Raw genomic sequence first — 249500 nt, forward strand, 5'->3', positions numbered from 1 at the left:
CTCACCCATGGGACAGCAGACAGAAGAAACAAACCTGATCTGGGCCTCTAAGGTAAAGAAAATTTAGCAAACATGGAAAAGACTCGAGTCCAAAGGGAACTTTACTTCCTCCTACCAACAGGAAGTAAAATGTATAGACAAAACACTCTTGAGTTGATGAAGGATGGATGGCCCGACGCTTGATGCCTGACTGCGAGTGGAACCCATGAGGGTGAGTGGCCGTGGCCACACCCACAGGACTCCTGGCAGGAGTTGTGTGTGTTCTGTGAGCTGTGTACGTTTGACCAGCTGTGTGAGACGGTTTAATAATGCAGTCTCTCCTCGCCTGCTTCCACTTCTGCAGCGTCCACCAGGGAAACCCCATATCCTATAATAAGCACCAGCACACTCTTTATCACTACTCAAATCAGACTTTGTGTCAGCAAGCTTCATCTGGTTAATTACCGATCATTTTGTCAAGTCCACACCCTGTCTGCCCCCCACACTGTAACTGGGCCTCATTTGCTTTTCAAAGGAATGTCTCACCAGACCATCTGAAACTGGTTATTCAGTCTGAAAAAAACCCGCTCAGGGAAGCTTCACTGTACTCAGCAACCAGCCAGCACAGGAGCCTGCTGAGCATTACCAACTTACACTCTCGTAGGGATCAAATCTTGGTCTTTAAAACATCATAACATTAAGCACATTTAGCGTCTTTAAATTTCAACAAATTATGTGTTTTAAATAAGCCAAAGAAAACACCATAGTACACACATGACACGTTCAGAAATGTGATCACCTCCCTCATACTCCTTGTTCTGCAATTTCTACTTGTGTTAATTGTTCTCCCACGGTTCCTGATCTCTTCCCCTCACCATCTCATAGAATAGGGAATCAACTCTGTCTGCTTCAACTCCCAGACAAAACTTCAAAGAACCCTGGCATTAGCTATGTGTAGACTACTTGGCAACCTTTCTAACACACACTAGCAATGTGATAACCTTGACTATTATAATTCATTGCATCACAAATATACTGTTTTCCTGACTATATGAACAAGAGAACTTGACTTCCTCCCCCACCGCCATCTCTTTTTAGATAGAGTTTTATTATGTAGACCTGGCTGGCCTCAAACTTGTGGAAATCCCCCTGCCTCTGCCTTGCCAGTGCAAGGATTATAAGTATGGGCCACCAAGCATAGCTGATTTTCTACTTTTTACTTTCTGTAAATATAAATAAGTTTTTTATGAAGAAAGAATTGCTCCATATCCACTGACAACTTCCTATCTTACAGCCTGCATCTAGAAATATGTAAATCACTGATGCTAACAACAATTGCCATGTCTCATAGACGATAAAATGAGATATGCATTTAAAGCAATCAGGCAAAGACTAAATCGATATACTTGCCATCCTCTTCAATAACTACAAAGTGAAAATAAGCATGTTGGATTACTTAATAGGTCTAAGATGAAACAATTAATTGTAAAGGGAAGATTCATCAATGTCCATGTCAAGAAAGATTCTGCAGAAAATGAAATGTTTGTTCTCCAGGAACAATTCTTTGCAGTGACAGTATGGCTGTGCACAGCCCAGACTGCATCTGCTTTCTGTGTTGAAGTGGCCCCTTTACAAAAGAAAATCCCAACTACATCCTAGCATTTCTTTTTTTGTGAAGATCCAACTAGAGCTATACCATTAGGCTAATAATTAAATCAAGATAAAGAAGCTTAATTAAACTTATTTAATAGAATGGCTTTATTTGGAAATAATTTTAGGTTTATAGAAGCAGGCTAGTGAGATGACTCAGTGAGCAAGGGTGCTTGCCACCGAGCCCGATGACTTGAGTTCAATTCTCAAAAGCCACATGGCAGAAAGAAAGTACCAATTCTCATGGATTGCCCAGAGAGAGAGAGAGAATTCAAAATTTTAGGCTTATAGAATCATTGGAAAAATAATGAATTAGGTTGCTACAAATTAACCAACCAGTTTCCCACAATATTAGAAACTTAAACAGCCACAGTACTAAGAAATGAACATTAGGGCTGGAGACATGACTCCCTGATTAAGAGCTCTTGCTGCTGTTGCAGAGGACCAGCATCCAAATCCCAGCACCCACATCAGGTGGCTCACAACTCCCTGTAACTCTAGCTTAGGGGTTCTAGATGCCCTCCTTTGGCCTTTACAGGCACCTGAAAGCATGTGTGCATGGATATACACTACAGATAATAAAATAACAGAATCTTTTAAAAGAAAGAAAGAAACTAATGTTAGCAACACATGATTAGCTAAGCTGCAGATTCTTTTTTCCAACATAATATTTTTATTGATTATTTGGGAATTTCACATCACACACCATGATCACACTCACTTCTCAGTCCTCTCAGGTCCACCCTCCCCCACTTTTGTGACCTCCCCCCGCCCAAAAAAAAAAAGCAGAAGAAAAAGTCCAATTAGTGTTGCCCATGTACTCACTGGAGCATGGTCAAACTCCCAGTGGCCAGCCCCTTAAAAAACAACTGAGTGCTTCCGCATCCCCACTTCCTCCAGAAGCCATCAGCTGCAGAGAGCTACATGTGAGCGTCTTTATCACAATTTCTAAGAGTTCTCTTCAGTGGCTTCCCATCTAAGCCGTTAGTTTTACCAGTTTCCTACCATTCTCTTACCTTGATTCTGTCTGGATCCCACATTTTATTTGGGTGCCACATTTTTTAAATCTCCTCTGGTTTGAAACCTTTTTCTTTTTCTTGTGTGTGTGTGTGTGTGTGTGTGTGTGTGTGTGTGTGTGTGTGTGTGTGTATGTGTGTGTGTGTGTGTGTTTAATATGTATGCTAGTATGTATGTGTTTATATGTACGCAAAGTGTGTGTGTGTTTATATGTATACATAGTGTGTGTTTATATGTATGCTAATGCGTGTGGGCCAAAGATCAATTTTGTGAATCATCTTCAACCATTTTCTACCTTATCTTTTTTTACTAATTACATTTTCGCTTTGAGGACCTTCTGAAGAGGACTCCATTTGCCCAGTAATTAAGTCCAACAATTGATAAATTGGGCCTCATCAAACTTAAAAGCTTTGGTCCAGCTAAGGAAATAGTCACTTGAGTGAAGGGGTGATGCATGGAGTGGGGGAGAGCCTCTGCCAGTTACGCATCTGACAGTAGATTAATATCCAGACTATTTAAAATATCAAAAAATAAAACTCTAAAGAAAAAAGGGGCTAGAGAAATGGCTCTGTTGTTAAGAGTACTCGCTCTTCCAGAGGACCCAGATCCAGTTCTCAGGACCCATATGGGAGTTCACAACCACACAACAGGAGGGAAATCTTGTCTGGTATTGGAAACCTAGCCAACTACCCAGGGCTAGTAAAGCCATGGATCTTAGAGGAGAACCTACTGCTGACGCTCTCCTAAACCAGTATAATCTCTAACTTCATTCTAAATACTTACCCTTATAACCACAGAAAAGTGTAGCCCTCGTACCTCATCAAAGATGTTACTTTATGTAGCAGATAGAAACCATTACAGAAAGCCACAACTGGTCAAAATGCAGAGAACTGACCATGAATGCCCAGCCCCAGTTGATACATCTGTAACACAATCCCAACACCTAAAGCTCAGGGGATGTCAGTGAAGGGGTGTGGGGGAGGACCAAAAAGTCTGCTTTGACATTGTGTCTTCTAGATATGACAAGGAAGCTACACCCATAAATCTCAACAATATAGCTGCCTAAACCAAACTCAAACACACCCAACAACAGCAACAGCTGACACACCATCCTGCATGGATGAAATATCATGAGGCCCCACACCTAGACGAAGAGCTACAGGGTATTCACAACAGCTGAGAGAAGAATAACTAGTCTTCCCCAAGAGATGAGCCCTCTAATTGGCTATCCAATAACATGTGGTCATTCCTAAAAGCATACATAAACAAGCAACACTAAATTGACTCAGTAAGTCACATTTATATATTTATTCATTCATAGGTATGTATAATTATATATGTATAGTTATCTATTTTAATATTAGATGATCAATAGATGATGATGAAGATAGATACATACAGAGATAGATACATAGATACATTGATACATAGATGACAGATAGATAGATCTGTGTGCATCCACCCCCTACTTCGTGGTTAGAGATGCATACAACCATACCTGCTATTTTTGTTGTAGTTTTGTTTTTTTCTTTATGTAGGTACTGAGGATGCAAAGTCAGGTTCTCACTCTCACATGGGAGGCACCTGACTGACTAAGCCATCTTCTCAGAGCCATTTTTTAATGACCTTCATAATTTGGAAGAGTATCGCCCAGGTCTTTTAAAAGCTACCCCTCGATAATTTCACTTGACTATACTATGGCTATAGATTTTGAGAAAGATAAACAGTAGTAATAAGCCTTGGAGTTCATTCAGGAGTAAATAGTGTCTATGTGTCTTATTGCTGATGATACTGATATGGTGTCTTCTGGGTTTCTCTTTCATATATTTGCTATTTTTCCTTTGGAATAAATATTTAAGTGATAATATTAAGCTATTCAAATATCCTAAGTGTATCCATTAAATTTTGACAACTAGTTTTGGCATTCAGCCATGGATCTTGGAAGTTTTAATATTCTAGTGATGAGTTCCTATTTTTTCCATCCACTCAACATTTATTGACTGAAATTCTTCTATGAGAAAAAAGCTGTCCCTTTTACCACAAAAAAAAAGAACCCTTGAATTGTCACCAATAGCAATCATTATTAATTCTTCTTATGGTCTATGACCCAAATATCCTAACTACCTTAAAAGTGATAAAAACATATCAACAGATAAGGGTTCTATTTCTTCTACTGTGCATTGTCTAATACTGAAATGGCCTTGTCTGAGTCACCAGTTAGCAGTCAATCAACTACAATCAATAAAACTTACATATAAATTGCAAGCCAAGACAGGCAGAAATTTTTCATAGCAGAATGAAAAATAGAAAATGCATCACATGAAAGGACACCTGAAAGTTAAGTATGACTATGAGAATAGACTAGATGTCCATCACTCTAAACAATGATCAGCCTAAATGTTCTCTCTTCATTCTGGATAGCTCTTCTCTCCAGTTTTGGTATCATTTCTAGAAAGCTTTAAATGTCCATGTGAATGCATCTCCATATCATAGCTCATTCATGTCCCATTCTAGGCCCCTCCTCTCATATCCTTCAACAGCTAAAATACTGCCTTGACCTTTAAATGAGCAAAGGATGGCAATGAACATTTTCAAAGAACTAGAAATGAGCAACAGATGTGAGTGAGGAGTGAAGTGAAAATAAAAATAAGATATGTAAGTGTGTCTCTGCCTTTAATGTGTGCTCACTTTGCCAGAGGGCCTTGTTAAAAGCTAGATCCTGGTTGAGAGAGAAAGAGCTTCTGAATTTTTCACACTCCCTAGTGATGACAGCGATGCTGAACCTGGACACTGAACCTGTATTCTGAACACTCAGACCAATTGTAACCACAGTGGTAAATATTGGTGAGAACAGCTGTATTGTGTGTAATGAGTTATGTTCTGAGTCAGTACAACCTTCTTGGGAGATAGTTTGGCGTCCAACTCAGAGCAGTGCTTCCTAGCCCTAGAAGCCTATTAAAAGATCCTAACAAACTTTGTAAACTATCAGTGTTTCATGGTGCCAAACTACGTTCTAAACATCTATGTTTAACATAGACAAATGTTTTGGGATATTTGTACATTGTGTGAAAAAGTGTTGCTGTAATTGGTATAATAAAAAGATGAATGGTCAATAGCTAGGCAGGAGAGTATAGGTGGGACTTCCAGACAGAGAACGAACTCTGGGAAGAAGAAAAGCAGAGTCACCAGCCAAATGGGAGGAAGCAGGATGGGCAGTATGGATATGAGGTAACACCATGCAGCAGAACATATATTAATATAAATGAGTTAATTTAAGTTATAAGAGTTAGTTGAAAACAAGCCTAAGCTAAGGCCAAGCTTTCATAATTAATAATAAGTTTCCATGTCATTATTTGTGGGTTGGCAGTCTAAGAAATTCCAATGACAAAGTACTACTATAGATGAATGATACCTGCAACCTTAAACAGAGGAGCTTCTTCTTACAAAGAACAGTCATGAATGCAAAGATTCTTGGCTGCTCATGGTGCTGAAAGGGAGATGGCTGAGTGACCAGTCCTAAACAACAGGACATATACCACCCCATCTGTGGCTCAGGAAATGTCACAGAAAGGATAAAAATAATTCAAAGGCTGAAAGGTAGGGAGAAGAGCAGCACAATGCACTGGGCCTGCCCAAGGGCCGACTGTCAACAGTCTGAAATGAATGGGGGGGGAAGGGGGAGGAGAGGTGGAAACCCTCCCTCTCCCCGTTGAAGGGCTGACTACTGATGGAGTCTAGGGCACGGGCAGTCAGGATCTTCGAATGTCTACCCACTGGCCAGCTCACCAGTCTTCACTGGATAGTTTCGTACCCATGGTCACACAGATGGTTAAACTGTTAAACTCAGCGGGTCACAAACAGAACAAAATGGCATTAATGTGGAAAAATGACTTGTAGGAAGAAGGGGGAACTGACAGGAGTGAGGGGGACAGGAAAGGTGGTGGGGGAAGAGTAATGAGAGTGGGTTACACACTTGTATGAAATTGTCAAAGAAAAAATTTGACTAGTAAAAAAATCTATGTCTAAATACCATTCCAGAGTAATCACATCAAAATCTTTAAGGGTGGAGTCCACTAATAACTACTTCCGACCAAAATATACGATGAATATTTTGTTGAATAAAGCTGACTGTATAACTAATGAACATGTAGATATTAAAAATATTACAAGAAAATATAATATAATACAAATCTTAAGTAATCATAAAGCTATTGGATTTAGTATAATTTTAATTATTGCATCATTATTTCAACAATTTAATTATTTATTGTAATATGTACTGGGTACTAGTCTAATAGATTCATGATATAATTCAGTAAATAATTTTTAATTACATTCTCTGAGAATCTTACATTACATATATTATGTATCTAAAAGTAAAATTAGATATATCCAAATTTGAGTCTAAGTTGGTTCTGGGTAATCTTTTCTTTTCTCGTTTAAACATTTCTGGGGTGTTTTTACTGCAACAACAAATAAAAATATGTATTTCCTTAATATATTACATGGTATAAAATTAGCACTATAAACATCAATTTTTTAAAAAAACATAAAGCAAGCCCTCTTGCCAAGTTCAAATTTGTTTCCTTTCTGACAGTTTGGATTTCTCTACCAATTGCTTTGATCCAAAGGTGGACCTTGGACTCCCCCTGCTGGCCAGAAATATCTACAACCAAAACCTCAACAGTGAGAATCCAGGGGAAAAAAATCAAGCATAGCAGCCACTTTATCTACACATTAATCTGTCCCTCGATCAATCAAAAGACAATTACCATATGCATGGCATATGACAGACAATAGGTGAATATTGTGTAAAAGAAAAAATGCGGTCCTTGAGATACCCTACAGTTTTCTACATGAAAAATAAATTTCTTGACACTATACATCAAGAAAAAGGGACAACTCTCTACCAAGAAAGGGCACATGGTATGTATTCATACTGGGTGATAAAAACAAAATATGTCTCCATGAACAACAAGGAACACTTTTCCACAACTATCTCTGGGAAGTACTGCAATAGCTAAACTTCAACTTTCCGTAAACTACTACAATCTGTATACAGTAAAAGACCTGGCACTAAAACAGAAGCCCGATCCAAGACTTGAGAAGTCACAGATGAAATGTGGTCAACTGGCCCAGGAAAAATCAGGCATGTCCATATTTTTATCTTAGACACGGCTACCAGGTGTCCCTAGACCGAAATCCTGGCAGAGTCTCTAGTCTTCCCTGTTTGTTCTGTTGCCTGACCATCAGTGACCGATCTGAGTCAAACAACAGGCTTGTGTTTCAGGAATGGCACCCCTAAACAGAACACTCACTGAAATGATGCTATAACTACAATCCATGGAGAGAGCTGGGCGCGAACTACACCTCTCTTGCAATCACTGGAAGACTGCCCTGGTTTTCCAGTCAGACTCTCCTGGGAGCTGCTCTCTGTTCTGAAAACAATGATAGGAAAGCATCACCAGGGCACCTGAGCAATAGTATACACTTCCATCACCACATTTGTACTCAGGGCACATATATTTTAGCAAAAATTGGAGACACTATTAATGTTCTTCGATATCCATAAAAATGCAGCATTCTAATCTTATTTTACTAATAATTCTATTGGCTTAAATTTGTGTCATAAGAAGTTAGTTGTCAAAATTAAATTTTGAAGCTATTTTTAATTGCTTATTGTTTTTCAGCCTCACATTTTCTACTTTTTTTGATTCTATAATTCCCACATCTAACATGAAATTTCTCTTTACTGCTCTTTCTTTTTCCCGTGGCTCTCCAACTTCCTGCTGACTGCCAAAGAGGATAGTCTCCGTGGCTCTCGTGGGTCAAAATAGTGCACCTCAACATGCGGTTTCAAGGTAAAAGCTGTTTTCTGGGCTACCCTGTCTCATCTCCCTCCCACAGAACACAGGGAATTATTTAAACACATGCTCACAAAACAAGACCCAGTTCTTTGCAAGCATTCCTTACTTCCTCATTCTCTCACTCCAACAATCTATAATTTGTCTAGACATGGTATCCTTGCAGGTAAGGTCATTCTCCTCTTTCATCATTCCGAGACTGCTCTAGCCTGCCATTATTTACTCTAGCAGCAGTTTGTTGGGTGGGTTTTTTTCCTAGTTTCTGCTGCACCTCTGATCTTCCAGCACAGATGGTAATTTTGCTTCTTGATTCTGTCTCCCTTGGTTCCAGGCAAACATCTCACTATAACTTAGGCCACCTGCTGCTCAAGCATTATGGATTGAAATATGCATTTTATCAAACCTTTCATTCTCTTCTAAACTGTACTGAGGACATTGTGTCTTTATGTAATATAATTTAGCTTTGCAATATATGTATAGGTATATTATCCCAGAATTTAGTTTCAGGAAAGAAAATAAATGTTATGAAAAGACTGACTTGGGGTCTAAAGGAACAATTTTTTTTTATTTTTTTCCCACCTTTCTTCTATATGAGACCTGTGGTCCAATCTTTGCCTCAAGGTTTATTCAAGATGCTTTGCAAATGGGTTTAACATTTAGTCCTGTCTATAAAGGCTTCCTCCCTAAAAGAACCTGAAAGGGTCTTTAAGAAACATGGCTCTGGGGTTGGGAATTTAGCTCAGTAGTAGAGTGCTTGCCTAGCAAGTGCAAGGCCCTGGGTTCGGTCCTCAGCTAAAGAAAGGAAGGAAGGAAGGAAGGAAGGAAGGAAGGAAGGAAGGAAGGAAAGGAAGGAAGGAAGGAAGGAAGGAAGGAAGGAAGGAAGGAAGGAAGAAAGAAAGAAAGAAAGAAAGAAAGAAAGAAAGAAAAAGAAACATGGCTCTACTTGCTGTAGTAATCGACACTTAATTTCACACTGCTTTGAACTACCACCTTTGATTATGGGTGAATGAGGGTGTGTGTGTGTGTGTGTGTGTGTGTGTGTGTGTGTGTGTGTGTGTGTGTGTACAAGTACGTGCATAATTATCTCACCAACTGTGCTGTATATTTCTGGAAGTAAAATTATTTGCCATGATCTTATGCTACATTTTACATAAAGTTAGTTCTCAATAGATTCTGGTTGAATGAATTAACTTTTAAGCTTCATATGGTGGTCTAGTTCTTGGCACATCTATCTACTATAATACCTAACAGACCAAACTTAAGATTTTTTACATGCATGATTCTCTCAAACACTGGTAGCTCCTTGAGGAAGGGACCATGCTTACTCACGTTTACAATGGCAGCATCTGAGCCAATGACTCGGCAGCAGAAATCATCCAGAGGGTGTTATAAATGACTAGGTGAATGCATCAAGTCCATGGAGGAGAGTCTGGTGTAACTATGATTGTTATGAATCAACTTAATGGAAATGATTGCAATTAAATTCACTGCAATATAAGAAATCACAGAATAGAAGGTTCCCAGAATTTTGCCATCAGAATCACGCCATTCTTTTATTCTGACCTTATGTCTGGCATTTAATCTTCTCTGTAGAAAAGTCGTCGACAGTGGAATTCTTTTAAAGAGGTCTAAAAGAAAATAGAGATTTTAAAAAAAAAAGATTGATTCCACTCTGAGATTAGCAGGATTTTATTTTTATTACATTTTAGTTATTTATTTTGTATGCATGTAGAAGGGTAGGTGGGTAGGTGGGTGTACCCATGCCACAAAGTGGGAGTGAAGGTCAGAGGACAACTTGGGGGAAATCATCCTCTCCTCTACCATGTGGGTCCTAGAAATTAAACTCAAGTTGCCATGGTTGGCCTCAGGCACCCCCCGCCCCCCGCCGCTGAGGCATCTCACAAGCATTTTATTCTTCTTTGAAATAGGAGGAATTATAGAGGCAAGGACTAGATAATATAAAATTGAAAACATTTCTAAATGTCTAAAGGAGTTTGTTCTAATTTATTTTACCATATAAACATTACCAAAACATCAGCATATATTATATATTTCAAGTCACATCTAATGTTTTCATTTTAAAAATAATTAAGTCCTTAAGAGATTTTTTGAAAAAAAAAACAAATATGGCATTAAATACATTGTACTAAATTATATATAATATATTCCATTCAAAACAAAAAAGCATAAAGAATGAAATACATAAGAAAGTGCTACAACTACTTCATATGTTAACTTTAAAATTAATAAATAACAAAATAAAATTTGGACAAAAAGCAAAAACAAATATGTTCAAATTATAAATCAATCATAATCCTGACAAAGATTAACACAGTTTCTGTATTTCTTTTCAATCATTTTGTATTCATCTATACATCTATGATTTTACAGAAGTAGGATGATATAACAGTAGAAGATATTTTCCCAGTTTTCAAGTTTTATCAGTGATAAAAATTGACTTTTTTAAAAGTCAATCATATAAGTTCACAAATGTTGGTCAAAAGACCCCTTTATAAAACTCTGAAAAAGTATCATGGGCTCCAAAAAGTTTGAGGATCAATACTAAGAAAAAATTTAACATTAAAATAACAACAAAAATCATCTTAACACAAAAAAATTCACATGAAAAGTAGTATTTCATAAAACAAAAATGTTTATCAACAATAGAGATCCTAGTTGTATGTGTTTATGAGCCCTAGACCCTCACATCTGTTTGTGCAGGCATTCTGTGATCTTGTACAATGTTTGTCCTCTGGACTATGGAATCATCAGAGAACGAGAAATAATATGGGAAATGACATCTAAATTATAAAAATAATATTGAATTCTACATCAAAAAGAGGATCAAGGACCCTCATATGTTCACAAGCCACACTGGAAGAACCACTGCCCCACAGTACAAGGTGTGGGTAAGAAAATGTCAGTGGCATCTACTTTCTGGACAGGTTCTACTAACCATTCCTAGAGTTCCATGTTGGTTTGGTTACTACAAGTCAACCCTCAAGTGCTGAGTGTACCTATGGTCACAACCCAGTCCCAGAGGACAGCAATGCACATATGGACCATCGCATCTCAGGCTCTTACAGCCACAATGGCAATAAAATAACCTCAGCCTTAGCTGGACTGGCTATTGTGCTAAGTATCAGCAAGAGATACTCTTCACAGGTCCAAAGAATATACTTATTTTTTTTAAAGAAATCAATAGATCTTTAGCTAGAAATAAAATGTTGCACGTTATCTACAATTGTTAATTTTATCTATAACTTGACTGGGTACTAGACCGCATAAACATTTGGTTAGGTGTGTCTTTAAGAGTGTTCCTGGATAGGATAATATTAACAGTTGAGTCAGACTACTGAGTAAACCCAAAATACCCTACCCTTCCTGCATGGGTCTTATCCAATCAATACAAGTCCTACATTGAACAAAACAGTCAGCCAACTGAAATTTCTCTTGCCTGCGCATGAGCTGTGGCATTGGGTTTGTCCCATTTTCAGATTACACTGAAACATTAGCTCTGCTAGGTTTCAAGTTTGCCTGCATAGGAATTAGAACTAACTACACCATTGATTCTCCAGGCCTACAGCAGACCAAATTCATATTTACAGACTTGTCAGCCTCCTTTAGGATATGAGCCAATTCCTTACCATAAATCTTGCTATGTATCTATCTATGCACCCTATTTGTTCTGAGTCTCTGGAAACCCTTAACTAAAAAGGCAAGTTATAGACACCAACATTGGTAGTGTCCAGACACATATGAACTCTTGAAGGAGCTTCTCCAAGTGTTCCAAACCATGGTTAAGGATATTTCCAATGCAAAAAAAAAATATGCAGGAGGTTGAAGTTGAAGAATCTTACATATTCCAGGCCTCGTCTCAAGTCCAACCCTATCATGAACTGGGCCTGACCCTATTGTCAGCTACATTCTGACCTTTGCAATCTAATCAATCTGTGTTCACAAGGAACTATGCAGTTATGATTTGGCATTTGATGTGGGTCTTTCTACAGGGAGGTACTAGAATAACTGAGCAGATGAGTAGTCTGGCTAGGAAGAAAACTATCAGAACATTACAAATTAACAAAATAATAGTCTGATTTACATTATTTTTAAGATACAGTTGTGTCAAGAAGCTTACCTGAGACAAATCAAGAAGAATGGCTAACAATTATAAACCCTACCTGGGAGCTTCAAAATGCCTGCAAGACCCATTTTCCTTGTAGAAGGTGTCATTATCATGTCTTTTACTATCTTACTCAGCCTCCTTGGCCATAATGGATTGGACTAGGGATAGTTGTTCTAACCAGGACTCTATGGGCTGCTCTAATTCAAAAGCTCTGCTCAAGAATGGCTTTTATGGAATGTGACTGGTTAAATGCTGAATTAGCCACATTCCCTCTCAGGAAATTCAAATTGGCATTTCAAAAAGAAATTGGTGCTATGTGACAAAACTTTTCCTGGGAAAATGCAACATAGGCATCTGCTCTCCCCAGATAGGGAGCCTAAGGCTGATGAGAGTTCAGATAACGCCAAAGGCCAATTTGGTAAACCAATGAGCTTTCCTGGCGTTATTTATGGGAGCACTGGTGAGGGTTTACTTAGAGGAGGAGAAATGACTCAAAGACAGTTGCATCACCAAAGCCCACCTCAGTATGGGTGACAGTTCATAAAGGCTAAAATTCTGGAGCATGCTGCACAACCTGTAAGTTGTACAACAGGTTGGAAAGTGTCCTTTCCAACTGACTCTGTTGGTCTAAACCTCTTCCAGGCAGCTTGACTGGCTTCGGCTTCTTCTGGGAAGCTTAGCTGCTCTGAGAGTGACTCTTCAGCAGTCTTCATTGCTTTCTCTGGGAGGGAGGGGCCTGGTAAATCTGGTCAGTTTCAGGGACTTCCTGGAGGTATTTTGATTTGTTTACCTTCTGTCTTGAATCCTTTCACTGCAGGGTAGAATGTTTCAATCTTAGAGGAAACTGCTACACAACAGTTGGTAACTGTTGGTAATAACCACGATAGGGTAGTCACCAGACCCGCCAAGTCTTGAAGCTAAAGGCAGACAACACAGCAACTGCAAGGTCTTGGGGGGCAGGCCTGAGAGTGCATTTGTTCCCATTTTGCTCTCGTCCACTAAGAATCTTAGTTTGTGCTTACGTTTTTCAGTAGTGTATACTATGTAATAGGGCATAGGGAGGAAGACGATCTAACCATAGCTATCCTGAACAAAAAATTCACTAATGATTTAAAGCAGATATGAAAGGGCAAAATATCCACCCAGATGAGGTAGATAACACACACTAGTGAAACCAAGCAGGCAGAGATAAATATGCACAACATTTGCCTTCTTAAAAAGAGCAATTGATCCCTAGCTTTGGTCATAGTTATCGTTCAGAAGGAAAAACACTGTTTAACAGAACTTTGCTATTAAAAAAGAGATAATGCATTCCATGTTTGTAAAATATGCCTATCACAGTGTGAGAGTTCATTATTTTGGAGACAGGGACGTAGCTCAGTAAGTAAAGTGTTTGCCTTCCAAGCCTGAAGAACTGAGTTCTATCCCCAGCACTCACACAAAAAGCCAGACATGTTGACACATGCTTGTAATCTCAGCACAACGGAGATGGAGCTAGAGCAGCTAGCCTGGCCAAATTAGTGAGCCCAGGACCCAGTAAGAGAGCTTATCTAAAAAAAATAAAAATAAATAATAAAATAAAATAAAAACATGATGAATAGCTCCTGAAGAATGATATGTGAGGTGGATGCCAGTAGGTAGGTAGGTAGGTGGGTGGGTGGGTGGATGGATGGATGGATAGGTGGGTAGGTGGATAGATGGAGGGATGGATAGATAACTAAATTTGAAAATACTTTATTTTATAATTTTTACAATCATTATTTATTGGAATCCATAGGAATTATGTGGAGATTAAACTACTCAGTCAGTTTACATTTCTAACTCCTTAGCACATTATTATCTCATAATATTAAAATGTTTCTCTATAACTAATTAGTCTCCTAGCTGACTCATGAAACCCCTAAAACTTATAGTGTGCTGACTCTTGTGGTTCGCTTTCTGCTAATGAGTCATTGAATTAAAGGAAACCATTTCTTGGTATTTCTGACATATATTTTCCCAGGATAATTGCCTCCCACAGACTCCTTCAGACATCGCCTATCAGACAAAAATGCATAGTGGGAAAAGTATGATTTTCTCCAACTTGATCCAGGTCTTTAATCAGAGATTGACAGTTCTGAGCAGCTCTTCAAAGTAAACTTTCCTATCTCTGAGGCACGACACACTGAACTAGAAAATGAACACAGGGACTATCCTCAGTAGACACACGTGGGAAGCACCATAACATGTTTAAAGCACATAAAAGTGCTTTAGTTTCAAAGTATGTGACGCTACATTAGTAGAACCTAATTCAACTCTCATTCCCTGCTCAGGGAAAATATGAGTAGGGTATGAATTTTGAAGCCAAACTAAACTGGATTCAAACTCTGACATGCTTCCTAGATATGTATCTCTAGCATGTACCTAACTTCTCTGAGTTTCTGTGACTCTCTCTAAAGACTGAGACAATAAGGCATTCTAAGGCTGGTATGAAAGTGAAATGTCTTGACAATAGAAGATTACTTTCTTGTTTCCATTCCATCATCTTGTGAAATATAAGTATTAACCAATTAATATGCTTAATTAATATACAGCATGTTTTATTGTATGAGATACTTGTTTAATTTATATGATTATATATATACATATAATGCATCTGAAAATGAAGAGAGACAACATGAATATCCTTCGATACAATACTGAATGATAGCATTCTTCCTCCTCACACCTCTGTGCTGCCCTTTCATCTCAAATAGATGTGTCTGGAATAGCTTGGGTAGAAATATCACACACTTGTTTATTTGTCATTTACTTAATAAATATTAATCCCTATTATATGGCAAGCACTGAAGATAACAAAAGTAAATGACTCCTCGGACTCTGAGGCATTCACACCTCAGGCTGTGATAGATTTACATTAAGCATAATTTCCTAATGGGCATTCTACAGAACACCAGTTCTGCAGCTTTTTAAGTGCTTTAAGAAAACTAAGTTTGGGGGAAAGTTTTCTAAATTTCATTGCTGTGAGGTTTTTAGAAACAGTAGCAGTCTTGGGGGCATAGAATATAATACTGGTATTTGATCATGAGCCTTTTCTCAGGGGGTCTCTTTGAGGCTTGTCAGAACAGACCCTACAGTGTAATGACAGAAACTCCGATGCTGCATTTCTGAAATCCCTTGTAGGAAGCAGATATTCTTCACCAAGCACATACTGGGGTAGTAGGACAGCCACAGTCATTGAGCCCAGTCTGGATTGGAGATTTGATTCTGCCTCTTTTATCCTCATTCCTCAATAAGAATCCTAATAATACCAGCCTCCTAGAATTCTTGTGAGGAATAAATATAATAAGAGGGATGTGCAAGGTATAGTCTGAAGGTAAAGCCTACTAGACATTCTCCCCCACCCTATTCTAGGCTAGATCTTATTACATCCTAAAAAGTAGAGTACAACCCGTCGAGATAAATACATCCTGCTTGCCTACAAAGCAAATGGATGTGCTTCTCCGTCTGTACTTCCTCTGTTATTTTGCTTGAAGTTTTGTGCTCTCTGCACTTCTATGTTTCAGCCATAAATGCTGAGAAGACAGAAGGCAGGCAACAGGGTCTAGATAAGAAATCCCGCCTGCCTTCTGAGAGTTCTCACCTCTGTACATCATCTCAGTCAGAGTGGGCACTTTGACAACGTCCACCGAGCGTTATTTCATAGTGCGTAAAATTCAGAAAAGCCCTCCAAACCTACCGGGGATTTTGATGTTCAAGAAATTCAAAGAAAAAGGGGGAGAGTTCTGATGGTGTTTAAACCAACATTCCATATACCCTATGATACATTGTCTGAGAGTCATAATATACTCTTCAGTCATTACTGTAATCCATGTCCATCAAGACATAGCTCAATATTTTTAAAAAAAAGTTCAACTTTGATAGTTAAACGCATACTGCCTCCTATGAGCTGTATGACTTTAAGCAAACTACTTAATCCTACTCAACTCACTTTCTTCATCTACAAAACTTGAACAATAACATTATCTGTCTCAAGAGTCAGTTGAAAGTAGGAATGATATGAAATAAGAACCAAGGCTAGGAACGTAAAAAGACAATAAATAAAATTTAATGACATTCCTATATACTTGAATATGAATATAAAATTTTATACTACAGCTAAAAAACTCTAAAAGTTAGAATAAACGCTTTTATTTTTTTGTTTTAATTATACAGGGTTATATTAGGTTATTTAAAGTTCTCAATTTCCATGATATTGTCCTTTGATTACAAGTACCTTAAATGAAACAAAAGGAGTTGGGGGTAGATGTAACTCTAATTTGCCTCATGTTATCCTGAACTATTAGTACATCCATCTTCCAAAAAGAATAACAAAAGTTTATTATATTTGGCATTATAGTCATATTCCATCTTCATAATTAAATATATTTTTCACTAGTAATAGTTTGCCTCAATTAATTTGCTTATCTCCATCATTATGCAATTAGCTTATTTACAATCACAGATTCTTCCCTCAATGGAGAAGTCTGACTGTCCTTCTATAGTCATCCTGGCAAGGCAGCATTTAAATTTTACCTTTTGCAAGAACACTTCTGTGATTAAGCCTACACCAAATCAGTATCCATTTGCATTAATTGTGTGTTTGTAATATGTCAGGCCCTTCTCTAAGAGTTCACTGTTTGCTCCTATGTGGATGCTTCAGTTACACTCTTTCACAGATAAGAAAGATGAAATATGAAATAATGAAGAGCCTTGCCTGAGACACACAGCAGACAAACAATGATCCCCTTTCCCAACTAAGTCATCAGATAGATCCCACATCCTTCACAGCAATTTATGTCCTGCTTCTTCTACATAGTTTTTCCCGAAATATTTCATGACAGTTCATGTATCAAAGTCATACATTGTTTCTTCAGTTAGACTGTAACATTTCGGGGAGGAGGTTTCCCTTCCCTTCATCAAATCTAATATGGTGGTGTATAAAGTATGAATATCCTTTGGCAAACTCGGCAGCTATCTGGATAGCACAGGTCATGTTGGTTAACTTCTTCTCCGATTTCTTATAACAGGGACTTCTGGACAGGGTAAAAATAAGCACCATCACTACTGTAAAGTTACTTTGTCAGCCCACATAGTTAGCATGGGGAAAGCAGAGGTCATTCCACATTGGTTTGTGAGTCAATGCTCGTTTTTTCGCTTTGAGGTCTACCATGCCAAGAAAGGCAAAGGAGGCAGATGAGATGAACCTGGCTAATAAACACATTTGAAATTAGTGTGGAATACAAAGCCTTTTCACAGAGGTGTTTTCACTTAAACTTGTTTAAGATGTCTGTCAACAAATTATAACAGAAGCTAGCAAGATTGCTCAGCAGGTAAAGGTACTTGCTGCCAAGTCTTACAACCTGAAGTTCAACACTCAAAACCCAAATAGTTGAAGAAGAGAATTGACTCCCACAAGTGTACCTCTCACCTATATTTGTGCACTATTAGAGTACATGCACATACACACAAATAAATAAATGTAAAAATAAATTCTTTAATTAAATAAAAGTGGCAAAGATGATAGTGGGGTCAATTTATTGTAGTTACTTTTAGGAGCACAGGTGAAGGGTTATTTGCCAGAGCATAGAGGAATCAAAGCAGTGGCATCTTGAAAAGCCCACCTCAGCATAGATAAGTCAGAACTCACAAAGTAGGACAGACCTAACAGAACCTCATGGCAATTAGTAGCAGCTGCCCAGCTTTTTTATGTAGACTTTCAACATAGTCTTTAGTTATGTTTCATTTTCTCTACAGTGACATCTCATTTTTTTATTTTTATTAGTTCTTGAGCATTCCATAGAATAAATTTTAATTGTCCTGACTCTCCTTCCCACAACTCTTCCCAGATTCAGTCTCCAGCCAAAAAGGCTGGTCATTTCTCAGCCTTTCTGAGCTATCAGGTTTTCACCACAATATCTGACTCCCAAGTCTTTATTGGTAAATAGAATGATGGAGACTTAGCTAAAAACTACAATTGGTGCTGAGCTCTGGAAGTCGTGCTGAAGAAAAGGAGGAGGGATTGTACAAGCCAGGGGGATCAAGGTCATGATGGGGAACACACAGAGAAACCTGACCTGAGCTCATGGGAGCTCATGGACTCTGGACCAACAGTTAGGGAACCTGCAAGGGACCAACCTAGGCCCTCTGCATGTGTGTGACAGTTGTGTAGTTTGATCTGTTTGTACGGCTCCTAGCAGTGAGATCAGGACCTGTCCCTGGTGCTCAACTGGCTTTTGGGAAGCTGTTCCCCATGCCAGATTACCTGGTCCAGCCTTGATGCAGGGGGAAGAACTCCACCTACCTCAACTTGATGTGCCATGCTTTGTTCAAGCCCATGGGAGGCCAGGCCCTTTCTGAATGGAGATGGAGGAGGAGTGGATGGGGAGGGGAGGTAAGTGGGAGTCAGGGAGAGGGAACAGGATGAGCGGAGGGAGGGGAAACTGTGGTCAGTATATAAAATAAATGAAAAAAATGTTAATTAAAGAAAAAAACTACAGTTGGCAGCAGAGCCAATGCCAGCAGGATCAGAAATCTCACTAGGCCATGGCCTGAGCAGCGTGGCATTGACTGTGGGACCAAGGGGCCACAGAAGGTAGTTAAAATATCAGATTCAGGTATAGCTGCTAAGCCAAAAGAAAAACAACACACACAAATTGAAAATTATATGAATTTCCCTGTGGCTTATAAGAAAAATATGAAGAAATCACCATTAAAGGGTAGAAAAATAGGGCTGGAGAGATGGCTTAGTTGTTAAGAGCACTTAAGGCTCTCTCAAAGGATCCAGGTTCAATTCTCAGCATCCACATGGCAGCTCACAATTGTCAGTAACTCTGGTTCCAGCAGACCTGATGCCCTTTTCTGACTTCTGCAGGCACTTGCATGCTTGTGGTACATACACATATACTCAGGTACACATATTTAAATAAATATTTTTAAAAGAAAATGTTGAGAAAATATAAGCATTGGTGATGACCAAAGAAATATAAATGATGACAATTAAATAATGTGTTGTGATTATTAAAATACAGAAAAAGAGGGAATCAGCTAGAATAAAATTCTGGCAAGGTTATAATAAAAAAAAATGACTACCCTTCACTACCTGACAGTAAGATCTTATTGATAAATATATCACATGATATACTTATATCATGAAACACGGAGAAATAAAGCTGTTGCATAAATAGAAGCTTCAACCCAACTGAATTGCATTCATTCTGCTCACAGGTACTATACATGCTTCTAGAGGAGAATAGTGGTCGTTAATCTCACCCTGCTACAAAACCTGTGAGATAGCATACTGACCTGTCTATAAGATATACTCCTGCAGTAGTGGTACAAATGTGTGGTAAAAGACCTACTCCATAGGAAGGAACCCATACCTGAAACTGTAAATGAGGAAATTGTTAAGACTAGAGAGGCCATAGGCCTAGCAATTCATCTACTAAATGAGCAAAACAATAAAATGATTCCCAATGACATAATATACCCATAGATCACTGCACCACTGAACCTTTGTCAAAGAAGCTTCTTGAAGTAGAAGGTAATTAATAACTAGACCCACAACAGGACAACATGCAGAAAGTGAGAGACCTTGAAGCACTCAGCCCTAAGTGGGATGTCAGTATCATATCCCTCCTCTCAAGGCTTATGGATCTAAGCAAAAGAGGACACAGAAAGATTGTAAGAGCCAGAGGTTGTGGATGACTCCAAGCAAACAGTATTTTCCAGGAACAAGAGGGCTGAAGCACATATAAACTCCATTTAGGTTGATGTTGGCTGTGGGCTTGCTGTAAATTGCCTTTATTATATTGAAGTATGTCCCTTGTATCCCTAGTCTCTCCAGGACTTTTAGCATGAAGGAGTGTTGGATTTTGTCAAAGGTCTTTTCTGCATATAAGGAGATGATTATTTAATTTTTATCTTGCAGTCTGTTTATATGGACCACATGTATTGATTTATCTATGTTGAACCATCCATCCATCTCTGAGATGAAGGCTACTTGATCATGGTTGATGATCTCTTTGATATGTTCTTCTATTTAGTTTGCAAGTATTTTATTGAGAATTTCTGCATCTATGCTTTTAAAGAAAATTGGTCTGTAATTTCTTTCTTTGTTGAGTCTTTATATGGTTTTGGAATCAGGGTAACTGTGGCCGCATAAAAGGAATTAGGCAATTTTCCTTCTGTTTCTATTTTTGCAGAATAATTTGACATTATTGGCATTAATTCTTCTTTGAAAGTCTAGTAGAATTCTGTACTGAATATATCTAGCCCTGGACTTTTTTGGCTGGGAGATTTTAATTACTTCTATTTCACTAGGGGCAAGAGGTCTATTTAAAGTGTTTGTCTGATCTGAATTTAACTTTGGTAGGTTGTATATCTCAAGAAACTTACCCGTTTCTTTTATGTTTTCCAATCTAGTGGAGAACAGACTTTTAACGTATGTCCTTATGATTCTCTGCTGGATCTCCTCAGTATCTGTTATTATGTCCCCTTTTCATCTCTAATTTTATTAATTTGGATATTCTTTGTGTCTTTCAAGTAATTTGGCTATGGGTTGGTCAATTTTATTGATTTTCCCAAGGAACCAACTCCTTGTTTCACTGATTCTTTGTATTTTTTGTTTGTTTGTATTTTATTGATTTCAGCCCTGAGTTTGATTGTTTCTTGCCATCAACTTCTTTTGGGTGCTATTTCTTGGTTTTAATTCTAGAGCATGTATGTGTGTCATTAAGTAATTAATATTAGATCTCTCCAGCTTTTTTTAATGTAGGTACTTAGTGCAATGAACCCACTCTTAGAAGGGAATGCATTATGTCCCACAGGTTTGTGTATGTTGTGTTTTCATTTTCATCTAATTCCAAAAAGGTTTTGATTTCCTTCTTGATTTCTGTCTTGACCCACTCTTCATTCATTAGTTGTTCATTTCCTATTTTTGGTAAACTTTCTGTTGTTTCTGTTGTTGATGATGTCCAGCTCTAATCCCTAGTGGCCAGATAGGATGCAGGGTATTATTTCAAGTTTCTTACATCCGTTGAGATTTTCTTTGTGTCCAAGTATCTGTTGAGATTTTCTTTCTGTCCAGGTATGTTGTCAATTTTGGAGAAAGGTTCCAGGAGGTGCAGAGAAGATGATGTATTCTTTTGTCTTTGGGTAAAATGTTCCATAAGTATCTGCTGGGTCCCTTTATGATGTCATTAACTCCAGCATTTCTCTGTTTAGTTTTTGCCTGGATAGCCTGGCCTGTCTATTGGTGAGAGTGGAATACTGAAGTCACATACTCTCATTGTGTGGGGTCAGCATATGACTTTAGCTGTAGTAGTGCTTCTTTGATAAATTTCTGTGCCCTTGTTTTTGTGCATAAATGTTTAGAGTTGCAACATCCTCTTTGTGGGTTTTTCCTTTGATGAGTATGTAGTGTCCTTCCCTATCTCTTCTGATTAGTTTTGGTTTGAAGTCTATTTTGTCAGATATTAAAATAGCTACTTTAGCTTGCTTCTTAAGTAGATTTTCTTGGACATCAAGAAAGCAAATAATCCAACTTAAAAGTGGAGTGCAGATCTAAACAAAATTCTCAACAGAGAAAACACAAATGACTGAGAAGCACTTTAATAATTTTCAACATTCTTAGTCATCAGGGAACATCAGTTCAAAACTATTTCATCTTACACCAGTCAGAATGGCCAAGATCCATAAAACAAATGACAGCTCATGCTGGCGAGGATGTGGAGCAAGGGGAACACTCATTCATTGCTGGTGGGAGTGTAAACTTGTATAGCCACTATTGAAGTCAGTGTGGCAGTTCCTCAGGAACCCGGAAATAGATTGACCTCAAAATCTACCTCTATCACTCTAGGGCATATACCCAAAGGACTCTACATCCTAATACAGAGATATTTTTCAACCATGTTCATTGAAGCAAGAAATTGGGAATGGCCTAGTTGTCTGTCAACAAATGAATGGATAAAGAAAATGTGGTACATTTACACAATGGCATATTACTCAGCTATTAAAAAAATCATGATATTCACAGGTATGAATTAAGCTAGAAAAAATCATGGTGAGTAAACCCAGACCCCAAAAGACAAATACAGTATGTATTCACATATTTATAGACAGATAGATAGATAGATAGATAGATAGATAGATAGATAGATAAATTATCTGTGAAAATATTCAAAAGCATGCTATATCAGTACAACCCCAGAGGTTAGGTATAGAATAAGGGACTAGGGAGGGATGGGTTTCCCTAGAAGAGGAAATAAAATACATAGTTATGGATAGATATGGGGGAGACTGGAATGGGAAGATTAAATAAAGAAGGGTGAGGGAGGGTATACAGGAAGAAACAGATAAAACTAAGGACTATTTGAGAGGGCATATGGAAATCTAATACAATAGAAGCTTCATAAAATATATACATTATATAAATGAAATACCAAATAACAGGAGAGAAAAAAGCCCCAGTTAGACATCTCTCACCACCAAATAAAGCCCCCAGTTCCAGGAATGGGTTACATATAATACAGTTCTTAGCTAAAGGGGCCCCGTGGAAAGCCCCAAACAGCCCAAGCTATTGCCGTGGCTATTGATTGCTCTCCACAAACTGATGGTAAGGCCTATCACTGAAGACAACACCTACATAACTCATTGAACTGGAGAAATCAAGCTAGTGGATACACAGAGCAGTCACCCTTCTGACTAGTGTTCATAGTACTTACTCTGCACACTACCAAAGGAAAAGGATGAACAGCAACCTAGCTACAATCCCGTCTGTATAAATGGCCTGCAAGAAACATTGATGGAATAGTGGCACCAATCTTGTGGGAGTAACCAACCAATATCTCATTTGATTTAAGGCCCGCTCCATGAGATCAAACCCATCTCCAACACTACTCAGGTGGCCAAGAACCTGAGACTAGTTAGGCCAGGGAACTAGGAAAAAACTCAAATACGACTCTTCTGCTAAAGGAACAGCAATAAAATGACTCCTGATGACATTCTGCTATACTCATAGATCAGTGCCTTGCTCAGCCATCATCACAGAGGCTTACTCCTACAGTAGATGGGAACAAATACAGAGACCCACAACTAGACAATGTACAGAGTCAAAGACCTTAAAACATTCAGTACTAAATGGGATATCTCCATCAAATCCTTACCCTCAGGGCTCAGGGAACTCTGCAAAAGATTGTAAGAGCCAGCAGGGATGGAAAGACACCAAGGAAAGACCTTTTAGACACAACAGAATTTGTTGAACAAATGAAATCACAGAGACTGTGGCAGCATGCACAGGGCCTGCATGGGTCTGGACCTGATGGTGTCCTAGTACTAAGAGCAGAAATGGACACAAGCCCCCATCCGTAACCCATAAGCTGTCTCCAACTGATACCTGCTCACAAAGGAAAAATTAGATTTCTCCAATGGAGGTTCACTGGGTATACAAACCACACTTAAAAGCAGGCCTTATGTCCAGTAGTAGATGGCCAACACAAAACAAACTCAGTGATATTTTTGGAGGTTTTTGTCTCATAACACTTTGGCTGGGCAGTTTTTTTTGCTTTTCTGCTTATATATTATGGTTTCAATGTTGTGTTTTATGGAATTTCTGTGTTTGTGCACACATATGCACGCGCACGTGTGTGTGTGTGTGTGTGTGTGTGTGTGTGTGTGTGTGTGTGTGTGTTATGTGTGTCTGCACCTGTGTGTATTTCTTATGCTTTTTCTTTGATTCTTTTTTCTGTTTGTTTGTTTGTTTGTTTGTTTTGTCCTATTCTGATTTGTTTTTATCTTATTTTATTTTTTTAGATGTCTGTTTGATGATGAGAGAGAGGAAAAAGTAATGATATGCATGGGTGGGGACGTGAGGAGGATCTGGGAGAAGTTAGGGAAGAGGAAACCATGGGCAGAATATATTGTAGGGGAAAAAAACATCTATTTTCAGTTAACTAAATGAAAGTGAAAGCAGAACACCAAAGCCTCTGGGACACATTAAAAGCAGTCCTAAAAGGTAAATTTATAGTTCTAAGTGCATACATTGAAAAATGAGAAACAGCACAAATAAATGACTTCATGATTCAACTCAAGATCTGGAAAAGCAAGGACAAAGTAAACCCAAATCCAGTGTACAGGAAGAAATTTTAAAAAACTGGCATAAATTAATTAAAATAGAAAGAAAATATAAAAAGATTCGGTGAATCTAAGAGCTTATTGTTTGAAAAAAATAAACAAGATTGACAGACTCTTAGCTGAATTAACTAAAAGAAATAAAAAAAGTAAACCCAAGTTAACACAATGAGAAATGAGCAAGGCAGCAGAAGAGCTGACACCAAAGGAACTCAGACAGTTGTAAGGGCATGTGCTAAAGCCATTCTCCACCTGAAAACACAAGCAGCATTGTATGTACTGGGCAGGACATATCTAGGAATATGTAAGTATGGACATATATGTGTGCATACATATGCTTGGAATAACCATTAGTGGGGGGAGAGGCCATGAATTTGAAGGAAAGCAGGGTGGGGTATATGGGAGGGCGTAAAGAGAGGAAGGGGAAGCAAGAAATGGAATTATATTACAATCTCAAAGATTAAAGAAACTATATTCAATTAAACTGTAAAACCTAAAATAAGTGGATAAATTTCTAGAAACATCTGCACAACCAAAATTAAACCAAGAAGAGACAAACAACCTAAATCAACATAATAAAGAGATTTTAAAAATAACAAAGTCTTCTGACCAAAAAAAAAAACCCAAGCCCAGATGGAGCCACAGCAAAATTTGCCCAGACTTTCAAAGAAAAACTACATCCACTGCTTCTCAAGTTATTCAAATATATATATATATATAAATGGAAGGAGCAATTCCAAACTCTCATGAAATCAGTATAACTCTGATTCTAAAATCAGTGAAAGACACAGCCAACAAAAGAGAGCAAAGGGCCACTGTCCCTGTGGACCACAGATTCAAAACCTTTCAGCTAAAAACTTGCAAACTGAATTTAGGCATATACCAAGATATCATTCAACAATAACAAATTGGCCTTACCCAGAGATACAGGGGTGGTTAATCATACATAAGTTGGTAAATATAATAAGTAATATAAATTGACTTGATCACATGATCATCCCAAGAGATGCAGAAAAGGCCTTTATAGAATCCAGCAAGACTTAATGATAAGAGTCCTAGAGAAAACAAGACTGGAGTGAGTATACCTAAACATAATCAAAGCCAACATAAGACAGAAAAATTGAAACAATCCTATTAGAATCAGAAATGAGACAGGAATGTCCATAATCCCCACTCCTTTTCAGTATAATGTTTGAGGTCTTTAGAGTAAAGAAACAAGAAAGAATTATGAATTTATCTCTATTTGCAGGTAATAGAATATTATATGTAAGAGAACATTGCTAGAAATGGTCAACACGTTTTGCAAAGTGGCAGCATACAAAATCAACTCACAAAATCAATAGCCTTTCTATATACCAATAGCAACAAGCTGAAAAAATATCATGGAAACACACTCATTTATAATAGACTAAAAAATACCTTGGAACAAACCTAACCAAGGGGATTAATGATCTCTAAAATAAAAACTGTAAACCCCTGGAGAAATAAACTGCAGAAGACACTAGAAGATGGAAAACCTCCCGTGCTCATGGACTGGTAGAATATTGTGGAAATGACCATAATACCAGAAGCAATTTACAGATCTAATGCAATCCCAATCAAAATCCCCATAACGTTCTTCACAGAAACAGAAAAATCATCCTAAATTTCATATGGAACCACAAAATACCCTGAATAGCCACAGCAAGCCTGAGAAAAAAAGAGTACCACTGAGGAGATTATAACTCAGATTTAAAGTTATTTATAGGGCTGGAGAGATGGCTCTGAGGTTAAGAGCACTGGCTGCTCTTCCAGAGGTCCTGAGTTCAATTCCCAGCAACCACAGGGTGACTCACAACCATCTATAATGAGATCTGGTGCCCTCTTCTGGCATTCAGGCATATGTGCAGGCAGAACACTATATATGTAATAAATAAATAAATCTTTAAATAAATAAATAAATAAAGTTATTTACAGAGCCATAGTAATGAAAAAAAGCATGGCAGTAACATCAAAATAAACATAGATCAATTGAACAGAAGACTCAGTCATAAGTAAGCACTTATGCGATAAGCACTTATGAGATAAGCATAAGTGGATAGGAAAGACTATTAGCAATAGTGGAGAGGGTGCCTGAACTGGCTAGTAGTCAGATCGGTAAATACCCTAACTGTCATCATAGAGCCTTCATCCAGTAACTGATGGAAGCAGATGCAGAGATCCACAGCCAAGAACCAGACTGAGCTCCAGGAGTCCAGTCGAAGACAGAGAGGAGGGATTCTATGACCAAGGGGCATCAAGATCATGATGGGGAAACCTATAGAGACAACCAAACCAAACTAGTGAAAACTCATAAAATTTAGACCAACAGCTGTGGAGCCTCCATGGGACTAGACTAGGCCCTCTGCATAAGCGAAACAGTTGTGTAGCTTGGTCTGCTTAAGGGGCCCTCTGGGAGTAGGATCAGGATCCATCCCTGGTGCATGAGCTGGCTTTTTGGAGCCCACTACCTATGGTGGGACACCTTGCACAGCCTTGATGCAGGGGGAGGGGCTTGGACCTGCCTCTACTGAATGTACCAGGCTCTGCTGACTCCCCATGGGAGGCCATACCTTGTTAGAGGAGGCAATGCAGGGTGAATTGTGGCAGGGAAGGCTGGAGTGGTGGGAGGAGGGAAGAGAGGGGAATCTGTGGTTGATATGAATGAATGAATAAAAAATGAATTAAAAATTCCTTGAAAATAAGTAAATAATAGATAGATAGATAGAGAGAGAGAGAGAGAGAGAGAGAGAGAGAGAGAGATAGATAGATAGATAGATAGATAGATAGATAGATAAAATACCTTTTAAAGTGTTCAAAGGCCATGCCTTTAATTCTGACTCACAGAGGCAGGTGGATCTCTGTGAGTTCCAGGACAGCCCTGTCTACTTAATAAGACCCTGTCTCAAAAGAAAAAAGTGTCCAACATCCTTAACAATCAGGAAAATGAAGATTAAAACTACTTTGAGATTCCATCTTACCTCAGTTGTAATGACTCAATTCAAAGCAATAACTGACAGCAAGTGCTGGCAGGATGTGGAGAAAAAGGAACCCTTAGTCACTGTTGGTGGTGTTGAAAACTGGTGCAGCCACTACAGAAATCAGTATGAAAATCCTCAAAATTCTCAAAATAGATCATAGGACCAGCACTACCACCCTTTGGAGTGTGCTCAGTGACTCAACACCCTACTACAAAGATGCTTGCCATATTCTTTGCCACTCTATTCACAAAAGCTAGGAAATAGAAGCGGCCTAGCTACCCATCAATGGTGAATGAAGAGTAAAAAGTGACACATTTACATAACTGAATTCTACTCCTTTGTGAAGAAACAAATTCACAGGTAAATGAATGGAACTTAAAATATTATACTGAGTGATGTAGCCAAGACCCAGAAGGACAAACAATCATGTTCTCTCATGTTTTTAGATCCTAGATCCAAATCTTTAAATTTAAGTGTATAGTTTGGAATAACCACAGAAGTTGGGAAAGCAGAAAGGGATCACTGGAGAAGGCAAGGAGAAGGAGGGATCTCTAGAGAAGATGAGAGCAGGACACAGGTGCTATGAAGGGAGCGAGGGTCAAAATAGAGAAGAGGGAACTAACTGGGAAGGAATGAGAGGATAGTGCAAAAAACATGGAGGGATGGAGAGGGACAAATAACAGTAAGTATGCTTGGAAAAAGCCACATAAAAGCCTGTTATTTTATAAACTTACAAGAGAGAATGAGCTGATAGAATTGATTCATTCAGTGTGATAATGCATCCCTTAGAAGCCAAAGACCAACAAAAACCCCAGGGCCAGGCATGGGATCCCACCCTTTGAGGTTGGCTGGGGAGAACAAGAGCCCACCAAAACAATATAGGCTATTGTCACGGGTCTTGGTTGCCTTCCAGAACTTGACGGTATGATATGATTACTGAATACACACACTTCTGTTGATCAAAGGACTTGGAGAAAATCCAGCTAGCACTGACATGGTCTCCTCCCTAAGGCCTAGCTGTCATCGTGTTGAAAGGCACCACACAAGCTGCCAAGAGAGAAGAGTATATCAACAGTCCTACCCAGTTGTAAATCCTGAGACGGGGGGGGGGGGGGGGGGGGGGGGGGGGGGGGGGGGGGGGGGGGGGAGGCGGGAGGGGGGGAGAAGACAGCATGACAGAGACAGAGAGACAGAGACATAGAATATTTTGAAAATGGGGGAGACAAGGATAAAACAATAATTTTGCTGTTTACAAAATACATTGACATTATTTACATACTGTGTCATAAAGATAATTGTTATCAATGGCAGAAATTTTTTAAGTACAGCTTTTTTCTCATTTACTCTTTGAGAATTTCATATATGTATATCATGTATTATGTTTTGTAACTGCCCCTCATTTCTCCGCTCCAGTTCCCCCAGCACACTCTTACCACATCCTTCTCCCCAACTCTCCTGGAAACTTTTTTTTTCTTTTTGGGTTTTTTAATTTTTTTTAGTCAAGACCTATCTGTTATGTAGCTCTGGATGTCCTAGAACTCACAGAGATCCACCTGTCTCTGCCTCCCAAGTTCTGGGATTAAAGGTGTGCACCTCTCCCAGCTCTCATATATATAAATATGCACATAGGGACGGGGCCATCCACTGAATCGTGGGCAACCTATCTGTGGCTACAACCCCAAAGAAAAATGACTATCCCTCCCCACAGCTTCCAGCACTCTCAATAGCTCCTGAGGGGTGTAGCATCCCCATGAGGTGCCACTCCCCATCCGTGGGAAAAATCTGACCACTTGATCTTGGGCAACAAACAAAAGCTGCTGTGAGCTCAGAAAACAGCATTCCTTCGTACTCCTCCACATCCTCTGGCTCTTCTATTCTTCCTACCCTTTCCTTCTTCCATGATATTCCCTGGGCCTTGACAGGGTGTGGAGGTTTAATATAAATGTCTCGTTTAGGGCTGAGCACTCACGGTTACTTATCCTTAGCACTTTGCCCAGTGTAAGACTCTGCATTCATGACTGCAGAAATAAACATCCCTGTCAACGGTTAGAAATAGCCCATATCTATAGGTGTATGCATAAATATTTCAAAGACAGTTTGACAGCAGGACAATATAGGAAAAAATAACAATTGTAGGAGCCCTTCTAGGGTCTGTGGCCTCCAGGGCCACAGACTTTTGACTAGGTTTCCAGACCTAGGCATGAACTGCCTCCTATTAACAAGGCCTTCAGATCCAGCCATAGAGGAGTTGGTTGTCCACTGGGGTCATGCCACTACTGCACCAGTGAGCACATCTTGCTTGGCAAGAAAGTTTCGTAGCATGTGGGGGTCCAGTGCTAGGTAAGATCATTCGTGTCTTTTTTTTTTTCCATTTCGGGGGTCTGAGTACCACTTTTTTAGCACCAGGGAAAACTAGACGACAGAGAGGAAAACTCCTGGTCAACTTGAAATTGACCTCTCTACGTCCTACAACCAAAATATGTGGTGGTCTTCAGCAATGGGATCTTACTATTTATTTATGATAGACAACTAAGAGTAATGGCAACAGCCTAGGATGTTTACAGCTCTCTGGAGCCTCCCTTACTAGTAATTCAAAGGGAGGTCGCTTATGCCAAGCACTGAAGCTTTCACTTAATAACCCATGTCTTCAGGGAGCAGTATTGACTTTCTTAAATAACATTATTTGAAGCTATTAGGTCTGTAGTTGGGTATGAAGGTGTCTTTCTCCCAAAATACCAGCTTCCTCAATGTTCCCTGTAATTGGCAGAATCTCTACTTTCCTAAAGTGTATACTGACTCATCCCTTCTTCGGAAACTAGTCTCAGATGGTGATTCCATGTATAAAATCATACCTTTGGAAAGACTAAGAGGGCAGAAAAAGTTTTAAGCAGCTGCTGTTCTGTCTATATCCATATCACTCTTATCTGCTCATGGAGAAAAACCTATGCATACTGATGTTTCCCTTTTAAGTGACCCAAAGATAACTTCCTAATCTTGTTTGATACTGATGTATCAAGTAACCGACTGCCTCAAGAGTAGGGCAGAGTTGACTTTAGACTTGTTTGCTTCCAGTAGAACATTCTAAATGTTCTTCCTCTTCCCACAGAGAATATGCACCAAAGATTTTCTGTAATTCTTGCACAGGAGCCAACTTAAATTTCTTTTTTAAAAACGGTTATCGCTAGTCAATTATCCTCAGATGAAAATACCTAAGAAACTCTGAGAGGAAAAAATTCATAAAATTTTCAGCATCTAGTTAACATTTTCATCTTCCCTTTCAAGTCCTAGATGGCTATTTTGGTGTTTCACTCTAGGGTATATGTGTTGGTGGGGTGGGGGTGGGAGATTACTTTTACCATAATAAACATGAGGGTCAAAATCTTGAGAATGTCGGCATTAGGTCACTAGCTTTATATACAGATAAGCACTTGTACAAAACAGATAATGGCTTGTTTTCTACCTATTTTACATATATTTCCCCAAGCTCACCGAAATGATTGTCTTCAAAGCCTGTGTCCATTATCCCCTTGCTGTCTTCCCTGCAATCGTGCCTCTGAATAAATACAGGGGCTGAGTTACAATTTAAAATAATGAGACCCTACAGGCCCAGTGTCCTCACATGCAATAAAAGGGTGTGGACTAATTGCAGGAGCACAATTTTTTTCCTACATTTGCTTCACTTTGATTGGTGGATTGGTGCTTTAAATAAAGGTTTCTGATCTTTCCAGAATGAGAGACACAGAGAAAGCCCCAGGCACAGTGCAGAAAAAAAAATTAATCTACTTCTCTTAGAACTATTTTGATTGGCATCATCAGGCCTGGGAGCACAGTGAATGTCAGCATCTAAGGTAAAAAGTGATTTATCATTTATCATTTCCATATGTTTGCTGTAAATTCTCTTTTCCTATCTCCAGATAACCTTTACAAAAAGACTATTTCAACCATTAGAATGTTCCAGAAAATATAATAATACCATTTGGCTAAGAAAATAAACTTATTTGTACAACTTTTAAAAAATGTTTGTGTCTATTAGTGATGGTGCCTAATGTATAAAAGTATGGAGGGTGAGCACAAGTTCTAATCAGATGTGCATTCAGGCCAAAGTAATGGGCCTTTTGAACTTACAAAATACATTTTAAGATTATTCAATTTTAGGAAGGAAAAATCACTAATATCAAAGGGGATAAATATAGTCAACACTAACTTGAAAGCTATGTGTTGAAATGATTCTGTATTATGATCCAATTATAGATTTATTTCAAATGCACTTCAAATTTTATCTGAACTTAAACAAAGAATAAAATTCTGTGACTTGTAATTGCTAGACCCATCTTATGAAGTGAAGCATAGCATTTAAAGAATATTCCTGGAGGTTGCTCTTAAATGTTCGTTTGGATTGTAGCTTCATAACAATAAGTGCTCAGATACATATTTTAACTGTTCGTCATTTTGTCCTGGGAACCACTTGTTCAGCGACACTTGGCTTTTGTTAATTTGTGGTTGTTAATGATGATTGCTTGCTTGCTTGCTTGCTTTTTACCTGATTCTCTTTGGAAGAACAGACACTCACTCTTAGAAATGTACTTTGACCATTATGAACGCAATTCTGCCTGATGTAATTTTCCAATCCAACTGTGTTTTAGATTCCACTTTTCAAAATGAAGGGCCTGATCCTGTTCCTGTCCCTAGTGAAAATGAGCCTGGCAGTGCCGGTAAGTCCATCCCAGGGGATCTGTGAGGATCCTGAGTCTGACTGAAGCAACCCTGGAGGGTTATCTGAGAGTCCAAGCACTGATTCCCTTGACTGAATACAGTGTGTAGCTCCTGGTGAATCAAGAGTTGCGGTGGCCAGACATCAGTTTTATCATCTAAAAGCAATAAGGCCAATACAATCTTCTACTCCAAAAAATATTTTAGAATATTTCAAAGACAACTTCTATGTCTCATTTCATTCTTTTAAAAGTTAACAGACTGAAGTGTCATGGTTCTCATTATGCTATTTTATTATCAATTCCTTGCTATCATCATGAAATTGAAGTGAAAAGAGAAAACATCTCCAAGGGGGAAAACTGTGTGTCTCTTTATATTAGCAACATTACATGGTTATAAAACTAAAGCACATAGTTCCAGTTAAAGCTAGTCATTAGCTGGCACATTTAGCTGTTCAACCACCCAACAGGAATTTTTAAATGAAAGAAAAATTGAGGCAGGCTACCTAACTTGCCGTTGTATGATAACTGAGACTGAGGTCCATTTCAGTCATCTATCATCGATCTAAAACATTGGCTCTCTTTGAATATATAGTGATCCATATCTGAGTACTTCAGAGTCACACTGAGGAATAGGGAAACCACTTGTCTGTCCATTGGATCAGATGTTTCTGCTTTTAATTCCCCACAGGAAATGCATCTCTGTGTATTTATATCCATGTAAATAATGTTCCTCTTTAATGCATGGCTTGGAGTAGGTATAAGCAAACTACTTAGACCTATAGTTAGAGCTCTCCAAAATTTGGAATTAGGACACTTACCAATAAGGGTGAAGGTGGCTCTGCTCTCACAATACCCCCAAATTCTGAACATCTCCTGGTACACACATGCACACAGGCGCACACAATCACTCTCCTTGTCTACACAGCTCATCCATTTCTCTACTAAAAGTGTTTACTACACATTTTTAATGGCTTTCCTTCAACATAAGGCCAAAATGAATTATTTGGAAAAATTTGGATTGTAACTCAGAAAGTGGGGTCATACTTGTATGAAAAAGTTAAGGATTAAAAAAAAGTACAGGGTGGAATTCCTTAGCCTCTTATTCCTAAAAGATAAGGATCCCACTGTTCCATACTTGTGGGGTGAATGGATGGACAGACAAAAAGGTGCTTGTAGTATAAATGAAAGAATTACAATCTCAACACTCGGTAAATGAAAATATCCATGAAATCAAAGACTCTCAAAATCCAATTTTTTGGTAGGTTAAGTAGCACAGAATTGATCCAGCACCCAGGAAGCTGAGAATATTGTGAATTAGTAGCCAGCCTTGGCTACATAAGTTCAAGGCCAGCCTGAGCTAAATCCCAAAGGCTGGTCTAAAACAAGTAAGTAAATATTTTTTTAAAAAACTTTAAATTTAAAAATCTAATTTCTCTTCCAGTCTCCACCCACCCTCAGACACTGGTATTTGTGCTTATTACCATACAAAAAAATTAAAAATGACTAGAAAGAGAAGTATTTTATATATTTAGAGAGCTACTTGTAAATATACTTATGCTTCACAATAGCACAGTACTTAGTGCTAGAATATTTTTTATTTGTGGAAAAATAATTCACTGTATGATTGAAAAATTAAAGCTATATTTTATTATTTTTATTTATGTGAATGTGTGTGTGTATCACACACACACACACACACACACACACACACACACGTGCGTGCACCCGAGTGTGTGTAGGTGCACATGAGTGCAGGCACCTGAGGAGGTCAGAGACATCAATCCTCCTGGAGCTAGCATTTCAGATGGTTATGAGCCACCTGACATGGATGCTGGAAACCAAACCCAGGTCTTCTGGAAGAACAACAGGTGCTCTTAATGCTGAGCCATATGTCCAGCCTGTGATCTAAAAATTTAAACACAGATCCATGAGCTTATACCCAGAATAATCTTAAATAATGGCACTGAGAAGCCATTTGAATGGGAGGCAAGATAGGGCTGCACATGTCTTTTCTCAATGCATAACCTCATCCATATCCCATAAGCAAAAAGCACAGATGTTTATAAAAAAGCACAAGAACATTTAGCTCACATGTATCTCTTTTGCTTTTACACATGATCATAATTAAGACTATGAAGTACTCTTGTGTTTTGTTCCCTTATTTTATTTCTCATTGTAAATCAGTTTTCTTTCAAAGAAACATATTATTAAAATGAACCAAAAAAATATGTGCGAGCAAAAGTACTAAGTATAACAATTCCTCCAAATGATTTGAATTCTTCATTCTGTCTGAAAAACCAAGTCATTTGAGTAATAAACCAATATGGTAGCCTCTTAGACATTCTATTCAGCAGTGACCTTCTACTCCAAACATACATTTACAGAAGTTTCTCAACAAAGAACTCAAGATCATTCATATTTCTATTTAGGCATTTCCTCAACAACCTGGGGCTCAAAACATGGCACCTCCGGGCATGGCTAGTTTGAGTCTTGAGGTATGTATCATCAGTCATTTATATATACATATGTGTGTGTGTGTGTGTGTGTGTGTGTGTGTGTGTGTGTGTGTGTGTGCAGTTTCTATACTAGCATGTCCCTGATTGTAGATAGATATGGTGTATTGTTTCTCCCTCTTCCTAGTCCAGAAATCTTTGGCTGTCATTCTGAGCAATTCTAAAATGTTAATGGTATTCATTACAATTTTATCTTATAAATTCTACTTCAGTTTTAAACTCTGAGGTATTTTAAGTTTTAGGTCATTTATATGTGAATCAAAGCAACACTAATAATTAATACTTAATATATGTACATTAATTAATTAACTATTGTACCTGCTGAAACATTATTCTGTAGCTGAAAACAGATTCCATTTATCTCTGATGCTTATATCTTAGATAATAAAGCTCTCATGACATAAACATATTTGCACAAAGTTTAGCTGTTAAAAAAAGATCCTATCAGTAGCATTAACATTAATATATATTGTTTAGAAAACCACAGTAAGATAGGAAGATTTTATAATGAAGAAGCTAACAGAAAGTACTATGAGGCTATAAATATACTGAGAGCAATCAGTACATATATGAGCCAGATAGTTATTTCACATGGAAAGCTAACTTCATTGAGGGTTTTCCCTCATCTTTCTGCTCAAACTCAATACAAGCAACATTATTCTTTTCCCATTTAAAAGGTGAATCTAGGCCAGGTATGGTAGAGCTCACCTGTAGTCTCAACATCCAGGGAGACTGAGGTGAGAAGGAGGATCATGAGTTGATCCTCCAGGGTCCCCATGGAGACCAACCTGGGCTCTACAGGGAGACCCAGTCTCAAAAAAAAAAAAAAAGAAAGAAAGAAAGAAATTTACTTTCCACAGAAACAATGGCATTCTTGGCAATCTACCTAGATACCACTTCTTACAATATTTAATATCTATTATATTAAGGTCCTTTTTGGCTGAGGGGAAAAGAAATGACAGTTTATTTGTATTGTCTCTTTTTCCAAATTCTTTTTCATGCTGATTTTGTAAAGTAAATAAATTAACATAATTTAATTGAGGGAAAGAGAGTTGATAAAGCAATAGTCTCATAAATGACCTTGTATTGAATGAGCTATTTTCCTATGTCTCCGTGTGACATCCAATTTACTAGTATTTTCCCATTTAATGAATGGCAAAAAAAAAAAAGCTCACTGTTTTCACAGACTGACCATGTCAACATCTCTTTCCTTCAGTGATAACTTGTGTCTATTTTAGCTTTATTCAAGTTGACCTACCCCAAGATTTGCATTGATGATGTTAAATGTCATAAGAAACCAACTGTGTCCAATGGGCAGCTAACCTATGTTAGCACACTAACCCACTTTTTTTTTTATAGACAATGAGACAGTTGGGAAGCTTGCAGGGACTCAACGCACTTTCTCAGGTAACTATTGGACATGAATGAGATCTTCCTAAAAACTTTATTTTTAAACAGTTATTATGAGCATTCATGGTTGGTGGCTATGACAGCAACAGCATGGTAACTGATGACATTTGTTTATTAATTGGCAATGCCCAAACATTAAGAGAAGAAATGAGTGATTAAGAAAGATTTAAACAAAAAAGAATGTGATAGTCAAGCATGGGCCTCACTCCTGTCACCCCAGGGGTTGGAAGACTATGGCAGGAAGAGTGCTGTGAGTTCAGAGTCAGCCTAGGCTACATAGTTGGTCTCAAAAAAAAGGTTATAGTAGTGATGATATGTGGTGGCAGAGGAAAGTAAAACAATATACCCAACACTCAGAAGACTGAAACAGCAAGATTGCAAAGTCAAGACCAACCTAGGGACATGGTGTCGTATAACCCTGTCTCAAAACACCAAAAAAATAAACCATCAAAACACATGCACTGAATTTCTTTAAGTAAGTAAGACAAAACCCTTTCTTATACTGATGATTTTGTTAAATGGCCCCAAACACAAATTCCCAATCGATAAGTCTCAACCAAGATTATGGTACATTGTGACTTGGCCCAGAACATAATTTAATTTTGTTGGAAAGAAAAATTGACTTATCCATTTTATATCAAGCGGCACCACTTTTTTTGTTCCTGTCTCCTAATACTGAAGTATATGTGTGTTTTCTTCCTCCTCATCAGTACTCTAGACTCGGCTTTGGGAAAGCACTTAATACTTTGTGGCTGCATGGTCTCCTCCCACCGCATAACTCTTTCCCATGGATAAGACCAAGGGAACATGAAACCCAACAGGTAAGCTAATTGCATCCATGTGTTCAAACTCCAAGCTTTAAGCTCTTTTCCTACTTTTCTTCTTGAAACTGACACCTACTAGCAGCAAATACAAATTAGCAATTAACAAAAAATTCCCCTAGTACCAAATAAATCAACTCCTATATCTGCTGTTACTTGGGAATTTTTCAACTTTAAAACAAATTTGCATTTTTATTTCAAACAGCTTCTGAAATAAGAGATCTACAGTAAAGATATCAGTAATAACAATAAACAACCTCAGAAATGAAAACAGGCTACACACTGGATAATTTTCATTTTAATGAAAATTTCCTAGATAATTACCTAAAGACTAATTTCAAATGACAATAAGCATCCTGACCAACAACACTATGAGAGAAACCAATAAATGTGTCAATCTATCAAGTGTTATTTATTAGGTTCCTAATGAGCATATTGTCTAAACTGTGGTTTGGGGGTGAAAATAGGGATATTTTAGAATGGCACAAAGGCTCATGAGACTTCCAATCTGATGGGACATATTCCAAGATGTTAGTTGAGAAGTAGAAGTAATGAATGCCATAGGAACTGACACATGGGCAATGGTTGAAGACAAAAAGCAGAGCCAAGTTAGCATAAGACTTCCAGACCAGATCTAGGAGTATGCTGTTAACCTACAAGTAACCTGTAGTCAATTACAAGCAGTTTCTACATACAAAAAAATCACATGGTAGTTCCACAGTTACTTTTAATTCTACATGGACTTCCACAACAGCATATCTACAAAGCCACGCTGACCATACAAATTACGTTATTAGTGGCCGTTTCTTCACTTGTTTCCAAAGTAGATTTATGATGAAAATATTTAAGTATTTCAATTACTCTTTTATTAGATCACAAAATATATTAATACTCGTTATACACTGAGCACTTATTAGTAGCAATATTAATACATTAAATACGGGGGGTCGGATAAAGGTCAATAAGATATTGTTCTCTGTCAGTTGACTTAGGGAGAAGTTTGTGACAAATTCTTGTAATCTAGTAAAAAAAAATGGTGAAATAAAGATATACAGGTAGTGGTGATTACCCAGAGGAGAGGAGTCATTCTACCACAAAATTCAGACACATAGATTTCCACGCCCCAAGAAACAGTGGTCCCAACCAAGTAGAGGGGTAAGTACATTTAAAACTTTCCCAAGTACACTGCCTCCGCCTCCTGCTTCAAGACTACTCCCTTCCAAACAGCAAGCATCCACACACTTGGCTGTAGAGATTCTAGGCACCGTGGTTCGATGAACCGTCTCTTCCTGACACTCTTTTCAAATTTCTCTACAGTATGAATATTCTTTGCCTGTGCATCCCCCACCTCTCCCATCACAGCCATCCCTGCAGCCTCACCAGCCAGGACTGAAACCCTTCCTCCAGCCCACTGCAGCCACTGGTGTCCAGGTCACACCCCAGAAGCCAGGGCCTCAGCCTGCAATGCACCCTGGACAGCTACCCTTGCAGGAAGGAGAACTGACGGCAGCAGATGAGCAGCCTCAGGTGGTGCCCTCAGAGACCACACCAACAGCCGAGGTAACTCTCCGATGTCAGAGCAGGATTGCCCGCTAACACAACGAAAGAAAAACTAAGTGGAGGGACATACTTAAATAATCATGTCTCTCGGGACTAATATACTAAAAAAAATGAATACTTTGTTAATATTCTTTCATGAGACATAAATACCCGTTTCTATTTTGCCATCTGAAATGGCACAGATTCCAAAAGATCTGCATCTCTAAACTTGTCTTGATGGACCCTTCCCTTGGGAATAAGACTATTCAAAGAAGGCCAGGCACACTACCTTGGGTTTTTCAGTGTTGGTAATACTTAGCACAGTGATTGCTTCCTCTGCATAACAAGTCAAATATTGGATTATTATCCCTGTGCAGATAAAATACAACTATGCAAAATTACCTTGTAATGATATAAAGAAAAGAACAATGGACAGAAAAAGAAAGGTGCCGTGCAACTCTCAATTCTACGTAGGAGACATTAATATTCACTCCTAGCATTCTGACTACAATCCTATAAAGAGAAACATTATGAACCTTTTTAAACCTAAGAAGATGCCAGGCTTGAAGTACGCCTTTAATCCCAGTACTCTAGAGGCAGAGGCAAGAGGATCTCTGAGTTCAAGACTAACCTGATCTACAGAGTAAGTTCCAGGATAGCCAGGGCTACACAGAGAAATGCTGCTTCAAAAATAAATAAATAAACAAACAAACCTAAAAAAACAAGCTTTGAGAGGCTATAAAATTCTCCAAGGATTACACTCAAACTAAGTGGCAATGCCCGAATTCAAACCACTCAAGCATGTGCCAATTCCAAAACTCATCGCCACTTACTCTGTAACGTACAGCAACTCCGTGATAGACATGTCTCATCTCCCTACGAGTTCACTTGAGCCATGTCAGTAAAAGAAATTGTAAAGGCATAGGTTATCCCAAGACTTAAAGAGGATAAAACAGAGAAACATTTAAACTGCTTTACCGTAATTATAGACAAGATAAGTGAGTACTCTATTTGCCTGTTTTGACTGATAGTTTCAATATTTCTTTATGATATAGGTCCCACTAATGGATTTTGCTGATCCACAGTTTCCAGCAGTAAGTACAGATCCCAATGAGATGCTTTCTTGGAGGAAAAAGAATCTCTATATTTTAAAAAGTTTGAATGAATTTTTTTCTATTTTCTTATTTAACCTATGGGTGTGGAGTATTTCTGAGTTTCTTTTTCTTAACCATTAAGTACTAATTTTTCACACTAATCAATCGAAAAATATGTTCCTGGAGCTCTTCAAAGTTGCTGCAGTGGCTATTTGCCTCTGGTGATTGACCCTTCTGCTTTCTACCTGCTAAAGGTGTTCCAGATAGCCCGTTCCATATCTCGGGGTCCAATGGCACACAGTAAAGCACCAGCTGTAAGTCTCTGTTTTCTATTTCCACTTCTGTGTTTGAAACTTACTTAAAAGATTTATCTTGGGAAGAGTCACGTTTTTTATAACTATTTTGTTCTGCTTAGTTTTACCCAGGAATGTTTTACATGTCTTATGGAGCAAACCAATTGGTAAGTCCATATTCTGTAAAAAGCATCAACTAGGTAATATCTTCAGGGTTAAAAGTCATAGAATCCATACCTAATATAAGATATTCCAAATAAATATTCCCTAAATACCTACAATTGAGATTGCAGTAGCAAGATGGCAAACTTCTCTATTTGCATAACTCTATGCAGGCACACACAATTGCATTAAAGAAGAAGTTTATTTTAAATCTGTCAAATTGGCTCTATTTACTCAATAATGACTCAGCTTTCTACTCTGCCTCTGGACACAGCACTACTAAGTCTTAAGGGAGTACTGAATGGTTTTTTTACTTTGTCTTGAGTAGATAAGGAAGTCACAGAGGCAGCCAGTTCATAAAGCGATGCACTGTTTCTCTTTTAACAGAACGCTCCTGCCCGAGTTGGCTTCATGAGTTCAGAAGAAATGCCCGTGAGTACTGCCTGCTAGCTCTTCTTAGAACCAGGGTCAGGGAGAACTGCTACAGACCTCTGCCCCCAAGAGGCAGTGACGGAAAAGTGCCTGGAGGGTCGTCAGACCTGACTGTACTGCTCCAAAACCGAAAGCTTGACTCTACACAGTATCAAAAGATTTAAAACAGTTCAGAGCGAAGCATGGTGATGATGCATAGAATCCCAACATGGAGGCAGGAGGATCAAGAGTTCAAAACCAGCCATGACTACATGAGACCCTGTCTCAAAACCAGTTGCTTTTCTCTACATTTTCTAACCATTTGTTCCTGGGCGACGGCCAGTCTTGAGCCCAGGGTTTTGTCCTTCTCCTTGTATGTGAGCAGAAGCGTCGCTGCCCCTCAAAGAGAGGGCAGTGCAATGAGCTGCAAATACTCCAAAGTAAAAGAGATGTGTGTGCGGTTTACACAGACGTCCCATGCCCTTTAGGACTGCTTAGTTTCCCAAAAGAAAAAAGTTCAAAAGTAACCCAAAGTAAATCTGCCCTTAAAAGTTAAAGAACAAAAAGGGAAAGTTGAGTTTAAGTTTTGGTTATTATAAAGCATATGAAGCCAATGAGAATATATTACTTTAAGTCAGCAAGAAACTACTGTTTTGTTATTGTTAGTACATGTTGAAATTTTCAGATTTGAAATCAATAAGCTCACATAATTTGACCTTTTCTCTCAGAAATGTCTGCTAGTTACATCTGTTAGGGTGCAAAATGAAACTAGAACTCTATCACGTTAATGAGCCATTGCCAATGGCACAGCCTACCAAATTAATAAATGTACATACATGTTACCACTAAAAGAAGACTGTCATCGCACCATCTGTTAGTGCCTTCTGTGTGCCAGATACTTAGAACATGCTAGGGAGCTTAATGATTCGATGAGTGGGGAGATAGGCACCATGCTAATAATGTCACATTCATGGGGTAAGAGTAAGGACCATGTTATTAGAAGGAAAGTAAGACCGCCCAGCCCAAGCGTTCACAGAGACAGCTCTAGATGAGATGAGATGAAAGCCAAGAAAAGTGGAAGGAAAGAATATTTGATTTACACACTACCAACACAATTGGCTAAAATTAAATATCCAAGACAAATGCTAATTACCATCTTATTAGTGATCTAATTATATTCTGTCTCATTCTCATAAGATTTTGTGATTGTTTATGAAAAACACAATAAGTATAATGGAAAAATTTAAAGGTGAGATTTAAAAATGAGTCAAAACAGTGAAGAAATCTCTCAGTTATGCTCTGATATAATTAGTCCTAGATTTTGGTTCCCACAGTCATGGCAGCAAAAGGAACATGTTAAGTTTTAGAATCCTGTATGTCCACAGAGGAAATGTTTCCTCCAGGGAAATCAATCTGTGTCTGATACTTCGTTTTTAAAAATCGAAGGAAAAGAGAAGGAAGGAACAGAACAGAAGGAAGGAGAGGGAGAGAGTGGGGAGGGGAGAGAGAGAAGACAGGAGGGAGGGGGAGAGGTGAGGAGGAGGGAAGTAGAGGGTAAGGGAAGGAAAGGGTCTGAGGGGGAGAAGAGAAGGGGAAGGAGGGGCAAAGGAGGAAGAGGAGGGAGGGAGGGAGAGAGAAGGTGAAGTGAAAGAGTTAAACTCACATAGAACCCTACTCCTCATGCTGGCCATCCTGCCCAGCCTTAACACACGGAGAGGGGCTCAGTCTTTCTCAACTTGATATGCCATGTTTTGTTGATATCCATGGGAGACCTGCCCTTTCCTGAACAGAAACGAGGAGGAGCGGATTGTTGGGAAGGGGTGGCGCTGGGAGGAGAAAATGTGGCCAGGACGTAAAATACATAAATAAATAAAATTATTTTAAAAAAAACCCTCACACATAGAGCTATATTTGAGAGATACTGAAAAATGCCATGGGCAAGATCCTCCAGAACTTTCCTCCTCAACCAAGGCAGTTATGGGCCTCACGCTTTGGTTTATGATAGTAGAACCCTTTTTAACTGCTTATTGTTTTCTTTTTATTATTCTTACTACTCTCTCATACATTACATCCCACCCAGTTTCCCCTCCTTACACTCCTTCCCACCTGCCCTCTCCCCCAATCCACTGCTCCTCCATTTCCCTTTTTAAAAAAAAAAAAAAAACCTGGTATCAGTGGAACAGTCGTAACAAGTTGCAGGAAGACTAGGCACAAACCCTCCCAGCAAAGGCTGCAGACGAAGGAAAAGGCAGGCTGTTGCTTACTGTTTTCTTAACATTAAGATGGCAGAGCCTCTACCTGCCCTTCCTGAAAGTGGCTTTCCCCGACCCAGATAAGTACAGAATCCTCTCCACTGTATTTCATAGCTGGTTCTGTATGAAGTGTGCTTTCACAAAGCAGTCAGCCAACTCTCTGTTCTGTTAGTGTTTGTAGCTTCTCAGGGAACATACCAGGTGTATATGCATGGGATTAGTAACACACAATAATTATGTCATCGATGGATATTTATTTTCTAGGGAGGAAGAGGAAGTCCTATGGCCTATGGAACTCTGTTCCCAGGATTTGGAGGCTTCAGGCAAACCCTTAGAGGACTGAATCCCAATTCACCCAAGGGCGGAGACTTCACTGTGGAAGTAGATCCGGTATCTGTAACCAAAGGCCCCGAGAAGGGAGAGGGTCCAGAAGGCTCTCCACTGCAAGAGGCCAACCCAGCCAAGCGGGAAAACCCAGCTCTCCTTTCACAAATGGCACCTGGTGCCCATGCAGGACTTCTTGCTTTCCCCAATGATCACATTCCCAGCATGGCAAGGGGTCCTGCAGGGCAAAGGCAGGGACTCCTCGGGGTTACCCCAGCAGCTGCCGACCCACTGATCACCCCGGAATTAGCAGAAGTTTATGAAACCTATGGTGCTGATGCTACCACACCCCTGAGTGATGGCGAAGCTACCGTGTCCCCTGATATCACCATGTCCCCTGACACTCAGCCACCACTGATGCCTGGGAACAAAATGCACCAGTCCCAGGTGCACAACGCCTGGCGTTTCCAGGAGCCCTGATGACCTTGAGATAGCCGCTACTTTGTGTATGCACAAGCTTTCCAGCTTCGTCCCCATAGCGTACCTTGTTGCTAAAACACTTACTACCCTTCCGCAGTGAAGGTATTAAGAGCACTAAGCATGTATTAATAAATACAAGTGGCTAGAAATAGTGTAGGTCCCTTCTTGCTTCCATTCTTATTGAAATAAAATGTATCAACTGTCTCTGTGATTTAGAAATACTATTAATGATATCAGAGCAAGTCTGAGTCTCAGCACTTGGGGGTCTAGCACTTAGCTGTCTTAGGCATTATAGAATTTCTCTTACTAGCAAGACATCATTATACCCAGGAAATGTGACACCGCTTCTTTCTCTAAGCAAAAGCACTTAGTTTCAGAATTCTAAAGTATTTCATTTAACCCTTATTAAATGGTGATTGGTGGGGAACCCTGACTGATATTACTGGGTTTCATATATTGGGTTTAAAATTCTTATTTGTAGAATATTTTATTTAATCTAGGAAAAGAAAAGGCAATTGGCCTGTTTTAAATAAAGGATTTTTCTCACTGAAAATGTCAGGAATTGTATGCTTATTATTTATATGTACTTAAAAAGTTAAGAAAAGCATACTCATCCCATGTTTGCTATTCATTAACTTATTTTATTTCATTTATTTTATCCAAAGTTCTGTGAAGATCTACATAAGCCCTAGGCACTGTGCAAGGCATCAGGTTTATGGTCCCATCCTTCAAAAATTAGAATGGACACAATTGACAGATAATCACAGTAATAACAAAACAGCCAGTCTAAGGCAAGCTCAATTACTATACATACATTATCTCACAATACTACAAAAATAAAAATAAAAATACGCTCAGGCCTACTATATATTGGCAAAGTTCCATGAAAAGACCAAGCCCTGGTACCATGGAGAAGATGCTTCTGAGGGCCCACCAGCTGTCTTAGCAGGTAAAGACAATTACCACCAGGCCTGAGAACCTGAGTTTGGTCCCCAGGGACTCACATAGTGGAAGAAGAAAAGTGACTCCCAAAAGTTGTCTTCTGACTTCCACAAGTATACCATGGCACATGTGAGGACATGTGCACCCACACAAATCCATGTTATTTTTTAAATTAGAAAGCACGAGGCTTCTAGTCCAATCCAAGTGGCATTAGAGAAGCAAAGAAGAACCAAACAAGTTTCCTTAGTAACATAAAGGTTTGCAGAATGAGACCTCTAAGAGGAATAAACAGAGTCATGTAGAAAAAAGCTGACATGGGAAAGTAAGATGGAGAAAACAACCCATGCTTACTACCAAGGCTGGGTGTGTATTCATCAGAGTAGTCTGGCCAAGTGAAGAAATTGTGAACCCAGTTATGACCATCACAGAAAATGACCCTCCTGCTCCTCTCCTCCTACTTCTAAGTTTCCCAGCCCAGGTTTTAGACTCTATAAACCCATACTCTGCCCCATCCCCTGATGAGTGGCTCAGAATATAATCAAAGAAGAAAGCACCTGAGATGTTCCCAGACCTACACCACTTCGGGAATGTTAAGAAGCAGGTTGCAACGACTTACTGCCACTCCCTCTCCAGGAAGGGCCCTGTTCTCTCAAGCTTTGCAGACTAGGGGTGGGGAAGAGGCATAAAACAAAATTAAGTTTGCCTTCTCATCAACTGGTATAGGTACAAGGGATGGAGAGCGACTTCCATGGTGGTTGGCAGCTACTCACTGAGACATAGCTTACCACTGTAGACACTGGCTCCAAAAGCAGCCTGAACAGACATGTAGTTACATCTGAATTCTATCCTTGACATCATCCCTTAAAATCTGTGAAACATTAGGTGTGAAATGTAATCTCTATGTCTGTGCTTGGTTCCTATAATGGTGCTCCTACCTGTATCACAGGGTTAAGTTCGGAAATGAGCTAAACACTCGAGTGAATTGCTGAATCACATCCTTTTCCTCTCTTCCAACTGGCCCATTTGATAGACAGAACTCAGCACAACAGCAGCAGTAACAGCAGATGGATGCAACTGTTCCCATTATCTGATGGATTTATGCTCTTCCTTCCACACAGGACACATAGCCCTTCTGCTCCTTCTTTGTAATTCATAGCACTTGGGAGACCATGTACACTGTCAACATCAGGTCCTGGGTTCAAAGTTGGCCTCTGTTGGGTGCTTAGTAGTGATAATATCTAAATCAACTTCGGTGAGAAATAAATGCGTGGTTGAGACCTTGAATGTGCTTTATCCCTTCCACCACATAGTCATTTCAAACACTGGTGTGGTACAAACAACAAAATATCCATGGGAAGAGGCTAAATGTCACCTGAAGAACAAGCCCTCTTAATTATTGAGTTTCCTCATTGTGTTTTCTCTCAACGGGGCATTTATAAGAGAAACAAATGTCTTCAAACTATATCCCATCCTGACAGGTCTACCCAAAGACCTTTCTTCTACACTCGCTTCACCTCTAATCTTTCAATTTTATTCTTTCCAAACTCCTGACCAGGAGACAAATCTAGAATTTCCTGCATCAGTACAATACTGAATCTCAGATCATCTCTCTTTACACACAAAATAGACAACCAGACACATCATTTAAATGAATACAGTTCCCTGTCTGTCAACTTCCAGCTGGCACCAAAACACCATACAGAAATCCACAAATACACTCTCCTCTCCATAAACAGCTCACAGGCAGAGTGGGCACATAATTGGTTCCTCTGAACGGGGATACATTTCACAGTGGAAAGGAGTGTCATTGATGATTACACTAGACCACAAGTGTAAACAAGTACTGCCTAAAGCAAACCTGAACATCTGGCTCCTCTGACATGGAACTCATTGTGACGTCAGACCTGTGGATGGAGGGAAAGTTCTCAAAGTTTAAAAAGAACAAGAATGTGGAAACCCAAGCTGGTTGATTCTGCAATTTACCTGTGTCCTCCAGACCTGCTGTCATATTTCTCACTGCTGTGGGATGTTCTGTATGGCAAATGTGTTGTTCTGATTTGTTAGTAAATAAAACACTGATTGGCCAGTAGTCAGGCAGGAGGAAGTATAGGCAGGACAAGGAGGAGAAGAATTCTGGGAAGTGGAAGGCTGAGTCAGAGACACTGCCAGCCGCCGCCATGACTAGCAGCATGTGAAGATGCCGGTAAGCCACGAGCCACGTGGCAAGATATAGATTTATAGAAATGGATTAATTTAAGATATAAGAACAGTTAGCAAGAAGCCTGCCACGGCCATACAGTTTGTAAGCAATATAAGTCTCTGTGTTTACTTGGTTGGGTCTGAGCGGCTGTGGGACTGGCAGGTGAGAGAGATTTGTCCTGACTGTGGGCCAGGCAGGAAAACTCTAGCTACATCTCACTTTCACTGTTATTGTGTCCTGCTTTATAATTCAATGAATACATATACCTCATAGCCCAGATAGGGAACTCTAATGACTCTAATCACTTACAGAAAAACAGCTTGTCTCTGTCAGTACCCAGCAGCAAGGTAGGAATTACTTTTCACAAAGAAACACCTAAGGTTATATGCTGTTATTTTTCTACTAGGACTAGCCACAGATCCCATATTGCTCTAGATACTTCTAATATATTGAGGTCTTCTGCATCCCAATATCCATGTGATAAGAGAACTTCCATTACAGAGACCCTTTTGCTCTCTATATGCTATCCCAAATGTTTAGCCTTTTGAGATACATAACATGTGGCTATGCTGTCTTCAACACCGAGGCCAGGGCCCCCAAGGCTTCTTTCTTCCTGTAGGTAGCATAAGAAACAACAGCTTGTTAACACCCTCAGCTATCCCAACATGCCTCAGAGCACTAGATTCTTGCAAAAATTATTCTAGGAACTTCTTCAGGGTTAAGTTCCACCTGAAGTTTACTATTTCATGTTAACTGGACCCTGAAGCACTGGCCTAAATGTCCTGAGCTGTCACAATGCCTTATAAGATATAAATAACCAAGAACTTTGAGGACGACATTATAACAGATTGCAGGGCAGTTTATCTAGTCCTAGTATTGCTCTTGCTTTCTGAAAGCAAATTGAGTCTAACTTTTGAACTGAACAGAATAGAAAGAAAGTGTCTGCCATATCAATAACAACATATCAAGTTCCACACTGGAAAGAAATATGAAACTATTAACACTACTTGAATGAGTTCACAATAACCCACTTTAACACCCAATGACACATAGTGCTCTTGCACAACCCAAGTAGGCAAATTGAGTGCAGAGATGATACAATACCCTGTCTGTCAGTAACTCTTTAATATTCTCTGCAAGACATCACAGTTTTGTTGGAAATGATGGAGTATGGTCCCAGAAGCTTCCTTCCAGCTGATAGTTCATTCCATCAGATTTCACAGGGCTGATGTAGGAAGTGCAAAAGAATCCTGCTCCCGAGTAAGTACAACTATTAATACTATATACTCTGAAGCTGAAGAAATCATCATATAGATCCATTGAACCTGTTATTAGAAAGCTGTGGAACAAGATCCCAACCGACTCATCTGACTTCTATAAGCATTGATTAGTAAACTACAAGTGATTTTCAGATGCTAAACCACAATATCCATCCCCCAGAAGCCTGAAGTTTAGATAGCTCTCTTCATTCACAACATCCAACATGGTCTCCCTAGTAGAATACCTCAAGTCCTTTCATTGAAAGTTTAAGGAAACTTGAAATGATATACACATGTGAACACATTGCAAGATCATGCCCCACAGGGTTCTGATATCACCCTAATGGGGGGCTCTAGGTATAGGAGCTAAATGAGAAATGATAAACCATGAATTCCACTATGATAACTTCAGTTAGGCTCAAGGATTCTAGAATTATTCAACGATATTTTATTTTTGAGATCATAATTTAATTACATCATTTCCTCTATCCCTTTCCTTTCTCCAACCCCTCCCATGTTCTCATGTACTACCCCCTTGCTCTCCTTCAAATCACGGCCTCTTTTTCTTTAATTGTTGTTACGTACGTGTGTGTGTGTGTGTGTGTGTGTGTGTGTGTGTGTGTGTGTGTATGCATGTGTGTGTGTGTTCTAAAATTCATAAATACAACCTGTTCCATCCACATAATGTTACTTGTATGTGTAAGTTTTCAGGCTGACCATTGGTTTCTGAATAACCAGTTGATGTGCTCTTCCCTGGGGAAGATTATTTTCCCCCTCTCGGCATTCCTTAGCTGCCTGCAGTTCGTTGTCTAAGGTTGAAGCCTCATGAGCATTTCCTCCAACCACTTTAGCTCGTCTGTTGATGCCATCATTCTTCAGATCATGTTTAGGCAGCCATCCTGGTAAGACTTCATGGATGTGGCTTCTGACTTTTCTAGCAGACACAATCTCACAGCAAACTCCCTGTTATCCTGGATCTTACAATTTGCCCCTCTTCTGCACTAATCCCTGAGCCTTAGGTGCAGAGGTTGTATTGTGGATATATTAGTTGGGACCATACTCCACAACTCTGAATTTTGATGAGGTGTGATTTTCTGTAATAGTCTGTCTGTTGCAAAGACAAGTTTCCTTGATGAGGGGTGAGAACTACACCAGCTGGGCCCTGGAAAGGGAAGTTGATCCCAGAATTTTTATGTGGAGCAACAACTTAATAAAAATGTCTATCTACTTTTTCCTTGGAGCCCTGTGATCATCTAGTAGATCATAGTATCATCACAAAACATTATTGGTCAAAACATCCTGATCTGCATTACAGCCTATAGTTTATTGTGGTCAGAGCATCTTCCATGTCTCTGTGAGACAAACTCTGCTGCCTATCTGCTGTTCCTAATGCTTATTTTTCCCAGTGAGTGTTCAAAGCAACAGCTTTTGTTACATTTGCTCTACCAAGAATAGAACCACAGAGCTCATTTCTAACACCTTCAAGAAAGAGCGTTTTCTGGGATTTTCTGGGCGAGAGGAAGGTAAATCCAGACTAATAAATATAGTATCTCATTATACCAGTGTCTGGTGTTTGCACACCACTGGCATAAAGACATTTTTATGTAACATATAAATAGCATTATTTAACTCACATCAGGTTGTATGACTTTTCCATTCACAGATGCAAAGGAGAGGTATCTGTTACATTTGTTTTTAAGTATTTAGACAAAAGAAAATATAGCAAGAAAGTAAGACTGGTTATCTCAAACATGAATAATCTTGGACTTAATTCCACCTTACCTTTCATGGGTGAGGAAATTAATGCTTGGAAGATGTCTTTTTTTACGTTCTTTTTTGGGGGTTGGTTTGGGAGGCAGAATTGTAGCCAATGCTAACCCACACAGGTTCCATACAGCACTGAAGCATCTATTCTCTAGTGATGCTAATGGAAGTTGTGAATGACTTTTCTCAAAAACTAAATGGAAAGAAGACAAGATTCTGTCTACAGTTTCATTGTTTGCCCTGATGACTCAAAACACTTTCTTGGATCTAAGGCTAAAAAAATCTTAATATAATTGTTTAAACATCCACCAGTGTATGATATAGATGAGATGAAACACTCAAATTGACCCAGATTAAGTGGTTAAATTTTATTAGAAGTTGGAATAGTCTCTCCACAAAAACAAGTCTGACAAACACAAGAACTATGAACCTCAAATGCGCTCCTCTTTGGGTCAAAACTGCTCAGCACTAAGCCCACACGGTGGCTGACACCTGTAATCCCGCGACTCAGAAGGCTGAGGAGAGAGGACTGCTCTGTACTCTATCCTACAGACAGTGTGGCAGCCAGTCAAATGACATCAACAGACAGACAGGGTTCCATTTGGTAACGAGGGAAACCAAACCAGAGTCTAGATGGTTGCTTTCTTCCATAAACATCAGAGACTGGGAAGACAGCAGAAGCAGCAGCCACAGTCCACAGAAGCCAGACATTAGAAACAAAAATTTCTAGTCTGAGAAATGATCATTATAAACCTGTTTGCTGTGATGCCTTTGCTGATGTCTTCATCTCGCTCTAACTCTCAACTTTCATCTTTTCCCCAGGCTCAGCAGCTTTCTACCCAGAGACTGGTCTAACAACCAGTTTGATAATGACATAAAGATACACTGTAGTGAGCACAGTGAAGGAGATAACTGTGGGCTTTCCATGGTGGATGGACATTTGCATTCTAATTTATTCACAAGCCAGAAATGGACAGTTGTTAAAGATACGTTTTGGAAAAACTAACATTAAAAAAGTCAACCCTGGAGTTACATGACTAGCATATTTTGAACATCATTTCTAATGGCTTTCTCCAGACATGTAACCTCCATGAAACAAGGATAGAGTCCCAAAGACAGAAACAGGAGAATGTCTGTGGATGATGAGGTACAGTTACTGCTTCTCACACAGGGGAAATGGAAGACAAAGGGGTAGGGGGAGAAGAAAAAGAGGAGGAGAGGGAGAGAGGGGAGGGGAGGGGAGGAAAAGAGAGGAGAGGAGAGGAGAGGAGACCTAGAATGACTATCTTAGCTTCCTCTCCAAGACTTGCCTACTTACTGCCTAAAAAAATGCCATTTGTTACTTTCAAGCCAAGTTAATGAAATATAGCTCTCCCTCTAAAAGCATACTTGGAAAGTTCTGTTCTCCTTTTCTTCTGTTTTGTATTGTCCGTGTCAAGCATGGTTTTTGTGGAGATGCCATGCTGTTCTAAGGGTTGTTGCCTATCTTGCTGTTCTGACAAATGTGTTTGTTCAATAAAGATTCGAGTGACCACCGTGTACCATGTACCACATACCATTAATCTAGGCACTAGGACACAGTAATAAACAGAATACCACATCTGTAATACAATACCAGGTCATGAGAAGCTTTATGGAAACACTAAAGTAGAATGAAAGAAGGAGAAGGGATGTTAGGATGATTGGAGAGAACTCTCTGAGGAAATGACATTTGAACTTAATGATATCAAAACAGAAATTCCTGAAATCACTAGCAAAAGTGCTGAACATTTACATTGTTAAAGAATGCTAAATAAGCTAAATAAAAACTTCCCCACAATTATAGTCAGAAGAACAATTAAATGCCAGGGCGGTATCTCTCCAACCTAAACATTTCCAGTCTGGCATCTGTCCCTAACTCCTGTCGCATCCTGAAGCACCTTCTTGGTCATGGTGTGGTGCCAGTGGGAGAAAAAAAAATTCAGGCAACTTAACCTTGACTCCAATTGGATTTCATTATAACTTGAAAATATTCCTTTAATGCAAACACTAAGCATGAATATATCAGAGTAGTTTAAACCCCAATGCTGCCCTTCTTGGCTGGTGCCAAACTTTCTGTGCCACAGCTTCCATATCTAAAAACAAAATAATATCATAATCCAGTGGGGATTCAGCTCAGTGGGGGAGTACTTGCCAAGCACACATAAGGCTCTAGGTGGAAAAGAAACTTTAAACTAAATTTTCTATTTAATATTATCCTGGTATGGTAGCTCATGCCTCTAAATCCCAGAATTGAGGAGCTGGAGGCAGGATCATGAAAAATTCAAGGTCAGTCTTGGATATATGTCGATATGCATCCAGCTACATAGGACTTCGTCTCAAAAAACAATAGTAATAGTAATAATAGAATCCAGTATCCAGAACTGAACAGTAAAAGTCACATTTAAAGGGCTTGCAACAGTGACTTATATATATGACAAACTCATCAAATAACAGGTATGACTATGGGTGTTTGTTGTTTTGAGACAGAGTCTCATTCTGTAGTTCTGTCTGTCCTGGAACTTGCTATGTAGACCAGACTGACCTTGAACTCAGAGAGATCCACCTGCCTCTACCTCCTAAGTGCTGGGATTAAAGATGTGCACCACCACACCTGGATATGACTGTGCTTTTTAAATCTACTTATACACACAATATCTTGTTATACTTGTAAAAATAATAATTCTTTATGCAATACCTGAGTTTAAAATTCATTCTCATAGGCACACACTCTTTGAAAGCAAAATTAGCATTTTTTATATTCATTTCATTCTCCCCCAGCCCTAGAACAGCTCAACAAAATAATTAATTAAACACACATTTCCCATAGTCATTGGGAAAAAAAGGCTAATAAAACCTGCCAATGGACACTGACTTAAGTAAGACTGTAATGTAGAACTCACAATCTGTTCTCAGAGAGATTGTATCACCACTAGCCTAACCATGTTTTGTAGGACCATCTAAGTGAACACAACCCCCTACTTCATGCTGCCATAACCCACCTACCATAGGAAGAAAATTCAGTTACACTGATTCAGTTAGCTTTGTTCAGCTAAGACATCTTTTACACCTACCAAGCTAGGCTCTCTGCAGCCACTAGAAAAAAATGGACACCTTGGTCAATGTTACCACCAATTTTAGGACATAGTGGCTGTGGACACACAGAGGACAGAAAGGCTGGCTCTGCCAGGAAAGAAGGGAAAAGTTTCACAGTGAAGAGAGTTTGTAGGCTGACCCTCAAAAGATGGGAAGAAATTTTCCAAGTAGAAGAATTAAGAGGGAAGTTATAAGTCCATAAGTGACACATACAGACAGATTGATACATAGAAAGATCTGGAGAACCCTGAAGGGGGTTCCATCATACATGTCAGGATATCAGGGGAAATTGCATGGTGGTGCGTTGATAAACAAGGAAGTGATAGATGTGTGCATTGTGCTCTATACCTCCCAGAGGAACACCAGGGAGATTATAGGATCATACCTGGACTGGAAGAAAGTAATCAGACACAAGGAACATGGGACGGGGATAGTGGAAACATGAATCCAATTAGGACCATCTCCTATGTCTGTGTCTTTTTTCTTGTCTTTTTTAGAAATATTTTTATGAATTTCATATTTTCGTATTTACATGATTTTCACCCTTTCTTCTCCCCCTCTAATTCCTCCCTTGTCCCCACTCTGCTCCCTCTAAAATTTATGACCTCTTCTTCTATAATTATTATTGTTACATACACACATACACCCAAACTCACCAAGTCCATTTAGTGTTGTTCCTGTGAATGTGTGTGTTTAAGGCTGACCACTTGGGATTGGAATTAGATAAACTACCAGAAGATTCGTTGCTGGAAAAAAAAAATAGATTCTTGCTCAGTAGACATTGCTTCATCTATTTTGCAACCTTGCAAAATGTCCCCTCCATGTTAGCACGTCAACTAGTGTGGTTATTGTGTAGGTCTTGTTTGGGCAGCCATATTGCTGAGATTTCATGGATCCATTTTCCTTGTCATGTCTAGAAGATATAACCTGGATGGGCATCCTGGTCCTCTGGCTGTTACAATCTTTCTAACCCCCTTTTCCATGATGTTCCCTGGGCCTTAAGTGTGGGGGTTGTGTTGTAAATGTACCAGTTGAGACTGGGTACCCTACAGTCATTGATTCTCTGCATTTAAAATGGTTGTGTATCTGCCTCCATCTGCTGCTGGAAAAAAATAAATAAAAAGTTTCTTTGATGAGAGATAAGAAACTACACTTATCTGTGAGTGTAAGCATAAATATTTAGAGTGAAGTAGGAACTGTACTAGTTTAGGAAAGTGGCAGTGCTCCTCTACTAGAGTCTGTGACCTCTCAAACCATGGGTGGTTGGCTAGGTCTACAATACTAAGTACGAATTCCTTCCTATTGAATGATCCTGAAGTCCAATTAGACATGTGTTTGCTACCCCCAAGATATAAGTGCCAATATTGAACCATAGGAGATACCTTGCATCTTGCCAGGCCATTGTGTTCTATAGACTTTATCTCCAAGTAGGACTATTGACTGTTCTTCTCCCTTGGCAGCTTACCTAGCACCTTCAGATACTATGAAAGCCAGTCATCAGGGAAGAGGCTTCCAGGTCTCTTCCAACCCAGTTCCTCCAAGCCCTGTGTCCAACAAGTTGAGAGTGTGTCTTCAACAATAGAGCCCACTATCTTCATAACTCCTATCTGTGTGTGTGTGTGTGTGTGTGTGTGTGTGTGTGTGTGAGAGAGAGAGAGAGAGAGAGAGAGAGAGAGAGAGAGAGAGAGAGAGAGATTCTCATTGTCGTTTGTTCTCTATTTCTTGTTCTCTTTTCTTCTCCCACTACAATTATCTGGTATTATGAGTTTCCAATGTGGAATATGAAATCAATTGTTAGGATTAGCTCAAAATCATGGGAGAACTATCCCCACTACTCATCTGTCATTTGGCAGCATGGGCAGGGGAGTGATGCCCTTCCCCCACACACACCCATCAATATCTGAGGCAGGTGGGAGAGCTGGCCCTGAGGTCATAAGAGCAGAGGAGCTATCCCTGTCCCTCATCTGCTGCAGCACTCGAAAGAGTGGCCTCTATACCACACCTAGGCAACACAGTAAAGCTGGCCCTGAAAGTGTAGATGTGGGAGATCTGACCTTGAGGACATGAAAGCAGGAGAACTCCCCCGCCCCCCACCCTTCCTCATTGCTACAAAGAGTGAACTTGCCAAGGAAATGCAGGAGAGCTCACCCTGGTGGTGAGGACAAGGGAGAGCTGGTGGGCTGGCCAACCATGCAACCACTCAGGCCCAAAAACAGGGTTATGTGTTGGTCCACCCCAACATCCACCCCATCTGTGATCTGCTGGAGCACATGAAGGGACCAGTCTTGCAGACCCAAAGCTGCAGGATTTCCATAACACAGGGCAACAGCAGGATATCCAAAAGGAGTCCCATTGAGGGCCCAGCATTGATAGTGTAGCAGAAACCAGAGGCCTTGAACCAGGTCAGTGACTTTGCAATGAACACTTGCGAGTAAAGATATATGGGCAAAAGGGTTTACTGCGTGACTCACTATGTCACACTATAGCTTCCATGATGAGATTTTTTTTTCCCTTTTTTCTTTTTTATTTTTTCTCTTAAATTTTATTGGGGGGGCGCTACAAGGGCAGAGGGCTGATATGTAGGGATGGGAAATGAATGGGATCGAGACGCATGATGTAAAAGACACAAAGAATAAATAAAAGGAAAGTTAAAAAATTAGCTCAAAACAAATGCTTTGTGTGGAAAATGCACAATACACTGAAAATCAACACCCTCAAATCTAACTCTAACCAATGGTAGATACCACAGGAAATCAACTCATCCAAGTGTGGTGGTGCATACCTTTAATGCCAGCACTCAGAAGGCAGAAACAGGCTGACCTCTGTGAATTTGAGACTAGCATGGTCTACATGTCAAGTTTCAAGCCACCCATAGCTATATCATGAGACTCTGTCTAAAAAAGTAAAAAGTACACCAATTCATCTTTCTAGACCTTTGTTCCTTTATCTATTCAATAAGAGAATTTGATCGCCATGTTTTACTTAATTGCACACATATTTCTTAATTACCTACTATGTTCCAGGTCCTAGAGATACAGTAATGGGCATGACAAGCAAAATGTCCTGCCTTTATATAGCTTACATTGTGGTAAAAAGACAACAAAATTTAAATTTGAAAATATTAGTGAGCTGTTGGCAAGTGAGATGGAGAAAAATAATGCAGGAAGGGAGAATCGGAGGGATGGGCAACAAGGGAGCAGTCGCAAGGAGGACTGAAAGTCCTAAGGCAGAAATGAGTCTAGTATGATCCATAAAGAGCAGTGAGGCCTACGTGGCTCGAGCAGAAAAGGAATCTAGTGTAAGGGCTGGAGACCAGAGGGATAGACTCAGATCACACAAGGCCCTATGGGAAATACAAGGGCTGACTTCAAGCCAGGCCATGATAAGGAGCCACTGGGAGAAAGCTATGACCCAACTTGTTAAAGTATCATTAGCTTCTGATTTGAGAAGATGCTGAAAAGGGGCAAAAAAGAGAGGTGACAAGAATGCAATTCTGTAGGGACACCAGGGATGGGGATATGTAAAGTGGTCTCATTCTGTGTCCGTCTTTATGACAAGGCTGACAGCATCACCTGAGAACAAAAAGAGGAGCTAAGGACAACCCCAAGACTTCAGATACATGGAACTGGAGGGACAAGGACATGACTCCACATGACTCCAAGTTTTGTCAACTTTTATCTTTCTTTATGGTAGAGTCTTCTACTTACTTAGAAACAAACTCCATAAAAAAACTAAAAGTATTCACTATCTTTTGAATCATTTCCTGTCTTCAGAAAGCTTTACAGTAAAGATTATGGGGGAAACCCTTTCTTTAAAATCTTACTAAACTATGCAGCTGCAGAGGAGATGGCTCCACAGTTAAGACAGTTGGCTGCTGCCAGAGGACCCCAGTTTGGCTCCAGCACTCACTCCAGGACCACCTGATCCCACACCCTCTTCTGGCTTCCTCCAGTACCCACATCCTCATGGCATATGCTCACACACATACACATAAACAAAAACAAATGAAAGAAACACACCAAAAGGAAAATGCTTGCTTTTCTAAAGTCTCGATCTTTTTCCTGTTACTGGTCCTCTGATCTTTCGATTGAATTGTGTTCCTTTGTGTCTCATAGGAGTTCAGATGTTGCATTGCTGGTGCACGCAGAACAATCTTGTCATCAGAGCAGGAATGAACCAAGATATGCCCAGAAAGGGAAAACCCTCACTGCTGACACTTGAGGTCCCCAATTCTAGGGCTGTCCCTTGTGTCTGTGTTTGCATAGGCCTGTGACGAAAGTTTCAGAGCAAGAAAGAAGTGGAGGCTGGCAGTTTTCAGAGAAAATCCACTCCTTGCATATCCTGACTTCTGCATATCGAAACATACAGAACCACAGCGTCTACTTACTGCTCAGCTATGAGGAAAGTACAGTCAGTGTGGTCCATAAAACCTTGAAGTCAAACATACTGAGGGAAGGTGGATTTATGATAGCCATTCTCTGTCAATGGATGGATAAATTTTGGTGGTCTTTGGTATAGTACAAAATCCATAAACAGGTTTGTAAGTAAATTGTCCTTGTATGTGAAAGGGAGTTTGGAATGTATGTGTCCTTTGAATGTAGACAGTCTGTAGAAATGCTAGCATTTCTGAAAAAAAAAGTGATTAGGTGTTGTCTAGGAAGAGATGACGTAAAAGACTAAATGAGATTTTACCTACTCAATCATCTAGTCTTCTCTAACTGTTCATTTAGAAGTTGATTCGTCTTGCCTGGCATACAACATAACCCCAATACTGAGAGTGTAGTCTTCTGTTGTCAAAAAAAAAAAAAAAAAACAAAGCTTTCACTTTTTCACTTGCCGTGACATTGAGTTTTGTAAACACTCTTAATTCATGTCAGTATTTGGAACTGAGATTTTACAAACTCATTTCATGTAAGTTCACAGCCCACTGTACTTCTATCTAGAAAATCTTTACATAATACTGGAGCTTGTATCCTGATGCCATTCATAAAAGCACACACACTGTCTATGTATATTTGAAACACACACACACACACACACACACACACACACACACACACACACACACACACTAATTGAAATGGTTAAGTGCAAGCAGCACTGCTTCAAATCCCTATTCCAGTGTTTAGCCTTGGGCAAGCTTTTTAACTTTATTATGATTGCATTTTTTTCAACAGTAACATGTTGGTGGTGGATCACAGTGCATATTTGGCAGTGTTTTTATGAATACTAAGTAAGTCATGTAAGGCACTAAACAGTGCCTAGCACACAGTATGGAAAGTTCACATTTTCATACATCCCAAGTTCCTTTTACTGTGAGAGGAGAGCATTTAGGGACATTTATGGTCATTACTTTCTTTTTCAATTAAAAGTTTTATATTTCTACTCTCAAAAAAGCTTATTATACAGTTCACAGCTAGCAATGGAAGGGAGCCTAATAGAATTAGAAGAAGACAGGCATAAAAAAATCTCATAAAATTTCTCCACAATTAGCTAAGATGGTTATTTTTTTCCACTTCCATGTTCCCTCATGATTCTTCTAGAGTCAAATGGTGCTGTAATGGCCATAGGCATTCTGAGGTAGCTGAGCTAGGGGACATGTAGGCTGGGTTTCATAAAACACTTTCAATATACAGTTCTAACACTGCTGGCCATCTTTTCATGGGAAAGGCTCCAGCAGAAACGCTCCTTCTGCCCAGCTTTCAATGCCTATTCACTTGGTATGTAACCCAAAGATGCAGCAAACTGACACTAGAAACATGTGAGTAAAGGAGAAATAAGATTGCAAGTGTCCAGATCACATGCCATTACAGGGGTGCCTCCAGACATTAGAAAAAATGTTTTTCTGCATTTTATAGCATTTGTACTACTTATCACCTCTTTAAATTTTGCTATAGCTTTTTATCAAAACATATATTCAAAATAAAAGTATATTACTAAAAACATATATTTAGTCTCTTACACGGTTTTCTGTTCTTTTTCTTAAGAGATATCTTAAAGTTTTACTAATTTAGAACTCACATGTCCTATATCCACTGTTCATTTAAGAATCAGACACAGTTCTGGTTTCCTAATAATTGGTGTGAATGGGAAACACACAATAGTACAGATTTTTGTAGCACATGAATAAACTACAATGTTTGGAAAAGTGATCAAGTATATTATTTCCATAATGAGATAGCATCATAACCACTCATATGAATTGTAAGAAGTAAAGAAACACCCGATCCATGAGGGATGCTCAATGAGTCAAGTGCTGCTTTCAACCCTCAGTACATTCCAATCCCAAATCCTGTGACCTTAGGCACTGGTTTACATTGCCTCCACAGATAGAGAATGTGGCAAACACACGGATCTTCTTAAAGCTGATGGTGAATATATATACATAAGAGAGTTGATTGCTCAGAGCTCCACAAAGTAACTACCACCTTTGAGGGCGGTCCAAATAAATAACCACCTTCCAGCAGTTAGCCCTTGGCCATGTTCCTCCTTGTGAGCCAAATGCTGAATATAAATAGGTCAAAATCTAAAATGCTGTACAGGCGCTTGGCTGTTCTTTTAAAGGTTTCTTGCTATGATGGTGGAAGTGGTAGTTTATTCTGTTTATTTGCTTTGTTTGTTTATTTGTTTGTTGGCTTGTTGAGACAGAATTTCACTATCTAGCCAAGTTTGGCTTCAAACTCATGATATTCCTCCTATATCCTCCACCTTAGTGCTGATATAAGAGCCATGCACTGTCATGCCCAGATGTTGTTTTTGCTTTGATAAATAAGTAATCATAGTAAGGAGAAATATTATTCAAAAATATTTAGAAATATGTCAGTGGTTGGTAATATAGCAACTACTGAAAAACCAATAACAATAATAATAAAGTAACATTTATTTACATATAATATTTAAAAACTAGATGTTAAAATTTTATCTCAAATTCTCAGGAAAACTATTAAAAATTCACTATCTCTTGTTTTGCAAATGAAGAAACTGAGGCTTAAAAAGATGAAATCATGGCCGGGCAGTGGTGGTGCATGTCTTTAATCCCAGCACTCAGGAGGCAGAGCCAGGCTGATCTCTGTGAGTTCAAGGCCAGCCTGGTCTACAGAGCGAAATCAGGACAGGCACCAAAACTACACAGAGAAACCGTCTCAGGAGAAAAAAAAATGAAATCACTTGACCAAGACTTTCAAACAAGTAAATCATAGAAGCCAGAACTTAAAACTAATACCAAGTAAATTTCACATCCTAATAACGTGTGAATAATTGTGGGCACCTAAGCCAGGACTCTCCACAAAGATATTCAAGATGGCTTGTGACACAGAGCACTACTCACCACTTGATCTGTGAGAGGTCTAAGAACTACCCTTCTTCCTCTTCTTCTTCTCCCTCTTCTTCTTCTTCTTCTCCTTCTCCTTCTCCTTCTCCTTCTCCTTCTCCTTCCTCTTCCTCTTCCTCTTCCTCTTCTTCTTCTTCTTCCTATTATAAGGGTGTTTTCACACTTAGGGAGATTTGTATAGCTTCAGAGAGAAACCAACATGGTGGATGCATAAACACCACTTGACACCATGATGGAGTACAACATGCTTCATTTAGTGATCCTACATACTCTTTTAAAAAAAGCCACAGAAGCTCAACTTGATAGCTGTACTCCCAAAAGAATCTGAAAACTATAACTTTATTACTCTTAAGTCATTAGTAAATCATTAAAAGTTAACATACATCCACAAAAGTGCCTTGATGTATCGCCAAGTCAGTCACTGAGTACTAACGGCATTGTATATTGTTTCATCTAGTCTTTAAAAGAAACTTTAGGGGCCATTTAATATTATCTGCATTTTACTCAACAGAAAAGCAGACAGTTGGCTAATTTGTAATAGTAAGTTTAAACTTCAGTCCAACGACTTAAAATCTAGTGTTTTTCACCATATCTAAGAGTAAGAAACCAAAAGACTTCTGTACCCAACAACTTAAAACCTAGATTAGTGGGGTGCGGTGATACACAACCTTAATGCCAGTACTTGGGAAGCAGAGGCAGGGAGATCTTTGTGAGTTTGAGGCCAGCCTGCTCTACATATTGAGTTCTAGAGATACAGAGTGAGACTATGTCTCAAACAAACAAACCTAGAGAATCTGAACAGAGGCAAAGAAAAAAATATGTGTTCTCTTCAATGCAGGGAGGAGTCTCACATTTAAATACAAATGCACAAATTCTGGTCCCAGACTGAGAAGCCTCATTTTTGAATGAGAATAGAATCCTGAATAACAGAAAGAGACAGATACACATAAATAATTTAAGCCATGTTATAAAACATGTTCACAGACAGTTATAATTGTTTGGAGAGAAAAAGAATTATAAAATAAGAAGTAATGAATGAGTAAACAGAGAAAAGTCACAGTCTGGTTCCAACATATTTTATAAAGTTAAGTATATCTTTAGGTTTTCTTTGCAGGGGTGGGGTGTTGAAGGAAAAAAAAGAGTTTAAGTTATTTTTCATAATCTAATCCAATCCTACTAAGGGCTCATTCTCCCAATAGAAGTATGGATTTCCATGATCAATACCCAACACTGTAACACAGAGAACTCATGTAAACAAAGCAAACAGTGTTAACTTGGTGGCAATACCTACTAACTAATACATCTATAAACCAAGACTTCACTCCCTGGGTTCAGAATCCATGCATTTATGTGTGAATAGCCTTTCCCCTCTTGAACTAGAACACATCTTCAAAGACTGGAAGGAAGGAAGGAAGGAAGGAAGGAAGGAAGGAAGGAAGGAAGGAAGGAAGGAAGGAAGGAAGGAAGGAAGGTAAACTGAGAAAGCAATCAAGACTTGAGTTTGGTACCAGCTCCCAGTAGCCTATCTGCTAAGGCTTCCCCAGACTCTGTGGGAAGCACAAACGTATCTCAGAGCTGTCAATACCATGCGTCACACTCCATCCTCACTGCCCCTAAGTGACCTACCTCTAGCAAATTCATGCCAATGTAAACACATTGTTATACTTGCGACTCAACTGCTACACAATCAGACAAAGGCAGCCTAACACTTGAATCAGATACCCGTTTGCAAATCTTGCATACATACAGATTGAAAAACATTTCTAATTTACTTAATGACTATTAGTCTAACGCCACCTTATTCTTTGTAGTAGTAAAATTTGGAAATAGGGTCTCTGAAAACGGCAGTGTTGTGTGGCCCAAGAAGAGACACTACACTTCCCATGCCTTAGAAGAAGAGCACATGTGCAATCACTGGGGGGACACAGAGTAAGAAGTAGGAGACAGCTTTACGCAGCAAATTCAGTCCTCCTCGGGTTTTAAATGCCAGCATTAAAGTAAGCTAGCACACCATGACAAACATGTTCTCTCAGGAAGACATAGAAGGACCCAAGTACCCCAGATCAACCAGGAATACAAAGCTTGCTCATGTTGGTAAGAAGCAGAATTGGATTTATTTAGAAGTGAAGTCTTTATTATGAAAAGTCGAGTTGCGGAAAAACCAACAAGCCAAACACATAACTCTAAGTGAATTTCTCAACTACAGTTTTTCCAAAGTTATATCATCATAAACATCTGCGAGCTACTTGACATTCTGGTCAGCTCCTCTAGAATCCTAAATCCCCAACAACTAAGTTACATCTGAGTTTTAAAAGGAACTATACTCTAGGCTTTTATAGAATATGCACCAAATAACTGAGTCAGTCATAGATATAACATTCCAGTTTAATTACATATTAACCATATATCAACTAGATCTATATTATTCCACCTTTTGATGGTGGCCAGTGGTTTATGTCAGTAGCATATAGTTAATAGTCACTTTTGTTCCCAAAATATATTTGTATAAATGAAGTTTCTACACTTCAAAGCCCAAATTCACAAGGAAAGCACCTTCTAAATCTTACTGCTGTAAGCTTGTTTTTCTGAGCTGTTATTACAGATAATAAGAGACTTCATTCCACAGCTCCTATAATAACACAGTATAAATTTTGCACTCAAATTTTTTTTACTTTAAACACTTGTGATGGCAAAATCATTTTCCTCAAAGCTGATTGGTTGTGCATGTCTACAACAGTACTTAAATGTGATCCTGCTATCAAGGCTCCTGACAAGGAGGGATCTTTTTATGTTAAGTCTTTTGGGTACTGAACATGACCTTCTTGAAGAATTTTTGTTTTATTATTAAGAAATAAATGTGTCTTGTTCCTTGGCTTTCTCTGGCTTCAGCAGTTTGTAGTCATTTCCAGCACAGACTAGTAAGAACATATTTCAAAGACAGGTTAACAAAGTTCAAGTTTACTTCTTATATAGTGCAGCTTCTCAGTGGCATTGGGTGAGTATCAAAAACATTATCAACATATTGTATAGTGCCAAATAATGACCTTACTTATGGATGTTTGTTAACTTTCCTACTGTACTCCGTGATGTTTCCAAGTCACTTTTGTAGACTAATCTTTTGATAAAAAGTTTCAGTTCCTTAGTTTATTTGGTGTTTGTTTCTCTTATAGGTTTCCTTCCTTTAACACTGTACCTTTGTACATTCTCCCATAAAGAAGTTTTGTCAACAATGCACTAGAAGTATCTCAAAATACGATGCCTATCTCATTTTCTCTCTGATTTAGCTCTCATCCTAATCTTAAGGCACCGAAGATTAAGCTCGATTTTGAGGACCCTCTAATAAGGGTATGGTTGGATAAAATGACTAATATGCCATGGGCTGCCCTAGAGGTGACGCTTTGCTATTCATTTAATTTATTTGCTCTGTTTCCAAACTGGAGTTTCTTCTCATGCAGAAATCCTTATTTTTCCCAAAAGGCTTATGAAAATTTTGGTGAGAACATGTTGCTGCTTCAGTGCAGAAATCCAGCCTCTCTTCCAAGGCCATGTAACTTGGTGAGTATTCCACTTACTTTTCTATTATCTGGTCTTTAGAACGATAAGGTTATTAAGTGCTCTTGAGAAGACAAAATCTCACTTAAATATGTAAGATGATGTGGACAACATAAAGACTTACAGTCATAGTACTTCAAAGCAGCCACTGAGTATTATTTTCAAGTCAAAAAATAAGGGTTAACTATTATTCAGTTATGTTTTTTAGAGGTAGAAAGGACATTAAAAGTCACCCAATATAATTTGATAGTTTTAAAAAAATAAGTGACATTATATGCACACAAAAGAAAATAAGATGTATCCATGCATGAGTGTACAAAATCTAGAGTTCCTGTGACTCTACTATAAAGACGAAATGGGTATCTGAATGAGATGAGCACCCAAAGCTTCCCAAATGCCTTGATCCGCAACCTCAGAGACATTTAGAACAGAGATCCTCTACCCATGCTCTCTTTTCACTTCCTTGTGGCTTTGTAACCTACACTAAACACACTGGCTTCAGCAGTTATTTCTCTAAAGGAAGAGACAAAATGCACATCTCTGTCTCTTCCTTCTTATTTTTTCCTGACAAGCCCTTGAACAAATGTGCATTATTAAAGGTCAAGTCATAACAATAATAGAAACACAAACAGATGAAAAATAACACTGTGAAATTCTATAATTTATTTAATCATAATGTTAATATTTCTATATAATGCTGGATACAGTGTCTTACAAAACTTCAAAGTCCTAATTTTTGAAGTGTACATTCATTGAAACCAAGGGTATGTACAGTGGATGTGGTTGGACCTTACTAAGCCCTTCTAAACCAACTTGGCAGGGAGACTCTCAGAATCACAAATACTATGGTTTTTTAGGTTATAAACTCTCTTAAGTCTCCTGTGATTCCTCTCTGTCTCCCTGTCCCCTTCTCTCCCTCTCCTCCTGCCTCCCCCCCCCCACACACACACATCTTTCCTCCTTAATCTGACTTTGGTAATTAATATCTACTAGTTAACATAAAACTAGGTAGAATCCCTTTATATTTCTGAACTCTCCTTGATAGACAAGTGAGGAAGCTAGCGTCTAACTAACTATAGAGTGCCCATAAGCTAGTCCCTAACAAACTGTAGAGTACCCAAAGCGTAATCATTTTGCTGTCCCCAAATGATATTCAGTTTTGTATTCTAGGTACCAAATGTAAAAATGGAGATTCTCCTGGTTTTGCTGGGTCTGCTCAGTAACTCTGCCGCCATGCCTGTAAGTGTTTCCTTTTGTGTTGGAAGTTTTCTTTGTATTCTCTAATTGCACTCCTTGGGGACAGCTGACAGGTTATTTCAGCTAAGGCTCTGCATTTCTCCCTCAGTTCCAGATGCCAATGCCCCGGATGCCTGGATTTAGCAGTAAAAGTGAAGAGGTATGTATTACAATCTGTACTGGAGGAGATGTGTGCCAGGGTCCTACCTAGAAGTTCATGAAAAGGAGATTACTGGTACTTTTTTTTTAGAATATAAAATGTCTTATGAAGAGACAAAGGGAGGGAAAGTTGAAAGTCTTCCACTCAAATCAAAGCAAAATTATTCTCCCCCAGGAGTCTACTCATGTGCTTCAGCATCCATTTAGGTTAAAATTTAGTTGTTAGCTTTGGGGTCGTTTTTGTTCACTAGTAAAGAGCCATGCACACCTGGGAGTGTTAGAAAGTAAATACTTACATATATCTTTAACATAATTCAAACTAGTTACCATTAGTCAAATTCCATGTACAATAGAAACAGGAATCTTAGTGTGTTTGTTTGTTTGGGTTTTTTGTTTTATTTAGTTTTTGAGACAGAGTCTCTACATTATGAAGCCCTGGCAGTCATGGAAATCACTATGTAGACCAGGTTGGGCTCTAATTCACATAGCTCCACCTGCCTCTGAAAGTGCTGGGATTAGAGGTGTGTGCCACCACACCCAGCAAAAAAGGTATCTTTACCACGAATTATCTTGTTCTCAAATCCTCAATTCCAAATAATCAGAACATTCAAAATCTTCAAAGTAAATTATGTTTATTTTCTGTTTTGTTTTCTATATTGATTCAGTATGAAGTCTGACTTCAAATTCAGAAACTCAGGGGCCGGGGAGATAGCTCAGTTGGTAAAGAGTTTGCTGTACAAGAATGAAAACCTGAGTTTGATTCCCCAGAACCCCATAAAAGCCGAGTTTGGTGACACTCACTTGCAATTCCAGCACCAAGGAGTGGAAACAGGAGGTTTCCTGGAGCTCACTCAGCCTACCCAAATCAGGAAGGCCCAGATACCAAATGAAGCTCTGTTTCAAAATAGAAGGTAGATAACTCCTAAGGAACATTATCTGAGGTGTTGGCTTCCATATGTGCACAGAAGAACACTTATACAAAACTGCATATGAGGCTGGAGAGATAGCTCGGTGGTTAAGAGCAGTGATGCTCTTCCAAAGAATAGAGAATAGAGATTCCCAGCACTTGCATTAATTGTCTGAAACCTGGAACCCCAGTGCCAGGGCATCTGGCACCATCTTCTGGCCTCTGTGGGCACCAGACACTCACTGTGATACACAGACATATACCCAGACATATTAAATGTTCGGTTTTTTTTTAAACTACACACATGCAAAAAATTTATATACTCTAGAATTTTTAATACAAGTTTTACATTCATAGAATTCGAAAAAGAGAGTATGACTATTGTGCCTTCAGATCCTAAACTCATTTCTCATGCTTTGTGAATTAAATGAATAAAAGCTTTTCAATTTGTGCCACATTCATGGATTCCTTTCATTTCAGATGATGCGATATAGTCAATTCAACTTTATGAATGCCCCGCCTGTAAGTTCTTCTTTATTTGACTCCTGAGACTTTCATGTTTATATCCAGAATCTGGGTCATGTTTGTCTTAGTTCATAGCAATGCTAATCACCAGCCATGTGTCTTAGTTACAAGCTAACCATTACAATAAACCCTTTCACTTGTCTGTCCCCTAGTGACAAACATTCTCCTTATTCATTTTTATTGTGTTTTTATTCTATAAATGAACATCATCTACTAATTACAAGCATTCCTTATGTCCTAGAACACTTGGTTCTGACTAAATTTCCAAGAGCTATTTCCACAAGCAATGACAACTAAAGTTGTATAGTAAATACTATTAGAAGAAAGGATTCTATCTGTGTTCTCTTAAAAAAATACTAAAATTGTGAAGTGTCTTTTTTTTTATCTTGTTGGAGTGAACATGGGTTATTCTTGTGGTGGTATCATATGCTGATTCTTTTGTTTGTTTGTTTGTTTGTTTGTTTGTTTGTTTTTTGGAGACAGGGTTTCTCTGTGTAGCCCCAGCTGTCCTGGAACTCAGAGATCTGGTACCTCTGCCTCCTGAGGGCTAGGATAAAGGCATATACCACCATCGCCCAGTTTATATGCCAAATTTTAGAACAAACTAAACCATGAGTGTCAGCTGGTCCTCTGACAAAATTGTGTAACAGCCTAAAAACACACATCACTTTTTACTTTTGTGGCATTATTAAAGACTTCATCAATTACGTCTAATCCTTTCCATTCAGTAATTTTTCTGTAAATTCTTCACCTAAAGTCATCATAATCAATGTTCTCCTCCTAAACTTCAGCTTTTCTTGCTGTTTTGATGTATATAGTCAACATTTTCACCAATGTGAAATCCTGCATGTTTTGAGGGTTTCGTGTGTTTGTTGCTTGGTTGGTTTTGGAACGTTATTTGCGTTTTGGTTGTTTTGTTTTATTTCCCTTTCTCTCTGTACCTGGCCTTATATATAGCAATTCACATGGGTTTTGGATTTGACATAATTTTCCATAAAAATCTGTACACTTAGAAAAACATAAAATGCTCATGCTTGGTGGGGGTGCTTGGTGGTACATCTCAAAAAATAATCTCTGCACTCTGGATTTCAAAAACAGGAAGATTGCTCTATGTGTACGTGTACACAATGTGTGTGTGCACGTGTATAAAGGTCAGAGAACAACTTAGGGCATCAGTTTTGCCCTCCACCTTTCTTGAGACAGTGTCTTTCTTTGTTGTTTGTACTGAATATACCAGACCAGTTTGCCCATGGGCTTCCAGGGATTCTCTTGTCTCCATCTCCCATCTTACCATAGGAGCACTGGGGTTATAGAATCATGCTACTGTGCCCAACTTTACATACAGGGTTTCGAGTGATCCAAACTCAGGTTCCCACATTTGTGTGGCAAGCACTTTGCCCACTCAGCCATTCTTCAGCCCGTCAAGCTGAAATTTCTTATTGAAGTCTGCTTTTTTGATAAGTTTGGCCAGCTTTCATTCAGTAAGACAAAATGTGATGAAGTTTTCACTAAAGATCTTAGCATCAAATTCCACTGGATTTGTAAGTTTCTTGACTTGGTTTTAGAAGTTTACATTTAGAAGGTGAGAAGAGTCTGGTCCTCAGCCCTCATTCAATGTTACTATTTTTGCTACTCTCTCAGATGATGCATATGGGCCCATATGGAAATGGTTTGCCAATGCCTCCACACATGCCTCCGCCATACCCTCCATACCAGATGCCCATGTGGCCTCAGCCAGTACCCAATGCATGGAATCCACCCCCAATGCCCAATTTCCCGAGCAAGACTGATCAAACCCAGGAGACTGCCAAACCCAACCAGACCAATCCGCAAGAGCCACAACCACAGAAGCAGCCTCCAAAGGAACCACCAAATGAAGCAGCACGGGCCAAAGAGGAAGCCCAGCCACCTCAGGTGAGGCTTGACTAGACAACTTCCATATCAGAGGCTTAAAAAATGCCTTGAAAGAGATTTGGAGGTCCATACCTTTCCAGCATCCATACTGCCTCCAAAATTCAGTGCAGGTATTATTGTGTAAGAATATGATAGTTAATTTTGACATTTATCAGAAGTTGCCTGACAGATCAATTCCAATCTTATTTAGTTCAAAATTACACAAATATTGTTGCCCTAAAGCTCCTTTTAAAACACAGCATCAAGCTGTGAATTGTGGGACATGCCTATGATTGCAGCAATATGAAGGCTGAGGTGGGATCAGGACTAGATGACCACCTTGGCCATGTGGTGAGAAAATCTTTAAAATATAATGCAGAGTCTCGTGACCACTAGAAGAAGAGTCAGGAGAGAAAGGTCAAGTTCTACACCAGCCTTCATTGGTCCTACAATGTTAAGGAAGTTTCCTCACATTTCTAGACTTCTTTCCCCAAGAATAAGTCAAATGGCTTCTAAAGCATTTCCAGACCCATGCTTTGATGACACGTAATATTCTTCTGAAACTGCCACTGCCTTCAGTACTTCCAGGTGACTCAAGTATAGTCAACACAAGACAAGAGGATGTACAAATGGTTTCTCAAGAGCTCCTGCTGTATAGAACTTCAGAAACAGCAGCTTTTGGTTATATGTTATCACAAGAAGTTAAATATATAGTGAATACAAAGTGAATAAAAAGACACTCCTGGATTTGAATCCTGGTTTCGGTCACACCTCTGCCATTTGGGGCCACTAACTTCTCTGAACCTCAGTTCAGCTTCTCAGTGGGAATAACAATAGTGCATGGTCATCTGAGGTCTAAGGGAGTTCCATAATCTACTACTGCTTGAATACAGTGTTTAATCGTACTATTACCGTCATCAACACCAAAAATATGCAGGGGGGGGGAACAAGGGAGGTAGAAGGGGAGAAAGAGAGAGTAGGAAAGAAAGAGAGATTTAATGCAAACAAAAATATAAGCAGTCTCCAGTTTTCAAATAATCATTATCAATTTCTTTCATTTCTCATTTTCAATCTCACTACCAAATAACTCTAACTTGCATTTCTTTCCAGCCATTTCCACCATTTGGCAATGGGCTTTACCCCTATCAACAACCACCATGGCCTATTCCACAGGTAAGAATTTTTTTATGTCCTGTAAATTAAATATTAGTATGTGACATATAAGACTAACACAAGCTCATATACTGTAATATACCAGTCAGTAGAGAGTATGAAACAAAATCAAGTTAGTAATTATTCAGAAAAATTATTTTAAAAATTAAGTAAATTTTTATCGGACCAGTTGTCAACATGAACAGGGCCTAAATCACGACTACTAATAACATAAATTTTTTTTAATAAATTTATTTATTTATTTGACATTCTAGCCACAGTTTCCCTTCCCACCTCTCCTCTGAGTAGCCCTCACCTTCCCTCTGTCCTCCATCCACTCCTCCTCCATTTATATTCAGAAAAGGACAGGCCTCCCATAAATATAATAACATATGTTAACAAATTAATTTTAAATGGTTGTACTATAAACCTCTCACATAAGAGATCATAATATCTTCAATGAATTTCATAATTTAATATAATAGTAAAACTGACCCAAGACAGGGTTTTAAACTAAGAAGCAAGTCATGATTACATTATGATCTCTCCATCACATCTTTTTTCTAACAATAGGTGTGTCCTTAAAAAGAATTTTGCAAAATAATATTGAATTCTCAGAGTTCTTAAAGTTTAAAATTAATAACATTAAATATAATATTTAGCTTTTTTAACTAAAATAATAGTAAAGGCAGTGTTTTTCAATCTTCCTAATGCTACAACCCTTTAATACAGCTCCTCATGTTGTGGTGACCCCAACCACAAAATCATTTTTGTTGCTACTTCATAACTGTAATTTCGCTACTGTTATGAGTTGTAATATAATAGCTGTGTTTTCTGATGGTCCTAGGTGATCTCTGTAAAAGGATCATTTGACCACCCTAAAGGGATCCTGACCCACAAGTTGAGAACTGCTGTGTAAAGGCAAGCTGTTAAAAACAGCTGCGCCTGGGCAAAGGGAGGGGGGAGAACAAGGGAATCCGTGGCTGATATGTAGAACTGAATTGTATTGCAAAATAAATTAAAATAAATTTAAAAAAAAAAGAAAAAAAAAAGAAAAACAGCTGCGCATCAGGAATTACTCAATAACTGTTCATTTGGCTATGAAATAGGTTTTTCTTGCTTATAACTCTCTGACCAAGGTTTGGAATGAACAATCCACTCCTTACTTTGTTTACTCCTTAAAAGGGTGGCTTTTTTTCACACTCAAGGAAGGAGAGAGAGGCAGTTCCAGGTGAATAGCAACATAATTTTCATATTAAATGACTATTAATCTCATCTACATTAACTTCTTGAAGAGAAACAAAAACTAACTACTTTTTAAAACATGGCTACTTTAACTATCCCTGAGCTTTCTTTTAATTTAATGTACTCTTTTTTTAACCTTTGATATTAGGATACAAAATAATGGTTTCCTGATAGCACTTTCTGTGTTTGTGTGTTTGTGTAGGGGTGTGCACATGTGTGTGGATGTATATGCCTATGAATGTATGTGGAGGACAGAGGCTGATGTCCATTGTCTTCCTCAATAACTCTCCACCTCATCTTAGAGGTAGAGTTTCTTATGGAATCTGGAGTTCCTGTCTTTGGCTAGGCTGGCTGGCAACCAGTTCCAGGGATCTGCCCATCTCTGCCTCTCCAACCCTAGAATTACATATGCACACCACCACACCCAGCTTTTTGGGCGGACTGGGCATCTGAACTTGGGTCCTCGGGCTTGCATGGAAAGCATCTCTTCAGTCCCTCATAATAGCCCTTCCACACATAAGTGTTTTCTTTCTTTCTTTCTTTCTTTTTTTTTTTTTTTTAGATTTTTCGAGATAGGGTTTCTCTGTGTAGCTTTGGTGCCTGTCCTGAATCTCGCTCTGTAGACCAGGCTGCCTCAAACTCACAGAGATCTGCCTGGCTCTGCCTCTCTAGTGCTGGGATTAAAGGCATGTGCCACCGCCACCCAGCTTCCTTTTTCTTATTTATCCTGCTCTCTCTCTTCCTTGGCTCCTCTCTTGATGGTCCACCACCTTGCTCCCAAAAGTTCCCACTTTTCTTTCATGACACACATGTTTCATTACTCTCTTCCCCATCCCTCTCACTTCCTGTAAGGTCTCTTCATTCCCTCTCAGGGTCCTCCTGATTTACTGAGCTGCACAAACACACATAAGCACACATACACAGACATACGGACAAACAATCTAGAGTCCACAATTAAGAGAAAAACGGGCAGTTTTCGTTAAGCCTGACTTACTTTGCTTAACACAAGGATCTCCAGTTGTAGCTAGAGTTTTCCTGCCTGGCCCACAGTCAGGGCAAATCTCTCTCACCTGCCAGTCCCACAGCCGCTCAGACCCGACCAAGTAAACACAGAGACTTATATTGGTTACAAACTGTATGGCCGTGGCAGGCTTCTTGCTAACTGTTCTTACAGCTTAAATTAATCCATTTCTATAAATCTATACCTTGCCACATGGCTCGTGGCTTACCGGCATCTTCACATGCTGTTTCTCATCATGGCGGCTGGCAGTGTCTCTCAGCCTTCCACTTGCCAGCTTTATTCTCCTCCTTGTCCCGCCTATACTTCCTGCCTGGCCATGGGCCAATCAGTGATTTATTTATTGACTAATCAGCAACACACTTGACATACAGACCATCCCACAGCACTCAGTTACATCCATTTCCTGAAAATGTCATTATGTCGTGTTTCTTCATGGCTGATTGAAATTCCTTGTGTAAATGTACATTTTATTTACCCATTCATCTGTTAATGGATAATTAGGCAGATTCCACTTGTTTAAGGCATTGTGGAGAATGCAGCTTACAAACACAAATATTCAAGTCTCGCTGTGGTATGCTGATGTTAAGAATCCTTCATGTATAACTGGCTGGGTCAAACAGACAGTTCTACTTTGAGTTTCGTGAGTAACTTCTACACTAACATCCATAGTGGCTGTGTCACTCTGCTTACCACCTGCAGTCTCCAGGAGTCCTCTTTCCACACGTCCTTGACTGCATCTCTTAACATTGGTTTGGTGGAATCATAACCATTCAGACTGTGTTGAGATAGAATCTTAAAGTTTAATTTGCCCTTCTTTGATAGCTAAAAGCACTGAATACTTTCTCAAATGTTTACTGGCCATTTGCATTTCCTCTTCTGATAACTGTTTCTCCACTTCATCAGAATATTTACATTATCCCTTAAGTATAGCTGGCAATGATTCCTTCACATTCTATAGACTGTCTCTTCACTCTGGTGATTGTATCCTTTGCAGAAACTCTTTAATGTTCTGTAATCTTACTTGTCAACTCTTGGGAGTCTTTTTTGTGCTAATGGTGCTATCAGAACATTCTTACCTATGCCTACATACATCTTGAAGTGTTTGATCTGTTTTCCTTTACTAGCTTCAAAGATACAGGTCTTGTATTCACGCTTTTGGTCCATCTTAAGTTAGTTTTGGTGTGAGGTGAGAGATGTGGGTTTAGTTTAAATCTTCTGCAGGTGGATGTATAGTTTTACCATGCTAAAGAAGCTGCATTTTTTCCAATGTTTTTGACACCTTTGTGGAAAATTAGGTGTTTGTAGCTGTGTGGGTTTATTTCTGGGTTTGGCTTTCTAGTCCACTAGCCTTTGTGTCTGTTTTTGTACAAATGCCATGCTAACTTTGTTACTATAGCTCTGTACTATACAAAGAAGTATCAGATATCATGCTATCACCAGAATTTCTCTGTTTAGAATTATTCTGGCTATTTAAATCTTTTGTGCTTTCCCATAAATTTTAGAATTTTTTTCCTATTTCTGCAAAAGATATAATTGAAATTTTGATGGAGGTTGAATTGGATATATAAATCTCTTTTAATAATGTGATCATTTTTATAATCTTGAGTTTGATAATCCACATACATGGGAAGCCTTTACTTTTCTTGTGTAAGCCTTCGAATTTTGTTTGGAAAATTAACTCTAATTGTAAATGAAGCATGCTAAATATCACAATTCGATCTCATACTGTTGTGTGATCTAATATGGATAGCTGGAACCCATTATCACTCAAATATTAATCTGTCTCTCTATATCTCTCTGTCTCTATCTCTCTGTCTCTGTTTCTCTCTCTCTCTTTCTGAGATAGTGGGGTAAGGTGATTGCTAAGGCATGTGGGTACTTTTAGTAAGATAACCTCGGATCCCGTAGAAGTCTTATAAAAATAGTACTCACTAAAGGATTATAAGTATCAATAGGTAGATAGCAAGTCTAATGTCTCGGGAGCACCAAGTTCACAGTACTAACACATGATTAGTCATGAACTAATTCAACGCCCCTCCAGTCTTATGAACAAATGTCATCACAGAAAGTGGGGGCCAAGGAGACACCAGTGGGTAAAGAGCTTGCTGTGCAAGCACGACGACGACAAGTTTAGATCCCCAGCGCTTACACTGGGAAAAAAAAAAGTGTGATGCACACCTATGAACCCCAGCACCAGGAAGAGGAAACAGGAGAACCCTAGGGCTTGCTGGCCCAGCTGCTCCAGCCAAGCAGTAAGCTCCAGGTTCAATGAGAGATCCTATCTCAGAAACTAAGGTGAAGGAGGAAAGATGAAGGCATCTGACATCAACCTCTGGCCTACACACACATACACACACACACACACACACACACACACACACACACACACACACACATTTCTAGCCAAGCCGAGTAGTGCACATCTGTAATCTCAGAACTCAGAAGGCTGCGGAAGGAGGATTGCCATGAACCCAAGGCCAGCCCAGCTGCATAATATATTATATAATGCAATGTATATGTTATAAAGCAAGACTTTAAAAAAAATAATGGAAAAGAAGAAAAGAAAGAAAAATGATTTCTTCCTGTGTTCATTGTGCTTTTCATCTTTCAGAGGGGACCACCACCAGCCTTTGGACGTCCAAAATTCAGCAATGAAGAAGGAGTAAGTAGGCATGATGCTATCACCTCAGTTAGGATTTATAATCTATCAGCTACTATCTTTTAATCCAATGTCACAAGAACTTAAAATCTATCATGAAAAACTCCTTTAACTCAAGTTCCTAAGATTTTTTTAAAGTGAAATAGAAATCAAGCTAGTAACCTAAATAAGTTTGACACATCATTGGACACAGGAGACAGATACACAGCCTCACTTCTAAACCCAGCACCACTTAAATGGTGCATCATTCCCTCTCCATGTATGAAGGATGGCTCACATATCTCCTATGAAAACTATTAGCCTCTTTGCGAAACTGATGGTGAACTCTAGACAGCGGAACACACAGGAAGAAGGTAAGATCATCTTAGAATACCCCCTCCCTTCACAGGAAATTGCTTATCATCTAAATATCCCATTGCATGAATACTGAAATCCAGAGAAGACAAATTACTATTCAATGTTTCCTCTTCAGTTACAGGATAAACTGGACCAAATATGATATCTTTTTTAGTATACTCCAAGAAAGTAATCAAGTATATCCAACCAATTCTTAATATGTCACTGAGACTATGTCATCAAATAAACTATCTTAGTGGTTGTGAGTCCATCCATGGACTTCCCTTACTCTTTTCCCTAAATATGTGATATGCACTCAGTGAAAGAAGAAATCAGTACCTTTGCTGAAGGAGAAAGGAACAAGGTGTTCTTAAAAATAATGATGGTGAAATTATTATCTCAATGATAGCACAGGATGGTTTTTTTAATCACTATAAAATACCCAAATAGAAGTGATGTAGATCATTGTATACAACTTCACCTAGGAACTAGAACTTCAGATTTTCATAAACAACATTAGCAAGTGAAACAGAATAATCCAAGCATTAACACAGGCACTAAATCTGTAGTCTACCTCTTGGGGACACTGTTCAATTTCCTGTGTGATACTAGAAATATTTTCTCACGTATCTATTTCATCATCTCTATCCCAAAGGAGAATAAAACTATTTTCCCCTCTATTTTATTTGTTTTCAAAGAAAAACTAGGGCTGAGGATACAGCTCAGTAGGAGAATACTCAACTACCATGCCTAAGGCCATGGGTTTAATCATCAGTACAGGGAGAAAAATTAAATACCCTAATTGATATGCAAATGTCTAAAGAATGCATATAGGTTATTCATTTAATTGAAAATTATTAAGCATTCCCCACCGTTCTAGAAAACTAGAATATCAAAAACAGTATTTTTACTCAAAAACTTCACATAGAGAAATCAAGTGGAAGGACCCCGAAGAATAACTAGAATTTTAGAAGCAACTAAAACTCACTGTAATGATGATTACAACAGAAGGCTGTGTTGCTGCAGACACACAGCAACAAATCCTAAGCCTAACTCTGCTAAGGGAAGTCAGGGCGCAACTGTGGCACTCGAGCTGAGGCTTGAAGGGTAAGTCAAGTGTGCTGGGAAAGATGAGTGTGTAGGTGAGAAAAGGTTAGATACAAAGAAATCATGTGCGAAGACTCAGAGAAGTAACAGTAGATGTCATTTGAAACCACATCCAGTTTGTTGTTGTTGTTGTTGTTGTGTTGTTTTTTCGAGACAGGGTTTCTCTGTGTAGCTTTGCGCCTTTCCTGGAACTCACTTGGTAGCCCAGGCTGGTCTCGAACTCACAGAGATCCGCCTGCCTCTGCCTCCCGAGTGCTGGGATTAAAGGCGTGCACCACCACCACCCGGCAGATAAATAGAATTTTTTTTTTTTTTTAGTTTTTTGAGACAGGGTTTCTCTGTGTAACTTTTTTTTTTTTAAAGATTTATTTATTTATTATGTATACAGTGTTCTGTCTGCATGTATGCCTGCAGGCCAGAAGAGGGCACCAGATCTCATTACAGATGGTTGTGAGCCACCACGTGGTTGCTGGGAATTGAACTCAGGACCTCTGGAAGAGCAGTCGGTGCTCTTAACCTCTGAGCCATCTCTCCAGCCCCTCTCTGTGTAACTTTGAGCCTTTCCTGGAACTTGCTTTGTAGACCAGGCTGGCCTCGAACTCACAGAGATCCACCTGCCTCTGCCTCCCAAGTGCTGGGATTAAAGGCGTGTGCCACCACTGCCCAGCTGAAACCACATCAAGTTTAAGGAAGACGAAATAAGGCTAACTGTCATGGTCATGGCTCAGATGATTGTTAAAAATCTTAACATTTTTATTATAATATGTAGCATCTATTAGACACAAAGTTCCAGCTATGAAGACATATATAACATATGCCTGTATTATCATTTGACTTTCATGACAAACTGTGTGGTTTCTACTATTCTATTATTATTATCTCCATCTTACAAGTGAACTTAGTCAATAGTCATGGTACTGAAAGTGGTAAAAAGAGTCTGCGATCCACATCTGTCTGGCAACAAGACATACAGCTTTCCATATTATGCTGAAGGATTTAGAGTTTATCCTTTAAGGTAAAGGCAACTTAAAACACATATTTTAAAACAAAAACGTTGTAATTCCCAGAAAGCCATGCCTGGTTTCTCCTACTCTGATGGTGCTAACAAATGAAAATCGGGGGTTGGGGGAATGAGTACAATTATACATGCAGTAGCCAGTGAGAAAGCTACAATATTTTGGGAGTAATGGGCATAAAAGAAGACAGGACAAGGATGAAAGTTTAGATACAATGTCTGGACTTGGTCATTAATTGTCTGGAGAAATTAGAGAGAAAGAAGAAACTGGGGGAACTGAGTTTGAGAGGAGTAAATGTTCCTTAGACGTGCAATATTGGAGAATGACCTCTGTGGGGAGGGGAACCCAGTTATGGGCGCATTCAGTGGGAAGATTCTGGAGCCTTACTGACTGGACCTTAGAGAACTGTGGGACAGGCTTTACCTTTGTGAGGTACAAGCATGTATCCATATTCAAAGTCTGGCATGTAACTGATTCCTCAGCAACATAGGTGTGTAAATGAGAACACAGAAATGAGGCTGAGAAGGGTGGAATCAAAAAGCAAAACTGCAAATCATGATGTCTTGCCTGTAATCCCAGCACTCAGAAGGCAAAAGGCAGGGGGATCACAGCAAGTTTAGAGCTAGACTGAGCTACACAGCAAGTTACAGGCCAGCCAGGGTTATATGACAAAACTCGGCCTCAAAAACAAAGAACTAGATACAATGTTAAGATTTATAAAAGTTAACCTGGACGTGGTGGCTCATGTCTGTAACAGCACTCAGGAGGCGCAAGCATGAGGGTTTTCACAAGTTCAAGGCCTGAGTGAAGAGTAAGACAGTGAGATTCTAGATCAAGAAAGTGTTTTAACCCTAAGGTTCAGGACCTGGACTTAAAGGCTAGAAGAATACTCAGCACCCAGAGGGTAGAATGGAGAATTCAAACTTCTAGAAGGAAAGTGTAGGCTGTAGTGGAAAGAGAAGCCTGTGTGCAAGATTTCCCTGTTTCACTAATTCCAAGCAACACCATAAGAGGAAACAAAGAATAATTCTCCTTTCCTGTCTTCGTTCCTACAGAATCCTTACTATGCATATTTTGGATATCACGGCTTTGGAGGTCGTCCTTATTATTCGGAAGAGATGTTTGAAGATTATGAAAAACCCAAAGAAAAAGATCCTCCTAAACCAGAGGACCCACCCCCAGACGACCCACCCCCAGAGGCCTCCACTAACTCAACTGTGCCAGAGGCTAATGCCACACAGTCAGTTCCTGGAGGAAGTCAAGGCGGAAATGATACTAGCCCAATAGGGAACAGGGGCCCTGGGCCGAATGCTGGCAACAACCCTACAGTTCAAAATGGTATCTTCCCTCTCCCGAAAGTAAATGTTTCAGGCCAAGGAGTATCGAAAAACCAAATTCCGTGGAGACCAAGTCAGCCAAATATTTATGAGAATTATCCTTATCCGAATATGCGAAATTATCCTTCAGGAAGACAATGGCAAACCACTGGTACCATGGAGCCCAGACAGAACAGACCTGGTTACCAAAACCCACAAATACAAAGGGGTCCTCAGTGGAATTCCTTTGATTGGGAAGGCAAACAAACTACTCGTCCAGGAAATCCAACTTACCGCAAACCTCTCCCTCCTACTTCAGGAGTCAATTATGCCAACTCTGCAGGAAATCCAGTAAATTTTGGAAGAAAATTGCCTGGGCCAAATAAACCCTTTCTGGGAGCCAATCCAGCCCCAAATAAACCCTTCGTGGGACCCAATCCGGCCTCAAATAAACCCTTCAGGGGAACCAATCCAGCCGCAAATAAACCCTTCATGGGAACCAATCCGGCTTCAAATAAACCCTTTCTGGGAACCAATCCGGCTTCAAATAAACCCTTTCTGGGAGCCAATCCAGCCTCAAATAAACCCTTTGTGGGAACCAATCCAGCCTCAAATAAACCCTTTCTAGGAGCCAATCCAGCCTCAAATAAACCCTTTGTAGGAACCAATCCAGTCCCAAATAAACCTTTTGTGGGAGCCAATCCAGCTGCAAATAAACCCTTTGTGGGAACCAATCCAGCTGCAAATAAACCATCTACAGGAGCCAATGCTGCCGCAAATAAACCATTTGTGAGAAACAATGCGGCCTCAAATAAACCATTTGTGGGCACCAATGCTGCCACAAATAAACCACTTGTGAGAAACAATGCGGCCTCAAATAAACCATTTGTGGGCGCCAATGCTGCCTCAAACAAACACCCTGTGGGAACCAATGTGGCCTCCATGGGTCCTAAACAGGTTACTGATAGCCACAATGTGAAAACCCAAAATCCAAAGGAAAAGTCACTAGGTCAAAAAGAAAGAACAGTCAGTTCCACAAAAGATACAGCCAGACCCTGGAGAAACTCTCAACAATATGGAATTAACACACCAAATTATAATTTGCCTCACCCTGAGGGTAGCAGGGTAGGCCCAAATTTTAATTCTTTTGATCAACAAGAAAACTCCTACTTCTCAAGAGGAGATTCCAGAAGAATGCCAAGTCCCAAAATACAAATCCAAAGCCAGAATCTGCCCAAAGGAATTGCTTTAGAGCCAAGAAGAACCCCATTTGAATCAGAAACTAAGAAACCTGAATTAAAGCATAGTACACAACAGCCTGCGTACCCTAAGAAAATCCCTTCTCCTACAAGAAGACATTTCCCTGCTGAAAGAAACTCCTGGAATCACCAAGAAATCCCTCCACCCTTAAAGGAAGATCATGGGAGGCAGGAAGAAATGTTACCTTATCCTTCCTATGGCTCTAGAGGAAATATTTTTTACCATGACTATAACAACCCTTACTATCCTAATGAGAACTCACCATACATTAGAAGCAATACATGGAATGAGAGGGTTAGCTCTCCCAGTACTATGAGGCAACCAGAAAATCCACAGTACCCCATGAATTCTCTAGACCAGAAGGAGACAGAGCAGTATAATGAAGAGGATCCAATTGATCCAAATGAAGATGAATCTTTTCCAGGACAAAGTAAATGGGGTGATGAAGAGCTCAACTTCAAAGGAAGCCCAACAATTAGGCATTATGAAGGTGAAAAATACGCCTCAACCCTACCACAAGAATATCTTCCCTATTCCTTAGGTAAGCCACCTAAGGAAACTTTTCCTTACAGTGAAATCTATCCCTGGAACCCACATGAAAATTTTCCAATCTATAATCCAGGTCCTACGATAGCACCACCTGTGGACCCCAGAAATTATTATATTAATAATGCCATAGGACAAGAAGAAAGCACTCTCTTTCCTTCATGGACCCCCTGGGACCATGGAAATCAAGCACAGAAGCAAAGAGAAAGTGAGCCATATTTCAGTGGAAATGTCTGGGGTCAGTCCACAAGTTTCCATAAGTCTAATCCACCAAACCAGAAGAGGAACCATCCTTATTCTACCAGCTCCCCTGCTGGACTTCCGAAAGACCCAACATGGCTTGAAGGTGAGAATTCGAACTATGATTTACAAATTACTAATTTAAATCCACCAGAGAGAGAACAGTTGGCTTTCCCTGATTTCATTCCTCAAAGTTACCCATCAGGCCAAAATGAAGCACACTTATTTCACCAGAGTCAGAGAGGTTCCTGCTGTATTGGTGGCTCCACGGCACATAAAGACAATGTGCTGGCTCTACAAGACTACACTTCATCCTATGGTCTTGCACCAAGGGAGATCAAAAAACCCAGCCCTGTGCATACAGAAAGTAGTTATACCAAGTATGCAAGACCTCATGTCTCCCCAACCAGCATCCTACCTAGTCAAAGAAACATCTCAGAGAATAAACTAACTGCAGAAAGCCCAAACCCAAGTCCTTTTGGAGATGGTGTGCCTGCTCTGAGGAGGAACACACCATATTCTGGAAAGAATCAACTGGACACCGGAATTATGGCCTTGCCTGAAGCCAGCTCTCCTCAGCCAAAAAATACACCCTGTCTTAAAAGTGACCTTGGAGGAGATCGGAGGGATATTCTGAAACAATTTTTTGAAGGCAGCCAGCTCAGTGAAAGAACTGCTGACCTTATTCCTGAACAGCTCGTTATTGACATCCCTGATAAAGGCTCTGGCCCAGACAGCATACAAAGTGAAGGCCAAGGAAATGGGGACGAGATGCAGCAGCAAAGACCACCTACCATCCTTAAGGTGCCATGTTTTAGCTCCAAATTAGCAAAGTTTCACTCTTCAAGCACTGGACCTCCAACTAATGATGGAAGACAAAGCCTGCTCAATGGAGCTCTCTCTACACCTACTGAAAATCCTAAGACATCAGTTGGGTTAGCTACTAGGGAACAATTTAAAAGTATAAATGTAGATCAAGCGAATGCAGATGAACACACTACATTTGAAGCTTTTCAAGGAACCAGTCAAGAGGACCAAGTACAAGGCTGCTTACTGCTTCAGGCTTAGGGATCACTTCAACCGAGCATTCTCGGGGCATGAAAACAACTAGCAATCCTACGTCAATGATTTTGTAACTCTGTCCCCTGAGACTTGATTATCTGATCTTCTTGCTGATCCCTGCGTCTTTCACCCTCCCAACAGTAGAAACAGTGTGGCCCAGGTAGAGTTAATGAGAGTGGGCCTTTGGGGCTGGCTGGATCCAGCACTGTAACAAATTAGTGCACACTTAAGAAAAAGCATGAAGGCTGTGGCCATTCCTGCCTTGAAACTTGGAAGCTATTTGTCTGATTGTCTGAGTTAGTTTCCTCTTTCTTGCTCAGTTATCCTTTTTCTCTCAAATTCCTTACAACGTTGTTTGGTTTTGCACATCTAGCAGGCTGTTGAGTCTTCCCAATTATATAGAGGCCTGCACACCAGTATAGTCCTGATGCACTGTATACTTTTTTCCTTTGTGTTGTTCTTGTTCATTCTGTTTCCTAGTTAATATGATCTCTGGCAATTTTCCTTCTACTGTCTTCTAACTTCATCATTTGCTTCCTTCTTCCTCCTTTGATCTTCTCTTTCTCCGTCCTTCTCTATAGAGCTCCTCCCCATTCTCTCCATCACTTCTCACATTCTGAAGTAGCTATCCTTGACCATCGTCTGTCTGTTCTGTCTCCTAGTGTGTAACTTTGACCTTTAACCAATTCATTTTTCCTCTGACTCTTTTTTCTCCTTAAATTTCTTGTTTTTCCTACTTTATATATATACATATATATGTATGCCATTTTTCATGCTTTTCACTCTCTTTTAATCTACTCTGTAAATTCTACTCTCTGATTTTTTTTCTCCACCAAACCATCACTGGAGATAACACATCTGAAGTAGCTACTTTCATTGTTAATTTTCTCCTGACCTCTCCAAGTAGACAGCCTTGTTAAAAGAGCATATTCTAGGAGAATGGAAGACAGGCTAATTATCAGATCACAGAGCTTAGGAAAGTGGGAAATGAAGAAGAGAAGAAATTGTCGCTCTGGGACTGAGTAAACAGAAAAAGAGACTAAGTAAGGCTTGCTACACCCTGTCACCAATTCACAATCTCCAGGATCTGCAGAGGCCGCTTGGGGAAGACTACCTTATGCAGATAAAATACTCAATGTTCAGTTGTCTTCACTAGTTCAGTATACATTATTGTACCACTATATATATTGTGACTATCATGCTTATGATTCATGTTCTTGTAGATTATTCACAGACATAACTTCCGGGTATCATAACTAAATAGTGTAAATTATTTTGTAAAGTAGATGTTTCTATATTGTCTTGCTTAGAATATATTTGAGTTTTATTGATATTATTTTTACTGCTATTAAAGGCATTTTGGCCTGTTATCTGGATATTGCCTGTTTTAAGTCTGGGGGTAAAAAAAAAAATCTCTAAATTAAATTATCTACAAAGTTACTTTCTATTCCTAAGGAGTTTCTTAGAGAAATTTTCCTGTGACAGATTTTTTATGACCTCAGAAATTTGGTGAAACCATCCCAAGAAAAGAAACTTGGCCCTTGAGTCTAGTATTATGTCTTACCAATAGGAGATTCCCAACAAGCGTTTCCTGGTTGGCTGGCTTCTGAATGCCTTTAAACATTCACACGGCTACTGGCTCCTCCTGTGGGAGATATGTGAGGATACTGGATAAGGCCCCATGTCTTCTAGCCTGGTGTTCAGCAGCATCGGCATTGCATCACTGCAGACCGTGCTACCCACTGATGGCTTACATTCCTCCCCAGCCCACCAGTTTTAGACTTTAACCATAGATCAAAAACCACTAGCTTGTTATTTTCTCCCAAACCTCAGTGTGAATACTTTCACTACAAAATGTTCACTTTGTATTTCACCATAATGAATAGGTGGCACAGTTGTTTTAGCAAATATTGTCATGCCAAGAGTGATGAGCCCAAGGCACAGGGGTAGAAGGATTAACCAAACATAAAAGTTTTAGTAAAGAACAGAGACTTCGGACAGAGACGCAGTGGGCAAGGTCTCATGGGCAGAGTCCCACCCGTGAAAGAGAGTGATGTGGTTCTTGTACGAGAGTTGAGAGAAGTCACCTGGGCAGCCCCCTGAGCCTTTCATGCACGTCAGGTCTGCTCTGAACAGAGTGGAAATGGCAGCTTACTATAACATGGTTAAGGGACACTGGGAATAGGGCTGGTATAAGGTGTGCAAGTCACTGGGCCTGGCTCTAAACAGTAATAACCTAGTGCCGCTGAGTGAGTAATTTTGTTTTTTAGGGGGCTTTGGTTTTGGCCCTTTTGTGGGCTTTTTAAATTTTATTTTATGTTTTATTGCTTTGTGGTGGTGGTAGTGGCATTTAATTTTTTCCCCTCTGGTTTTGGCCTTTTTAAAGTCTCTACAAATATGTTGACACAGCTACATCTTTGAGATATTACTACTGTCATCTGTAATGTAAAGTGTAAAAATCACAGTGTGACCAAAAACAAATCTACTAAACTTGAGAACATAATAAAAAGAATGAAAATGGTCCTGTAGATAATGATACTTCTTCCTATGAGCACAAGGATGCTTCTACAAGTCTGCCTAGTAGGCGTGAGTTCCTTGCATTAAATATATTGCTCACTCTGTGTTCTGCTTAATTGTTCATAAAGCTTTTGAAGTCTGCTCTAAAGTAAGGAGCACATAGTAAATGTTCTGATAACAACACACCCTTTACCTCTAGCATCTCCATCCTGCTACTCCTGCTCACTTCTATAGTGGACGACTATATCTAACAGTCATGTCTGCTGGTTCTAACATAGCTAGGCATAACCTAGGACATCCCTAGGAGATAAATTATCCAGAAGAAAACCATACCTAAAGGTTACAGAAACAAGAGCTGGCCCAGAGGCTCATACACACCTTCTGTCACAGCAGCTCTGGAGGCACGGTCTGTTTCTCTGGGGAAATCTGGGTGCTTTACTCCACAGAAGGTGAAGTAGAATAATGAGGTGCAGGGTCCAGCTGACCTTCTGCGAATTCACCTTGGCAGGCATTTTCATGGAGACACTTCCTCCATGTTTCTGGAGCATCTAAAGATGTAGACAACACATTTAAATTTGGCCACTCAAACCAGAGTCACAAATTTAATACATCTTTTTTGGTTTGGTTTTTCAAGTCAGGGTTTCTCTGGGTAACAGGCCTGGCTGTCCTGGAACTCAGTCTGTAGATTAGAAGACTAGGCTGGCCTTGAATTTAGATTAAAGGTGTGTGCCACCACACCCAGCCATTTAATACAGCTTTAAAGAAAATTCTGAGTTACTTTTATGGCTTATTTAGGCATTTCTATTTCTATTAGGCATATTCTATTTCTATTCTATTTCTATTTCTCTTGTCTCATTTAAGCCAGTTTCAGTTACCACCTTTAAAATATTATTCATCTTGTATTCATGAAGCCAAAAGTCATCTCTAAGAACCAAAAGGGGAACCAAAAATGTTGGACTTAAAAAGGACAGGTCTGTCTCTACTCCGTAAAACCTTAAAGGTTTCACTGTGACTCAGGCCAACAGCTAACTGCACCCCCAAAGGAAACTGCACTTGATAGGAAATAGTCACCATTTCACCAAAGGATATAATATTTGGTTTCCTCTACCTGCACCTCCTTGCCTCTCTGCCTCACCCTATTCAGTAACAACCTTTTGCTCTCTCTTTGAAGGTAGAGTCCATGCAATTTAGAAACACAAATCAGATGGTAACAAGCAAAAGATATGCTAGAGAACGGAAGCCCATATTGCTCTTGTACTGAACAAAAATTAATTGGGAATTTGTTTGCAAGTTCTCTGTTCTATATTAAACCCTCTGTCTTAGTGGTCATGACTTAGTCATCCTTAATGCTGGATAAAGTAGTGTTTCTTGTTTATTCTTTGTCAAGAGTGTTTTAGTTACTATAGGTGATGGAAATTTCCATATAAATTTTAGAATAAACTTACTTATACCTGCAAAAAAGAAAGAAAGAAAGGAAGGAAGGAAGGAAGGAAGGAAGGAAGGAAGGAAGGAAGGAAGGAAGGAAGGAAGGAAGGAAAGGAAAGAAAAGAGGGACAAGCTGAGCTGTAATCTGACAGAGAGTAATATGAAATGAATAAAGTTGTGCTCAATAACCCCCACCCCCACCCCTCCCCGGTCAAGACCTTCTGTTTGTGCCTTATTTCATCCCCAGCACCTGGTAACACGCACAAGGAGGGACAGGATTCTTTTTTTTTTTGAAGGGTTTTTTTTTATTATTCATTTTACATACCAACCACCGTTCACCCCTCCTACTGTTTCCCCCTCCTCAGCCTCCCCCCCAACCCAACCCCCATCCCCTCCTCCAAAGGGTAAGGCCTCCCATGGGAGTCAACAAAGCCTGGTACATTAAGTGGAGACAGAACCAAGCCCCTCTCCCCCTGCATCAAGGCTGAGCAAGGTATCCCGCAATAGGGAATGGGCTTCAAAAAGCCAGCTCATGCACCAGGAATAGATCCTGGTCCCACTGCCTGGGGCCCCTCAAACAGACCCTATTCAACTGTCTCCCACATGCAGAGGGCCTAGTTCGGTCCCATGCAGGCTCCGCAGATGTCGGTCTGGAGTTCACGAGCTCCCACAAGCTTGGTTCAGTTGTCTCTGTAGATTTCCCCATCATGATCTTGACTCCTCTTGCTCATATAATCCCTCCTCCCTCTCTTCGACTGGACTCCCTGAGCTCGGCCTGGTGCTTGACTGTGGATCTCTGCATCTGCTTCCATCAGTTACAAAATGAAGGCTCTATAATGGCAGTTAGGGTAGTCACCAATCTGATTACTGGGGAAGGCCAGTTCAAGCACCCTCTCCACTATTGCTAGTAGTTTTTGCTGGGGTCTTCCTTGTGGATTCCTGGGAATTTCCTAGCACCAGGTTTCTCCCTAACCCCATAATGGCTCCCTCTATCAAGACATCTCTTTCATTGCTCTCCCACTCCGTCCCTCCTCCAGCTCGACCATCCCATTCTCTCATATTCTCATCCTTCATCTACTCCCCTCTACTGCACCCCCTCCCTAGTTTACCAAGGAGATCTCATCTATTTCCCCTTCCCAGGGAAATCCATACATCCCTCTTAGGGTCCTCCTTGTTGTTACCTAGTTTCTCTGGAGCTGTGGGTTGTAGTCTGGTTATCCTTTGCTTTATATCTAGTATCCACTTATGAGTGAGTACATACCATGTTTGTCTTTCTGAGTCTGGGTTACCTCATTCAGGGTGATTTTTTTTTCTAGTTCTGTCTATTTGCCTGCAAATTTCATTATGTCATTGTTTTGTACAGCTGAGTAATACTCCATTGTGTAATTGTACCTCATTTTCTTTATCTTTTCTTTGGTTGAGGGGCATCTAGGTTGTTTCCAAGTTCTGGCTATTAAAAATAACTCTGCTGAGCAAGTGTCCTTGTGCTATGATTGAGCATCCCCTGGGTGTATGCCCAAGTGCCATCATTGGGTCTTAAGGCAAATTGAGTCCCAATTTTCTAAGTCACCATACTGATTTCCAAAGTGGCTGTACAAGTTTGCACTCCCACCAGCAGTGGAGGAGTGTTCCCCGTACTCTGCATCCTCTCCAACATAAGCTGTCATCAGTGTTTTTGATCTTAGCCATTCTGACAGGTGTAAGATGGTATCTCAGTTGTTTTGATTTGCATTCCCTTGATGACTAGGGATGTTGAGCAGTTCCTTAAATGTCTTTCAGCCATTTGAGATTCTTCTGTTGAGAATTCTCTGTTTAGATCTGTAACCCATTTTTTAATTGGATTATTTGGTATTTTGATGTCTAGTTTCTAGAGTTCTTTATATATTTTGGAGATCAGCCCTCTCTGTCAGATGTAGGGTTGGTGAAGATCTATTAAATGAAACTATGAGTGAAATAACCCTTTCCTCTCCAAGTTGCTTTTAGTCATGGTGTTTCATCACAGCAATAATAACCCTAATGTAGACGAATTTCTAAATGGTCTTATTAAGTAAAAAGCATCATCTGGGCTTCAGCAGTGTCCAGTACTACCCACTCCTACAGCTCTACCACCCACAGTATATACACTATTTCTCCAGCTGACTCCACTCTGTGCATTCAATTTCCCTTAGTGGACACCCCAAGATCCTGGCATCTTCAAACATCCTGAGGTCTCCATTCTGACTTAGGTGTCACCTTCACACATCTAGGTCAGACTCAAGGAAAAGGTTTCCAAGACTCTCCTTGCAGGGAATTCAACCATGTCACATATCAGCTTTACAAAACCTTGGTGCAAGTCGCCATAACTCTGTAGTTCATGCATTTTGTTTTTCCTGCAGATCCATATCCATATATACAATGCTGCCATGTTCTGTGGCCAGCTCAAGATGTAGTTTGGCTCCCTTCTCTTATAGTTGTAGTGGCTGAACCTAGGGCGTTGTTTTCAAGAAGAGACTTCAGCTGTATTCTAGATTGAAGCTGTCTCCTTTCAAATGAGTTTGTACTTCACAATGTGGAGTCTTTGAGGGATGCGGCCATGCTATCAAGATACCTTTCCTGCCGGGCGGTGGTGGCGCACGCCTTTAATCCCAGCACTCGGGAGGCAGAGGCAGGTGGATCTCTGTGAGTTCGAGGCCAGCCTGGTCTACAGAGCGAGATCCAGGAAAGGCGCAAAGCTACACAAAGAAACCCTGTCTCGAAAAACCAAAAGAAGAAGAAGAAGAAGAAGAAGAAGAAGAAGAAGAAGAAGAAGAAGAAGAAGAAGAAGAAGAAGACGACGAAGAAGAAGAAGCAGAAGCAGAAGCAGCCACAGCCTGGATGCTATGCTGTCTTGAAATTTGAAGTTCCCTCTGCTGAGCAACTTAGTCTATTAGTTTTTAATTCAGCCTCACCCAAACACTCAGGGCTCTGGCAGAACGCAGTCACATTCTATTCCAGAATGTAGCATGAAGAGCCCTATGCCAGTTCTCAACAGAGGCTTTCCCTTCTGAAATCTCATGACAGGCACACATGGTTCGCATTTCTCTTGGCAGTCTGTTCTCAACTCTCCTCAGAATAATCTATTAAGTTCAGTTTACAGCATTCAAGGCTTCTCTAGCCTGTAGCTCCAAACTCTTCCACATTTCTCCTGCATATCAGTTCCAAAGACCTCTGCTCATATGGTCAGGTTTATCACAGCCACACCCTCACTACTCAGTACCAATTTTCCTCTATCTGTTACTTTTTGGTGCTCTGGGGGAAAAAAACCGATTTCTTTGGTTCAGAGTTTGAAGGCACAGTCCCTCATGTCAGGGAAGGCCTGGTGTCAAGAGCGTAAGTCACACTGCACCTGTATTAGGGAAGCAGAGAGCCGTGAATGCTGGTGTTCAGCTTGCTTTCTTCTCTTTATTCAGTCTAGGATTCCGACCCATGGGATGATGCCGTCCACATAAGAAACTCCCTCAGAAACCTGCCTAGAGATCTGTCTCCCAGGTGAATCTAGGCCCTGTCAAGATGACAGTATTGAGAGTCATAGCCATTTAGAAAGGAAGCTGGTTCATGGTTTGGGGGTACAGTCCATAATGGTGGGGTGTTGGGGCAGTCATGGTGTTGTTCACTACAACAGCTATCCTAAGGGAAACATAAGCACACACACATGTATGTGGATATATCCTTGTTTTCATGGACCCAAACTAAATAAATAAATGTAATTGTCTGGGTTGGGGATTTAGCTCAGTGGTAGAGCACTTGCCTAGCAAGCGCAAGGCCCTGGGTTCGATCCTCAACTCAAAAAAAAAAGAAAAAAAGAAATGTAATTGTCAAAAATCTTTAGGTGTGCTACTTTGTAAAATGAAAACAGAACTCTTCATAATCCTATGAAAATTAAATGAGACAATGCATATTTAAAAATTTATAGTCATTGTACTCTGTAATTCAACCACTAGGGGGAAGTAGAGGCTCATAATCCTAATGCTATGGTTGCACTGTCCCCCTACAGCAGCAGAACTTAGGAATTTGTAAAAGCTGTAATTTCCCCAGCTTCCACACCCCAAAACCACTTAATCAGCATCTTTTGAGGGGAGGAGCTTAGTAACCTACTTTCCTGAGTCCTCCGGGTTATTCTCATGCACTCTGAAGTTAGGAAGCACAACACATACCTGTGTTATTCACTAGTCTGCTGCCTTGGCAGAAAGATGAGCAAAAGAAAATAGTAACAACTGTAATTTACTAACTATTGCTAATTACTATGACAGCTACACTAAATGACATATAAACACAGATACATATAGAGGATGTATCATCATTCTCACAAAAGTCTATGGGATAGTTATTTGAATTCCATTTTTAAAAGAAGAAATGATCTTAAATTGAATTACCTTGCCTGATGCTAATTCAGTCACTTAAGAGTTTGTATTTCCGTGCTAGAAACCCCATCCAATGACTGAGGGATCTAGATGCAGAGATCCACGGCTAGGCCCCGGGTGGAGCTCCGGGAGTCCAATTAGCGAGAAAGAGGAGGGTTTATATGAGCGAGAATTGTTGAGACCAAGGTTGGATAAAGCACAGGGACAAATAGCCAAATGAATGGAAACACATGAACTATGAACCAATGGCTGAGGGGTCACCAACTGGATCAGGCCCTCTGAATGGGTGAGACAGTTAATTGGCTTGATCTGTTTGGGAGGCATCCAGGCAGTGGAACCAGGTCCTGTGCTCATTGCATGAGTTGGCTGTTTGAAACCTGGAGCTTATGCAGGGTCGCTTGGCTCGGCCTGGGAGCAGGGGACTGGACCTGCCTGGACTGAGTCTACCAGGTTGATTTCAGTCCTCGGGGGGAGGCTTTGCCCTGGAGGAGGTGGGAATGGGGGGTGGGCTGGGGGGAAGGGGAGGGGGGGAGGGGGGAGAACAAGGGAATCCGTGGCTGATATGTAGAACTAAATTATATTGTAAAATAAAATAAAGAGTTTGTATTTCAACTTGGGTCACTAAAGTTACCTACTAGACTAATATACACAGCCAAGACCTGGAAAGTCCACCCACTGTTCCCAGTCAGAAGTACCTACATGTTTGGCTTCTGACTCAGCAGTTACTTTCCATAGTGCCCTTCGGTAAACACATCAATTGGCCATGGTTTCCTGCCGTAAGGTTTCTTTGTGTGTGACCAGTTATTATTCTGAAATTGCCCTACCATTTATGTGAGCGCTTTCTACTTGGACAAAGCTGTATAAAGTTTTTTGTTTTTTAGTTTTGTTTCGTCTTTTTGAGGGGGCATAATTTGTTTTCTTTTGTTTGCAATGCTGGACATCAAACTCGAGGCCTTAAACATGATACGCAAGCACTTAGTACACCTCCTGCTTCCATACATTGGGTGCTACATGCTATGGGCCTGACCTTTGTCCTAAATTTTAAATGTGAAATGACAAAGATTTCCCAAATATGTACTCATATAAACTTAGTGATGAATGCACCACTACATCATGCTTACAAACTGTTTGCCAATAATAAGTTATATTTAATTTACATATAAGAAGATTAAACACGGGCTGGAGAGATGGCTCAGAGGTTAAGAGCACTGGCTTCTTTTCCAGAGGTCCTGAGTTCAATTCCCAGCACCCACATGGTGGCTCACAACCATCTATAATGAGATCTGATACCCTCTTCTAGCCTGCAAGTCTATATGTAGACAGAACACTGTATACATAATAAATAAAACTCTAAAAAACATTTATAAAAAAAGATTAAACACAAGCAAAAATGTTCCAATAAATTATTTCACACAGGTGTATATATGCTTATGAATCTATTTAATTGTTCAAACTGTGCTAGAGAATACATATTTAGGAATACAAATTTCATTAGACTCAGCTGCAACACAGAAGACTCCTCTAAGAATTTCAGACAATAATCTGATTGTCAAAAAATTTATCAAAAAAAAAATCAAGTGCCAAGTCTGTGTTATATGAAAATACATTTTTTTCATTTGTGCATCAAATCATATCACTTTCAGCAAAATGGTTTTGTAAATAGTTCCAAAATGTGTCCTTTACAGCTTCTAGTAAAGATATATAATTGCCCTGTGTTTATGTGTATGTTTTCTCTACACAGTGAGACATTAAGAGAGAGAATAGTACAGAATGTGCAGAAGTTCCAGCTCTCCACGGCAAAGTAAGAAAGAAAAGGGATTTAATTTAATTACGTCTCTTGACTTTTACTCTTGGAATTTTACTTTCTCCCCTTGTTTACATTTTTAAACACTAGAAAATGAACTCTTGAAAATACCTCCTCAGGCAGACATGAGGATTTAATACTGAGACTCGAGAAGGAATTACATAATAATGACAGCAATGTTGATATTTTAACTATTTTAAGGGAATGTTAGTTTTATACCATCCAAAAGGAAAAAAAAATCCTGGTTTCAAATTCATTCGCAGTAAGGATAACTTCTGGGTTCAAATGGAGAGCCCCTAAAGACAGAGTTGCAGAGTGAGTAATGACTCAAACTAGTCGGGGTAGCAGGAGTCAGGGGTCAGAGCTGTGGTCACCATTTTAGTCTCACCACGGTACGTAAGTGGGACCATAGCTGTGTAACACCTATTTCTGTTGTACATGTAGCAGGTCTCGGGAACAGCACTGTCTTCGCTGCAGAGAGTGCTCTGGCTGGCAGTAACAACCTGATTATCCAGCTCCACTTCCACAGGATCGCATTTCTTACAGCTGGAAAAAAACATAGGCATTAGAAATCCCCCAGTCAATATTATCTTAATATACAAGTCACTATAAATGTTTATCTGACGTCTGTTAGTTCTTGTAGCTCTAATCTACAATAAATGATGAGTCTTTCCAGACCTAATCATCTGCAAAACAAAGAACACTTTATAAAATTCTTTAATCATCCCTGTACAAAAAGTATGTGAAAGTAAGCAATATCATTAATGATATGATGATACAATCATCTTACCTACACTATCCAGCAGCTTCCATTGTGTTAGTTTCTCCATAGCTGTAAGTTTGTTTCAATGAATTCAGTTTCAGTGACAAGAGGAATATATATATATATATTATATATGTAGATATACATATATCATAGATGCGGATCTACATGTACAGACAGATATATTTAGGGAACAGTGTTTCACTATATTGCTCATGCTGGCCTGGAACCATCACTCCTCCTAACCCTGCACCATCCTCTTGAGGGAATTTTCAGGAGGTGTTTTTTGGTGTGGTTTTTTGAGACAGGGTTTCTCTGTGTAGTTCTGGCTGTCCTGCAATTTATTCTGTAGACCAGGCTGCCCTTGAACTCAGAGATCTGCCTGGCTCTGCCTCCCGAGTGCCAGGATTAAAGGCATGTGCCACCATGCCCAGTGAGGGACCTTTTTTTTTTAACTGTTTAACATTGGATTCTATCATCTGCAAAGAAACACATGCATGCTAAAACCTAAAGCTACTTATTTAAATGTGGAGATAAATCAGCGCCTTCTGTATAAATAACAATAATTTCTTCTTTGGAATAAAGTTATTGCTACTATTTTCCTATGACCAAGTTTTATGAAGTTCTGGTACCTAGTCATTAACATAGGATCAGTGTATTCAAAAGGTCAGACATTTGTCAATGTCTTATATCCCAATGTATTTTCAGAAATATCATTATTAATAAAGTTAATTAAAAGTAATTAACTTCAACATATGTAAGTATGAAGGAAAATCTTACAGGTCCGACAAATGGTACACAAATTTCGTTCTCAGTGGAGAGGTGGGATCCGAGATATTCTCCCTGTTGTTCAGAGGGACGCTAAAAGGAGAGAGAGAAAACAGTAAAACAATAAATACAAATATTGTTGTTTCTGGTGGTAATGTCTTAAGGGATTAGTATTTACTATTTAACTTATTATGACTTCACTCAATTGTAAACTATTACTCAGGTTTCACAATAATTTGTTATACTTTATCAGTTTCTTGACTATAATCTAGTTGTTTTCCTAATTTATATAGGGCGATGTGTGGAGTGTAGAAGGTGTTCTTTGTAGAATGAACAGGCAAAAAATATATTATCTATATTTTTAAAGATACATAAATTATAAATTTATTTTTATTCATTTTTTTATGTGCATAGGTGTTTTGTTTGCATGCATGTCTGTGTGCACCTTATTCATGTAATACCTCTGGGGGCATGTTTTATTTTATGGGTTTTTTTTAGGAAGGAGTTTTCCACCTGGTTTTGTTTGGGAGTGGGTTTTATTGTGTTTTCATTTATTCTCTTATTTTGGAGGGATTGTTTGGTGTAGTTTTATTGTTTGAGTATTGAGATGGTATTTCATATAGCTCAGGTTTGCTTCAAACTCACTTTGTAGCAAAGGATGACCTTGAACTCCTGATTCTTTTGCCTCCATCTCCCAAAGGCTGAGACTACTCAAGTGTGTCACCATTCCCAGTTCAGCATGGACTACTTTATATACTTTATATTGTATTCCCAGTACTAACCCTCAACATTAGCTCTTCACTAAATAAAGATTTTTTTGAATTAATAAATCTATGATTTGATTTTATTATAAAGGCTCTTATGATATTAGAAAAGGCTTTTTAACGTTTGTTTATTTATTTATTATATGTATGTGTTGATGGTGAGTGTGCTCATGCCACAGCACCTGTGTGGAGGTCAGAGGGTAACTGTGGGAATCAGTCCTCTCCTTCCACCGTGCCGTGTCCTGGAGACCAAATCCAAGTCATCTGGCTTGGCAGCAAACACTTTAATGCAGTGAGCCACCTCATTAACTCAAAAAAAGATTTTAAATGATGGGAATGACAGGGAAATAAACATTGATAAGGGTCTACTGTGAGCCAAACACTGTTCTTGTATAAATTTATATTATGTAGTCTAAGCCCCAAATACATACATATCTATACATGATTACCCTTTTTCACAGCTCAGGAATAAGGTTCAAAGTAAGTACATAACTTCCATAAAGCCACGCCATTACAGTAAGTACTAGACTTGGGAAGGTGCCGTAACGGCCCAGCAGTGGCAATGTCCTTAAAAAACACACAAGAAACATCAGTACGCATCAGCTAAGTGTCTGAAGTAAGTAAATTATCTGATTTCAGTAAATGATACAAGTAAAAGATGAATTAGAAAAATCCTGGAAGCTACCTAAACAATTGTCCCCCTGGGGATTCAAACATAAGTGGTTCTTCAACATGGTTTATGTGTAATGTCATGGACTAATTCCCTTTCATTGCATGTCTGTGAGAATCTATAACTTTCAACGAGTTTTGTGGGCAAAATCTGAGCAAAAACGTCTGCCCTGGACTTCTGTAAAATTTCTTCAGCTTGTTAACAAAATTCAACTTCAGTTAAGTCATGATTCAATCTCATTAAAGGGGCTACACATCAAAAGCGGATTCAAGACACTGCATTTAAACCAGGCAGGCCCTTGACGACCCCTCCCTGCTAAAGAGAGCTGCTTCTGAAAATTCCCCTGGGAATCAACGCTAAATCAAGACACAGAGACTGGAGAAGGGTTAGCCAAGCTGAGAGGGCTGACAGAAATAACTTTTGCACAGAGAGGACCGACCCAGTAGAAGTAAAAACACAATAAAAAGATGTAAAAAACAGGTAGAAAACACTGTGAACGTAGGGAAATAAAGACACACTACAGGATTCCTGGGTGGGGTTGTTTGTTTGTTTGTTTTTAACACAAAGTAAAGTGCACAATCTTCAGAGTTAAGCTAAGCTTTGTAGAGAGGGAAGGTACATTTGTAACAATATTGATAACAATCCTGGGGACAGCACCAAATGCATTTTATCAGGACAGTGACACAATGTTAATAGACACATAGTTAAGTAAATAATAGTACTGCTTAAATATGTGACAGAAACTATACAATCTTTAAAAAGAATAGACATTCTCAGTTTTTAAACAATAATCCTATGAAGTAGGCTCATTTTTTCTTCTATTTAAAGGTAAGAAATTTTAGGTTTGGAGTGGACAAATAATTTGATTATTTGTGAGAGTACAGTTACAAACTGATGCAGCCAGACTTTGAAACAATTTTTAAACATTATACTTTCCCCATTGATAGCTAAAATTGATTGCTATGTTCTTTTCCTACAATAGGTATTTGATTGGATAAAACTATTAAGGTAGGAGCACTTAGCAAGGAAAATTAATCACTGGTTGGATGAAGTAGAAATCTTATTTCTCAAGTGTTATCAGTATCCTTGCTATTGATTAAGAGCTACCAAGTATGTAAGTCTGGGCTGTATGTGAAATGAAATGAATGGCTCTGAGTCCAGTCTGAGTGGAAAGTCAATCTGTCAGCTTTAGTCAGTCTGCTTTATGAAGACAGTGTAAAATACTCACTAGTCCACAATTATAGAACAAAGTCGAGGGTTTACCATTACCTGAAGGTGCAGCCTGAGCTGACTAAGAACGACTGAAGAGATTCAAACTGAAAGCGTGCATATACACCGGCACGTCGGTGACTAAGTAGAAACCTCTGGTTTCCTTCACTTCTGCCCTCAACTTCTGTAAAGTTCCCTCCAGCTTGTTAACAAAATTCAACTTCAGTTAAGTCATGATTCAATCTCATTAAAGGTGCTACACATCAAAAGTGGATCAAGACACTGCATTTAAACCAGGCAACCCCCTTGAAGACCCCTCCCTGCTCTAGGGAGCTCGAAAAGAACAGAAATGTGAATGTCACATACACAATTCGGATATTTCTCTCCACAATGTCCTCATTAGGATCCTCGGTGGACCGGATGATCCTGGAAGTAACTCGGGTACACATGCATTTGTTGTCAGCAAGCAGGATCTTTTCATCATCACCTTGGGTTTGAAAGGTGAAATGTATCATGAAAAAAGAAAACACAGACCTATGTTGTCCTGGGTGTCGTGGTGCAGGCCCATAAGCCCAGTGCTTAGAAAATTCAGGAGGAAGGATGGGGAATTCCAGGGCTACCTAGTAAATTCTAAGACAGTCTGTATTACATAAAGAGATATTGTCTCTCTCAAAAAAAAAGTGCATGTGTTTTAAGATGAGTTACTTTGCTTTTCTTGCCTGAATATATAAGAAGTCTCATGCAGCCCAGGCTGGCCTGAAACTCACTTTGCAGCTGTGGCTGGTTTTGAACTCTCCATCCCCTGCTTCTACCTCCTGAAGTCCTGAGGTTACAAGTGCATGCCACTACACCTGGATCAAAAACTTTCATTTTTATTATTCATCAGTTCCAGTCTATTTGTTTCCTTTTAAAATCTAAAAGAATAAAAGAAGACTAAATACAATCTAAAGAGAATTTTCTTTTTCTTCATTGCAAAAATTAATGAGAAGCTAAAGCTGGGCAGTGGTGGTGCACATCTTTAATCCCAGCACTCAGGAGGTAGAGCCAGGAGGATCTCTGCGAGTTCGAGGCCAGCCTGGTCTACAGAGTGAGATCCAGGACGGGCACCAAAACTACACAAAGAACCCTGTCTCGAAAAATCGAAAAACCAAAAAGAAGAAGAAGAAGCAGCAGCAGCAGCTAGGCTGAAAGAATTCTGATTTCTATCTAATGCTTCTAATTTTTTTAATGATGTCACCTAGTAAAAATCAATAATAAACACCAAGATGAAAGATAAAACAGAAACCTACACTATTCCTCAATCAAAGCAAATACTTGAAAGTAAACAATGTGAAGCATTTACAAATCCAACTGGAAACACTGAGTCATTCCAGAATTCTCATTTCTTTTTGTAAAAATTTTCCCTTAAATTGTATTGGAACAAGCATCTTTTCTCCCAAGACTAAGTTATTTTGTAATCTTTAATGTTCTCCACCCAAACTTTCCTAAACTATCTATATTGTTTTTCATAATAATAATCACAGTACACAGATCCAACCAAAAAGAGCAACAAGAGCTATATTAATATTTCTTAGAAGAATTTTTTTAAAGGAGAGAATGGATATCAATGAAAAACACTGTCTGCAAAGTTTTGCTGCAAAAACAATTTAGAAAATATTGTTAGGTATGAGTTCAGTTTAATATACAATATCATTATACAGAAAAATTAGTAAATATATCAGTACATATTAAAGCTTTAACTTTGAGAGTCAATATTCATTCTCTGATCCATGACTCAAAAAGATGTAAATATTGCAAAGAATAAACAAAGAAAAATTCTAATTATATGATGTTGAATCAATAACAGATCATCTAAGAGCCAGTAATGGTCTTATTTTAATAGTTCTAGTTAAATAATAATGATGCACAATATTCTTTTTTCTATAACTTCAGGTATGCAACCTTTAAAATCCACCCCCATTGAGTTTCAACTAAAAAACTTATGAAGAATTAGTACAGACAGTCAAACTATAAAGGTTAAAGGGTCAGGACAGAGACCATTCTACTTGGAGACCTAACTATTCCTGAAAGTTAGCTCCCAAAGCAGAGAGAACTTAATTGAGATTCAGTCTTAATGGTAATAACTACTTCACAATTTTAAGATTGCTGTTATTGCATTCTTAATTGTTTGAAGAACAATGTGCTAGTATGCTATTATTCATAAATTCTTAATAAACCATCAAAAACAAGTCTTATGGTGCTGGAGAAGAGATGTCAGGGGGCAATTTAAGATAATGATATAGCACTTATTAATTCTCTAAAAAGGGCAAAATAATTCAAATGGTGTTCTCTTCCTTACATCTGTGTCTATAACTCTTAAATGCTTCTCTTAATGAAAATATACATGAGTATGTAATGTCTGATCAGAGATATACATTAACAGCCAAGAAAATTACTTCATTAGTAAGTATTAAATAGAAAATAGCCACACTCAATAAGGCATACTTATTTCCTTTCCAGAAACATAAGAGACCATCATTACTACTCATATATTTTTTAAAAATTAGTCAGCTTAATATATCTACCAGAAAATGTACAAAAACTCTTTATTTACCAAGACCTAGACTGTAACATTTTCTCCCTAAAATTAAGCCCTTTTCCTAACAAGTTATTTTATTTAAAAGTATCTGAGACATGGTAGATGTGCAATAAAGTATTTGCTAAATTGAATTGCATTCAAACAAATAGAATTACACAGCACTGTGTTGTGGATATGACTTCAATGGGTTCACTAAAGGTGGCTCCATGTTGCCAACAAAACAAGATAGTAGTTAGGAATGGGGGCTATGCGGTCAAATTGCCCAAGTCTACCTGCCACTTGCTACTGCGAGCTTAGGTAAGGTATTTCACCTCAGTGCCAAGTGTTTCAACTTGCTAGAAATAATAGAAGGATGCATAAAAGGGTATTGTGAAAATTAAGTGGAATACTGCAGGTAAAGCTTTTAGCACAATACCAAAATATCATATTACACAGTTCAATAAGGTAGAGCTGGTATGCCAGGTATGATGGCACATGCCTGCAATCCCAGCAGAGGCAGAGGAATTTGGACTTTGAGACCATCCTGGTCTACATAGTGAGATCCTGTCTCAAAAAACAGGAGATGGAGAACAACTATTTTATATATAGCTACATCTGTTTTATATAGACATGCTTACAGATATATAAACTTGTTTGAAAACACAAGTGTATATATACTCATATGTTTTGTTACTAGTATTTTATATTTTAAATATTATTTTTGAAATGTATTATTCATGTTATTAATAAAATATAAAGTGATTATGCTTAATGACATTTCTGTCTTGAAATAAGGATACACTTCTCTATTCAGAACATGTCCCTTGATACAGTTGTCAGGGAGATGAAAAACAAAATATCAGAAGTTCACACATCCTGAACAACACTAAACATTTTTAAAGGTTATGATATAAGGAAGTTATTGAAACTGATTCCATTTCTCTGGAGAGATAAGATAAAAATATATTCTATATCATAATTACCAGTTATTACTTCACTTCTTTAGAATAGTAATTAAGGAGACTCATGGAGAGGACTATTGATTTTTAAAGTTAAACATTGAAATTTATGTGTGTCTACCTGTATGTACCCCAAAATATTTATTTTCTTATGCTATAGACCGAGGTAGCCAAACAGAAGAAAAAAGAACAAAGAATACAATGAGCATTGTCTGTGTAAGATTAATATATAAACGTAAATCTTTAGACCTAGGACCTGTCTGCTCTCTATGTCCCCTTATCCCTGGCTTTATTGTATAGGTACCACCTACCGGTTGCAAGGACAGCCTTGACAAAAACGGCCAGGACTCCCCAGAGAAGCAAGTGGGTCTTCTTCATCCTGTCTTCACTTTTGAAACACTAAAGCCAGAAAGCCAGGGCCAAGGTGTGTGTCTATAAGGAGTGTGCAAATGATGCTGCTTCTGCTTTCTTAAAATAACATCCCAGGCAACGGCGAGCTGCAAACAATCCCAACTGTGGTTCAGATTTGAGCTGTATGCTACCCTGGAAAGAAGCATGTAGTTCATATTTAGATGTTTCTTTCCAATCTAAAGCTTTCCTGCAAAGCCAGGATTTGATGAATCATTTCTGCTTTGCATTTATGCTACAGCAATGTATAAACCCCAAGCCTAATAAGAATGTGAAGTCAGAACTCTATTGAGAATGTTTAAATGTGTTCTCAACTTCATCATCTGTATACGCTCTTATTAGTCTTCAAATCAAACATTTGACATTTTTCATAGCTGGAACAATAAGCACAGGGAAAGAGAAAAAAAGGAATGAAGGAAGAAAAGTAACAAAGCTTTCCAGGTTCCTAATTGCATACTGTGTCAGTTTCTCTGCTAGCCTTGAATTAACCAAATTATCATAATTAAATATCCATGTGTTTACTCTTGCCACTTTCAGTTTATTTTATAAGTTCAGACACAGAAGTAGAGTTTGAAACTGATAAGTCCTAAACTGTTACATTTTACTTCCACAGGCTTGAGAATGACTTCCTGCTTCCCCTCTTAGTAATTCCTTCCAGACATTCACTACGACACTAGCCACGCTGTCTCAACAAAAAACTGAATCACTGGAGTATATGCCTCAAAATTTTTCACTTAATTATTGTCAAATTTTAAAAAGAAAAACAGAGCCAGGCGGTGGTGGCGCACGCCTTGAATCCCAGCACTCGAGAGGCAGAGCCAGGCGGATCTTTGTGAGTTCGAGGCCAGCCTGGTCTACAGAGTGAGATCCAGGAAAGGCACAAAGCTACACAGAGAAACCCTGTCTCAAAAAACCAAAAAAAAAAAAAAAAAGGAAAGAAAGAAAAAAAGAAACCTGAGTTTTTATTCCCATCTCCAACATCCTAGAATCTCCTATCTCAGAAACAGGATGGCTACATTTGTATGCAATAGCAACAAATGTGTGTTATTTTAGCTCTTATCTATAATTTTGTAAGAGTCTCCTAACATTTTAAGAGGTAATAAACAATATTTCAAGGTCATAAGCAGGCAGCCTAAATGCAGGAAGTGGCAAAGATATGAAACCCGAGCACATAATTGCATCCTTCAAAGACTCTGTAGTGAAGGCTGAGGAGATGACTCAGGAGGTAAGAGCACTGGCTGCTCCTCCAGAGGACACAGGTTCAATTCCCAGCTTCCACAAGACAGGTCTCAACTGTCTGTAACTCCAGTTCCAGAGGATCCAGCACCTTCTTGTGGTCTCTGCAGGTACCAGACACACAAGTGGTACACAGACATAATACAGGCAAAAACCTATACACACAAAATAAAATCAATTGTACCTTTTAAAAAAGAATCTTTAGCAAAAGTCTAGCAAAAGCAAAGTACCAGGCACTATAACAAATGATTCCACTATACCATCAAGTATATTCTCATTTTAATACTACTCTGAATAAGACTCAAAAATTGCCTCTCCTGGTTCTCAGTGTGGTAGCACATGCCTGTAACCAAGTGTTCAGAGGCTGAGGTAAAATGATCATGAGTTCAAGGCCAGCCTGCCTATGAAGCCAAACACTGACTCCAGAAAAAAAGGAAAAGGAGAGGAGAGAGGGGGCGAGAGGGCAGGACAGGACTCCCAGGAACAATTTTATCTACCAGAAAAGCAAACAGATCTAAGAGGATATTTATGGTAATTATGGAAATCAAAACAACTATCAACTTTTAAGTTCCTAACCCCAACTACAGTTTCTAAATGACTGACTTATTCTATAACAGAGAGAGAGAGAGAATACGAATGATAATGAATTCAGAGGTGAATATAGCTGAGCAATCAACCACCTATAATCCCAGCACTTGAGAAGTAGAAGCAAAAAGAGCTCATGAGTTCAGGCCAACCTTGACTACACAGCAAACCTACAGTCAGCCTGGGCTACATGACACCCTGACCCTCTCTCACCCCCAAAAGTTAACTGGGTAGTTTAAGTCACTGTTTCCTTGAAAATATACTCAAGTCTCAACTGCCTCCCTCAAACAACTTGGATACACCTGTGGAGAAAGCAAAGTTTCCTCAAAACCTTCTTCTGTATAAAAGCAAAGTATGGTACATTTGTGATTATTAACATAAAGGAAAGCCCCGTATTTGGCGTCTCTGTCCCTTTTTGTCACTTTCCTAACCCTGTGGTTTAGTGCGTCTATTGTGTAAGCTACATATCTAACTGTAAAGATGATGCTGTAGCGTACTTTTGTCACAGGACGGGAGTAGCTTAGGCTGGTAATACAGGGTCTGAAATCAGTGTATGCCTGTGCAGTCTAGGGATCATCCACCTACAATCACTTGAAATATTAGTTAACATAGGATTTCCTGTTTACACTGAGCCAATTTCTGGAGAGATGGCCTAAGAATATGTGTTTTCAAAGGGCACCCCATCTGATTCTGATGTACTTTGAAGTTTGAAAACTGGTGGATAAGAAGCCTATGGGCAGAGTGGGCACCAACATTAAGTATTTATGAAAGAGTATGGGATTAATAAAGATTAAACTTCTAAAACAAATAGCATCACACTGAAAACAGGTTAGCTGAGCTGTCATTTGGTTTGAGGGGAGAGGCTGTTGCTGTTTTAAAACAGGGTCTTCCCATGTTATTCTAGCTGGCCTGGTACTCACTATGTAGCCAGGGCTGGCCTTGAACTCTCAGGAATCCTCCTACTGCAGCCTCCTGAGTGCTGAGTTACGGGCCTAGGCCATCACAGTTGGCTTCTCCACAGTTAATACTTTAACAGTTTGGATCTGGGTGTGAGACTTGGCCATGGCCCTAAGTGTCAGACTAACATTTCAATCTTTTTGACTCAGTCTTTTGCAGGTGAGCATGTTAGTTATTTCTCTCAATTTCACAATATTTGAAAACATGACACATGTGCCATCAGACTTAAATTATTAAGAAACAAGCTCAATGGGGTAGTGCAGGGAGAGTTTTCTGCTATATACCCTTCAAGTCTTATCTACAACCAACAACAACCCATAAGTACATTTGTGTGTATCAATTCATCTCAAGCTATGTAGTACAGCCATACAATAACAAAGACTGAAACTTTGTGTTTTCTTGTTGTTGCTGCTTGAGACAGGGCATCATATTTCCTCCCAGACTGGACTAACACTTAACTGTGTGGCTCTGTCTGAGCTTGAACCCTAACCCTCCAAAGTGCTGGGATTACAGGCATGAGCCACTACAGGCAGCTCCAGACTGCAATGCCCCTTTTCACCGACAAAGAATAGTGAGTATTCAGCGGCATACTCCCTCCCTCCGTTAGCCTCTCTTCAGTACCATCTCTCCCTGTGGAAGCCTCTTCTCACGCAAAGGGACTTGTGACAGCAGCCTGGCCTTCTTCCAGGGAAACACTTGAAGTGGTGATATTTTAATAGCCTTCTTGGCTGGAAGTCTAAGACGGAACAGAAATCTCTTGATTTTCTTTTTAATGGATTACGGTCTACATTTAATGTCATGCTGCATATTTCCCATCTGTCCTAGAACTACAAGTGGAGAAAACAAGCTTTAATAATAAATAAAATTTCCCAACCAGCCACAACAAACATTAAAAACAAAGTACACATTAAATCTTGAACTAAATGTCAGTCTATAAATTTCAAGTAACCTAACAATCTTTTAGATTTTAAAAGTAACTTCTGGGGCTAGAGAAATGTTTCAATAGTTAAGAGTACTGACTGTTCTTGCAGAGGACCTAAGTTCAGTTCCCAGCATCCACATGGCAGCTAACAACCATCCGAAACTTTAGTACCAGGGAATTTGACCCTCTCCTGGCTTCCCTGGGTACCTGGCACACATATTACATACACATGCATGCAGACAAACACCTAAATACATAAAAATAATAATAAATCCCTTTTAAAAACTAACTCCTCAGTATTTCCAAAAATGCTACAGAAGGCACAATATAATGTGAACCCCTTCATACATCTGATAGTACGTTTAGTATTTTCATAAAGGATACACGAAGTAAAAGAGAATAATCACCCTTCAAGTTACCTTCTTTCACATTCTTAGCATTCATATAAACAGACTCTAAAATCCACTGATTCTAAAAAAGAGAAATTACTAATTTTAAAAGAAAACTAACGTGTATACTTGAGACACTGTATAACACATGCTGTCGGTTACAGGGAAACCCCACAGCTATGCTTATAATCAAGAACCCCTAACACCAGAAATCCACAATTAACTGACAGTCTCACGAGGGCACACATGAGGAGAGAACTGACATGGGAGATCTCTCTCCTCCAAAACACAGTCGCTGTGTGGATATGATGGTGAGCCATCAGAAACACAGCATTTACCATGTCTCCATACAAACTTTCTCTAACTTGGGTAACTTTGACACAAAAGGCAGAGCAGAAATAATTGTTGGACCAACTCGGACAAGTAAACTAAGGGAAGATTCTATTAGCACTAGAAGGAAAATCTTCAAAACGGAGAGAGATGCAGTGAGACGAAGCATTCTTAAGTGAAAACTCTGATGTCCCTATAAAACATGTGTGACAAGTATTCATTATCAGTGCAGCATCAAACACACTAAAACTTCCCAAATGTCCCTGGTTGCCACCCTCAGTCACACACCTGGTTACTAGTGGAGGATAAAGGAGTTTTTCAGCTGGGCATGATGGCTCACCCCTGCAATCTCAGCACTCATGTGGCCAATATAGGAGGACTGTCATGAGTTCAAAGCCAGCCCAGGCTACAAAGTGAGGCACTGTCTGGAAAGAGGAGGTGGTTTTTCCCTATTTCGAAACAGAGCTAAAACCTTTGTTCTTACTGAAAGTCTGTCCTCCCACTAAGATCCTTGCTGTGTTGTTTTCAATATTCTAAAAGGACTTGTCTTCCCAGACGTTATACTCTGGGAAGACAGACAAGAAAAAGAAAGCTCAATAAATACTCACCCATTGTGATAAATGCTCCAAAAGAAATCTGCACAGGAATAAACTGAGAGCATGTGGAGCAGGGCTGGAGTCATCTACTTCACACCGTGTACTTGGGAAAGGCTCTGAGGAGGAGGCATGTCTAGGCAGAAACATGAACAAATGAGATGATGCTCACCCTAGCATCACAAATAGCCATACAGAATGATTTAAAACACCATCATTGATATTTTCAGGATTCTGTTACATCCCTAGATAGGCTAGGCTAATGAGTCCACTCCAGGTTTACATTGTAGACTGAAGTGTCCATCAACCTAATCTGGGAATTTGGGAGTTTTCGTTATTTTTGCCATGATAGATACTGAACTGGAGAGCTATGTGCTGGACAGCAGTCTATCACCAAGCTACATCCCTTGTCCCCAGATTCTTATCTCAACACACTGAGAGATAATCCACTTTTAAGCTTATTCAAATTGTTGGCAGAATTCATGCCTCACCGTTGTTAAGACTCACTCCCCATTTCCTTGCTGGCTACAAGGTTTTCTGAGCTTCCAGAAGCTGAGTGCATGCCCTGACTTGTATGTAGTCCCTTTATCATCAGCAAGTGAGGTCAGAAGAGGGCATCAGGTCCCCTGGAACTAGAGTTATAGATGGTTGTGAGCCACGATGTGGGTGCTTGGAATGGAGCCTGGGTCCTTTGCAAGAACAAGTGCCCTTAACCATAAAGTCATCTCTCCTGCACAAGGGAAAGACATTTTGAAGGGGCCATTATTCTGCCTACTACAGAAACAAACAAACAAAAAAATGCTACAAGGGAAAAAAAGCAAATAAAAGACATTTGATGGGGGAAGGCATGGCCTGCACAGGTCAAGGAGCAAAGAAGAAACTCCCCCTAAATGCAGCAGAATAAGGAGGAAAATGGAAACGACACCATATGCTTCATGATGATAAGAATAATTGTCACAGGATATCTGATCGCACTGTGAAGCTCTAACACTGTGTTAACAAAATTAACTTTGAATCAGGAAAAAATTATTATTAAAAGATAATACTGGGGTTGGGGATTTAGCTCAGTGGTAGAGCACTTGCCTAGCAAGCACAAGGCCCTGGTTTCAATCCTCAGCTCAAAAAAAAAAAAAAAAAAAAAAAAAAAAAAAAAAAAAAGATAATACTTTTTCTGTTGCCAAAAAAACATTTTGCCTTAACAAAAATATAACTTGCCAAGAAGGGAATTCCAAAAATAGGGTTGGGGCAAGGTTTTGTTTTTGTCTTTCCAGGAGAATAAAAGCATCCAACGCTGGAATCTAAAGACCATTGGACAAATGAGACATCTGAAGAAAAAGAGCAAATCATCAAGAGAAAATGTCCCAAGAAAAAGAGCAAATTGGCCTAATGGTATAGCATGATTCCAATATGGTAGAATTTCATTAATCCTCCAAAATGCTTGTTTTTGCTGCTCTCTACAAACATAAAAGGCAAATGGCCTTTTTGTGGTCCAAGTCAATTAAAAATCAAAGCTGGGTTTGACGTTGGAGTGTGGCTCTCTCCTTCTCTAAACCCAAGCATGCTTGTTAAAGAAAATCCAAAAATCTCTGTCTCATATCAGAAGAGCTACTTGGCATAGGACAGAAGAAAAGCAAAATTAAGGGACTAGTCTATTGCCACTAATCTCATAATCCTTTGGTTTTATTTTGACTCTTTAAAACTTTTCTTAAGGTATAAATATTATCTCAAAATCTATAAAATTATATATATGCACATAGATATGTATATATGTGTGTGTATGTATGTATGTATGTATGTATATACTTTCTGTTGGGATTATAGTAGTCATACAGAGTACTAACTCATTTTAGAAATAAGCTTCATCTAGCTTCCTGTACGTATTTTTAGGTTTGAGTCTGAAGTAGGTAACTAGGAACTAAGTTTGTGTACTCCAAATGCACTTAATAGATTGTGGTCCTCTAATCTTTTGGGGATCTGCTGTATATGACATTTAAAATGTTTAAGTTTTCTGCAGTGAACCATGACCATTCCTAGCAGTGATCTTTGAGGTCTCCAAGATGATGGAGCCCAGCAATGACGGTTCTACCTGAAATGTGGTAACACCTCTAAGCTGACAAATACCACTCAAAGATCAGCTTTGGACTACAAACTGCTCAGGACAACTTCAAAGTTGTTAACTAAGGTAGTCCAGCCTCATAGACTACTCCAGCCAAGACTTCAGACAAGCCCTGCACTTTCCCATCACACAGAGACTGGACAACAAATGATACCACTAGCTCTCCTAGGATTTGACCATTATCCCAATTTTTTCAGGGTCCCCTAATGATGCTGTCACTCCCAGACAACAGGAACTAATTTTAAGAACACAACACCCACATCCCCAAGAGGTAGGGTGGGTGGTTTTTGTCATTCAGTGGGATATGGATTTTTGTCACTGTTTAGTGGGGTTAGTTGCAAGTTGTTATTGCTCATGGTCAGGGAGGAAATTAAGCAAAGGAGATTAGATTCATGGATCTCCTTCTGAAAAGAAAAAAGGGGAGGATACAGGAATGATAGGATAAAAGGGTAGATTATTGAATCTACTTTTAGACTAAAATGCAACTACTAGTCTCAAATATTTTACATTGGTATGGATTTTTGTATATTGATACAGATCTAAGGTTATTTTTGTTACAACAGACTATAAGGTATTATACCTATGCAATTCATTTAAAACTATAAAGTTCTAGTACCTGAAACTGTTTAGGATAATTAAGATAACAATCAAACTTGAGTAAGGGTTTAGACGTACACAGAAATCTTTATTTAGCTTCATGTGTTTTAGATAAGTGGTCTTCAAACACTTCAGAGATCTACATACAGAATATGGCATTTAAGATGTTTTAATAACTTAAGGTTTTTCATGACAGTGAGACACATCTGCTCCTAGCAACACCAATCTACATCAAAAAAGGATGATGGGCATCAAAGAACCTCCATATGGAGTTTGCTTTGAATGTGGCAAAGCTAGCCATTGGGCAAGAAACTGCCCTTGCCTCCACTGCTGACAGTTACTGTCCAAACTGGACAAGCAGGACACAAAGGAAAATGACTGCCTAATTTCACCAAGACAAGGTAGGCCAATACTTCAAAATGTCTGCTTCACAGAAAGTCTGTGAGATATTCTAAGCCTATAGGCCAAAGATGGATGCCCCAACATTGCAGAGGAACCTTGGGTGACTGTCCAGGCAGCCAGCTGTCTCTGAAGTTTCTGTAGTTTTGGAAGTTGCTTGCTCTGCACTTCTTGTTTACTCAGGTAATATTATATCCTTCTGGGGTCTCTGATGGGGGTTGAAGACTAGATACTTACATCGTTTTCTTTGATACCAAATTCAGAAAAGAAACTTACAAAAGAGATGTAAAGTTTATAAGGTTGAGGGACATAAAAGCTTAAGTTGTTGATCTAAGAAAATATTTTAAGATCTAAAAAGATTATTTTTAGGTTGGGAATACAAGTTATAATAGAAAGTACTTTAGGTATAAAACTTTGGACTCACCAAGATAGGATTGATAATAGAGTACTTTCTCCAAATTTGCCAATTACTAATGGACTGGACATTATGAATGTAATTCTTACCTGATAATTGTTCTCATTGTATATAGTTTTACTGTGCTAGAGTTAAAACCTTTCCTTTTTATTTAGACAATATCTGACAATATTTCTTACTGTATATAGTTTTACTGTGTTAGAGTTAAAAGGGGAAAATGTTGTGGGATATTTGATTGCACAAGTAATGTTACCAGTCATTTTATTTTATTATTACCATTATTGTGTATATATAATGTGTGTATGGGTGAGGCCTGGTGTGCCCCAGTGCGTATGTGGAAGTCAGAGGGCAACCTTTGGGAATCAATTCTGCCCTTCACTGAGGTTCTGGGGATCAACTCAGAGGTCAGTCTTGGGTTGTAAATTCTTCTATAAACTAAGCTAGCTCACTGGCCCAAGAGAAAGTTTTTTCCTATTTAAATTGTACACATTTTTCTAGGCACAGTGGCACATGCCTGGAGTCCCAGCACTTTTTCTAGGCACAGTAGCACATGCCTGGAGTCCAGCACCCTGGCAGATGGAAGATGATCCAGAGTTTGACGCCATTTTTCAGCTTCACAGTAACTTAAGTCACATGAGATCCTACCTCAAAAAAGAAAGAAACAAAACAAAAAGGAGGGAAAGAAAGAAAAATGTGATCTATTTTAAATTTTTGGTTTTTTGCTTCTTTGTTGAGCCATGTAACCAGGCCTGCCTCATGCATGCTATGGAGAAGAGGCTTGCTCTGAACTCCTGGTTTTCCCACCTCCAGCTCTGATGTCTTGAGATCACAGACATATGCCACACACTCAGCTCTAGTCTGGATTTTACAATCAGCCATGGTCACCTTAAAAATAAAATGAAAAGTGGAACCTGGACTAACTTCCAGTTCTCTGTACCTTCCAAAGTACCAAAGTCCAAGACACTCATTTTTCCACATTTGTATGGAAAAAATCTCTTCTAATTGGTATTTCTTATCCCTAAATATTTCAGCTTTTGCAAGCAGAAATTGCAATATTGGTGTTTAGTCACAGTATTTGTCAAATTTGTATTTAGATATCAGAAAACAAAATCTTAAATCTAAAAAAACTCAAAACATGAGGAATAAGTTTTATTATAAAATATTTCTAAAAATTAAAAATTAAGACAACCAAAAAAAAAAAAAAAAGTTTTCTCCAAAAGCTTTCCACACAGCCTCGTAGGGCAGGTTTGTGGTTAAATGTTTATAAGGAGAGTCGCACCTGGGCCGTGGTCTGGTTCTAAATAACCTGCACCTGCAGTGGCTTTTCACAGAACTGCCCTGGCATCTGCAAGTCAGTCGGTTGGCATCACCCTTCACTTACCCTCACCCACAGGTCCTAATCTACAAGTGGCCTACTTCCAAACTTCATTTGAAAAAAATACATTTAGAGCTCATGCCCATTTTTCTGGAGACACAATAATAAAGAGGGTCCCATGAGAACCCTCAAACAACAATACATTTCTTTAGTCATCAACCCCAGCAGTCGGGTCTAGCTGTGCTTTAAGGAAACGAACATATCATCTATTTGGGGAGGAGGCTGCTGCTATAGGCAAATATGGCTCCTTTCCTTTCCTGTAATATACAATTTGCTATTTCTTGTTATAGAGTCCTCTTTTACTGTGTCATTTCCTTACCAGAAATTTAACTGTTTCCCACACAACCCTTCTCAAAACTTCTAAATTATTTTAATTTAATCTGAGTAAGTCACTATTTAATTCAAGCCACCCTTTACTCTTAAATTGTAATACACTCCACTTGTGTCCCTAGATTACCTTTCATATAAATTAGCACACTACTTTACCTTTTAAAGTCATCTTCTTCAAATGTATGTAAGTTCTCTCATATCTAGATGAATGCTTCCTTGAAGCAGAGTGGAGTTCATAAAGAGCAGGATCAAATGGCACGTATTGAAAGAATAGGAAGGCCGGGCGGTGGTGGCGCACGCCTTTAATCCCAGCACTCGGGAGGCAGAGCCAGGCGGATGGATCTCTGTGAGTTCGAGGCCAGCCTGGTCTCCAAAGCGAGTTCCAGGAAAGGCGCAAAGCTACACAGAGAGACCCTGTCTCGAAAAACCAAAAAAAAAAAAAAAAAAAAAAGAATAGGAAGAGAAACCAAACGGGAAGCATAGGGAAGTTAGGAGTATGACTCTGTGAGTTCTACCCCCAACACACACACACACACACACACACACACACACACACACACTCATGCACACAACACACATATACACATGCACACACACATCACACACATGTATACATATTCGCACACATGCACACACACATACACACAAATATATCATACACACATACACACACACACACACACACACACACACACACTCACATACACATACACCACATACATGCACACATATATCACACACACATACACACACAGCAGGACTATTTGAGAAAAGAGACAGACTCGCTTCTACAATTCTGGTACTCAGGAGACTGAGTCAGGTATCTGAAGATTGTCAGGCTACATAGTAAATCCCAAGCCAGCTTCAGTTACATGTGAGACCCTACAGCAGGGGTTATCAACCTGTGGGTAGTGATTCCTCACAAGAAGTTACATATCAGATATTTATGTTACAATTCATAACAATAGCATAATACTTTATGGTTGGGGTCACCACAACGTTAGGAACTGTATTAATGGGTCTCAGCATTAGGAAGGTTGAGAACCACTGTACTAGAGAGAGGGGGAGAGAGAACAGGAAAGAAAATACATTTTTCTCGTTTCAACTCTTTTATCAGGTGTTTGCAATTGTGTCATTACCATACTAAATACATTTTTCTTAAGAACAAGGAAAAAGAATAATGTATTGAGGAAGAAGCCATACGTTATTTTAGAATATCAGCTGCAGGGCTGTGGTTGGCCCGGTCAGTAAAAGCACTTGCCCTGTAAGCACAAGGACCTGAATTTGATGTCCAGAACCCATGTAAAATTTCAGGTGTGCTGGCCAGTGCTTCTAATCTCAATGCTGAGGACACAGAAATGGCAGGATCGGTGGGTCTCACTGGCCCGTCCTCATTGGTGCACTCTGGACCAATGAGATACTCTATCTCAAAGGAAGTGGACTGCTCTCCTGAGGATGACACCCAAGGTTGTCTCTCCAGCCTCTGCAAACACATCCATGCATGCTATTGCACCACACACACTCATGTATCCCCCACCACATGAACATACATATACACATTACACATAAAAATATCTAACAGATGCAACTGTAAAGATGTATTGAGAAAAAAAAATCTCAATTTTCCTACTAATCCAAAGCAATAGCTCCATAATCAGATAATCAACCAGCCTTCAGATGATTCATCCTAAGTTGTCCCCATGGGTCCACGATAACCAACCACAGGATTCTTACTGCTGAGAGGCCACAGGAGAGTGAGTGAGAGACCCAGGATTCTGAATCACTGACTTTGAAATTAAAGAGTCATGGCAAGATAATGTGGCAGCACTGTCTAGAGCTAAGAAAGGTATAGAAACAGACTCTCCCCTAGAAAGTCCCGAAAGAATACAGTCCTCCCAACACCTGGGCTTTGACTCAAAGAGACCATATCAGGCCTCTAACCTACTGAAAGTAACAATAACTAATGTTTGGTCTTGAGCTTTGGTGTCCAGATGGTCTGCAGTTCCTTTCTCAAGCACAAACCTTGACCCAGATGGGGCCACATGACTTTGGAACACTGCAGGCTCTAAGGCCTAGGTGGAATGTCTTCTGAGGCAACACAAGACCACCAGGGCAGGGAAGTGCCCAAGTAGGGACTGGGATAAAGGGATCGAAGAGACTGCTCAAACTCTGCTTGCAATGCCCTCTCTAGGAGCTAGCTAAACAGTATACAAACAGCAGTGGGAAAAGTTAGTTATCTGTTCCTAAGTGAACACAGAGTCCTGGGTCTCTGTCTACTGCTGTCCTTCCTTCCAGGTCCTTGTGTTGTCCAAAACCCTTCTGGCTGCAGCATTGAGCCACAAGGTGTGTGGTAATTTTTTTTTTTTTTTTTTTTTTTTTTTGGTTTTTCGAGACAGGGTTTCTCTGTGTAGCTTTGCGCCTTTTCCTGGAACTCACTTGGTAGCCCAGGCTGGCCTCGAACTCACAGAGATCCGCCTGACTCTGCCTCCCGAGTGCTGGGATTAAAGGCGTGCGCCACCACCGCCCGGCCGTGTGTGGTAATTTTTATAGCACCAATGAGACTCATTATTTCCTTGTATAGTTGGAGCAACCATGTATTTTCATTTAAAATAATTTCTCTTTAAGGCAAACTAAAACAGAGTTGCTAGCAGGAAAGCCAAAGATGCTTTCTTGGTCTTTAAAGCAATGGTTTTTGGTCAGTCTTTCATTCATTAACTATATACTGGCATTTACTCCAAATGGCTGGCCTGCAAGGGAATGAAGTATGACCTTCAATCAGAGGCAAATGCAGCACAGGTTTGTAAGGTGGGGGGACTGTTCGGATTATAGAAGGTCTCCCAGAATAAGTGATATTCAGGCTAAGATTGAAAAGTAAGTAGAAATCAGCCATGAGAGGGATGAATACAGTTTAGATAAAGACTGTAACGGCATTGACAAATTGGGAGTTCAAAGAAACCATGACCATTCAAGGAGATAAATTTTAGTATGTCAGTAGGAGTTCAGAGACTCTACACTTCACATATATATATATATATATGTGTGTGTGTGTGTGTGTGTGTGTGTATGTGTATATATACACATACACATCTCCTTGAATATCTAACATAGTTCATAGAAAACTACAAGATTCTAGATGGGTATAAATTTGGACTTTATATAGATGAATGTAACATATTTGGTTACCTAGTTCAATTCATTATCAACATGAAGTACATTTTCAGACACAACATCAAAATATTTTAGGGATTTATTCATATCTGAAAGTAAAGACTTAGGGAATATATTGTTATTTAATTTTTTAGTAAATCTTTTTTTTTTAATTTCATGTGCATTGGTATTTTGCCTGCATGTATGTCTGTCTGTGTGAGGGTGCCAGATCCCCTGGAGCCAGAGTTACAGACAGTTGTGAGCTGCCATGTGGGTGCTGTCAATTGAACTTGAATCCTCTGGAAGAGCATCCAGTGCTTTAACCACTAAGCCATCTCTCCAGCCCCACACTGTTATTTTAAATGTGTACTGGGACACTAAGTACACTAGTTAGCAATCATAGTACAAAAGATGCTCTAATAGAGCAATCAGGATAGACAAAAGTATTGAAAGAAAATCAGTAAATAGACAATCTTTATTTTATTTTATTTTATTTATTGGTTCTTTCGAGACAGGGTTTCTCTGTGTAGCTTTGTGCCTTTCCTGGAACTCACTCTGTAGCCCAGGCTGGCCTCGAACTCACAGAGATTCACCTGCCTCTGCCTCCCGAGTGCTGGGATTAGAGGCGTATACCACCACCACCCAGCCAATCTTTATTTTTAAAAGTAGCTTTTTTCTTTATTCTGTGTGAGTGTGAGAGGAAAACCTCCAGAAGTCTGGTCTCCCCTTCCACTGTGTGAATCCTGAGGCCTGAACCCACGTTGACAGCTGGCATCTGCCTTGCAAGCCACCTCAATGGGCTCAAATAGACAACCCTGTCAGGGTGGGGATATAGCTTAGCATATGCAAGACCTGGATTCAATCCCCAGCACCACAAAAAACCAACAATGAAATAAATAAGTACACAATTTTATCTTATCACAGAACAAAAAGGATAAAACTTCCCAAAATTAACCAATGAGGGAACAACATGCCAATCTCTGAATAATAGCCTCAAATTACACTTTCTGGGTTTCACCTGTACTGCAAACATATCACCTACATTGCTAAACATGGTTTCCAAGGCTCCAAAACAAAATCAGAGAACAGCAACACCGCGATGCTCACATTTGTTCTCGTGTTTGTCATACACTGGGCACAGCTGATCTGTCTCTGAGCACTTTCAGTCTCTAACCCTGAGGGGAGGGCTGCAGTTTCCCAGGACAAACTGCCCTGGGAGTTTTTCACAGGTGATAAAATGTAAACGAAGAAACACTACAATAGATCAGAAAGCAGAGAAAAATAAGAGGCAGATAAAGGAAGGCCCTGTGTGTTAAGCTAAGGATTAAGGGTTTGGGGAGGGTTGTGTGTTTGTTAGTTCATTTTGTTTGTTTGTTTGTAAAGAATAAGAAAACAGGTCTGGAGATAGAGCATAGTTGATGGAGTGCTTGCCTGGCATGGATGCAATCCTGGGTTCAGTCCCCAGCACCCCATAAGACTGAGAATGGCGGCCCAAGCCTAGGAGTTCTTCCTAGTTATCTCCAGCTAAAAAGATGGCCTCACCATCTTAGGCTACATATGACCCTAACTCAAAAAAAAAAAAATCAAAACAACTCATTTTGTCATTCAGACAACCAAACCAAATACTTTTTAAGATATAAGCTTATAAACTTTCAATACTTATCACACATTGCCATGGAAGTTTCATATATCTCACTTCCAACTCACTTCTAGTTTTTTTGTGACTCAAAATAGATACAGACCTTATTTGCAAAAGGTTTCTATCAGTATTAGTCTCAAAATAAGTGGTTTCCAACGGAAACCAATGGAAACTATACTTCATCTCTTCCATTTTCTTTCTTACACCTAAAAATAATCCTTCTTTCTTTTTTGTACCAAAAATAGTGAACTGTGCCTCAATAAATTGGCAACTATTAACACCACCCATATATTTCCTATTATTCTCATATCAGATTATTATTATTATTATTATTATTATTATTATTACTATTACTACTTCATTGAAAGTGGAAAAAAACTACTTTTGACAATTTCAGTCATCTGAAACTACTCTACAGTTCTGGGGTATAAATAAATAGTCATTCAACTATTATCTTAATTCATAAAAACTGTATTTAATATTTTATCATTCAGATATTAATTACTACAAAAATTTAAAACTTACATTGCTGGGCATGACAGTAAATTTTTATTTTTATTTTTATTTTTATTTTTTCTTTCTTTATTTATTTATTTATTTGGTTTTTCAAGACAGGGTTTCTCTGTTTAGCTTTGTGCCTTCCCTGGAACTCACTCTGTAGACCAAGCTGGCCTTGAACTTACAGAGATCCACCTGGCTCTGCCTCCCAAGTGCTGGGATTAAAGGCATGTGCCACCACCGCCCGGCGACAGTAAATATTTTTAATCCCTACACCCAGTCTAGGCTACATAATGAGATAATCTCAAAAAAAAAAAAAAAAAAAAAGGATGTGTTCTCAGGCCCCTGTGGTCTCAGCACTCAGGAGGTAGAGTCAGAAGAGCCAGGAGGACAAAGTCAGCCAGTCAAGGATACACAGGAAGGTCAAGACCAGCCAGGCTGCTCAAGACTCTGTCTCGAAACACAGCAGCAAATAAGCAAAGAAAAAAGAGGTGATGGAGACATGACTCGTTGTTTTAGAGCAATGGTTGTTCTTCCAAAGGACCCAGGTTCGATTCCTAGTGCGCGCGCGCGCACACACACACACACACACACACACACACACACACACACACACACACACACAGGGTGGCTCACAAGCAGCCATAATTCCAGTTTCAGAGTTTCCAACACCCACTTCTGGCCTTCACAGGGCACCAGGCAAACATGTAAAGTAAGTTAATACATCGAAAAGAAGAAAAAAAGAAAAACAAAGTTATAACAGAATTTGGTACATACAATCACTTGTAATGTTATATATCATTAATTATTATTACTTCACTAGTTCAGTAAGTAACAGAGTCTGGGAGTGGACAGTCCTTTCAAACCTAGAACACATTCCTTGAAGGAAGTATCCTAGCATTATCTAGACTCTAGAATATCCCCTATGCTCTGCAAGAAACACTCTAAATTTCTCATAAAACAAAAAAGAGTTATTTGCTAACGCCTGAACCAAATGTCACATGAGGAAATAAACATTCAAGGCAATGATAAGCTGTAGTCACCACAAATACGAAGTGAGAAGTCACATGTCAGACTAGTAGGATGGCTCCGTGGGAAAGGCAACCCGACAACCTGAGTCAGACCCCAGGAACCCACACGCCATGGTGCACACACACACACACACACACACACATACACACACACACACACACACACACACACACACACACACACACGTAACACTTTTTTTCCATTCAAAGAAAAAGCCAAGTGTTTTTCAACATTTGGTCATTTTCTTGTGGACTCCTGTTTTTCCTTCTAGTGGATGTGGGCTTATGTTCCCTAGCATCACCAAAGTTAACCTATATTTTAAGGAATACCAAAAATTTTTGACATAGAGTCTGACCCTATAGGCCACGGTGGCCTAGAACTTAATAGTGTGGAACAGGATGTCCTTAAAAACCAAAATCCTCCTGCCTCAAAAAAAAAAAAAAGACAGAAAAATAAAAATATTGAAACTATTCCAAATAGACAGAAAATGTAATGTTTAGAATAAGCTAAATGATATTAATCTATTCATTCTCATTTAAAATATTTGAAATAGTTTTTAACCTATCTATAATATGTTCATTTTAATCAAAGTATGACGAAGTTTAAGTTTTCACATACTTTTTTTTTTTTTCGAGACAGGATTTCCCTGTGTAGTTTTGGTGCCTGTCCTGGATCTCACTCTGTAGACCAGGCTGGCCTCGAACTCACAGAGATCCGCCTGGCTCTGCCTCCTTTAGTGCTGGGATTAAAGGCGTGTGCCACCATCACCCGGTTCAAGTTTTCATATACTTTGAAATAAAATGAACAGAACACAAAACTATTCCATGATAAATGGAAATTTGAATACAGTATAATTTAATATGCTATAGCCCCAGTTTAGATGCAACAGTATTCAAAAATACTTTCAAAACAAACAAACAAAAAAAACTTGAAATACTCTCTCAGACCTTTAATCTGGTGTTGAGTATATTTTAGTGACCTGCCTGAGTGTCTTGCACTTGATGGTGAGCTCTGTGAGGCCATGTCTTTTCTATCTGATGACATATTTCTTGACTGATCAGTTTGCCTTTGAATCTACAGCAGTATAAACCATGTGTTACAGACCATTAGCCATTAACATTTGCTACTGGCATAAACCACAAGCAGTTAATATTGCTATCTACTAAAGCTTACACTCAAGTGTGCCACTCTGGGTTTTTTTTCTCATTTTTTCCTTAATAATTTATGGTCACTTTGACTTTAAAAAAAGAAGAAAGGATCCCAGCACTCGGGAGGCAGAGACAGGAGGATCTCTCTGAGTTCAAGGCCAGCCTGGTCTACAAATCAAGTTCCAGGGCAGCCAGGGCTACGTAGAAAAATCCTGTCTCAAAAAAAAAAAAACCAAAAAGAAAGAAAAGAAAGGAGGAGGAGGAGGAGGAGGAGGAGGAGGAGGAGGAGGAGGAGGAGGAAGAGGAAGAAAGAAAAACTTAAGATTAAAATAAGAGGTTTATGCTCATTGTCAGAACATGGGTTTCCAGCCACATCCTATTGGGTTAAATTGTATTTTCTAAAATTGTGTAAAGGCTTTTAAAGGTTTCAGACAACCTTGGACACTTAAAAAGTATTGTGTACTTTAAGATATCACTTGTCGGGCTGAAGAGATGGCTCGGTGGTTAAGAGCACTGGCTGCTCTTCCAGAGGTCCTGAGTTCAATTCCCAGCACCCACATGGGAAGGCTGTCTTTAACCTGTGTAACGCCCTGCTTCAGGGAGAGACGCCAGTGGAGCAGTGAGGAAGGAGACACGGGCCTAGACAGCCTGCTAAGTGGGATCAACGCTCTCAGTGACTGTAACTGGAGGATTACCTTAAATCCTTCTATGTGTATGTGTGTGTTTGGGTTGGGTTTGGTTAGGGTTGCGTTTGTTGTTGCCATTTTGTTTTCTAAGACAAGGCCCCATGTGGTGTGCATAATTACGCTGACTGCTATATCCTTTTAAAGCAGTGGTTCTCAACTTTCCTAATATTGCGACCCTTTAATACAGTTCATCATATGGTGACCCCCAACCATGAAATTATTTTCATTGCTACTTCGTAACTGTAATTTTGCTACTATCATGAGTTGTAACAATATAAATATATGTTTTCCAGTGGCCTTAGGCGACCCCTGTGAAAGGATCCTTCCACCAGCCCCTACGGGGGGGTCGCGACACACAGTTTGAGAACCACTGTCTTATAGCTTCGCAAGGAGGCTGGCATGTAAAAAGACAGATATTTGAAGATGGCTTAGTCGGTAAAAGCGCTTTCTGCTCAGACTGACGCGAGTTCAATCCCCTAGACCCACACGACGCCCGTACTCTCGGTTTAAAGACAGACAGATGTAAACCCCAGGCTGGTTTCCAGCACCGAACGCTGGCTAACACAGCTCTTCTCCCTGTAGCCGTGCCCCCACTAGACCACACGATCTCCAAGCTCGGGAAAATCACCTCTTTTGGCCACTATCACTCTCTCCGGGCCGCCCAGCATGTGTGGTGCGAGGCCAGTGTTGAAGAACACACCCTGAACAGTCATTAAATACTGTAAGTCGACCCTACACGTAAATCCTGTAACAGGTGAGCCCCTGAGCGCTTCCACGAGTCTTTCCCAGAACACCAAAAAAAAAAAAACAAAAAAACAAAGCTTTTCCAGCAGAAGGAACCCGCGGTGTCTTTTCCCCTTCCCGGGAGCATCGTCCCCCGAAACCCTCCTCCGTCCTCTCCGGGGCTCTCAGGCTCCGGTCGGGCGGGTGGTCCCCGAGCCGCGCGGGGCCCAGAAACGCCGCGTCTACGGTAGCAACCGCCCGGCAAAAACAAAACAACAAAAAAGAACCAAGCCGGTGTAGCCCCGGCGCTCGGGAGGCTGGGGCTAGCCTGGCTACCAGGGCGAGGCCCTGCTTCAAAAGTCAAGACGGAAGCGGGGGGTGAAAACAACCTGCCTAACTTCGTAAGACGAGCGGACGAGCGCAGAGAACAAACCAGGAGCGGGAAGACTCTCTAGCGCGGCCCACTGGGCGCCCGGCCGACACGGGGACGCAGAGGCTCGGCGCCCTCTGCCGGCCGGGAGCTGCCTCGCCGCGCTGACGGGATTCCGGCTCCACGCCCAGGCTCGCCCGAGACAGCACGGAAGTCGCCGCCAAAGGCTCGGCGGAACGGAATGTCCTCACCCGGAACCGTTTCTACCCGGAAGCGTTTTTAAATTCGCCGGAACCGACTGGCTTTAAGAGGGCACGGTGAGGCTCGGTTTACGGGGGCGAGCGGAAGTCCGGGCTCGCGCGCTGCGCGGAGAGCATCCTGGGAGCGGAAGGAAGCGGCCTTACCTGCCGCGGATCCGGTGCTCGGCGACTCGTGCGGCGCGGAGCGTGTTTGGTGTTGAAAGCCTCCGGTTGCTGGGACTGTCGTTTCTGCGCGGAGGTCGGAAGTGCCGGAAATCGCCGCGTCGCTGGGGGACACCGGACGGCGTGAGAGCCATGGTGAAGAGATCCCGGCGGCGTGGAGCGGCCCAGTGGGCAGCTGTGCGGGCCAAGGCAGGTCGCCCCGCCACGGACGAAAATGAGGACGATTTAGAGTCGCCGCCCTCTCCAGGGGACTCCAGCTACTACCAGGATCAGGTAGATGAGTTCCATGAAGCGCGGTCTCGGGCAGTCTTGGCTAAAGGCTGGAACGAAGTCGACAGTGCGGAGGAGGATGGTGATGAGGAGGAAGAGGTGCTAGCCCTAGATATTGATGATGAAAACGAGGAAGATGGAGAGAGTTCGGAGGACGAGGAGGATGGCGAGGACAATGATGATGATGACGATGATGTTGGGAGCTCTGTGCAGAGTGAGGCTGAGGCCTCTGTGGATCCTAGCTTGTCCTGGGGTCAGAGGAAAAAGCTTTATTATGATACAGACTATGGTTCCAAATCCCGACGCCGTCAGAGTCAGCACGAAGTAGAAGAGGAGGAAAGAGAGGAAGAGGAGGAGGCACAGGTCATTCAGCGGCGCATGGCCCAAGCCCTGCAAGAGGATGATTTTGGAGTCGCTTGGGTGGAGGCCTTTGCAAAACCAGTGCCCCAGGTAGATGAAGCTGAGACTCGGGTCGTGAAGGATTTGGCTAAAGTCTCGGTGAAAGAGAAGCTGAAAATGCTGAGAAAAGAATCACCAGAGCTCTTGGAGCTGATAGAAGACCTCAAAGTCAAGTTGACAGAGATGAAAGATGAGTTAGAGCCGTTGTTACAGTTGGTGGAGAAAGGAGTCATTCCCCCTGGAAAAGGAAGCCAGTACCTGAGGACCAAGTATAACCTCTACTTGAACTACTGCGCCAACATCAGCTTTTATTTGATCTTAAAAGCCAGGAGAGTTCCTGCACATGGACATCCTGTTATAGAAAGGCTCGTCACCTACAGAAATCTGATCAACGAGCTGTCAGTTGTGGATCAGAAACTGTCCTCCGAAATCCGTCACCTACTCACAGCCAAGGATGGTGCTGTAAAGAAAGAACTGAATCCAAAAGCAAAATTGACCAAAACCAAGCCGAAGCCTGTTTCACAGACGACTGCTGCTGATCTGCCTGATGACTCTGATCTTGATGGAGCGGCACTAAGATACTCTAAGGAAATGGAAGACCGGCAAAAGTTGAAAAGAAAGAAAGAAGAAAATAATGCTGAAGAACAGGCTCTCGAAGAGCAGAATGCAAAGAGAGCTATTACCTACCAGATTGCTAAAAACAGGGGACTTACGCCTAGGAGGAAGAAGATTGATAGGAACCCCCGAGTGAAACATAGGGAAAAGTTCAGAAGAGCCAAAATTCGAAGGCGAGGCCAGGTTCGTGAAGTTCGCAGAGAAGAACAGCGCTATAGTGGTGAACTGTCTGGCATTCGTGCCGGAGTTAAAAAGAGCATTAAGCTTAAGTAAAGTTACTCTTTGGCCTAGTTTTTGGCAATTATTTTAGCTCAATAAAAGTATTTTGAACTAAAGTGATTGTGTTAATATGTGATACCTAGTTTTCATTATAAGTTTAAAATTTGTTGTCAACAAGGAAATGGAGGGTGTTGCTTTGGGCTTCTTGGTTGGTCTTTTGTCCTGGGTGCTGCAAATTTGAACCTGGAGCCTGTGTGTAACTAACCAGGCACTCTTACCAGTGAGCCGTCTCCAGCCCTGGGCTACTGTTTTATTTGCCCATAAAAGTCCTAAGAATTGTGGAAATTATGGTCGGAAGGAAAAACAAAATACTGTGTTGAAGTATGCCAATATTTTAGCAAATATTAGCCTAGAAAACTTTCCCAGCTAGTTGAGTGTCAATGAAGGTTAAAGCACTTTTATGTAAGTTTACATATGGAAAGAATACATCTTTGACAGTCACGGTTTTTCTGTGATAGCCGGTAAAAGGACCTGACAGATTTCAATCACAATTGTAATTCTTGGGGCAGGATATATATGTGGGTCTGATGTTAAAATGGATTCCATACATTTGTGGTAAAAGTAACTGTGGTTGAATGGGACAAAATGGGAAAGATGCCTTAATTACACCAATTGTATTTTTTAATAATCTTTTTTTGTGGTGAATAAGGTAAAAATTCCATATCCCCTCTGCTGGTGATTTACTGTGGTTGCTATCTGCTTATGTAAACACAAGATTACACTTGTGTAAAACTGCCTATCATCCTTACAGTAACAAAGGTAGGTATGTTGTCTTAATATCAAAGATGAGGAAGCTGCAGTTCTTGGTTGAAGAGGTTATTCAGTGGGCTAGAACCTTTGTTCTGCAAGCATTCAGACCTGAGTTTGAACTCCCAGCAACAACAAAAACAAACATGGCTATCTGGCTCTGTATTCCCAATTTTGGGAAGTGGAGACAGGTGGATCCCTATAACTCACTGGCCAGCCAGCCTAGCCCAAAACAAGCTTCCAGCTCAGTAGGGGACCTACCAAGGCAATAAGGCAGAAAGGGATAGCGGAAGACACCAAGGTGCCCTGCTCTGGCTTCTACATGCATACATCACCCCACCCCCACACAGCTGAAATTATGTGAGGTTAACTTGCTAAGGACACCTGCTTGGGATCTGAACAAACCAACTTAATATTTATTATCTTAACCTCTGACGGCTATTTCCCCAGTGGAGCACACCTGCCAAATTATTTTTCTTAGAAATAAAAGGTACTTACTAAGATAATTTCCTGAGCACATTATTAGTACGTATTTCCTTATTCTTCAACAGCAGAAGTGCATGCCATTTTAGGTGCGTAGGATGCAAGGGATGACTTGTGAGAGTTGGTTCTCTTCCACCATGAGGGTTCCAAGAATTGAACCAAGGCTTGGGGACAAGTGCCTTTACCCAGTGACCCATTTCACTGGCCCTACTATTCACATTTTTTGAAGATGAGGAAATTGAGGTGAAGAGGATTATAATTTTTCAAAGTCACAAAGCTATTAGGCATCACAGGCATGATTTTAACCCAGTCTTGTTGGCTTCAGAGCATGATTCCATCCTTCCTGTTCAGATGAAGTAGAAAAAAATTTCAAAAATTTCCTGGGTGATTTTTGAGTTAGTTGACTTGAGTTTCACTTTCTTCATCTCTTAGGATAACCATGTTTAAGAGCAAACTGATTAGGCCGCTTGAATTCCAAACCAAATTCTTAGTAGCTTTAGACAAAGTACGTGATGTCTCTGCCTCAGTTTTGTTTTTGTTATTTTGTGTAAACCTCAGTAGTGGGGCCTGAGGATGTAGTTTAGTATAATGCTTGCCTAGATTGCAGGGAGGCCTTGGGTTCAGTCCTGCACACCTCATAACTGGACATGGTGGGCACACTATAATCCCAGCACTTGGGATGTAAGTGTCAATCAGAAGTTGTTCAAGGATACTCGGGTTCACAGCCAGCCTTTCTCAGAACAAAACACCACTGGCTAAGAGAATTGCCTACTTTGGAGGGCTGTTACGAGGATTAAGTGAACTAATACATGAATATTTAGAACATCTGTTGAAGACCATAGGCATTTCCTTGTGAGATCTGAGTTTGCCTGACACAGCAGAGCTGTATAAAGGGGTGGTGTGACCACAGGCATTTCCTTGTGAGATCTGAGTTTGCCTGACACAGCAGAGCTGTATAAAGGGGTGGTGTGACCACAGGCAAGGTTGCCAGGTGTCTGGGATGGTCTGCATTTGGCTGTACTGGGGGGAGGTCTTTTGCTCCACCCTTTGGCATTCCTTTAATGCCTTTTGGCAGAGACAGTCGGGCCAATGCATAAGGATCCAGGCCCTCCTTAGACTATTCTGTGTTTCTGTCTGTCTCTCTCTAGCTGTATTTCTTTCTAATATTTCCTGCTGCTCCTGCTCAAGAGTACCCTGGGGAAAAGTGGTGGGATGGCCCCCCCCCAAACATGTTACCTAATGGCGTTGGGTTAGCAGTAGCAAGTTAATATCCTACATGGAACCCTGTCAGAATAGTTTGAGGACAGCTAGGCTGTATGTTTTAAAATAAATTATACTTAGGCATATGGTCAAACACAATTATGAGTTTGGCCTTGGGTTAGCTGAGTTAATAGTCTCCACCTTTAACACTGAGCATGTGTCTGGTCTATTTCACCGTTTCCTCACATTGAACAGCAGGTGCTTGTTACAGCCATTTAAGTAGCCAAGTGACAGATCATGCTTAGGTACTGTTTTAAGGGTTTTTTTTGTCTGAGGAGTGGGGGCTTACGACGGTCTCATGCAGGCCAGGCTGGCCTTGAAGTTGAAAGTGTACCAACATCCCTGGCCAACAGTTTCTTAAACTAAAATGCCTAGGAGTCTATTGGCAAATGTATGTGTTATTATTCAGCCAGCTCCTGTGAGCCCCAGGCAGCTCTGGTTTTAACAGGCACTCCAGAGATCCTGGTTTCTGGTGTGCTATGGGACACTGCACTAAGTTTCTCCCAGCTTATAACATTAGGTATATGGATTAACTAGAAGAATGAGGCAAGAAACTACAACACAGGATAGTCCTACAGAATGTGTTCCGAACAATAGTTTTTCCCTCTAAAACTATAGGTCAGAACTGTTTATAAGTAAATTACATGGAGCCAGAAGCCCCATAGAGTTTGAGTTTGAGGGGAGGCGGGTGCTGAGATGTAGCTCAGTGGTAGAGTGCTTACTTAGAAATGCAATCAATCCAAGAACTGCAAGACAGCATCATAAAACCTGTAGGGCTGGGCATGGTAGCACTTGGGAGGCTGAAGCAGGAGGATTGCCATGAGTTCAAGTTCAAGACCAGAATTGGCCATGAAGACAAACCCTATGTTAAAAAGAAAAATTAGAGCTAGTTGTAATGGTACATGCCTTTAATCCCAGCACTCCAGAGGCAGTCAGATCTTTGAGTTCAAGTCCAGCTTGGTCTACGGAGGGAGTTCCAGGATGCCTAGGCTACATGCAGAAACCCAGATTTGAAAAGTCAAAAAAAGAAAAAGAAAAATTAGAAATACTATGGAGCTAGGTAGTGGCAGCACACGCCTTTAAATCCAGCACTCAGGAGAGGCAGGCAGATCTCTGTGAATTCAAGGCCAGCCTGGTCTACAGAGTTCCAGGACAGCCAAAGCTACAAAGAGAAACCCTGTCTCAAAAAAACAAAAATAAATAAATTAAATAAATAAATACTATGGAAATGTTCATTTTATCCTTAGGAATTGTTTCATTTGTCCTGGGTTAATAAGTAACTAAGATCATTTTAAACTTCGGTAGATGAGGTGATTACTCAAATTAATAATAAATGTATTAATATTCGTACCTAGAATTTTTTATATTTAGTGATCATTTGTAGACAGTTTATTTCTATTGTGCTGGGTATTCCTTAAAAATGGGAACAAATGCCAAATTATTCTTTTTTTTTTTTTTTCTGGTTTTCAAGACAGGATTTTCTCTGTGTAGTTCTGATGCCTGTTCTAGATCTCACTCTGTAGACCAGGCTGGCCTCGAACTCACAGAGATCCACCTGTCTCTGCCTCCCGAGTGTTGGAATTAAAGGTCTGCACCACCACCACCATGGCCCGGCCAAATTATTCTTTAAACCCCAAGAATTTTGATATACTTTTAGAAGGAACATCGTCTGAGAACTACTTAAATCTTTTGTGCATTACAAAATGAAAAAATTAATAAAGATGTCAACTTTGGGAACAAACTTATCTATAATAAAAGTAATTAACCTCTTGTGAAAGATTTTGTTGGACCTCAAAAGAGGGGCCATAAACCTTTCTAGGTTGAGGTGTGAGAAAAGGTGTGTATCTGTTGGAGCAAAACGCTGGCAGAAAGTTGGGAGTAATAGGGATAGCAACCTGAGGAATGCCAAGAATGCGGGGCCAAAAGCAAGAATGTGAAGCGAGGCAGGAGGTAAAACTGGAAAGGTAAGGAGCATTAAATCACACATACACACCTTTACTGGCTTCCTAAGGAGCTTAAGTGATATTCCTGATAGGGAGAAGGCAACCAAAGTCTCTGGAAAGGTAAGCTGGCCCTGTGGACCAAGAATTGGAATGGATTAAAGCCAGACAGAGGCAGGGAAACCAGCAATATGAGTCCTTCACAACAATGCTGGCATGTTGAGATTTAAACTAAGGCAAAGAACAGATGAAACCAGAGAGAAATTCAGAAAAGGCAGTGGAGAGCGTGAGAATTAAAACAAGATGTAGTTACCAACCAACCATACAGCCTCAGCAACATTAAGATGGGGGGTTGTCACGGGAGGGCTGCCATGAATTCCAGCCTGGCCTGGGTACACAGAGTAAGATGCTACCACCACCACTGCCGCCCAAAAGATACGAAACACTATGCACAAAATATGGAACGCTTATATAGGGCAGAGCTTTGAATTCTCCAGAATTCTGTTTCCACAGAATAACCAAGGAAGACAGTTTTACTGCTAATATGATCTTCATAAAAGAACATATGAGCCAGGTGGTGGTGATGGTGCACACCTTCAATTCTAGCACTCGGGAGGCGGAGGCAGGAGAATCTCTGAGTTTGAGGCCAGCCTGGCTTACAGAGTGAGTACCAGGACAGCCAGGGCTACACAGAGAAACCCTGTCTCAAAAAAAAAAAAAAATAGGAACATCAAACTTAATCAAAATAACAATTCAACATGTATTGACTGCTCATAGGCACATCTATAATTGCAGCATTTAGAGGCTGAGGAAGGAAGGTTGCCAGAAGTTTGGGGCTAGCTTGGGCTAAATAGTGAGTTCCAGGCTAGCCAGGGTTACATAATGAGGTCATTTCTCAAAGGGTTTTTAAAAAGCATTAAAAAGTAACATACCTTTTAAAAACTTTTAGACTGGCAAATAACAGAAAAATAGAAACATACAGCCATATTTCTGCCACCCAAAGAACACTACCATTAATATTTAAGAAAATGTACAATAAACAACAGAAGGCACAATTATCTAATATTGTAGTTAATATTTTAGAAGAATAAAGTTATTGAAAGCCATCAAAATCTAGTAATTCAGAAATCAAGTACTAGATTTACTTGTTATTTTCAGATAGGGCCTCATGTAGCTTTAGACAGTTTCAAACCCTATAAGAAGCGCAGCTGGCCTTGAGCTAACCTTCCTGTGTCTACCTCCTGAGTGCTGGGATTACAGGCATGTCCTACCACATTCCAGTAAGAACGGTGTTCTCCAGAGCTTTCAAAATTGAGGCATATTAACTGACACAAACTTATGCATTAAAGCAAGTTTAACATGAAGTATATTGACTATATTGTTTTCAAATAAGCCATTTTCAAATTACCACATAATGTCAAACAGGTGATTCAAGAAAATGATTGTTTTAGAATCACAAGTGCACACCTTTAATTCCTCAGGAAGCAGGGGCAGGTGGAGCTCTGTGAATTGAAGGCCAACCTGGTGTACAGAGCAAGTTCCAGGATATCCAGGACTACATAATAGAGGAGCCTTGTCTCAAAAAATAAATTAAAAAAAAATAATAATATGCAACACTATGCAGTACAGGGAGAAGTAAAATCATAATTTATACAGTTAATCCGAAAACGTTACTAACTTGAGGACTTGAATATGTTCTTTCAAGTACCTCCTCTTTGATTTTTAAACATAAAAATAGAATAATTTATGTATTATGCTAAAAAAGATCATCAACTCTCCTCAAGTGCTGGCTTTTCTGATTCACAGCAGTAAGAAGCTTATACTAAAAATATATTATCATCCATGGCATTAATCTCTAAAGGGCTTTATAGACTGTATTATAAATATCTATCCTTAAGATTACCAGAGTTTTTGAAATTCAAACATGGATGACTAAAGCTGCAGATAAAATTGAAAGGCACCCTCTGTTTTATTTCACAAGAAAACAGAGCTGGATTCGTAATTACAGCGACCGGACCGTGTGTCCCTTTTTTTTTTTTTTTTTTTTGAAAGTGCAGGGAGATGCTCTGTACACTTTCCAGAAGGAACGTGTTCAATCTTGTTTTTATAATCTTGGCCTCTGTCATTGTGTGTAGCAGCTGAATCAGCCCATTATGTGGATCACTAACGCTAATGCATAGCTGTGATTATATTATTGATCAAAAACCTAAAAGCATATGAAAACTGAGGACTTGGAGTACCATCCAACTTTTTTTTTTTTTTAGGCAAAAAGTTCATAAATAGCCTTGCCTATACATTTTAACAGACTCATATTTCAGCTGATTTCTTGTATTCATTATGCTGTCATTTAATTAGTGGTAGCAAAACATAAATAGAGTAGCTATTAAAAGCAGAGAAGCACGGAAACCAGTTCGCTGAAGGACTCCACGGCATGTCACCGTCTCCGTAGCCGTGACATCCTGGCTTAGCAAGGAGAAAGCTGGCGTTTAGACCAGACAGCATCTCTCTTCTTTCTTTATGGAGGGGGTTATGAACAACACACACAGGGGGCTGACACCTGCCATTCCCTCACTTAGTAGATGTATTTCATTCTTGAATTTGGTGACTGGTTACTTGTCTTCTTAACAATGATTTGTGAAATTTCTGTTCTTCCTCTACCCCATGCTTAAATCCCTGTTACATGCTGTCACATCTGGACCCATACTCTACTGAACATTGCCAGGCACCTGTAGGATGTGATCCGACAAGAGTATGATTCTTAAGAGTTTCTACATGAAAAAACAAGAGGCCCAATAAAGCACAGGACTCGGTTTTTCCTCTTTAATAGAATTTTGCAAATCCTCAAAGGCAAAAAATCTTTTTTTTTTTTATCAAGATTCCCATCCTCATCAAAAGATTCAAATGAGCTGGGTTACACTACTGTATGCTTGTAATCTCAACATTCAAAAGGGCCCGGATCAAGAGGATTATGAGTTCGTGACCAAACCTGTGCTCACTCCCAACCCAACCAAGTCTTTTTTTAAAAAAAAGAAAAAAACACTCAACAAGGGGCTGGGGAGGTGTATCATCAGTTAAAGGTGCTTACTGTGTCTGGCAGTGGTGGAGCACGCCTTTAATTCCTTGGGAGGCAGAGGCAGGCGAATCTATGTTCCAGGCCAGCCTGGTCCACAGTGACAATTCCGGGACAGCCAGGGTTACATGGAGAAACCCTGTCTGGAGGGGGAAAAAAAAGTGCTTACTGCTCTTGCCTAGGAACGGAGTTCCCCGCGCTCATGATGGGAAGCTCATAACCGCCTGTGACTCCAGCTCCAGGGAATCTGACACTGTCTTCTGGCCTCCTGGGCACACTGAATCTACATAAACACAGACACAGGTATGAACATAAATTAAGTAAATAAATAATACACCTTTAAGAAAAAAAACTCCCAGGATGGTCAAAGATGTGATGGAAACTCTCCTCCCAACTCAACTCGCTTTTGCTTGTTTTTAATTACACGTTGTTGCCTGCAGTGGCACAGGCCTTTAATCCCAGCACTCCCGCAGGCAAGTATCTCTGAGTTCGAGGCCAGCCTGGTCTAGGAAGTAAGTTCCAGGACAGTCAAGGCTACCCAGAGAAACTGTCTCAAAAAACCAAAAAATTACACGTTGTTAGCGAGGCTAGACTCACATCTGTAAACTGAGCACTCTGGAGGTAAGCAGATCGCTGTGAGTTCAAGGTCAGCCTGATCCTCCTAGTGAATGGCAGGTCAGCAGCCAAGGCTGCATCGTCTCAAAACAAACAGAAAGGAAATTAAAAGTAACACGCTTTTGTTTTGTCAAAATGATGACACATAGCTAGTAATTATTCAATCTTGTGTTAGACCATGTTATAAGGTTTTGTTTATACTACTTACTTAACCTTTAAAACATCTCTATGAATAATTTTACAGGACAAATAACTTAGTCAGAAAGACTAAGATCAACTAGTCAAGTAAACACCAGAAACTTAAAGCTACTAGTTAATTTTCCAAGGGTGTTTAGAGTTAACTTCTTGTGAACACTTTTTATAGTATTTTTTTATATTTTTCCTTTTTATAATATTTCTTTAAAAAAAACTTTAAGTCTGCCATTAGACATCCCATAATAATTTCTAGTGATAACTCATGAGAGATTTACAGAGAATAACAAAAAGATTTTCTTTCTGAAAGTTTAAGTTCCGCTGCGGGGCGGGCCGGGGGAGTGGGCAGATGTCGCTTAAAGTGAACAAAGCGTCAAGACAGTGATTTCTAATTGAGCCCACACAAATTCTATGCCTGCATTTTGCAACTCAAAGCTAATCAGCAAGCAGCCCATGATAAATAAGAGAGATAGTGCGTCCTGCCTGTAAATCCCACCCTTTGGAAGTTGAGGCAGGCACTTCAAAGCGAACCTAGCCTGCGCTTCAAGTGAGCCTCGATTCAAACAAACAAAAACAAAAAACTAGGAATTTTCTTTTGGGAGGAAAAATTTACTTTGGGCACTTACTGATTCAAATATTTGAAATAAAATAACAGCAGCCAATTGACTAACAAAACTCAAACACTGCGAAAGGGAAAACTACCACCCTGTAATAGTCAATTTTGAATTAGCTGGTTTAACCCACCCATGCGCCCCTGGAGTTCTGGAAAACCGAGGAACAATGTAAAAGCGAACACACGGCCTCTAAATCGCCCTCGTGAAATGCAAAGCCGGTGGGAAGAACATCGTCTCCTAGTTTATCATACACAAAGTTCCTGAATCAAAACCATAAATCAACGGTTGAGAGTTCCAGTGTGTGAACCATCAGCAAACTATAGTTGAGTACCCCTGGCGGTGGGGGTCCGGGGAGGGGGTTGTCATTAAAAAAAAAAAAAAAAAAAAAAACAAGCGTTGGCCTTTTCAGCCCAGATCTTGGTGCCTGTCACCACCCATGAAGTTGTGTGTGTGGGGGGGGTCACACATAGAAAACGCCGCGGGCTTCCAGCGCCGCACCCGACCTGCAGGGTCGAGCCGGGCGGCGGAGAAGCAGGCCCTGCACACCCTCGGGCCCCCGGGGTCCGGGGTCCGGGAGGGATCGGTGCGCGCGAGCGGAGCCGAAGGTGCGGAGCGGAGCGGAGCGGCGGCGGCGGCGGAGGAGGAGGAGGACGCTGCCCCCTAGGGGCGCCGAGCCGCGGCGGGGGGCGGCGAGAGGGGCGGAGGCCGGAGGCGGTGCTGGGCAGGCCGCGCCGTCGGGCGGGGCGGTCCTCAGCGGGCCGGGCCCCGGCGGGGCGGGCAGAACCCGGAGCCCAAGCGGCAAGCGGCGGCGAACGGCGAACGGCGAACGGCAGCGGCGGCGGCGGCGGCGGCGGCGCGGGCACGACGGGGGGCTCGGGAGCCTCGGCGGGAGCCTCGGGCTCGGGCCTGGCGAGGCGGCGACACCGCGCGCTCGGAGCCACCAGCGACCATGGCCGAGTCCCCGCCAGCGGGCGCGGCGGCCGAAAGTTGCGGCCAGGACCCGGAGAGGGGCGGGGAGCGGCGGGCGGAGGAGCCCGAGGAGGAGCCGCGCGGGGCTGCCGCCCGCGGCACGGAGCGGGAGGACGAGGCGGGGCCCTCGGAGCCGGACTCGCCGGTGGCCGCCCCCTTCTTCCTGCTCTACCCGGGCGATGGAGGCGCGGGCTTCGCGGCGCGCCCGCCGCCGCAGCGCGCCTGGAGGACCCCGCCGTCGCCCGGCTCCCCGCTGCCCTTCCTGCTGCTGAGCTACCCGAGCGGCGGCAGCGGCGGCGGCGGCGGCAAGCACCGTGAGTGTGGACGGGGACGGGGACGGGGACGCGGCTCAGCAGAGCCCCGCCTCTCGCCGGGCTTAGCAGCCAGCGCGGTTCGGGGGTGGGGGGGGGTGCGGTGGGTCCGCGCGCGCGGGGGGGGCGGGGGCGGCCGTGCCCCCCCCCCCTCGGTGGTCGCCAACCTCTCGGCTCGCCCAGGCCGAGGCTCGCGCCCCCCCGCCAGCTCGCTCCCCCTTTCCTCGGCCTCCACGTGCTGGGGACCGAGGCGTCCCCTGGCGCCGGCCCGCCGGCTGGCGGCGCCGCCGCGCACTTGGGCGCCCTTCCCGGAGGAACCGCGGAGCTGGCGTCCGACACCGGCTGACGCGCCCCCACCGGTTCCCAGCTGCGGCGGCCAAGTAGGTGTGGCTGCCGCGCCGCCGCCCTGCGGCCTCAGCCCGGCGGCGGGCCAGGGCAATGTCTAGGAGCGGTCCCCAAACCCAAAAGTGAGAGTCGTGACCCTCACCCCCCTCCTCCTCCCCTATCCACCCCGCAAGTGAGAAAAGAAATGGTCTCGGGGGTGCGCGAGAGGAAGGGGAGGGAAAGTGTGGCTTGGGAAGAAGGGCACCTCCCAGTGTTGTGTCTTTTGTCAGGAAGATGCTTCCACGCCTTAAAGCCATGGCCACACTCTAGCCCCCTAAATGCGGCGAACCCCCATCGATGCTGTTTCAGGCCAACCAATGTTTTTGTTGCTTCTGGCCTTTGAGCCGGTCTCTATAAGGATAGGTCATGTGAGGACTGGAGTGTCTTGTCGGGAGGGTTTAAAAAGACAAGACCTTTCGATAAGAAAATGTCGCGGACAACTCAGAGGATGCTATTGCCAAACACCTTACTCTAGGTAGGAGTTCTGAAAAAGGAGGGAAAGTTGCCTGGGGGAAGTGAGGCTCCCCTCCCTCCGTATTTTTATAGCTCTCCAGGGCAGATCTTGGTTTGACGGCTCTCTGCAGCCCAGAAACTGACTTGGCTTTTTCTGCCTCCCCATTCAGCCATGTGGAAAAGATAAACATTTGTTGAATGTCTCCTATGTACATGGACCGTGATTATCATGACTTTCAAGTCCCAGTGAGTGTAGAGTGCCCCTTTTCATAAGAGGAATCTGAAGATCAGACTAAATTACATTATTTGTCCCCAGTAAACCTACGAGAAGCGAACATGACCTAGATTCCTTGTCTTCCATGACGGTGCTCTTTAATCAAACATCAGAAGTCCAAAACGGAGATGGTGTATGTCAGGAAGTTAGCAGGAAGGAGCTACTGGATCCAGCTAGTGCGAGTCCAGTGTTACCTACCTCCCTGCTTGCCTAGAAAGTGGTTCTAGATTGACCTGGCTTACAAACAGCATTTTGTTTGAGTTGTGTGCTCTGATCTTCAGATGGGAGAGTTCAGATAGGAGTTGAGTCCTTTTGTGTGGCAGAAGAGGTAAAGATAATATTCTCCGTGCTGAATACTTTTCGTTTTCAAAGGAATAGGCTTGCTGTGTACAGTGTTTTTGTTCTTTTCTGTGTATTCTGCTTGTTAAAATCACATTACTGTAGAAGGAAGGAGGTTCTCTCAACAGTCCTCTGTGCAGCAACTGTACATGATTTGACGTAGATTTTTTTTCACCTGTTGGCTGGTACCACGTGTGGGGATAATTTGAATTGCACTTGATGTGTTTGACTCTTTCTGCTTAGTAAAGATTGACTTTATTTTTAAGTATTATTAGAAATTCAGAGCTAAGTATGATCACGATAGGAATTTAACTTCCTGGGTTTGAGTCTTGCACATGCCAGACAGGCACTCTGCCACCAAAGTCGTACGTGTGATGTTACACCGTGACCATACAGCACTAGCAAGTATATGGAGTGACTTGTTAGCACATAAACAGCTTAAAATTAACTTTTTTTTCCCTGAAATAGTTCAAGGTATAAAAGCTCAGAAGAATACTGAGAAAACATGACTCCCTCCTCCTCCAGTTTTAAAAGACTAATTATTGACAATGCATTCTAGCAACAGTATCCGGGACAGTGTCTCACTGTGTAGCTCTGGCTGTCCTGGAACTCTTTATGTAGACCAGGCTGGTCTCAGGCTCACAGAGATCCACCTGCTTCTGCCTCCCAAGTGCTAGGATTAAAGGAGTGCAGCACTATGCCCTGCTTCGTACTCTTGGAAAGATTTATTTTTTAATTACATGTGTGTATGTGTGTGTGTAGGTGGATGCCAGTGCCCACAGGCATTGGATCCCACTGGAGTTACAGTCAGCTGTGAGCTGACTGATGTGGGTGCTGGGATCCAAACCCGGGTCCTCTGGAAATTCAGTACACTCTTAACCACTCAGCTGTCTCTCTGGGCTATTGTTGAATACTTTATCCAAAATTCAAATTAAAGTACTTCTTTTGAGTTTTGTGTTTACATGGTTTTATTGGTACTTTAGACCCCATGCAGATGTCAGGAGGATAAAAGGCCTCTCTTTCTTACTACCAGGACAGCACATGAACTCAGACTCAACCCCAAGTGTCTGACTATACGTAGCTGCGCTCTGCTTAGAACCCTTCCTCCCCTCCCCCAACACCCTGCTTTTTTTTTTTTTTTTGAAAGATATTCTTTTTTTGATAGACAGTCCAGATTAGCCTTGAACTCGAGGCTGTCTTCTAGCCTTACCCGCTAAGATGATGGGATTTACAAGTGTGTGCCACCACACCCTCAGAACTCTACTTTAGCTTCCTGATCCCTGTACCAAACATTTGTAAAATGTACTAGCCTTAACACTAGTGTTAAGATACTATCGTTCTACTTTAGAAATTGTGGCTGTTCTTACATGCCTGTTTTCTTGAGGCAGACTCTCATTTAGCTAGGGGTGACCAAGGATGTTGTTGACCTCCTGATCCACTTACCTCTAGCTCCTCAGTGGGATTACAGGCATGTCCCACTACCGTTTTCTTGTGCTGATTTTTTTACAATAACCTGAGTTCAGAAGTGGAAATCTAGCCTAAAGTTTTTAGGGTTTATACATATGGCATAAAATTGTATATGCTATAATCATAAAATCAACGTGCAAGAAATCAAAAGAAGGCTTCTGATAGGTTATGATGGATTCTTGTTCCTTTCTGAATATTTCTTGCTAATTTGTTTGGTTGTTTTTATACTCAATCTCCCCACCCCCCAGAAGATCTCACTGTGTAGCACTGGCTAGCTTGGAACTTACTCTGTAGCCCAGGCTGGCCATGAACTCACAGACATCTACCTGCCTCTGCCTCCTGAGTGCTAGGATTCAAGGCATGTGCCTCCATGACTGGTTATGCTCTCATTCTTAAATTTTATATTCTCTACATACTTTTGAAAATTAGCCGTATAATAATTACAAATAGCACATAGATCTGATGACATTGATTAGATGTTTTATGGTACAAGTGTTCAACATGCAAAGTACCTTTCTGTTTTGTGGGCCCCAGTACCACCACCCCATCATGTTCAATGTCAGATGATACCACACTTTTGAACTGGATGAACTTCCAGGACTTTTCCCTCTTGGTATATGGGACCTGTGGTCTCTGATCAGCTATTCTGCAATTGACTTTTAATGTCTTCCTTTTTCTTTTTTTTTTTTTTTTTTTTTTTTTTTGGTTTTTCGAGACAGGGTTTCTCTGTGTAGCTTTGCGCCTTTCCTGGAACTCACTTGGTAGCCCAGGCTGGCCTCGAACTCATAGAGATCCATCCGCCTGGCTCTGCCTCCCGAGTGCTGGGATTAAAGGCATGCGCCACCACTGCCCGGCATCTTCCATTTTCTATTAAAACATTCCAAGCCTTCTTGTGAGTAGACAGCACAAAGTTGCAGACTTATTTTTAATTATTAGCTTTACACAATCTAGACTCACTTGGGAAAAGTGTCTCAGGGAAGGATTACGTAGATGAGGTTGGCATGTAGGCATGGATGTGAGGTATTATCTTTATTATATTATAGAAGCAAAAAAGACCTTCTTATTGTGGGGAACCCCATTCCCTGGGCAGGGGATCTTGGACTGTGTAAGCATGGAGAGGGTGCTGAACACAAGTAGCTCTTGGCTGTGAATGTGACTAATTGCTTCAGATTCCTTCTTTGACTTTCCCACAATGATAGAATATCATCACCTAGAGTTATAAGCCAAACAAACTCTTTCTTCCTGGAAGTTGCTTTTGTCATGGTATTTTACCGTAGCAACAGAAAACAGAGGTAGTACAGTGTGTGCAGTTTTGTGTGAGTGAGCATACATGTAAAGCTCAGAGGACAACCTTGGGGTATTGATTCTTTCCTTCCATTGCGGGTTGCAAGGATTGAACTCAGATCTTCAGGCTTGCGCAGCAAGTGTTTACCTGCCAGGCCATCTTGCTGGCCTAGTTGTTGTTGCTTTAAACTTGGTTACTTAGTTCTTCGGCAAGAACTTTGCAGATGGCTGGGTTGTGTATCAGTGTCAGAAGGCTGACTCTCCTCCGGTGGGCACGCATCCACCCACACGAGCCTGCCTCTACCTCCCGAGTTCTGGGATTAAAGGCAAGCGCCACCACTACCCCACCAGTAATTCTTCTCTTTGTCCAACTCTCAGAGCTACAGCAAATATTTATGTTTAAGATTATGGCAGAAGAAGAGCCCATATCTCTTGTCGTTTTTCCTCCCATTACAGCAGCATACAAAATATGTCTCATTCACAAAGAAGCCACGTTCATGCTGTATTTGTGTATGCCTGCTTTAAGATTGAGAATGAGCTAGAGGAGGGAAAAAAGCGGGGAGGAAGAATCCCAAAAAGGTGTCACTATGACTCCCCATTTCAAAGAACATCCAACAGTGAGGACCATGGTTGACATCTGATAGTTCTGATGACGAGACATGGAGATGAACTTGATTCTCGTGCGTGCACTTGCAAATCCGTAATGTGTACAAGGAACTTCTAGATTTACATAAATGTGTTTATGTGTGTGGGTGTTCTGCCTGTACATATGTCTGTCCTGTGTGCACCTGTGGCGTCTGAAGAGTCCAGAAAAGGACATCGGATCCTCTGGTACTGGAGCTTCAGAGGTTGTGAGAGGCCATGTGGGTGCTGAGAATCTTCTGCAAGAGCAGCCAGTGCTCTGAACTGATAAGTCGTCTCTCCAGCCCCATTTCTTGTTTTTTAATTGTTCATAGTAATTTAAATGATATACCTAATTAGGAGTTGAGTATTAACTAGTTATAATTTCAATCTGCTGTATACTTTTATACATTTTGAAATGATAAAAGTACTTTGTTTTGCCAGGAGGTGGTGGCGCGTGCCTTTAATCCCAGCACTCAGGAGGCAGATCTGTGAGTTCAAGGCCAGCCTGGTTTCTCTCTACAGAGAAACCCTGTCTCCAAAAACAACAAAAAAAGGAATTTGTTTTGTAAATACAGAATCATCTGCCTAAACTAGGGGTTTTAGAGGAACAGTCAATCAAATCGTGAGCACGTGCTCCTTCTCGCCCATTTTCTTTTGAAACAGATTGTGACTCGTCTTGTTGAATTTTTTTAGACAGGGTCTCATGTAGCCCAGCTGGCTTGAACTTGACCCATTGCTGCCTGCACCTCTTGAGTGCTGAGGTTGGCTACAGGCGTGTGCTACCATGCCTGGCTGTGACTTTTTAAAGAATGGCCTCTTCAGGGTTCATCACAGATTAATGTCTTGGTTGCAGTACTGTAATTCATTATTCCATTCATTTTCAACTGTGTTAGCAAAGCAAAAACATTTTTCTGGTCTGTGAAATGCCATTTGGTCACATGGCAGATAAATGCACCCATCCTGAAGAGGGAATGGAGTCCACCAGTGAACTAGAGTTTAGCCCTTAGGAGAGTCAGAGTGCAGGCGGCCCCTTTCCGTACAGGACTGAAGTGTCTTGGGATGTCCTGAACTTCTGAGGTGCAGGAGCTAAATCAAGCCCCTGTTTCCCTCCTTCCCACTGGACTGCTGCTTGCCCTCCGGGTGCTGCACCCGTGTCCACAGTTGGCTAAGTTGTATCGGTCAGTCTTCCCGGACAGTCCCTCCCTCTCCTCTGCAGCCCTCCTCTTCCTTCCCCTATGCTTTTATTGCCTGTCAGTGTGGAGCAGTCAAATGAGACTTGTGATTGACAACCATGGTTTCAGAGTATTTTATTTTGTCCTTGAGTCTTGGCTTTTCTTTTGTTGTTTCTCTGTGGGTAACCACAGGTTTGGTTTGGGTTGGGTTTTTGCTTTTTTATGTTTTTTAAAGCTTATATATTTTTATTTTGTGTGTATGACGTTTTTGTTGTTGTTTGTTTTGTATTTGTAAGACAGGGTTTCTTGGCTGTCCTGGAACTCACACTATAGACCAGGCTGGCCTCAAACTCAGAGACCCACCTGCCTCTGCTGGGATTAAAGGCGTGAGCCACTACAACCAGCCATAAATATCATTTTAATGAGTTTTACAGTATGTTATAGCTAGTATACTCCTACTCAAATGTTATTAATATTGAAACTTCTCCCAGTAATGCTAAATAGTTCATAGAGAGTCTTTAAAATTTGTTTTGGAGCCTGGTGGTGGCGGTGGTGGTGGTGGCGGCGGCGGCGGCGGCGGCGGCGGCGGTGGCGGTGGCGGTGGCGGCGGCGCACGCCTTTAATCCCAGCACTTGGGAGGCAGAGCCAGGTGGATCTCTGTGAGTTCGAGGCCATCCTGGTCTACAAAGCAAGATCCAGGATAGGCACCAAAACTACACAAAGAAACCCTGTCTCGAAAAAACAAAAAAAAAAAAAATTGTTTTGGGAAGTTAGTATACCATAAGCATTCAAGAATTGGTTTGAATTGTAACGGGCCTGGGGTAGAACTTAGGGGTAGAGCTTGTGCTGAGAATGCAATGGGCCCCGGGTTTAAGCACCAGCACAGAAAGAAACAAGAAATTATATGAAAGGAAGCATTTTCAGAATTAGAAAGCAGTGGTGCTTAGAGGGCATTAATATGTACAGTTGTGACCTGTACGTATCCTTTTCTGTGTTTGTGAGACAGGAGCTTGCAATGTGCCAGAGCTGGCCTCAAACCCACAGTCCTCTGACCTCATCCTTCGCTCGGCTGGGGTTACAGGTGTGTACCACTCTACCATTTACCACTGAATAAACGTCCATAGTCCTTCTAAAACTTCCCAGGGCTCCTGGCCAGGAGGGCAGTCCTCTTGGTAAATCCTGGCTCTAATCTTGTTGGGTACCAAGTGGAATGGACACTGAGCTTATGTTGGAAGGATTGGGGATGGGGCAGGGCTGGGTTAGTTTGGAGGAATAGTGTGAGATCCTTTCAAGTGCACAAGAAGAGATTGGCGGGACAAGAGGCATGCATGGGAAAGCAGAACTCGTCTCGAATGGGATTCTTCTAGCTTCAGAATCTGTTTAGGGACTCTCCACGGATGTTTCTCTACTTCTGCTGTCTCTTTTACTTGGCAGGATTCTGACCCATCTTTCTTCCTTCCTCACAACTTGAAAATTGTCACAATACACCCTTTCCTCACCTCTCCTTTTAACTTTCTTCTGAGGCACTCTCATACACATCTGTCCTTACAAATTTATCATGAAGAGAATCGTGTTTTGTGTCTGGAGCATTCTCAGAAGCAGAAGCACTTACCGTAATGACGGTGGCTGACGTCACTTATTGTTTGCTGGATGCCAAGTGTCATCCTAGCACTTTATTTACGTCACTTTATTTAATTCTGAAGTAGCTAACATTGTTTCCTGTTTGTTAGAGAAGAAATGGACAAAGGCAGAGGCAGGTGGGTCTCTGACTTCAAGGCCAACCTGGTCTTTATAAGAAGTTCCAGGCCAGCCAGGGCTGCATAGTGAGACCCTTGTCCTCAAGAAAGAGAGGGAAGGGGGAGGGATGAGCAACAGATGAGTTAGTTGGGCAAAGTTGCACAGTTTCTTTGTGGTAGACGTAGGACTCCCTGGGGACATTCTGCTTCCAGAGGAGCCGTGCTCCACCAAGAACCCCTCCTTCATCTGGAATCACAGACTGGACCTGTCTTTTCAGGCAACAGCCTCTAGAGTTTGTTCTTTACTCACTAAAACCATACCTGCTATGAATGAATGAATGAATGAATGAATGAATGAATGAATGACCAAAATCCGTAAGTCATAAATTGGATAGAATAGTGTATATACATACTGACTAGTCCACATGTGACAGGACTTCGGAACTTCTTGGACACCCGTGGTTGTTGCTTGTGTAGTCGTTATTTCTTCAGGGTTTCCAGTAGTTAACACTGTGCCTTCCCTGACCATGGTGAGTGCCTGACTCTTGTTTACACTGGAAAAGTTACTTTGGGAAGCTGTGGTGGGAGGATCGTAAGAGGAGGCCAGCCTGGGCTACATAGCAAGATCCCATCAAAAAAGAAGGGAGGAAGGGAAAATCCTCTTAGAGTCGTATTTCGTAAGACGCACATTTAGTTTGATTTTGTAGAACGGAAAAAAATTTCAAGATTGAAGTTTTTTTTTTTAAGTGGGAAAATACCAATTTATGTATAGAGAGTGCTTTAGCATTACATTTCTATACCAGTAAGCATCTACTGAGACTGGTATTTGGTAGGTACTATTTTGAGTAATATCTATAAATAATATGCAAAACAGGTGAATTTCTTCTCATGGGGCTGTGCTCTCTGCAAAGCTGGTAATTTGGTTTATTTTACAGCTAAGCACATTGAGGTGAGGGAGGCTAAACTTCCCAGAGACGGTTAGTAGTGAGCTGTTGGTAGCTCTGCGTGTGCAAGCCCTTACTTACTGCCACTGAACCATGCGTGAAGTCAGTTCTGCATCCCAAGGTGGAAGTTATTTCTGGTCGTATGCTGGCTAATTTTATTAAGTAAAGATGAGACGTTGCAGTCCTCTGCTGGCATTTGCTTCTGACAAAATAATAACTGAGCTTCCTGGGCATAATCATTTTATAATTGCTCCCTGTCATCTTTGGTTAATATCTACAAACTGATAATGAGCCTGCCAAGTATATAAACCTCAGATTGAAGAAATCTGACACCACCAGGTAAACATGGTAGATGTGGGTCATGGGGAAAAGATATTGGGAAGAAGGAGTAGACAGTGTGAAGTAACCGTGGTCCTGACCCTTCTACCAATGTTAACGTGACAATAACTAGTTAAAGTGTTCCTGGTTCTGGATGTGATCTACTTCTTGTAATAACCACATCATGCCAACAGTCAATAGTGAAATAGGAAAATATCTTTCTTGAGTTGTGAAACCATAAACCCAGAAAGAAGCGTTAGGAAACAGAATTTTTTTTTTTTTCAGAGCTGAGGACTGAACCCAGGGCCTTGTGCTTGCAAGGCAAGCGCTCTACCACTGAGCTAAATCCCCAACCCCGTGGAAACAGAATTTTATGAGCATCTGCAAATTGACTTTGTTGCGCAAACTGACAATTTTTAAGAAGCCATTATGTGCAGATGAGGAACTAAAGAAAAACAGGAGACAGCTGACTTAAAGAGTGAGAAATGGAGCTCAGTTGGGAGAGTGCACGACTCTGTGTTCAGTCCCTGGCAGCTGTAAACCAGCTATGGTGCTGTTTACCTGGAATCTCAGGACCGGCAGGTGGCGGCCAGAGGATAAGTTCAGGATTATTCTCAGCTACATATCGAGTTCAAGGCCGCCTTGAAATACTTGAGACCGTGTCTCTAAAACATGGAAAGAGGGGAAACCTGGGGATATAGTTCAAGTGGTGAAGTGTTTGCTACTCAAACATGAGGACCCAATTTTGATCCTGTGTCAAAAGGCTGGGTGTGGTCACACATGCTGTAAGCACCTCAGAGAGGCAGGTGGATCCCTAGGGCTTCTGTCTAGCCAGCCTAGCCTGTTGGGTGAGCTTTGGGACAAATGAGAGACCCTGTTTCAAACAAGATGAATGGCACCTTTGGAACAACACCTGAGGTTGACCTTGGGCCTCCATACACACGTTCATGTTGTTGGCCTGTGGAGATGAATTAGTAATGTACTTACAGGTACCAAGACCTAAATTCAATCCTCAGGGCCTGTGTAAAACAGCTGGGCCTGACAGGGAAACTGAGACAGGCGGATCTTGGGACTTGCTGGCCACCTGGCCTAGCTTAACTGTTAAGCTCCAGGCCAATGAGAGACCCCATCTGAATGAGTGTGCATAACATACACACACACACACACACACACACACACACGAGAACATGTACACACGTACACACAGTAAAAATACAATATTGAGTGAAAGGCTTAGAAGCTATATTATCATGAAACTGTGCTAGAACCAAACTAAATATATTGTTTAGTCATTCATATATTTGTGATCCTATTTTTAGAGTAAAGTAGTAATTTATTTCTTTAAAAATAAATAAGGTCTCATGTAGCTCAGACTGACCTCAAATTCACTGTGTAAGTTTTGGTCTTCCTGCTTGGACTGTATGTATGTGCCGCCACCCCTGGCTCTGAGATAACGTTACACAAAATTCCGAGTAGAGTGTCTTAAATGGAAGGAAACGGACTGGAGAGAGGGCTCAGCTGACCAGAGCACTGCTGCTCTTGCACAGGACCTGGGTTTGGTTCCCAGCACCTACATGACAGCTCACAACCATCTGTAACTCCAGTTCCTGGCATCCGATGCTCCTTTCTGGCCTCCTCAGAAACCAGAAACGAATGTGGTGCACATAACATGGATGCATGCAAACAAAACACATAAAACAGAAGCAAACACTTGAAAAGCAAAGGTTGAGAACTGCCACTGTTGCAGTTCTTTTTGAAAAGCAAAGGCAGTTCAGGAGAGAAAGAGCATAGATCCTTGGAAGTTGTTGGTCCGTTTCTCCAGTTGATACTGGTTAATTCTTTGCAGAATTAAAATTGTACAGTGAAGTCATTCTTTAAAAGTCTGCAGTGGATCGTTGTAGATGATTCTCCCTTCATTTACTTTTTTCCTAGATCTGGATGTATCATATGTTCTTCTTTTTTTTTCCTTTTTTCTTTTTTTGGGGGTGGATTTTTCAAGACAGGGTTTCTATATAGCTCTGGCTGTCCTAGAACTCACTCTGTAGACCAGGCTGGCCTTGAACTCACAGAGATCTACTTGCCTCTGCCTCCCGAGTGCTGGGATTAAAGGCGTGCGCCACCAGTCTGGCAGCATCACCTGTTCTTAACCTAGAGTTTACTCTACCTGAGTAAAGAGTGCACAGTGAGGTGGTTTCCAGCTCTCTGCCCAGGGTTATAGCAGAGGGAACCAAGTGATGTATCCATCATGGTGCCTGGGGGGAGTTTGGATTAGCTCTTACCACCACATAACAGGAAAAATGTGCCCAGGGTTCTTTCTCTCTTTCTCAGAAACATTCCATATGAAGTGTTTCTGAGCTAAATGTGTAAGTCTAGGGGAGGGAGTGGCCAGGCAGAGGTAATGGTTTGTGAGACTTTCGGGTATAAAATGAAAAGGACTTTTTTTAAAAGTCCTCTTCGGATCAGGAACTGGAAACTCATGTTCAGGATCTTTGAAGGGCCCTGCCTGAGTACTGAAGTTGCAGAGTGTTAAAGAAAACAAGGTTGGGGGCAGGGGTCACTTAGACAGCAGCGTGGAGTAGCAGATCGGCCACCTGGCCTTTCTGTGATCCTGGGCCAGTTCCTTGTGTGTATGAGGAGATACCAGTGTCTGCTTCGCAGTGTGCTCAGGACGGCTCCATGTGGCGTTTGGTAAGTACCTAACAGAAAACAGAAATTCAATGAATGAAGTCATTACACTGAGTAATTTTTCCACCCTGCACACCGGGGGCCTGGGACCTACCAAGTCAGCCTTTGTGCTGTAGGAGCCGCATCTGAGTGTGAGCCACAGTCTACGAGAAACGTGACTTCCAACTCAGATGTGCGTCTTGTTTGCTTTGAGTCAGTCGTGTAGAAAGTCCGAGCTGTAGAAGCAGGTAGAACACATTTGGTAGTAGTGTTTTGGGATCCACTCTTCACCTTTCTCACACCCACCTTACAAATACGCAGTTACTGACAAATGGGTTCAAATGAGAAAAGCAGTTCAGTGTAACTTTAATTAGTGTGTACATGAGGAAAGGGTAATTGTTATCTTTGTGATGATGTGCACTGAACTTAGTACCTTGTGCATGCCAGGGCAGTCACTCTGCCTCTGCTAAAAAATTCAGAAATCAAGATTGTGTGTCTTACCGATGGCTTAATGTTTTCTTTTTATGTGAAGCTAATGTGTTTATGTATCAGTAAAGACCATATATAAAATAGCACTTTGGAATGTTTAGAAGTGTTTTTGTTCACTTCTGTGAGCTGTGCTATTTTATAATAATTTCATTGCTCTTGAACAATGAGCAGTTGTGACGATGACTCAATGGCGTTTATCTGATGGGCAGGTGAAAGTCATGCTGAGGTAAAGGTGCTCTTACCCACTACAGTTCTTGTTTCCTTCAGTCACCCCAGTCCTGCCACAGGCTGACAGACAAGGCAGACTAACAGGTCCGGGGATGTTCCCCTAGCCAAAGCTGTAGTTGGATTGGGCTCCCTCTCTGTGTCCTCTAGGGAGGAGAATGGGCTTAGGAGGGGTCAGAGGGATCTTAGCCGAGCTTCTTGCTCACTAGCCTAAGCGTTCCTGCTCTGCAGGTACGTTGTCTTGGGTCCGAATCCCTTCAGTGGTTAGTAAAGGCCACCTGGTTGGTGAAAAGATAGCATGTCATAGAGTGTGACCAGTCTGAACTGGTTCAGTATTTGTCCCTTAGCCATGATTTCTCTTTTGGGGTTCACTTAGTGGAGGTCAACCATAGTCTGAAAACACTAAGGTGAAAATTCCAGAAATAAGCAATTCATTACTTTTAAATTGCACACCATTCTAACTGGTGTTATGAGATCTTCCTTCTTTCTGCCCCTGAGCTCAAGACCTGGATTTCTTTGTCTAGGGTGTCCACACTGCTACCTTCCGTTATCGGGTCATCTGCCCTGTGATAAGTTCTCATTATTCTGTCATCTAATGCTTTGTCATAATGCCTCCATAATCCACCTCAGCGGGCGCTCTTACCATCTCCTCTCACTGCAAGAAGGGATTTGAGTTCAGGGAAATAAGGTGTGTATGTGTGTATGCACACACACTCAAGCATGTGGAGGTCACAGGAAGATGTTGTTCCACAGGAGCGCTCCACCTTGGTTTTTGAGGCGGTCTCTCATTGGCCTGGAGCTCACCAATTAGGCGAGGCTGACTGCCCAGCAAGTTCCAGGAGCACACCTGCCTGTCTCCCCAGAGCTCTGCCACCAGCCCAGCTGCTTGTTTGGCCCCTGGGGACTGAGTTCAGGTCCTTGTCCTTGAAAGATACACACTTTCCTGACTGACTCATCTCCACAGCACAGCAAGATGTTTGGAGGGGCTGGGAATGTAGTTAGTAGAATGCTTTCCCAGCACTGCACAAAGTTCTGGACTTGATCTCCAGAACAATATAAACCAGGTGTAGCGGCGAAACCCATAATTTTAGCACTTTGGGAGATGTGGGCAAGAGGATCAGCTAAGGGCATCCTCAGCTATATAGGGAGTTCAAGGCCAGCCTGTGCTACACAAGTCCCTGTCTCAAAGACAAAGGGGGAAACAAAGACACAGTTATTCTTCAACAGGCCACATTCACTTAACTTTTATTGTGATATATTAATGATTCTACTTTATAATTAGTTACTGATCTCTTTGTTTTTGTTGGTTTGTTTTTCAAGGCTGGGTTTCTTTGTATAGCCCTGGCTGTCCTGGAATTTGCTCTGTAGATGAGGCTGGCCTTGAACTCGGGGATCCACCTGTCTGCCTCCTGAGTGCTAGGATTAAAAGCAGGTGTGCCCAGTGGTTTTGATCTCTTACTTTACCTAATTTATAAATTAATTATCCTGTGTATGTACAGTATAAGAAAACAACTATCACTGGTTTCAGTTCTGGAAAACATGGAATGTCTTCCCTGCAGATACAGGGAGAATCTGTATTGGACCCTAGACAAACACAGAGTACCTAAATTTATTTATATATTTGTTGTTCTATGTTTTCAACTATATCATTGACCTGGAGCCTTTTCTCTAGGTAGTTACTTCCTGGCTTTGCGTGTTTAGGCCATGAATATTAACACAAATTGGATTTCACACATGTGCACATATTGGCTGATTTAAGAATTTAATAATGTGTCCAGTACATTCCAGGATAGGAAGATTTTTAAAAATATGACATGGTTTTAATTTCTCTTTAGAAATGCACTTCATGTTTATAGCAGAAACTTGGTTAATATAGCAATATCAAAAGGAAAAGGAGTTGCCATTGATCAGGAAGTATTTTACTTTTTTAGCTTTAAGATTTTTGTTTATTTTTTCCTGCCCTGTCTTAAAAAGTTAGTCTTTTGTATTGTAGAAAACCAAATTATAAATGCCTGAGAATAAGATACTTAAAAAGCCTGCTTTAGCTTTTCTTAAAATGTCATCTTTTGCCAGGCAGTGGTGGCACACGCCTTTAACCCCAGTGCACGGGAGGCAAAGGCAGGCGGAGCTCTCGGAGTTCGAGGCCAGTCTGGTCTACACAGCAAGTTTCAGGACAGCCAGGGTTACACCGAGAAACCCTGTCTTGAGCACCTTGTATGTAGTAAAGAGTTCCAATAACTGAACGTACAGGGGTAGAAGTGAATTGTGTGCTTAGTAAATTATTCTAATTGCTTTTTATCACAGAGCATTATCTAGTATTGCCCTGTTTTTCTGCCCTGCTATCCAAGAGTGTGGAGAATTGATGAGGCTCTGTGCATTGTGTTAGGTCTGATCGTAGTTTGACTAGCACAGTCTGGAAGTGGGCTGTGCAGGATGAAAGAAGCAGCCTAATTGTTCTTCCTGCATCAGCAGCATCTATAAAGCATCCTGGGAATTGCTCGCCCAGTGCTCGGAGCAGCTGGTCACATGAGCCTGAATTTTCAGTTCAGTTCATTAGTCAGCCATTTTGGTCAACACCCTGCTTACTGCGCACAGCCAATCCTGTTAGAACTCAGCATCCCTGCTCATCTGAGCAGGTCCTGTAGTGATTTCTGCTGGTCAAATTTTTTAAGATAAATTGAAAATATAGGTTGATGATTTTTTGTATTTTTTTCTTTTGTATTTTTTTTTCTGCACCAAGAAGGAGGATTTTTTTTTTTCAGTTATTCATGCTCAGACCAATTTTTGAAAGACAGCATTGGGTGTGTAGGATTTAAGCCTATAGATAGCCCGGCTGGAATAAAGGGAAAGGAAGAAAAAAGGAGAGGACGCTGACAGAAGACAGACACCATCTAATTTTGCTGCTAGGAATTGCCAGTAAGAAAAGATAGTGTAGAATTGATTGTTTATTTTGAGGGTACAAGGTATTTTTCTTCTCTCGTTATTTTTTTTTCTTTCTTTCTTTCTTTTTTTTAACCTCTCCTATTCCATTTCCTAAAAGCTTTGTTGAAGAGCTTGGGATTTGAGATTTTTTTTTTTTTGGTACAGAGGTCTTCTTTATTTGTGTGTTGTGTGTGTGTGTGTGTGTGTGTGTGTGTGTGTGTGTGTGTGTGGTCCCAGCTGAGTCATCATGTCGGCCCTGACGCCTCCGACCGATATGCCAACCCCCACCACTGACAAGATCACACAGGCTGCCATGGAGACCATATACCTTTGCAAATTCCGAGTGTCTATGGATGGAGAATGGCTCTGCCTGCGAGAGCTGGATGACATCTCCCTCACACCTGACCCAGAGCCTACCCATGAAGGTATGGTCAGATCCCAGCTGCTGGCACCTGGTCTCAGCGGCGTCCTCGTTGTCACAGGGGTTGGGAGGGTCGGAGGGGATGAGAAGCCCCTCTTGGCTTTATTATTGTCTAGGGCTCAGCTTCCCTGCACCCCCCGCCCCTCCCTCGTCTCTGCCTACTGGTGAAAGGATTTTTTCCCTACCCCCTGAGGTCTCCTTTCTCTACATGCTTGTGTTCTGTTACAGTTCTTTGTCTGAAAGCCCTTCAAAGGGAACAGTTGAGGTCATTTAAACATCAGTTGCTAACAGATAGGGAAAGAACTATCAATTTTGTGTTCCTGCTTTAAAATATTATCGAAATTAGTGATTCCTAACAGTAAATTAAGAAAACACAATTGTAGTTACAGGATATAACAAATGTGGTGGAAACGCTAGAGGAGTGTTGTATCAACTGGGTATTGTTAAACAGACGAAGACACCCAGAAAACATTGGAAAAAGTTTCTCTTTTTAAATAGTATTAAGTGGGAAAGCAGTTTTAAATTCAGTGCTTAAGGAGTATGGACTGTTAACAAAAGCGTATCTTGAAGAGGCTCAGCATTGTTAGTATGGTCATTCCTGTGTGTGGAATCTGTGAGCCATTGTTTTGTACATGTATAATACATATAAGTATTATATTATTACATACTTGGGTTTACAGTTGCAGCTGATCTTTGTGGGCTCTTGACTTTTTCTAAAAACAAGCTGTAAGGTGTTTTTAGCTTATACTCTTTAATTTCCCTGATGCCGAGCTGCAAATATAATGGCTTCTCACCTATGTTTATTCTCCTTCAAAAAACCAAAGTTAAAAATGTTAGCATGCACCAAGAAATCCTTTATGAACGTCTGCCTGGTACTTAGGCATATCTGCAGGGCAGGTGAATTGTGCATAGCAGTTGGAGTTAGGCAGTGACTCCATGCCCTTGACCTTGTGTTGGAATCACGTCATGACTCAGATCTACTCAATTGTGTGTGATAAGGGATTTCTTCTTTCCAGTCAGAGTTAGCCTTGAGGAAATTTCAGAGTTAAGATCACAAAACAAAAGCAGTCGTTTTGCGTGTTTCTTCCTAACAGTGTGTTAGTAGTTTTAAAGATGTTTAGCATCTGTTAAGTTGATTCTGTCCACTGAACAGCTTCCTTTAGCTCTGTTTCAGAACGTGCACCAGGGTTGGGGGCCATCAGCTGAAAACTCTGTACAATGCCAGTACTGTTTACACAACCTCCAAAGCCTTAGCAGTCTTTAGGGAAGAAAATTACAGTTTGGAAAAGCTACCAAGAAATCTTGTAGGTAGTGCTCTTACCATATTTTGTTGGAAAGAGAATCCCCATTCATGACTTGAAAGTCATGCTATGAAATATATTACCTTAGTTATAAAATCTAGTTTCTGTTTCCTAAAGATACTTTTGAGTAAGTGTCTGCCTCCTGTGTTAAGAGTTCTGTGGTGAGCACGAGTTTGCTGTTTGGTTCGTTTAAATATTTGTAATAGTACTGTTCAAATTCTTCAATGAGAAATGTATTGGGGCTGACATGAACCTTGGTAGGAAGAGGGAAGAGTGTGAGAAGTGTAGACTATCAGTGGCACACCCTTTGATCTAGGAAGTCAGACCTTTAGTCAGTTATAAAGGATGTGGAACCCAATAAGACCCTCACAGTATATTTGAGCATTTTCCTTAAATGAGGTGAAAGGAACAATTATTTCACATGAATTTTTTTTAAAGTCCAAGGCCAAGGAAACATGAGTTATAATGTTCTAGAAAACCAGGAGGTACTCCAAGGGAGGTTCGATTCTTTGCTCTGCTGTGTCTAAACAGCCATTGATCCAAGAAATGTCTGCTTTTCTTCTAAAGATTGGATTTAACTGTGTGGTCAGTGATTATGTGAGTAACTGACAGTGGAACTCCTAGACTGTCTCCAGGTTGATTTGTACAGAAAAGGTCCAATCCACTCAAACCCTAGAGATCCCTCGATTTCAGAAAAGAAAATGGGCAAAATTGTTGTCTCTTGAGATAATGTGCACTCCAAGTCTTATTTTTCTGTAACAGTTCCTAGACTTCACCATGAGGCCACTGGCTAGAAAGGCCTTTCTGCCCACTGCAGTGCTTAGAAAATAAACACTTGGATTCCTTATCTCCGTGCTTGTTGGCATTCAGAATGATCCCTCGTTCTTATGTGTCCTCTCCTAAAAATTAAAAGCTCATCTCCTGGTCAGAGTGAAGGATTGAGTCTACTGGAAAGGAGAGGGAAGGGCCAGGGAAGCTTCATGGCATAAAGCTTGAGCTAGACCTCCGACATAGTGGCCGTGGGGCAGGGCTTCTCAGTGCTTACCGAGCTGTCCCTGCCAAGGAAGAGCAGGTGGTCAGGAGCCTGCAGGGCTGTGTGTGGCACCGCAGGGGGTGAGGTTGGAAAGATAACACTTGGCCATGGGCCGCCTGGGCCTGACTCTAAGCTGCTGGGGCTTTATACCCAGGGATAACATGAACCGAGGTTCTTAGTACAGAGTGAGCTCTCCAGGGACCCTAGCCGCGACTGTTAAAATGGCCCAGGTGAGCGATAACAATTCCAGTCGAAAGTAGTGAAAAGTGAACACAGAGGGAAGGAAGAGCACCTGAGAAGTGGAAGCTGCTTGATGACCAAGAGGCCCGTGGGGCTGGAGATATTGGCACAATGCCCGGGGTGGCTGCCGAGCTCTTATCTCCAGGTCCTGAGTCCCTTTCACCAGCAAAGAATAAAAAAGTAAGACAAGGCTTGCTCTTTGTGCTGCTAGACCTGGCTAACCAAGGAAGCATTATCATGTCATCAGTTTAACCTTCCGTGGCTCACGGTGACTCTTTGCTGGGTGTTATCCTACCATAGAAACAATACACAGCTCCCGTGAAGAGCTGAATTCAGTCATTTAGGATATGACTTGGTTTTCTCTGTCTTGTCAACACTAAAGGAGCAATCTCATTTGTGTAAAATTGAGTTTCTTTTGCTGTTACGTTGTTTTGTTTTTGAAACAGGGTCTCCTATAGCCCTGGCTGCTCTTGAACCTGCTATTCAGCCCTTGGCTGGCCTTGAACCCTTCATCCTCCTGCCTCCACTTCTCAAGAGCTTTTGTGTGCTGATTTAGAGACACACAACTGCCAGGAAACTGAACTATCAGAAATATTCTTTGATTTTTTTAAGTTTCTGGAAGCATAGTGGAAGTTCCCAGTAAAGGACTTGTAAAGCTATCATGCCGTCCATGGCATGGGTCTGGAACCTGACTGGGGCGGTGAGGGAATGAAAGAAGGACAGACACAGACACGTGGACAGAAAAGCTGGGCTTGGGTGGAGTGGCACCAAGTCCTGCAGCAATCTGGAACCTCGGTGTGTTTACTGTGCAACAAACACCAAGGTGTCTGCAGAGGAGTGGTCTCAGGCAGTAAGCACCCAGGAGGAGGCGGCTGAACTTGCTAGTTTTTGCACACACTGGTCAATCATTTGTAAACAGTCAAACTTGTACCAGACAAAGGCCTCCCCCGTCCCGAGCTGTGCACGCGTCAGACAGCATGCATGGACTCAGGGCTTCCTCAGCTTCCTCCGGGAAGCACTCTGGGTACTTAGAGACTGTGCCCTTGGCTTTCTCAGGAATGGAAGCAAGACACTTTACACATGTTTGTAGGAATTTAGAAATTGTGCCATTTCTGAGATGAAGTGATGTGCTTTGTAATTATTTGTGCTCCTTTGCATCCGGATTTCTTAGAGCAGCATTCTTGAAACAAGAATTTTGTGCACTTCCTCCAGAATCAGGAAGACAAGAAACAAGACTGTTTGCAGAAACTAGTCAATGGCAGGCACAGGGACAGGGTAGGTCCCGTCATATTTCCGAGTGTTAACAGCAACTTACCTGTGGTTCTGACCCCTGAAGTAGTATTCTATTTCAAGAGAGAAAATGATATGTTGAGGTTTATTACCTTTACTCCATAAATTGTAGATTTGTGATCTAAATGAAGTCTCTAAATCATTCCTAAACTAAATATCCAGCTTTTTAAGCTCATGTCCCCTTGTCTTCCATATTCCTACACTTATTTATCTTTTGGGGATACCTGTTTGGTTTGGGTGACTAATAAGTTGATTTTGTTGTTTTTTTTTAATTCCTCAGTGTAGCGCTGTCGAGGGCTCAGTGGGTAGAGTACTGGCTGTGCGAACTTGAGGAGCTGGTTCTTATGCCCACACCCACATGAAAAGGGTGTGGCGGCACAGACATGAAATCCCAGCACTGGGAGGCAGACAGGAGAGGAGACCCCTGGGGGTTCTCTGGTCAGCCAGGCTGGCCTAACCACTGAGTTCCAGGTTCAGTCAGAGGTAGAGAGCTGCTGAGGGTGACACTGAATGTCAATATCTGACCTCCATACATGCCCATGCTCGCACACCTGCATCCATGTGCATAGATACATATGTCACATGCAGAATGACATTCACATGCACAGAAGTTTAGGGGCCAGGTGGGGGGGGCACACATCTGAAATGTCAGCTGCTTGGGAGTCTGAGGCAAGGTGATAAAACCTAGATTATTCCTTACTGCCTTCCAGTTCCCTGGCTCAAAACCAGATAAATGGTAAGTTACCCTGTTACCAGGAATCGTCTAGCTCTCTATTGCCCTCTGATAGGGAATCCATCATTGAGAACAGATGCATAGATGGTTGGTTAATTGTATTAAACACACGAACAAGCAAAAACATTTGCTTAACTACAAGTTTGAAGTTACTTATTTATTTTGAGCAGGGTCTTATTGTAGCCCTGGCTGGCTTGGGAGGAATTACATGTTTTAGGACATGTTGAGAAATGAAGCTCTGCTCCTTTGACTTAGGGTTGCCATAGAGACCATGTGTGATGACAGAGCATGCAAAGGCTGACGATGCAGAACCAGGGGTCCCTCCAGCAGGCGCCTTGGCCTTGCTGGTCAGATGTGCAGCATCTGTACTAGCAAGGGAGAGAGGATTGTAGGAAAACCAGCAAGCGTAGGACTTCAGACCAGGAGTGTGTGTTTGTCTGTTGGTTTGTTACTACTGTTGTGCATCCCTCGAGGCAAGGTTTAGTCCTTGGGGCCTTGCTCTCCAAGACCTCGTAATCACAGTGAAGGTTACAGTGAACTGAAGATATCAGAGGTTCCTCTGAAGCAAGTGTGGGCTGCTGGTTTGTCCAAGGGTAATCCTGTCTTCTTAGAAACTAGAGTGTGGACTTCAAACCCAGGCAGCAGTTACTGCTGATGGCATTTCCCGAAAGATAGTATAGGTGCAGGTTTGGAGTAAGGGTTTTGTGTCCAGTGGGAATGTACTGCTGGGTGGATCATCTCAAGGTGAGAGAGAAGGGCTTGTCATCTAGGGACTGTTAGACATGCTGATGCCAAGATCTCCCTGTTAGCATGAAGTACGTCTACCCATCCATGTTTCCTGTATGCAAGCATCATAGCCAGGGAATCACATAGGTTTTAATAAAAAAAAGTACAGTGTGTATTTTACAGGAGGAGCACAAGGAGGTCAGAAGGAGGCATAGCCACTGTGTGCCATAGCCACCGTGTGCCATAGCCACCGTGTGCCATAGACACCGTGTGCCATAGACACCGTGTGCCATAGACACTCGTATGCCATAGACACCCGTGTGCCATCATCAACTGTGTGCCATAGACACTCGTGTGCCATACACACCGTGTGCCATAGACAACCATGTGCCATAGACACCATGTGCCATCATCAACTGTGTGCCATAGACACCTGTGTGCCATAGATACCTATGTGCCATCATCAACTGTGTGCCATCACCATAATTTTTAATACAAAAATACACATAAACATGCAAAAGAAAATAAAAAAATTGATTATCTCTAGGTAATGAAATTCAAGTGATTTCTATATTTTTCCTACTTCTTTACACCTTTAATGTAGTCAACAAAGGGTGTAGTCTTCTAATCCAGAAATCACTTTTTTAAAGGTTTTTTTTTTTATTTCTTTTATTCTTATTTTATGTATATTGGTATTTTACCTACATGTATGGCTGTGTGAGGGTGCCAGACCCCCTGGAACCAGAGTTACAGACAGTTGTGAGCTGCCATGTGGGTGCTGGGAACTGAACCTGGGTCCTCTGGAAGAACAGCCAATGCTCTAAACCTCTTGAGACGTCTCTCCGGCCCCTAAAGGTTTTTGATTTGTTTTTTTGTTTGTTTGTTTTTTAAATGTGTTTGTGAGTGTAGTTGCCCATGGAGCTCAAAAGAGGATGTCACTTCTATAGTTGGAGATACAGACAACCATGAACCACCTTATGTGGGGCCTGGGAACAGAACTCAGTTCCTCTGCAAGAGCAATACCTGCTTCTTAACTCCAAGCGTCTCTCTAGCCGGGAAAATGACTTTCCCCTACAAAATACTTTTGAAAACCTGGGCACTTGTTGACCCATTCATCTCACTTCTACCCCAGTACTTCCTGTGAGAGGAGTTTCACGTGTGTGTGAGCACGTGAAGCAGAAGCATCACTTTTTTTTTTTCATTTTCCAATATATTTTTCAATTCTTATTTTATGTGTGTGAGTATTTTGCCTGCATGTATGTCTGTGCACCTCATAGGTACGTGCTAATGGAGGCCGGAAGACAACATCGGATCCCTTAGACCTAGAATTATGGATAGTTGTGAGCCACCATGTGAGCGCTGGGAATAAACCTAGGTCCTCTAGAGGAGTACCCAGTGTTCTTAACCACTGAATCATATCTCCATCTTTGAATTTGCACTATTTATTTTTCACATTTCTGTTAAAAGTCACAGTGTTATGCTTGCTGACTGCCACGCCCATGAGCATGTGAGTGCCATCCTGCATGCCAAGTACACAGTGACCCCAGGTGTCCAGACCTAGGTGCATTCAGCACAGCATCTCCTTTATTCCCTTACATTCCTTTAGCTTTTTGGGGGGGTGGAGAGGCAGCAGCTTGTATAGCTCAGGCCAGCTTCAAAGTTGCTGTGTAGCAGGTGGAAGTCTTTGCTCTCTCGGTCCCCCGCCCCCACCTCTTCATCCTAAATGCTGGGATCACAGAAGAAGGCCTCTGTACAGGGTTTACTGCTCTCCTGAATGCTCAGAACATAAATTCTGGGGGCCGGAATGTGGCTCAGTGGATGAGGTGCTTGTGTTGTGCGTTCATGTTTCCAGAGCACGTTCAGTCTGGGTGCGGCAGTGCAGTAGTGCATCCAACCTGTGCTGGCAGCGCCTGCCGGGACAGGAGGATGGATGCCTGCTGCTCACTGGCAGTCGTTCTAGAGAAGCAGAACTCTGGGCTCAGTAAGAGTCAGCGTCTCAAAAAAGAAGGTAGAAAGCGATAGAGGACATCGCCCTGCATCCCCCCCCCACACACACACAGGCGCACACACACACACACACACACACACACACACACACACAGCCCTTTTGCAATCAGCCCTTGGGGAGACTTTTGGCACATTTGTTGCCAGTGGCAGTTAGTCTTAGATTTATAGTGTCAGGTTCTCAGTCGTGATTATGTGTGCACAAGGCAGTCTTTGTGAACTCCATGCAAGGCCAGGGGCAAAGTACTCTGGACAAGGTTCACCTTTTCTTGTTGCTCTGCTGGGAGAGCAGTGAGTGTGTCAGGCCACCCTCCTCGGTAAGTTTTACCCTCCTAGCCTCTGGACTCGGTAAATCCCTAAGTCTGGGTAAGAAATACTAGATTTTACTTGTGTTACAGTCCCCCGGTCGCCATCCGAGATTGCTCTAGGCGGGCTGGAGGCCTCTGTATCAGCACTGTTGTGGGGGGAGATCAGAATTGGCCCTCTCTGAGTGCCTTCCTCCTCCTCCCGGAGGTTACTCCCAGTCTTGCTTCTGTGGTTCTTTGCAGAGGCTTACAGTTTTACTCTCCGGTGGACAGAGGTTCTCTGTTAACCTTTAATTTAGGCCTTAAGAAAAATAGACTGTTTGAGTTGTTTTTGTTTAGTTGTTTGGTTTTGTGACAGTGTCTGGCCATGGGCCCCCAGGCTGGTCTTACCCTCCTGCCTCCACCTACCAAGTCGCAGGGTTTATAGTGTGTTCGTGTACCATGATGCCTGCTCCCCTTGTGCTTTAAAAAATATGTAATCATTGTGTATGTGTCTCTCTGTCTGTGTGAGTGTATGTAATGTGTCTGGGCATGCACAGGACAGAAGAGGACATCAGCTTCCTGGGAGAAGGGATTAGAGACATTTGGAGGCACCAGGCTTGTTACATGAATGTTGGGATCTGATCTCCGGTCTTCTTTGGTGCTCTTAACCACGAAGCCATCTCCCTCACCCCACCCCCACCCTTTGTGCCTTTGTAATGAATGGAAGAGCCCCCACGAACTCTTCATTGATTGTCAGCTTCAGCATCACAAATAAATGAAGTCATTCGTTCTCATCTCTGAAATATAAAATCATTGCAGATTTTTCTTTCTTTCTTTTTTTCTTTTTCTTTTTCTTTTTTTTTTTTTTTAAAGGGCATCATATCTTACTATAGGTGGTTGTGAGCCACAATGTGGTTGCTGGGAATTGAACTCAGGACCTTTGGAAGAGCAGCCAGTGCTCTTAACCTCTGAGCCATCTCTTCAGCCCCCATTTCAGATTTTCCTAACAGTGATAGTGGTTACATGAAATTCAGTTTTATCCAAATTGCTGGAGTCCCAAGCCTGGGTATCAAGTTCTGGCTGGGAAGAGAGCACTCGCTGTGCATGCCCACCATGCCTCTGCTTTCAGCTTCGTTGCTTTCTTGCTTTTTGACAGGATGGCGTTGGTTTGTGTTTTTGTGATGCTGAGAAATCAAACCAAGGGTCCCATGCATGCATCAGCAGGCACTCAACCACTGAGCTGCATCTCTAGCAGAGAGCTTTTCTCTTGTGGTTTCTCTAGCCCCTGCCAGTTGCTATGACCACCAGGAAGTGTTGGGGAATCTCTGTGTTGCCCAGGGTTAACTTTGAGTTCGGCATCCTCCTGTCTCAGCATTCTGAATAGCTTTCAGGGGAGTAATCCTTTATAATTTTTGTTGTTTTGCGTGTGTATGTTTGTGTGAAGTGTGTGTGTGCGCACGCACGCGTAAAGTGTATGTATGTACACGGTATTTGTAGGTACATGTGTCCACATAAAGAGGCCCGAGGTTGACCTCAGGTGTCTTCCACTATCTCTTCTCCACTTTACTGTTTGAGAGACAAGTTCTCGCACTGATTGGCTGGACTGGCTGGCCAGCAGGCTCCACCCCAGAACTGCGGTTACAGATATGGATAACCACGAGTCTTTGGGGTTCTACACTGAGATCCTCACCCTTGCACACCAGGTATTTTGCGCAGTGAACCATCTCCTCAGCCTCCAGTTTTTGTTGGTTACTGTTCTAGAGAAAAAAGAGGATTCTTTGAGCTAGAAACATTTATGTAGATAAGTGAAACTGTTCCTAAGCAATTGTTTACTTTTCAGCGTACTTAAATATCCCCAAAATACAAGTTTCTGTATCATTATGTTCAAAGTAATGGAATTTTAAAAAATGAAATGTTTAGTGTTATTATACATGTATATTTTCATTGAAACTATTTTGCTAAAGTCACAATATACAAAAATATATGAAATAAAAGGTAATACATCTTACTTAAAATTCTATCTAGACGCTCTTTTTGAACATGCATGCCCAGTGTTCACATACATCTTCACAGTGTTACACATCTGTGGTCATCTCCTGTATTACCTCTATGTTTTCCCTGCAGGATCTTAGGCCTGTAATTCCAGCTGCCCAGAAGGCTTGAAGCAGGATGATCAAAGGTTCAGAGCCTACAGAGTGGGTTTGAGGACAGCCTTTGCAATTTAAATTACAAAATTTTAGGTGGGGATACAGCCAGATGTAAAACTCTTGCCTAGCATGTGCAGGGCCCTGCTTCGTCCCCAGGATGGCTGATGAGAAGTTACTGACAACTCGACCACTCCTTTAGTGTCTTTAGTAGAGTGTATTGCCATAGTTTCTTTGGTCATTGCTATATTGCAGACAGTTGAGTTCTTAGTTTTCTAATGTAGTTTGGGTGTCTATTGGTACACCTTAAACATTTTGCCAGTTTTCGTTTTAGAAGTAAAATATCTGAGACAGCCAGTAATGCTGTAAATATATGTAAAAATACCCTATCATGGTGCTTTAAACATTTAAACCTTATTTTGAACTGAGCATGGCAGTATATTCCTTGTAATCCCAACACTGGGGAGGTTGAGACTGGAGGATCACAAGTTACAGGCCCTGCAGATAGACAAACAGACAGGTAGGTAGGTAGGTAGGTAGATAGATAGATAGATAGATAGATAGATAGATAGATAGATAGATAGATAAAGATAGATAGATGAGACAGAGTCTTAAGTAGCCCAGACTGACCTCAAACTCACTCTGTAGTGGGGCATGTCTTTACATCATACATACATACACAATGATAAATAATAACTGACTTTTAAGTAATCTAGTGTTTGGAAGAGTAGTGGTCACGTGTTTGATCTCAGTCATGTGGTACTACATAGGCTATGAGAACTCTAGGTTTCCTTCTGGGTCAGTCTTTTTTTGTTGTTGTTCTTGTTGTTTTGTTTTTTTGAGACAGGGTCTCTCTGTATAGCTTTGGAGCCTGTCCTAGAACTCACCTTATGGCCCAGGCTGGCCTCGAACTCACAGAGATCCATCTGTCTCTGCTCCCGAGTGCTGGGATTAAAGTCGTGCACCACCACTGCCTGGCCTGGGTCAGTCTTAGAGATGGGAATTAAGCTGTTTAGCCAAAGCTGCTTCAGAAGCTTCCTGGCCATGCTTTAACATCTGGTGCAGTTATGAATCTATATAGCAAATACTTTTTTGTTTTGTTTTGTTTTTTTAAGATTGAGACTCTGTAGTCAGGAACTAGCTCTATAGACCAGGTTGGTCTCGAACTCAGAGATCCGCCTGCCTCTGCCTCCCAAGTGCTGCCACCACTCCTGGCCTATAGCAAATTCTTAAGCCAGGCCTGTCTATGCTGTTAGCTAGCAGGTCATTTGAGATTGCTTTCTGTCGCTGTAAAAAGCACCAACTCCGCCAGGTGGCAGTGGTGATGCACAGCTGTAATCCCAGCACTTGGGAGGCAGAGGCAAGCAGATCTCTGTGAGTTCAAGGCCAGCCTGGTCTTCTGAGTGAGATCCAGGACAGCCAGGGCTGTTACACAGAGAAACCCTATCTAGAAAAACACCAACCCCAACCAACTCTGGATAAGAAAAGGTCTATTACATTGTACATAATGGAGGGATGTCAAGGCGGTATGTATGGCTGAAGTGAGAACCTAGAGAAAATTGCTGGAGGTTCCCTCTTTCCAGGTTATGCCAGCTCAGTGCTTCTCAACCTGTAAGTGAGGACACCCTTGTGGGTTGAATGACCCTTTCACAGGGGTCGCATGTCAGATAGCTTGCGTATCAGGTATTTATTTTACGATTCATAACAATAGAAATATTACAGTCATGAGGTAGCAACAAAAATCACTTTATGGTTGAGATCACCACAACACAGGAACTGTATTAGAGGGTTGCAGCCGGCAGCGGCGTTAGGAAGGTTGAGGAGCACTTCCCTAGGTTGTGTCAAGTTGACAAACTAACCAGCCGACAGGCATTGCGACTGCTCTTGTCTCTAGTTTATAAATACGCGATTTATTGCTACTTCCTGTTAATATGGTTGTTCAGAGCAGGAAAAGCATGCTTGAGGTAAAAATATACTCTTTTGAAAAATCGAGTGTTAGGAAAGAAGCAGGTGTGGTCTGCCCACCCCTTGAGTTAATGTATTAAATACTGTTGTAACTGGAGAGGCAGAAGCAGGTGGATCTCTTGAGTTTGAGACCAGCCTGGTCTACAGAGTGAGACCCTGTCCCCAAAACAAAACAGAAATATTTTATAAAACTTAGAGTTTGAGTTATAAAAGAATAGCATGTCCGTTCTTTTCTGGGGAGGTGGAGTGCTTGCTAGCCACACCCCCAACCCACTGTCTGTTCTGCAGTAAATTCCGGGGACACCCGAGGAAAGAGAAGTGAACGTGAGACAGTTCTTGACCTCTGTGAGAGGAGACTCTTCTCGGTGGGGTGCATTACTCACATACCTTTCTTGAAAAAGAAAACAGACCCGAGCATGATGGTGTATTTCTGAAATCCCACCTACCCCATAATCCCAGCACTCAAAAAACTGAGGCAGAAGGATTGTTCTGAGTTCAAAGCCAGCTTGTGTGGTGGTATTGTGTTCCCCAAAATATTGTGTACCCTAATAAACTTATCTGGGGTCAGAGAACAGAAAAGCCACTAGATACTTAGGATAGGCAGTGGTAGCACACGCCTTTAATCCTAGCATTCCAGAGGCAGAAATCCATCTGGGATCTCTGTGAGTTCAAGGCCACATTGGAAACAGCCAGGCATGGTGACTCATGCCTTTAATCTCAGGGAGTGGTGGTAGAAGGCAGAAAGGTATATAAGGCGTGAGGACCAGGAACTAGAAGCATTTGGCTGGTTAAGCTTTCAGGCTTTCGAGCAGCAGTTCAGCTGAGACCCATTCTGGATGAGGACTCAGAGGCCTCCAGTCTGAGGAAACAGGATCAGCTGAGAAGTTGGCCAGGTGAGGTTAGCTGTGGCTTGTTCTGTCTCTCTGATCTTCCAGTGTTCACCCCCAATAACTGGCCTCAGGTTTGATTTTATTAATAAGACCTTCTAAGATTCCTGCTACAAGCTTGAGTTACAGAGAGTGTTCTAGGCCAGCCTGGGACAGGCTATGAGTGTGGTCCTGTAGAGATGGGGGTAGGGAGGGGATCAAAAACTGTGCTCCACATAGGGCAAACCGAAGGAGACATCAGCGAGACCCTTGGTAGACACTGTACTTTCCAGATTCTCTGCACAAGTCTTGGAAGAGCTTTGTTTTTGTCTTACTAAGGAGAGATTCTGTTTTATTAGGTGACCAGGTTTAGTGAATGAAAGGTAAGATGGGATGTGCGTCCTGTTGACTGGCGAGATGCCACAGTGAATTTGTAGAACAGTAATGTGAATAGATGGTTGAATTCCGTTGACTGGCGAGATGCCACAGTCAATCTGTAGAACAGTAATGTGGATAGATGGTTGAAAGCATGTTTGTATGAACGGTGACCTTCCATGGCATACAGTGGCAGCACATAACACAGTCAAAGGATTATAACTAGAACAACGTACTCAACTGTGTCTACACATAGGATGTTTAGGTACCAGCTCACTGTGACGATGGAAGCATCCTTTTTCCTATGTGAGACACTTTCTAAGGGGTATTTGCACATACAAAGCCACAGCTTTAAAAAAACAGTCTCTGGGAACTGGAGAAGTGGCTCAGGGGTGAAGAGCATTTGCTGCTCTTCCAGAGGACCTGAATTTGGTTCCCAGCACTCACATTTGGCCACTTGAGTTACAACCACCTATAAATGCAGTTCCGGGGACTCTGGCGCCCTCTTCAGGCTTCTCTGGGCACCAGCACATGTGCAGTCTACACACAGAAACACACGTACACATAAAAAAACAATCTTTAGAAAGAAAACAAACTCCTGGAAGCCTGAAGTGTTTTTCATAAATGTTCCTGAACTCATGTGGTGATAACCTCGCATGCCTTGCATTTGCTTGAGGCTATATTAGACTTCATTATTTAATCTGAATACCCATTCATGCCCTGCAGAGACATTAACGTTTGTGGTTGTGGGGTGCTGCCCACACCTTCCTAATTCTGCATGGTGAAGTCACTTTAGTGACTTTTAGGTGGTTTATTTTATGTGTCTTTAGAATAGCATCTTTTGTCTTTGTTCTGTGGGCAAGATCTGGTTAGAAATTATGTGTAGATTTTTTTTATTATTTTAAGAAAAGTCAATTATTTTCGTCATGAGATTTGCCCTAAGTCTAAAAAAAAATTCCACATGCTTTCAGCTTTACTGAAGTGATCGAATAAGTGCCAAATGGTATTAATGTGGCATACATTAGATTTCAGAGTCTGATATGGTTTTCAACAGAAGAAAATCTGTGTTGCTTGTTTGTGAAGTGAGCGTACTTGTTTCTTCGCATTGAAAACCATGAAGTCGCCGGGCAGTGGTGGCACACGCCTTTAATCCCAGCACTCGGGAGGCAGAGCCAGGCGGATCTCTGTGAATTCGAGGCCAGCCTGGTCTACAAAGAGAGTTCCAGGAAAGGCGCAAAGCTACACAAAGAAACCCTGTCTTGAAAAACCAAAAAAAAAAAAAAAAAAAGAAAAAGAAAAAGAAAACCGTGAAGTGACCAACCTTAGCTTTGAAACATTCCGTAATCACAACGACACCTCTGCCTCCTTGGTCACAGTCCGGGCCCCTTTCACTGCTAACCTCTGTGTTAAATGACAGAGCCCCAGGCCGCCTCCCTCTCCTTACCCCTTGTGAAGTCTATTTTTAATAGCACTTTCCTTTCTTGGCTTGCATGACATTTTTCTTTCTTTTCCTTTCTTTTTGCCGTTTGCAAAGACTCTTGGGAGGATTTGACAGATTTGGTGGAGCAAGTGCGTGATGATACAGAAGGTGCGTGCCACACCAGCATCTTTCAGCTTCTCCTTTCTGTTTCCTTTTCCTTTGCTCCTTTCCTTTTTTTATTTTCTAACCACCTATTGATTGTCTTCCATAAGAAGGAGTGTCCGATTCGGGTTTTGTGTGCCATGGCGATCACTGAGAAGTCCCTGTGCTTGCCTGCAGGTAGTACAGCACTCTGTGTATTTACAGTGCTCCTTAGGGTAGTTGTCAACACTTTTAAAAGGGACATTATTTTTTTAAGATAAAAAGGGTAACATTGTAAGATTACATCAGAATTTTCTATGACTTATTTTTAAATTTGCTTTTATATTTGTGAATTTCACAGCAGTCAAAAGTAATAGCAATTTTTGAAAATATTAAAAGTCCAGCCCACTTTTTAGAGTATTGGATCTCTGGTGTCTTTGTTTCAGTGGTCTGCATCAAGATGATACAAATTATATGTCACTGCCTCTTGAATCTCTTTAGTTTTTTTCCTAATGACAGCTTTATTGAGATGAATTTCTCACACCAGGTAAAGATTACCCTTTTACAGTATACAGAGTGATTGTTAGTGCATTCACAAAGCTGTGTGTTTCCGTCACCACCATCCAATTCTATAATGTTTTCATCTCCCTAGAGAGGAACCCTTGTACCCATTATCAACCATTCCCCATTTCTTCTACCTCCCTGTCCATGCCAATCAATCCCCAGTGTCCTTTTCGTCTTTGTAGATTGCCTGTTCTGGACATTCCATAGAAACACTGTCGTGAAATACATGTCTGTTTGTAGCTTCTCTCACTTAGCATGTTTTCAAGGTTCGTCCATGTTATAGCCAGAAAACATTCTGTGGTATGAAATACCATATTTTGTCTATCCATTATGTGTGTGGGTAGATATTTGTCATGTTTGGGGCTAATTGTAAGGAATGTTTATGTGGAAACACACAATGGCTCCATAATGTTTCATATTGAGAAAATATCTTGAAGTAGAATTCTAGATAAAATGGTAATTCAACAATTTTTAACTTATTTTTTACTTTATGTGTTTGGATGTTTTACCTAGATCTATGTCTTTGCACTACAGGTGTACCTGGTGCACATGGGGTCCAGAAGAGGGCATCATGGGACAGTTGTAAGGCTCCATCCATATGGGTGCTAGGACTCTAAGGCAGGTCCTCTGGAAGAGCAGTCAGGGCTCCTTACCAATGAGCCGTGTCTCCAGCCCAGCCCCTAACATTTTTGAGAAATGTCGGACTTGTCCAAAGCACCTGCACCATTTACATTGCTGCTATCAGTGCCTAAGATTGTAATTTCTTTAGATCCTTCATTAGTACTTGCTAGTTCTCTGTTTTCTGTTTTTAAAAACTTATTATTAGTTTTGTGTCTGCATGCATATATGTGCAGTGTGTGTGTGTGTGTGTGTGTGTGTGTGTGTGTGTGTGTGTGTGTGGTGTCCACGGAAGCCAGAAGAGGGTGTCAGATCATCTGGAACTGGAGTTACAGATGGTTATGAGCTGCTGCTATGTGTGTGCTAATGTCTGAGCCGTCTTTCCAGCCCTCTTCCTTCCTTCCTTCTTTGTTTTGTTATTATTTATTTATTTATTTATTATTTTCTAAAGATTCATTTATTATTATGTATACAGTGTTCTGACTGCATGTCTGCCTGCACACTAGAAGAGGGCACCAGATCTCATAGAGATGGTTGTGAGCCACCGTGTGGTTGCTGGGAATTGAACTCAGGACCTCTGGAAGAGCATCAATGCTCTTAACCTTTGAGCCATCTCTCCAGTCCCTTATTTTTTATTTTTAAGACAGGGTTTTACTGTATATTTTTGGCTAGCCTGGAATTGTATATATAAACCAGGCTGGCCTTGAGTTTAAAAAGAGAGCTGACTGCCTCTTTCTCCTGAGTGCTGGAATAGGGCATGTGTCTTTTTACTTTCTTGATTATGTTTTTTGAAGCACAAATGTTTTTAATTATGTTGAAATAAAGCTCTCTTTTTTTTCTTTTGTTGCATGCTCTTTGGGTCTACTCTCATATATCTAAGAAAATATTGCCTATCCCAAGTTTACAGAATTTTGGATCTATGTTTTCTTTTTTTTTTAAAGATTTATTTATTTATTATGTATACCGCATGTCAGATCTCATTATAGATGGTTGTAGGCCACCATGTGGTTGCTGGGAATTGAACTCAGGACCTCTGGAAGAGCAGCCAGTGCTCTTAACCTCTGAACCATCTCTCCAGCCCGGATCTGTTTTCTATAATGAGTTTTATAGTTTTAGCTCTTGAATTTTGGTCTCTGGTCCTTTTCAATGAAAATATTAAAGTTGATTTGTGTGTGTGTGTGTGTGTGTGTGTGTGTGTGTGTGTGTGTGTGTGTGTGTGTGTGTACACGCACAAGTGCAGATGCCTGCAGAGGCCAGAGGGGTCAGATCCCCTGGAGCTGGAGTTGCAGGTGGTTGTGAGGTGCTTGCTGTGGGTGCTGGGAATCAAACTTGGGTCCTCTGCAAGAGCACTGTGCACTCTTAACACTGAAGCATCTCTCCAACCCTTTTCTTTTTCAGGATTATTTTGATTCATCTGTGTCCTTTGCATTCCTATAGGTATTTCAGGATAAGCTTGCCAATTCCTGTAAATAAGACAGCTGGATTTTTTGTTTTGTTTTGTTTTGGAGACAGAGTTTCTGTGTAGCTTTGTGCCTTTTCTGGATCTCGCTCCGTAGACCAGGCTGGCCTCAAATTCACAAAGATCTGCCTGCTCTGCCTTCCAAGTGCTGGGATTAAAGGCGTGCGCCACCACCGCCCAGCGACAGCTGGATTTTCATAGGGATTGCTTTGAATCTACATTAACTCAAGGAGTACTGCCATCTTAGTATAATTAAGTCTTTGAAATCCATTGACATTGGATTTCTGTTTATTTTGATGCTTTAAATTTTCGTTTTCACATTCTGTTTTCAGTACACAAAACTTGCACTTCTCTTGTCAATTTATTTCTAAGTGTTTTCTTTTTGGTACCATTGAAGTGAAGTCACTTGTGAGCTGTTCATTGCTAATTTGATCCCTTCTCATCTCTAAGGAATGTATTCCAGATACAGTTGATTCATGAAACTGTAGTAGTACTAAAGGCTGTATGCAATATGATTTTCTGTATATTTCTCAAGGAAAACATTCTGTTTACTAGGCAGGATGAGAGATTAACATTAGCTAATAAGAGATAACAATGTAACAATATAGCCTAGTAAGGTTGATTGGACATGAGCCTCACATACTTTGTGATACTGAAGCACAACCAGAGCGTATCTTTTCATTTCTTTTACAGCTGAGAATATTCATTTTCTCACAGAACAATTCACTGTCCAACAGACTGTCTCTTTGGCCTATCTAACTTTACAGCATCACTACTCTTGCATTTTCAGGCTATTAATAAATAATAGACACACTGTAATACTATAAGGCAGCTTCTGAGTGACTGACAGGCATATAGCTTATATTGCATAGTGTTGTTTGTTTTTTTCTCTTTGGGGGGCCACCACCCAGCTCCCAAATAAAGCACACATGGAAGCTTATTCTTAATTATGAATGCCCGGCCTTAGCTTGGCTTGTTTCTAGCCAGCTTTTCTTAATTTTAAATTATCCCTTCTACCTGTTGCCTCTGGGCTTATTCCTTTCCTTATTTCTGTAATTTCACTTTCACTCTTACTCCGTGGCTTGCTGTGTAGCTGGGTGACTGTCCTCTGATGTCCTCCTCCTTCTTTGGCTACTTCTTCCCTCCCCTAGTTCTCCTTCTATATCTTCTCTCTGCCTTCCAGCCCCACCTATCCTTTCTCTTGCCTTGCTATTGGCCAGTTCAGTTCTTTATTAGACCATCAGGTGCTTTAGACAAAGTAACACAGCTTCACAGAGTTTAATAAATGCAACATAAACAAAAGTAACACACCTTAAGATAATAGTCTATAACAGCATAGAGATGCCCGGACAAAGGGGTGATTCATTTCCATTGTGGGCAAGAAAGGAATACATTTCCACTACACTGCATAGAAAAGCATGCAATTTAAAACTTATTAGTCGTTTATTTCTGGAATTTTCCATTTAATATTTTTAGATCACTGTGAGTTGCAGAAAGCAATACGCCAGGGGAGAGACTGGTATACAATTAAGTCTTGTATTGATCTTGTATCCTGTAACCTTGCCAAGTGCACTTATTAGCTAATACTTGGTTTGTTTATGGATTCTTTAAATCTACAGTGTAGTCTCTGAAAATATAATTTTACCCCTTGCTTCTAATCTAGATGCCTCTTGTTTTTGTTATCCCTAATTGCCCTGACTCTCTTCTACGGCATTATTTAGAAATGGGAAAAGTGATCTTATGTATCTTGTTGCTGACCTTCAGCGATCTCTTCTACCCTTAGATACTGTATTAGATAGGAGTTTTTCCCAGTGCATTTTACCAGGTTAAAGGAATTCTCTTCTCAGCTGGCCAGCCGTGGTCACACCTTTAATCCCAGCACTGGGGAGGCAGAGGCAGGTGGATCTCTGTGCGTCTACAAAGCAAGTTCCGGGACAGCCAGAGCTGTTACACACAGAAACCCTGTCTTAAAAAAACAAACAAACGCCGGGCGGTGGTGGCGCACGCCTTTAATCCCAGCACTCGGGAGGCAGAGCCAGGCGGATCTCTGTGAGTTCAAGGCCAGCCTGGGCTACCAAGTGAGTTCCAGGAAAGGCGCAAAGCTACACAGAGAAACCCTGTCTCGAAAAACCAAAAAAAAAAAAAAAAAAAAAAAACAAACAACAACAAAAAAAAAAAAAAAGGAAGAAGAAATTCCCTTCTTTTCCCAGTTTGTCACATATAAATGTTTCTGGACATGTCAGCCATTTTGTCTGCGTCTACTGGAATCACAGCCTCTATTGACTTGGACTGCATTGCTTAACTTACGTATGTGGAACACACCTCGCCTTCTGGCATCCGTCCTCCTTGGCTGTATTAGTGATCTTCTCTGTATGTTGCCAGTGTTCGGTTGAGACCTTTTTTGTCTTTATTCATAAGGAATATTCCAGTGCAGGTCTCTCTCTTCTTCTTCTGTCCCAAGGAAATATTGGTGTGGTAGAGAAAGTTAGAATAGTTTGTGGAACATTGATATTAATTCTAAATGATTGATTATCTTCAACAGTAAGGTTATTTGTTTCTGGTCTTCTCTGTGTGGGACTTAGTTTATGCTTTGTTACTAACTCAGTGTCTTTGCTTGTTACATCTTTACTCGTGTTTTTCTGTTTCTTGTTAGTTCTAATTGGTGTGCATTTTTCTAGGAAATCACCCACATACAGTTTTCCTTTACAGTTTCGCTTGTTGCGGTGGTGGCTCACACCTTTGATCCCAGCACTCAGAAGGCAGAAGCAGGTAGATCTCTGTGCGTTCAAGGCCCACCTGGTCTACAGAGTGAGTTCTAGGACAGCCGAGGACACAGAGAAACCCTGTCTCAAAAACAATTTTAAAAACATGTCTTTTTCTGCTTGTTTCTGTAAGAACAGTGAGCCCAGTGTCTCGTCTTTCCTTTCTCTGGTTTCAGCCATTCGACTCTTCTGCTGGTCGATGGAAAAATGTTGGCTAATGTTTTTTCCCTGTTGTTGTTTTATGGGAAGAAGGGATTATGTGGGATTCCAGTGTGAGAAGGGATCAAGCTCCTCGGGGCAGGGCGTGTGGCACTGGAGCAGGAGGCAGTTGCTGTCACTTTACAGAGTAATGAAGCCTAGTGTTTTTGAGGCTGGGCATTGCCAGGGAGCCCAGGCTGACCTCGGGTCATGACCCTTTTGCCTCAGTCTCCTGGGTACTAGAATTGCAGACACAGGTCAGTATTTCTGGCTTTAATATTGTTATCAAAGATTCTGCTTTGAGTTTTGTGATTTTTCTGAAGTTTGGGGTTTTGTTTGTTTGTTTTTTCCCCACTATTTAGTTATTTCTTCTCCATTTAATTTCATTCATTCTGCTTTCTGGTGAGATACATCATTTATATTGATAGTATTAGATTATATATTCTATTATTGTGTTATTTGCCTTTGTGGAATCATGAAGTTTTGACACACTAGAGACAAGGATCTCCTAAGTCGGTGCCCCTTCCACTTGAATGTGTAAGCAGATTGCTGGAGTTTCACTTCCTGGTGCAAGTGCAGAACATGGTTCACTAGCACCACTAGGCCTAAGCTCTAAACCCCAACAGTTCCCTGTGATCTGATGCTGATGCAGGACCACAGAGTCCAAGGTATTTGGTGTCAGAGTAATTCGGGGGGTTTCTGAATGGGGACGTGGCCATTTCTCTATATTCGTGGATCTTTCTGAGCCACTCCGAAAAGAACCAGTGTCGCAGTGTGTCATGAGGATGGTTGCTATCAGTGTTTGTTGTTTTCACAGGGTAGAGACGTATAGAACTAGTCCAGCTCTCACTGTTGGCTCACTGCGGGGATGTGACCTCCAAGTGACAAGATCCCTTGCATAAAGTCAGATGTTCATTTACACAATAAATAGTTGATACCAAAGATTAAGAGTGGCTATAGACTTTCTAAAAGAGCCCAAGTTCAGCAGAGCCCATTTTGGATTATACGCTTAACAAGAAAAGATAGCAATAAATATGAATGAATTTACGATTAGATGCTCCTGACCGGCCGCTTTCACAGAGTGTGCCTCCTGACAGTGGTGCAGAAGTCAGTTTCCGCCTCACTCCGCCGCCGAGGAGAAATGCATGTGATAGCTGACATAGCGTGAGGAGGGAGTGCAGGGGACCTTAAATAATCGGGTTAGTGATGACGACCAACGCAAAGTTCGCATAAGTAAGTGTCTTCACGTTCCTTAGATGCTGTTTTATTACAAAGGCTTTTTTTAAAGAGCATTCAAATGTTTCTTTCACTATCAAGAACAACTCACAAGCCACACAATGGGAGGCAGAGGCAGGCGGATCTCTGTGAGTTTGAGGCCAGCCTGGGCTACAGAGTGAGTTCCAGGAAAGGTGCCAAAGCTACACAGAGAAACCCTGTCTCAAAAAACAAAAAACAAACGAACAAACAAAACAACAACAAATTAGTTCAGTTTAATAGAAATTAGGTTTATGTTAACATACTTCATAGTAATATAGCATTAAATATCTCTTATATTTTCTATAGGCATCCATAACCATTTCAAGGTTTTGTTGTATAGACTTCATTATGACATTTTCATGAATGTACATGATCCATTTTGATCATCTTTACACACACCTAATGCTAACATTCTTTCTTCCCCTGCTTCGTTGAGCCTACCTGAGCCTTGGAGGGGATATAGATGTCTCATTGCTGAATCCAGCAGCCACTTACAGCACTTTGACCAGTCATGAGTTTCTGCAGTTAACTACTGGCCACTGCAAAAAGAAGCTGCTCTAACAAAGCGGGCCCCTCGAATCTATGGGCATAAATGTATGTATAGGGCAGTTGCATGAGCACACTGTGTCTGCTCAGCAGAGCAGCAGCAGAGCAGCAGCAGCAGCAGCAGCCTCCCACTAGGGCTGCTACCTCTCCTGTGGCCTGTGACCACGTTTACAAATCCAGGTGTGAATCCCTGCTTCGGGAATGGGCTGCAAATCCAGTTAGCAAGTGGTTGGTTGCTCTTGTAATAAGTTACACTATTGCACAGGACAGCACGTCCTGCCTGGTGGTTGGTATTGTTGTATTCCTTTGTGCCCTATACAATGACATATAGCATCTTTAGTAAAAGGACCTTTTTATCTAGTTCTGGTGGACATCGAAGGACAGTGGCAATTGTTGGTATTATTTGGGGAGAGGTGCCTTGAAAATTTCAAACGTGTATACAATGAAATACAATTATCCCCCCCCCCCCAACAACTTTCCCTATATCCCTCCAAAACATTCCACCCTCAACGTTTTAGGTTTGGAGTCAGAGTTTCTTTGTGTAGTAGCCTTGGCTGTCCTGGAATTCTCTCTGTAGACCAGGCTGGCTTTGAACTCAGATATCTGCCTGCTTCTGCCTCCCCAGTGCCAGAATTAAAGGCATGCACCACCATGCCCAGCTCAACTTTTTTTTTTCAGACAGGGTCTCACTATGTGGTCTTCACTAGTCTAGAATTTACTATATAGACAAGAATGGCCTTAGACTCACAGAGATCTGCCTGCCTGTGCCTGCTGAGAACTAAGATGAAGGGTGTGTGCCACACCACGCCTAGGTCATTTCTGCCATTGTTACTATTTTTATGACCCTCTAAGAACAGTTAATGCTGCCCATACAAGTCGGTGTGGGACCATCCACTGGAACATGGGGATCCTACCAGTGGCCACATCTGCAGGAAAGAATCATTTCCCTCCATCCCCAAAGCAATTATCAACTGCCAGTAGCACCTCAATAAGGGATGGGAAGATCACCTGTCCCGTCTAGATGATAATTTCATCCAGCTTGATCCTGGTCTAGTCTTGTGCAGACAGTCAGCTGCTGTGAGGTCATGAGTCTAGCCACCACATCACGTTCAGAAGACAGTGTTCCCATCACCCTCTCTAGCCTCTGCTACTCACACTGCTTCCACTTCCTCTTCCCACACGTTCCCGAGCCTTGCTGGTGGTGCGTGGTGGTGTTCATTCATTTTTTTATTCATTTATCAAGGATCAGATTTCCTTGTGGCTTTCTACACATCACTGTTTGGGGTTAACCTCTCCCGCTGCTCCCTGTCCTCACCTCCCTGCACTCCCCCACTTAACCCTTTCCGCCTCCGATACCCCCTCCACTCTCATGTCCCAGGCACCCTGCTGCCCTCCCCCACCTACACAATTTCCCCTTTGATTCAGTAATCCCCTTTCTAGTTTCCTTAGGTTCTCACTCCACATAAATGCACATACATGGAAGTTAATAACCAAGATCTACATTTAAAAGAGAACATGTGTTTGTCTTTCTGAGCCCGAGTTCTTCCCTTAATATAGTATTTTCTAGTTCTATCCCTGTTCCTGCAGGTTTAATGACCTCATTTTTCTTTCTGTCTGAATAAAATTGCGTTGTGTCTGTGTACTACATTGTCATTGTCCTTCATGAGCTGGTGGACATCTAGACTGGCTCCATTTCCATGCCGTTGTAACTAGAGCAGCAGAGAACATACATCGATGTGCAGGTGTCTGCCCTAGACCAGTTGATCTATAATGAACAAAGAGAGCCAGCTACATCTGGGGCTAGAGAAGATGACTCAGCTGGCAAGAGCGGGGACTGCTCTGCCAGAGGACCCAGGTTCAATTCCCCGCACCCACGTGGCAGCCCACAAACCATCTGTAACTCCAGTTCTAGTGTGTCCCATGCCCTCTTCTGGCCTCGGTGGGCACCAGGCACACATGTGGTGCATAGACATATGCGCCTGCAGAACACCACATACATAAAAAAGAGATGTCTGAAGGTAGCCTTAAACATGTTAATGTGCAAGAAATAAGTAATGGTAATACAGACCAATTTTGACTTTCACAGTGGTAATACAGACCAGTTTTGACTTCCACGCAAAGTGTTTCTCAAGAATGTTAACCTAAGCTAGGTGCAAAGGCGTTTGTCCTTTATCTTGGCTGTTCAGGATGCTGAGGCATAAAGACTGAATTCAAGACTGGCCTGGACTACATAATGAGACGCTACCTCTAAAAGTTAGTTAATCCAGTAATTACAATACTACCTAGGAGAACACTACAACAAATCAGAATTTTTTTAGTTAGGGCTGTAGTCTGTTAGTCTTTAAAGTTAATGTAAATTAGTTTAAGATTTGGTCATTTTTGCTTTATTGACTTAACTATGAAGGAATATATAAATGAAAACACAGTGTGACAAAATGGCCTGTTTTGTCTCATTTATTTGAATTATGTAAGTGTGGTTTTAGCAGGACTTTGGTCTTCCTGAGCAGAGGCTAAGTGTTTCATAGAGCTTTTAGTTTATTTGCACAAATTTGATATGTGCTGATGCTTGGGAGGGTACACACTTACACGGTGTATTCCTATGTAATTTCTGTGTATATGCATGCACATAGCTTTCATGGCAAGTCCAAGTCCAAATGCTCCTTTATGGATTATGGGACCTCCAGACCACAGCACTGTTATGTCCCTGCTCCGTTACCTAAGCCGAAGAGGAAGCAGGGCTGGGGCCCCTTAACAGCACTTGCTGCTCTCAGGGGACCTGGATTCTCTTCCCAGCATACACATGGTGGCTCGTAAGAGCTACAGTTCCAGGTGATCTGATATGCTCTGCTGGCCTCCAGAGGCACTGCATGGATGCGGTGTGCTCATATGCAGGCAAAACACTCATTCACATAAAAATAGATCTTAAGACGGGACAATACTTCGACAGTAATAATGAGACATCGAGTCCATAAGATAATCATGTTAGGACTGGAGGATCAACAGCATCTGTTCCCATCGGTTCATTTGTAAGTAGATTGTGGTGGGGGAGGAAGGAACACAGGCGTTGTGGTTCGAGTTGAACAAAGGCATTGTGGACTCTGGTTCTGTCATTGGTCACTGTGCTATGGACCAGCTGCGTAGGTCATTACAAGAAGCAGTTAAGACCAAAATTGAATGTGTTTGGTGATACATGGATATAATCCTAGCACTATGGAGGCTCAGGCTGAGACTAAGGATTGTTAGTGGTTCTAGTGAAACCTTGTCTGGGGGTCGGGGGAGGATCATAATTCTAAGAAGCACACAGTAGTACCTGGATCTTCTGTGATCATATAGTCTCTCTCTGGTACTAAGAGCCAGACACGGTGTGCTGAGTGTTGAAAACTTGAAAGTTAATTAATTTATTTATTTCTTTTCTTTTTTTTTTAAGATTTATTTATTTACTTATTATGTATAAAGTGTTCTGTCTGCATGTACCCCTACCTAGCAGAAGAGGGTACCAGAACTCATAGATGGTTGTGAGCTACAATGTGGTTTCTGGGAATTGAACTCAGGACTTCTGGAAGAGCAATCAGTGCTCTTAACCTCTGAACCATCTCTCCAGCCCAGAAATTAATTTCTTATACCATACTGTACCAATAGTTCATAATATTTAATGAACTAATTTAATAACTAATGTCTTAGTTAGCGTTAGTATTGCTGTGATGAAACACCATTGGCTCAAAGCAGCTTGGGAAGGAAAGGTTTTATTTGGCTTATGTATCCTGAATCACAGTTCATTGAGGGAAGCCAAGGCAGGAACTCAAACCAGACAGGAACCTGTAGGCAACAGCTGATGCAGAGGCCATGGAGGAACATTGGTTACTGGCTTGCTCTTCATGGGTTGGTTTCTCAGCCTGCTTTCTTACAGCTTCTAGGACCACCAGCCCAGGAGTGGCCCCGCCTACAATGGGCTGGGCATTTCCCAATCAATCACTAAGAAAATGCCCTACTGGATTGCCTCCAGCCTGATCTTTTAGAGGCATTTTCTCAGTAGAGGTTCCCTGAGTTGACTCCAGCCTATGTCAGGTAGACATAAAAACTAGCAAGCGAGCTGGACGTGGTGGTGCTCTCCTTTCATCCCAGGAGTGATTTGTACTAATACGAAGAAAGGAAGGGGTACACTCGGAGCAGCTTGTCCAAGCACTTTGCTTACCTTGGTTCTCTTGAAGCACTCCACAGGCTATCAAACAGAGGGTAGTGAACGGCAGCTGAGCCAGCTGTCAGTGGGCAGGGTCGTAAGCCTTGGAGGTGCCCGATAGGGACCAGAGGAGTATTTAAGACTTAAAGGCTGATAAAATAATTCAATTTTTCTTTTAAAATGATTAAACAAGGAAACTGACATCTTTTCCTGCAGCACACGGCCGGGAAGAATACAACCAAAACTAGTAATTTGGTGCCAGTTCCTTGGCTCATGACAGGTCACCAACAGCCTTAGCCACCATTGCGTTTATGCCAACAATGCAGACATTGGTGTGGTGAAATGATACTGTTTCATGGTGTGCTCTCCACTAAGTAGTGCGTTCCCTTCCCGCAGATCCTAATTACCTCATGGCTAACGAACGCATGAACCTGATGAACATGGCAAAGCTGAGCATCAAGGGCCTGATCGAGTCGGCGCTGAACCTGGGGCGGACCTTGGACTCCGACTACGCGCCTCTCCAGCAGTTCTTCGTGGTGATGGAACACTGCCTGAAGCACGGCTTGAAAGGTGGGCTGGGGCCTCGAAGTGCAAATGTGCGACCAGTCCTTAGCAGTGCCTAGCTGGAAAGAAAGCCTTTTCCATGGAGGCAGCAAATGAAAATCTTTCATGAATAGTATTAATGGACTTGGCCTGTGGCTCACACCTTTACTTCCCAGCATTTAGCAGGCAGAGGCAGACACATTTCTGTGGGTTCAGGACTAGCTAGCCTGCCTATAGAGCGAGCAAGTTTCATGCCAACCAGGACTACATAGTAAGAGACCTTGTCTTTAAAAAAAAAAAAAAAAAAACAGTAGAATACAGCCTGTATAGGAGCAGAATTTTAATTGACTAAAAGGACTTATAGTACGTAAAAGTACTTTTGATGTTAGAGCTGAAAGGGCCTTCATAAATAAGCAAATCAAGATGGCCGCTCCATCTGATTGACAGGGAAATAGACCTGCCTAGAATGGACTAATTACCTGTCCAGGTCATAATAAGTTGGGGCAGAGCACTGCTGGAGTCGGGTTTCCTGCTCTCTCACTTAACCAGTGTTGGGGTAGGCCCTGGTCTAAGTCTCCTTGTTTCCTCCCTCCCTCCCTTTTCAGTATTCAGTTTTTCGTTGGGATATTTTCTTCACTAATACTACATGGTTTTAAGTACTAAATCATTAAATATTATTATAGGACTAGATCACAAATTCTTTTTTAGTTTAATTTTATTTTTTATGTATATGGATGTTCTGTCTGCATGTATACCTGTGTACCATGTTTATGACTGGTGACTACAGAGACCAGAAGATGGCATCAGATCCCCTGGAACTGTAGTTACAGACAGTAGTGAGCTGCCATGTGGGTGCTGGGAGTTGTATCTAGGTCTTCTACAAAAACAGCCAATATTTTCATTGCTGAGCCATCTTTCCAGCCCCAATCACAAATTCTTCTTTAAAAAAGGAAGAACTGAGTCTTGGAAGTACAGATTTTTATTTTTGTAAATTTTTATCTATTATAAAACCATAATTTTTACATGTGTTTCTGTGTATATATCTGGGTGCACATGTGTATGGGCCAGAGATTGACGGTGAGTATCTTTTTCTATTCTCCACTTTATTTACTAGCAAAGGGTCTTTGCAGTCTGGAACTCACAGACTTGACTAGTGTAGATAGCCAGTTTGCCCAAGAATTCCCCGTCTCAGTCCTCCTTGCGCTGAGACGCAAGGGATCATGGGCCAGCCACCATGCCCACCTGGCTTTTACATGGGCTTTAGGGATCCAAACTCTGGTCCCACTTGTGTGGCAAACACTTATTCACTGAGCCATCTCTTCAGCCGGCATGGACAATTTTTAAACTAATAGCGTAGGATTGGATGCCTAGAAAGGATGTTGGAGAGAGAGAGAATGAGAGAGTGTGAATACATGTACAAGCACAGATATACAAGCACCTTGGTGTGTATGTAGTAGAGAGTATTTATGTTGGAAAGAATATTAAACTGCTGTTTTGTTTTGTTTCCTTAGCCAAGAAAACTTTTCTTGGACAGAATAAATCCTTCTGGGGGCCCCTGGAGCTGGTAGAAAAGCTTGTTCCAGAAGCTGCAGAGATAACAGCAAGTGTTAAAGACCTCCCAGGACTGAAGTGAGTCTCAGGCTGGTTTCCTTCTCTCCTTGAAAACTGGGGCTAGTGATACTGTGCACATTTTTACAACAATCCAAATCTGGAATGTTGTTACCACTAGACACTGTGAAGAAGTGTGTACTCTTGAAGGGTGCTTACTGAAGAAGGGCCGGCCATCTTCATGTCAATACCAGACATCTCTGTTTTATTAACCTAGGGAGATGTTATGACTGACTTGATCTCAGGAAAACAACTGTATTCCGTGGGTTTTAAAGCCAAGATTATGTGAGCCTCAGGGACATAGGGCCTGCCTTCAAACCTGGAAAAAAAAAAAAGGAGAGATTAGCCTCCCACAGGAATCTGGCTTAATGTTAATTGAATGAAAGCACAATTTGCCTGTGCCCATCTAAGGATCTGGTTTCTTACATAATCCACTCTAAACTCAGGTTTCATCAGCTACTAAACTGATGGGACTTTTCCAGGTGAGCGGAAGAGTGCTCTGGTCTCTGGACTACAGCACATTTACTTACTAATACAAATGCAAGGTTATTTGTCCCAAATACCCAAGACTCACGATCCCACACGATTACATGTGCAAGCACAGGTGGGGGACCTTGAGAAGGGCTTTAGTGTTACTACTGTAAGACGTGTCCTGTCCCACACTGGACCCGCCCTGCTGCCTTTGCTTGTCTCCTTAGTCACGTGGTTTCTGTGCTCTTGTAGGACACCAGTCGGCAGAGGAAGAGCCTGGCTTCGTTTGGCATTAATGCAAAAGAAGCTTTCTGAGTATATGAAAGCCTTGATCAATAAGAAGGAACTTCTCAGGTAAGAACACAAGTCAAACTTTCTTCTTGACGAGTCCTGCCAATATCATACGAAGTCAAATCATAGAAACTTGCCGGTAGGTCAGAAACACTTGATATGTGTAACAGTTTCATCAGGTCTCTGTACCACAGCTCACACACTCACTCGTAGTCCCAAAAGGGTGTTTTATACAGTGTATGTTCTCTGTGGCTGTGGCCTTTGTAGGGCAGTTCAAAATTTTGCACCACCAGAAAATAAGGAAATCTTATAACAAGAAGTTGACATTCATTTCATATGTACCATTAAAAAACATTCATGTAGCCGGGCGGTGGTGGCGCACGCCTTTAATCCCAGCACTCGGGAGGCAGAGCCAGGCGGATCTCTGTGAGTTCGAGGCCAGCCTGGGCTACCAAGTGAGTTCCAGGACAGGCGCAAAGCTACACAGAGAAACCCTGTCTCGAAAAACCAAAAAAAAAAAAAAAAAAAAAAAATCATGTAGATCATGAATTGCCTAGGTTACATTGCAAATCCCTGTCCACAAATAAAAGGCAACCTATAGAGTGAAGGAGATGTTTGTAATAATTATTATATAAATATGTTATATACATGTTCAACAAAGAATGTATGTAATAAGGGATTCTACTGGCTGGCATAGTGGTGCACGCCTTTAATCTTAACACTTGGGAGGCAGAGGCAGGAGGATCTCTGTGAGTTCACGACCAGCCTGGTCTAGAACGTAAGCTTCAGGACAATGTAGAAAGACTGTACGAATAATAATAGTAATAACAATAATAATTCTACTAAAGTAAAAAAAATGCAAACATATGAAGACAGACAGAAAATTTAAGCTTCAAAAAGGAAAAGTGAGCTGGGCTGTGGTGGTGTACGCCTTTAATCCCAGTATTTGGGAGGTAGAGGCAGGTGGATCTCTGTGAGTTCAAGGCCAGCCTGGACTACAGAGTGAGTTCTAGGACAGTCAATGCTACACAGAAAAACCCTGTCTCAAAAAAAAAAACAACAAAATAAAAAAGTGACTAGTAAACATAGAAAACGATGTGTGACTTCATCCACCATCATAAAAATACATATTAAAACACGATACAGGGGTCAGCAAGATGGCTGAGGGGGTAAAAATCACTTGTCCATGAGCCTGGTACCCAGAGTTCAAGCCCCAGGACACATATGGTTGAAGGAGAGGACCAGTTCCTGCAAATTGTCTTCTGACTTTCATACACATGCTGTAGCATATACACCCATACACAAACACATTAAATTGATACATGTAATAAAATAAGGTGATACTGGTATTTACTCAAAATAACCAAAATGGAAGGGCAGATGGTACCAACTGTTGGCCAGGTGTGATGGCACATACCTGTAATCCAACACCAGGACATAAGAAGGATTGCTTCAAGTTGTAGGCCACCCAGGCCTGCATAGTGAGACTCTGTCTCAATATGTATACATTATATATATCATATGCATGCACGTATGTATGTAATGTTAGAAAGGATATGAGGTAACTTTCTGCTGGTGGGAGAGTTAATTAGCATAGAAGATTTAAGGAACTCTTTGATACTGCCTATCAAGGCTGGGCATATGCCCTTCTCATGCAACTTGATTCAGTGACCTAGTTATCATAGCCAGTAGAAATGCATTATGTTCAGTGGAAGTGCATGAACAAAAATGGTTATAGATATTTGTAATAGCCACAGATATGTCTGTTACACAGTTAATTACAAGCATGTCTTACAGTGTACTGACCCTAGTTACAATAACCAATATAAATACATTATGTTCAACAAAATCCATGAACAAAAGTTTTCATAGAAGCCAGCAAGATGGTTCAGTGGGTAAAGGTGCTTGCCACCAAGCCTGAAGACCTGAATTCGATCCCTGGTATACACATGGTAGAAAGAAAAAACTGACTCCTGTAGACTGTCCTCTGACTTCCACACCTGTGCATATACACAAATAAATAAATACAATTGTTTTAAAGTTTTAAAATAATTTTCATAGTCATGACAATGTTTGTAATAAACCCCAAGTATCTATTTACAATAGAATAAATAAATAAATAAATAAATAAATAAATAAATAAATAGTACCATGTATATATGAAGTAACATGTAGCAGCTATGTATAGCAACATGGATTAATCCTATTGAATATAATGTTAGGCAGACTAATGAGTCACAAAAATACGTGTTGCTGCATTTACATAAAGCTCAGAAATATGTACAAAAGCTATCTTTCCTGATAGAAAAGAGACTCATCTTAGCCAGGTACAGTAGAGTAGTCAGAACCAAGCCTGAAGGGGCTTCCGAGTTTCTGGTGTACATTGCTTAATCTGGGTGCTGGTTTAATGAGTGTGTTCTCTTCATGAGCATACATCTGGTGTCTGGACATGATGGGGCATGCCTGTCATAAGACATTCCAGATGTAAGAGCTAGACTTCTACAGGAGAGTCAAGAATTTAAAGTCACCTTCAGCTACTTAACTAGTTCAAGACCATCCTGGGCTACATGAGAATCTGCCTCAAAACAAACGTGTGTGCATGTGCATGTGTATGTATAGTCGCTTAAAATGTGTGCGTGCGTGCGTGCGTGCGTGCGTGTGTGTGTGTGTGTGTGTGTGTGTGTGTGTGTGTGTATGTATGTACGTACAGTGGCTTAAAATGTGTATGTGTACAGTGGCTTAAAGTGTGTGTGTGTGTGTGTGTGTGTGTGTGTGTGTGTGTGTGTACATATACAATGGTAAACACATACTTTTTAGGCCAAAAGAAATTCAAATACAGAAGCTGGCCCTGGAGAATAGCATAAGGAAAAATATGTCATAAGAGTGTAAAGGGGTGACTAGGTCCCAGGGAGCATCATGTTGGTACTGCTGCAGCTACAAATGCCAATATTGTGTTCTTCCTGAGAAAGGGACAGAACGGGAGAATGAGAACTGACCCAGTCAGCAGAGCAGGGGCTCAACTTCATAGGAATCAAGTCTTGGGGTGGCAGGAGTCTAGCGCTCAGGCTGCAGGTAGCTCAAGCAGTGTTCCTCACCAAAACCCTTAGGTTCTAAATGGGGTCTGAAATATTAACGCTTGTCCTTGTGAACTGGATGGAGAGGGTTTTGCTATATATAATTTCATTCCATTTAACTCAACAATTAAACTCCTGAGTATGTCTAACAAATATGCATCTGTGATGCTCAGTAGAGTGGCACATGCCTTTAATTCCAGCACTAGGGTGCAGAGGCAAGTGGATCTCTGTGAGTTGGAGGGCAGCCTGGTCTACATAGTGAGTTCTAGGCCAACCAAGGCCATATAATGGGACTCTGTCTTAAAACAAAAACAAAAAGGCATCTATGTGTGTACCCAAAAAGTACATACAACAGTGTTCTGTGAAACACTACAACTTCCATACACTGTGAACAACCCAGGTACCCACCAATGATAATAAACCAGGTGTGAGAGCAAACACCTGTGAGTCTAGCCAGCACTCAGAAGGCTCAAGCAGGGGATCCCAAGTTCAAGGCCAGCATGGACCCATAGTAAAGTCCAGGCCATCCTGTCCTAGATAACCAAAACTAAAAGTAGGATGGATATTCCTATCATACAATACAGCCTAGCAATGAAAACAAATGCACTACAGTTATATACATCACAATTATCTTGTAAAATATTACACAAAATTCCAAATCCAAAGAAAAGTCAGGTTCTGTATAATTCACTACAAAGTTCAAAGATGGTTAAAGTCACTCTATGGTGGCAGAAAGCAGGGTAGTGGTTGCCTTGGGGAGGGGAGGATGGGAATGGGGGAAGAGGAAGGTTTCTAAGAGTCTTTCTCTGGTTCAGTTAGTAATTGCACATATGAATGTGGCTCTTGAGAAATTCATACACTTACACATGCATGATTTACTTATCCTTCTGTACCTACGTTAAATTTCAAGTCAGAGAGTTCTCTCTCTGACACTTTTGAAATGTGTGATGTTGGCATGCAGCCGTGCTCAGCTCCCGAGCTAGTGTGGAGAATGTTGAAGGTGCAGCTCTGAGATTGAGCTGTTGGAGAGCACTGTTGGGGCCGTTCTGCTGAAGCTCCTTCAAAGACTGTCAGAGAACAGAGCAGCACATGATTAGTTGCTGAGAGAGTTGGTAAATTTGCCAGCAGTGTGCTGCTTTGAGCTGTTTTATCATTCGCTAATATACTTTGTAGAGTCAAAGAAGAAACAAGAAACTAATTTCCGGGTCCTACCCTGGTGGTTTCCAGAGATTGAGGGCGGCCTTGTGTGAGGACTCCCCAGGGACTTACTGGAAACCAATAGAGTAGAGAGCTTTTTCAAAGCTTGATGTCAAGGTGGTGAAAGTTGTATGGCATGTCTCTGGGTCCTTTTGTTGTTGTTTGGTTTTGGCTTTGGGGTTGGAGGTTAAGCACAAAAACTCAAACATGCTACACACTACACACATGGGTTTGCCTTGGAGCTGGGTTGCATTTGGTGTTTTTAGAGGGTTTGCCTATATAACCCAAACAGGACTTGGATTCAGAATCCTCCCAAATGCTGGGGTTATAGGCGTACACCACCAAGATTGACTTCAAAAAGCTGTGTGTGTGTAGACAAGGTTTCATGGCTAGCTCAGTTTGACCTGGAATTTACCATGTGGTCTGGCCTTGCACTTGTAACCTTTCTGCTTTGCCTCCCAAGTCCTAGGATTGTAATTGTGAGACACCACGTGCAAACTGGAAAACCTAGACAGGATCATACTGTGTTAGCCCTGTTGGCCTGGAACTTACTATGAAGACCAGGCTGACCGCTAAAAGAGGTTAATAGACTGGTTTTGGAGCCATTATAGATTCATAGCAATAGAGTTCAAGGTACAGAGACAAAATTCTTATATCCTCTGCCCTGCGTGTGCACATGCAGACACACACACACACACACACACACACACACACACACACACACACACGCATGCACAGAGGCATGTCTTGGTCTGTAGTTTGCATTAGGGCTCACTCTTGTGCTGTACATTCTGTGAATTCTGAAAGTGTGTCGTTGCTCTCATTTCTTGGGTTCTATTTATGCCTCTCATTCAACTCTAATCCTAATCACTTTCCTGTCTCCCTGGTTTGCCTTTTCCAGAATATCAGCCAGTTAAAATCATAAATATATATAGCCCTTTCACTTAGTAATATACACTTAAGGTGCTCTATGATTTTTCATGGCTTTAAGTAATATACACTTAAGGTGCTCTATGATTTTTCATGGCTTAGGAACTCACTTTTAGTGCTAAATAATATTCCATTCTTTATATGTTTGTTTATCCATCTTAGTTGCTTCCAATTTTTAAGTAAAGCTGCTTTCAGCACCCCTGTGCAGGTTTTTTGTGTGGCTGTAAGCTTCCAAGTCTTTGAGTGAATGCTAAGAAATATAGTTGTTAGATCATACAGTGTTTGGATAATATAGGTGTTTAACCATCATGGGTTTTGAAGACTCTCTGCCCATTCATAATTTTCTAAATACTTGGAGTGTTTGCTTTGCTTTTTTGTTTCTGGGCTCTGTGGTGTTAAAAGCTCAGGCTTCCTGTTTCAGGGAGGGGCTGGCTAAAAAAAGGGAGTTTGCTAAATAATCACATAATACAGTAGGATACTATAAAACCAATGTAAACAAAATTATAGGAAATTATTTTTTGAAATAAATATTTATAAGCCAGAAACTATTTTCAAATTTAATTATAATGGTATAATTGCTCTTTTGTTAATTATGACATATTTGCATATATGATATAATGATATACATATATATTACAAAGTATATGTGTTTCATAAGTTATCAAACATCTTAAATCACTGGTAGATGGAATTAAAAGGTTTCATATGCATTTCTTTTACTTTGTTTTTTTGTAATAAGAACTAATTTTACCTAAGTTGTAAAGGAAATGAGCCTTTAAAACTTTGAGATCAGCCGGGCGGTGGTGGCGCACGCCTTTAATCCCAGCACTCAGGAGGCAGAGGCAGGAGGATCTCTGTGAGTTCGAGGCCAGCCTGGTCTACAAAGTGAGTTCCAGGAAAGGTGCAAAACTACAGAGAGACCCTGTCTCGAAAAACCAAAAAAAAAAAAACTTTGAGATCATCTTCAGGCTATTTACTGTACATATTATTTGGTAGGCAACTGTAGGGCTGGGTGGAGCTTGGTGGTAGAGGACTTTCGGAGCATTTGGAAAGATCGGGGTTCAGTCTCCAGCAGAGCCTCATTTTCTAGCCATATATGTGTGTATAATATATATATATTTATATATTACAATTTGCATTTTAAGAGATTTACTCATTAAATAAATGAGCTTAAATATAATTAGAAGAAAATAGTTATTTAAAAGAAAAGAATGTTACCGGGCGGTGATGGCACACGCCTTTAATCCCAGCACTGGGCAGACAGAGGCAGACGGATCTTTGTGAGTTCGAGGCCAGCCTGGTCTAGAGAGCGAGATCCAGGAAAGGCACCAAAACTACACAGAGAAACCCTGTCTTGAAAAAAAAAAAAAAAAAAAAGAATATCTTAAAGAGGTGCATGAACGCTTGCAGCCTTGTCCTATGTCTTCATGAACACAGACCAGTCATTCGAATCCGTCTATTTGCCTCAACCACAGTAGCTGCCAGTGATACTTTTCCAGCCCAGCTATCTACCTGCAGGGTTTACTCATGTGCCTCTTCCCAGAAATGTCTACTTACGAAAGTACTCTCAGGATGCCCATGCTCATCAGTGAGACGGGAGGTTTTCTCCTTGCTTTGTGCCTCATTGGAGTGCCTTGTGACCATGCTCTGTGGGTGTCTGTTGCAGTGAGTTCTATGAAGCCAATGCCCTCATGATGGAAGAAGAAGGAGCTATTATTGCTGGTCTTCTGGTGGGTCTGAATGTCATCGATGCCAATTTCTGTATGAAAGGAGAAGACCTGGACTCTCAGGTATGGGAAAACGCTGATATAACCGATGGTGTCACCCTGTGTCCTGTCTCCTCAGGGCCTGGATTGATTAGATCACACCAACCGAGTGTGAAGACATTGTAAGCATCAACACCAGGATTTCGTCTTCTCACTTGGTTGTTCCTATAAAGTTAATCTGCCTTTGAAGTGAGAAACCACTCTGCACACTTAGAGATCAGTAACAGAAAAACTCTTCAGTGTGTGACAGGTCTTGGTTAAACAAATAAGGGAGCTGGCCTCAAGTGGTAACTCTACCAGTTTATCTGTGTGGGCCCCAGGCTTGTGCAGTGTACACATACTGTCATCCTTAAATCCCCGTGAGGTCTCAGCCCCAGGTTACACTGTGAACCATTTCAACAGAGCTAGGAAACTGTAAGTCTGGCCGTTTGGGCAGATGGGAGATTTACACAGCGCAGATAATGCCTGATTTCTTGAGTACACCAGTGTTGTTCTTTTCAAATCGTTGTTACCCAGGTTCAGCTTGCCTCGATGTCAGCATTGTGCTTTTCCTGTGAAGAGCACTGGGGACTTAATGGCAGACCAGGATTTAATGATGGTTGTGACCCTCTGGTGTTCCTAGAGCCCCTTGGAGGCTTGTTTTTTGTTATGGAATGGTCCTAATGGCCAGTTGAGAGTCAGAATTGTCTTCTTTTGTTGTGGAAATGGAGTCTCAATGGAGGTCAATCTTGATGAACAGACATTAGCAGAAACTTTCTCAGCAGCCCTAAACTTCCAATTGAGGAGCAAAATGTTCTTTCTCTCAGTTTCTAACAAGCCTGGTCAGTACATTACGGTTTTCCAGTCATATTGGAGGCAGCACCTCCTTAGATAAATTAACTTTCTATAACTTATTTTTCCCAAGCAAATTTATTAGTAAATCTTTCATAACATCAGTTGTCCTGCCTCAAGTTCCTCTGCATTTCAGTGTGAATATAAAAAACATAGATTTTTGTCTTTTTCAAGCTCTTGCTTTCTTGGGTGTACTTCCTTTAATATGAGGATCTATATTAAAAGCCAGGCTCGCATAGGAGTGTCTAAAGGCTCTAAAGCCCGACTACTTAGTTTCAAAGTCTGTCATATTTTCTAGCTGAGTACATCTTGTAGTTGGTTTTGGTGCTTTCCATGTCTTGATATATACAGATAAAAAAGGGTAGTTAGAGGGGTTCTTGTGGGACATAAAGGAGTTTGTAAATACAGTTCACTTGATCAGAGCCATGCTTGAGTTAATTGCCCAATAATAAAGAGTTTTCACTGAGACTGTTTTTCACCGCTTCTGTAGGAAATAATGTGATGGGTTTGTTCCATTTTACTCAGGGAAAATAGGAAAGGATATGTTGTGTGATTTGGATTTTTAAAAAGAAATAAGTTGTGTAATGAAGTGGCAGATCTGAAAAATGAAGATGTTCCTCATTGAAAGTTGAAACAGACACCAAAGTGTTAGTATTGGTCATTTGGGGCGGTGTTGGGTATTTATATGGGTATTTAAATTGCTTTTGTTTTTCTGATCCTGTGAAACATAAACAAGGGAATAGATGTTGTTTTTTAATTATAACTATAATGGTTTTATTATTTTTTGACATTATAGTGTAAATTATATCATTTCTCTCTTCCCTTTCCTCCCTCTGTATCCTGTAATAACCCCCTCCTTGGTCTCTTTCAAATCATAGGCCCCCTTTTTAGTTGTGTTATGTGTGTGTGTGTGTGTGTGTGTGTGTGTGTGTGTGTGTGTGTGTGTGTATGTATATCCCTAAATATAACCTGCTCAGTCTGTGTACTGTTACTTGTGTGTGTGTTTTCAGGGCCGACCATTTGGTATTGGATAAGCCGCTGGTGTGCTCTTCCCTGGAAGAGACTGTCTCTCCTCCTGTCCGCAGTCCTTAGTGACCTGGAGTTCTTCCTGTGGGCTTGGGGCCTGACTGTCCCCTATCCACTGTGACATGTCTTTTGTTGCTGTCCTTGGTCACCTCAGGCTTAGGTGATCGTGTTGGGGAGACTTTGTGGGTATAGATTCTGAGTATAAATTTTTAAACTGTGAAACTGAATAGGTGACCACAGAGGGGGACATGACGTGCTGACCAAGATGGGGGAAGGTCAAAAGGTCACATGTGATCTGGAAGTGCAAAGTAAGCTCTAGGGCGGGAAGGGACAGGGCACTGGAGAGTGTGCAGTGAAACCCAGTTCTTTGCATGCTCGTAGAAATTAAGTTTAAAAATAACTTTTTAAGTTTTTCCTAGAAGAAAATAAAGTCAGTAGCAGAATGCCTGAAAAAGAGAAAGAAAATTTAAACCTTATTCTTTATGTTCACTGTCATGAATTGTCTTTTCTTTTGTTGTTATTTTTGGTGGTGATGGTGTGTGTGTGTGTGTGTTGGGCATGGAGTAAGAGTTTGTGCCCATTAGGGGAATGCTCTGCTGTTGAGCTGCACCCTCGGCCCTGTGACTTACCTTGGCTCTTCTAATTTCTCCCTTTACCATTACATTCATAGTAAAATGTTAAATGTTTACCATATACGTTCTAGTGATTGTCGTGGTTGTGTTATTTTTGAATGCCTAGAAAGCATCATTGTTTTATGTCTTGAGAATAGTATCATATTTTTTATTAACTTCTGAATATTTTCTCTGTAGGTTGGAGTTATAGATTTTTCTATGTATCTCAAAGATGGAAACAGCAGTAAAGGTAGTGAAGGGTATGTATGAAGAAATTGTGTTTCCCTTTTTCTCAGATGCAGCATATTTTTCCTTGGCTAGTTTATAACAATGTTGTATTAGCAGATTTAGTAGAAGAATTTTTGATTACATAACTTTAATGCAGTCTTGACAAAAATATCTGATTGTTGGGCCTGTGATTAAAAGGACTTTTAGGTGAATGACTCCCGGCTAGGTATTTCATAATATATATAAAGTCAATTCATTTCTCCATATTGTTTGGTTTTTGTTTTTCTGGTAGAGTCGAATACTCTAGCCCAGACTGACCTAGGGCTCCCCATGTAGATCAGGCTGGCCTTGAACTCAAGGCTTCCCTGCTGCCTCTGCTTCTCAGCATAGGATCCAAAGGTGTGAAATCACCATGTCCAGTCAGTTCTCTAATAACTTGAAGTAGGGCTTGAAAATTTGGACAAGCTCAGCATTGCTGTGCCCTACCTATGTCCTACTGTGGGAGGCTGAGCCTGGATGACCAGAAACTCAAAAAAAGAAACAAGCCAGGCATGATGGCGCACACCTTTAATCCCAACACTCAAGAGGCAGAGACAGGCAGATCTCTGTGCATTCCAGGACAACCAGAGCTACATAGAGAGACCCCGTATTTAAAAAAATAGAATAAATGAACGGGGGCTGGTGAGATGGCTCAGTGGATAAGAGCACTGGCTGCTCTTCCAGAGGACCTGGGTTCCATTCCCAGCACCCCATATCGTGGCCCACAACCATCTGTAACTCCAGTTCCAGGGGACTTAAGGGTACTGTACACACTTGGTGCAGACATCCACAAAGGCAAAACATGCATTCACACAAAATAGTTTTTAAAATATCTTGACCCTTATGAAAGCCTTACTAATGTGGGTTGTTTTTCCCACTTTTGAACCACTGACTCTTCCTTGTTGAGATGTCAAAATAATGATGTATCAAGTGGGACTTCTGGTTCAGTGTGTGTGTGCCCAGCAGTCTCACACTTTAGGAAAAGCTCGGATGAAAGATGTATCTTGGTATTTCTATCACTTCTCTTACTTCTATTTCTGCCATTATTTTTTCCTCCAGGGATGGTCAGATTACTGCAATTCTAGACCAGAAGAACTATGTAGAAGAACTCAACAGACATTTGAAGTAAAGGATGAATAAAATTCTTTTGTTGGGGTTTATTAAGAGAGCAAGGAATCAGAAAACAATGAGCAATGAAGACCCATTTGGTCAAAGTTCAGCAGATTCACAGAAAAATCCATTTGCCATTCACAGAGCTAAGTACTGGATAAGTTAGGTAACTTTTAGTGGAAGGCAGTAAAGGATTATCCTGAGATTGTAACTCTGGAGGTTAAGTAAGTATATTCGATTAAGAATTATAAAATGTGACCCGAGTGCATGATCCTGGCCTCAGATAAAGCACCGACCACAGTACTGGCCTTGGGTAAGCCATCTCTCTTGTTCCCGTGCCTTTCTCACTCCCACACTCAGCTGATAGAGTCGCTTTCCCTCTCTGCTTTCACTTCCACTCATTTATCAAGTACTCGCCAGACACTTCAGACTCTCCAGAATTACTTTAATATTCTCCTCTTAAAATCGGCTTAATAATTTTAGGAGGATAACTAACATTAATGCAGCCATTAATTATTATCTTGTTTGTAGCTTACAGAGCCTTTGTAAGGTCTGTTATAAAAGCCATCCCCCCCATACCCCTCTGTCTCTTGAGACCCTGTGTAGTCTTGGCTGCCCTAGAAATTGCTATGTAGACCAGGCTGGCTGCTGGCTTTGAACTCATGGAGATCACCTGCCCCTGGCTTCAAGTGCTGGGATTAAAGGTGTGTGCCACCATGCCTAGCATAAAAGACATTCTTAATTGACTTAAAATGTAGATATGTTTCTATAGGCACAAAGGCAGAATACCCTCTGCAGGTCTCTGGTCTCATTAATAGAATACTTTTAAAATGGACTGGGGACTGGAGAGATATCTCAGCAGTTATGAGCGCTGACTGTCCTTTCCAAGGATCCAGGTTCAATTCCCAGCGCCTCATAAGGACTCACAACCATCTGTAACTCTGGTCCCAGAGGCTCTGATGCCCTCTTCTTGCCACTGCAGGCACAGGCACACATGTGACACACAACATAATACAGCAAAACACCCACACACATTAAATAAAAACAAAAAATAAGGAAGGACTCAGAAGGGAACTCAGGGACAATTTTTCAAGAGAAAGCCCCAGGCAGGCAAGCCCCAGATCTTGACAGCTGCTGAACTGCAGAATGGGGAAAGTTACGTCTGTTGCAATATACAAGTAAGGCTAAGTTACACATTCTGGGAAGGGGGAAAAAAAGAGCTGTTGGAAGGCATTCCTTACCATTCTACTGAAGGGTGCAGTCTTGCTCTTCTCACAGAGTATGTGAGTGTGAGTGCAAAAACAGTATTCTGGCCTATAGGGCCAACCAAGGAAGAGATGTTTACTCCGGCTGTTTTCTTTAGTCTGGTGGTCTAAAGAGTTGCTCTGGGTTGCCTGGCTGTGAGGATGTGTCTGAGGTGGAAGGGTGATAGCTGACTGCATTTCTGTCAGTTATGTTCTTCTGACCTTAGCTCGGCGGGGCCGGGAAGAAGTGGCCAACAGCAACTGTTTCTGTGTGTTAACCTTTGACTTCTGATTTTGGGCTAGTTGAAAGGCAAAGCCCATGCCATTGCTTTATCTTTGACCTGGCAGTTTGTTTCAGCTTCTAGATCTGTGTGAACTGCCTGGAAGGCCAGTCACAGGGGTTTATTCTTAATCTAGCTGGGAAGGCTAGCACTTGAAAATAAGTTAGGAGCAGCTTGGGGATTTTCCACAGGAGTGCTTGATATTGGCCTCCTTTTTATATTTGTATTTATACATGTATGTTTGGTTTTACCATGATATTCTGGCTGTTATTTGTCGCAGAGGAAGCTGGCATATTGATACTCCTATTTCAAATGTTCCCTAAGGAAATGATAGTGACAGAGGACCCTTCTACTCCTGCCTAGGGTCCTCTATCAGTGTCCGTATAAATTTGAGTAGTCCTGGTTCCAGCTAGGAAATTCAAGAACAATTGAAACATATTTTCTCTGGGGATTAAGAAGTAAGCATGGCCATAATGATCCGTCAACGCCAGTCAAGCAAAGATGTGCTTATTTGATACCCAAATATAAACTCGATTCTTCCTTACCCTTTCTATACCGCAGTTTCTCTGTCTGTAGTCAGACACCTAACAGAAGCTGTAGAAAGAAGTAAATGGTTGAGTGCAGTGAAACCAGTGGAAGAGTGGTCGGTGTGCACGAAGGCTGTTGGGTCTCCTATAGGGAGAGTTAGGACGTACCGTGTGTTCATCCACTCTTTCATTTCACTCAGCAAATACTGGATACTGCCTCTGTGTCAAGGACACAGCAGTTACGGGCGGAGCTCCTTGTATGCGGTCTCAGCGCATACAAGTCTGGCAGCAGTTGAGTGCATTAAAGAAAGTTTTGGGATATAGAGATGATCAAAACGCCTGTATGAAAAATCACAAACTCATTCTGTATAATTAATGTGATCTAGTTAAACTTGTAAAGAGTTGATATGGACTGCTAAGTATGATGGGGGTTAAGGTTAGGAGGGCACGGACAGGCTGTTGTACTGGTTTTCAGAAGAGACTGTTCTGTTCTTCTTGTCTTGATAGTGCTACCGTAAACAACCTGCAGGCAAAAGTAGACGCACTAGAAAAATCCAACACGAAACTGACAGAGGAGGTAAGTGTTTTGGAAACTATTTGACCTATAAATTTAATAATATAAATTAGTGAAACCAATCATGCCTATTACCGTGTGAAAGGATGATAATCGGCGCTGGTTACCGGCAGAAAAGTCACGAGCCATGGCCACGACTACCAGAATTACAGAGAGCTTTATTAGAGGAAAGGGGGGCGGGGGCTGGTGAGAGAGAAAGATGGTGGCCTGGGGAAGAGGGGAGCAGAGAGAGAGTGTGGGGTCTGCATCCGGCTTTTTAAGGTGCATACATCGCCCCCAATGATGTAAGACACAAGACCCAGGGCTGCGCATGTACAGGAGTGAGGGCAGGATCCTAACACCGTGGACATGAAGGATTTGACCCTTCAGATAAGAACTGCTGTAGGACATAACTTTTGTTCTGGCTCGGTAGTCACTCATTTTCCCAGTGAGATTAGATAGAATGCAGCGTGATACTCAGAATTCAGGAAGCATTTTGGCCACCGTTGATGTGGTACAACTAGACAAAGACTGCCCCTCTCCCACCTCTTTTAGACAGATTTCTCTGGAACACTGATGTGTGTTCCAAGCTGGCGAGCTCCTGACCCCTTCATCCTGTCTGCTCTTGAGCATGTCTAACACAGGCAGAGCTGGTAGGAATACCAGCGATGCCTGCTTCTTGTTATGCTTCTTACTGTCATGTGCCCCTGACTAAGCTGGTCACTTGACCTCTGAAAAAGCCCAGTTCCCCCACTGGCAAATGGGGGTACTTATACTTCCTCTTTCAACTCCATGATGACTCTGGAGATTAGGCAAGAATATAAATGTGGAAGCTCTTAGAAAAGTCCTTAGAATAAGAAGAGGAAATTAACCTGATGGTTGACATCTGATTAGTAGGCTAAATCTGTAGCTTAGCCTTTGTTTAATAGAAGTAGATGTTTTCATCAAGATCTTAAGTAAATGAGCCAGAATGCAAGCTCATTTGCTGTTTCTAATCGTCCTGTTAGGCACAGTGAGATAAACGTGGTTTAAATAAATTCAGTGCACTAATTAGGAGTATGCTAATTAGCTTTTGTTTAGAACTTAGAGAGAGAGAGATAGGCAGGATAGATAGATAGATAGATAGATAGATAGATAGATAGATAGATAGATAGATAGATAGATAGATAATATATAGTTGCTGTCTTTTTTGAAACACAGTCTTTTTTAGCTCACCCTGGCCTTAAACTTAAGCCCTCCTGCCTTAGCCGCCTAAGTACTGAATTACCTATAAAAGGTCTTTGGAGAGTTCGCAGTGTGACTCCCATGACGGGAAGTGAGTACTTTTTTAAACCTTTGTTTAGATATTGTTTCACAATCTTCTGTTCATTTGTTTTTGAGACAAGACCTCACTCTGTGAATATTTTAGAAGCATTCTTAATAACTGTGTTTAGAATGTAGCCATGGAGATGCTCTGGAATCGAACAGTCTTACCACTGGGGCATAGTAAAAAGGTAACAGCAAGAGATGATTGAGTGAATGAATAATGTGTTCTCTGTGTAAGCATGAGGACCTGAGTTTGGATGCTCAGTCCCTGTGTGAAAACCAGGCCTGGCAGCACACATTTGCAGCCCTAGCCCTGGGGGATAGACACCGGCAAGTCCTGGGCCTCACTGGCTAGCCGGTGTAAGCCAAAGCTGGAGTGTTAGGTTCAGAGAGAGACCTTGTCTCAAACAGTGAGGGAGAGAACACTAAAGGGAGACTCCCAACATGAACCTCTGCCCTGCACACACACACACACACACACACACACCCGTGCACATACATCCAAAATAGAAGTATTCCAGAAGCAATATCAGGTGATTTTAATTTCTGTTTTACCTACTTGAAAGATACTTCCCCTATGTTCCTCATTAGAACACTTACTTTGCTGCGACTGGATCTCACTTTGTAGTTGAAGCTAAAGAGAATTTACTAACCCAGCCTCCAGAATGGTGGGATCACAACATGCACCAGATAACTGACTTGAGAACAATTTTAGTAGGTGATAGATAGCTTCCTTTAGCTATAGATTCCGAAGAACATTCAAGCCGGAAAATTATGCCTTAGCAGATAATAATTATTCTATTTAATAAAAGAATAAAAGGGTTTTTGGTTTTAATTTTGGTCAACAGCTTGCCGTTGCCAACAACAGAATTATTACCTTACAAGAAGAAATGGAACGGGTTAAAGAGGAGAGCTCCTATCTACTGGAATCCAGCCGGAAGGTGAGTCCTGAGTGGGTTCTAAGACTTCGTGGAGCGGACACTGCACTGGTGTGAGCCTCGGGGAGGCGGCCGGTCCTGGACGCTGGCGCCTGTCGATTACGCTTTTCCCCTGGCCTCTGTGTAACCCAGAACAGGGTACAGCGCTTGGAAGCTGGCACCTGCCCTGCCACAGCTCATCATTGCTTCCATTTGTTTAGAGACTCGGAAAGTCTCATTGAGGCTCTTGTTTGTGTGCGCTAATAATTTATACTGTGTCTAGTGGTTAGTCTGGATAATGGAGCTGGAGAGGTGGCTCAGCAGTTAAGAAAGTTATTGCTGTTCCAGAGGACCTGGGTTCAGTTCTCAGTTCCCAAATGGCAGCTCACAGTTGTCTGTAGCTCCAGTTCTAGATGATCCAGTTCCCTCTTCTGCTCTCTGGGATCACCAGGCACACAGGTGTGCACAGACATTCATGTTGGCAAAACATTCATGTCATAAAATAATTTTATTTTATCTGTTGCCACTGGGAAAGGTTAGCGTGCAAATGAATTTTCTACATAACAACACTTGCAAGGACCAAGCTTTTGTTTTGTTTTATGTGGGAGGGCTGTTTGTTTGTTTTTTGGTTTGTCTGAAACAGGTTTCTCTATGTAGCCCTGGCTGTCATGGAACTCACTCTGTAGACCTGGCCTCTAACTCAGAGATCTGCCTCCTGAGTGCTGGGATTAAAGGTGTGCACCACGACTGCCCAACCAAGGACCAAGTTTTTATATAGTGCAGTGTTTCCGGATATTTGATTACAGTGTATAAAGATACGTTGCTCTGATTGGTTTAATAAAGAGCTGATCGGCCATTAGCTAGGCAGGAGGCACAGAGCATGCTGGGAAGAAGGATAGTTGTCAGCCAGGCACAGAGGAATCAGGAAAGCAGCATGGTTAGTACAGAGTAAAGGTAATAAAGCCACGAGGCAGAAAGTGAATTAATAGAAATGGGTTAATTTAAGTTGTAAAAGCTAGTTAGTAACAAGCATAAGCTATTGACTAAGCTTTTATAATTAGTAATATATCTCCCTGTAGTTATTTGGGAGCTGGCTGGCAGGACAAAAAAATCCACCTACAGTGTAGTTTTGCAAACTTATTTTATATTGTTCAGTTCTGCCTTTTTATCTTTCTTGTTGTTACTCTTTGAGACAGAGTCTCACTGTGTGACCCAGATTGACCTCAAACTCTTGCCTCTGCTTCCCAAGCGCTGGGCTTGCAAGTGAGCATACCTGTGTTCAACCTCCATAGGGAGCATAATGTGATGCTTTCAGTCCTGATGATGGTACTCTGATGATGGTACCCTAATTGTTCTAAATTATGATAGTGTTACTTTAGGGGAATATTCTAACTGATAGATCTGTCAACTGTGAGCGTAGGGTTGCTTGTTGTTTGTTCTCTGACTTCACTGGCCTCTTTCCTTGCTACTGCTAGTGTTTCTAGAGGTATAAATGAGATAAAAGCAGTTTCCTATATATTAGTATTTGACTTTTATGCATGGCATCGTTAAAGCAACTGTAAATGCTCAGAAGAATTTCCCGAATGGCCTCCTTCCTTTTTGCCATGATCTTTGGACAGCTACATGTGAAATCTCTGGGAAAACAATGGAGTACCACCCAAACCTCTGAAGCAGCTCATGTTTTGCAGTGAATCAGGGTATCGGGGTTTTGGGTTTTGTTCTTATTTGTTTTTGTTTTTTGTTTTGAACCATGGTCCCATGTAACCCAAAATGGCCTAGAACTTGGTATATAACCAAGGATGGCTTCGAACTCTTAATCCTCCTGCTTCCACCTCCCAAGTGCCAGGGTTAAAGATCTGAGCCATCGCTCCCGTTTTATGAGGTGCTAGGGATTGAATGCCAGGCTTCGTGCAAGCCCAGTAATCGCTCCACCACCTGCACTGTGTCTCAGCCCATTATTTTGTTTGTTTGTCTGGGTAGGTGGGGGGTGGTTTTGGTTTTTTGTTGTTGGTTTTTGTTTGTTGTGTGTGTGTGTGTGTGTGTGTGTGTGTGTTTCTTTCTTTTCTTTTTTTAGACTGTGTCTTAGTCTGTAATCCAGGCTGGCCTCAGACTCTCCACAGTCTTCTTGCCAGGCCTCCAAGTGCTCAAACTACAGGCGCTGGCAACCAACCATACAGCCATGATGGTATTTTCCAAGACTGATGTGGGGAATCTCCACCACCAGTTTTGGGAACTCTCTTTTGGGTTGTAAATGAAGAGACAGCAAACTTCCAATTCAACATGACCTTTTAAATATACTCAGCTTGAATTTCTTCATTGTGTCTGCTGATTTGGTGCAGAGTCTTTAAGTCCTTAAACATGTGCTCTTATTTACCTTCCCAAGGCTCCTAAGCAAGACAGAACTGCCGAAGGACAAGCGCTGAGCGAGGCGAGAAAGCATTTGAAGGAGGAAACGCAGTTGCGACTGGTAAACCTCCTTACGTTCTGGTAGCCGGGACACTCGAGAAGGCCGGGCTCAGGGGAGCTTCTAGTGATGAAGCAAGGTCCCGTCGCCCAGTAATGCGCCCCTGATTTTACAAGCCCTATAAAATTATTTCTTACCTTTGCCCACTCTGTGGTATCTCTAAGAATGTGGAAAGTTGAAAATGAGGGGTGGTTTTAATTAGTACTAATTAGTTACTTCAAGGTAAGAGTACATGGCAGAGGGGCTGGAGAGATGGCTCAACAGTTAAGAGCACTGGCTGCTCTTCCAGAGGACCTGAGTTCAATTCCCAGCAACCACATGGTGGCTCACAACCATCTATAGTAGGATCTGATGCCCTCTTCTGGTGAAAAGTTGTGCATGTAGGCAGAGCACTCATACACATAAAATAAATCCTAAAAAGAAAAGAGTGCATGGCAGAAATTGAGGTTTTCTAAAAATACAACCTTCTTAATGCACTTTAAATAACTAACATTTACTCTCTGTATGATTGTAAATTAGATATTAAAATGTTTTCCATAAGAAGTATCCTAGAAATAATATTAGCATGTGGTAGCATGATTCATTTTTATCATAACTATTTAAAGAAGGAACACCTGATACAAAATTTAAAAGTTGTTACATGCTTGTACCACATTAAGAGACATGAAACTAAGACGGTCCAAGGTGTGCCCTGGACACAGCCTGAGTGCAGAAGAGCTCCAGTCTGTATCTTTGCTCTGCTAAATATTGCTGCTGTGATTATGGTAGAAGCTGGAGCTTCATATGAAGTGATAAGATTTCACTCAGCATAATTGACCATTCCCAGTAACTGAACTGTTTGTTATTCCAGGGATCTCAGCTATATCAGGAACATCCCAGCAAATGTTCCTCTCAATCCTAATAGTTGTTATTACTATTATTTTGTTGTTTTCTGAGACAGGGTTTCTCTACGTAGCCCTAGTTTTCCTGGAACTCAGTTTGTAGACCAGGCTGGCCTCCAACCCAGATATCCACCTGCCTCTGCCTCCCGAGTGCTGGATTAAACATGTGTGCCACCACCGCCCGGCTCTTAATAGTTACTATTAATGTCACTTATCAATTATTATTATTAATGTATCTTAAAACAAATACCTTCTACGAAAATACTCAGCATTGAGGGTGTTCATCTACTTTTTCTTGTGAAATGCTATGGCATTTACTTAAGGAAAGAGTGTAAGCAGTTTATTTGCTTTGGGGCAGGATGTTGAAAAGGAACTGGAACTCCAGATCAGCATGAGACAGGAGATGGAACTGGCTATGAAGATGCTGGAGAAGGATGTCTGTGAGAAGCAGGATGCCCTGGTGTCTCTGCGGCAGCAACTGGACGATCTCCGAGCTCTCAAGCATGAACTTGCTTTTAAGCTGCAGGTAGGGAAAAGACAAGGAGTAGACTCCCTGGCTCTCAGAACTCCTGGTGCTGTATTTAAATTTAGTGTGTGTTTAAATCTAGGTTCCACATGAGAGGACATGTGATATTTGTCTTTTTCTTCCTTCCCATTATCCTCTTTCCTCTGGTCCCCACTTCCCCCTAGACTCCTCCTCTCTCCACCTAGTTCTCTTTCTACCTTTATATTGTATTTCTCCTTCATATAATATTGAAATATATTTATAATTTATTTAATATAAATATTTGTGAGAGTGTGTGTAACACAAATTAGACTTAGTGTATTTTGGGCGGGGGATGGAAGGGTGGGACCTGGGATGACTGGGAAGTGAGTGTAATCAGGGCGTATTATGTGAAATTCTCAAATAATCACTAAAAATATTGTGTTGTGAAAAAAGCTGCAGAGATAAAAAAAATAATATAAATGTTTGTATCCTACAATGTCTACTTTGCAGTGTAGCATATCAGCTGAATTGTAAACTGCATTAGATCTTTAATGGACAGAAAAATCGATGAGCCTCCTGATAATGTGATAAGCTTCATATAATAGTACTTATTTTAGCAAAAATGCTTCTTGGTTTTCTTTTTCTACCTAGAAATTAACTGACACACAAATGTAGATCAGTTCCCTTTATTTCCTGTTTGCAATTATGATTAAAACAGACATGTCCCATAGATCTGTACAATTCTTCTCTCCCAGAGCTCAGACCTAGGAGTGAAACAGAAGAGTGAGTTAAACAGTCGCTTAGAAGAGAAGACCAATCAGATGGCTGCCACCATCAAACAGCTGGAGCACAGGTAACCGACCGCGCTGTTTCCGTGACGCCTCTGAGAACAGGCTCCGCCCATGGAACCTGCGGAAGTAGATGCCACCTAAGGCAGATACGTTGGTTAAATTTTATCTGTGTGTGTTCCACGATGTTCCTGAAACATTGTTAAGAGTGGTCTATATAATAGACAGGCTAACGTGGAATGAATCTCACATCCCTGCACCCCTAGACCCAGAACTACAGGTGCCTAGCAACAGCTGAGAGAGGGGGAGATAGTCATGGTGAGCCTCCTAACTGGGTATCCAGTACCAAGTGGCCAGTTCTAAAATCATGCTCATACAAGCAACACAAAATGGACTCAGCAGGGTGTGTGTGTGTGTGTGTGTGTGTGTGTGTGTGTGTGTGTGTGTGTGTGTGTGTGTGCGTGCGTGCGCGTGTGCATGTGTGATAAGAAAAAGAGGTCATGAGTTTAAGAGGGAGGAAGGAGGACAGAGGAGAGGCTGGAGGGAGGAAGGTAACAAATTATGTAATTATATTTTAATTAAATGTTTTAAGTTAAAAAAAATGGTCTGTATATAGTGAGTTCCAGGCTAGACTGGGTTAAAGCATGAGACCCTATCTAAAGAAATACTGTTTGGGGGTTGGGGATTTAGCTCAGTGGTAGAGCGCTTGCCTAGCAAGGCCCTGGGTTCGGTCCTCAGCTCCAGGGGGGAAAAAAAAAGAAAGAAATACTGTTTGTAATTGTATAGTTTTGTTTGTCACTAAAGTCTTTAACTTTTCCCATGCTAGGTGAGGTAGGGATTCTGAAAGGCAGATGTCCTTCAAGTATTGGTCATGGCTTGCTCTCTCATCCTGAACTCCGCTCTGTTCTCTCTCACCTCCCCTCTGTCTTCCTCCTGAAGAGCTGGTGCTTTCACTAACTCCAGGACGTCTCCCTGACTTGTCACCCGTCGGGAGTGTTCATCTTCTACTTGATCCTGTCCACCAGCAATTGTAATTCTCCCCTAAACCTGTCTTCTTCCTGTGACAGCCTCTTTCTCCTTCTGTCTGAAATCATCCGCTCCTCCTGTAACTCTGCAGCAGTGGAGAAGTGTTTGAGACTTCACAGCTGAATGCGTTGTAGGACCCAAGACATCTGCCATTTCTCCCTCTAACCTGCTCATCACCCTCCGTCTACTCCACCCTGCCTTCCTTTCCGTCCCTCATCATTCTGACGGTTCCACCAGTTAGGAACACTCCCTTCCCACTCCCTTCTTCAAATCCACTGCTTACATGAGGGCTCGAGGGCCACCACCCAACATTGGCTTCCTCCCATAGCTCTTTCCAGCTAGAAATGGCGCTTCCTCTCCACCACTCCCCATACTACCTGGCCTCTCTCACTGTGCGCCTCACCGTAGTCTGTTCAGTGTCTTGTCTTCCGAGAGTGTGAGCTCCTTGCAGTTAGTTAACTAATTGTTCCAGTCCTGTCAGTTCTTGAATGTACGTGGCATATGTTGATGAATGAATGAGTGAGTGAGTGAATGAATGAATGAGATGGGTGACTTCCTTCAAATGATTCTTCACCAGGAGGGAGTGTCCTGAACAGCAGAGCATATTAGTGTTAATAATGAAGCTAGTTGCAAACTTAGAAATAGGTTGAAACCTTTGGCATGATTGATACTGCTGTGACTGCTAGATAAAAATGAATCCATTTATAGACCAGGTTATCCGAGTGCTTGTTCATAAGCACTGATATGTTTATAATTTAATAGACCGATGCTCGTGTTCATTCATGAGTGGTACTTTTGTAATGTTTGAACTATTCCTCAGTGATTTTGACTTGGCATTTAAGGCCAACAGAACTAAAATAATGACTCATCTGACTTTTTTTCTTACTGTCTTTGTTTCCTGTTTATCCATTTTCTCATTACCCTTCCAACTCATGTTTTGTTTTTATTTCATTAAGTGAAAAAGATCTGGTGAAACAGGCAAAGACCTTAAATAGTGCAGCAAATAAACTGATCCCAAAGCATCACTAGACACTTAGGAGCTGGTCGCTTCAGTCTGATGTTACAAAATAACTACAAGAGGAAGAAGTCAGAAATCCCTACATTTAAGCTCTGATTCTATATAAAAAGTCACCAAAACTGACCTTGAATTTGTTGGACTTAAACAAAAAAAATAGTTGGATATATAGGTTGGGTTTGTTGTTGCTGTTGCTGCTGCTGCTGCTATTTTCTTCCCCAGAGTTAGAAATTTTGGTATGGGTTCCTCATTAAATACCAAATAAACTTTGAGAAATTTTTCTGAGTTGAACAGTAAATCAAAAGACTGTTCTCAGGAAGCCTGGGGAACGGAAGCATTGTACATGTGTCCTTGATAGTGACCGGACTCTGTAGGTGGCCTGTGTCCACAGCAGGGAGCCTGTTCTCTGCAGTGTGACTCCTACAGGTGTCACCTGGTGACCTTGGACCTGAAGTAGTTCTGTCTTAGCCCATGCCCCCTCTCTTCTCTTGCCTTGTGTAGGTTTAATCCCCAGCCCAAGAAAAGTACTTAGTATTTCATTACAGTTCTATTCTCAGTAACCAAGATTGCTTGCAATTTATTTTTCCCTTAGTGATTTTGGACAAAAAAGTAAAACAGCATCCTTGCATTTCTTTGAAGTACTTAGAAACAAAGTAGTAATTAGGTAGCTCTTAACATCACAGTGAGGAAGCTGGGAAACCCTCTCAACATGCGTCACCTTCTACCTCTGCCCTTCTCTGTCATTCTACTTACGACTTAGGTAGCTCAGAGAGAACAATTTAATACAAATACGATTTTCAGATCTCCCCTGCTTATCCTACTGGGATAGAGAGGCCACGGTGTAGTCTCGACTTCCGGCCTGCCGTCCTTGCCTGGAACACTTGCCCAAGCTTCTATCACTTTTTCTGTGATGGGAGTTTGCTAAAGGTTCTGGAAAACTAATCTAGTTACTAAAAAAAATTTCAAATGAGAAATAAATAATGTGCTGGCATTGGTTAGTATCAAATAAAGATCCACAAGCAATACTAGCAGGGCTGCTTTTTCTAAGTGACTACAAATCTAACCCTTTCTAGGCTCTACATTGTAAATAATCCTATAAATACTTTGATTTAAAAAAAAAACTATTTTTGATTTGGGGAGGCAGGCTTTTATATACAGGAGCCTTTACTCCATCCAGTGGGCTTGGCGCAATGCCCGGGGTTCTGTTCCATGTTTTCTGCCCTTCCTCCTGGCATGCTGTGTAGCATTGCCCCTGCTAAGAGAGAGGCGAAGATAATTCCTTTGCTTCACATTTTTTACCTTCTTGGCAAACCAGAATTAAGAGTACAACAGAGTTTGTGTGTTTTTATAGGTCCTCAAAGGGCCTGCGTTAGAGCCAACTTAGTGGAGGGTCCTTGAACTCATTTTAATTCTTATAATTTTGCACCTGTATAAATAAAGCTCCTACTGCGTTCTGCTGTTCATCAGCCTTTTACGGTGATGAGTTGCCTTTTACATGAGCATCAGAAAAGAATAATCAAATCAATAAAAGTTAGACTACACATAGCATGCCTCTAAATTCTATTATAGAAAGCCTCAAATATTTCACCTTATAAAACATGATTCTTTATAGGTGCAAAGTTATAAGACATTTAGAAGAAAGTATCCGTAAGACTCTTCAGAGAGTATGGTCAGGAGTCTTACAAACCCCAATGCTGAGTTCTTGTCGCTTGGTCACACACCACCTGATAGGAAAGGAAAGACACAGCCAGACGTTAGAGACGCTTGTCGTTGTGGAGTCGGGAGCCTGGCTAAGGGTTGCTAGAGATTGCCTTCCGGCCTCCTGTGGTCCAGGGAAGGGTCAGGAAATCGTGCTAAGCCCACGTGAGAAGCAGCTCGGCCTGCTCGTGCCAACTGTATGTGGAAGACAGAAGGATAGCGTACCAGCTGTTAGGAAAGAGAGACAATGGCATCAGTATGAACTGTTGTGTACTTGAGGGTGGCTCTGGATGTGGATTTCTAAAAAGTGACGTCTTGTTGTTGATCATCTGATGGCTGTAAACTGTAGTACTAGAATAAAAACATAGAACACCAGCTTTCCCTCTGCCTGGTTCACCTTCATCTTGCTTTTCTTTAGAATTTGTTTCTTCATCTTTTTCCCCATCATAATTTCTTCCTGTGTCCTGCTTTTTTTTTCCCCCTGTCTCCCCTTCTTCCTTGGGTTGTCTTACTTTGTGTTTGTGAAGCTGGTCTTCCTCCCCACCATGGCTTTTGTTTTTTATCACAAGTTCATGTGGCTCACATCCAGATTGCGCCAGGCTGAGCGAGGCCGCCAGTCGGCCGAGTTGGACAATCAGCTCTTCAAGCAGGACTTCGGAGACAAGATCGACAGTCTGCAGCTAGAAGTGGAGGCGCTCACCAGGCAGCGGTGAGCAGGGGCAGCATCACCAGCAGGGTGCTGGTGGGCGCTGTGGAGGCTAAACAAGGAGGAGTCAGGTCCTGAGCCATCTCGGCTTGGTCTCTCCAGTGTCCTTCATGAACAGTGGAAGTCAGAAAACCTCACATGGGCGAACAGTTCCAAAATCCACTCACCATCCTTGTAGTCACATAGTTTGGAACTGGCTGCTGGCCATGGTGGTGCCGGCCTGAACTCTCAGCCGAGACAAGAGCCCAAAGCCAGCTTGGGCTGCACACAGTGACACTCTGGTCTTCAAAAACTAAAATAAAAAGAGAATTAGAGACCACGTTCCCAAAGCTATAGTAACTGATATCTAATCCGATTTTAGTGACAACACTTAACGCCTCCTGAATTCCTGCAGTATGTTGTATACGTTTTACAACCCTTCACACTGGTGTTCCTAGTGTCTTCTAGCAATCCTTTTAATAGGTGATGTTATTGCCCCTACTTTCAGATAGAGTGACAGCTTAGAGGGGTTCAATTTGTCCCAGTTCACACTATTAAGCTAGGTAAGTGGCTACAGTGTCCCTTAAAGGGACAAAAAAGAAACCTGTTTCTCTGACTAAACCCTAAGTCCTCTCCCATGTCACCTCTTAAGTTGGATGCACTTTGGTGCTAAAGCCACTGACTGCAGATGAGGACGTGCGGTGACTGTAAAACACGACGCTACCGAGGACGCTGCGTGGTTTGGGGACGGGGTGTGTGGGAACTGATTATGTAAGTATAGGGACCAGCCAGATAGTATGAAATAGAAATACAACGCCTATCCTCTCCGTGTGTCTTACTAAAAACGTAAAAAGGCTCTCCTTCAGCTGTAGTATAAGTACATTGCCATCCAGGTAGCTGTAACTCTTAAGAAGTAATGTAGGATAATTGACCTGCTGGACCTGGGTGCTCCTCACTTACATTCTGAATTCCCAGAGAAAGAGCACACCTGTTTTACGTGTTATAGAATCGCTAGTTTACTGTATTCTGACATTTCAGAGCTTGGTTGCCCACATATTCCTGGTAACTTTATCAGGCATTAAAACTTAACTGGAGAACTTTAAGGGAAAGGTCTGGCATCCTTTAGAATGTATGAATACAGAAATCAGAATTTTCGTCCTTCTCTTCTCTCGCCTGACCAGGACTCAGCTGGAGTTAGAACTGAGACACGAAAAGGAGAGGAGGTCACAGAGCAGGGGCACCCCAGGAAAGGGAGCCCAGAAGCTGGAGCCCCCCACGGTAACGTGTGTTCTCTATTCACCTGCTGTATTCCTACATCTCGGGCTAGCTTTATGGGTCCAACGGGTCTTTCCCAGCCCACATGCTTAGTTCCTGTGGTCTGTAGTATGCAGACAGCAAGACAAGCTTCTCAGAATGGAGGAAAATGTGACCCAGAGCTGACCTCTAAGATGGCCGTGGGCCTGCTCCACTGGAAAAGAGGATGACGTTTCCTTAAGACTGTTCAGTAAAACTGTTCTGGAGTCACAGTAAATGTGTCTCTTGGAGTCCTAACTAATGCTGTGTACTATGTATAATGGTCCCTCCTAGGCCCAAGTGCCCCTTCAGCAGAAGCTCCTCAGCTGTGGGTCTGCTTCTTGAGGCCTCTATGTCATGTGAATTCCAGTATGAATATACACAAGGAGCTTCTTTTAGAAGGAGAAGAAGCTAGAATTACAGAAGGGAACATTGTGTAGAATGGTTAAAGAATGAAATAGAACTTTCTGTACAACAGTCTTGAAAGTCGCCAGCACCTGCAGGGGTGAGGAGCCACAATCCTACAAGAGCATCTCTGGGACCAGGAACAGGGCCAGCCTCCGAAAATGATGCAACATAAAAAGCATGAGACATGTCTGTTCTATTCAGAGGAGCAAGTGCTTTTGTCTGTATTAACACATAGAGCATAGGGCATGCTTTATCATTTCTAGAGAGCTAGCTGCTAATTTGCTGCAGAGTCCACGGGAATGGCAAACAGAAATTTGTTATATATTACACATTGCTGTTTGAAATGTGCAGAGAACCACTGTGCAGTGTACTCTTTACTACTTTGAGTGCATGTAAATCTAAAGGACTGAGGAGGTCTGCCTATCTTAATTTTCTTTCCCAAGAAGGCTGTAAGTTTCTGTCTTGAATTGCCCTGAACTGGGCTTCTTGGAGGGTGAACGTTGCATTGACCTCTCTTGCCTGATACCTGAGTGGTCTAAAGAACTTAGTCTGCTTTTGGAAGCAGGTGGACTGCAGTTCAGAGCAGGCAATGATATATATATATATATATATATATATATATATATATATATATATATATATATATATCACAGAAGTTGACCTAAAAACTACCCAGGCCTCCTTAGCGGCCTGGGTCCATTGCCCTTCAGAGCAGAAGACTCACCTGCATACAGGTTGGAGTCATTGGCAGTGGGGCAGCTGCGTGAGTGTCCAGAGGGTCACACATCCAGTTGGATAGGCTGTGCTGGGTTTGGCCAGTTTCAGGAAATAAAATACTCCAAAAATAACTAATTCTAAGTTGTATCAGAATGTTTTAATAACTACTTACTTGGAGCAGAGTATGAAGAAACTTGTTTGAAAGTTAAGTCCTTTCTCTAAGTAAGTATGTAAGTATTACATATGGAAGGAGAGAGAGAGAGAGAGAGAGAGAGAGAGAGAGAGAGAGAGAGAGAGAGAGAGAGAGAGAGAGAGGAAAGAAAGCTCCTCTCTTTGTACCCAAGCTGAGACATTACAGAGGAAACCCGTGGTGCCCTCACCATTGAACATCCTGAATAATGCTGTTCTCTCTTGGCAGGATGGGAAGCACAGAGTTCAAGAGGAAAATGTTACACTAAAAAGGCTGCTGGAAGAAAACCAGAGGTGTTTGAAATGCACATTAAGCTATAGTCATTCTGGGGTGGTGGGAAGGGGGCTCCTGTTAGAAGGACACTGACCTCAAGATAGGCCAGACACGGACTGGTAAAGTAGAAAGACACTTAAAAGGAAAGCTAGTAGATAAGAAACCAGATAACATAATAGCCAAATCAAAAGAGGATTAACCAGCCTGTGCTCTGACTCTTCCCCAACTTAAATTATCATTTCAAAAGATTATTTCTCAACTGAGTATAGCTCTTCACACCCATAGTCCAGCCCTTGGATGGGTAAAACAGGATATAAATTCAGTGTCAACATGGTTTACTGGTCCACCCTGTCCAAAAAGAAAAAACAGTGTATATATATTTCTCTCGTGAGTGACTCAGGATCTCAAGAGAACGAAGCACTAGTGATTCTTAGGTTTGTGAGCGAACGTTAGTGTGAATTGTTTCCACCCGCCTGCGGGGTTTGAGACAAACATTCTCATTCCCTCACGTCAGTGCTTTGGTTTTGTTTGTTTGTTGAGACAGGGTTTTCCTATGTAGGCTGTTGGGGAACTCACTCTGTAGACCAGGCTGGCCTCAAACTCACAGAGATCCACCTGCCTCTGCCTTCTGAGTGCTGGGATTAAAGGCGTTCGCCACCACTCCCAGTTCCTGTTATTTTTAATTCCTTTATCTCTGTGACATTGTGGCAGCTTCTAGAACCTATCTCAACCAGAACTGCAACCGCAGAACACAGGAAAGTTAACCGGGGACATTTGGAGGCTTGGTCACCATAGGTGTTTGTCTGTCCTCTGCCTCTCAACTGAAGTTCATGGGAATCATAGCTGTGTTACAGTTTACTGAATAGAGTGGCCTCTTTGCTAGGCTTCTGAAGGAAGAGTTCAACCTGTGTGATATGGATTTGTATATACAGTCTCATGACAGTCTGATTCATTTATTTCCTTGATTAGTTTCCTAAAGCTCCCAATTTAAGAGTATTTGAGGCAGGTAGATGAGTACATGGCATATGATAATGGGTAGATTCCCATAATGTCAGATACAATAAAACTTTAAAAAAATGTATGATTAATGAGCCACTGGAATTTTACACAAGACAAATGCTATTTTTTTTCTAGGTAGTAAAAAGGAAAGATAAAATGTAACTCCATATATATTTGTTAACCAGAACTGTGGTATATATTTGGGATCAGATAGTCTAGTAAAAGATTTAACCCAATTGCCCAGAATCTTGGAGGTCAAGATTTATAATTACACTGTCCCCAGCAATGTAAAGGGAGGGCAGCATTGCTTGTTTAATGAGTGTTGTCCTGAGCATTTCTTGAGATGATATAATGGAAAAAATAGTAAGTTGATATTTGTTACCCTTTTTATTTCTCCACTATAGGCTGCTGACTCAGCCTGCAGATGAATTGGTAAGTAAGGATCCTGTTTTAAAATGTCGTGCACACAGTTACAAAGTCAGTGTGTCATGGCTAGCCAGTAAACAAGGTAACATGGGAGGAAGACAAATGGACATAGTCCTCAGTGTTATATCTTCTTAATAACCTTTTAATTTTATTTATTTGTGATTAGTTTTTCGAGACAGGGTTCCTCTGTGTCCCTGACTGTCCTAGAGCTCGCTCTGTAGACTAGGCAGGCCTTGAATTCACAGAGATCCGCCTGCCTCTGCCTCTCCGGTGCTGGGATCAAAGCGTGTGCCACCTGGCTATCTTAATAATCTAAAATGCACCCCCACGTGTTGAAAAACAGATGTTTGATGTGTTGGAAAACAAAAGTGAAAATCGTAGCCAAATCTGTAAATGGGACTCATAATGTGACTGGGGGTCAGTGGCGTGGCTCAGAGCACTCAGTACACCGGCTGAGCCAACAGCGAGCCTCACTTTCTAGCTGATGTCACCTCTGATGAACCTGCACCTCAGAACGCTCACCGCTCCTCTCTTTTTCCCTGACATAAAATAGATAGGAAAAAGATTTTTTGGTCACTTTAAAAAAAAAGTTTTTGTTGTTATTTTATTTTACATGTATTGATAATCTGCCTGTGTGCTGCATGCATGCCTGGTGCCCATGGAGGCTAGAAGAGGAGTTACGGACAGTTGTGAGCTGCCATGTGGGTGCTGGGAATCGAACCCAGGTCCTCTGGAAAAGCAGCCAGTACATTAACAGCTGAGCATTCTCTCCAGCCCCTTTTTGATCACTTCTGAACATTTTAAAATGTTCTTTTATCGACTCTCTCACGTTGCATTCCGACTGCACTTTCCCCTCCCCTTTCCCTTCCAGCCGCCCTCCCGACTCCACTCCTGTTTCCCTTCAGAGAAGGGCAGGCCTCCGAGGGTTATCAGCCAAACATGGAATATCAAGTGGCAATAAAACTAGGCACCTACCTCCTCTCATGTTAAGGCTGGACAAGGCAACCCAGGAGGGAAGGGACCCCCAAAACAGGCAAGAGTCAGAGACAGCTGCCCCCCGACCTGCTTCTGCTGTTAGGAGTCCCACAAGAAGACCAAGCCACACAACTGTAACATATATGCAGAGGGCCTAGGTCAGACCCGTACATACATGCTCTCTGATAATTGGTTCAGTCTCTGTGAGCCCCTATGAGCCCTGGTTGATTGATTTTTGTGGGCTTTCTGGTGGTGTTCTTGACCCCTCTGGCTCCTACAATCCTTCCTCCCCCTCTTCAGCAGGATCCCCAAGCTCCGCCTAATGTTTGGGTGTGGGTCTCCGCATCTGCTCCCATCAGCTGCTGGGTGAAACCTCTCTGGTGACTGTAATGCCAGGCTCCTATCTACAAGTACAGCAGAGTATCATTAGGAATCATTTCATTGACGGTTTGGTTCTCTCCTCGGTCTCTGGGTCCTGGCATTCCAGGCAGTGTCAGGGGTGGGCTCCCTCTCGTGGCATGGGTCTCAGGCTGGATCAGTCATTGGCCACTCCCACAGTGCCTGGGCCACCTTTACCTCAGCACATCTTGCAGGCAGGACAAACTGTAGGTCGAAGGGTTTGTAGCTGGGTTGGAGTCCCAATCCCTCCACTGGCAATCTTGCCTGGTTACAGGAGATGGTGGTTTAGGCAATTATAAAACACCCTGAAAATACAGTATGGCCACCCCATGAGAAAGACATGTACTACTGTGCCTGGGGCACATCATCACCTTACTAGATTTAAAGTGAAGCTAGTGTTAACATGCTCAGTGGAGGAATGGAACAAGGATGAGGCCATGAATGCTTGAGTTCTCTTGATATAAGTAAAGTTCAGAGTTAAGGTGATAGAATATGGAGTTTGTTTCTTCACCATAAGTGTGTAGTCTGGTTTTAGTAGCTAAAAACACAAAAGCGTTCATGTTCCTTGTGTACAGGGAGGTGACCGGCTTACTGTGTGTGTGTCTTAGGGTCAACCCCAGCTCTCTGGAAAACCACAGGTGTGTCAGCTGTGCCAGGAAGACGAGGGCCTGACAAAGGTGAGTGGTCCTCACAGAGGTGGTCTACACCTCAGCTCCTTGTCCAGAGTCAGCAGGACTTTGATGTGTGGAACACAGCATGCTTCTCATGGTGCCAAGAATGAACTAGAAAGCCAAGGCGAGGAACTTATTCTTTAAAAGAAATACAAATAAGTACATATATACTTTGAAACAAATAAGGAAGTACTAATCTACAAAGTACAGTATTTCTCTTTTTTTTTGGAGCTGAGGATCGAACCCAGGGCCTTGCGCTTGCTGGGCAAGTGCTCTACCACTGAGCTAAATCCCCAACCCCAGAGTACAGTGTTTGTTGTTATAACTGGGTGAGAGGGAGTGACATTACTCATATGCCGTGGTGCCCATGTGAAGGTCAGAGGACAGCTTTGAAGGGTCTGTTCTCTTCTCCAACCATGGGTTCTAGTCCTCGCTCTTTCATATTAAGCCCCTTTACCTGCAGAGGCTTCTCACTGGGCCCTTGTTTGGGTTTTGAGCCCTAGTCTCCTGTGTGGTCCAGATGGCCAGGGGCTGGCTGTGTAGTGTAGACCATCACCAAACTTGACCTCCTCCTGCCTGTGCCTCACGTGCTGAAGTTACAGTGCACACCATATGCCTGCCCAGAGTCTGTGTATTTCCTTTTGTTTTCTGTTGATGGAATCCAGCCCTGGTGTACACTAGGTACGTGCTCTACGCTGAGCCACATCCAGCTCTGTACTACACAGCACGTTATCCCAGCTCCATGTGCTGAAGACGGCTAACACTCAAGTCCTAGTCCTTGGCTCATGTTCCTTCCAGGTTGCCGTGTGCTCAGAGGAGCAGAGGACTGTCCCCACTGGCCCCCTTTCCATGGGCTTTTGCCAGTTTGCCTTCATAAAGTGGGTGAAAACCTAGATTAGGAAGAACCAAAGCCCTAGACCTGGGACTGGCTAACAGTAGAATCATTCAGCATCAATATGGTGCCCAGAGAAGCTCAAGAGGTATTATGTTCAAAGGGATCTTACAGATAAGTGCTTTAAGAAGTATAAGGAATATACCCAAATTCTGGATTACATCATGCTGAATCTTAACAAAATTACAGTATGATCTAGCCTTAGATTAACAGAACCATTGCTATATGGTTGGAAATTCATAAATACTCCAAAACAGAAGACACTGCTAACTTAATTCAGTCTTTCCCCTTCTAAACCCTATTAACAAACTTCCAATAAAAATGACAAACCTATGCCAACAATCTAGCACTTATGAGACCGAGGCAGGAAGGTTCCAAGTTCAAGCCTTCTGCACTACACAGTAAAACCTTGTCTTAAAAAACAGCCAGGTGCCAGGCAGTGGTGGCGCACGCCTTTAATCCCAGCACTTGGGAGGCAGACCCAGGCGGATCTCTCTGAGTTCAAGGCCAGCCTGGTCTATAGAGCGAGTTCCAGGACAGGCACCAATACTACACAGAGAAACCTTGTCTCAAAAAACCATCCCAGCACTCCTGGAGGCAGAGGCAGGCAGGTCTCTGTTAGTTCAAGACCAGCAAAGGCTACATGGTGAGACCCTGCCTCAAAAACAGCAAGCCCTCCCCATCTCATTCCATGCACTCTGCAGATGAAGTCTTTCACAGGAGAAGTGACTTTCTGAAGCCTTTATGAGGAGCTGTCTGTGTGACAGACCCTGCTGTGGTAGCATTGCTTGGCTACCAAAAGTTCAGAATGTTTATAGAGACAGCTTCCCTAGAAACAAGGTGCAAGTCGCAGGACAGGAGCTGTGCCCGTGGGCATCAGAGAGAAGCATTAAGCTGGCAGTGCTCTGGGAACTTGAAGGGTCAGCTTCTCCAAACCACTGCTAGTTCACTACCTCATTTCGAGTTTCAGTGTACTTAGGTATTTGCTAGAATTTAGAATCAGCTTACCCAAAAGTGACTCTAAGGATCAAAAGTACAAAGTGTACTCCAGAGACTGGATACTCTCTTGTCTTTTCTCCTGATTCTGTGACACCATGCTGCTTCATTTAGATCTAATAGCTGACCTCATGCTCCTTATGAACAAGTCTGGTGTAGAGGACCAGCCCCCACCATTATTTACCCCAGGACTCTTGAGGAATTAGGAATAAGAGACTTAGAAATAGGAGAGAGAAACAGAGAAGACACAGGATAGACTCGGGTGGGCCTGGATCCTTATCCACTGGCTCAGAACTTTATTCCGAAGGTCTATTTATAACAATGCCAAGGAATGGGGCAAAAGACCTCCCCCTTGCTAGTTACAGTCACCTGGTACCCAGGCCCGTGGTCCAATCAGCCTCTTATGCCGTCCTGCTGGGTACAGCCACTAAAAAACCTAGTGGGCTCCAACAGTCTGGTCAGGGACGTTTGGCACACAGAAGCCATGCCATACCTGATTATACACTGAGTAGTTCCAAATTTGAGCCTTTCTATCCTTAGCATGTTCTTGTGATCCCTCCCCCCTCATCTTGCAGAGCATGTGTATGAACTGCAGAGGAACCTTCTGTAATGCCTGCACGACCAATGAACTGCCTCTTCCTTCAAGCATCAAGCCTGAGCGCGTGTGTAATCCTTGTCACAAGCAGCTGATGAAGCAGTATTCCACCAGCCCATCCTAAGACTGGAGGCCAAGACCCAGGCCAGTGTTAATGCTGGGCCTCTCCCTCCACCTGTGAGTCCTCAGAACCAACCATAGTTGGTAGGAAAGACGGCAGTGAACCAGGGGAAGGCAGTGACTGGAGGAGCTTTGCTCATCCTCTCTAATGAGTGTATCAATAAAAGTTGCTGAGCCTTTCTCTTCCCCGACACCTGAACAAGCCCACTTTGGAGGGTTTAGAAGTGTAGCTTTGGGCTTCTTTATTCTTATGAAGTGATAAAGTTGGGCTGCACCTGAGTGGAAAAGCATTGCCTAGCAAGTGTGCAGCCCCGACCGCAGCATGACTGCCAAAAAACGACGGAAAGAAACGTTACATCTCCATTCTGAGGGGGTAACATAAACGTTCACAGAGATAAAAATAAGTGTTGCCCAGGTGCTACTGGACACAGTTTCCTCTCACCTTCCACCACCTACCTCTTTAATCTACCAAACTGTGAACCCAAGCTCAGGGAAAGAAGCGAAGAGTAATATAAATTCTGAATGTACTAGTAACAATATTGTAATGCATTACAATTTCAGGACCAGAATTTTTTTGTGGGGGGGGGGGGTTCCTTTATCTACAAGAGTTTTTATTCTGTGAACAGGAACATCTCTTGATTTTCCACATAAAGGCTCCAGAAGTGTCTGCTTTTTTCAGAATCCCTACCACAGAGCAAGCCATCTCTCTTGCCCAGTCCCTCCCTCTTGCAAGTAGAAGATTAAAGTAAGGCTAAGCCAGGTACACATACCATGGACTCGGATTTGTCAATGGCTAAGGACAGTAGCTCAACATTTATTAAACTGATAACAAGTCCTCCTTCTAAACTACTGATCAGAACCTGTCGGCAGGGTTCTTGGAAAGGACAATACTCAAACATCTCTTTATAATAAACCCTATGTAGAAAAGTGGGGGGTCACTGAACAAGAGACGGAAAGAAATGGTTTAATTACTATGATTATGTTGTATGTCTGGATTGTTCGATTCTAGTTAAGACTCAGAAAACATGATTCTGTGCACACTTGGAATCTGGGAAATGAATTCTGTCTCCGGGGAAGTCACTCTCTCTGTTTGGTCTGCTGGTGAAGCCGAAGTGTGAAAGTATTAGGGGAATAAAATTAGCAGTTCTGACCTAGTGTATCGGTTGCCTTTTCTCTTTAAAAGAATTTTTTAATGTTTATATGTTTGTCCTGGAGGGCTGCCCTGTGGATGATGAGACCTGAACCCCAGTCCTCTGAAAGAGGAGCCAGTGCTCTTAACCACTGAGCCACGTCTCTAGCCCCCACCTTTTTTCTGCAAAATACTTTTTTCAAGTAGAGGGTGTTGAGACAGGATTTCTCTGTGTAGTCCTGGCTGTCCAGGAACTGGCTTTGTAGACCAGGCTGGCCTCGAACTCACAGAGATCCGCCTGCCTCTGCCTCCTGAGTGCTGGGATTAAAGGCGTGCGCCACCACCACCTGGAATGCAATTTTAGGAACTACGTATGAGGTCCAAAAGTCCTGATTAGTTTTGAATTAAGTAAACACTTGGGAGTACAGTCACTTTGCCTCTTTAAACAGCCCCAAAGATTTGTGGCTGCTGTTATTTTACATCCCCATCCCAAAGACAAGGGACCAAGTCATGAACACTCAAATGTAATATCCCTAGGGAATCTTCCTTAAATAGTGTTTCCGAACATTTAACAACAGCAAGAACCAAATGAAAGTGAGATTAACTAGAGGCGAGAACACACAGTAAAAACCACAGAATGTCCCACATGAAATTAAATGATACTGTGTGTTCATAGACTAGAAAACATCACCACACAAACACTGCAGGAGGCAGGCCCTGAATCCAGCACATAAAGGCAAAGGGATCACAAATTCAGGGCCTGACCCACATGGGACAATCCTTTAAAAAAAAAAAAAAAAAAAAGCAATACCCATAAGACCCAAATTTTCTGTGGAAATGAGGGGGAGGGAGATCTTTCCTCAAATTTTATGCATACTATTTCAGGGAACTCTCTAGTCGTCTATAAAGTATGAATTCAGAGGCCATATAATTGATTTCAAAGCTTAAAACTACCGTAACCAAGTCAAAATGGTACTGGCATAAAGCACAGACAGTCTAGAAATAAACCTGTAAGTATAAAGTCAAGTCATCTCTGACAAGGGTGCCAAGACCACTTGCTGCAGCAAAGTATTGGGAAAACTGGACACCCATGTGCACAGAAGTGAAGCTGGACTCTGGTATCACACAGAAGCCTAAGTGTAAGCGCTAAACCTCTGGAAAAGCTTCATGACATTGGATTTAGTGACGATTTTCTAGGTCTGACATAGAAGCATGGGCAACAAAAGAAAGAAAACCTGCAGAAATAAAAGTTTAGTTGAGCATGTGCGTATGTATAGTGCCAGCATTTGGTAGGTTAAGGCAAACGGCCAAGTTCAAGCCCAGCAAAAACTGCAGGTGGAACGGGGACCCCAAAGCAGAAAATGTCTGCAGCTTGCCCCGTGTACTAGCTAGTTCTGTGTTAGTCTGACACACGCTATAGTCATCTGAGAAGAGGAACAACTGAGGAAATGCCTCCATAAGACTGGGCTGCAGGGCGTTTTCTCAGTGACGGAAGCCAGAGGCGCTAGCCCATGGAAGTGGGGCCACCCCTGGACTAGTGGTCCTGAGTGGTATTAAAAAGCAGCAGTTCTCTGTGGCCTCTGCATCAGCGCCTGTCTCTGGGCTCCAGCCCTGATGGCTTTCATTGGTGAACTGAAATATAAGGTATGAGTGAAATAAACCCATTCCTCCGAGTTGCTTTTGGTCATGGTGTTTCATCACAGCAACAGTAACCCTAACTATACATGTGGTAAAGGATTTCTATCCAGAACACATATCTTAAAATGAGAAAAGTGAAAAGACATTTCTCACAAAGAAGATACACAAATGTCCAATGCGCACGTGAAGCTCAGTATCAGTAATGCAGATGTACAAATCGACCCTCCCTCTCCCCCACAAAAAAATAGCACCCACACCCAAGATCTTGATAGCATTATGTTTTCTTTGTTGCTCTGTTTTTCAAGACAGGGTTTCTCTGTGTAGCCCTGACTGTCCTAGAACTCTGTAGACTAGGCTGGCCTCAAGCTCAGAGATCTGCCTGCCTCTGCCTCCCGAGTGCTGGGACTAAAGGCATGGGACACCACCTCCTGGTCAGCATCTTATTTCCTAACACCATCCTCCAATAAAGACCAGAAAGCCTCATGGGAAATGACTAATTCCAGGTCTGTGGTGTCTTAGAAGCTAAGAATTGCACCACAGATTAACAGGGACAAAGGAGCCAACGGAAAGGACTCCAAACGGCTAAACAAGAAGCTGAGCAGCAAGTCATATACTGTAGGGTTATACCTCCAGTGGTAGACCACCCCCAGACGCATATGTAAGTGGAACTGAATCCCCAGTTCTTAAGTAATATACTGTAACATACTGTAGAGTTATACTACCAACGATGGACCACCCTCAGATGCATATATAAGTGGAACTGAATTCCCCAGTGCTATGTAACTTGTTTCAAAATAATACAGGAAGCAGGAAGGGAGTGCTTCATACTGACTGACAAATGTGGCCTTGACTGAATGATGGAAGTTACCCTATCCAATGATCTGGCAACAGGACTTGATAGAAGATGAAATGCCCCTGTGGGCATTGCAGAAACCCCTAACTCCAAAGAAAACAGAAGGGAAGATGCATTTGAAACATTGTACGTAAGTATGAAAAAAATTAAAAATAACTGAGCAGTACTTAAACTGTCAAGTAAAAGGCTGAGAATCTGAGATCAAAACCATCTGTGTACACACACACACACACACACACACACAGTGGTCCTTTTCATATAATTTACAGCCTACTTAGTAGAACCTGAGTAAGACTCCCTCATGCAGCTTATTTGCAAATAAGACCTAAGGAGTTTTTAGAATTGATAAGCAGATATAGAACACTGAGGTTGATTTATTAGTCAAATCAACTTCTGAATAAGGACTCCAGGTACTAAAACAAAACAAAACAAAAAACCACTGAGCGTGCGCACACGCACACACGCGCGCACACACACACACACTTTCTGCTTCAAAAGAATTGTATTTCAGGATTTATAGCAAAATTCCTTTTAAAATAGCTTATTAAACACTGAAGTGTTCTCTCAGGTCAAATTTCTGGCTTGAGGATTGTCAGCAATCTTGGTCTTTACTCCATTCTCAACACTCCTAAGACAGGTGGTTAACATACAAATTTCTTTCCTATTACATGTACATGTCAGTTAATAAAGCAAATCAAGCTAGGGAATGGTGGCACACAGCTGTAATCCCAGCGCTCTGGAAGCAGGGGCAAGATCTCTGTGAGCTCGAGGCCAGCTTGGTCTAGAGTTCAGGACAGCCAGATAAACCCTGTCTCAAATATACAAATATAAGCCGGGTGGTGGTGGTGCACGCCTTTAATCCCAGCAGAGCCAGGCGGATCTCTGTGAGTTCAAGGCCAGCCTAGTCTACAGAGTGAGATCCAGAAGAGGCACCAAAACTACACAGAGAAACCCTGTCTTGAAAAAATAAATACAAATACAAATATACATTTGAAATATACATGCACACACACCAAATCAGAAACCAGGTATCCAACAAGCAATTTCTATACATAGAAGACATAAATTCTGACAGGATATTATCTTGAAATATAAAATCAGAACCAGTAAGCAGTTGTAAGCATTGCTGAGGATAGTGGAGCCTTTGGGTTAATAAGAAAATGGTGAAGAGATAAGTTGGACCTCCAATAGGCAAGTGGAATAAAGCTGCACAGGCATCCAGGAAGCAGTACAGCCTTGTCATTTGGGGGCGCTGCTTCCTGGCAAGAAAGCATCAAATTGCCTGATCAGTCACAAATTTGGCTCACTACACACACACACAAACCACTTCCTGCTTTAAAAGAACAGTATTTCAGGATTTATCGTAAAGTTTCTTTTTATAAAAAACTGCTTAACAGTTCTTATTTTAAACTAATTTTACATTTCAAGATAATATCCTGTCAGAATTTGTGTCTTTTACTCTGTGTAGAAATTTCATTCTTATAAATTAGAGCAGGTAAAACAGTGCCATGAAAATATCACGTGCTCTTTCATGAGGAGTGAGCAGAATCACAGCCAACCTATCAGAACTTGTGACTCCTTCAGCCTCGGCCCCTTTTCATCAGGTTTCAAAGGGTAAGGTTATTTTAGTTAGGATCATGTATGTGTTGAGATCACAAGCTTTTTAATATACTTTTGAAGTTTGCCTGTAGGCTTCAAATTATAATTGCTGTCCCCACCTACTTGCTTTGCTGGGAATGACCTAATACCTTTTAGGCAAAATTTCTATCCTATAACCTCTTAAAGGCTATCTTTGGTGATCCTGTGACCCTGACTGTAAAGATTATGTCCTTAATTCCATCACCAGCCTGCGACGGCATCCCAGCCTAAAAAGCGGGTGTGCCCTCTGAGCACTCTCTTTTCCGCACTCTCTCCTTCCGTACTTCCCACTCCGCACGGTCCTTTCTCTCTCTCTCTCTCCCTCTCCCTCAATAAAGCTCTAGAAAGGTAACTATGGCTCGTGACTCTTCCGTCACCGATACATCTAGCACTCTGCTCGGTTGGCATGGCCGCCAGTGGCAGCCAACCATGAGGTGCCACCGCGTAACCAACACTGACTCCAGTCATATTCCAGAGTTTACCATGCCACACACTTCCATGCCTCACCAAGCAGAATCACTTCATCTAGACACCTTGATCCTGATACAAAACCCAGAAACTATAAAAGGGGCAATAGAAGGATTAAGCAATTGGCCCCCATGTGATAGCATGCACTTGAAATCCTAGCACTCAGAAGGTAAAGGCCAAATAACAAATCTGAGGCCAGCTCAGTAAGATCCTGTCTTAAAAACTAACCAAAAAAACATTCACCACAAAGATGCATTCTGCTGATTATCAGAGGACAAAATAGAGTGTAAGTATTATTAAAGACCAAACTCAAGAAAACTTACCAATAAACATCGAAAACAATCCAGTAACTAGCAAATTCAAACAATAGATTGTACAGATGATTGACTTGTATTCAACAAAGAAAAAACATCCCGAGTTTGCATTTTGTGTTAATTAAATAAAATCAATCGGGTCAGGAGGCAGAGCCAGCAATTAGTTCACAGAAAGTAATCATAGAGGGAGTCTGGAAGACGGAAAGAGACGCACATGTAGTAGAAAGGGACTTCGCAACAAAAGATACACTCTTTCTGAAATGCTGTGGTCAAAGGAAGGCCAGCTAGTCTCTGCTCACCCTCTCTGAACTAGCAGGTTCTCACCCCAGCCTCTGACTCCTGAGTCTTTATTGGTAAGCAGAACAAGAGTTTTAGTTTAAAACAACATTTGGTGGCAGCTGCAGGAAGCAGAACATAGAAATCCCCCTAGGCCACTGCCTAAGAGGCGGGCAGCAGTAGATTCAGATGCAGCCACAGTGTGGGTGATGATACAACAGATGAAAAGAACCTGTTAGGAAATAAACAGGTTGTTTTGAACTCAGAGACTGTGGCAGCATGTGCAGGGAGGGCCTGCACAGGTCTAAGCCAGATGAGGTCCCTGTGCTGACGGGAAGCAGATACAAAGCCATAGCCCTAGCCCAGAAGCTTTCTCCAGCTGGCAACCACTTACAAAGGAACAATCAGTATTCTCCACGGGAGTCTCACTGGGTGCACACCACACATAAGGGCAGGCTCCGTGCCCAACAATAGATGGCCAACTCAAAACAAAGTCATTGGTATTTTTGATGTCTTCTTTTTTTAATCTCACTTCTTTTTCCTTACAGATCTTTTCCTTATATATTATGGTTCTGATTGCTTTTATGGGCTTCCTGTGTGTATGAAAATGTCTCGAATGTTTCTTATGCTTTTTCTTTAGATCTTTTCTGTTTGTCTTGTTCTGTTCTAGTTTGTTATCTAATTTTTATTACTTTATAGATACTTGTTTGTATTCTAACAAGAGAGAGAGAAAAAGGGTGTGGACTTGGGTGGGTAGAGAAGGGGAGGAGATGAGAAACCATAATCAGAATGTACTGTATGAAAAAAAATCTATTTTCAATAAAAGGAAAACAGGTTTGGGAGATGGCCCACTCAGGAAAGTGTGTGTCCCACAAACAAGAGTACCTGAGTTTGGATCCCCAGAACCCATATAAAACTGGGTGTGGCGGTGCACACCTAATTCTAGTGCTGAGGAAGAAGCAGGTGCATCCCTGGGGCTTGTTGGCCAGTCCAGCCAGTGAGCACGAGGCTCAGTGGGAGAAACTGTTTCAAAAAACAAGGTTGGAGAGTTATTCAGAGACAATGAAAGTTAACCTCTGGCCTACACACACACACACACACACACACATGTCCAAAAGGAGACAACACACAGTGGCTAAAATGACAGACTGCTTAGCTGGAACTCTGCAGCAGAGCTATACAGGATGGCCACTTTGGAAAAGGTATGCCAACATCTAACAAGATTTAAGATAATCAGTCTTAGCCAGGCGGTGGTGGCGCACGCCTTTAATCCCAGCACTCGGGAGGCAGAGCCAGGTGGATCTCTGTGAGTTCGAGGTCAGCCTGGGCTACCAAGTGAGTTCCAGGACAGGCACCAAAACTACACAGAGAAACCCTGTCTCAAAAAACCAAAAAAAAAAAAAAAAAAAAAAATCAGTCTTGTAACTTGATATATTCTAATCTTAAAATAAAGTGAAAGTGCACAAAAAGAGTTAACATGTTATGTTCGTAGCAACTTTATTCATAACCCCTAAACAGCAAACACCCATTGTCCACCAACTGCCCACCTAACAAGAGCAAGGAAAACCCAGCATGTCATACTGTGGAACCTCTCAGCAATGAAACGGAAGAAAGCTCAAACACTGAGATGAACCTCAAAAAAACAGAGAGAGCAAAAAAGAATACACCCCAAGTGGTCTGCTATTAAATTCTAGAATAACTGAAAGTAACCCATGACCTGACTATGGCAGGACTGGGGTGGGACACGTGCAACAACGTACTGGGGAAAATAAATTGTCCCAGTGAAATGTACCCCAGCTCCTGACACTAACAGCACCCCAACAAAAAACTCAAAGGCTACACTAACACGTTCCACCTGCCTGTAATTCCAGAAAACCAGTTCAAACACAAGTGCTGAGAAGTTCAAGAAATCATCTGCAACATACTTGGCTATGGAAAAAGCCTGATGGATGGACAGGCATGACAGAATGAGGCAAGGTGTTACTTGTAGCATTTGAGTACGAAGCATACTGGCCATTCAAATGCTAAGTATGCTTTAAATTTCCATTTGGGAAAAAAAAAAGGTGCAGGTCATAGCAGGCACAGAGTCCACTACAGTAGACTGTTTGTTTGGTCTTGACTCGCAGCTTCCTTTGACATTGCAGATAATTACATTTTTTAGAAATTAACTTTTTAAAGTTTTAAGTGAAATGCTTAAATGTGAATGGATGGTTATCTAGGGTTTTAAAATGGGGAGAAAAAAAAAAGATCACATGGAATGGAGTGGACCTACAGTCCCAGCTCCTCAGGAGTCTGACCGTGGAGAATTACTTGAACTCAAGGATTTGGAAGCAGCCTGGGCAACAGAGATTCTTGTTTTGTTTGTACCAAGACGGTCTCACTGTGTAGCTCAGGCTGGCCAAACTCATGATCCTGCCTCAGCCTCCTGAGTACTGTGATTAGAGGCATGTGCCACCAATCCTGACACAGAGCCCTGTCTCAAAACTTAGTGGACAGAGACTGTATACGAAACAATGTTGACTATAAACTGGTAACTTCTGGCTCTATGGAGGGTGATTGTCCAATTGAAGACTTATTTAAGAGAAAGAAAATGGCAAGAAGCAGCTAAGACATTTCACAACTGTGGAGGAACGCTGTCATGTAACAGGGCCTGTTCTGACTATCAGACTTGCAGGGATTGTAGTCCATAGGCAAGGCTGTGGGGAAATGGTTCCTGAGGGTCTGCTGTGGTCCATGGGAACTTCAGATTTTGGGTTAAGATGGACACTGCAGGTGCATGCTAGCTCACCACTTATCCCACAGAGAAATGGCACACATTTGTACAAGTAATTCATTTCAGCATTTTAACAGCAAAACACTAGAAGCAATTTAAACATGATCGTCAGTACAGGACCCGTTACATTACATGCACCTACACTATACAACCTAGGGAAGATTTTTTTTTTTTAATACAAATATAAAAATCAGGCTGGTGAGATAACTCAGCAGGTAAAAGCTGAGTTATCAGTCTGCTGCACAAACCTGATAACCTGAGTCCAATACCTGGCCCACTATAGGAGCCTCCTGAAAGTTGTCTTCTGACCTATACACACACCATAGTATGTGGATTTTATATACACACATGAACACAAACTCATCTTTTTTTTTTTTTTTTTTGGTTTTTCGAGACAGGGTTTCTCTGTGTAGCTTTGCGCCTTTCCTGGAACTCACTTGGTAGCCCAGGCTGGCCTCGAACTCACAGAGATCCGCCTGGCTCTGCCTCCCGAGTGCTGGGATTAAAGGCGTGCGCCACCACCGCCCGGCCTACAAACTCATCTTTAGGTTGAGTAAGTGTGTGTGTGTGGGGGGGGTGGATCAGAGTACTATGTATACTTTACTTTTTAAATTTGTAATTTAAAAAGAAATCGTGTCTAGTATTTGCTTATAGATACAATAAAAATCAGTATGCCTAGGAAGCTGGTAATGGGGAAGCCTGAGAACTGGCTAGTATATAAATGGGAAATAGGCTGCCCAGTGTATACCCTTTACTGCTATTTTCTTGAAAAACAAAAAACCATTATTCTTTTCATATCATCATCAAGACTTTAGACTGAAATCTTCATATCTCCTAATACCCAGTAAAAATCAATTTTAAAAATTGGGCAAAAGACCTAGACAGACTTTCCATAGAAATGGTCTACAGATGGTGGTACGTATGTAAAAAGATGTTTAATGTCATCATTGAACTGAAATTCAAACAAAAACATACACCCTATTAGAAAAGTTAAAACCCCAAATTACACTACCAAACACTGAGGGAACGGAGCTGCAATGCCCATTCATCAGGGTGGGGCTACACCAATGAAGTAAGGTTTCTTTAAGACCCCTCCAGCATACAACCCAGCTAGCACCCCCCCAGTACTCACCCCAAGCTGAAAACACGTCCACATAAACCTGCATATTACAGTTTACAGCCACTGGATTCCCCACCTAGAAGCTTATGAAAATACTTTCTCATCTAGTAAAATCAGGGGCGGGTATTGAGACATTAGAGAAGTCCTATTTGTCAAAGCCTCTCAATTTGAACCTGCCTGTACTTCACACTACCGCCACCAACTGGACGGGAATTCTTTCCCATTCTCAGAAAAGTTCTAAATGTAGTGTTTTAATTATATGGTGAATAGTATGTAACACCAAGTAGAATAAGAATCTCCAGGTGAAACCTACTGAGGACTGTTGGTGGCGGAGGATGCTAACAGGAATGTTACGCTAACCAATAAGTGGGGTCATGGCATGTCACCGTTGTTAGGCAAAAGCAGACCAGACACCTGCCACACACCCTAATCCTACTGTTTCATGTTTTTTTCTTTAAAAAGTTTGTGGGGACAAGATTTCACTATGTAGCTCAGGCTGAACTCTAACTTGTGATCCTCCTTGCCTCAGCTTTGTGACTGCTAGGGTTATAACTATGACCCTCATGCCTAACTCTACTACTCATTATGACAGCTTTACAACAAATATAAGGAATTCCAAACTAATGAGGGAAAACCATTCATTGATGCCTGTGAATAGCAAATCAACAAACACTGGATATGCCTTGACTCAACAGAAATAAAACTAAAAAGTAAATAAGCTTTTTCAATCATGTGAGTCTCCCCAAGTAACTACACTTACTCTAATTCAGTGGCCTAAGTTCTGAGAAATCCTAAAGTGAGAATGTGAGTTCCTAACTTTCCAGTGTTAGCCCTGCTCTGCACGGAGAATTCCATCCAGATAGGTAAGCCGCATCCCCTCAAGCTTACTCAACACATAGCACTTAATGCTTTCGCTTTCATTCTCATCCCAGAGATGGACAAATGAAACTCATGAGTTGAAAATAAATTGGAAATGAATCGGTTCTTCAACAACCCCAATCCCAAGAGACCCTACAAATCTTTCCCACAGCAATTTAGAAACCAGCTATGACAGAAAGATCACACCCTAACATATCACGTAACTCTAAATCAGTTCTTGTGGACTGGTCAACTACTTACAAAAACATCCCCACGTAAGTTGTATACTGTTAAGTTGGTTAAGCCATCGTAGTTGGATTTTTCTTTGGGCTGCCAGCTCACAAATAATGACAGACTTGTTACCAATTTTGAAAGCTCAGCCTTAGGTAAGGCTTGTCCCACTAGCTCTTACAACTCAAATTAACTCATTTATTTTAATCTAGGTTCTGTTGCATGGCTCATTAACTCATCTCCTTTCCATACCGCTCATGCTGCTTCCTCAGTGTCTGGCTGGCAACTCTGCCCTTCTTCCCAGAGTCCTCTCTGTCCCTGGAAGTCCTGCCTAATCTCTTCCTACCTATTGGCCATTCAGGTTTTTATTACACTAATCACAGCAATACATTTTCACACAGTGTACAAATATCCCACAAGCCATAATTTGTTTGATTTTTGAGACAGGGTCTCACTATGTAGCCTTCGTTGGCCACAAACTTACAGAGATTTGCCTATCTCTGTCTCTAGTGTGTATGGTTTGTTTGGTTTTTGTGACAGGGTCTCACTGTGTAGCCTAGTTGGCCAGGAACTCAACATTTAGACCATTGTGGCTTCAAACTTACCAAGATTTGCCTACCTTTAATCCAGCGTGCTGGGATTAAAAGCTTGTATGCCACCACTGCTGTACACAACCCTAAGCCACTTTCTTCTTGATTTTTTTAAACATACCTGAAAACCATCTCTTCTTATATTAATGCACCAGGACTTGATATAATAAAAAAACAAATTTAGTTGACTCATACATTCCAATAATAAACACTCTTGGGTAATCTCTCACCTGAAACAAACCTCCACTTATTGTCTACAGGACAGTGATTGACCTGTCTTGACCCTTAGCTAGTAATCAAAAACAGTTATGTACTAAGTGATGTTTCCAGGTTATCACTTTTCTGTAAGCTCTGAAAATTCAATCTTAAGAATGAGAATTGTGCTGGGCGGTGGTGGCGCACGCCTTAAATCCCAGCACTCGGGAGGCAAAAGCAGGCAGATCTCTGTGAGTTCGAGGCCAGCCTGGGCTACCAAGTGAGTTCCAGGAAAGGCGCAAAGCTACACAGAGAAACCCTGTCTCAAAAAAAAAAAAAAAAAAAAAGAGAATTGTTGCCAGAGGTGGTTGCGTGTGCCTTTAATCCCAGCACACAGGAGGCAGAGGCAGGTGGATCTCTGTGAGTTTGAGGCCAGCCTCGTCTACAGAGCGAGATCCAGTACAGCCAGGGCTACACAGAGAAACTCAGTCTCGAAAAATAAAAACAAAACAGAGTGAGAATTGTTATCTCTTGGTGGCAGCTGTCCCCCAAAAACAGGAACAAGGTGAAGAAAATATACAGAACTTTAATTCTTCTACACAGGTATACATAAAGTTAAGTTTATTAATGACTATTTTTGAAGCCAGCCATTTTGTCCAATATTTAAATAACAAGCTAGTTAGTATTAAAGCAGAAGGTACTGCCACAACGTGACAGAAATACAGCTCTATCCATACACCCTCCACACAATTATATATTAAATGCTAGTTTTATTGAAGCAAGGCACCCCTACTTGTTCTACACATGGGGTGGCCACCCCACTGGGAAAGCAAATGAGGAGACTCAGATTGCTTTTGTTTTTTCCTGTCTAGAGCTGGTTTAATTCAAGTGAAGCTATTAATGTCCTTACCAGTCTGGACTGATTTGATGTGTCACTGTATGATTTTAAACCTAACAAACAGCCTTAGGATTGGTCTAAAACCAAAAAAAAAAAAAAAAAAGGTGAAGTAAAGGGAGACTCAGTGAGGTTTTAAGTTAGCCTAGACTTCCCGTGACACAGACAGGCACCCACGTTAAAAGCCTTTAGGTCAAGGCTTAGGGAGGCAAAGTGTCTCTAAAGACAAAACTGCCAAGTGACCACTTACACTCAATAACCTGTGGTTTGTATGTTGTAAAATGTCTACTCCTACACGATCAAATAGACAAAATTAAACACTACTGACCAGATCACACTGGCTTATTAAAGTTCTGAGACCTTCCCTTGCTTTGGTGAGCATTTGGTAAAAATACACCATTATTTTATTCCATGAGAAGTTTTATATCAGAGCTCTCAATCATAGGCAAAAAACAAGCAGGAGTAAGATTCTGAAGAGCGGCACTGAATGGAAATATCATCTCACAACTGTAATGTATCTTCTACAACAGAAAACTAAGTTACAGAAACCAGACTTCCTCAATCAGATCCAGGACTGTTTAAACGGAATTTTAAATTTGTAGCTTATTTCATAATTCTAAACTGAATCTTTCTCGATCTGAACACTCCACCATGAATTTTTCTTAGAAGCACTATGGTTAGCTGCCCAGATCCCTTCTCCAGCGGCTGCTGCCAATGAGTGGATCCCACGTTCGAGAGATGTGCAAATGAGATGCTTCCTGCTTCATCCTGAAAACAAACAAAAGTGCTGTGTTTATTCACAATGACGGATGTTTGCATGTTTCCCCACATGGCTTAAAGTGACAAATTCAACCCTCCCCCATTAGCCAATAAAACAATTAATACAGGTAAAGAAAATTAGGCATTAGTGTATGTACACAGCTTGGAATAAATCCAGAAGTGAACACAAAATATATTTTTGCATAAAACTGATCTATTTGTGTTTAACAGTTATAAAGTATTGGAGCTTTATGTCCAAAAGTATATTACCATGTTTTTAAAAGACAGCTAAGCTCCTTTAAGAATCCATCATTACATTCAGAAAAGAGCTACAGCGCACTATACTGAAATACATGCAAACGTGAGAGACAAAGAGCACTTCCTGTTTATAAGAGAAGCAACATCAAGATGTGTCTAGCCAAATGCTGCAGGAAAGTTAACCTATATACAACATCGTGTCCTTAAGACAGAAACTTACTTTACAGCCAGGTGCAGTATACATGAAAATAAACCCCAGCACTCAGGACGCTAAGCTGAGAGGATTAAAAGTTCAAGGCTAGCTTGGCCTATTAACACAAACCCCTTCTCAAAAAGCCAAAACCAACAAACACCTCAAAAAGAGAAAAAAAAAAATTATGACGTGAAAAAAAATCAAACAGTGCCAATTTAGCTCTGAAACAATGCTAAGATCACATTCAGTACAGCACTCACCCTCATTAGGAGCTTTCTGCACGAGAAAGACTATTACAGGGATCCAAAACTGGCAAAATGCACAGAATAAATGACTGTGGGTGGCCAGCCGCACTGATACATGCACTACACCCCCCACCCTAAGGCTTTGGAAGCATCTCATGAGAGGGGTGGGAAAAGGACCAATGCCAGACGCTCAGCATGCCTGAGGCAGCAGTGTTTTCTAGACAGGAGAGGGAAGGCTGAACTGTGAACTCTCAGTAATATGGCTGCCTACGTAAGACATGCATAACACCACCAGCTGACATGTCAACATGGAGGGCAGAAACCTCAGAGGCTCCACCCAGATCAAGACCTATAGGAACCAGCCGGGCAGTGGTCCCAGTGCTCAGGAGGCAGAGGCAGACGGATCTCTGTGAGTGCCAGGAAAGCCAGAACAGCTACATAGAGAAACCTTGTCTTGGAAAAAGGAAGAGCTAGCAGGCAGTCAACAGCAGCTGAAAGGGAGAATAATCAGCTTTCTCTAGGGATGAGACCTCAGACAGGCTATCCAATCCCAGGTGCCCAGCTCAGAACAAACATACAGGGAACACTAAAGGGACTCCATAGGGGTGAGTGAGTGAGAGAGAGAGAGAGAGAGAGAGAGAGAGAGAGAGAGAGAGAGAGAGAGAGTGAGTGTGTGTGTGTGTGTGTGTGTGTGTGTGTGTGTGTGTGTGTGTGGTGATATAGTGTCCCCCAATATATTGTGCACCCTAATAAACTTATCTGGGGTCAGAGGACAGAACAGCCACTAGACAGACATAGAGGCCAGAAAAATGGTGGCACACACGCCTTTAATCCTATCACTTGGGAGGCAGAGATCCATCCGGATCTCTCTGTGAGTTCAAAGCCACACTGGAAACAGCCAGGCATGGTGACTCACGCCTTTAATCCCAGGAAGTGAGCCTTTAATCCCAGGAAGTGATGGCAGAAAGCAGAAAGGTATATAAGGTGTGAAAACCAGGAACTAGGCTAGTTAAGCTTCTAGGCTTTTGAGTAGCAGTTCAACTGAGATTCATTCTGGATGAGGACTCAGAGGCTTCCAGTCTGAGGAAACAGGATCAGCTGGAAAATTGGCAAGGTGAGCCTGTGACTTGTTCTGCTTCTCTGATCTTCTCTGACCCAATACCTGGCTCCAGGTTTGATTTTATTAATAAGACCTTTTAAGATTCCTGCTACATGTGTGTATAAAATATTCAATGCAGTAGCCATTAATTTGAGAGGAAGGAGGGAGCTTGGGAGGAATTGGAAAATAAGGGTAGAAAAGATGTAAATAGAGCACTCAAATATGAAATTCTAAAAAGAAATTTGTGTGTGTTGGTGTGTATACATATCTTACAACTGAAGAAATGTACTTAAGTTTTAAAGGAATAAAAAGCTAATGTAAAATACATTTTCTGTGTTATGATTGCAGCTATTAAAAGTAACTGTACAATTAGTTTAGGCATACAGCATGAATTATGCAAAAAGATTCTATATAAAGATGATGCTTAAAGCCATACACAATCAATTTTATTTTTCACAATTTTTTATATTGATGCTTCACAATCATTAAATTGATCTTTACTGGAGAGAATGGTTTCTGTCATATTACCAATTAGTGAATTGATTAATTAACACAAGTTTTTCCACAGTTGTAGTTTAATTACCTTATCATCTGGGGTTCTGCTCAAGTCTTATTTTCCTTTAGGACATGAATTTAGGAACAGCTCAATATACCTATGTTCTGAACATAAAAAAAAAAGTTAGTTTTCCAAAGACTAAAAAAAGATTTAAAGCCCTTTTAATCATACTTTAGAGAGCAACACAAATCCTTTACCCTTTCCCTAATTAAATAAAAAACAAAGCTAAATGTGGTGGCACACACCTCTATCCCCAGCTACTTAGATGCTGAAGTGGAGGCTCACCTGAGCCCCTTGAGTTGAGATCAATCTGGAAACATAGTGAGATCCCCATCTCAAAGTGATAATAATAACTGTTACTATTATGATATAGGTGTGCTGGCCTACATCTGTAACCCTGGTGCAGAGGAACCTAAGGAAAGAGAACTCTGAGTCTGATGCTGGTCTACAATACACAGTGAGACTTTGTCTCAAGCTAAATACATACATAAAATTAAACAAACAAGGCTGGGCGGTGGTGGCGCACGCCTTAAATCCCAGCACTCGGGAGGCAGAGCCAGGCGGATCTCTGTGAGTTCAAGGCCAGCCTGGGCTACCAAGTGAGTCCCAGGAAAGGCGCAAAGCTGCACAGAGAAACCCTGTCTCGAAAAACCGAAAAAAAAAAAAAAATTAAACAAACAAAAACAAAAACAGGTAGACATCAAGAAAAACTAACTCTAGACAGAAATATGCAAAATAATCGGACAAATTTTGACCTTTGTCGTTCAATTTAGTAGTGCAGTTTGCAAAGGAAGAGTTCCAGGCCAATTCCCCAGTGACTGTCTGAACAAAGCGCTGACGGAGGACAACGGTCATACTCACGAACATGGGACCGGTCCTTGAGCATAGCTGCAACGGCGTCCTCATGGGTGTCAAAGTGCACATCAGCTTCTCCAGTGGCCTTCCCGCTAGAGCTGTACTCCATGGTGATTCTCACAGGCTTCAATGGAGCAAAGAACTAAACAAGGGCAGCCAAACAAACAGCTGAATTATGAAGTGTAAATTTATTCCGCCTTTTCTCTAGTTAATAACACCCAGTGATATACTGGGTGAAGACACTGGGAAAATGGCCATCGAGATGACGCGGCAAGTAAAGGCACTGACCAGCCAAGCCCCACACCTGAGTTCAATCCCAGGACCACATGGTAGGAGAAAAAATCCGACTCCCGCTAGGTGACTTCTGACCTCCATATACAGACCACGGTTAGCCCCCCAACCCACCCCCAAAATTTCACACGATAGTTTTTAAAAGATGTTGCCAAGTGGCAGCAAGCGAAAACTCCCAGTCAACCATGAGAACACAATCATTACTCCCCAGAAGCTAAGCTAGGTTCAGTAGGTTAGTTGTATGAAGGGCACTTTCAGCTCATGAAGAGAGTATCAGGACACAGCCCCTGAATGCAACAGCTGCCCTGTCCTGGCAGCCGGAGCCTAAGGGCCTAATCTACAACTAAATGGAGTAAACCAACTTACTCAAAACCAACCTTTCTTATGCTGATTATTAAACCTACACCTTATTTGTGTGTGTAAAATCCTGATGTTTTTCACCTTAAATTATAAGATGCTTTTTGGAAGTGATAGGCTCTAACTACATTGTCCGAGCTGGCCTCAAACTACTGGGATCACGTCCTCTGTCAGCCACACACTTCAGCTACAGAGGACAGAACAAGCCTCTGCTGGGATGGAGATGCTAGCTAACAAAGGACTCCAGAATTAGTGCTTTTCCCCAACTTCCCTCAAATAATACAAGTCCAACTGTAGACTGCTCAAGCCTACGAAGCTTACGCCACACACATTTATGATGTCTTGGGCATTGGCTTGAAAAGGCAATCCTCTCATGTGGACAAAATGAAGTGATGGTGTAGATCCAAAATCAACAGCCTCTGGAAGTTTTTCTGACATCTCCTTAGGCAGCTCTGAGGAAAAACAACAACAAGTCAAGGACACAAAACTATTAGCAGTTTATAATGAGATATGACCTTTAAGTCGAAATCCTCAATTCAATTTGACCCTAGAGCACATGGGCTACTTAACAGCTGTCACCTGAACAACCATTAAAAGCACTTAGGAACTCAAGCCATTCCCAAATGAAGACTTTATCTCATGTGACCATAAGATAAAATGGCCATTAATTAAACTGTAAAATAAGAGAAACTATCTCAGTTGTAGGAACTAAAAACAAAACGACAGGAAATATAGGGACGGGATGATCCCAGAGCACTGGATTTATAAGCATTTCCAAATTTCAAAGATCCCAAATGTTGCTTAGGAGTTACAGGTGAAAGAAAGAACTAGGGGGTTGGGGATATTAGCTCAGTGGTAGAGCGCTTGCCTAGCAAGGGCAAGGCCCTGGGTTCGGTCCTCAGCTCTGGAAAAAAAAAAAAAAAAAAGAAAGAAAGAACAAAATCCAGAGGCAAACAAAAGTCCTTAGTCAACACCCTGCTCTCTATCCAAATGATTTCCCATTTGAGTTTAAATGTTGGTATTTTACTTTGATCTGTTACATTTGCACTACCCAGCTTCTGAAACAGTCTACAAAATGAGCAGGGTAGAAAACAAACAAGTGGTGTCCGAACAATAGCTCAGTGGTCAGGAGCACTGGCTGCTCCTCCATTCCCAGCACCCACATGGTGGCTCACAACTGCCTGTAACTCCTTGTCCAGGGGATCTGATGGCCTCTTCTGGCCTCTGAAGGTACTATGTGATACACAGATATATACCCCACACAAAAAATAAGTAATAATAATAATAAAAACTAATAGAATGTTGTGGAGAGATGGTCCAGTGGCTAGCATGCACAACTCTAGCAGAGGAACCGAGTTCAGTTCCCAGAACCCACATCAGGCAGCTCACAAAGGCTTGTACCTCCAGCTCTAGGATGCCCTTTGGCCTCCATGGGTACTAGCACATGTACACAAACACACTAACAATAGCTGTCTGTCAAGACTGTTCCGTCAGTGAAGGTACCCACTGCCAACCCTGACAACGTAAGTTCTACCCTGGGTCACCGAGTGGAGAGAACCAACTCTGGAAGTTGTCCTCTGACCTCCACACATGTGCATTCATATAGATATTCATGCAAAATACATGCAATTTTTCATTTAAAAACATAATTAAACCTTTGTGTATCTAGACAGAGTACATTCTACACTCATATTCAATCTTTAGCTCAACCCCTCTGTTCTGAATCTCCTAATTTCATAGAAGCCAGTGATGAAAACAGTTTAACAAAACCTAAAGACACAAGACAATCTTCAGAAGAGGCAGGACCTTACCTATCTCTTTCTCACTTTCAAAAGCTGTCATAGGCCGAATATCCTCACTGACTTCATGTTCCTCAAATACCACTTCTGGCTCAGTTATATATTTAGCAGGAGGGGACAACACCATTTTCTTTCCCTTATGAGCTCCAACATGTGTTCGAACTTCATTCCTCCTGCTCGGAAATATCTCTATGTACCTATAATAACAAAGAAAAGTGAAAAGGCACAAATGGTGTAGAGTAACTTAGAATAAACTTAAAAAAAATAATAATCATTAGGTATGTGTGGCTAGAGAGATGGCTCAGCAGTTACGAGCACCTGCTCCTCTTCCAGAGGGCCCAGGTTCAGTTCCCAGCACCCACACAAGGCAGTTCACAACAGTCTGTAAGCCCAGCACAAGGGATCTGACATCCTCTTCTGGTGTTCATACATAGATACACACAACATCCTCTTCTGGTGTTCATACATAGATACACACAACATACCAGTTTTTTAAATCAAAATAACCAGGTATGTATTTTATTTCCACAGCTTATAAAACATAGATATCCAAAGATAACAGCAAGAATAAAAACTCCACCTACACATTAGTTTATGACAAAGTGCTTTCAACAGGATAGGTCAACATGCTAATTTTAGTCAGTAAGACTTTTGCCTCAAAGTATCAGGCTCATTTATTTACGTTTTATATATATATATAACTATGTTTTTATATATATATATGGTACTTTTTACTTAGTTTTTAAATTGTGCTTTTTAAAAGAGCTTATTGTTGTTGTTATTATTATTACTACTACTACTTGGTTTTTCAAGACAAGTTTTCTATGTATAACAACCCCGGCTGTCCTGGAACACTCACTCTGTAGACCAGGCTGGCCTTAAACTCCAAGATTCACCTGCCTCTGCCTCCCAAGTGCTGGGATTAAAGGCATGTGCCACCACCACCCGGCTGTTGAAAGAGCTTATTAAATATGACCTTTTTTTTTTGGTTTTTTGAGACAGGGTTTCTCTGTGTAGCTGTGGAGCCTGTCCTGGATCTCGCTCTGTAGCCCAGGCTGGCCTCGAACTCACAGAGATCCTCCTGGCTCTGCCTCTCGAGTGCTGGGATGAAAGGCGTACACCACCGCCACCCAGCACAAATATGACCTTTTTAAAGTTTAAATCTCACAGTACTTAGATGATTTTTGTGCAAACATACCATGACTGTGAGCTCCCTGCTCCCCCTTCAAGTGAAAAACTTTTAAGTTAACATCACATCCCATCTACTTAAAATATTTATAATAGGCCAGGCGGTGGTGGCGCACGTCTTTAATCCCAGCATTCGGGAGGCAGAGCCAAGCGGATCTCTGTGAGTTCAAGGCCAGCCTGGGCTACAGAGTGAGTTCCAGGAAAGGCGCAAAGCTACACAGCGAAACCCTGTCTAGAGAAAAAAAAAAATTAAAAAAAAAAATTTATAATAGTATTATTTTGCTTCATGAGAACAACTACACTAAAGTTAAGTGTGTTCATGAAAAGTAATCTGGAAGCTGGGCATGGCAGCACACACCTGCAATTCTAGCACTCGGGAGGCAGAGGCAAGTGGATCTCTGTGAGTTCGAGGCCAGCCTGGTCTACAGAGTGAGTTCCAGGACAGCCAGGACTACACAGAGGAAACTGCACTGGGAGATACTGTGGAGCCATTAAGAGATGAGGCTCAATGGGAGAGCTTTTGGTCACTGGGACACTGACGATGCAAAGTTCTCGGGCCACTAGAAAACTGTTACAGAAGTCTGACCATACATAACCTCTGAGTCATCTTATAGCTTCCTTTTCCAAAATGTTTTCTTTTAAACTTATTATTGTGTAAATTACGGCAGGATATTTGATCACACTGTGAACCCCAAGATTGCATTATTTACTGGAAAAACCTGTTTCTAGCTGTGGTGTGGCTCAGCCCTAACACACACTTTTAATCCAAAAGCTTTCTGCTTGAATATTGTAAACAGGATTAAATAGTCAACCACAGGTAAAGAGGCAGAGCAAGCAACCAGCTGACAGGACGTGAACATAAGATTATTAAGAATAAACCACACAGAGTAAGGGGGAGTCAGGAGAGATGCACAGGAAGCAGAAGGGAGGGACATGCAGTTTGAGAAGAGAAAGATCGGCTGGGTGCTTCCTCTGCCTCTCTGAGCTAGCAGGCTTTCACCCCAGCATCTGGCTCCCAGTCTTCATTGGTAAACTCCTAACGATTGAGATCTTGTTAAAAACAACAGTAAATGTGTGTGGGTATGAGGGTGTGTGGAGGTAAAGAACAGCTCTGGAATCGGTTTTCTCTTTCAATCTTGCTCGACATGGGTTTGGGGTTAAACTCAGGTCCTCAGCTGGTGAACGGGCACTTCAACCTGCTGAGGCATCCCTCCCAGCTCAAGATTTACTTTTTTTTTTTTTTAATTCCCACATTAAACTGCTCTTGGCCACTCAGGGTAAAGGTTTTGAGGAGCTGGATTCCAAAACCTCACCACACTGGACTTGTAAGACTCTAAAGCTTGGAACTAAATAAGCATATTCTTTTACTAAGTTAGCACACCCTAAAAATTTCTTATAATAACAAAAGCAGACAAACAGAAAGTTTTCTTTTTCTTTTCACAGGTTGATTTTGCACAGTCAAATCTATACAAAACACTAAAAGCTACGAAGAAATAACTTCTCCAGAACTACGCTAAGCAGCTAATGAGAAATTCAAGAATTATCCTAATACTACCAGGCACAGTGGTATACACCTATAATTCCAGCATTAGGGGTGGAAACAGGAAGATCAGTTTTAGGCCATCCTGGGCTACAAATCAAATTCAGGAGCCAGTGAGATAGCCCAGTGGGTAGGGGCACTTGTTACCAAGCCTGGTGATATGGTTTTGATCTCCAGACACATATGGTGGAATAACGTCCACGTTGTCCTGACTCCAAAGACAAGCTCTGGCACATGTGTGTACTCATATGTACACATACACATAAATAATATAATTTCAGTGACTGAATTGGAGGCCGGCCGGGGTCACATGGTGAATACACGAGTGCAGTTCATTGATAAAGCACCTCACTTCGCATGCACAAAGCCCTAAGTTCCATCCATAAACCCCAGGATGGACAGACAACGAGGACTATCAGGTGGACACCACTTCTTTGAATGACAGCAGTGGTGACACACACATAATACTCAGGAGGCAGAGGCAGGAGTCCGGAAAGTGTGAGGCCAGCCTGATGCATTAGCAAGTTCCAGGCCAGTCTAGGCTACACAGAAAGACCTTGTGCCAGTCTGTAGTTAAGAGACTTGCTCTTCCTGAGGAGCCAGGTTCAATGCCCATCACCCTATGGTGGCTCACGACCATCTACAACTCCAGATCCAACAAGAGGCATGATGTGGTACTCACACATGCATGGAGGCAAACCAGGCATACATATAAAATAAAAACGAATCCGTCTTTTTGAAAGGCCTTGTGCCCTCCAAAAGAAACCAAGGAACTCCCAATCAATTCTTTAAGAGGATCCTGAAATACACTAGCTTTGAAAAACTTCCTTTGCTTTGAATTTTAAAAGGAACGAAGTAAAAGGCAACAAAGCAGACTGGAGCTGGCTCAGCAGTTAAGAGCACTCGTTCTTGCAGAGGACTGGGGTTCAATTCCCAGCACCTAGATGGTGGCTCACAACCACCCTAACTCTAGCTCCAGGGGGTCTGACACGCTCTTTTGACCTTCCTGGGTACTAGGCATGCGTGTAGCGTACAGATAATCCGTGTGAGCAAAACGTAAGTAAATCTAAAAAAAAATTTTTTTAAAGAACATAGCAAAATAGTTAGATTTAAAAGAATGCATTTTTACTAGATCTCCAAAAATGAAGTTAAAACACACATCTCCTACTTCATTATGTACATTCTAATATGATACGAACATGAAACACTATACAAGACAACTGACTTCTTCAAAAAGCTGATCATCATATTTTTAAAAGGGGAGGGATTGGGCTAGGGAGCAGGCTCACCTGGTTGTGTGCTTGCTGCACCTGCATGAGGATCTGAGTTCATGTACACTTACAGTATCCATGTGAAAGTCAGCTGTGGAAACACAGCTTTAACCTCAGAGCTGGAGGGGAAGAGGGTGGAGGCAGGTGGATCCCAGGGGCTTGCTGGCCACCAGTCTAGCTAACCAAGCTCCAGGTTCAGTGAGACCCATCTCAAATAAATAAGGTGGAAAGAGATTGAGGACGACACAATGTTAACTCCTGGCCTCCAGCATCCACATGTGCACGTCTGGGTGGGTAAGCACACCTACCACATGCACACACATAAAAAGGAGAGGGACTGCCAGCGGGCGGTGGCATACACCTTTAATCCCAACACTCGGGAGACAGAGGCAAGCCACTCTCTTGTGAGTTCGAGGCCAGCCTGGGCTACACAGAGAAACAGAGACCCTGTCTCAAAAAACAAAAACAAAAACAAAAAAAAAAAAGAGAGGGACTGGGAAAAAAAATGTGGATGTGCTCTAGATTCCTAAAATTAGTGATGTATCAAATGAACTATATGAATGCTTAGATTCTGGTTCACACAAGTCAATTATAAAGACGTTTTTGTTACAAGTGGAAAAATGTGAGTGTGGGCAGCTATTAGACAATAAAATAGTGCTAATTTTGTTAAATATGACAATACTGTGATTATGAAAGAAAACTTCATGAAAAGCACATACTAAAAAACAAAAATAACAGAGAAAGTTTTTGCCTGGTGGAGGGGGTGCACACCTTTAATTCCAGCACTCGGGAGGCAGAAGCAGGTGGATCTCTGTGAATTTGAGGCCAGCCTGGGCTACAGAGTTGAGTTCCAGGACAGCCTGGGCTATACAAAGAAAGCCTGTCTTGAAAAACAGAAGCAAACAAAGGGAACAGGACACAGCTACACTCGGATTTTAAGGACTGCCTGTCACTTAGACCTCCCACTCAGCATTACCAAAGAAATTCATCCGAGTGATGAGCATTTACTGGCTCACCGTGGTCCCCCTCGTTTTCTAGGTTTGGACAAGCTGACAGCCACAGTACAATGCACTCGTCAAAACAGCTCCGCTAACAGCTGCTTCTCTCACCTGTTACCAATTTCCTCCCTGTGCTTCAAAAGCGCTTGGTTGGCCATCTCTGGTTCTTCAAACTGCACATAGGCTTCCCCTGTTTTCCTTCTTCCTCTGTAGTCCATCACGAAAGTGATGTCTACTATGTTCAGTCCTAGGATACAGAAGAATTTACAGATCAGTGCTGCCCACAGCAGCTTTCTCCAGTAGACCTAACAAGTTTATTCACCCGCTAATAACATTTAGATACTATTTACCAACTTCAAAGCCGTACAAGCTCAAGGACAAATAATCATTATGTAACTAAAACCCAGCCCTTGTCAGGCAAAGACAGGCAGATACAAAGTCAAGGTCAGCCTTGGCTTCCTAGTATGTTTGAAGCCTTGAGAATGTTACAAAGATATACACATGTATCTCCCTCAAAGTTTTTCCTCAGCCATTCTTTTTGCCTCGGGGGGAGAGGGGTGCACGGGTTATATTTTAGGAGGCAGTATTTAAACAAGCAGAGTTACTGACAGGCATTTTTTTTTTTTTTTTTGGTTTTTCCAGACAGGGTTTCTCTGCATAGCTTTGCACCTTTCCTGGATATCTCGCTCTATAAACCAGGCTGACCTCGAATTCACAAAGATCGCCTGCCTCTGTCTCCTGAGTGCTGGGATTAAAGGTGTGCACCACCACCGCCCGGCCCTGACAGGCATATTTTGCAGCTAGAAGTTAGATAATGCCTTTTCTTCCTCTTCCTGGTGTTGGGATTATAGGTGTGTACCACCATACCCACGTTATGTGGTCCTGGGATCTAATACAAAGCTTTGTGAATGCTGGGCAAGCATTCTACCAACTGAGCTACATCCCCAGCCCAGATGCTTTTAAGTCATGTAAATTATTATTGTCTTGGACAAATACCACCACTATTTTAAGAAAATAGTTTCTTCATAGTTAAACAAATGTCATGGAACTATTCTGAAAGTTGACATGCCCCAAAGATCTGTCTGAAAGACTGAAACACATCCAAGGTACAAAAGGAAGAATAATGATGGGAAAGAGAATGTAAGTCCAAACACGCGGTAACTGCCAAGCACCTGCAAAGAAGTCGACAATGTCTTTCTCGTTGCAACTATAAGGAAGTCCTCTCAAGCGAACCACACCATCATTTACCACAGGTGAAGATTTGACCTGCAGGCTCTTCATTAAGGCATCCACATCTTCATTGTTTATCTCATATACTACAAAAAAAAGCACAAAAATGTATTCAAAACTTATACAACAAAGGAAACCCAACTTAAAAAAAAATCAAATCACACTGCTACTTGAATTCAAACATTGTTTTAATCTTTATGAATTTAATCTGTCAAGAATATAACAAGTAACATTAATTGAATATTTACTGTGTTCCAGTTATAACCATTTAATCCTCACAACTTTATGATAAAGTTGGGCAATACTTTAGATTTAAAAACTGAGATTGAGCCACGGAGACGGTTTAGCAGTTCTAAGTGCACTAGAATTCACAACGGAAGGGGAAAATCAACTTCCTCCAGCTGTTATCTGGTATCCCCACGTGGACCCTATCACACATACACAAAGAATCAGAAAAACTATCTTTAAAAAAAGAGAGAGAGAGCAGAGCTGAAGAGACAGCTCAGCAGCTAGAGGCACGCACTTTTCTCCCAAGAGGCACCCAGTTTGGTTCCCAGCAACCCCAGCAGGTAGCTCACTACCTTCCGCTAACTCCAGCTGCAAGGGATCTGACAGCTGTCACGCTCAGGCGCCAGCATTCACATGTACATTCCACACCCAGATACAGACACAGTGCTTCACTTTCACAAGCTGTAAAATAATGCCTAACATGTTGTTTGAAAAATGCTAATGACACTTAATCCTTAGTAAGCTAATAAAGAAACCTGTAAGATGTGTAACATTGCACTACTGTACCACTGTTAAAGATGTCATGACAACTGCCTTGCAAAGTTGACAGTCTACAGAGCTCAGAGTTCACCTGAGGTCACACACCTTCCACGTAGCGCTGCCCCATGTACATCCGGTGCTTTTCTAAGGCCTTCTGCACGTCCTGCTCCGACTCCATCTCAATTAAGGCATCGCCCCTCCGTTTCCCATCTCTATTTAAGAGGAAATGGATTCCATTCTCACTGTTGCGGATCCTGCAGTCTAAAAACACATGATTAAAGTCACTTAAAAGTAGAAATCAAACTTTTGTCTCAATTTTACATATCACTACAATGCAATTTTCCAACAATGCAGGAACCAAAAATGCCTACTAAATTCTCTTAATCTTTTCATACAAAATACTTGTATCACAGTTTCCCCTCCTTCAACCACTCCACTCCCAGATTCTTTACTTAAACCCACTGAAACCATCCAAACGCTAATGAAGGTGGTGGCAGAGTCTAAAAAGGTCTGTTCCAAGTAGAAAAGATATGTGGTGCACACCTTTAATCCCAGCACTTGGAAGGCAGAGGCAGGTGGATCGGAGTCTGAGGCCAGCTTGGTCTACAGAGTGAGTTTCAAGACAGCCAGGGCTACATAGGGAGACCCTGGCGGGTGGGGGGAGGGGAGATAAAAAAAAGGAAAGCAAACCAAGCTCAGAAGCTCACTGTTGCCCAACCATTAAATGGTAGCTCAAGTTTATTCCTAATCATCTTCCTTTAAAAACAGATCCATAAAGTACTTCCTGCAAAAATAATCACTACAATAATTTAACTTTCCCCCCTTTTCCTTACACCAAAAGACAACTTTATACTGTCCATTTCTTATTATGCAAACCCAAAACATAAGCAGTGAGTGACTTCTAGAATGTCTGACCCACATGGCGCCATCGAGTTTACAGTAGTTGATACGTTCAGTTTAAGAGGAAAATTTAAAATCACAGTCAGAGCGATAATAAAAACTGACCACACACTGGGAAATCTCCCAAACATAGGAGAACTCGGCTCGGATCTTCTAAAACTCTACCACAGATCCCCGTGGGCATAGTTACACACACAGTAAAACTTGAGTGCTAACTGATTTCACACTCCATAATTTTAACATTACTTACCTTTTGTTATATTCAGTCTTTAAATCTATATGTACTACATATGGTACCCACAGTGGTACATGGTATGAATGGGTAATCAGCCAGAACAGGGACCATTCCTCACCCTCAGGGCTGCCTCCAGAGCATCTAGACTTGGATTTTGTAGGACTTCCACTCAGACCAAACTGCTTACTTAAAACACATATAAGATATACCTGAGAAAAAGTTAAGAACATCTTCCACAGTGCAGGACCAAGGCAGTCCCTGAGCGCGAATGAGATAAACATCATCCACCTCCTGTCCTAACTTGGACGGGCTCAACTCGTACTCGGGCAGTGGTGGGAGGTCTTCCAGGTAGGTAGTTTTGGACTCCTTCCAAGAAAAAAAGAATTGTAAAAATATTTTTTGGACAACCTACTTAGAAAATGCTTACCCCTACAAACAGATGCACATAATGTTATTCCAAGTGAAAAACACACTTTCTCCATCCTCTGGTTTTGTTTCAGTTTGAGAGCGTGTTTTTCTCCATGTAACCCAGGCTGCCCCAACCTCACCATAATCCTCCTGCCTCAGCTTCCAGAGTGCTGGCTACAGGCTTACTCTACCAGTGTGGCTTTGTTTTGGGTTTCTATTTTATATCCTAAGACAATATGCAAGTATATTCTGGTGGCAGTACACGCACCAAAGGCAGCAGCAGTGCCTTCCAAACTCTGGCAATCAAGAGTAACTCCATTACAATCGGTACAATGGTCCCTCCAACTGACAATATTTAAGGGCCCCATCCCCACAAAACGCTCCAGGCTATCATCTCAAAGCACTGACTATCTAGAACAAGATGACTTATGTGTTCCTTATGTGTTATAATCAAAATATAAAATACTGGAGATTAAAAAAAATACTGAAAAAAGAATAAAGATATGAGATGGCCTTATAAGAGATAGGACATTCCGATTTAAGAGGGATGGGGAAATAGCATTTGAAAAAAAACGGCAATCCCATTTGTCTAAATTGACGGTAAAAATTAAAAGCCAAACATGAGCCGGCAAAAGGAACTCAGTACCACACAGTAGCGGCTGGCCTTGCGTGTTGGACTCAATGAAGGACACTTCACTTGCTAGGCAAAGGGAGTTAATAAACAGACTGGGGACGTGGGTAAAGGATTAACGTGAGAACAAGTGGATACGGGAAAGAACATAAAAGGCAACAGCAGTAGTGAGAGGCAGCAGGAGCCTGAGACACTGCTGCTCCTTTCCGTGTTTTCCCAGAATTCCCTAAACAACTCAGGCTTTTGCCGAAAAGGGCAGCAGAAAGTATTGGGCCGGGATTCAAATCAATTAGCTCAGCTACTGGCAGACATCAGCCATGCAGATTCACCTCCCAGACAGCATTAATTCAGGCAGACGCAAAACTGAGTTAAGATAAACATGGCCCGTGGCATCAGGGGGTAGCCGGACCGAAAGCGTGCGGACACTTCCCGCATGTAAGACACGAAGGAGAAATGCTTCACAGAGGACAAACAAAACATTTGCAGTAAGAATTTTTAAAACGTCTTTCTCAAAAGACGGGAAACGATAGAGAAAAAGAGCCTCGGTTCACAACCGAGGCCCCTAAATCCTCACCCACGGACGCCCCCGCCCATCATCACACGTTCTCCCCAATTTCCCACGGTCTCCCCAGAGCTCTCCGCGTCCGCGGAGACCCGCGGCCCGAAAGGCCCTTCTGTCAAGGCAAGTGGACTTGCAGAGGTGACCTTCAGTCAGGTGGACGCCCGCCTGTCCCCGCGGACGCGAGAGAGGGGCGCGCGGGGGCCCGTTCCCAGGCTAGCCCACGCTCCCGTGCGCACGGGGCTGGCTGCGCGTCGGGGGCCGGCCGAGGAGGCCCGAGCCACCCGGCCTACCGCTCCCACCGCACGGCCGGCCCCCGACCCTCCGCGGGCTCTCCGGCGGCCTCTCAAGCTTCACCTCCAGCGGGCGGGCAGAAGGCTAGGGGGACGCGGGGTGGGGGCGTTCGGCGGCCCCCCCAAAACCTACCATGGGCCCGGCGGGAAGCAAGGCCTCAACATCCACCCCAGCCACACTTACACTGCCCAACCGCCCAGACTCGGAGGGAACAAAACAAGGAGAAAAGCCGGGGCCGGGGATGAGCGTCCCTTGTTCCCGTGCCCAATAGGAGGACGGAGCGGGAGGGAGGCGGGGGTGCGGCGCGTGCCGCGGATCCCCGGGCGCGCACGCGGGCGGGCGGGCGGACGGACGGACGCGGGGGCGCGCGGCCGCCGCCGAGGGTCCCGCGCGCGGCGCCACGTACCTGGCTGCAACCCCGCGCCGGACCCGCGGCGGCGGCCGCCAGCGATCGCGGGAGCAGCGGGGCGCGCAGGGCCGAGTAGGACGCGGCGGCGGCCGCGGCGGCGGAGGGCCGGGCAGGGACGGGACCCGCCAGTCTCCCGGCGGGCGCCGGCCCGAGCTGCAGGCCGCGCGTCTGGGAGGCGGCGGCCGCGGCGGCCCCGAGGAGCAGCAGCAGGCGGCGGCGGCCCGACACGCCCGACGGGAAGGTGCCGGCGGCCGAGTAGAAGGGCAGGCAGGCGGCGCCGGTGCGCCGGCAGCTGCTGCAGTTGCAGCCGCAGCCCCGGAGCAACGCCCCTAACACCCAGCGCGTCCCGGCCATGGGCTCCGGAGGCGGCGCGGGGCCCGGAGGTGGCCGCTGTGGCGCGAGCCGAGGGGAAGTGGAAGCCAGGGCGGGGGAGGGGGCACCGCGCACATGCGCCGCGCGCACCGGGGCGCGGAGACCGAGTCCCGGAGGTGGAGGAGAGCGAGCGGGCTCCGCCTGGGCCCCGCCCTGGGGGCGGGGCTGCCTGGCGGGGTAGGGGTGCGGACAAGGTGCAGACAAGGTGCAGACGGGGTGACCTGAGAGCCTCTGGAGTAGAGTAAGATCTAGGCCCTGCTACTCAAGGTAGAGCTGAGACGTTTCTGGAAAGAATGTGATATCTAACTCTAAAACGTGTTGGGACGATGCTGAAGGGGGCGTTCGGGAAACCCTCAACCTTGAGATAGGTACAGAAGGCCAACTCTGTTGAACTGAAGCACTGATTGTGTGTGTGTGTGTGTGTGTGTGTGTGTGTGTGTGTGTGTGTGTATAATTTATGTTATATAATACACACACACACATAATGAAGCCTTCCTTAATAAGACAGTACAGTCACAAATGGATGTGCAGAGATTATAAATAAATAAATGAGTGGTTTGCAGTTTTCCTCCTGTGGCCAGGACCTGTCAAAGGCAAAACCGATAATGACAAATAGTTCCTAGATTTAAAAAACGGAGAGGCTGGTAGTGTGGGAGAACTCTATCAGTGGGGTGTAGCTTGGTGGCAGGGTAATAACCTTGATCGCCCCAACTTCACAGATGTGTGGATACTCCACCAAAAAAGCTTTCTATCATGGAAAATTTTAATATATTTCAAAAACTTCAAAATTCAGCCTTCTCAATTTCTTGAAGTAAAGCAACCGTCTTCACATTTTTCATTGTCACTTTTCATTTTTGCCCCATCGCTAGCTCTAAAACATCTTCTTTTAAAGTGTGTAATGGCAGTCATCCTATGGTGTTCATCTTAAACCAATACAGACTTTTTAATTTAATTGTTTTTATTTAAATGTATGTGTGTGCCTGTGGACACCAGACAAGGGCACTGGATCGCCTGGCACTGGAATTCGAGAAGGTTGTAAATCACTATGTGGGTGCTGGGGATTGAACCTGGTCCCTCTCAAAGAGCAGCCAGTGCTCTTGAACAGTAAGCCATCTATCTCTCCAGCCCCAATACAGACATTTTTAAAACTAATATGATATTACCTTTTAGATAGTTAAGATTATTTTGTTTAAACTTTGGCTTGCTTCCCCTGGGCTACTTTTAGATAAGGGAAGCTAAGTATTTGCCAGACAAAAACCTTTCTCTTTCTCTGCCCAAGAAGAAAGAGTGGAAAACCTGAGTGGTTTGTACCTTTTAGACCTGAACTGTCAAAGAGGCTCCTCCTCATTTCATTTGTGAGACAGAAATCCTAGTGGTTCTCAACCTTCCTAATGCTGCGTGCGACCCTTTAATGCAGTTCCTCATGTTGTGGTGACCCCAACCATAAAACTGTTTTCAGTGCTACTTCATAACTATAATTTTGCTACTGTTATGAATGGTAATGTTAATAGCTGTGTTTTCTGATGTTCTTAGGTTACCCCCTGGTAAAGGGTCATTTGACGCCCTTGGGGGTAGCAACCCACAGGTTGAGAATCATCCTAGAGGTTTGTCTGCTGTGGGGCGTTTACCCAACCACCCCCACAGTTCCCCAGAGTTTTCTTGAGTGCGAGCAGCAGGAAATATTAGATAGAAGGATTTATTGCGGAGAATATCGCGGAGATAAACAGATAGAAAATAAAGGATAGCCTCGAGAGGGCCTGGAACCTATTCCAACGGGCCCCGACTGTCTCTGCCCCAGGGTTTTTATAGAGACACCAAGGGGTGGAGCAAAAGACCTCCTCCCCCAGCACAGCCAAGTGCAGACCATCCCAGACACCTGCACTTAGGCCCGTGGTCTAATCATCCTCTATGAGGACGTGCTGGGTAAAGCCACGAGGAACCCGAGAACGGGCTCCCACAGTCTGCCTCCTTTCTTTCTTCCTTGTCCAGTTCTCAGGCTGGGGACTAGAGATGTCTCCCAAACCCTAGGTAAGAAATCATCCACCGAGGTATATACTCCTAGCCAGATCCTGTTAAATGTTTCCTTTTCCATTGCATCAATTTATTTATTGTGTATGGGGAAGGTTGCAGGTGCCATGGCCCCTGTGTGGTGGCCAGAAGATAGCTCAGGGATCAATTCCCTCCTTCCGTGTAGGTCACTGGGATGGAATTCTGGTAGTCGGGCTTGGCAGCAAGGGCTCTGTCCACCGAGTCATCTCCACAGCCCCTATAAACTTTTCTTTCCAGAAGGAAGATGGGCTGGCCCTTCATTGCAGATTATCAGCCCAAGGGAAAACTTGCAGAGTTATTGAGGATTCTACTTCTCCTCCTTTTCCCTTTTCGGGTGTCTGCGTGTGCTTGTGCAGGCCAGAGGATGACATCGAGTGTCATTCTGTCACTCTCAACCTATGTTTTAAACAGGGTCTCTCACTGAACCTGGAGCTCACCGTGTCCACTGGCTTGGCTGTCCAGCAGGACTACCCAGATGTCTCACTCTACCTCCCCACACTGGGGTTATGGATGTATACTAATGTACATGGCTTTTACACTGTGCTAGAGAAAGGAACCTAGGTCATCGTTTCACACAGCACTTTATGCTCTGACCATCCCACCGACTACTTCTTCTTTTCGTTTTGTTTTGTTTTGTTTGTTTTTGTTTTTTGTTTGTTTGTTTTTTCAAGACAGAGTTTCTCTGTGTAACAGCCCTGGCTGCCCTGGCTGTCCTGGAACTCTCTTTGTAGACCAGACTGGCCTCGAACTCACAGAAATCCATCTGCCTCTGCCTCCTGAGTGCAGCTTTCCTCTTTTTTGTTTGTTTGTTTGTTGTTGTTTTGTTTTGTTTAATAGCTGCAGCAATCATTCAAAATGTATTAGTCAAAATTGCCAAAACCCACAGTGCATAAAAGGATAACTTGTAGCTTTTTTTTTTTTTGTATGTTTGTTTTTGAGACAATGTGTTACTATGTAGCCCTGGTTATCCTAGAACTCACTATGTAGACCAGTCTAGCCTTGAACTCACAGAGATCTCCTGCCTCTGCCTCCCTGGTGCTGGGATTAGTCAGGAATAAAACCAAGGATTCAAATAGAAAACTCCTTTTTACATAGAGGAAGTTGGGAGGGTTATAAAGGAGAAAAGAAGCTGGAGAATTATTCATTTGGCTAACAAACATGTACTGTTATTTTTCTGTTCCATGTAGAGTGCTATATATGCCTTGTACATTAGAGATGTCATGGGCTTACAGGTGAACTATAGAGTACTTTGCCGGGCGGTGGTGGCGCACACCTTTAATCCCAGCACTCGGGAGGCAGAGCCAGGCGGATCTCTGTGAGTTTGAGGCCAGCCTGGTCTACAGAGTGAGATCCAGGAGAGGCACAAAAACACACAGAGAAACCCTGTGGAGGGGGTGGGGTGGGGGGGACAACCCCAAAAAGTGATGTTTACTTGGGTTTATGTCTAATAACGTTTTGGAACATTGTAGCCCTGCTAGCATGATGGCACATGCTTTTAATCCCAGCACTTGGGAGGCAGAAGCAGGAGAGCTCTGTGGGCTGGAGGCCAGCCAGGATTACATACCAAGTTGTGGGCCAACCAGCCCATGGTACTCTTTCTTATGATTGTTTGTGGTATGATGACAGAGATCAGAACAAAGCAGAGATGAAGAAATAAAAAGGAAAGCCCGCCAAAAGGTGATTTGTAGGTAAAGAAAGGCTAAGACAATCCAGGAAGTATAGGTCAAAAAGTTGAGTTCTGTTTGGATTAAATCTGATGCTATTCGAGTGATGTTGGGAAGGGTTTAGTTGATAAGGACTAAGTAACCCGGAGAAGCCAGGCGGACTTGATGTATGATGGATGAGTTCCAAGGGAGGTAAAAAGGCAAGCGTCAAAGCTCAGGTACAGAGATTGCTGCAGAGAGCAGAGAGCACTGCCGTTTATCTTTAAGTTAATCATAAAACACTGTTTTCTGGTTCTGTGGTAGCAATCTCTTAGGCATAGCGCTGGCAGGTTGTCAACCGACTTCCTTGATGGCTTTTCAGGTAAAGCTGGTCTACGTTGCTGGAAACACTAGTTGGGGGAGAGTAAGGAGAAAAACTGTCAAGCCTTCACAGCTCTGCAGAAGACATTACTATGAGCTAGGGGGAAGCTAGAAGGGGACAATTGCTCTGGTTGCTAATAAAGGAAGAGTTCATTTTATTATCTGTGCCCTTCCATGGTGAGAGGTGAGCATGCTCTTCCTCTGATGTGTAATGAAGCCGAATTCATCTCAAAGGACCCCCCATATGCACCCCTCTTTGCATTTGAAAGGAACTAAAAATCGTGAGCCACACATGGCAACAAGCCCGGGGTGGCAGAGGGAATTGAAGTCAAGCAGCACCATAAAGAAATGGTGCCCATTTGTGTGACCTTGGGTTGAGGTGCTAGGCAACATCCAAGATTAAAGGAAGTTTATTAGGTTGAGTGGATGCAAAAGAGCTTTAAGAATTGGGACTACCAGTTATTTCCAGGAAAAGACAAAGAAACAGCTTTGTTACCACCATCACTCCCTGTTCCTTTTATCTGAGAGAAAACCTGGCCCTCTGGAGTCACAAACTCAGACTCAGCAATGACGTGAGACTTGGTTCAGCTCTGTCAGTCGGCTTACACTCACTATAAAGAAATCTACACCAAGCAGTTTTTGTCTCTCACATGGATTTCGTCTGTGAAGGAATAAAATATACTTACTTATGATTGACAACTGACAAACTAGTACATTTCCAAATGCTGCAACATCTCCTCTGGTTAAAATTGAACCAGGCCTCTGGGAAAGACAGCAGTTGGTTACTTATTTGAATGAAATGTTCTGTTTTCAATAAAAAGTAAACCGGATATTTTATATTAATATTTCTTTAATTACATTTTATGAATTTGGCGGGGTTGGGGCGGGAGCATGTGGAGGTCAGAGGACAGCTTGCCAGAGTCAGTTCTGTCTCTCCACCCTGTGGGTCTCAGGGATCAGGCTGTCTGACTTGGCAGCGAGCACCTTTCCTGCCCCATATTTTTTCTTCCTGAGACTGAGACTTGCTGTGTTGTACGGTCACACAGCTGAAGTACCTGTGAACGCTGAGTCAGCGCTACCCTGAGCCGTGCAGTCTGGGGCTCCTTAGAAAGTGGAAGGGTGGGGTATGGCATCTTCTAGCCATGCTCCTGAAGGCAGGGTGGAAGAGGTGTTTGCTGTTCAGCTGCTGAGCAGTTGGGTCTCATGTTTCTCCTAGAACGGCAAACAGTAGTTTATAACCGTCTAGCCCCAGATAGAAGATGTAGAGGACTATGAACTCTTGCTCCATAGGCACCATTCTCGATCATCACCACTTCTATATAGACGAGACATAAACGGGGTGAAAAAGAACCAGAGAAACTGCAAGAGTGGATCTGCACACATACAAGTGTGTATGCACACTGCTTCTACCTCAGCTTATTCTAGTGCAAGAGTGTATCTGCACACATACAAGTGTGTGTCCATACTGTTTGCTTCTACCCTCGGCTTACTCTAGTGCAAGCATGTACCCGCACACATACAAGTGTTTGTGCACACTGTTTCTACCCTCAGCTTATTCTAGTGCAAGAGTGTATCTGCACACATACAAGTGTGTGTGCACACTGTTTGCTTCTACTCTCAGCTTGCTCTAGTGCAGGAGTGTATCTGCACACATACAAGTGTGTGTGCACACTGCTTCTACCCTCAGCTTACTCTGGTGTCATCCAGTCCTGGAGGTAGATGCTGTTCCCACGTTCTGGTGTATCCCTTTCAGGACGGCCACACAGTGTTTTTTCACGTGTAAATTTGGTGACTTCCCTGTACCTGGGGTTCTGACAAGTTTTGTACCTGCTATGAAAGGGCATGCTGAAGCTGCCGTGCTCCTAAACTGAGAAGAAAATAAAAAGGAAGCACAGTAAGTGAGTGAGAGAGAGCCTGCATTACAAGGAGCAGGGGACGCTGAGGAAAAGATACAGATGAAAGCCGGCAGTAAATCCGGGAGAACATCTGGAAGAGTGTCCTCCTTCAGCAATACAGCTTAGAACGTAACTTTAAGGTTATTTTCTTTTTCTATATAATGTGCTTCCAGGGAAAATTCATGTTCCTCGGGAAAGATGCTGCCCTATGTCCCTTTATGCCAAACTAAATTATAAACAAATATCACAGCAGAGTTGGAGGGTAGGGACAAACAAATAAAACACAAGACTTGAAAATCAGACATTTTCCGATGGCTGTATCACATCCAGCTTTGGGACTTTGATCAAGGCATTTCTCTCTCTGAACTTTGTTTTTCTAATTAGAAATGCTGACATAATGCTAACTACCACATAGAGTGATGAGGTACCTCGCTCATTTCGTAGGAAGACCCAGTAACTGTGACTATCACTGTTTTGTTAGTTATTGTTAAAATAGTAATGGTAGTGGCTTTGTGTGTCTTCCCTCCAATTCCATCTCAGTATTTACCTGTTGATAATCTGTCTTAATTCCAAAGGGGTATAAGGCAACTGCCATCAAAGGAAAACAAATTTTGTTTTACAAATTCTATGGAGAAGGGAACTGTCAAGCTTTAGTTATACTTTAGGAGGCCTGTTTAGCATATGCAGCGTGTGGGGGGCAGGAATATGCCCAGCTGGACAACAGCACATAGGAGGGATGCAGGTTTGGGGTTTGGATTGGTTGGGTTTGGGTTTTTTTGAGACAAGATTTCACTCTTGCCCACAGTGGCCTGGGAACTTGCTAGGTACTCCAGGCTGGCTTTGAACTTGCAGGGAACATCCCACTTCAGCTTCCTGAGTGCTGTTATCATAGATCTGCACCATGGTTTATTTGTAATATCTCTAGCAAAAAAAAAAAAAAAAAAAGTGCAAACAGCCAGTGGTAAATTAGATTCTGGATAGGACTTTTTTTCCTAATGAATATAGAAATATATACATTTTAAAATTTCTCTTCATATGCATAGGTGTCTGTGTGCCAGTGCTCTCAGAGGTCAGGAGTGGCATCATCGTATCTCCTGGAGCTGGAGTTACAGTCAGCTGTGAACTGTCTAATGTGGGTGCTAGGAACTTGGGTCCTCTTCGAGAGCAGCAAGCACTCTTAACCACCGAGCCACCTCTTCGGCCCAGACACTTAAGCTTTGGAATAATCTTCCTGTGTGGTTTTAACTGTATTTGTAGGTTCCTTTTATAACAAACACTAGAAGCCGGAGGAAGTCCAATTACAGCAATTTATATCGTCATTTAAACAAAAGCCATACCTTTACTTATCGGATAACATGGGAAATGATTCAACTAGTGTAGAACTCCGCTATGCTCAGTTGCAGTCACTATTCTATCCGCTTTATCAGGGAGAGTGGAGCTGCGCCTCTAGTGCTCCTGTGGGGACTCAGCTCAGGGCAGATGCAGGACAAATGGTCCACCGCAGAGCTACAGAGCAGCCCCTCTACCTACTACAATAACTGTAATTTAATCTAGATTTCAGGATGAGATTAACTGGAATTCACAGGCTTAACTTCTAGGTTTGATTTGGTTTGTTTGTTTATTGTTTCTGTGTGGTTGGTTGGTTTGAGACAGGGTCTAACGATGTAGCCCTGGCTGGCCTGAAACTAGATCTGTGTAGACCAGGCAGGTCTTAAACTTTCTATGTAGATCAGACTAGCCTTAATGTCGCAGAGATCCACCCACCTCTGCCTTCTGATGCTGGGATTAAAGGCATGTGCCACCACACCTGGGTTGGTAGGGTTTTGTTTGTTTTGTTTTTATGAACATAAAATAGTTGGGAGCCTAAGTTCTCATAAGAACTGTCCCCAGAAATTTCCAAGAAAGTAAATTGTATTCCCCCACCATTGCCACCATCCATGCATGACACTCCTTGTACTCTGTGGGCATCGCCCCAAGTTCTAGGTCTCGCTCCATTGAATGTGTATGCTGAGGGTATTTCAGCAGTGTACCCAGCCATGGTGTGGTCTGGCCCTCTGCAGGCCTCCCACACTGTTGTTTTGCCATTCACTGAAAATCTGTTACAGATGGTGAATCTGACCTAATCCTTATTCACGACATGGAGTTGGGAGTTATCTATTCTGAGATAATTCCTTCCAGAAACGATAATGCGCACTTTTTGTGCTAGAGGAATCTGTAAATGAATGTAGTCCTTTCTTTCAAGGTTCTCACAGTCGAGTATGGAAACAGATAGGAAGCCAACTGTAGGAGATGCAATTAGTTGCTGTAATAAACTTTCCTTAGGACGCCATTGGACTTCAAAGGAAGGGCATTTCACATGCTTATGGAATGGAAGATGACAAGAAGTTGACATCAAAGTTGGATTGTAAAGAAATAAAGATTAACAAAATAAAGGAGAGACCTGCTATTCAAAGCCCAGGGAGTTTTGTTTTTTTTTTTTTTTTCCTCCTGAAAAGGAACCTGGAGAATTCAGTGAATTTCAAATGGTTTATAGTGAGGATTTGGGGATGGCTAGCAGAGGTTAGAGCATTCAAAGGCCCCATGCGTGGGTGTGTGTTTGTTTTCTTTGCAGTGTTGGGCATCACACCCAAGGCCTTGGTCACGCTGGGTCAGTGCTCTGCCACAGAAGGCCGTCTTTAACCTTTATGTTTGAAGCACTTGAACTTTTATCTAGAAGAAGATGGACAGGCTGTCTATTGAAGTAGAAAGTGAAAAAAACAGATTTATATTCAGAAATGCCATGCATTCAAGGAAGGACTGTAGAAAGACAAGAGACAGAGGTAGTTAGGGGGCTGAAGCAATAACTCAGGGGAAAGCAGGCCCTGGAACAGGAGAGGGATTTCAAAAGCTGTGTGGACCGTCTCTGAACTCATATCCTCGAAGAGCCTTTTCTAAGTCCTCTGGCGACTTGGGAAAGGCTTCCAGGAGGAGCAGCCAGCAAAGGTGTTTGTGGGGGAAAGCTCTAATCCTTCTTGTCATTAACAGAAGAATAAAAAGGTTCTTTTGGCTCTGTCAGAGGATAATAAAGTCTTTGGGAAGAAAAAAAGTATTAAAGATTATTGAAAGATTCTAATCCAGTTTAATCCCCTTTACAATCTCCCCTGCCCAGGAGCGACTCAGTCTATGTTGAACAATCCCAATAGGAGCAAACCTGTATTCCCTGGGGGAAAAACATTCCCTGTAGGGAAGGAAGGGGAGAGGGGGAGGGAGAGGAGAGGGAGGGAGAATGGAAAAGGGAGAGGAGGGGGAGGGAGGGAGGAGGGTTAGTCAATAAGACTTGAAAGTAACGCTCCCAGGTGCTGCCTAGATTTTTCCATTGATGTCGTTTGCACATTCATGAAGTTCATCTCTGTGCAGTGATGCGTGATTTGTATGTAGAGGACAGACTATACGGTAGG

General features: G+C 41.7%; 6 protein-coding genes across 22 annotated transcripts; 4 read left to right on the plus strand and 2 right to left on the minus strand.

The window, feature by feature from the left end:
• The first annotated feature begins 31615 nt into the window (after positions 1 to 31615).
• Ambn (ameloblastin) lies at positions 31616 to 43793 on the plus strand. Of its 2 annotated transcripts, none has more exons than XM_052735969.1 (11): positions 31616 to 31630; positions 32426 to 32494; positions 34924 to 34989; positions 36367 to 36414; positions 37128 to 37238; positions 38556 to 38798; positions 39833 to 39871; positions 40126 to 40185; positions 40287 to 40331; positions 40714 to 40758; positions 43254 to 43793. In XM_052735969.1, exons 1-11 carry the CDS (start codon positions 31616 to 31618, stop codon positions 43791 to 43793), a joined length of 1281 nt encoding a protein of 426 aa, XP_052591929.1. The 2 variants fall into 2 exon arrangements, with proteins under 2 accessions (XP_052591929.1, XP_052591930.1); XM_052735970.1 differs by having other exon boundaries at positions 38601 to 38798.
• A 20110-nt stretch (positions 43794 to 63903) lies between these two features.
• Enam (enamelin) lies at positions 63904 to 81640 on the plus strand. 2 transcript variants are annotated; one of them, XM_052735971.1, is made up of 9 exons: positions 63904 to 63957; positions 65125 to 65193; positions 65300 to 65350; positions 66737 to 66778; positions 68423 to 68695; positions 69785 to 69847; positions 74704 to 74754; positions 78266 to 78926; positions 79026 to 81640. In XM_052735971.1, the coding sequence occupies exons 1-9, from the start codon at positions 63904 to 63906 to the stop codon at positions 81638 to 81640; spliced, it is 3879 nt and encodes a 1292-aa protein (XP_052591931.1). The 2 variants fall into 2 exon arrangements, with proteins under 2 accessions (XP_052591931.1, XP_052591932.1); XM_052735972.1 differs by having other exon boundaries at positions 65306 to 65350; positions 78266 to 78905; positions 79434 to 81640.
• A 9738-nt stretch (positions 81641 to 91378) lies between these two features.
• On the minus strand, positions 91379 to 119638 carry Jchain (joining chain of multimeric IgA and IgM). Of its 7 annotated transcripts, XM_052735316.1 has the most exons (8): positions 119408 to 119638; positions 104885 to 105005; positions 103977 to 104028; positions 103257 to 103371; positions 99761 to 99992; positions 96300 to 96420; positions 93303 to 93383; positions 91379 to 92305 (listed from the first exon to the last, which is right to left on the minus strand). In XM_052735316.1, the coding sequence occupies exons 5-8, from the start codon at positions 99825 to 99827 to the stop codon at positions 92092 to 92094; spliced, it is 483 nt and encodes a 160-aa protein (XP_052591276.1). In that variant the 5' UTR covers positions 99828 to 99992; positions 103257 to 103371; positions 103977 to 104028; positions 104885 to 105005; positions 119408 to 119638; the 3' UTR covers positions 91379 to 92091. The 7 variants fall into 7 exon arrangements, with proteins under 7 accessions (XP_052591276.1, XP_052591275.1, XP_052591274.1 ...); XM_052735315.1 differs by lacking the exon at positions 103977 to 104028; XM_052735314.1 differs by lacking the exons at positions 103257 to 103371; positions 103977 to 104028.
• Positions 119639 to 119751: 113 nt separating this feature from the next.
• Positions 119752 to 121385, plus strand: Utp3 (UTP3 small subunit processome component). Its single transcript, XM_052735313.1, has one exon. The coding sequence runs from the start codon at positions 119899 to 119901 to the stop codon at positions 121321 to 121323; it is 1425 nt and encodes a 474-aa protein (XP_052591273.1). The 5' UTR covers positions 119752 to 119898; the 3' UTR covers positions 121324 to 121385.
• Positions 121386 to 131127: 9742 nt separating this feature from the next.
• Positions 131128 to 211059, plus strand: Rufy3 (RUN and FYVE domain containing 3). Of its 8 annotated transcripts, none has more exons than XM_052735322.1 (19): positions 131128 to 131533; positions 161745 to 161798; positions 173749 to 173922; positions 175407 to 175524; positions 176227 to 176328; positions 183133 to 183256; positions 185899 to 185960; positions 187027 to 187092; positions 189637 to 189706; positions 191836 to 191928; positions 194288 to 194371; positions 195608 to 195775; positions 196492 to 196589; positions 200853 to 200972; positions 202130 to 202226; positions 203785 to 203849; positions 205233 to 205260; positions 207237 to 207305; positions 209763 to 211059. In XM_052735322.1, exons 1-19 carry the CDS (start codon positions 131200 to 131202, stop codon positions 209904 to 209906), a joined length of 2070 nt encoding a protein of 689 aa, XP_052591282.1. In that variant the 5' UTR covers positions 131128 to 131199; the 3' UTR covers positions 209907 to 211059. The 8 variants fall into 8 exon arrangements, with proteins under 8 accessions (XP_052591282.1, XP_052591283.1, XP_052591286.1 ...); XM_052735324.1 differs by lacking the exon at positions 131128 to 131533 and adding an exon at positions 146392 to 147250; XM_052735323.1 differs by lacking the exon at positions 161745 to 161798 and having other exon boundaries at positions 131129 to 131533.
• An 11532-nt stretch (positions 211060 to 222591) lies between these two features.
• Positions 222592 to 240177, minus strand: Grsf1 (G-rich RNA sequence binding factor 1). 2 transcript variants are annotated; one of them, XM_052735330.1, is made up of 10 exons: positions 239721 to 240177; positions 237632 to 237788; positions 236393 to 236548; positions 235462 to 235605; positions 234401 to 234536; positions 229305 to 229489; positions 227824 to 227945; positions 226852 to 226987; positions 226018 to 226094; positions 222592 to 223648 (listed from the first exon to the last, which is right to left on the minus strand). In XM_052735330.1, exons 1-9 carry the CDS (start codon positions 240075 to 240077, stop codon positions 226045 to 226047), a joined length of 1443 nt encoding a protein of 480 aa, XP_052591290.1. In that variant the 5' UTR covers positions 240078 to 240177; the 3' UTR covers positions 222592 to 223648; positions 226018 to 226044. The 2 variants fall into 2 exon arrangements, with proteins under 2 accessions (XP_052591290.1, XP_052591291.1); XM_052735331.1 differs by lacking the exon at positions 239721 to 240177 and adding an exon at positions 239447 to 239662.
• Between the last annotated feature and the right edge of the window lie 9323 nt (positions 240178 to 249500).

Source organism: Peromyscus californicus, unplaced genomic scaffold (assembly GCF_007827085.1).
Source record: "Peromyscus californicus insignis strain IS unplaced genomic scaffold, ASM782708v3 Scaffold_13__1_contigs__length_99412109, whole genome shotgun sequence".
NCBI lineage: Eukaryota > Metazoa > Chordata > Mammalia > Rodentia > Cricetidae > Peromyscus > Peromyscus californicus.

Coding starts and splice junctions, on each gene's coding strand:
- Ambn (XM_052735969.1), top strand. Junction 39,872..40,125: donor CTGATCCACAGTTTCCAGCA/GTAAGTACAGAT, acceptor TACCTGCTAAAG/GTGTTCCAGATAGCCCGTTC. Junction 40,186..40,286: donor CACACAGTAAAGCACCAGCT/GTAAGTCTCTGT, acceptor TGTTCTGCTTAG/TTTTACCCAGGAATGTTTTA.
- Utp3 (XM_052735313.1), top strand. CDS start 119,899: ATGGTGAAGAGATCCCGGCGGCGTGGAGCGGCCCAGTGGGCAGCTGTG.
- Grsf1 (XM_052735330.1), bottom strand. CDS start 240,077: ATGGCCGGGACGCGCTGGGTGTTAGGGGCGTTGCTCCGGGGCTGCGGC. Junction 235,606..236,392: donor GGGGCAGCGCTACGTGGAAG/GTGTGTGACCTC, acceptor TTTTTTTTGTAG/TATATGAGATAAACAATGAA. Junction 227,946..229,304: donor TGAAAGTGAGAAAGAGATAG/GTAAGGTCCTGC, acceptor GTTTTTCCTCAG/AGCTGCCTAAGGAGATGTCA.
- Jchain (XM_052735314.1), bottom strand. CDS start 99,827: ATGAAGAAGACCCACTTGCTTCTCTGGGGAGTCCTGGCCGTTTTTGTC. Junction 96,421..99,760: donor CAAGGCTGTCCTTGCAACCG/GTAGGTGGTACC, acceptor TTCAAACCCAAG/GTGATGATGAAAAGATCCTG. Junction 93,384..96,299: donor GAGAGAAATATCCGAATTGT/GTATGTGACATT, acceptor CTCTCCTTTTAG/CGTCCCTCTGAACAACAGGG.
- Rufy3 (XM_052735322.1), top strand. CDS start 131,200: ATGGCCGAGTCCCCGCCAGCGGGCGCGGCGGCCGAAAGTTGCGGCCAG. Junction 189,707..191,835: donor ACACGAAACTGACAGAGGAG/GTAAGTGTTTTG, acceptor TTTGGTCAACAG/CTTGCCGTTGCCAACAACAG. Junction 196,590..200,852: donor ATCAAACAGCTGGAGCACAG/GTAACCGACCGC, acceptor GCTCACATCCAG/ATTGCGCCAGGCTGAGCGAG.
- Enam (XM_052735971.1), top strand. CDS start 63,904: ATGTTGCTGCTTCAGTGCAGAAATCCAGCCTCTCTTCCAAGGCCATGT. Junction 66,779..68,422: donor ACTTTATGAATGCCCCGCCT/GTAAGTTCTTCT, acceptor CTACTCTCTCAG/ATGATGCATATGGGCCCATA. Junction 69,848..74,703: donor CACCATGGCCTATTCCACAG/GTAAGAATTTTT, acceptor TTCATCTTTCAG/AGGGGACCACCACCAGCCTT.